General features: G+C 39.8%; 8 protein-coding genes and 1 long non-coding RNA gene across 17 annotated transcripts; 5 read left to right on the top strand and 4 right to left on the bottom strand.

Annotated features, from left to right (window-relative positions):
• Positions 1–3,982: 3,982 nt before the first annotated feature.
• Positions 3,983–29,582, bottom strand: klhl24 (kelch like family member 24). 2 transcript variants are annotated; one of them, XM_031901787.1, is made up of 8 exons: positions 29,397–29,570; positions 13,330–13,443; positions 11,616–12,584; positions 10,324–10,508; positions 9,389–9,507; positions 7,347–7,535; positions 6,875–7,063; positions 3,983–5,438 (listed from the first exon to the last, which is right to left on the bottom strand). In XM_031901787.1, exons 3-8 carry the CDS (start codon positions 12,533–12,535, stop codon positions 5,238–5,240), a joined length of 1,803 nt encoding a protein of 600 aa, XP_031757647.1. In that variant the 5' UTR covers positions 12,536–12,584; positions 13,330–13,443; positions 29,397–29,570; the 3' UTR covers positions 3,983–5,237.
• Positions 29,583–33,555: 3,973 nt separating this feature from the next.
• On the top strand, positions 33,556–64,936 carry klhl6 (kelch like family member 6). 3 transcript variants are annotated; one of them, XM_031902618.1, is made up of 8 exons: positions 43,597–46,251; positions 52,591–52,756; positions 55,816–55,926; positions 56,233–56,265; positions 57,832–58,069; positions 59,305–59,507; positions 61,018–61,231; positions 63,261–64,936. In XM_031902618.1, exons 1-8 carry the CDS (start codon positions 45,992–45,994, stop codon positions 63,560–63,562), a joined length of 1,527 nt encoding a protein of 508 aa, XP_031758478.1. In that variant the 5' UTR covers positions 43,597–45,991; the 3' UTR covers positions 63,563–64,936. The 3 variants fall into 3 exon arrangements, with proteins under 3 accessions (XP_031758477.1, XP_031758478.1, XP_002933397.2); XM_031902617.1 differs by lacking the exon at positions 43,597–46,251 and adding an exon at positions 33,556–33,661 and having other exon boundaries at positions 55,816–56,265; XM_002933351.5 differs by having other exon boundaries at positions 43,598–46,251; positions 55,816–56,265.
• Positions 64,937–78,580: 13,644 nt separating this feature from the next.
• On the bottom strand, positions 78,581–80,342 carry gpr148 (G protein-coupled receptor 148). Its single transcript, XM_031902657.1, has one exon. The coding sequence runs from the start codon at positions 80,235–80,237 to the stop codon at positions 79,185–79,187; it is 1,053 nt and encodes a 350-aa protein (XP_031758517.1). The 5' UTR covers positions 80,238–80,342; the 3' UTR covers positions 78,581–79,184.
• A 5,387-nt stretch (positions 80,343–85,729) lies between these two features.
• Positions 85,730–96,596, bottom strand: amer3 (APC membrane recruitment protein 3). Its single transcript, XM_018094458.2, has 3 exons — positions 96,473–96,596; positions 91,207–93,802; positions 85,730–90,301 (listed from the first exon to the last, which is right to left on the bottom strand). Exons 2-3 carry the CDS (start codon positions 93,763–93,765, stop codon positions 90,290–90,292), a joined length of 2,571 nt encoding a protein of 856 aa, XP_017949947.1. The 5' UTR covers positions 93,766–93,802; positions 96,473–96,596; the 3' UTR covers positions 85,730–90,289.
• Positions 96,597–121,186: 24,590 nt separating this feature from the next.
• arhgef4 (Rho guanine nucleotide exchange factor 4) lies at positions 121,187–234,235 on the top strand. 4 transcript variants are annotated; one of them, XM_004917799.4, is made up of 14 exons: positions 121,187–121,402; positions 165,353–168,649; positions 170,264–170,566; positions 174,361–174,490; positions 199,355–199,485; positions 215,520–215,699; positions 218,264–218,455; positions 218,937–219,116; positions 220,555–220,787; positions 221,064–221,193; positions 222,967–223,098; positions 225,123–225,366; positions 228,971–229,048; positions 230,260–234,235. In XM_004917799.4, the coding sequence occupies exons 1-14, from the start codon at positions 121,364–121,366 to the stop codon at positions 230,415–230,417; spliced, it is 5,427 nt and encodes a 1,808-aa protein (XP_004917856.1). In that variant the 5' UTR covers positions 121,187–121,363; the 3' UTR covers positions 230,418–234,235. The 4 variants fall into 4 exon arrangements, with proteins under 4 accessions (XP_004917856.1, XP_031758429.1, XP_031758430.1 ...); XM_031902570.1 differs by lacking the exon at positions 121,187–121,402 and adding an exon at positions 169,079–169,136 and having other exon boundaries at positions 168,630–168,649; XM_031902569.1 differs by lacking the exon at positions 170,264–170,566.
• On the bottom strand, positions 233,183–254,521 carry fam168b (family with sequence similarity 168 member B). Of its 3 annotated transcripts, none has more exons than XM_012970525.3 (9): positions 254,344–254,521; positions 250,292–250,359; positions 248,869–248,948; positions 248,531–248,611; positions 243,467–243,559; positions 240,615–240,757; positions 239,143–239,320; positions 238,634–238,759; positions 233,183–237,190 (listed from the first exon to the last, which is right to left on the bottom strand). In XM_012970525.3, the coding sequence occupies exons 3-8, from the start codon at positions 248,936–248,938 to the stop codon at positions 238,647–238,649; spliced, it is 678 nt and encodes a 225-aa protein (XP_012825979.1). In that variant the 5' UTR covers positions 248,939–248,948; positions 250,292–250,359; positions 254,344–254,521; the 3' UTR covers positions 233,183–237,190; positions 238,634–238,646. The 3 variants fall into 3 exon arrangements, with proteins under 3 accessions (XP_012825979.1, XP_012825978.1, NP_001072202.1); XM_012970524.3 differs by having other exon boundaries at positions 248,531–248,614; positions 254,344–254,519; NM_001078734.1 differs by lacking the exon at positions 243,467–243,559 and having other exon boundaries at positions 236,924–237,190; positions 248,531–248,614; positions 254,344–254,462.
• Positions 254,522–255,454: 933 nt separating this feature from the next.
• LOC101731884 (bifunctional glutamate/proline--tRNA ligase-like) lies at positions 255,455–259,231 on the top strand. The gene is made up of 2 exons (XM_004917798.4): positions 255,455–255,687; positions 257,665–259,231. Exons 1-2 carry the CDS (start codon positions 255,677–255,679, stop codon positions 257,936–257,938), a joined length of 285 nt encoding a protein of 94 aa, XP_004917855.1. The 5' UTR covers positions 255,455–255,676; the 3' UTR covers positions 257,939–259,231.
• A 19,964-nt stretch (positions 259,232–279,195) lies between these two features.
• LOC116410987 (protein kinase C delta type-like) lies at positions 279,196–282,687 on the top strand. Its single transcript, XM_031902740.1, has 6 exons — positions 279,196–279,320; positions 279,434–279,572; positions 279,710–279,868; positions 280,154–280,276; positions 281,667–281,937; positions 282,155–282,687. The coding sequence occupies exons 1-5, from the start codon at positions 279,196–279,198 to the stop codon at positions 281,802–281,804; spliced, it is 684 nt and encodes a 227-aa protein (XP_031758600.1). The 3' UTR covers positions 281,805–281,937; positions 282,155–282,687.
• A 249-nt stretch (positions 282,688–282,936) lies between these two features.
• LOC116411072 lies at positions 282,937–285,346 on the top strand. Its single transcript, XR_004222805.1, has 4 exons — positions 282,937–283,201; positions 283,419–283,902; positions 284,534–284,804; positions 285,022–285,346. It is a non-coding gene; the product is annotated as an uncharacterized LOC116411072 (long non-coding RNA).
• The last annotated feature ends 3,012 nt before the right edge of the window (positions 285,347–288,358 follow it).

Below are 288,358 nucleotides of genomic sequence, written 5' to 3'. Positions count from 1 at the left end.
ACACATTTTCATTGCTAAAGGACTGTGGTACCTTGGGCTGGTAAAGAAGCCCAAAACTTAGGGGCCGATTCATTAAAACACAAGTTCAAATCTTTTGTCCTACTTTTGTAAGCTTTAGTTCTCCTTTAATCATCTGATGATTATGGCCGTCAAGGCAGCAATTGCTCTGGAAAGCTGACGTAGGCATTTCCCAAAGGGTTACCACTTGCCAACAGAAACATTTTAACATTATATAGCTGGCAAGGTTTTGTGAACTAGACTGCCTTGGCCCTCTCTGATGCTTGTATGCTGTAAGCCCAAAGCTGCCATATACAAAAAGATTTGCTTGTTTGCCAATATCCAAAAGAATCCTGATGGGATTAAGGGTACCAGATTGTATAAAAAAAAAAACCCACGACTCTATTCACTTTTTTCATATATTCAATATTTCACTCAATAACCAAAGATTACATGTAACAGAAAACATAAAATAAGTACTTTCAATAATGGTTAAATGTGACTGTGTCTAGGGGCAAATCCAATGCCTTTTTACATAAAGCTACGATCTCTGAAGGAGCAAAAAACATTTGTTTTTACTGTTGGAGGCAGACAGGAAAATAAACATTCTAATTAGGGATTGTTTGGTTTTGGGTGCTGAACAAGTTATTCTAACAGGCATTGTCTACATTAGGTGGTCCATTTCCTTTCCGAAACAAGGAGATTCCAATTCTACGTTTATATTTGGAAACAACTCGTAAGCAGAGCACCAGTGATACGTCAGTGTAACCTTCCCCATCATTATAGGATCAGGGTTAAATCCAGTGTTATCCTCGGCAGATAACTGGAATTCTAACCTATAGGGCTTATGTCACATGGTGTTTTTCCACCAGTATATATTTTATCTGGCATAGAAAGGCCCAATACAGGTATGGGACTTGGTATCCAGAATGCTCTGGACCTGGGGTCTTTCTGTAATTTGGATTCTTTACCTTAAGTCTTAAAAATTAAACATTAATTAAACACAATAGGATTGTTTTGCCTCCAATAATGTATGTTTGAGTGTATTTTCAGGTAAAAAAAAATGCCTGTCATGAGTGGTGACAACTTGCTTCAATAATAATAAGAGTGACAGGAGGCATGGCTGGGGGTACTGGGAATTTTTCCACTGAAAATCTCTATTTGAAATAAGTTGGCAAAGAGATGTTAATGACATAAGCCTTATTCTCTGGTCTTACTTACTGTCTAGTTTAGGCCCTTGGCATAGGACACACTTTTGATCACAACGACTGAGCCCCCAGCAGTGGGCACTGGGCACTGCAGTGGGTAACTTCCCATAGACAGCAATGTGAGAACTGAGTTAGCCCCCCACCCAACCTGTTACCTGGAAGATACTGGTCAGTATGTTTTAATTATATATATAATTATATGAAGTGAAGCTAAACAACCTATCTGGCCACTCTATTCTGGGGTTGGGAGCTGGCAGAGAAGGTAGGCCTAGTATTGTTGTGTATTTGGGACATTGCAGGTCAAACTAAAAAGACTGTTTTCTTTCTGACTAAAAGACACATTCATTGTAGGTACATGAAACACATTTGGCAGTTATTGAAATTATTCAAATCAATGAAGATGAGTTCCCGTTTGCTGTGTGTGCTGGCTGCTATCAAGGAGGATAGAGCTTGTTAGCCAGGCTTTGTACATAGATTCCCCCTAGGAAAACCACACCCACACCACTACATGCAAATCTGCTGCTGCCAGTTGGAAAGGCTTTAAAGGAAAACTATACCCCGAGCAATGTAGGTCTCTATAAATACATATCACATAATGCATCTCATATGTAAAACTGTGCTTCATCTAAATAAACCATTTTCATAAAGAAATGTGTAGTATTGTGTGCCATTGGGTACTCCTAAATACAAACTGCCATTTTAAGTACTAAGGGCCACCCTCTTGGATCATATGATTCACAATGCACACAAACAAACCAATGGCACATGTTAGGCCACATCAGCAAATTAATAGACAAAGTTCTGTCTTTTACTCCCACACTACTTCCTGTTACAGTCAGAGCTGCATTATTTCTGGTCATGTGATCTCTGAGGGAGCACACAGACCATCACAAAATGGTGGCTCAAGGGAAAAATGTAAAAGGGCAATATTTACTGATAGAATATGCTATGATTCTTATCAACTATCTGTTAGTTACGTATTCATTGTGTGACTTACTTTTCCTTTAACCCTTTAAATGTCAGGAAAGGAATGGCACACAAATATCAAGCATTTTGTTGCCCTAGCATTTAGTAGCTCTGTGGCACCTGGGAGGAGGGAAAAACACACAAAAGCACCCCCAGTCAAAGTAAAAGCCTGCTGCCCTCGAGGGTAAGGGAACATTGCAGTGTTGTATTATATATTCATATAATGGGGGGAGGTTTTTCTGCACAAAATCATTATGTCTGCCATTACCCTATCTGAAACAAAAGTTGCTCCCGACCCAAGATTACTTACTGAATTTTGTGTCTAGTCACAGTCCCAAGTAGTATTGCTGAACTACAGCTCCCAGCATTGCCTAACAACCAGAACAGAACTACTGAAGCTGTTGTGCCACAGACAAATCATCAGTGACAGTGGTTTTATTTCATGAGTATCAAACAATGAGTGATTATTTATAGTTTGGATGCAGCCGCCACATTAAATATTCCATGTACATTAAACACACATCACATTTACCATATATAAAATACAACACCCCTTTTATAGATCTCTATAGAAATTCTGTGAAATGACCCAGAGAACTGCAAATATTGCAATACTGCAAAGCACCAGTTACACACAGGATAAATGCTAAAGGAACACAACCTGAACAGTGCACGCTATAGAGTACACATTTAAAAACATAATATCTTCCTGAAATTTCAAACAAATCTTAAAATGATTAAATGTTTGTATTTATTTGTGGTCCTAAAGCCATTCTATGTAGGCCATGTGGGGGTAACAGTGACCCTTGAGCTGGTGCTTAACTACAATTCCAAGAATCCACACCAACAACCAAGCTGCCCATACACTCAAGACACTAGAGTTCAAAAGCGTGAAAAAAGAGAATTGCTATAAACTACAATAGCAGCTGTAACCTACAGCAACCAATCAGCAGGTAGTGTTAATTGATCTGCTGTTTGAAAGCAAGCATCTGATTGGCTGCTTTGGGTTATTAGATCTGCACCTGTTATTGCTTCCCCAGTGTGTTACATTACACAGAGTAATTGAAAATGGCTATCTATTTGATCTGGTCAGGGCCGCTGCTGGCCAAATGGGTGCCCTAAGCAGAAATTTACTTTTGTGCCCCCTCCCCCAAATTTTACGGAAGTAAAAATAAAATAATAAAAAAACACACACACAGAGCCCCCAATATCCCCCATAGACAATGCCCCCATAGTAAGTGCCCCCAATAGCCCCCATAAACAATGCCCCCATAGTAAGTGCCCCCAATTGCCCCCATAGATTGATTGAACTATCTGGGACAGCGGGATGCGCTATAAAAACCGGCGGGACAGTGTTGGGGGGTATGTTATAAAATATAAAAATTGTTTTTTTTTGAGCAGCTGGGATGGTGCCCCCCTGGGAGTTGGTGCCCTATGCAGACTGCATACTCTGCTTATAGGGAGCAGCAGCCCTGGATCTGGTATTAAGGGCAAACCTGGATGTGGAGTCTTTAAATAAACCTTGTTTCCTGGAATGCAAAGTTCACTGGCCCAGTTATCTACTAACTACCCAGAAGGATACTGTTACTAAATTAAGGAGGCCCTATACCGGACAATCTGCAACTCGTTTAAGTAGCAGCTCAGCACATAGCCATCTGGTACCTCTGCCCATTTAGTTATTCTATCGGAATTCTGCAACACTCTGCGGGTCCACACTCTCTGTGGGGCCTTCTACTGACATATACATCTGGCTTGTTTATTCTGATGGAAACTCCATGGTTAAAATAATCGAGTCTGATTTACACCCAAGGTTCACTTCATAATCTTTGTTTTAATCTTTTATTTGTGGTGGCTATAAATAGATGTTCTAATCTGTTTCCCTGCTTCACTGTATGGTGACCTCCGATGGGCCTACCCAATTATTTGGGTGAAAATCTGGCAGGTTTGATTATCCCATCAGATTGAGGACGGCATTGGCTCACTAATGCAGTTCTTGTTCCAATGACTCGTATTACAATCACTGTAATGCAATTGTTTGATCCATCGGGAGAAAGATCTGCTTGTTTGGCGACCTTGCCAAAGGAGCGGATCTTATAGAGCATTGACAGCTTAAGATAATTGTACAAACCAGTGCTGGTGCTATAAATAACATGGAACATGGTCATTCTCATACAGTTCATTCTTTATTGTATATCTGAATGAGTCCACATGCACTCCCAAACTGGAATGAATAGCCATGCTAGTGGCCAGGTAAGGAAGAATACCCTCACATACTGATACTGGAAATCTGCAGTTTGCTACAGATAGGCCACTCACAGCCCACAGGAATATCTTCCCTATGGTAAGGGGAAGTGTAATCTGGCTAGATAGCTGCACTAAAAGGAATATTGTTAATGGTAATTACATAGTTTATGGGCAGTTTGCACCATAAACATTTCTAAATAATGAATGAGTTGTATAATTTCAAGAGAACTGGTTATTTCAGTGTAAGTAAACCTATACTTTCTCTTTTCAGGGTTCTCTTGTGCAATTTATACATTAGGAAGTGGGGGACAATACTTACATACAGAAGGCTGACCACATATAGATGCAATAAAACAGTGCCTGCCTCAAACAGAAGTGATAAAAGAGGATTCTGCATCTGTTTAGTTTCCGACTGAAGTATTTTGGGCCCACCAGGGAACCAGACCTTTAGGGACCACCTCCCAGTTTTTTAGAGAAGAACTCCACAGCCCCCAGTGAAGAACTGTCCTTTCACCCCTCGATAAATAAGCCCCCATTCTCCAACCCCAGACTGAAGGAAAGAAGATATTAACCTACACCATACAGTAAAAAAACAAATACAAATAATATTTAAAATGCTTATATAAAAGTAAGAGTTAAAGAAACATATATTACAAATATTAAACAAGTCCTTCTCCACCTCAAGAATGCAACTGTGTTCTGGCCATGCAAACAGATTTATGGCTATCCAGGACTGGTGAGTCTATGGGCTTTGTGGCCATTCCGAGGGCGGAAGCAATGTTATCTAACCCAACCTCACCCACTGATCCAGGTAATAACGGTTCACATTTTGAAGGCTTTTTCATTGAATCTGTGGATTGTTACACAGCCGTGGTAGGAAACAGGCCTGGGCATAGCTGCTACCCCAGTGATGATGCTCGTAGCAGGATCATAGCACAGGATGGTGTCCGTGGCTTCTCCATTCTCTCCTCTTCCTCCCAGTATAAAGATTTTTCCATTGCACACAGACATGCCGCAATTCTCCTGCAATGAAATCCTTGATGTCAATCTGGCATCTGAATAAAGCAGATTCAACTAAAGATGATGGTCCAGGTTACATGGTGCCATCTAAAATTGCACCCAGGCTAAATGACCTTGCAAACACCAGCAAGGGAATGAATTCCAGTCTCACTAGAAAAACCCAGCAGGCCTCTCATTTAGTGCCCCTAAAATTGGCCATACATACCCAGATGTGGTTGAGTAATCTGGTAGATTTTAAATGATGCTGTATGACATTTTGGCACGTGTGACCAGTCAAGGAGGACAAAAACTTCCACTGCCAAAAGGAAGTAAAGAGGAACCGCATCTCTGCGGTTCCTCTTCACTTTCTGCTGTTACGATTATTTGAGCTGTCTGCAATAGAGGACATACCAGCTGGCCAATCAGTCAGAATGTTGTACGGGTTGGCCTGTGTATGGCCACCTTTAGTATGATTTATTCTTACCCTGAATGCATTTGATTTTACTCATTCTGTCTTTTTCTGAAATGTGTTTTGCCCAGAGGACAGCACAGAAATGTAAACTGTCCCTACAATGAACTAACAAACTGTTGGTGTGAATTCCAGGGAAGTCAGGATTTTAATAAATATTTAAAAACCCAAGGCTTTGCTGTACCATCAGCACTCTATAAAAAGAGACAAAGTGCAACTCCTCCAAACAGCCTATTTTAGAATGCACAGATTTGATTGCACAATTCCATGGGATATGAGGGGGAGTAGTTTATGTAAGAAATGCAAGAAAGGGTTGATAGTTACAAACAAAAGAAAGATTTCTGAGACTGCTGCCTCGCAGCTCAGCATTGCCCATTAGTGTCCAAATGAGATTAAAAAAATGGATACATTACAGTTTGCACTTCGGGTGTAAATATGTGCATCTGAATTCTAATGTGTAATAGTACATGTAGATTTCTTGGGAAATAAGAGCAAACACAGCTCTGCTCTGCCAGTCCAAACCACAAGGGAAGTGGCTGCTAAAGGTACTTATAGGAATGCTATGTTGAAAGTTAGTAACGGTTAAAGGGAATGCAACTATTGCACAACATTATGTTACTTAATCACAAGAGGTATACAAGGTCAGATTGTGTATAAATTTATACCGTCCGTGGGACAGAGGGTTTCTAATGTATGAAACATTGGTTAGGTGCCAATAAGTTCTTCTGGAGCCACTGGACTTGTGACTGACATAAACTATGTATTTCTTAAGGTCATCTATGGACCCTTAGCAATGGATCAGTCACTTGTGCCATACCCCTATGTAGCTGAACTCATCCAGATGCTTAGTTGAGCTTACTTAGTATAACTGGTGTGTGTAGTTCCATACCAGATGGAGCTCAGGTTACCTAGATAGGATATTCAATTTCCACACGTTGACAGTAAAGACTACCTTAAGTTATATAGACCAGGACATTACATTACTGATTACCTGTCTGGTGAAGGTGTTCTGAACATGGATCCAATAATCCTCCACTGGGTCATAGCAGTAGATTGCTTTGGTTAGGCCTCCAGCAACATAGATGAGGTTATTTAAAGACACAGCTGTAATGCACCTTTTTGCTATAGGAATTGAGGCTCGCAGTAGCCAGGTGTTGTTGTCTGGATCATAGCACTGAACCTGGGGACCAAAATTAATCATACATCCATATTGTAATTAAAGGAAAAGTTAAGTCAAAATAAATATTGCTCAAAAAGATTCCTCTCATCACTGCCATTTGAAATGCCATGGTTATTTTCCTGCAAATCACTATAAAAGTCATACTGCTCTTCTTTCTAAATGCGACCTCTGATGTAGGTGGGGGGGGGGGGGGTAGACAAGTTTACTTACACTTGCCCACAAAAGTTTCTGTAAGTAGTAACTAAATATGTATACATGCTGAATTACAATTAAGGCCACGTACCTTGTCAGAACAGGTGTTGTCATCAGGTCCTCCACCAACTACAAACAGTTTACCAACACAACTTGCCACTGCTGGGGAACTCACTGCTTCTTTTAGCGGAGCCACATCTGTCCACCGATTAGAGAAGGAATCATAACTTTCCACACTGCTCAGCCTGTTCTGCCCGTCATAACCTCCCACAACGTACACCTGCAAAACATCAGTCATTTTATACTGTAGCTATATGGGCTGGTGCGAAGAAAAGCAATAATATGGTAAATGGAAGTGAACGGGGTTGACTTTATTGCTTACCCAGTAAAAATCTACCCCCAAAAATCTGCCACTACTATCTACTGTATAAACATTCCATTTAAATCAAATATTGATCATTTCTCAAGAGAATTTTTTGGCCCATAACTGAAAAAGAGCTTAAATCAGTATGTTGTTTAGGTAAGGTGGCAATATGAGGTGGCAGAGGACCTGCTCTGTATACAGGAAAGGAAAGGAAGAGGTGCTCCGCCATCAGAAAAACTTTGTCGCTCATGGGAAATCTGCAGGTGAAAAATCTGCAAATGCCTTTACCTTTACTTACATTTCAATCACTGCATGTAAAAACACTTTACATGGCTTTGGTTTTGATTGACTGCTTGGGAGAAACCTTAAATAGGCAACATAAATGGGTTTGCTTTATATTTATTGATACTAAACAGAAGATTTCAGGGGCCAATGTTTAACCCACCTGTAACAAAACTTCATTTTTTTTCATGACCTGATTATTTAAGAGTAGGGTTGCTTTGTAAGGACTGTGTGAATCAATTAACACATTTCACCACATCCTTTTTGCGTTTCCTAATCCTATAAGGTTTTCAACAACCGTCCTCCTTATCATCTCTCATAGTCCTTCCTTTATGATAGATTTCAAGGATCATGCCCTTGCAACCATGGAGAATGCTCTGACTGATTATTCAGTGCATACTGTAGCTGTCCAATATTCTATCCAATTAATAGAATACTTAATATCAACAGTAGGGAAATCCTAAAAATGTGCTGCTATAAAACAATGTCACACTAATATTGTTCTGTGCTAAGTATAATTGCAGATTTGAGAAGTTTCAAGAATTTATGGAATGGAGGCTCAAGCCTCATATGTGGGTTTAAACCACAATAATGTGGAGTCTTTTTTTCCACTCAGTAGATGCAATTTCTACACCTATATTTACCATTTCTGCTTAATCCTTATAGAGTGAGAAATACATTTTATGTATAAGATGGTTTTCCCCTTATTCCCCTTTCCCCTTATTCACTGTATCTTGCTATGTAATATATTTTTAGAATTAGTGTACAGGTATTGGACCCCTTATCCGGAAACCCGTTATCCAGAAAGCTCCCAATTACGGAAAGCCCGTCTCCCATAGACTCCATTTTAATCAAATAATTCAGAATTTTAAAACTGATTTCCTTTTTCTATGTAGAAATAAAACAGTACCTTGTAATTGATCCAAACTAAGATAGAAATAATCCTTATTGGATGCAAAAGGTTCCTATTGGGTTTAATTAATGTTTTATTGATTTTTTTAGTAGACTTAACGTGTGAAGATCCAAATTACGGAAAGATCCCTTATCCGGAATACCCTTGGTCCCGAGCATTCTGGATAATGGGTCCTATACCTGTACTATGTTTGTTTTACCTGTGTCCTCACTGACTAATATTAGTGATGAAGTTGCATTCCAGGGGGCAAGAATACTCATGTAACTTTTACAGACTTAATTAAAATACACAGAAACTTATCCAGTAATGGCAACAGTTCAGTAGTGGTTTAAAAGTAATGCAATGTGACATTCCAACACTGTTGCTATTATTTATGCAGTTCATCTTGGAATACATTGAGTTGCAAAATGAACCTTATTAACATGAACATTATTGAACTTTTGAAGCTGTATCTAATTTCCATCATAAAGAATAAAATGTTCAAAGGCACTGTTCTTCTGAACACCATTATTCTGAGTCAAGACAGGAGACAATTGGATCGCTGTCAGAAAATGTTCTTATGCAAATAAATCACCTTGCCAAGCAGAACAGCCATTTTGTGACGCCATCTCCCCTTATTCAGAGAAGCAACTCTGATCCAGATATTCAGCTGAGAGTTGTAAATCCAGACATCTCGACTGTTGATTCTTCCACCTACATAGGAAAGAAAATGTTACCTTCTATCTACTTAGCCTTTGCGTCTTCTAATGTATGGGTAGCAATGTGTAAATCCCCTTGGGTATTGTACTGTTGGTCAGAGGTTAATCTTTGTTACTTGACCTTATGCTACAAACCTTAGTCTCTAAGTCATCTTATCTGCTGATGCACAGTACTTTTTGTTCTAGAAATTCCCATTTTATCTATGTGCTTGGGTGGAGCAAGTGCATGGGGTGCAAAAAGGACATTGCCAAGACATAACATATCATGGGTGGTTTGTGGCATGGCTGTGGACAAACTCCCAGCTTGGGAAGGCTAATGTATTTGTTGTACTCTACCAGTGCTGGTTAGAATCTAGAGTTTACTGTTAAAGGAAAAGCCCCTGTATACCCATGGAAATACAGGTATAGAAACTGTTATCCAAAATGCTTGGGACCTTGGGTTTTCTGGATAAGGGATCTTCCCGTAATTAAGTACCTTAAGTTTACTAAAAGATCATTTAAACCCAAATAGATTGTTTTTCTCCAATCAGGATTAATTATATCTTAGAAACCATCAAGTACAAGGTACTGTTTTATTATTAAAGAGAAAAATGAAATCATATTTAAAAATTATTTGATTAAAATGGAGGCTATAGGAAATGGCCTTCCTGTAATTTAGAAACTTCTGGATAATGGGTTTCTGTATTATGGATCTCATACCTGTACTGCAAAGTAAGAACATTCACTGAACACAAAAGATAAAGAAGATGCAATTCAAGTTCTAAAGTTTTGCCTGTAAAGGCAGATGATTCTATCACACAACCAACATTACCTGACACAAGAATATCATTTCTGAGGGCACACACAGCATATTCTGATTTAGTAAATTCTGGTAGTTTTGCCAGCGATTTCCACTCTCCTGTGACAGGATCATAGCATTCTGTATAAGGAAGATTAAATCCCCCAACTCGCTCACACCCTCCAACCACCACAATCACCTCAGAATATCCTGTGGATCTAAGAAGAAAACACACATATTATTTCTTTCTTTCTGTTGTATATGTTTAATGGATAATTATCTAGCTTCAAATGGCCATACTGATACAAAACATTCATTCTTTTTAAATTACTTACTGCCAAATTTCTGAATAAAAATCGAGAATTTTTGAGCGACGTCCAATCTCCCAGCACATTTTACAGATTAATTTAGATCATATCCAAATGGTCTAACTTAACCCCCATCTAATTTATTATAAGAATCACCCTTTTGTAAGTTAAGATGTGGGACTGCCTCAAGAAAAGGTATCTATACAACAATTCTGGCAGTACCCTGTGTCCTACTTGGACCAATACATTTGAGGGTATAAACAATTTTTTAATCTTGTTTTTTTATATTGTGGCTCAGTTCTAAGGAAAATATGAAAGTAGAGAAAACATAAATCTAGAATTTATTACGCAATACAGATCATTCAGTGTATGCAAGGGTCTATATTTTGACTTATGCAATCCTTGGTGTTGTGCAAAACCAGTCAATATGAAATGTTGTGCAATATCAGTCAAAAAGCCTGAGTGTTTACTTATTCAGTACTCTCTTACCTCTAGGGATTTTGATTTAATCAGTAAAATAAGCAGAAAAAAAAGAAGACAGGGAAAGAGAAAGCCCTCTAGGAAGTACCATGATGGTCAAGAATACATATTTATAAAGACATAATTGTACATTAGCTAAATCTTTCCCTGGAGTCAGGTACATTTATTGTGAAATAGCTCTCTTTTTCTGTCCAGGTGTTCAGAATACTGTTATAATAACATCAACAAATATGCACAGGATGCACTGTCAGGGGGTCATGAGTTTACCAGCATTCATGTCCCTTTTACTGAACAGAATCTATAATTAGATCAGCAACAAGCAATAGTTTAGAGGTAACTAAAGGAACTGGATTACCAAACATAGTGAGCCCTAGCTCCACAACGTTTACGCTTTTTATTGTTTTAGTGCTAGACCATCAAAACTAAAAATGCATGTTGGTTGCTATCTATTACAAGTTTGGGGTCATTTTCCCTGTGTCTGTGTGTAACATGCATGCATAGGCAAACACACAGTGAACAGTGTTGAAAAAGTCTAACCTGCGAGGCCTGGTCCTCGGGGACATCATCTCGTTTCCAAGGATGTGATACCTTCTGGCTTCATGAAGCAGTTGGTAACAATCTGGTGCATTCTGAATGATCTGATCCACCTCCACAGTCTGCACAAAGTAGTTAGGATGCAGCAATGGCAGTCGGACGTGGGTCAGAAGTTCTTGCAACATGGGCCTTCTGACATCTACATGATGATAAACCCAACGCATGACGGCTTCGAATACCAGCTCCTCTTTGCTGACAACAAGCTCATCGGTGGAAACATAATCAATGAGCTCGGCTTTTCCCAGTTCCAGAAATTCTTCATGCTGAACAACATCTTCAAAGGCCTGTTGAGCAAAACTTTTACACTTGGTGAAGAGGGTTTTGAGAGAGTGAGTGTCTGCAAAATGTTGGATCCCCAGACAATTGCAAGGGTCCAGCTGCTCTTCCAAGAACTTGGCACAGGCATCCCGTAACACACTGATCTGGAACAAGCTGGAGGTTTCAAAGAGATACTGGACATTCTCAGTTGTGATTTTCACTCTGCCAGTGTATACATACTGCAGAAAACAGTCCATAGCCTCTGCGAAAATCCCGTTGATCTCTACCAGCATCTCGCGACTTTCTCTGTGATCATTGCAAAACATGGCTCTAAAGTAGCTACTGCAGGCAGAAAGGATGGCTCTGTGACATGGGAACTCCCTGCCCTCTACACAGATAATGACATCAGTAAACAAGCGATTTTCTCGGAACTCATTAAAGACCTGCAGAATGCTCTCAGAGTGAGAGGAGCCAGAGTTGAAGTCAAACACTTCATGCCCAGTAAGCTGCTTCTGGTCCATCTCAAATACCTTGCGCTTGGTTGCTGGGGATTCACGAACCCCACCCTCCTCTCTGTTCATTCTTCGCCCTAAGATGAGAACCATTGTTCAGTTGTAGGGCTACGTGGTAGCTGAGCAAGTCTTCAGCCTATACCTGTGAAACAAACAAACAAAAAATCTAAAAATTAGAGTGATCCCATATTAACCACCAAAATAGATTCATAAATCTTCATAATTTAGGTTTAACTTCCTATACTAACAAATACAACGGGATATAACTTACGCCAGGGGTGCCCAGACTTTTTCCCCCAGCAACCGACTTTTGACTCCTCCCCACATACGCACGCAACGCAGTGTACTTACGCATACCCAATAAACGCACGGAACTGCCGCACTTCCGCATTTCCTGGCTTTGGCGCAGTCCACCAAAAATCCACGGGGGATTGACTGGTGGACCGCGATCAACGTTTTGGCCACCCCTGCCCTATGCCATTGTATTTTGTTATATTGTATTTTTATCATTTTCGCACTATTGAACAAAAAAAAAGTGATATTTTTATTATAAATGCTCTTCTGTGAACACAGTATTTACTTTGTAGCCTGCAAAAATATTTGTATGCAGAGGCATAATGAATTTAATAATGAATATAATCCACTGTACATCACAGATGTATCTGTTTTTGGGAAGGCGCTAAAAGTGTATTATAGTGGGCCAGCACTACTGGTATGGAATCTATTATCTGGAACATTTGGTACCTGGTTGTAGCACCATTCCTGGGTTATTATAAAACAGGAACCTTATTTTACCCAGTAACATTCTGCCTAACTCCATTTTTAAAAGCGCCCCATCCAATAACTTTGGATAACATCAGAGCAGTGATTTCATCTGCACTTATTACCAGGACATGTGCTGGCAGAACCTTCTGGCTCGGTTTCCTGCTTGCTATATGGTAGGAGCAGCATGTTACCTCTCGCACTATACTGCCGTGCCCCAGTGCGTGCAAACCTGCAGGCTGAAATAAAGACATTGAGTAGTGATCCACTGCCAAAATCAGTTAAAGGGGAACTGTCATTATGTAAAAATCTATATTCTTACCCGATGTAACCCCAATCTTCTTGCCTAACCCCACTTTCTGCACATCTTTCACATAAGACAGTCCTTTCAGATGTGAGTATCTTTATTATTAGAACATTTGTTGGCAGTTGGATGTGTCTGGACACCTTGAGGCCATCAGCTACACCTCTGCATTTATAAACTTGCTGGCAGACACTGCAATCATTGTTGGCAATACAATAAACATATCTTGTTATCATGTTACACCTTTTAAAGGGAATATGTGCTTGCCTTTTAAAGGGAAAGCATATCAGTACAAATGGGGCCCTTTTAAGCTAAATATGTGAAATTAAACATAGGGTTTACTTTTACTATATTTTTTTAATAAATATAATACAATGTGTGGTATACTCAAGGCTATCTTTATTGGTGCTGGGGCATTGACAAACAAACTTTATAACGCTGTATTAGGACTGCCCAACCTTCAGCTCTTGTTTTCACTACAATCCTTAGTAACCCCCAACAAGACTGCCTGAGGATGATGGGAATGTTACATTAAAGGAATACTGTCATGGGAAAACATTTTTTTCAAAACACATCAGTTAATAGAGCTTCTCCAGCAGAATCCTGCATTGAAATCTGTTTTTCAAAATGACAGATTTTTTTATATTTGATTTTGAAATTTCACACGGGGCTAGCCATATTCTTCATTTCCCAGGGTGCCACAGCCATGTGACTTGTGCTCTGATAAACTATACTGCTGAGCTGCAAGTTGGAATGATATCATCCCCCTCCCAGCAGCCGATCAGCAGAACAATGGGAAGGGAGCAAGATAGCAGCTCCCAGTAGATAACACTCAATAGTAAGAAATCCAAGTCCGGCTTGGGACTCCTCCATTTACATGGAGGAGAAACAATAGGTTATCTGAAAGCAGTTCTAATGTGTGTGTGAATTATTTGCTATGTAAACGGATCACAGACCTGGTCAGATATTGGTCAGGAAGGCCCCATTCATGAGCTAATTATTTGCCAACTTGCTCTGGAGGGGCCAAATGAACAGTTGATATTGGTGCGCGTAAGACATTTGCTGGAGCAGCAGCAGTTCTCTTCTTCAGAGGAGGTAGAGGGAAAACCACTGATAGGTGCTCTGGCAACTTTATGGTAAGGTCCCTGGCACTCAGGTTGCCTTATACACTGCAGTCATCCAGGAGAAAACAACATAGACAAAACTTTCCTCCACCTGTCACCTCTCTAATACTACTGAATGTAAAGCACCCCATCTGGCACACTTAGAGAGGTGACTGGCTGTGCCCTATTATACCTGCTATATGACTTCAGAACTGTCAACACCCCCTATATCTTCGGGAGTTACCCTCATTCTCCCCCCTCCCCAGCAGCATTTTTTCAATTTTGGCGAAGTCTCATGAAGTCCTGTTGAAAGCTCTACAACTTTGTGCTTTCCTATTATCCACATTGTTTCTATAGGCACCGTCTTACAGCTCTGAATATATTCTATTGATATTAAATTCATGGAGAAGAACTTGTGCAAGTTTAAAACCAGGCAAAAGATTCAGTCACAAATAGTGCAATATCACTGCTCCAGTCCATTCTTCAGTTACCTGCTGTGTCAACACACGGAGAGGTGCCATAGCAAATATAAACAAGAGGTGACCTGGATATAGACAAGGCCTGACTCATGTATGTCCTCCAATCCCATGTATGCTCCTTACAGAAAACTGATATTATCACGGGCAATCCAAGCCTGCAGCAATTATGAGGAGAGCAACTGAGGTATTATAATAAGGTTAATCTTTAGCACTGCTGCTATTTTCCTACTTAGAGGATTACCTGCAGGAAAAATTGTCTACCAGAGCTTATTTAATTAAATAAATGGCAAGTTGCAATAATGCAGTTACCCTCAGCAAGCCATCAGCTTTGATTATTCTGCTGCAAGTCACACAAATCAGGGGTCACTTAACTCAGGGCAGGGTGCAAAGTGCAAAAACCAGGAGCAATCCACAAGGTTTTTTGCACACATGCCCACACTGCCCTGCACTTTTCAAAATGGAGTGTAGAGACCTGCATCTGCCCCAAGAAGACATCACTGACTGAATTCACCAGTACTGTATTCATGAGTGGAGGCACATAGGCATGATTTTGCACCCCTTATTGTTCCTGCACTTGCAACAGGGGCAGTAAGTAAATGGCCCCCTATAGTCTGTACACAGACCTCAACTCAAAAAAAAAACACTGTATTTGTAGTGCTAGGTGCATAAGGGTCACAGCAAATGAAAGATATTCTAGTTTTTACGAATTGGTTACAAATGAACAGTCTTGGGATCATTTATCAATACTGAGCAAAACTGCATCTGCACAGTAACCCATGGCAACCAATAAATCTTTTGCTTTCATTGTTATGTCTGCAGCTCTTTGGAGATGCTAGTTGGTTGCTGTTGGTTACTACCCAAGTGCAAATTTGCCCAGTGTTGCTAAATTAGCCCCACTGAGTCCTCATACTATGCAAACAACAATGAAATGTGTTTATTAAATGTGAATCTTCCCTCTTTCTAACTCAAAAAACTTAAAAAAATTAATAATAATAGTGTTGATGATGTCTCTTAATGAGAGTTTGGATGTAACCCTGCCTTTCCCTCATGTTTTTTTTTATACAGGCTCAGTTACACTTTTCATTCATAAAGGGCCCAGCTAGGTCAGAAATAGTTTTAGTCAACCAAGCACAACCCTTAAACTCATGTTACTTTACAGCTCTGAATAATAGAATGAAACCAGATAATGCTGGGTTTTTAATTTTTTTCTTATCTGAATATGCTAAATAGGTTTCAGACTCAGTGAGATAGTTGGCTGGAGCTTCAGTATTTAACTGAATCAAAAATGATGGATTGGTGCATCCCTGTTTTGTAGCTAGGTTTTTGACAAGCAACATGTGTTCAGTGATAAAGAACTGTCCTACAGCATTATAACTGCGCTTTGAAAGGCACCAGCAACCTTGGCTTTACAATGAGAAGACAAAGCATTCAGCCACTTCATATCTGTCATGATGGGTTTTGTTTGTTCTGCTTTGTTCATAACCCTTCTCAATAGCACACACTGAACCTTATTGTTAAAACACCTCCTGCAACATAAGTAAATAGACTTTTGTCTCGCCAGGTCTTACACCCTCCAATAACTCCTAGATCCTCCTTTAAATATACGTTCTATTTGTTCAGTCAATAACGGAAGCAAAACAGATTAACCCATACAGATCCAGAACATGCTTTCCTGGCTCTGTTCTAAGGTCGAAGACACATGGGGCAATATTTAAAAAAGTGGCGACTGCAACTGGCGCAAGATTGGTCGTGATGACTTGTATAGTAATCTATGGCAGCTAAATCGGTGTGATTAGTTGCTGTAACTGAGTTTTTATACATTTGCGGTTGACTAATCGTCCCATGTGTCTTCACCCTAAAATATAGGCATCCTGCCTCACTGGCAGATCAAGAAGAGTGTAATTATAATTTCAGGTGGCTACCAGAAGCCTCCCATTGGAGTAATAATTACGTATGTAGCACCCTTAAAAGGTGTATTTATTAACATTTGAGATAAACGTCACCGGTGATGTTGCCCTTAGCAACCAATCAGCAATTAGATATGAATGGTCACCTACAAGTTAGAAAAAAAAACAAAGATCAATGGTCATGCTTATCACGATAATATCGTATTGGCGATCCGAAAGTCACAAAATTTGATCCGTCTGTGCATGTTTTTGGAAGACTCCCATAGGCACTCACCAGCTCCAACCTGGCCCAGGTACAAAAAAGTCGCAAAAAAATTCGCACAGTACGAAAACCTAGAAAAAATAAATTTTTTTTGTATTTGGATTCAGTCGTACTAATGTATTTGCCCCTAAGTGTCAGCCTATGCTAATCGGTCAGTTTTCACAGAACAATTTAGTAAGGGCGAATAAGAATCACAGCTGGGTTTTGTAATCCCTCTTCACATCTCTCAACTCCTATATAAAGCACTGTGAAGACAGGGCCAAGTAGTATTCGCACCAAACCTTACTCTCACTCTCATTACCTACCTCAAGGCCCCTTCCCCTATCTTGGTCAACTCCACCTCCACTTACAGATTTCTCTAGTCACTCACAAACTGACAACAATCCCCACTCACATGTCTCCTCCACCAGTTATTACCCCCTTACCTACTGTGCCCTATGCCAGATGCCTCTGCTGCCTACCCCTAGTTCCAGCCCTGCTTTGGCTTTTCACTCTGTTGCTTATTTTTCTCCTTTGAAGAAATACCAGTCCATTTCTGGGGTCCAAATAATCTGACAACCAGGTTTGTTCAGGGGTGATTATCAGTGGAGTCTTGAATGGATGTAAACTGGTTACTTTACTTCTTATAGTACAGAGGCGAAAAATGGAAGCTTTCCTGACCTGCTGCACCAACATTATGGTAGCATATCAGGTAAATGACAGAGAAAATATAAAAATATGGGCGCCTGCGCTTGGCAGTAGGGTTATTCAAGGAAAGCTTAATTCACTATACACCAAGCAGATGATAGAATGAAGACATAATTGGGGAATATCTCATAATAAAATGCACTTTAAATTCCTAAATGAATCTATAAAATATTCGTGCTACTTCAATCACTATTTAGAGATATAATAAATGTTAAAATGTGAGTCCATGCCTTTGCTAATGTACATGGTAACTCTAGTAACCTAAGGTAAAAAAAATATATGTGTCTTTGGGCAAACTAAATGAGGAAGATTTGAAAGGAACATGCCGACAAGTTGCCCTTTAAGTGCCATTTATTATTCTGTATTGATACAACCTCTTTTTGGCAGCGCGCTTGTAGTATACAGTCTCTTATATTGTTCCTAGACTGTTAATATAATTGTGCAGGATCCTCATCACAGCTTGTATTTGTGTAAGATGTTTTTCTCCATCTGATTACTACTTCCCACGCTTACAGCCAATATTCCAGTGGATTAGAGGGAGCTGAAAGGACTGATAATAACAAACAAGGATATTTTGGGAAAGAGAAACAGCAAATCAGAGAAGGCAATATGAAGAGTTTCTATTAAGATGCAGAGAATTAAAAGCCAGAAAAGATAATTATAAACATTAAAGGGGTTCTCCACCCAAAAACTGTTTGTTTTTTCGCATCATGAAAGATGAATATAATTGCTATTAAAAACAGATCCAGAGAACAAAAAGGGATAAACGAAAAGCTTAAAAACCACTGAAAATTTCTACTTAATGAATGTACGTATTGTATGAGCGGAAGTGTGCCCTTATCGTAAATATATGTGGTTCATGTATGTGGTCCCTGTTTTGGGCTCCATTCAGGACTCCATTCTTCAAATCAACATCCTGCAAAGCTAATTGTGATGCATGCTGCCTGACTACACAAAATTCAACGCAGCTAAATAATAGATGAAATATTTAATGAGCATGAAGGGGCTTATCAATAAATATATCATTAACCAAAACCAATATTTTCTCCTTGTTTGTCTGACACTGCCCACTGTATAGGGTTAAGCTTAGCCTGTTTCTGATGGTTACAAGCTTTCCTTTGCAAAACCAGAGCTAGTTGGTGCATAACTTGCCAGAAAGAACAGCTGGTACTTCTTATGAATGCCTGTGGCACATGTTTAGAAAAACAGAGGCATGTATTCTGCAATGATTATGTCATATGCTGTAACATGCGATTAGAGAAGAAAACCACCATACATATAGTGGCAATAGACGGAAATACAATGCACAACCCCTTATTAATGAGAAACTATTGAAACCATTGGTGCTGACAAGATAAGTGACTGGTGGGTTAGGCACTGATGGTTTTAGTCTGTAGCATTAAGAATACATTTTTGTTTGCTGATTTGTTGTATGCAAAAAGGCAGATAATTACATAGACAATTATTGGTAATTACAGCTGAGCTTGTTTTTCTCTAGTGTAGAAGCCAAGTATGAAGTGACTTGGTAACTTTTTACAAATATGATAAATTTTCCATAGATGGGTTGACAAAGGCTGCCAACTTAATCACTCTTGGTCAATGCTGGCAGCCTACTGGCCCGCTTGTAAAGTCAAAATCATGGCCTCGCCAGTAGATCTCTTGTTGGGTTCCATATCAGTGAGTTCCATATTGGGAGTACCACATCTGCTTTGCATGGGGATAAATTGTTGGTGTGCAAAGATCCAGTCTTTTGCCTAAAGGTGGCCATATACAGGCAAATTTAAGCTGCCAATTCGAGTCCTTCAGACAGATTTGTCAGCTTATCTGCCTGTGCTTATCTACCCCTGATGGGCCTACCTGAACGATTTCTGGACTAAAATTGGGCAGATGACAATCGAGGCAGGTTTGATTTTTGATCATAATGTGGTACTTTTTTGATGGCTCCTATTCCCATAGTTGGAATTTAACTGAAGACCAAACAATTTGATTACTGCTTTATTACCCATCTCTGGTGGGCATCAGTGGTTTAACTTGATCGAGCCGGGCCCCCTTGCAAACACATCTTCTGAGAGGGCCCGGCACGAACAGTCCCTCATCTCCTGCCCCCACATCCCCGCGTTGCCCCCGTCACCTGGGCGGGGTGGGAATAATGGAGGAAAGATCGGGTCATGTGGTGACCAAATGAGAGAGTCTCATAGTGTATGGCCACCTCAAGGGTCAACCAGTCAGGTCATCACAGTTTAGTTCACCACACAGGGCTGCCAAATTTCTTGAAAAAAACGAAGCCTTTCTATATATTTTTATCTTTGTTTTCTATTAATATCATTGAAATCAAGCAAGGGTGGCCAGATTAGACAAAGATCACCTCTTTGAATTGGAGGAACAAGGATTTTTTTTACCAATTACCTTGTATATGCAAAATATCCAGGGATACAGGAAGTATATGCATGTGTGTATATGATTATATTATTTTTAGGATTCCAAGGTGATCCAGGAAAATGTGTTTCTCAGTGTACTGGGTTAATAATGTGGCGTTATTCTTCCTGCAATAGGCAAACACACAGCTAGCAAGAGCTATGGGGGGCTTCTTTACCTTTCTCTGGACCAGTATCTTTTTTTTCAGTTCTCATATTATATTACCAGTTTTCTTTTGCCTACAGAATGGAAGCTTGAAGCCCTTTGCTTTGCTGGCCTGTAGATTCCTGCACTGTTGCAGGCTGGCTTTCCCTGATCACTATTCATCCAAACCAGTTTAGCTGAGAAAATTAACTCTAATCTGCTGTTATCCTCTTTCCTAAATTCAATATGATTCACTTATGTGCTCAAGGCATTTCAGGTGTGACACTCTGTAAGCTTCAGCCTTCTTATCAGACATTTGACAGGTAGGCTGATTTTGAAAACACTGACAGAGTAATGACATTAGAGATAGACAGATTTGTATAATTAGGGGTACCCAGATAATCAGTAAATATAATGCAGCAGAATACTGGATTGTACTGGAACAATTTTTTTTAGCTTCGAGAACTAAGAGGATAAAAAAGTAAATGCATCAAAATGTTTTCAGAAAGTATATGAATAAAAAAGAAATTATTCTGAGAAGGGCTACTAAAATTTTAATATCAAAAACCTTGAAAAATAAGTAAACCTTTTTTTGTCTTTAAATTACTCAAAACAACCCCCAGAATAACATTCTTTAGTCTGATCTGGTTCCTAATTTATAAGTTGAAATTTCCAGCTCCTTTCCTCTTCTTCCTGGTACAGTGTGAAGCCCCATCCCCTCTTCCTGTTTAGCTCTCCTCATCTCTTTGACTACAGCAGGGATCCCCAAACTTTTTTTACTTGTGAGCCACAGTCAAATGTAAAAAGACTTGGAGAGCAACACAAGCACCATAAAAGTTCATGGAGTTGCCAAATAAGGGCTGTGATTGGCTATTTGGTAGCCCCTATGCACACTATCAGCTTACAGGGGGCTTTATTTGGTAGTAAATCTTGTTTTTATTCAACCAAACCTTGCCCCCAAGTCAGGAATTCAAAAATAACTACCATCTTTTTGGGCACTGAGAGCAACATCCAAGGGGTTTGGGAGCAACATGTTGCTCACGAGCCACTGGTTGGGGATCACTGGACTACAGGGAGGAGAGCCTTCTGTGCATGCCTGACAGAGAAGAAGCTTTCTGGGAATGCACAGAGAAGCAGGAGCCAGTGTGCAGCAGCAGCAGATTTTTTTCTGTGCCCATTCATAACTGCCTGATTCACTGAATACTTCTCCTCTGTCAGGCATGCACAGAAGGCTCTCCTCTTCAACTACCATCTAGTCGAAGAGATGAGGAGAGCTGAATAGGAAGAGGGATGTGGCCTCACGCTATACCAGGAAGAAGATGAAAGGAGCTAAAGATTTCAACTTATAAATCAGAAACCTGATCAGACTGAATGCAGGGTCTAAGGTATTTTATTCTGGGGGTTGTTTAGAGTAATTCTAAAGGCAGAAAAAAAAGGTTTACTTCATCTTTAAATACCCTGACAAGAATAATATTGGGGTAGAGGTCATGAAGGCGATCATTGTCCAGCAAAAATACATCTAAAACTAACACAATATGAATTTGGTTAAAGGACATTAAAAAATATGCATGTAACAGAAGTGGTAGGGAAAACAAAGTAACAAATTTGACAAGGCACAACATATGTGCATGACGTGGCATGACATTAGCTTAAGTCATATTCTTATATTGCAATGGGAGACTCGACAACATTATCATTTCTTAAAGAGGGTGATTACCTTTGAGTTCACCAGTTTGGAACTTTAGCAGTTATATGGTTGGTAGGGTTCAAATCACCTTAGCAATCAGGGAATGGCATATTTAAAAAAAATAATTAATAAAAAGTAACAATTTACTATTGCTATATGCCTCATAGATAGTTTTTGACTGTTTGGGTCAGTGACTCCCATTTGAAAGCTGAGTCAAAAGAAGAAGGCATATAATTCAAAAACTATAAAAATAAATAATTAGGACCAAATGAAAAGTTGCTTATAGTTGGCCACTCTATAACATACAAAAAGTTGGCTAAAAATGTCTCATGTATATTTTACTTTTCATATAGCTCTTAAGACTGTAAACTCTGTATTTAGATGAAATTAGGTGCCCATAGAGCTTACAGCCTATATTTCTCTTGGCATATTACATGCCCACAGCAACAAAGCACTGACAGAAAAAAAAGTCTAAACTAGGAATCTAACCCAGATCACTCAAAATGTACCCTATAAAATGACCTCATGCTTTCAGTTATATTATTATTAAAACATTTATAAAGCACCAACATATTCTGCAGCACTGTACAATAAATACACGTGATTAATGTGCAACTTTTCACATTCCGTTTAATATTAACATGAATTCAATGAACTAACGCTTTCCAGAAGGTGTCTGATACTGGTTTCTGCTGCTTAAACAATAAGACCTGAGCTATATCTTTGCCTTAAGGCTAACAGCAGCTGTACTACAACAAAACGTCTAGCTGAAGTCTTGGCTCCAACCGTAGCATGGCTCCTCTATATTTTGTCTTGTGCTTATAGCCAAAAGGCATTAACAGCCTCTTTGAAAGGCGCTGAAATATAATTATTTTAATTATAATTGTTAAACTTAACTCACAACTAGCAAGCCATAAAACTTTGCTGTACACATATTTACACAAGGAAGTTTATTTTACGGCCTTTCCACTGTTTTTGAACTGCCCTAATAGTGGTCTGATACTTGGACATCGTGGTTTTAACAGTTTTTGATGAATTATCTTTTGGAAAACACCCTAAATAAACTCTGATGTCAGTGTAGCATTCCCTTAGCTTTAAATGACAGTTCATTCTTTAACTGACCCTTCTTAACCTCAAAATTCTGAATTCTGGAATAAACATGTTTCTCTTGAGCTCACAACATTGTGTACTACGGTTATCACGCTCTAGTGCACTCTGTTCTCACTCTGGTCACAGTTAATAATGCAGTATTTCCTAGAAGAACACTACAAATGAAGGTTGAGCACTACAGGAAATAAATATGTACACAATGGAGAAGTTTTTGTTTTCACAGTGACAAGTTTGTTGGGATCTTTTTCCTAGAAGCTTCAAAATACTTAAAGTTATCTGGCAGCACACAGAGTACAAATACCACAGGGATCTATTTAGTTGGAACCCTTGCACCTTTGAAAAGAATATATAAACAAGCAGCCCGGCATCCTGTAAGCAAAGGCAGCACTTGTGTTTTACTTTATACTAAGAGTAGAACTAAATAGGTAAAATAATTCTTTTTCTCCTGATAATGTGCTGAATGAGAAAGGATTGCAGAGCGGACACCTGTCAAAGAACATTTAGTCTAATCTTGCCGACAAAGCATGGAGACCAAAAATAGTACCCTCACAATCCCTCGTACCATCTAGAATTATCTATGCCAACATTGGCAATACATAGAGGAGCTTACAGAGAGCTGCTCAGTGGACCTAATGTACTATGTGGTGGCCCAAAAAACATGCAATACACATTATTGAGAGTATTCAAAAATCTCAATCCACCATTTTTTGCACGATACCTTCCACTCTACCTGAACTGCCACAGGTCTATGCACCCAATTTCATCCCCAACCCGTTACCTAACTTGCCGCCATTTAGAGATATCAGTGTGAGCAAGCTGAATTGAGGCTGACGCTGCACCTTGCGCCAGGTTGTTTATCCAGTGCGGGGAGCAGAGGGCACCTAGACCCCAGAAAGAAGTGCTCTCTGTATGAACATTAATGGGGCAAGCTCTTGTGCTTTTATCTGGGGTCTTCATAAATGTTCTTTTACAAAGGCATGTTATTTTTCAATCTATGTAGAACAATTCAAACCTGTACTGTTTACTAATGTTCCAAGAAATGAGCTTGGGCATGTTCCATCATGTATGTACTGTATGTAATTTAGCATTTTTCAAGGAAGTTAACAGAAACGTAGTTATTTCAAGGCAGATTTAGAACAGAAAATAGTGCACAGCACACCATAAACAAACAAAGAAATCAGTCAGAGCAGGACAAAGAGATTATATCATGTCGATCATTAACATCAAAATCATGGCTACCGACTGCTGACTTTTTCACACAAAATTGTCTTGTTTATTTACCCGCAATGTATTGTTTCTCCTCAGATTCCAGTGTAACTGCGGGAAAGCATGCCTTACGCAACTGTGGCCAATTCAAAATGAAAGAGGTTTTGCCTTGCATTTAAACATGAATTGGATGCAACTGCACGGGAATATTTTCTGGTCTGGTTGGTGTCATTTCCATGTGCGGTGCAAGAGGGAAGTGTGCGCCCTATACTTTTTGTGCATCTGTGCTGAGGGAACCCAGGGGGCAGGAACACCAGGATACCCCTGCATCAATAGCTGTAATTGTTGAGCGCAGACATACAGAAGTGGTTGGAAAGCATTTTGACACAAGTAATAAACTCAACTGACTGCGGCCAGTTTAGTGGCCCTGCAATTACACTTGCAGTTGTAAATGACCCTCAAATTCTCAAATATACTTTCCCTTCTGTGTTATTGACTGGGACTTGCCCGCTAACCCTAAGATTTCTACAGCCACGGTTAATACTGGCCTCATCTTTTTTCCTTGAATTCTTTAGTAGAAAGATGAGGAAGCAATGGAACAGACTTTATTGATGCACCCAAATTACATTCATGGCAAGTCAATCCTGGGGGAAGGCTAGAATAGGAATATGGAACAGTGGGAACATAGCCATCAATGCTATTTACATTCTGTTTTCAAAAAGTGCTTTTTTAATATCTGTACAAGGTTCAGAGCAACAGACAGATGGCAGACAGTAGTAGTAGTATCAGTGCTACTAATGGAAGATAACACAAACCATCACAAGAAGGAGACAGATGGCTAGGAGAAGAAATGTTTCTGTTGCTAGGTACGATTCTGATTGTTCCATACAGTCTGATTTCAAGGTCACACTGGGACCTGTTGTCCTCACTTCTCTGATGCTCTTTTGTACAGTTTCATTGCCATGGGAGCAGTACATGTACAGAGAGACATAAGATGCCTAGCAAATACTTATTAGAGAAAGAGAATGAGCACATATTTCCCCTTCAGGATGACTTTGTGAACTGGGCTGTCTCATTTTTTCCTCTGCAAGCTCTGCACACTCCGGATCTAAAAGCAGCCAGATCAGTTTTCTTTTGGCAGGGCCGGAGAAGGCAACAAAGGCCAACGCAGCAGATGTAAACAACGTATTAAGGAAACAAGGCCAAGTCAGAGAGTGTGACACACAATGCCAGCAAAGCAAAAAACTCATCTCTAACTACATGCTCAAACTCCGAATTCTTCTCTCTCGACAAGGAATTTGTGGTCTTATGTCAAATATACTTTTTAAACTAATACATGTTAGTTTCCATGAAACTAACATGTATGAAATCCATGCAAAAACCTATAGAAGAAACCTCTAGAAAATGAAGCAAAAACATTCCATAACATATCTGCATTTAGCTACAAAAAGAGATAGTTACCCTTTCAAATAAATAAAAATGCAAATATCACCAAGTTTTATAACTTTACTATGGCAAAAATAACCTACACCTACTATATAACCAAATACAATGGCTGCCAAAAGCATTTGGTTCCCCTTTAAGAAAAAACTATTTCATTTTAATAAGCCTTAACATACTTGTGGTTATAAGTCTTTCCTTCAGGTACATGCTTTATTCTTGGAAATAGACTATTAAATATAGCTCACCTGATAAATAAACATTAATTATTAAGAAAAAAGAGGTGGAGGTGCAAGTTTAATCCTGTCATGACAGGCTAAATCCAGGGGACATCAAAGAACTTACACTCTCTTGCACTTACAAGTTGGATTTAGAATTAAAAGGCTTGGTTTGTTGTTTTGATACACCATGGGTTTATTGCAGTGGTACGTTTATTAGGAATAGGACTCAAATGATTAGGGCATTTGATACTAAGAGCCATTCCTTTCTCTTTCCCCCTACAGCCCCATGTTGAGGTGCCTGGTAGTGGAATCATGGTGAGCTAAGATGGCAGTCCTCCGACTATTGGGCACATTTAGGGTATGACTAAAGGGGCGATTTTCTTGCCACATTTACATTCTAAAAAAAAGTATCTTAAAGGGAACCACAAAGTTTCATTTGAGACATTCTTTTTAAGCACTGTAGCTAGCGTTTCCTCAGTGACACTCTGTTGTTGCTAGAGGAATGCCTGCCTCTTCTGTTGGCCATAGGCCAGAGCTGGATATGAGCCAGAGCCAGAGGCAGGCAGTTATAGAAGTCAGTATTATATTATAGATTTAGCCTATTGCAATGAGCCTAGCCAGGACCTTATCTGTCACCTCTCCTGTTTACCTTGCATGCCCCTTGTGCATCTCTTCCTACTAAAAAGCTGTAAGATTATCTGCAAGAAAAGCTTGTTGCTCATTTACATATTTTAGATCAGTAATAAAAAAAAAAATTATAAGTTTTTTTTTTTTTAAATAGGAGTCTTTTTTTTTATTGCATTGTGTTTGGTTTTGGCTCTCCTGTATTCGCCCATTTTTCATCTGTTGTCTAAACAAAGCCATTCAATGGTTTGATAATACAGCTCCATGGACTGCCTCGAAAGGCCCTACCTAAGTAAAATGAAAAGCAATTAACTGAAAAATATCCCTCTTTCTACAAATGGTGCTGCGGATTAAGTGAACATTATATTCCAAAGCGTTTAGGACATTTTTATCTCACTGTATTCCTGGCCCTATCTGTTTTCTGTATTTTAGCAAATTATTGTTGAATATTTTCCACTGAGCTACTCAATATATGAAAATATGATGTTGATATAAACATCTGTACACATCATACAGCACCTGGAAATGCAATAAAATAAACTAATTACCGGTAAAATGTATGTGTGTGTGTATATATGTATTTCTTCATTTATATAGCACCACAATGTACACTGTACAAACAGTGGTATAGTTATAATTAATTTGACAGTTAAAAACATTATGAGTGCTTAGGTGTTTCAGTACACACTTTGGATGAGCTCCCTGCCCCATAGAGCTAACAATGGACATTAGTTTATCAGGTCAGGAGCCCAGGCAACCATAACCCACATACCAGGAAGTTGGATGTTTCTATAGGAACAAGATGCAACTCACCATTTAGTTGGAAAATCACTTTATTCAAATAGATGTTCATTGCTGCACTGCAGTTATTTTTGCATCATTTGCATGATGGTCAAAGCCGGCCATACATGGGTCGATAAAAACTGCCAACTCTGCCCTTTCAGAGTGAATCTGCTACATATCAGCCTGTGTATGGGGAACTCAGTACTGTGTGCTCAACACATATCTGACCAAACAATTATCTAGCAGATATCTATCAGACTGGCCCCTATACTTCAAGTGGTCAATGACTGCTTCTGCCTAATTTGGCCAGTGCACAGGTCCCTAATTAGGCAAATATTCATGTACATGGCCAGGATAACTTAGGCACAGACAATCTGTCTTCATTCCTGTAGATTCAATTTTTTTCTCATACATACAGTACAATGTAACACTCAACTTTACAATAACAATAACTGCTGACCTGGTCTGACCACCTGTGTAGGGGGCCAAACTGACAGCTAGTCCAACCAGATACCATAAACTCGGCAGATTTAAAAATACTGCTGGATGAAGACTGTGTGGGCGCATTGACACGATCCACTTTCAATGAGCCTCCATACGCCCCTATGATGATCCTATTTTTGTCCCAGGGACCAAACAATCAGATGAGTATGATTTGGCCCACACTAGAAAAAGAGGTACACACATGGCGACCTTACCAAACAAGTTTATATTTTCGTACATGGTCAGATTAAGACTGAGCAGCTACCACTTAATCACATCTACAGACTCAAGCCAACAAGTGCTGACCATAAATCAAAATTTGCTTTAGCTTCACATATACTAAGACTGCATGTATCTTAAGTTTCAGTGTTAAAATTTCCGTAAACAATCATTAGAGTAATTGATCTCAAATATTTTTTTCTCTGGAGATCTCCTACAGCTTGAACCAAGTTAAAAACATAGATACGCCTTTGCTAATGTACCTTTAAGAATGGCTGACCCTACCTAGAGTTACGAAACAGTTCCCTCCTGCTCTGATGCACGCAAAGGAGAACAGAGAACATAAACAAAGCAAGCCGGCTCACGTGATTCCATGTGGCAGTCTCTTCTTTCTGTGTGCAGCTGTTTTTCCAGTACAGACATTTGCAGGTTAGGGATGATGCTGATTTGCTGGCAATTTGTTACTCAAGGGAAACTTGTTTTTGTGAGGAGCCAGACACTGATGTTCTTCCATGGAAAAAGTTGTGGTTGAGTGAATAAAATCAGAACTAAGAGAGTTTGTAGGAATCATTTCCTTTATTGCACATATAGAATGTTACTGTTTCTGCCATGACAGATTCACTCTGAAAGGGTCAGGAAAAGCCGGCTTCAGCCCCCATGTGCTGCCTCCATGTACAAAGCAGTGTACAGATATCAGTACTAAAAACTAAGTACACAGAAGCAGGAAACTGTCCCACAGGTTCAAAAAATCAATAAGATTAATCATTTTTATAATTCTCCATAAAATCTCTAACGGCAAGGGAGGGCAAAAGGTCAGCGGGGCACAAACTTTATCCCATTACATTAAATTATATTTAGAACATTTCACTCTTCAGCAATTGCTGAACTGTAATTCCAGCTTCCCTTACGCTACCATGAAAGGGAGGGTTGTAGTTAGGCAAGTGCCAAAAAGTGACAGGTTCTATATCCCAAGAGACATATGCCATTTAATACTGCCTTACTGGTAAGTACAGCAATAGATGCAGCAGGTTAATACAGAAATGCTATGCTGAATGAAAGATGAGTACATGTATGTAATTAATGATCTACTCTAATTAATGATCTAATTATCTACTCACCTAGAATGCCTGCAGGCTGTCCCTTTTCACATGGACAGGTGGTTAAGGGGTGACAGTAATCCGCTGTAGAATCACAGAAGCAAGTTGTATATAAAAGTTGCAGGCCAGGACCCAGTGTGATGCTAAACTTAGCACAGCTCAATCTCCTCTACTTGAAAACAAAGACAGGGGAGCACATGACTCTGCCGATCCAAAACATATGACGTTACCTCGCACCAGCCAATCAGCGGGCTGCTGAGGAATTCTGGGGAATGTAGTTTTTAAGGCAGTGAAGTTACGTCAACTTGTTACTGCCACAGATACGCAAGCAGTAGTTGGTGGCCCCTTGTCAGTGCGCTGCAGTGTGTGTATACACGGCCGTCTCCTGCTCTTGTGTGGATGTGGGGGTATTGTACCCACCGGTTACTGCGATTCTTTTAGAGTAAATTTAGTAATAAAAATGTCTCTTGATACCTTAGCAGCAAGAGGCGCCATTACAGTGTAGTGTGTGAAAATACTTTGGCTAGGGGAGACTTGGAGGGCATGGGGCCTTGGAACTAAATGCCAGCTCCAGCCCCTACTAACAGCTGCTGAATGCAGAAGGGATGCTGGGAGTTGCTGGGAGTAGTGAAACATTACTTGGCGGTACTGCAGGTTGGGCATCACAGATGTCTATGGTGCAGATAGCAAACAACAGCTTATCCTGTCCTTCATACTAAACTGTGGTACCACCTACTGCTGTGTGTATGGGCCATCGCCTCATTGGGACAGAAACCTAGGTGTATTCATTCTGGCTTATTAATTCTTAAATTTATCAGCTCTGACATAAAAATGAATAGGAGACATAAGCAGGAATAGGGATGCCACAAAGTCCTGCCAAGATGTAACTGACAGCGAGGATCTGACAGCGAGGATGTAACACTACATCATTACTGCGCCACTGACAGATATGAGCCACACGGCTTTAGGCAATCTATAGCATAATTATTTTCTAAACACTAGTTATGGGTCACAGGGGCAAGTTTGACCTCCTTCATTAACAGAAAATTAGCTCAGCAATAATACAGTCATGGACCCCTCTTTGTAACTTTTTAACAAGAATATCACACATTGCAATGCACAGAGATTGGGGCTGCTATGTAGAGACTATATAATGATTTATAAACTCTGTATCCAGCTTACTGAAACAAATGCAGCGGTGGACAACTGACCTAGCTACTGTTTGTAAGACGGCAGAATGCGTGGCACTGTTAGTTACTGTAAATCCTCCACTAATGCAGTTATAATAAGCCAGTCATTATAACTTACATTTCTTGTAGGTTAAATAAATACTGAGTGACTTTACTAGTTAGATGACTCCTAGCAGCTTTTCTTCCTGACTTTAAATTGCAACTGCTCTTGTTCACTGCAGCCTACATCTGGACACCTAGCAACAAGCCTCTTGGGTTGCTGAAGGGCCACAAAACTGAAACCTTTACAAGGTGATAACTTCATAGAAAGTGTCAACTTGCTGTTTATATCTTAACAGATTTGGCTTTCTTCAAAAATGTAAGGACCCTCTTTGAGGAGGAATGGTCTGATCACTGGGTGCCAAGTAGTTAGGCTCCCACTAATGATTCCAATCGCTTACCTGCTTCCCCAGGCTGGTTCACCTCTTCAGAAAAATGCACCAGCCTGGGGTACTGTTTGTGACACCACCATCTATGTTCTTCCTACCAGGTGTATCCAGAGACAGTTCTAGGAGGACACATGCACAGTAAGGAAGTTGGAAAAAGGTTCTGTGTTGTGTGCACTTGAAATTTTGGAGGCTTAACTGGTTCTGAAAACATGAAAAGTAAAATGTCCAGTGTAAACGCGAGGGCCTGGAATGGGGAATTGCAGGTCACACACTGTGTAGGATTGGTGAAGTAGGTTTCACTTGATGCCCAAGATCTCCAACATGCTAATGTTCAAGTGTTAAACTTCTTCCTCCAGAATTAATGTAAAAGAAAATGCAGCCAAAGTAAAGGTTTGCTCATATCGCAAAAGGCCTTAAGGTGTTGGTAGGCCACTTTGGTTAGCCTGCTTTAGTAAGCACAAAGGCATCAGGCCATAAAATCCTTTATATAGTTACAGCAGTGATGTGACTTCCATATTATATAAAACTAATTCAGTTTGCATAGCTTAAAAAGCAGCTACGATAGGTGCAAAATATGTGAAAACATTTGACCCAAAAGACGCAATCCCAGTCTAAATTGCATTATTGCAAACATATACATAACACCTATACAGTGAGATGCTACTAATAAATAAACATTAAGCTTCTCTATCATAAAGTTTTGTGAGCACACAGGGCTGGACACTTTCACTAACTAGCATCTTTGGAAAAGAGAAATTGGAAGTGTCCTTTTATGAACTATACTGTGACTTCTCATACTCCTTTAATATGCACTTGTTTACTTTAAACTTGATTTTAATAGCCTAATTAACTGCATTGATTGTAGAACATTAGCTCATTTACAAGTGGTCTGTTATCTATGTCTTAAAGATCTTCTCAACTGCCCGTGGTATTTCACACCACCTGTTTTAGTGGTTAGTTGAGTCCGGCTTTAGCAGGTCAAGTATGTGTGTCACCAACTGCGTCTTGCACTAGCAAGTTCATGTTCATTACATTAGTAAAACTGTCCATCTATTTTTGTCTCTATTGTTTTCTTTTTCTGCCATAGTCTTTCTACAGGTTTTGCCTTTGCATTATAACTAGGCTTTAGTTTTACAATTAAGCCTTCCATTGAGTAATCTAGATGGATTTCCTTGAGTACAGACTGATATGTTTCTCTTTTACTCCAAGTAACTCTCAATAGTTGCAAGAATTTTTGCATTGAAGATTCTCTAAAATTCCTTTTTGTTCTTGAAAGAAAATGTTTTGCTTCTCCTATCTAAGAACTGGCTTTGGTTTGGTAGTTGAACTTTCAAGGAAGGACACAAAATCTGCATGAAGTGTGGAGGCAATAAATTATTATTATTTTTTCATCTAGCACCCTGCCTGGAAAACTTTAAGTAATTACAGTGGCTTTAGTTTCATTTTCAAATTTGTTCAAAGCAAGAAAAAACAAAAACCATAAATATTCCCTTGTTCAAAGAATAGGCAAAAAGCATGTCCAGCACAAGCCCATTTCATTAAACCAATGTTGACAAAGGGGGTATACTGTTATTTTAAGGAAGGATAATGTAATATGTAGTAGTCATCCCCACTGGCCCCTGCGTATCCAGATTTAAAGTTTTTAGTTGTTATATTACAATTGCTTAGAGCAGTGATCCCCAGCCAGTGGCTCAGGAGCAACATGTTGCTCACCAGCCCCTCCGATGTTGCTTCAAGTGGCCTCAAAGTAGGTGCTTGTTATTGAATTTATGGCTTAGAGGCAAGTTTTGGTTGCAGAGTCTACCAAAGTCTCCTGTAGGCTTTTAGGGGCTACCAAATACAAAATGACAGCCCTTATTTGGTATACCCAGGCCCGGATTTGTGGAGAGGCCACAAAGGCCCAGGCCTAGGGCGGCACAAATTTTGGGGGTGTTAAACTTTTTCTCCCATACGGAGCAATGGGGACCTCTTCCCCACTGCTCCGTATGCAAGTGTAAAGCTCAGTGCATGCGCAATCACAAGTTCGCGCATGCGCGATCACAAGTTCACGCATGCGTGGGGGTGGGGGGACGACGGACAGGGGGTGCCTGGATTACAAATCGAGGCACTGTAACCCCCAGGCTTGTGTTGTGCCCCGAATCTTTTTACATTTTAATGTGGCTCACAGGAAAAAATAGTTTGGGGACCTGTGGCTTACAATTTATATTAGGGTTTCCTATAGTCTACATTGAACTCATTAGCAGAAGAAAAAGCAAAACTAGTCATATGTTTATAGTGTCTGTTGACGGTTACAGAAGCAATGCTAATTAGTTAACTGGATTCTGACACAATATAACATGGCGTAACATAGGCTTTATTCTTCTTATGACGATATCTTCTCCGTGTAGACGTAACTACAAATAATATGTAAGAGAGACGGAAAGGATCATTTTCTTCAGCAAAGTAACCAAACCGGTTGTACGTGGTATAGGAAATCTCCACATCTCTAATTAGCTGTTCGGTTATTGTGCAACTCAGCTCTTTGTTCCACCATTAAAAACATGTTTACCTTGAACATAATGTCAGACGCTGTAGGCTTTTAGCACTTTGACTGCTGAAGAATCCAAATCTTTTGTTTCAGTAGCAGAACCTGTCATGCACACGTAGTTGCCTACAGCTCAGTGAAAGGGTAAGGAGCAAACACTGGATACTAATGCCTGTATGACATGTACAACTCTGTGCTTTATTCACTATTTAATGTACAGTATTGTATAGAAACACAAGTTTTTTAATATAATTTTGACTAATGCACATGGTGCGCAACCTTTAATGTCACTAATCTTAAAGCTGCGGTTCACCTTTTGAGTTAAATTTTAATATGTTATAGAATGTCCTATTCCTAGTAACTTTGCATTTGGTCCTCAACATTTATTTTTTGAAGTTTTTGAACTATTTGCCTTCCTTTTCTACATCTTTCCAGCTTTCAAATGGGGGTCACTGGCCCAGACAGTTAAAAAACGATTACTCTTTGAGGCTACAATTTCATTATTATTGTTTCCTTTTATTCTTTATATTGCTATTTAGGACCCATCCTAGTCTTATTCCAGTCTCTCATTCAAACCACTGCCTGGTGTCTAAGGTAAACCAGACCCTAGCAACCATATAGCTGCAGAAGATCCAAACTGAAGAGCTGCTGAACAAAAAAATTGCAAATAATAACAAATAAAAACCAATCACAAATTATTATAATATCGCCATCTACATCATATTGAAAGTTAATTCAAAGGTGAACAACCCCTTTAATGAGTCTGCTGTGGATGTCAATTGATATAGTGGGTATTATTTAAGTCCCACAGATCACTCTCTGTCTTAGTGGAAATAGTAATAATATATAGTAACAAACACCATGAACTATTTATTAGGTGTTCATTAATAATAAAACATAATATCAATGATATCATGCCAAACAGCAGAGGTGTTATTATTTCAGTGCTCTATTAACTCATAGACTTAATTGAAAGATAAGGCATAAAAAGTAACACCAATTATAAGCTCACAGAGGGGTAAGTGACCTTCATTTAAAAGCTGGAAAGATGCAGAAGAGCAAAGCAAACAGTTCAAAAACTATAAAAAAAAAAATAATAAAAAAGACCATTTTCAAAGTTGCTAGTAATAGGACATTCTATAACATATTAAAAGTTAACTTTAAAGTGAACCATGACTTGAAAGCTGTTACAAGGCTTTTAACCCTGTGAGATAAATTCAAATATTGTTATCTTTCTACCTCTTTAAAATTAATAGCATACAATACTTCAATGATACAGACCTAAAAGAGACCTATCAATATAAGAGTTAAATAACTTGATACATGGCTTGGAGGAAAGACTGGGGAGGAGGAATGACTGAACAGCTTCAGTAGGGGAGTATATTAGGATGCAGAATAACAGAATAAGAGGTTATGGCCTAAAGCGCTCATGTGGGGAGCTTAGAAGAAATGTCAGAAGAGACTGTGGGGATAATGGATGTGTGGAACCCAATTCCAACAGAAGCAGCTGAGGCTAAAACTGCAACAGAATGTAAATATTCCTGTAATAGGCACAAGGGTATTTAAAGCACAAGAACAAGCAGTACATGTAATTGTCTAGTTCTGGCTCATCTTTTGATCTTTTTCTTGCACATCTTTTTCTTAATCCCTCCCTATTATATTATATTATCTCTAATCCCAGTTTCTAAAATCAGCACTTAATTCTTTAACAAATCTTCACTGGCAAACTCATTTTCACATCCGTCTGTGCCTGCTGCTCTTTTTTCTGAATAGCATTGTACAGGCTCTTCACCAGACACGGAGATGGCAGACACTGAGCAAACATTTACCCCAGGGAAGGAAAACAACTGTAAGACAGAAAAAGTAAAGTTCCAGTTTTTATTGGGCTTATGTGGAACATTTTTAAGCGAATAATGTAAACACAGAAACTGGAGACGGTGAATGTGGAAGTGCATCATTCTTAAACTTAAATCTATGAATATAGAAACGATAGCTATGGAGGATGATGCCCTGTAGCATATCTGTCCAACATATTTCATGTAGAGGGCAAACTATGTGTTATATAGCATGTTAAAGGGGCCAGAATAAATTAAAATGATGATGCCATATTGTGAAGCCTATGGAGCATCTGAGCAGTCTGAGGGCCATAAAAATCATTTGGAGGGTCACATCCATCCTGCAGGCCTCTAGTAGGACAGCCTTGTCCATTAGACAGCTGATTTACAGTTGGAAATTGGGAAGCTGTTTCCCCATCCTAGGTTAAAATATTTTCCTGGTAGTTCAGTAACTGGCCAGTAGGTATCATTACTCTATAAAAGGGGAAGCCAACATGCACTCTGGCCTATTTGGATCCCACCTGTTTTAGGGGGTTGATGGTTAGGCTGGACAGAGGTAGGCCTAGTAGGAAAAGAGTCCAGGGTGCACCACCCAAAGAGAAGGGACTAAACTTTACAGACTTAGGGACTACTGTAGTTCACCTAGTTTCCACTTGGAGGGCCTTTACTTGGGATTGGACACTTTTGAGTTTATTCAATCCACACATTGATTATTGACTCCTGATGGGTAAATGCTTCTGTAAAGCTTTGTACATGAGTAAATGCTATATAACTGCACTGCATCTACCTGTGACTGTACTCCAAATTACCCTTCTATATTCCTGTGAATAAAGAGCTATCATTTGGTTTAAAGAACCACCAGCACCCAATTGATTTCATGAACTTTGGGGGTTGTATGAAGCTTGACTTTAGAGATAAGTAATACAATGTAACAACACACCTTGGGCTGCATTCATCAAATCAAGAGTTCGAATTCCAAATGGGAAAAATTTGGATTGGATACAATAATTTCTGAAGATCGCAAATATCAAGAAAATGCTTATGAAAAAATCGTATTAGTCCCGATAATATCGTATTGGCGATCCGAAATTTTCATAATGAACAATTGGAAACAGCGGGAGAACCTTTCCGACTTTGGTCCTTCTGTGCATGATTTTGGAAGCCTCCCATAGGAATCAATGGCACTCTGCAGCTCCAACCTGGCCCAAGGAAAGTCACGATAACGAAGCTTGAATGAATCTGAAACTTTCGTACTCTGCGCGACAATATTTTTTTGTCGCACAAATTTTGCGACATGTTAATAATAATAATAATAATAACAAATGAAATTGCAGCCTCACAGAGTAAAAGTTTTTTGGCTTTTGGGGTTCAGTGGCCCACATTTAAAAGCTAGACAGAGTTGGAAGAAGAAGGCAAATAATACAAAAACTATACAAATGAAGACCAATTGAAAAGGTGGTAAGAATTGCTCATTGTAAGACATACTAAAAGTTAATTTGATGTTGAACTACCCCTTTAAAGCTTAAATCCCCGCATACTCAGTGCCTTCCTTTCATGTAGAAGCCCATATGTAGGTACAAGGTATAATACTGTACATCTGTTTCTGTTCTCATTTTATGCTCACCTGTGTCAGTAAACAGCCTGGCCACTGACTATAATTAAGCATCTGTGTATGTGTTTAGATAGTGCCTATAAAAGCAGGGTATTTTTGGATGGTTTATTTTCCTTTGCTTTGTGCTGCAGCTGTAGCTTTATAAAGAGCAGTCACAATGTTTTGCACACGAGGTTACTGTCAGCGTGATTTCTGGCTTGAAAAAGCGTGTTAAAACAATAACCCCAGCAAAATAGATTTTTTTACATCACCTACACGTTACCACATTCATGTAACCTTTCCAGGGCTCACCTACAAAGAAAAAAAACATCTTTTAGTATGCTGTATTTTTATTTCCTGCACAGGTATGGGACCTGTTATCCAGAAAGCTCCATGAATCTTCATACCTAAAAATAATTTAAACATTAAATAAACCCAATACGACTATTTTACCTCCAATAAGCACTAATTATATATTGGGCTCAAGTACAAGGCACTGTTTTATTATTACAGATAAAAAGGAAATCATTTTTAAAAATGAGAGTTATTGCATTTTCAAGATGATGACCCCCTGTGGCAAGTCCTGGATCATTACTGCTATTGAGATGCTGAAACTTTAGGCTGCTGCAATAAGTTCAGTATATAAAATATTGTATTTTTAGCCATATTTGTTTTAGCCACTGGACTCAGGAATACATTAGCTTGTTTGTGCTGTCCTCCATCTCGTCAATGTAATTCAATTGCTTGGCCCAAGGGAAGAAAGATCCTATCCTTTAGCAACCTCACCAAACGAGAAAATCTTTAATTTATTTATTAGCTCTTTATTAAGGCCTAAGAGATTATGGGCCCGATTCACTAAAGTCCGAAATAAGGAGTGCTATTTATAGCATGCGTTAAAAATCTTATCACTTCTTATTTTTCACTCGATTCACTAAAAGGACACTTGTCATAATTAAGAAGCGATGTTCTTGGCGTTATTTATCTTGCAACGACATATTTTCAAGCAATATATTACGCAGCGCACAACATATTACGCAGCGTGCGATATTTTACGCAGAGCGCAATATATTACCCACGTAACCATTACTTTCTGAAGACTACCGTTCTGAAAATTTTGCGCTCTGCGTAAAATATCACGTGCTGCGTAATATGTTGTGCGCTGCGTAATATATTGCTTGAAAATATGTCGTCGCAAGATAAATAACGCCAAGAACATCGCTTCTTAATTATGACAAGTGTCCTTTTAGTGAATCGAGCGAAAAATAAGAAGTGATAAGATTTTTAACGCATGCTATAAATAGCACTCCTTATTTCGGACTTTAGTGAATCGGGCCCGATACATCTATATTGTCTCTTTTCTTAGCACCACATTATCCTGACTTTAATTGGAACCAAGAGGACCCGTTCAATCCTTGTTATTCTCAATGAATAGCATCAATAAGGGCAAAGTTTGAGTAATTTTTTGTCTCTAATAACCCCTAAAAGACCAACCTTCTCTCTATACACTTAGGGGCACATTTACTTAAAAAATGTTCTGGCCTTGAAAGTCGTATAAACTCGACATGCTATACATTTGAATTAAACTCGATCATTGCTGTGTTTATAAAATGTCACGATAATGCTTGAATCGGTCATACAAAAATTTTGCGTTTACATTCGAAAATCTCAATTTTTTTGTGTTGAAAATATTGTTAAATCTCGGAAAATTTGAGTTTTAACTGATGTTCGTTTCCATGGATCTTCTTTATTTTTCCCATTGGCACTCATTCTTGGAAAGCAATAATGTGCTTAAGTTTCACTTGAAACTGGGTGAAATAGAAAAGAATGATGGGATTATCTTCCCCTTGAAAACGTGTGACATAGAAAACAATGAGGGGATTAACTTCCCTTGAAGCTGGGTGAAACCGCAAACTATGAGGGATTTAACTGCCCCTTGAAGCTGGGTGAAACCGCAAACTATGAGGGATTTAACTGCCCCTTGAAGCTGGGTGAAACCGCAAACTATGAGGGATTTAACTGCCCCTTGAAGCTGGGTGAAACCGCAAACTATGAGGGATTTAACTGCCCCTTGAAGCTGGGTGAAACAGAAAACAATAAGGGGACTCATTTATCACTGAAAGTTCAAGGACAGGTTGTCAATGACTATTCTATTCCTCTACTATTCTAAGCCTCCATAGGACTGAATGGTACTTGACGGATCAAGCCTGCCAAATTTTTTTTTAAGTTAACTAAACATTAATAAATAATGAATTCTGGGAGTTATTTTTGAAAAACTCAAATTATTCGTGGAACAATAACATCCAAAGTTGTGGTCACGTAAAAAAAATGGCAGTTGCGTCAAACACATTGCTGTTGCGTCAAAAAAGTCACGGTCGTGTCAAAGTCATGCTATAGCCGTGTCAATTTTTTCAGCAGTTTTGCAAAAGTTTCAGTGAAGCCAAACATGACAGTGTCACTCATCACTAGAATAAACCTGATGACTTCAAAATTCTTTTAATTCCAATAGTACTAGTGTTGAGCATTAGAAATAAAGGATTTCAGGAAACATGATAGCTTTCAAAATCCTTTAATTCCAATAGTAGAAGTGATAAGTGCCGTAAATAAAGGATTTGAGGAAACATAATTACTTTTAAAGCCTGTACTTCCTACTATAAAAGGGATGAGTGTCGGAAACAAAGAATATCAGGAAACGTGATTACTTTAAAAAGCCTTTCATTCTGACAGTAAAAGTGATGCATATTGGAAATAAATGATTTCGGGAAACATGATTTTAAAATTCTTTAATTCCTACGGTAGAAGTGATGAGTGTCGGAAAAAGGATTTCAAAAACAATAATGAAAATAATAGTAACATAGTAAGTTAGGTTGAACCACGTTCAACCATAATCCCTGTATATAACCTGCCAAACTCAAACTGCTAGTTGATCCAGAGGAAGGCAAAAAAAACTGCAGAGGGGGAAAAAATTCCTTCCTGACTCCAAGATGGCAATCGGACCAGCCCCTGGATCAATTTGTACTAAGAGCTATCTCCCATAACCCTGTATTCCCTCACTTGCTAAACAGCCATCCAGCCTCTTCTTAAAGTTATATAATGTATCAGCCAGCACGACTGATTCGGGGAGGGAATTCCACAACTTCACAGCTCTCACAGTAAAAATTCCTTTCCGAATATTTAAATGGAACCTCCCTTCTTCTAAACGGAGTGGGTGCCCTCGTGTTTGCTCCTTTGTTCTCAGACCCGGAAATAGAGTTCTGCAGTGGGTCGGGTACCCATGGAATACCTGCAAATCGGTCGGGCAGGACATCAGAATTATCAGGGCTACCCAGGTAGACAGGCCTCTCTGTATCACTGCTGGAGCTGGATGACACGGCAGCTGGAACACTCTTTTTGGCCACCTTTTTCACTCCCACACTGATCTCCATAATTTTTTGGTGTTTCTCTCTCTCTCTCACAATAGCACTTCCACCTTCTGTGCTCTCCCAGCGCAAATGCGCAAAATGGCTCTAGTTTTATGTGCTACCGTGTGCGTATATTCGCTCGCGCACGGTAATTAGCGCGCACGTTAATTAGCGCGTTAGTTACCGCGCGTTGCGTCTAATATCGCACGAAAATAGTCTAAAAATGTTACCGCATGCTATAAATATCGCACGTTTTAACGCACTTTAGTGAATCAGCCCTAAGGGCACTTATATCTAATCCTAGTAATTCCTAGCATTAGATATAATCAGTTACCAAAATAAAGTGTGAATTATAAGCTGCAATAATTATAGCCAAGACACCCTAAGCAGTCTATAAACTAGGCCTCGGGGAGTTTCTAGTTTCCTTCCTATGGTTGTTCATTCCTTGGAATTCAGCCTGCATTTTCCTCTTTCTGCCACAAGAGGGTGAAACACACAAAGACGTATCCACTGTTGCACTCATTTTTATCTAATGAAGAAAAGGATCTATAACAACTCATGATAAATTCACAAAATGTGATTGTGTGCTAGAGTACAGCTTTACTTTGTAGGGCATTTCATTACATACAGTACACTATGCAATGGTTCACAAAGGAAAAATGTTCCTATTGCGCGTATTTTTCCTTTATCAACTTTTATTAAACTAAAGCATAACTTAGTAGGGCAGACATTGCACTTTTTGTTTTGGGCTTCTATACCAGCCCAAGGCAACCACAGCCCTTTAACAATGAAGATCTGTGCCTCCAAAGATGTCCCCAGTAACTCCAAACTAACATACATTTACTTGGAGTGCTGTTTCACACTGTAAATCAGCACTCCAACTAAATGATTGAACTTCTTCAAAAAAACAAATGCCTAATTTTTATAGTTTCCTCTAGGCAGCATAACTAGGCAGGGATCCCCAACCTTTTTTTTACTTGTCAGCCACACAAGCATGAAAAAAATTATTTGGGGATGCCAAGGGCTGTGATTGGCTATTTGGTAGCCCTATGTGGACTGCTGGCCTGCAGGAGGCTCTGCTTGGAGTAAAACAGTGACTATGCTTCCAACACTTGCCTACAAGCCAGAAATCTGAAAATGGGCACTTACTTTGAGGCCACTGGGAGAAACATCAAAGGGGGTGGTGAGCAACATGTTGTTCCCAAGCCACTGGTTAGGGATCACTGGTCTAGGAGATCAGAGAAATAACCAAATAGGCCAAGGGTGTAACAGGGTGGGGTGGATGTAACTGAGAGGGCAGGGGGTTACATAAATAGGGAATACATTTACATTGCTGGTACATTTTTAACATGGCCCTGACCCATGCTGCCTCCTAGTAGTCTCCTCTAGGCAGCACAGCCCCCTCTAGTGATTTCAATGAGTATTATAGGCAGGGGAGCAATTAGATTTGTCTCAGGCTGGAGCTGAAGTCTGAGAAATTTCCTAAGACTTAGGGATGTGAAGAGCTGCAGGGAATGCCTGGGTAAGAAAAGAACCAGAGAGAAGCCATAAGAAAGCCTGACCAGGGTGGCAGGGAGGATGGAGTCCCTGCTGAGCTTAGCCAGAAGTAGAGGCCTGAAGCTCCAAAGCTAAGTGGATAGATACAGCCAAGAGATAGATACACTGCCTGTCAAGTTGCAAGACACCTAGGAGATTGATACTGCTGTAAAACAGACTGTGTTGGGCAATAGTGTGTGCTATTCTAGTTAGTCCAGATTCCATGTATAATGATTGTGCATGGCTTAAATTTTGCTGACACAGAGTTGCGTAAGCCCTGTACTCAACTGCAGGTATACCATCATGTACAGCATAGGGCCACTCTGATTTCACCAGTCTTGGGCTATTATTAGCTAACATATCTTGCAATGAGAATACTTGAGGAAGGAAACAATTTGCTGCAGCCTTATCAGCGTAATATGCGTCACAGAGAATAATCTTTAGGAAATGAGCCACATCATTACAGCCAATAAACTATCGTATTAACAGACTGAAGCCATTACTGTTAATTCAACAAACTGTGAAACAGCACTACAAGTGTATATATGTTAGTTTTAACCACTTCATTAAAACAAATACCCACTTCTTATAGTCCCTGAGGGATAAAAGTAATGATGTTCCAATTCTCATTTCACCATGTAAAGCTTCATGTAATGCTACCCAGCTACCCAGTCACTTTTTCCATTTGTACTTTTACTGGGCAAACCTGAGAAACGTCTGTGTTGAGTAGTGGAGTACATGCTCAGCAGAGTGCCATCTGTCTGTCCTGCAATTATATATAGATTTATATCTACAGGACAGAATAACTACATTCACGCACTGAAATACTGTGATAATATAGGCAACATATGATACAGTTCCTCTCTTGCTATAGGTATAAGAGAGGACATTATTTATTTATCAGTAGATAGTTCTGCAGTTCAGAACAACATTCCCAGGTGTCCCTGGAGCTCTGCAGTCTGTTGGTTATCTTGTTTGTTCTACACTGTTGCACATAGACAATAGATGTGCCGCAGATGTGGAGAATGTGCAGTTGGTTGGATCAGGCGGAAGGAAGCATAGCAATCTGAGGGCAGGGAGTGAGAAAAAGGTGTAAAATCCCTTTATTTTGTCTTGTTTTTTGTTCAATCAAAAGAGGAAATAGCTTAAGTAGAATCCTTGCACTCTTCCCTGTTAGCAGGTGCTTCACCTTCCACCTATGGAACACAAATGAAAGATTTATTGGGCAAGATCTTCTGGACGGTGGTAGTGCAAGAATGCCCAGTGCCTTTTTGCCCGGTTTCAAATGTGCCCAGTCTTTATAAATGAGCCGTAGTGTTTTAACTTTGTTTCACCAATTGTTCAAGCAAAAAGGGTTAAAGTCCATCCTCTTTCTTCACCCTCCCTACTCACAGCCCAGATCTCCTTCATCGTGTTATACTCTGTTAAAGTCTGTGAATGCTGGAGAACCAAGTACAGGTAGGGGACCTGTTATCCAGAATGCTTGGAACCTGGGGTATTCTGGACAAGGGGTCTTTCTGTAATTTGGATCTCCATACCTTAGGTCTACTAAAAAAATAACATCATTTAAACCCAATAGGATTGTTTGGCCTTCAGTAAGTATTAATTATAACTTGGGATCAAGTACAAAGTATGCTTTTATTATTAAAGATAAAAAGGATTTTTTTTTTTTTTTAAGTGTGAATTATTTGATAAAAATAGAGTCTAATGCCGTAATTCGCAGCTTTCTGGATAACAGGTTTCTGTAATAATAATAGTCTGACTTCCCCAGCCAGGCATGGACTGAGATTTAAAATGGGTACTGTGCAGAGAGGCCCAAACAGCCCCCCACCAGCCCACTAAATACTAAATAGTGACTGCCTATAGGCAGTGTGGCAGCATGGTGCAAGGAGGGCTGGGTATCTATCTGTGTGACACACAGAGCATTATTATAGTCATTTTGAAAGTGTTCTCATAAACTGTAGTAGCTCTTTTCTTATATATCTGTGGATCATAACTAAATGTTGTAGATGTAACTTTTGTCTTGCCCCAAAGCCTTAGATTTTTGGGATATAATATTTTCTCAACCAGGAAATGGAACCTAGAAATGGTGAAACTTGCCCTTCTCTGTATGCATGTCTGCCAAACTAACCTGGACTGTGCCTTTTATATTAGGGTAATCTAGAGAACTGCCCAGAAGCAAAAACATTTCAGTGGCGATTCTAATCCAAACTGCCAGGACCCTGTCTGGTAGATCAAGGTCATACTGGGAGCAGTCTTCTCCCCATTAAAATGCCACACACGCTGACAGATTTAGCTGAGTTTTGCATACAGCATCACAACATATTAACTTTCAGAAAGATATTCTAAATATCAAAAAGCTGGTTTATGTTTGAATTAAACAGTGACTTGGAGTCTAACATTCATGAGAAAAAAATAATAGTAGCCAAAAATAGACCAAGAACAATGAGGTACTTTAATAGCCAATTTCCCTGCACAAAGAATGAAATGCTTTTAACCCAATAGTTGAAACAGCTTAACAGAAAAAATGTTGAGGCTGTTTTTAACAATGTTCTATTGTATGCTGCTTTTAATAAAATTATGAGAGATGTTAAGAAGGTGATCATAGATTTATAACCAGACTGAATCAAAATAGAAGTATTTTCACTTATCTCTAGTTACCTTGTCAGTAGAACCTTTCTTACCTAGTTCTCTTCTCTTGATCACTTTAACATTTCTTAAGCCTTTCTGTATCCCCACTTTCTTATTTTTCATTATACTTTCCATACCTTTTACTACTTTTTTTCTGCTTCTGTCTCTCATTCATGCTATTATCTCTTTCCCATCTAGTTGCTTGTCATGTAGTTGCCCATATGTAATGAGTAAATCAAGGCCTAATGGCTGGCTGGACCTGAGCGTGTTAAGAATTCAACTGGAACTCTGGAACTGGCAGATTGATATTCTGTTGACAACTGTAACATTTTCACTGCTGTCATATTCCAGAAATATAACTGAAACACCCACTACATGGCAGCCTGTGTAAACCTGTCCAGCCTGTGTAAACCTATTTATCAAAGGGTGAAAATAGAGCTCACCATAATTCATTAGAGGGGCAGCTCTCTCTTCACTTGTATAGGTTTTTTGGGGGGCATATATATCAATGGATCATATCTGTTGCATTATGGAAATTAATTTTTGATAAACATGCCCCAATAAGGACATGTAAACTCTTCATTTTCTTACCATGTATATAAGTTGTGCAAATCCTTATCACCAAAACCACACCATTTGCACTGTATATATATTCCCTCCGTTCACTAGCACCATCATATTTTCCTAAAACAAATAGCAGTGTTCACTGGCGGCCATTTTGCCTCTTGTACATCTTCAGTGACATCTCTATCTGCAAACAGCACATGTGCGTTGTAAAGTTCATGCTATGAAGAATGCAGGCTTACACAGACAGAACTTACTTTGATACAAATTTCTGTTTCGATTGAGCACTATAATGGTTAAAAAAAAACATGTTTCACATGTTGCACAACTAGAGCAGAGTTTATTTGGAAATCAGCAATGACCTTTCTTCATTTGCTGCTAGACTTGAGATTGTATTTTGTTACCTGAGTTGAGAAGACCAGAGCATGCTCAGTAGCCAAAATCCAAAGCAAATTCCTAAGGGGGCGAGTGAGTTATATGAGGAGAAGGAATCCTTAGTGATTATGGGGATGCTCCAGCCTTACTTACAGGTATTTAATATTTTTTATATATTTCTTATTTATTTAACTGAAAAAAAAACATATTTAGGTTTATGTAGTTCCAAATTCTGCTTATTGTTTCATGGAAACACTTCACACTTCACAGGTGCCATACAAACAAATGATGAATATAAGAAATAAAAATATTAAACACTGCAGGATAAGAAACCCCTGTTGCTCGTTCCAGTGACACTTGGCAAATGGAACTGAAAGCTGTAGTCTGCCGACTAAGAAAGTGCAAGGTTTCCTGTTTTGAGTGTGATAGTTGTAGATAACTTTTGAGCCTTGGACAGGAAATCCGCTTTGCTTGTTAAGTGTGACCTAACGGCATCTCAAGAGCAGACTTAGAATCATCACAACACTGCTTACAACCAACAGCTATGGGAGAGTCGGTAGAGAAAAGCACGGATGACTTTATTATTTCATTGAACAGTGAGTGCCCCAAAGAACTGGGTGAGCTCATTGAGAACTCCAGTGGCGATAACAGAAAATTTGATGACACCGGATTTACTTTGGCTCTACAGAGTGGGCTTGAAAACCTAAGGCTTGAAAACTCCCTGACAGATGTTGTCTTGTGTGTTGGTGACAAGGTGTTCCCTTGCCACAGGGTGGTTCTGGCGGCAGCGAGCAATTATTTTAGGTAAGAGACGGCTGGACCCATACTTTCAAGTAATTGTTGTCACAGAACAGGTTTCTAAAAATGACTATTAGACAAAAAATGCTAATGCGGCAGTGCAATTTGTAACAGGACAATGCTAGCCTTCTAAATTATACATATGCAGGTATTGGACCTGTTCTCCGGAATGCTCAGGACCTGGGGTTTTCCGGATAAGGGGTCTTTCCGTAATGTGGATCTCCATACCTTAAGTCTAGTGATGAGCGAATCTGTCCCTGCTTCGGTGAAACTGAAAAAAATTGCAAAATGAGGCTTTTTTGTTACGCAAAACTTTTTTTTGCGTGTGATTTTTTTTTTTCACAGCAAATTTAAGCCTAGTGAATAATTTTGCTCTTCGCTACTTAAATCTACTAAAAATAAATTAAACATTAAATAAACTCAATAGGATTGTTTTGTTTCCGTTAAAGATTATTTATATCTTAGTTGGGTTTAAGTACAAGGTACTGATTTGTTATCACAGAGAAAAAGAAAATGGTTTTTAAACATTTTAATAATTTGATTAAAATGGAATCTATGGGAAATGGCCATTCACAAACTTTTTAGATAATGGGTTTCCAGATAACAGATCCTATACTGTAATGTATCCCACCGGATTCCATCAGTGACAAGGCAATGATAAATATGCTAAAATCATTATTCTTATCTATAAACTAACCAAGGTTTATGAGAAATTGAGACAGCTAGGTTTGCTACCCATGGGTTATATCTTGGGTTATACTGTAAGATCAAAGCAGCTGCTGAGATTATTAAGAGGCCCAAATCTTACTGGCGTCCATCTTGCCAATATGGCAGCAAGTAGAGAGGAGATGATATATCATTCGTACAAGCCTGCATTTGGTATAATTCATAGCAGTCTTTGATTCCCACTGAATACTCCAAATGAATGCATTATTTCAGCTTAACACAATCCCTTGGCCAGTCATGTTGCTGCTAATTAGTGCATGTCTAGCAACAACTCTCCAGGGCCACAAACCTTTAAATAGATATTTACAATTAAAGGCAAAAACCATGTTACAGGTATAGGATCTATTATCTGGAATGGTTGAGACCTGTATTTTGGATCACCCTACCTTAAGTCTGCTAATAAAACATTTTAACATGAAATAAACCCAAGATTGTTTTTCAACCAATGTGGGTGGTCCATAACAGATAAAGACAAAGAAACTGAGAGACTTGGGTACACTAATTTGTATGTATGTATATCTTTATTTATAAAGCGCTACTTACGTACACAGCACTGTACAGTAGAATAGATTTTTACAAACATGGGGTTATTAAAATAATAATAGATAAATACTAAGTATAACAATAAATACAAGGTACAGTTACAATAAGGCAAAAGACAAGAGGATGGAGTTCCCTGCCCCATAGAGCGATGGCAATACGCAGGAGCAACTTAGATAAAACGTACATGGTAACAGTTGGTCCCGAAGGGGAGTTATGATACTGCACCGCTTTTGAGTGAGCGTACTTCTAATTATGTGGCAAGTGAAACAGCACTATTTGTTTTAAAAGCACAAGTATAAGGTGCTTAAGCGCGTAAAATTCAACTATATCTCTCAGCACTAACCACGTCACAGTTTTAAAATGGGGGTTCCTGGGGAACTTGAAGGTTTTGTGGATTTTGCACATTCCCCTTTGCTGGCACTGCTGAACAGGGACTCTTGAAATGGTGGAGTGAGTTAGTATATGGTCCAGTTCCTTAGTGACAGCATTTTGTGACCAATTAAGTAATCCCCTCTTATAACGGGCACTCCAATTACTCAGCACTCAATAAGAGGATAGATCCCTGCATTGCATTAATATATTGTTCAACAGGATGATTCAAAGATTTGCCAATGTAAGACTTATATTAAACTTGAGGAGTTAATTAATATACAGATAATTATTTATGTTGGGACATTCTGATCAAATACCATGCTGCTATGAATTGTATGTAGTGGGATGATTTGAACTGCACCTGAAGGGCTGCAGGTTGGACAATATTAATCTTGTAACTCATAGCAAACATATAAACAACAAGATTTTGAATTAAAACAGTAGGTCAGTAAATGGTTACCTGCTTACAGCCAGATATACCCTGTGTGGTGCCTAGGGTAAGGCTTCTGCCACTCTTGGCTTGCGTAAAAGCGCAGGCTGAGAATTAGCCCCTCCACTCGCATCAATGCTTTCCTCTGTCTGCACCCAGAGGCACTGCCACGACCTGAGTGCAGACACACGGAGCAGATTTCAGTGCCAAAAATGCATACTCAAGCGTTTTGGTGCTGAAATTCGCTACTTAGTTTTGCACCCAAGACACAGTAGAGATCAGATTGGCTGCTTCTCTGCCTGCCTTTATATGCAGGCCAAGAGTCATCCCTGTATGGCATTAGCTTAAGGCCACTGCTCGTTCTTGATGAAAATTTCCAACTGCTTTTTGCCAATTAAACTGTAGTGACAAAGCCTGTAGTATAGACCATGCTACATACATAAAACTGAGCCTGGATTATACCGGCGACTGTGGAGTTGCAGGTAAGATGAAGCCCAGACAGAGGCAATTATTTGAACCTGAAAAACATCTTCATCTTCAGCTGTCATTTTTCTCCTATTGTTTTTTAAATTTTGAAGGAAGAAAACAGTATATGGCCACTTTCTGTGTATTCTGAGTCTGTTTTTTGAACAAGTCTACAATTATTTAGCTGAAGTTCTGGTTAGCTGACCCCTTGTCCCATGAGCAAAGCACAGTTCAGCATCTACATATGTATTTTGTCTCAGCTAAGGCCTTGTTTAAACACACCATAAGGCTGCAAAAACATGCTGCAGTTTATTATTTATTACTAAAGCACTCTGAGGATTCAGAGCATAGGTAAAAACTATCTTGGCATAAAAAATTTGTTGTAGCACATGCAGAGAATATATGCCTTAAAGCAGACCTCCATGCTTGGACAATTATCTCCTGTGTGCCATAACCATCAAGCATTTTGTCCTACTGACTTTTCCCTGGGAATGTCTAATAGACAGGAAAAAAAAGACAAATCCCATGACCCATAGTATGACAGAAATAGGTTGTGGACAGTACAACAGAGTTCAGAGTTTGGGGGGGGGGAGTCACTGGAGCATTTTCATCTCCCACTGAAGATAATGGATTTTGCCTAGCCTAGGTTGGCATCATTTCTTGGCTTTTTGTGTCCTAAAATAAATTCTGCACTTTTATGCTAAGGCAAATGGGCCCTTCGTCATTGAGTATGGCTACATATCAATATAAAATCACAACGCAGAAACTTTTCTATTGTCAAAATATAACTTTTATAAATAAAAGAATACAAAAATTGTTTGTAAATATTTACCATATTTATGCCAATATATATATATTTATTACAGTGTCTATATGGACTTTTCATTGCTAGTACAGGTATGGGACCCGTTATCTTTCTGTAATTCGGATCTCCTGCCTTAAGTCTACTAAAAAAATTATTTAAACAGCAGTTAAAAATCCAATAGGAGTGTTTTGGTTCCAATAAGGATTAATTATATCTTAGTTGGGATCAAGTACACTGTTCTGTTCTATTATTACAGAGAAAAAGATAATCATTTTTAAAAAATGTGAATTATTTCATTAAAATTGAGTCTATGGGACATGGCCTTTCTGTAATTGTGAACTTTTTTGGATAATGGGTTTCCGGATAAGGGGTCCGATACCTGAACAAGAAATATGGTAGTTCCTTGTAATAAAATGTAATAATATAAATATGCAACCTTTTCTGAGCATACAGTAAGGGGGTGATTTATCAATGTTCAAATTCAAATTAGAATCTTTTTGCGCAAAAGCTCCCAAAGTCTAACAAAGGTAATAGTTATTATGCGCAAAAAATTAGAAACACTTGAATGTAAAACCTTGGCATCTAACACTTGCAAGTTCCTGTAGAAGTCAATTGGGGTTATTTTAGGCAAACATTATGTGGTCTTTCAATTCATGGGTTTTTTTTTTTTGAGAGTTTGTAGACCCATTGAAAATGATAGGTAGAATATAAATATGATACATTTGAGGTTTTTTTTCATGGTTTAAATGAAAATGGATAGTTGAAAATTGATAAATAAGCTTTATGTTTTTCCCTGTGCTTTACTGTCTGTGTCTCAAAGGAGAACTAAACCCTAAAAATGAATATGGCTAAAAATGCCATATTTTATATTTTAAACTGAATGCACTAGTCAAAAGTTTCAGCATCTCCATAGTAGTAATGATATAGGTCTTTACAGTTGTCACATCAGCTTCCCATTTTGGATTCTGTTAGAACTCTCTGGGACACTGCACATGCTCAGTGGGCTCTGGGCAGCTGCTGAGAAGCTGAGCTTAGGGGTCGTCATAAACAATTAGGTTGGCCTGTCATATAAACTGATGGTATAGGGCTGATTATTAAATTCTGATTCTAACAGCTGATTCTAACTGGTTTCAAAGCTGCCATGTAATGTGAATTTAAATTAATTAGTAATCAGCCTTTTATTGGGACATTTCTATTCTATATATGCAGTATATTGAGAGTGGGTCCCTAAGCTCAGGTAAGTGACAGCAGCACAGAGCATGTGCAGGGAATCAGCAGAAAAGAAGATGGGGGGCTACTGGGGCATCTTTGGGGGCACAGATCTTCCCTGCTAAAGGGCTGTGGTTGCCTCAGGCTGGTACAGAAACCAAAACATAATGTACAACATTTCTAGCCTACTTCTTTAGTTAGGCTTTAGTTCTCTTTTAACTCATTTACTTTGTAAACACGTATAAACCTTTGCACGCAAAGGATACATTGTGATGTGTATGCCTTTTGCCCTAAAGAACTCTGTAAAGCTTATAAGGATTTATCTTCTAGTTCATGTATGCAAACCATAGGCACACATCCTTTCTAATGCAGCTGCTTTGTGACCTGTGGAGATAGGCAGGTGAAGCGGGGCGGAACTGGGGCGGAACCAAACAATACCAGAGGACTGATAGCCACTATATGAGTGATAGGAGATTCAACTGCCCTGCTTCCCCTGCCTTGTTTTGCTTAGATAAGCCCCAGGAGGGTCAGTGACTGCTAGCACTACTGAGCTGGAGAACTGCCGGCCAACAGAAGCCATTTATATACCTTCTTTTTATAACTCTTTTTATTTATAAATACAATATGTTAAATGAAATCTGTACAAGTAGATATATTGCTCCTTGTTTATGTATTAAGCGTGGTTCACAAAGATTTATTAACTACACAAACTAATGGTGACAATTGCAGTATTTCTGTAGGGTTTCTCTTCTGTCACTATAGTGTGACGCTTATCTTATTGTATGCACAGAACAAAGAAGATATACACTGCTTATAAAAAAAGGATATATATTGAGAGAGTAATAGTCTAAGAATATTGGTTTTCATTTTTTATTATTTGTGTTTTTTTTAATTAATTTTACTTTTTGTTAAGCAACTCTCCAGTTTGGAATTTTAGCAGTTATCTGGTTGCTAGGGTTCAACTGACCCAAATAGAAAATCAATAATAAAAAGTAACAATTACAATGAAATTATAGCATCACAGAGCAATTGTTTTTGGCTGCAGGGATCAGTGACTAGTGATGAGCGAATCTGTCCCGTTTCGTTTCCCCGCAAAAGATTTGCAAAATGGCGAAAAATTCACACAAAAATTGTTGCATGCATCAAAAGAATTGGCGCACAGCAAATTTTCCAACCCGTTTTGCGAAACAATCCACCAATGGCGAAACGCAGAGATTTGCTGCAAATCCATACTTGCCAAATAATTTCGTTCATCACTATCAGTGACCCCTGTTTGAAGGTTGAAAAGAGTAAGAAAAAGAATTAAAAAAAAACTATAAAAAATAGATAATAAAGACCAATTAAAACGTTTCGTAGAATTGTCCATTCTGTAAAACGCTAAAGGGCATTCTGTAAAAGTCATTTCCGCAGATGTCAGTCACTTATCAAAAGATCTGAATTGAAAAACACAAAAGAAGAAAGACGTGGAAAAATGCTAAACTTTTTCAGTCAAAAAAAACCAAAAACCTCTAAAACCAAAGATCTTCCAGTTGTACAAGCGACATCTGCCATTAACTTCTACATGAGTAATAGGATAAAAATCTATTTCTCTTCCATATTTCTCTGTAATAATAAAACTGGATCTTGTACTTGATCCTAACTATGCTACATGAATCCATGTTGGAGGCAAAACATCCCTATACCCTATACCTTAAATACTGGAACTACAATTTCAAGTTGCTTTTTAACTAAGCCATTTTAAAGTTGTTATTGTACAATGAATTCACTTGACATTGTTATTTTGCATGTCTCCCAGGGCCATGTTCTGTAATGACCTGAAAGAAAAATATGAAGAGAAAATTATAATCCAAGGAGTTGAGCCAGAGACCATGCAGATTATCTTGGATTATACTTACACAAGCAAAGTGGTGATTACAAAACTCAATGTGCAAAAAATCTTGGAAGCTGCCAGCCTTTTCCAGGTTTGTGAAATAATCCAGTTTGTTTGGGCACTTATTGCTTACTGGCTGATTAACAACATTCATCTATGCATTTGTCTTCCATGAGGAAATGTCCGCCACCTTGGCAGTGACAGGAAGGTGGAAATATACGGTGAAGCTGTAGTGTATATTATAGGCAGGTAAGACAGGGGCTTACAGACTGCATATTGTATATACACTACTTCCTCGGAGGCTATTGATTTATGCAAAGCCCACAATCAGTGGAGGCCACAGTAACCGCCCCTACTTGGACCCCTAAATATAACTCTGACTGATACTTTCCCTGCAAGTGACATACGTGCGAGCCATAAGGGAAACATTCAGGGCATTCCGTGAGTGTTGCACATGGTGCATTCATTCTGGGTGAAAGTCAGTGTCATTCCAAGACCAGTCAGTAGAAACCCAACTATGGGGCCTATTTATTATGCTGAAAAAAAAACAGTGTAAAAAGCTATGTAAAATAAATGGAGAATTTTGCCAACTGAATGCCAGATTTTACGCCATTATTTTATGTAAGTTCCGGCAGAAGAAAACATGCATAAAGATGACACCGATTTTACAGTAGGGGCCGAAACAAACCTCAGGGACCTTCAGCAGCAAGTGATCACTAGACATTCAGAAAAGGTTTTCAGTAAACCGTAAAATAATATACAAAGTACAGGTATAGAATTCATTATCCAGAAACCCAATATCCAGAAAGCTGTGAAAATACAGGAATGCCATGTAATAATCCCTCCTACTACCCTGTAACACTCATTTCCCTTTGGTGTGAGCAATGGCTGCCCAATTTACCACTGTTGCTGAGCAGTGTTAATGAAATTTACAGCCTATCAACAGCTGGAGGGTCATAGGTTGAATATCACTATAAAAAAGAGAAAAAAAACACATTCATTCTTCTAAAGAAAAGTCCTTTATTCCATTAACTGTAAAAACATGTGAGGCTACTGTGAAACAAACATTCTGACGGGTTTTGGAAATAGCCCTTAATCATAGGATGAATATCCACCATTAAAGAAGAAGACACTTTAAATTACTGGGGGGTTCTAAATGTAAGCACCCCCAGTGATTCAGATTGATTACCTGATACCTGGTTGGTTACCAATTAGCAGAAAATTACACCAGCCCCGGGGGGTGGCGGATATGTAATCCGGGTGCCCCGAGGCCGCCCCCGTCCGTTGCCCCCACCCCCCCCACACATTCACTGCAATCTGGGGCCAATGCATTGGCAGTAGAAACAAAAAGCCAACTTTTTTGTTAAAGTACAGCTTTTCACTCTACTACGGATACGCAGCTGGTGAACAAAGAAGATGGAAGAGGGTTTGCCCGCTCATTGGAATAGTACTGCAAATGGCAGTTTGTGCAATTGCCCCAGACACAGAGCAGTTAGAACTGTGTCATTCTATGGAAGTGATTACAAATGGCATGCAAAGATGAACTGTCATTGCAAAACATTTAGTTTCTGTATTACCCAATGTATGTAGTCTTTTATCTATCTTGTGGGAACAGGGCCTGTCTATTTTGATGAGGAAACAAAGTCGGTTTTGAAAAAAAAGGGCATCACACTACTCCGCCTTTGTAAAAGGGGTTATCTAACACATAGTACTCAGGAAAAGCAGAAGAAAATAACTGATTGTGGTTTCACTTGTTTACTAAACCACAGTCCAAAGGTCAAATGATCGGATAAACCCAGTTGGCTCATCACCTGGGTGCAGTTGTTTAGCACCCTTGCCCAATGAGTGCATGAGCAGTTCCCCCAGCATAGATACATGCCACAGCAGAGCTGAATAAAAGAAAACATAATTCTGAGAAACCCTCCAATATGAATGTGTTAACTTTTGTAATTGTAATAAATGTAATTGTTGTTGAAAGCATCATTTGCTTAAAGGGGAACTCCACCCAAACACAACTTAAACTTTGTCAAAAGTAAACATGATTTCAAGCAACTTTGTTATATACATCAATCAAAAATATGCATGATTTTTAATATAATAAAATGGTTTGGATCAGTTACCTAAGCCCCGCCCCCTGTTCCCCTGCTGATCTGGCTGACTGCTTTGAGACTCATATAAAATGTAACAGTAGTCGACTGTCTCCTCAGCCTGCATCCTCCAAATCCCACAATTCTCTGTACACGTGATGTCATTATGTATTTCCTGCATGCTGTCTACGCTATGGAGAAATTATTACAGTTTGTAACATCAATGTTTAAGTCCCTCCTCCCCTGCCAGGATTTTAAATTATGCAGAAAGAGAACTGTTTTGCAGCAGGATTTCAGCATATAAAAATGTTATTTATTTATACTTTTTGAAGGACTACAGTGATTGGTAAATTAGCGGTTTATTGGAAAGTTGCTAAGAATTGTGTTTTCTTTTATTAGGCAAAATTTTGTTTTTTAGGTTTAGTGTAAAACCTGGTTAGGGGCTTCATTCTAAAGCATTTTTGGCTGACTTTTTTTTATTAAGGGGCAAAGTGTGGACCAAATAATTCTCCTGCAACAGGGCATTTCTCATTTTTGCCACTCTGTGCCTCTGACACAGACTGGGGAACAATTTCTTCCTTATTCCAGTGATTAATATGGCAATTGGTCTGGCACATGATCAATTTAGTAAAATACATATTACATAATATATATTATATTATATGGTATTGTATTATAATATATGTAAAGGCTAGGAAACCCAACTATTGCATTTTGCATAAAGAAAGTAAATTTTACTTTTCTATTAGTTTTATTCTGTTCTTATTGCTAATAAAGCAGTGTGTGCTACTGGCTTCACTGCTGATCCTGACTGCATGTGTCACTACAACAATCACAAGAGTGTGCAAGGCATTATGGGAACTGGAATCTTGGTTGGATGGAAGGTGACTAATCAGTTATTGTTCCATTGATACAGATACTGATTCCAATAGCAATAATGTTTACAAACAATGTTATAACCTTTTAATCAAAACTGAAAAGCTGTTAAGCAATTTGCTTGCATTATGCAAAATGGTATATTTTAGGTTTACTACTCTCTTAATAATATATTTTTCTCTTCTAGTTTCTACGAATGGTGGATGCCTGTTCCAGTTTCCTTACAGAAGCCCTTCATCCAGAAAACTGTGTTGGAATCTTGAGACTTGCAGATGCTCACTCGCTGGAATCGCTGAAGGTGCAGGTTCAGAATTACATTATTCAAAATTTTTCCCAAGTATTGAACCAAGAGGATTTTTTTGAACTTCCGTTTGAAATCCTCTTTCATATGCTGAAGAGTGACGATCTGTATGTTACAGAGGAAGCCCAAGTGTTTGAGACTGTTATAAACTGGGTAGAATATAAGAAGTCAGAGAGACTTGAACTGTTGCCAAAAATTATGGAATGTGTCCGTCTTCCCTTGCTGGATCCTTGGTATCTTGTTGGCAATGTAGAAGCTAATGAACTTATAAGACAGTGCCCTGATGTATTTCCTTTAATGCAGGAAGCACGGATATACTACATGGCTGGAAATGAGGTGAGTAGAAGTTTAGGCAGATGATTAGTAAAAAATGCATTCTAAAGTGCCCATATAGGAACAGAGAAATGGGATGTATGGTTAGATCAGCCTATATAGCAGTCTGTGCTTGTGTGGGCACCTTATGTCAGGGATCAGGCTTATAGAAGAATGGCCTTTAACATCATTGTGTATTTCTTTGGTCACCATCTGAAAAGCAATTATGGTACACTTAGTAGTTCCAATTGGTAAAGAAGAATTTATATCCAATCTAGATATTCTAGCAGAGGAACCCCCAACCTTTTTAAACTTGTGAGCCAAGCTCAGATATAAAAAGTGTTGGGGAGCCACACAAGCATGAAAATATTTATTTGGGGATGCCAATTAAGGGCTATTAGGCTATTTGAAAGCCCTGTGTGGACTTATAGCTTCCAGGAGACTCTCCAAAAACTCCAGGAGGCTTCCAAAACTTGCCTCCAAGCCAGTGATTTAAAAATGGGCACCTACTTTGAGGCCACTGGGAGCAACATCAGAGGGGGTAGTGAGCAACATGTTAATCACTAGCCACTGGTTGGAGATCACTGTTCTAGCCTATACCAGAGAGGCTGCTGTAGGTGCTTCGGTAAATGAGCCATGTTTGTGCAAACAGTAGCCTTTAGTCCAACTGAAACTTGGTCTTTTCATATACATTCCTTAGCCCTCCAGGTAGACTGCAGTGATTGCATTTATGTTAAATGTGGGTGTTCTAATGTCTCTGAACATTTAGTAGCAAATAGTGAAAATTAAGTCTGAAGTTGTAGTTATATATTTCCAGTAGGTATCACAGTGATATTTGTCTCATTAACACATTGTTGTTGGCAGTCAGCTTTTAGAAAAGAACTAACTGTAGTTGAATTGCTGTGCAGCACCTTGCAAACCACCACATTAGCACCCAGTGGTGCAGCTTCCGGACTCCTTGGCATGATCACAGACCAGACTTCCCCATTTGCAACTGAGCACTGGGCATATGAATGATCTGCAGATGTCTAGACTGCCCGTTCTTCCTCTTTCACAAAACTGAATCTGTACATCTGCTAGTTTGTGTATGTGCTCACAAAAATAAATATATAAATCTGCAAGCAGATAAATACACCAAAACCTAAACAATTTTTCTATTAAAACTCCCACCCCCATATATACAAATTCCTACCAATTTGCTCAGCTGCAAGCAACATAGGACAAAACTAAATTGTATGATTTGTGTCAGACTTTGTTGGGAAGACTTTATCTGACCCACAAGATCATGCAGTAGCATGTGATTTTGTGGGATGCTACAAAATCCGATCCCCCACGCCATTATGGCCATTATGTAAAATCTAACCAGATAAGGTTTCTTGTTTTTATGCATCTACATCCCAGGGTCAACGTATTTTAATGAGAAATGAAAGCAGTCAGACTGGGGTGTGCCAGGTCCATCGGGGTACAGCAGCCAAAGTAACTAAAGTGGCCCAAAATACTGGTGATATCTGTTTCATTGTTTTAGCACCTCAAGAAGTATCCATTGATGTGCATACAATAAGCTGACTATCACAAAATGATATCATCTAGGTCATTTCTGAAAGGACAAAGCCGCGCATCCATGAGTTCCAATCAGAAGTGTTCATGATCATCGGGGGATGCACAAAAGATGAGAAGTTTGTCACCGAGGTGACTTGTCTTGATCCCCTGAGAAGAAGTCGCCTTGAAGTTGCAAAATTACCAGTTTCTGACCATGAAAATGAAAGTGAGAACAAGAAATGGGTTGAATTTGCATGCATCACCTTTAAAAATGAGGTATATATATCAGGTATGCATATATTCATATTCTTTGGCTTTGAATCATGTCATGTTCCCTCTTTAGAGGGGGGCTCAGCCTTACATACAGGTATGAGAACCAATAACCGGAAACCTGTTATCTAGAAAGCTCCAAATTATGGAAAGACCGTCTCCTATAGGCCTGATTTTGATCTAATAATTCACCTTTCAAATTGATTTTTCTTTTTCTCTGTAATAATAAAACAGTACCTTGTACTTGATCCCAGTTAAGATATTAATCCTTATTGGAGGCAGAACTATGCTCTTTAATTAAAGTTTCAATTATTTTTTAGTAGACTTAAGGTATGGAGATCCAAATTACAGACCACTTATTCGAAAAATCCCAGGCCCCGAGCATTCTGGATAACAGGTCCCATAACTGTACCTACATAGCACACTGGTGGCACCATTAGTGATATCATTAAAAAAAATTAGATCTGGCAGCAGGTTTCTATACCAGCAGCAAAGGTGAAAGGGTGAATATATTAGGTCAAAATTACAGGCAATAGTTCAGGCTTTGTCTCACCCTTTTTAAAACATTGCCTTTAATTTTGACTTAATTAATTTACTCTTATCCTTTGCACGTGTACCCATCTTAAAGGTTTCAGCGTGGTGGCTGATGCACACCCTCAAGTTGCTGGTTACCCACAGTGGATAAATAGCAGGGATGAGGAGAGTAATAACATGGATCCCTTTCTTCTTTGCACTAGGCAGGAGTTTATTGGGGACTACTCACCCCACACTTCTTCTCCTGGTTGGAGTATTTTGTTACTCTTAAGGTGAAGCCTTCCTTAACTGAGGCTTTCCTTGACAGGCTTTCCAGCACTTCCACCTGCTTTCCAATGTGTTCCCCCACCATTTATTAACAAGAAGACCAGCTTATAACAGTAAACCAGGGCCAAAAACTCCTCCTCAAATGTTGTAACTGAGAAACGTTATTTGTTTTTGAAAAACATCTGCTCATTTTGAGTTTAATGGCAGCAATGCATTTCAAAAAGGTGATCTTATTGGCTGACATGATTCAGCCAATCGGATCAATGAAGGGGCATACACAGTAGCGAGCATTGCCTGCCCCTCCCTGCTGGCTGGTACAGCAACAAGACTTTATACAGCACAAACTTTACGTAGCAATTTTGAAAACAATCCATTTTTTTAATTAAGTGCAAACATAGAAGAAAATTTATTTTTTATTCTTTCTGTAAAAACTACACTATTTATTCATTTTAGGTGGAAAAGATACCCAGCAGGAAGTCTGGAAATATAATTCATCCATTAACAAATGGATACAAATAGAATATTTGAATGTGGGCAGATGGAGGCATAAGATGGCCGCACTTTGTGGAAAAGTATATGCTATCGGAGGATTTGATGGCAGTCAGAGAATTTACAGTGTTGAAGTTTATGACCCATTCCATAATGGATGGACAGAGGTAAATATATAGAAACTATTATAAGGATATGTATTTCAGGTTATTTATGGTGTATGTGATTTAAATATAGACATGTTTATCTAAAACTATACACAAAAAGCTATTCAGTTTTCCATTTATCCCAGGGCATAAATAATAAAACCTCACAAATGTCCTAGTGGCGAAGGCCGTCTGCATTAAAAAGCTGCTTTTAAACAAATACACGGCACAGAACCTGCACAAAATGGGATAATTAGCACCGTTTTCTGTCATGGTTATCTATCACATAAACATATCCCTTTTAAGAGAGCTTAATGGTTATTATTCTCGCCCAGTGATTTGTGTGGATATTATTTATAGCATTGCCCACCTTACTTGTATGTTGGGTACAGGCCATCTTGACTATTATAAAAAAAGGATTAAAATGTTATTGGTATATCTGAACATTAAAAGGCTTTTCATTATCAATATTGGTGTTTGCTTTTTCTACCTGAGTGGATTAGATATATTGCTGTCTTCTGAGGGCTTTGGTATCTGTACCTGTTCATCTCATTGCTGGGTTACTGCAAACAAACTGTAAAATTCACTTGTGTCTCCCTGATGTAAAAAAAAAGTCATTAACATTTAAATATGGCAATGTCAAGGAGAGCCAATATACTGCTCTATCCAGCAATTTGGTAGGTTCCATATAAGTAGTAACTAAAGGAAAGCCATGCTTCCATTGAACTGAAAAAGCTGCTCGGATGAGTAGTGAAACGTCTTCAATGATTACTTAACAAGTCCAGTTGCTTTAGATTTATTTATACTAGGTATACCATGACCTGGATGAATGAAAATCTTCATAGTCATGCTTCCATTAGTTTAATAGCACATATAAGACAAGAGGGGATAGATATTGTAGAGACAGACTAGAAACAAAAACCCCATCATGTGGCCTATTTTTCATGTTGAGCTGAGCTGAAGTGATAGGAGCAGTATTACCTTTTATGAGCTGATGGTTAAATTCATTGTTTGACTGGCCCACCAGGATATCAGGAAACCTCAGGTGTTAGCTGACCCGCTGACTTACACAACCATTTGCCTTTTATGCCTATTCCATGGCCATTCCCCATTTCTGAATGAGAACATAGAGATGATATGGAGGGAAGGATAGATACTATTATATAAGAGGAAGGGATTTAAAGAATAAAAAATAAGACAGTAATTTGACTTTTTAAGCCTGTAAACTTTGACACCAAACTAATATGTACCACTTTCACAGTATATGTCTTGCAGTGCTTGTACTGATATTATAAATTCCTGGGGGAGTCAATGGCCTAAAAAATATTATTTATAACAAAAACTCTAGCACCATTAGTGATAAGCCGGAACTAGATGTACCCTTGGTACCTGATTCTGAATGTTGTCATACTTCATATGTCAAAGTTAAACTGTTGATGTTAATTCAGTGTTCTTCTGAAAATGATGTAGATCAATAGAAACTGATCATAACCGGGAATTAGTTTACATGTGGTGTTTATGTTCTGTGCAGGTAGCTCCATTACTCATCAGTGCAAGTTCCTTTGCTGCCGCGTGCCACCAGAAGAAGCTTTATGTTATTGGTGGTGGGCCAAATGGCAAGCTGGCTACAGATAAAACTCAGTGCTATGATCCAGAAACCAATAAATGGTGCTTAAAATCACCAATGCCTGTAGAAGCCAAATGCATCAATGCCGTGAGCTTCAATGATCACATCTATGTTGTCGGTATGTGCACTGCTCTTTACTGGTTCACTCAATATAATTATATCACATTTGCAAATGAGTTATTGTTTGGAACACTTTAATAGTTACCTAATATGATCATACACACACCACAAGTGCCTTTCATGTGACAAACAGAACCTGCTCAGCAGATTCTGTGTTCTTATAATTAATTGTCCTTTTCTGGATTCAATCTGAATCAGCAATGTCTTTGGAAATAACAAAAGCCAATAATGCAGTGCACCTTCTAGATAGGTAGAATTATTAAAGGATAAGTCAACTTTTAAAATTAGTTGGCTAGACACATTTTCAAGATTCAGACACTAACAAGGAAAAGTGTACTGTTTATTTGAATGAATTGTGTTTGTTACCAACTGTTATGTAGTGGAGGAACTACATAGTAGTAGCAAGAAAGATGACTGTTCTGATGTTCTTCTGGTTAGAAAAAACAGATAACTTTTCTCACACCTTTCCAAAAAAACTTTAGATGGTGGTACAATGGTTAGTAATTCCGACTTGCAGTGCTAGGGTTCCTGGATTTGATTCCAGTCAGGGCACCTTTCCAGGAGTTTGTATGTTCTCCCTGTGCTTGCATGGCTTTTCTCCCATACTCATGCAGGCAGGTTAATTGGCTAATCTAGGGACCTTAGATTATCAGCTCCACTGGGGCAGGGGGTGATGTATAATCCCTGTTAAAGGAACAGTAACACCAAAAAATTATTTTTTAAAGTAATTTAAATATATTGTACTGTTGTCCTGAACTAAAGTTGTGAGTTTTCTTCAGAAACCCTACTATAGTTTCAAAGCTGCTGTGTAGCCATGGGGGCAGCCATTCAAGCTGGAAAAAAAGGAAAAGAGGCCCAGGTTACAAAGCAGGTAACAGGTAAGCTCTGTAGAATACAATGAGAATCTACACAGTTTATCTGTTATCTACTATGTAACCTGTGCCTTTTCTCCTTGTTTCAGTTTGAATAGCTGTCCCCATGGCAAACACTGCTGCTTTGTTTATATAAACTATAGTTCTGTGGAATATATGTTTGCACTATATAGATAAAGGATAATATTTTTTTTTCACTATAATGATGCAGCTTAAAGCATACCAGTATCCATTATTACATAGCTTTAGCAGTGACCAAAGCCTATACATTATTATTTTCACATTTCTTTTTAGGGTTGCTGCCTTTTTTTTGCTTTTAATACCAGCCTTTAGGTTGGGGACAGGCAGTAATGTCACTTAGGGGCGGGGAGTGGCCCGAAACGTTGCTAGAATTGGTGTCTACTAATTGCGCCAATAAAACACTTTGGGGCTGATTTACTAAGACACGAATTCGAATCCGAATTGGAAAAATTCCGATTGGAAAACGAACATTTTGCGACTTTTTCGTAGTTTTTGCGATTTTTTCGGCGCCTTTACGACTTTTCGGAAATTATTGTGACTTTTTCGTTACCAATACGATTTGCGCGAAAATACGCGAGTTTTTCGTAGCCATTACGACTTGCGCGAAAAAACGCGAGTTTTTCGCAGCCATTCCGAAAGTTGCGCAAAATCTGGTGATTTTTTCGTAGCGTTAAAACTTGCGCGAAAAGTCGCGCCTTTTTCGTAGCGGTAAAACTTAAAAGGTGCGACGTTTCGCGCAAGTTTTAACGCTACGAAAAAATTGCCAGATTTTGCGCAACTTTCGGAATGGCTACGAAAAAAACGCAATCGGACGCATTCGGCCCGTTCGTGGGTTAGTAAATGTGCCCCTTTGTGTAACCACAATAATAGATCGGCAGGCTTTTTTGGATTTTCCTATATTAAACCGGGTGATCTGCTGTGAAAAGAGCCAGGAAAGGAAGGGATTATTGGTAGGGGTGCCATCCTTAAATATTTACCGGCATTTATAATGCCTGTGAATTTGTAATAATGACACTGACCCTAGTTGGAGTTTTGTTGACTCCATTTCTGTTACATGACCAAATACTGTAAGTTTATTAAAAAAACATTGGGACACAATTCTGTTTATGTTTTTAATTGTTTTGTGTCTTTTAGGTGGAGCTATGAAAGCACTGTACTCGTATAGCCCTCTTGAAGATACCTGGTGCTTAGTAACAAAGTTCACCCATGAAAGGGCAAGCTGTGGGATAGCAGCGTGCTGCAATAAAATATTCATAACCGGGGGTCGAGATGAAAAGAACGAGGTGATTGCCACTGTTTTGTGCTGGAATGTTGAGACTGAAAAACTGACCGAAGAGTGTGTTCTTCCAAGAGGTGTCTCACATCATAGCAGTGTAACAATACGAAAGTCTTACACACATATACGCAGGGTAATACCTGGAGCTGTTTCTGTCTGACCAGAAGCAAAGGCAGTGTGTCTTAGACACAGAACAATTCTGTTGGACTCTTGTACTGGAGACCCTTGTACAGTATACTAAATGGACTCTTCCGCTATTGCCTTAACAGAGGTAGAGTTAAGGTTTGTATGATATGAAAGACTATTCTATTATTTTTAAAACTTCTAAATTAAAAAAAAATCGGTAAATCGGTAATGTGTTCTTTTTTTAGAGAAAATTGGGAGCAGATTGCAGAAGCAATTATCTTTTTGACTTTTGTACATACTCATATCCCAATAACCTGTTTCAATGTACATGTTGATAGTGACCCTTTGATGTGAGGGAGTTTGATAAAGGGGTTGCAAAATAAGTGATATATCTGATCATATTGATTCCATTATTAAAACACTTCTACCTTTTCCTCAAGAAAGCCAAAAGTATGTGGACACCAGGTTGTTCAATTGCCCATTCTCAAACTAAATGTATTAATATGAAGTTGGCCTTTTCTATGCATCTACAACAGCTTTGCCTTCTACTCTTAAGGGAAGGCTTTCCACTAGGTGTTGGAACATTGTTTCCATTTATGAATAAGAATTTGGGTGCTCACATTGGGAGATCAAGCCTGGCTTGCATTAATTCATCCCACAGGTGTTGCGCTGGGCTAATGTCAGAGTTCTGTCATTAATGTTCTTTCTCTCCCATCTCTGCATGGACCTTACTTTTTACATGGGGTTATTATCTGATGAATTAGGAAAAAGCCTTCCCCAAACTATTGCCACAGTAGGAAGCAAAGCATTGTCAAGAATGCCATTCCAAGATGCAGTGGAAAGCCGAAGCGACGTGTAAGCCTTTCCACCAGCGATTCCCTTTGTGGCATTTCGATTAATCACCAGCGGTAGCAGAGATCTATTGCCAGCAACTAAATCGCTCCGTGGGCCTTAAAATACTTTAGACCATATGGTGTCTATAAGTATACAGTAAGGATTAGTGGAACAATCTTCTCTACTGTATAAACAACAAAACTTCTGAGTTTGGCAAATACATCATCTGAATGTGTTAAAGCAGTATAAATGTTCTCCATACTATTTAGTTAGCCTGTTTGGTGGCTATGGCATTGTGGGATAGGAGTCTAGGTATTATCAGGTATGCCAACCCAGTCCTGTACTGCCTTGTGGATTTCCAGAAAACAGGCACTGATGGTGGAAGAACAGATATGAAAGAGACGTCCCTCATTCTTGACATTATTATGCATTTATTATTTAATATTAAGGTTGTAAAATAAGATGTAATTTTTTTGTCTAACAGCAGGCTGAAGACTAAGTTTATAAGTACATTTTTTTTAAAAAAACATCAATGCATTTGTATTTTGTACAATAAAGTATGTGAACCCTCTTATGATATGTGATATGTATTTGTATTTGTTGTGAATAATGCATTAGAAGCACATGTGAAGCCCTATATGGCCAGTACATAGCTAAATAAATTGAGTAAAGATCCATTGATTTGTAACCTCTCCAAATGAGTGGATCTGTGGTGTTCGGCCAGCTTTAGCTACTATTTAGCTGCCATTAAAATTCCAGTAGGGCTGTGATCCCAAGAGATAAGCTGTTCAAATGCAATGGTTTTAGAACAAGGGTCTTCTGCACAGTTTCCATTAGGAATGTATTCTTATGGATAGTAGGTATACTGATCTGCGTATTTGCTGTTGGTGTAAAAATACAGTAACTTTATCATTATCAATGTATAAATAAGAACAAAAGAGAAGGAGAGTTGTTGTTTGTGGGATAAACCTGACACCATCATCTACTTATTAATTGCAATCAGAAGTGTTTACCCAACAAGACAAGATTGTGTCAGTGCTTTCACAGTTATACACACACACACTGTTCATAGCCATATGTTGCTCTGGCCCCTTGTCCATAAAAACCTGTAGCCACACCCAACTACTTGGGTGGACAGAAACACCTGCTCTCAAATGCTGCTGGTTAGTGTATTTATTATTGATACTGAAGACTGGAGCACAGCAGCTGAATCAACTGCAGATGGATGTTCATGAAGGCAAACTATATGGCAAACTATGGAAGGCCAAACAGGCAAACCCACACAGTAGCCTTAATTCATCAACATGGAATTAAACCAAGAGGGGGACGGCCTGCCTCCATGGACGTCTGATGAAGGCACGAAATTTGAAAAATGCATAGAAGTAACATGCCCATCTAATCCCATGCTTATTCCAAGTATCTAGAAACATTTCTAGCAGGTAGTGCATAGTTTAACTTTGAGTTTTTACTCCTTGCTGTTGCCCCTTGCTCTAGCAGCAGTTTCTTACTTTCACCATATTGAAGTATACATTTGAGTCTTTTCTTCTGGTTTTATCATTGAAACCATGACCCACGCACATACACTTGTCTAATTATTTTTAAGACAAAACACCATAAAATTATGAACACTCAGTGCAAGTAGCAGATAAAAGACATGGTGAATCATAAGAGAAGTAACCAAGGAGAATATCCCTCTGGTAGTGCATGGATGGGGCTATAAATGTATTAGTCAGCTAAAAGAGTCAACAAACCATTATCTACTGATAACCAATTCATTACATATTGAAAAACAGGACAGGGGGGGGGGGGGGTGGTGGTAAAATATTGGCTGCAAATAAGTCCTATGCTTCATGGGAAGAATATCTATTTCAAAGGATTTAGGCAAGACTTGAATCATATTCTGTTTATGCTTTTGAGAAACTGATACTTTGGAAGGCAGAGTGGTAAGTGTGAAATTATATTTTTAAAATAACATTAAACCATTTTTATCTTGTTCTAATTATTTGGATTTAAATTGTCAGTTTTCCTATGAATATTTTCTTGAAGAAATTTAAAAACAGCAGCATATTAGAGGTTTTACTAATGAGCCCAATTTTAAGATGAATTTACTTTCGATCAATTTTTCTTCCTTTGTACATAGTTGTATTTCTTGTTGACCTCCGAGTGTTAGAATAGGTAGGAAAGTGACAGTGCAATCTTATTGACTGTAGCAACTATTTAAGAATATTCTATGATAATCCTTTGTGTGAGCAACAGAAGAATCTTAGATAAAGAGGAGCAAAGCTCAACAATGTATTACACCTCGTCACTCATATTAATGAAAGTTCCGGTGGGATTATGCTTCTAGTGTTTCTTATCAGAGTTTTGGTTTAGCAAAATCCTAGTCCCACTTGGAAGACCGGTTTATGTTTCTAATGCTAATTAAATGTTATTATAGTCACAATCAAAATTAGATAGGAGCTACCCAAATAAACATTCCTTCTTTATAAAAGCAATAGAATACAGTTTGGCAGCAAACTTTGTTTTATCCTTTGTAATATATATTTACTGTATATATCAGCAGTTACACTGCACCAATAATACACTGTAATCTTAGCAAACATTTTTTTAAACAATATTTGTACAGGTATGGGACCCCTTATCCGAAAACCCTTATCCAGAAAACTCCAAATTACGGGAAAGCCATCTTCAAAAAGCCAATTTTAGTCAAATAATTTAAATTTTTTTAAATGTTTTCCTCTTTCTTTGTTATAAAACAGTACCTTGTATTTGATCCCAGCTAGGATATAATTAATACTTAATGGAGGCAAAACAATCCTATTGGGTTTATTTAATGTTTAAATCAATTCTTTTAGTAGAGATCTAGGCATGGAGATCTAAATTACAGAAAGCTCCCTTATCCGGAAAGCTCCATAATATAATATTATAATAGGTTCCAAATTGTACATTCAGCAAATCATTCCAATCCATATCTAATTCATATCTAATATCATTAATTAATATAATATTATATTATATATATATAATATATATATATATATATAGTAGTCCAAGAACAGGAACCGCTCACACAGGTCTTATGCAGTTTGAAATTAATTTATTAAGCTTTGACAAAGGCTGGGGTTCCAGCCAAAACGTTAGTCGTTTGTTCACCTTAATAAATTAATTTCAAACTGCATAAGACCTGTGTGAGCGGTTCCTGTTCTTGGACTACTATTTACTTACCAACTTTTGAGGTATCCGCACCCAGGCGAAATATACTTGGTTTAACGCGAGTGCTGGCTTCCAATGATATATATATATATAATATTAATTAATATATAATTAATTAATAATATAATATATCATTAATATAATTCATATCTAATTCTAATCCATATCTAATTCCATATCCATATCTAATCCATTTTTGTTGTTATTTTGCTTAGTGCAGATAAATGCTGCGAACAGTATAATTGTTTTATTTTTTTTCTGTGGAAGAACAAACAGCAGTCAAAACTTTTTGATTTTCAGACTTCTTTCAAAATGTCTATGGCTTAAAGACCAACATATTTTATTCATTTTGCCAATGATACCTTAAAAGGTTAATAAATTATTTTTGCTGACTGACTGTGGGTTACACCCAACATACTAACTCAACACCCAACTAACTTGGTTTTGTTATGTTTAAGGCATTGAGCTCTTTTTTTATTTCTTTACAAAAAAAATGCAATGAAAAAAAAGATCAAAGGAAAAAACGCAGCAGAGGCAAAAAATACAAGTATAATATAGAACTAACTCATTTTCTTACCTTATTTTACAAGGTACTTGATCTCCACCCTTGATTACCCAAACTTAATAAAATATGTTCATTAGAAGAAAATGGATTTGGTAGAAAACACCTCAAATGAAATCAGTCAGTGTTGATGTTATTGCAGAGTTACAAATCTGACTTAATTGCCAAAAAACACATTTCACTGTAGATTTAAGGAAGCATTTGTTGTCTTGGCCAGTTCTGGTAAGCCAGCACTCTGTAAGTTTTTGGTACCTTTACTTGATACTGTAGTTTGTTGATGTCTAAACATGTACCTAAGCTTGCCATACAGGCTTGCGCAGTTTGTACAATTTTTGACTCTACTGCCCAGTTGCCTTGGAAATATATGACAGGTCTGGAGTGCAGGGGCTCATTTCCATCAGTGTCTCCCCAAAAGCTACTGGTGCCCAAAGCAATCCCTGGCCCTGCCCCTTCCCTACTCTGCTCTTCACCTCCTTCTCCCTGCTCGGACCTATTCCATCTGGTGGCCCGTCAGTGCAATGCTGGATGTACAAGTCTGGAATTAGAGAAGGGAGCACAGGTATGTGCATAGGGTCCTAGCCCCCACCCCAATCATTGCACCCTAGGCATGTGCTTCTGCTGCTTCCCCCCCCTATCAGGTGGTTGGGGTGTGTGGAGATAAGGGAAGAGAGTAACTGTAGCTTCTCTCCACAATTTCTGTCAATGATGTCCATTTAGTAATCTATTTTTCAGATAGTTTAAGTGAACAATAAATAAAAATAAAAGTGTATGGTAGTCTACAAAGTCATGGTGCAGCAATGCCACTAGGCTTCAGCACTGAGTGATGCCTGTTGAGACCTACAGTGCATATTTACCATTATAATTAACACAGGTGACACTTGCTTTAAGGGTACCAATGAACCTTTAGACTCACACCCTAGGGATTTAATTTTGTCAGGAACACCTATTGCAAGTTTTTCCCTCAAATAAACAAACATGGGCCAAAATGTTAGTTAATTGCTCATGGTTTCACTTTTGCCCATTTTTGTTGGAATGAAAAGGACACAAAATAAACGACAGTAATTGCACTTGCCGTTTGCTACACTCCATGTATAGTATGCATTTTTGTCAAATTTTAAATATATGGGAGCCATTTAAACATATTACTGGATCTGTTCACATCTGTTCATAATAAATACTTTTATTCTTTTTTTTTCTGATGCTAATGGTGGTGTCCTTCCTATCTTTCATTATCTAAGGCTTCCCACACAAACATGTACAGACTGGAGATCCAATGAAGGACCTACTTCTCCCTCTATATTCAGCGTTCCTTGAGACTGCAATGTTTAAGTGAAATGAGTATGCCTGGCAGCTTTGTGAATTGCTCAGTAGATCGGCACCGTTGGTCTGAAGGTTCACCTTTCAACAAAACCTCAGACAATGATTTTGTGGATGACGGGCTGCAGTGTATTCCCCCATCTTCCTCGGGACTTTGGCTGTTCTTAATTCCATCCGCAATATGCAGTGTTTTCACCTTGTTGGCAAACCCACTGGTTCTAGTGGCCATACTAAAGAAGGAAAAGCTAAGGAAGGAGACAAGATACCTTCTTCTTGCCAACATCATGGTCTCAGACCTCATCTTTCTATTATTCAATACAGTTATAGCCACGTGCAATGCCATTCGTTGGTATCTTCATAAGATTATCTGTTTCACAATGATTGCCTTTTCATTTGCAGCCTATTGCAGCTGTGTTCTAACCTTCACTGTCATGGTTATAGACACTTACATAGCCATCTGTTTTCCTCTCCGTTACTACTCTCTTCTGTCATTGCCAAGAACAAGGAAAGTGCTGCTGGCCATTTGGATCTTTTCCATATTATATCCTTTGTGTATTTTTTTGGCCACCGAAGCATTTGACATGCACCCACTGGAGAAACAAAATATATGTCTTATGTTGTATTATGGGCCTAATGTCAAGAGAAATAACTTAGTCACCGTTGTTTGTGCATTTGCCTTATTCTTTCTGCTAATCTGTACTGTCATGATTACATATCTATATATAAGGTTATATAAAATGACAAAAGAATCGGGAATTTGGGAGAGGCGGTTTTCCCGGGCCAGAGTGACATTGCTGACACATTCTATCTTGCTTGGTTTGTATATTATACCTGCATTTCTTCTTGCTGCAGAAATCCTGGTCTTTAGAGACAATGAATTTGGCATGACTGCGCGGCTGTGGTTGTCTGCTGCCAACAATGCAGTGATCATGATGATGCCGAGAGCCTTGGCACCTGTTCTGTACGGACTCAGATACAGAGAGATATCTGCCACACTTAAACACTGGTTCTCTAGAAAGAGGGTGAGCTGCCACAGCTCCGACATATGTAACTGAGTAATCCTTACATGGAGAGTTTAAAGGAACAGTTCAGTGTAAAAATGAAACTGGGTAAAATAGACAGGCTGCGCAAAACAAAAAAATGTTTTCAATATAGTTAAGCAAAAATGTAATATATAAAGGCTGGAGTGGGCTGATGTCTTACATAATAGCCAGAACAATACTTCCTGCTTTCAGCTCTCTAACCTCTTAGTTATTGACTTTAGGGGGGGTCATATCGGACATAACTGTTCAGTTAGTTTGCATTTGAATCTGACCTGCGTGCTCTCACACTAACTGAACAATTATGGCCCATGTGGCCCCCCCCTACAGTCACTGACTAACTAAGAAGTTAGAGTCTGAAAGCAGGAAGTAGAGTTCTGGCTATTATGTTAGACATCTGCTCACTCCAGCCTTTATAGATTATATTTTTGCCTAACTATATTGCAAATATTTTTTATTTTGCATAGTCTATCCATTTTACCCAGTTTCATTTTGTTCACTGAACTGCTCCTTTAACACTGTGCTTTGGAATGGGAATTGCATTGACTTTATGGTATTTTTATAATAAAAATTAATTAATTAATACAATTAATTTGTATTTTGCTGCTCTCTAGTTATAGTTCTCTTGAGCTCTTAATCTGGCATTAGATTTGCTATAAAAGCATTATCTGTATGTCTCTTTCTATTCTTTGCCCTACTGTATCTGACTCTTCATACAATGCAGCAGAAGCCGGCTGCTTAGATTTACATTGGGGTAATTTACTAAGTGCAGGTTCCAAAGTGCAAAAAACAAGCACAACCTGCCATGTTTTTGGCACTTTGAGACCTGCTGTGCTCATCTATGAATTACCTCAAGTCTCTGTGTGTTCCTGCCATCTATACAGCGCTGCCTGTGTTCATCTCTACCCCTAATCCCCTTACTTGGACGTATTCAGATGCACAAGTTAGGGAACTCCAGTGAGAGCGTTTCTCTACAGAGCACCAGATTTCCAATCAGGCATTTGGTGCAGAGTACAGCCAGACTTCCGAATACCCCACTTTTTTAATAAGCATTAAGTGGGGGTGCACTTTTAGTAGAATTTAAAAGAGGGTTTCCTGTGTGGTAATGTTCCTTCTTTACATACCAGGATTATGCAGGAAGCATTATGTATTAAGCTTGGGTGCTTACTATAGAATAACTCAATCTGGGTTGGTGAAGAGCCTGGTATCTTGGTGAGTGCCTGCAGGTGATGCTATAGCAGACTCACTGTTGTTGGGTTCTTCCTTGAGTATATCATTATCAAATGAGCCTGTAGTGTTTGCTCTTGAGAGCTGTTACCTGTATACCCTTTTTGAAGGTACAATAGAAGGCGCCTGACCAAAATCTGCCGTCAGGGCTGAATTGGCAGAAGGAGTTAGAAATCCTATAGTCAGCCCTGACTGTGTGTGGCGGATCTGACGATGTTTCGTGCGACCGATGGTCGCACGAAACATCGGCAGATCGCCACGTGTATGGCCAGCTTTAGTGTTATGCTATGAAAGGTATTTTTTAGGAGATTTGTCACCCACAATAGCAAACCGCAGGCAAAAAATCTCCTTGTGTGCCATCACCCTATAAGAACGACTCAATTCTATTACTTACCTTAGTGAATATAATCATTTAGACCCTGTGCCAGTTTCTCCTACTCACTGAAAAGTGCACCAACCTGGGGTTCTCTTGAGCACCTCACCACCATCTTTGCCAATGTCTCTATGAACATTGTAGACAGCCCATGCGTGCCTATTGACATTCTAATAATTGCCAGAAATATCAGGCAATCATTGTGGAGTAGGTAGATTTGCTGACAGTCTAATTGCAGAGAAAATAACGCTATGTCTTGGTCTATAAAACTTTTAATCTAGCAACAAACACTCTAATAACCATATCACATACTTGGACATGGACATGCATATGAATTACCTCCATGGTACACTCAGACCTGTGAGACTGCAGCTTGACACATTTACACTGACCCACGTCTCATATTTTCTTTTGGACAAGCCTATAACACAAAAACATATTAAACCCAATAAATAAAGGATGCTAAATATGATACACATGGATACGGGAACATAGACCTCTTTATATTTCCTATGATCTTCTTACAATGTTGTGTCTTTCTAAAACATGTGAGAGGCAGTAAGTTTGAATTTAACTTGCTTCTGGGAAATCCTGGCGCTGATGCACATTACTGACCACACTTACCAAAATAACAATTTCTTTCCATCATCAGTCATTTAACAAGAGGTGTTTTTTTCAAGATTTGCATAGTAGTGTTCCAAACGCTGGGTTATAATATGTGTCACAGCACCTGGCCGAGTCTCTGTTGTGGGTGGCTATGTCTCTTGACATCATGGATAAGGCAGTCCACCCATCTTGAATAGGAAGCAATTAAACAATTAATATTACAGTTTATAATCCCATTATGCCACTTATTAGAATTATTAACCCTTTTGTATACCGCAACTGTAGATTGATTCAAATAAAGCTCACAAAAAAGATCCCAGATTTGTGTGAGTTACATCTAACGAAGACTAACAGCTTGTACCATGACGCTGGTCCAGTTGGTTGTAGTTAACATAGCTTGGCAGATGTCAAAAAACTTGTTCTTATATTGGCCGAGAAGGCACAAAGAACAGCTCTTTTAGTCATGCCTTGTTGTGTTATATGGTATTTAAATAATCAAAAGAACATATATGTGTTTGCGCAAAACAATAATGACATCAGAAACATTAAAAACCTTCAAACAAAAACCCCCTTTCCACAGTGGTTTGTAATCTCCATGCCTCACTGGGTCCCTGCCATCTGTTCTAGCAGTGAGTCTGGTAACAACTGGGACTTTAGCGCAGGCAGTTTCAGCATTACAGCAGGTGCCCTAGTACTGGATGGGTTTATTGGCCCTGCTTTATTAACCCTCAATTTGAAAACTCCCTTTCAGTTTGAAAACACCGTTTCCATATATACTGTACATGGGGGTGGGCTATCTTAGGTTGTAAGTTCCAGGTTCAGTCGCGTGGTATATGTGTGAGATATTAAGAAAAAATAACTCATTTAAGAATAGTGCAAAGTGAAAATTTGGGTACAAAAGGCTCAGTTTTTTACCCACTATGCAGTGTTAAGAGAAGCCCTAGAACCAAAAAGTCTGACTTGAGATTTTCTGAGCAGCTCCTACTAGAGTTTTATTAAGGTGGGGATAACAAGAGTAGGATTTTTATGCCCAGTGTTCATATATTGCAATATATTCAAGCTGGGCGACTATATCAAGGTCATCCCTGGTCTGACCAGTCCTACACTTACTGTTCATTATACATTTTACATTGCTTTATTATACATTTTACACAGGGACATAGTTTTACCTGCACCTTGCTTGCTTTCCAAGGTTAAAACTCCCAAATGTTGATCGCCTTAATTGCGACTACATGTTTGGTCTTCTGAAACAAATGGGCATTAGTGGGCCATTTTACAGGGCTGCCCAGCAACTATACTCCAGCCCCACAGCCATCCTAAAACTGCCAGAAGCAACATCCCAACAAATACCTATCTGCAATTGCACCAGACAGGGGTGCCCCCTATCCTCCCTTCTATATGCATTAAGCATTGAACCACTAGCATCTGCCATTAGACACTACAAGGACATAACAGGCCCTAAAATTTGGAACCAGGAATTTTGCAGATGACATCATATTGACACTGATGAATCTCATAATCTCAGTCCCCCCTTATAAAGAAAATTAAGGTATTCTTACACATATCGAGTACACACACACATTTTCTTGGATAGGCCATATCACTTGGATAAAAATAACAGTTCTCCCAAGATTTTGTACCTTTTTTGAGACCCTTTCATTCTCGGTCCCCAAAGCAACCCTCAAGGATTTGCAAGCATCTTTCTTTAAATTTATATGGGGTAAACGGAGACACAGAACAGGACTGACATGACAGCTAGCAAAACACAAGGGGGCCTGGCAGTCCCCGACATACAGGCATAATATTAAGCAGGTCACTTGCGTCAGGTTTTGACGTAACTATGCTCTATGGTATGATGGTCCCAACTGTATTGGAGAAAATCACAGGGGTACCCTCTAGCAAATAACGTGGCAATGCCCCATAATCGCCTACTAATACACTATCCAAAATAAAAGATATGAAGGAAATTAAATACATGACCTCCAATATTAGGGGCCCCCACCCACAATGGTTGAGAGTGTGGTCCCCTTTACATAAGTAAAGCAGTCTTAAGCTGTATGAATTTTGTGGTCACAGCCTCATTGCATCCCTCCCATTGGTTTAATCTTAGTAGTGAGCACAACTTTACATGTGCCCAGTGACGTACTGCTTCTGAATTAAGGCCAGGGGCACAGCAGCCCATCCCATATCACTGGTCCGAATACTCCTCTCTTACAGTCCATTACAATCCTGCCATCCCTGTATCTTCTCAGAGCCCAGTCAGCAAATTATTGACCACAACCAAGTTCACAAGAAAAACATTTATTCATTTCTTGATTCCATTTTTATGAAATAAATGTGGTCATTTTTATTAAAATACCAACATACATATATTTGTTTTTTCGGTCACATAGTGATGGAAAGTCGAATTGAAGATGATAAATTTGATTTAATCTTTTGATGCAACCCTAACAAGTGCAGTATAGATTAATAACCATAGAAATGTTATAGGAGTACCCTTCTGAGTTGTTAAACACGCACACACAATTGCACACACATTTGAACATACAGCCCTATGTAAAATACGCTATACAGTATATTAAGGGCCAGAATTATTAACATTCATATTTTTTTAATTCCCTGAATCGTACATTTTATCTCTTTTAAATACATTAATTTAATTACTCAACAACAACAAGTTTTCATACTTTATCAATCGTAAAAATCATATAAAACACAAATACAAATCTAAAAGCTTTCAAAATCCTGTAGAAGTCAATGGGAGCTGCCCTAGGCAAATTGTAACAGTCTTTTTTTCACTTTTTTCATATTGTAAAACCCAATTAAGATTGAATACACATTAATTAACCCTAACTGAAAAATGCATTATTCATATGTACATATAACATTAACTGTAACTAAAGAACCAGCTTGTTGCCCTGTGCTGTACCTGTGCACCTGTGTGACTGCACTGAGTATATTCACCAGGCAGTGCCAGTAACCACATTATTAACTACCCAAAGATGTCATGTTTGCTTAAGCTGAACATTTCTTTTGAAAAACAATAAAACCCCTCCTGTCAGTGTTTCCACTTCTGTTTCCATGGGAAAAACATAATGTATGTATGAAGCTGTATTTTGGTTGGTTGTTTTCCCATGAGGTTTAAACCTGCGTATGAGAAAACAATACAGCGTTATTTGTAACTTGTTGGTTAACCTTTTTATTAATCTTTAATTTTATGGGGGGGAAAAAAAACCTCTGCTTGAACATAAAATTTTACTTTTTTGTAACAAACCTGAAACAAACATCAGCTACATAATCTGTGGCACCCATTCTCCAGTGTGTAGAGTGAGAGAGAAAAAGAGCAATGACTGGGGGATAATTTACTATGTGCAGAGCAGGGGGCAAAGTGTACAGAAAAGGACAATCCACAGAAACCTAAATGCCTCATGAATACAGAGCTGCCTGTGTAGCAATGTATTCATGAGGAGCAGGCAGTTAGGTCATTCCCTAACGTGCTCATCATTCAGACCCACTGGTAAGGAAGTGGCGGTGGGTACAGGCTGCAATGATGCCCTGTGTTGGCTGCCAGTCCAGAAAAATTACAGATAAAATTTCCAGAAACAAAGAGACTCATCCCAGAGGCTAACCATAATACAGCGGTACTATATACAGCTCACAACAAAGTAACAATACATAAAGCATTCTTTATTATCAGATCGTAAGTAAAGATAAAATTACTCTAACCCAGAAAAACACTTAGGCAGGGAATCAAGAGGGGCTCCTCTGAGTGTATCCACACACCCCATGCATTAATATCAATTACAATACATATAATTAGAGCTGGTTCTAATATTTAATTGTATCAATAGCTTAAATTAAAATTAAAACCATCTCTTATTATTTGTATTGTAACTAATATTTATGCTTGTGGTGTGTGGGTACATTCAGAGGGGCCCCTGCCCAAGTGTTTTTCTGGGTTAGAGTAATTGTATCCTTACGTATGGTCTGATATGCTTTCCGTATTGCTATTTAGTAGTGAGCTGTATATACAGTAGTACCACTGTTGTCCAAAAGTTGTCAGGGCAGTGTTTCTGAAGAAGGATGATGCATTACACAGAACTTTCTCACACATACAGTAACTGTGCACTTAAGAATTATTTTGCATTCAGTTATCTTGCTAAGGCCAAACACAAGCTTCTGTAGCTCAAAAAATAACAAAAAACATAGCTTTTTAATAAATTCAACACATGCTGGACATGGGTGTATAACGGATACTGCCCCTTCAAACACCAAATTCACCATCGACTCCATTTTTTATTATTATTATTCTCCTCTCTAAACTTTATTAACTCCAAACAAGTTGAGTTAACTCCAGCTTTGTATGGAGAATTATGCACTCCTCGTTAAAGTAACGTTCTTGAACAACCATGTAACTCCAAAGTGCGCAAATTCACCCTGTTCATGAGTATTACAGCTTTAGTAAATATTACTTTTTATATATTCCACTCCAATTTCACTTTGGACCGATGAATATCCCCCCCCCCCCCGTGCTGTATCATGATAAAAAGAAAACGAGTGTTTCCAGCAGGATGTGAAAATGTTACATTATGATATAATTCCATCAACACTTCACGATTCCTTAGTTCTGATCCAAATGGAACACATATTGACACCCTAAAGATATTAACTGCCTTATTCATAATTTAGCCTGAAACATGTAATTAGTTACAAGGAACTTGTGTAATTCAGTTGGGAAAGTGGCTTCGATTGAAAAGAAAAAAGAAATGGAACGCAATTACATTGCTCTCAGGGCTGATTGCTTATATGGGTATGGGATCTGTCATACGGAAACCCATTATCCAAAAAGCTCCAGCTTACAGAAGTCTCCATTTTAAATAAATACAGGTATGAGACCTATTATCCAGAATTCTTGGGTACTGGGGTTTTCCTGATATGGTATCTTTATGTGGATCTCTATACATATCTGCTAAAAAGCTTAGTTAAAGATGAATTAAACCCAATGGGATTGTTCTGCCCCCAATAAGGGGTAATTATATCTTAGTTGGGATCAAGTACAAGGTACTGTTTTATTATTACAGAGAAAAGGGAATCATTTAACCATTAAATAAACCCAATAGGGCTGTTCTGCCCCCAATAAGGGGTAATTATATCTTAGTTGGGATCAAGTACAGGTACTGTTTTATTATTACAGAGAAAAGGGAATCATTTAACCATTAAATAAACCCAATAGGGCTGTTCTGCCCCCAATAAGGGGTAATTATATCTTAGTTGGGATCAAGTACAGGAACTGTTTTATTATTACAGAGAAAAAAGGAAACAATGTTTAGAAATTTGAGTTATTTCATTAAAGTGGAGTCTATGGGCCATGATCTTCACATGGATTATGGATATGGTTCTGGATAATGGGTTTCCAGATTACGGATCCCATACCTGTGATTTAAAATTTTAAAATACATTTCCTTATTCTCTCTAATAATAAAACAGTACCTTATACTTGATCCCAGCTAAGACATAATTAATCCTTATTGGTGGCAAAACAATTGAGTTTATTTTATGTTTTCATGATTTTTGAAGTAGGTATGGAGATCCAAATTACAAAAAGATCCCATATCCAGAAAAACCCAGGTCCCGGGCCTTCTGGATAACAGGTCCCATACCTGCACACATATGTAGAAATGCCCCAGGATTTTTCAATGTGTTACAAGTGTATTGAACAATTTAACTAATGAAAAGACACAATAATATAGGATACAATTTTTTACCTGCATTAGTCCTATAAATCTTGATTCTGTAGGAACATACTGATTGCCAACACAAGTCAATACAAGTATTTGTAGTCCTTTATTTTTATGTATTTATTTAATTTTTTGCTTTTGATACATTTTCATTTTTAAAACCATCTTAAAATCTGGTGCTGCCATTTTGTTTGTTGGCCCAGAACCCCTAATTCCTAGGGAGTGTAACATGGATTGTAATAATATGTGACAGTGCCACAGATGACTATTCTAATAACTGACAAAGTGCTGTCATATCCCTTTAGGCAGGAAACTATTTTCAGTGTCCCTTGCCCAGTGCCACAGTTGGGAACATCTAAAACACCAGTCAGTATCAGAACCAGTATGGGGGCTCCCAGGCACTAGGAATCCAAAGGGCCACAAGTTAAAAATCCTCTTTAATAAAGTTGAATTAAAACATGAACACCTCCATGAGCCGTTGGTATTTCCGCTCCCTTAATGAGGGTCTGGGGCTCCTTGTCCACTTATTCGACTTGGTGAGTTGATCTGCAATGGTTTCTTGTGGCACCTTTACCTTTTGTTGACTAGAAACACCTAAAACACAACATGAAGCTACTGAGCAACATGGGGTACTGTGCCCTCTTACCAAAATCCACCAAATCCACCAACAAAGGAATCTTAAATTGTTTTCCTTATTTCCTCAGTGATTCTAGATATTTGTAATGCCACAAGGATCTCCATTGCTGTCATGTGTCTCGGCTCAAAACAAGTCTATTCTTCGGCTTCACTAGAATGTGGAGCTTGAATGCATGAAACAACTGGAGTGATCTGTATATTTCCCTGTATCTGAAGCCATACAGATATGGGCAGATGCATTTAGGTAAGACAATCAAAACATCACAGATTGTAAATGTTGCCAACAAACTTGTTCTGTAGCCTATGGTGTTATTAATATACAGCACGGATTCTGCCAGGAGAAGCAAAAGCGGAAGGTAGTAAGAAAATAAAATGAAATGATGCATCATGAAGGTGATATTGGCTCTGGAGGAGACACTTTTCCATACCCCACTTTGTCTGGTTTTATAGCAGAGGAACACGTAGCAGCAGATAATCAATGAGAAACACAAGAGGAAAGCAGTAATGCAGAGAATATGGAACAGACGGATTGCTGATTCTGCATGCAGGGTCATGACAAAAATTAAAGGCAGTGAGCATGAATCCGGGTGACAAGTGTCTGGGTTCCGGGTAAAGTGTAAGACTAAAAACATTACTGCTGAGGAGAAAGAAGATGTGATCCACAAAAACACAATTAACTTCTTAGTTCTGGAAGGGGGCAATATGGAAGAATAGCGCAAGGGCCACAGAATAGCCAAGTACGTGTCGACCACCATGAGAGCTGTGGTGAGGACTCCTCCGCCGTAGGTGACGGAAAGAAAGAAGAGAATCAGAGCACACGCTTCCTTGGAAACCTTCACACTGGACACATTGCATATGCCGGCAGTGGTGTTTAGAAAAAGATACAACAAGTCAGAAAGCAATGCATTCCCCATGAGAATGAACCTTGTCTCTTTCCGTAAGCTGAAGGTGGATAAAATGGTCAACAGTACAGCAGCTGTAGCGAATGCGGCCACAATGAAACAAGTGGCTGCAGGGATAAAAAATAACTTCAACTCCATGTTGGGAGGGTTTGTAATCCATTCGTGCTCCTTGTGCGGGAAGCTATCATCTATAGTCCAGGAGAGGTTTAAGCTTCTTTCACTTTGTGATATCACTGAAGCACGGCATTTAGTGGTGTTCATTGCACATATGAAGATGCCAATAATAATGAAAGATGGTCAAGGGATGTGTTTAAAGCAAAGGCTGTGTCTGAGCCAAATGTGCATGAAACAGAGGTTCATGGCAAATGTGTCCCATTTTATGACCCTTGTAAATGGTTGTATCACATCCTGCTAGTGCAGAAAGCCTGCAGCCATGGATATCTGAGTGGCCTTTTAGTACAACACTAGGTGGCTCATTTAACGGCCTCAGGAGAGGAACAGATGGGACTTTCGCTTCACTAAGCAGATAGTGTAAAGTATATACAGCAACCAGCTTTGCATAGTGCGGTGTTATTGATGGAACAACAACTGGCATGTTTTATTGATTCATTTAATAGACTTGGGGTCAGCATTCAGCCAGACAGATACAGAGAAGCAAATTAGGCTGACAATGAATCCATTTTTATATGGGCAATGAAAATCATGAAAAAAAGATAATTAGATTTGACTTTGTTCTGGGTAATTAATTTTCCCTTACTCAGATTTTAAAAAAATATAGGAAAAGTACATGACTTGCATCTGTCACCATTTTGAAAGAGCATGATTCAGAATTTAAACAATGGGATGCTTTAAAGAAATCGTTTATGAAAGAAATTTATGTTGTACAGCATTTAATACTTTAAAGGAATACTGTCATGGGAAAAGTTAATAGAGCTTCTCCAGCAGAATCCTGAACTGAAATCTGTTTTTCTAAAACACAAATAGATTTTTTTATATTAGATTTTGAAATTTCACATTGGGCTAGCCATATTCTTCATTTCCCAGGGTGCCACAGCCATGTGGCTTGTGCTCTGATAAACTTCAGTTACACTTTACTGCTGAGCTGCAAGTTGGAGTAATATCAATCCCCCCCCCAGCAGCCGATCAGCAGAACAATGGGAAGGGATAGCAAGATAGCAGCTCCCAGTAGGTATCAGAATAGCACTCAATAGTAAGAAATCCAAGTCCAGCTTGGGACTCCTCCAGTTACATAGGAGTAGGAGAAACAATAGGTTACCTGAAAGCAGTTCTAATGTGTAGCGCTGACTCCTTCTGAAAGCTCAGACTCAGGCACAATGCACTGTGATTATTACAGCTAAAAAAATATATTTGTTGGTTCAAGAAATTTTAAATGGTAGAGTGAATTATTTGCTATGTAAACAGTGTAATTTAGAAATAAATACTGTAGTTGCAATAGGGTGCATTCACTTACCTAGACACATTGTGCAAAGTGCTCTTTCAAACGCAATCACCATGTTTTATCCCATAATGCACTGTTCTTTCTTGAATTCCAGCATCATTGAGCAGGCCCGGATTTGTGGAGAGGCCACAAAGGCCCGGGCCTAGGGCGGCAGAAGTTTAGGGGCGGCATGCCGCCCCGCCGCAAGAACATTTTTGAATTTTGCTCCCATACGGAGCAGTCGGGACCTCTCCCCACTGCTCCGTATGGGAGTTAAAAAGAGCGTTCGCGCATGCGCAATGGGGAGCTGGCGCTTTGCGCATGCGCAGTGGGGGCGCGTTCGCGCATGCGCACCGGGGGGCGCGTTCGCGCATGCGCATGGGGGACTCCCACAGGGGCGGCCTCGGGGCGCACCGGAGAGAAATCCGGCCCTGTCATTGAGGACGCAAACAAGCTATTCTCTTGATGCAATTGCACTGCGCCTACCAATTCGCCCAAGTTGAAGCAACTGCACAAATCAGGCAAAGCTACACAGAATATTTTCTAAGCCTGCCTGGCGTTATTTCCATTGTTTGCTGCTGTCATATCCAGTGTTAGGTGTGCAACTGACTTGTGTACCCTGTATTTTTGCAGTGTGTGCTGTGCCTATTGACGCAGGGCACCAGGAGGGACCCCGGAGCTACCGGCTGGTCAGGAGGCAGTAGCTCCAGTAGGAGCATCAGTAGGCGCAGCAGTGCCTGATCCGGAATGGAAAGCTGAAAGTACTGAGCTGTGCCGAGCACAAATACAGGGAGGTGTGAAAGTCCATTTTGATGCAAGGAACTTTAATAAAAGTGGTGTTAGGCTCAACTTGCTGCAGGGAAAAGCACAAGCTGCCCATTGCACTTTCAAACATAAAGGAGCCCTAATGTCATACTGTAACTTGGTGAAGCCACTCTTGCTGGAGACAATGCGCCATAACATTTTTGGCCCACTGGGTCATAAAAATGCTGGGGTCAAATTCTGGGGTCACTGGTAGCAACATCACAACATCATCACAAACGAATCCTGAATCCCATGAATCCTGAGCAGCTTTGACAATTTTAATTGGGGTAAATTGCTTGGGTAAACTAAGTGATATCTCTGTAATAAACACTTGGTCAGTAGTCAGCCTGGAATCATAAGCATTGCATTTAGGAGTTTTCTATGCATACCATTAAAACTGTGCCTATTATGTCTTCAGTATATGAAGGGTTATTTGCTATTGACCAGGGTAGAAGTACAAAGCACTCTGCGGTGCTGACAATCCGCCTGTACAGTAAAATATTCTTCTAGTTGTGCCTGTACCTGGAAACACTGAATCCGCCCTGGTGCAGGCACAAGCAGCCGATATCTGCCAGCAAACCCCAAGTTTTGTGTTAGGTGTTGGATATCGACTGCGTGTGCCTGCACCTGTGAGGATTCATTGCTTCTGGGTACAGGCACAACTAGGCATTTTTTTACACATAAGGTTGTCAGCCTGCGCTTATCTGGTGGTTGACCTTGCCCCTAGGGTTTAACAAGCACAGATAAAAAAAATTCTGTGTAGTCTGCTATCTGAATGACGGCATATTGGGGACAGGAGAGGGATGCCTACCCCCGCCCGCCCCTCTTGAATAGAGCACTGCTTACTACAGACAGCACTCTAAGGGGCAGCTGCAGGTGTTTGTGCCCATAAAGAACCCATGTAAGACATTGCTTTTTATGACTAGCCCCAATTGTGGGAGTTCCAGCTGACCTCAAAGTGGAGCAAAACCTCACATCCCTTCGGCAGAATAGCAGTGAAATTTTGTTTTTTTGAACTCCGTGGAGTTGCTTGATAAACAGGCCACTTTGTGCATTTTGCAAAGCAACAATTCTTTCTATTTCTTTTTAATGCAGCGATGCCACCTACTGGTTGATAGAAGTTTTACGGCAAATCTACTGTGTCCCAGAGACACTCCGACCTCTTGTGGCCCAAATCTGCGTTTAGTCTCTGTGGCCAAAGCCATATAGTAGAACTCAAATATCCTGCCTGTTTAACTGCTGCCATGGGTTTGTTTTAAGTCTGTTTAAATGTGTTCACTTATAAGAGCTTAAAGGAACAGTAACACCAAAAAAGTGTATAAAAGTAACTAAAATATAATGTGCTGCTGCCCTGCACTGGTAAAAGTTGTGTGTTTACTTCAGAAAGTCTACTATAATTTATATAAATAAGCTGTTATGTAGCCATGGAGGCAGCCATTCAAAGGAGAAAAGGCACAGGCACATAGCAGATAACAGATAAAACACTATTGTATTCTACAGAACTTATCTGTTATCTGCTATGTAACCTGTGCCTTTTCTCCTTTTTTCCGGGGCTACACAGCAGCTTATTATATAAATTATAGTAGTGTTACTGTAGCAAACACACCAGTTTTACCAGTGCAGGGCAACAGTGCATTATATTTTTATTACTTGAAAGCTCTTTCATTTTTTGGTGTTACTGTTCCTTTAAGTGACTCACTTATTCTCTCAGTGCTATCTGTATAACAGGAGGAATAAGTTGCGTATTTAAAGAAGTGTTGATAAGTGTATTTTATAGTTGAGGGTATTTAAGGGATGGTTCACCTATAAGTTAACTTTTAGTATGTTATAGAATGGCTAATTCTAAGCAACTTTTCAATTAGTCTTCATTTTTCCTTTTTTATAGTTCTGAATTATTAGATTTTTCCTTCTGACTCTTCCCAGCTTTCAAGTGGGGGTTGCCCCATCATCTAAAAAAAAATGTTCTGAAAGACTACAGTTGTATTGTCGTTGTGGTATTGCTATTTTCTCTTACTCGTTATTCTATTCTATTACTCTATTCATATCAGTGCCAGGTTTCTAGGGTAAATTTGACCTTAGCAACCAGATATATGCTGAAGTTCCAAACTGGAGAGATGCTGAATAAAAAGCTAAATAACTCAAAAACCACAAATTAATAATAAAAAGGAAGACCAGTTGTAAATTGCCTCAGACTATCACATGTTACTCACCAACCCCTTGGATGTTGCTCTCAGTGCCCCCAAACCAGGGAGTTATTTGTGAATTCCTGACTTGGAGGCAAGTTTTAGTTGAATAAAAACAAGATTTCCTACCAAATAAAGACTCCTGTAAGCTGATAGGGTGCATAGAGGCTGCCTAATAGCCAATCACAGCCCTTATTTGGCTCCTCCATGAACTTTCATGATGCTTGTGTTGCTCTCCAAGTCTATTTACATTTGACTGTGGCTCGCGAGTAAAAAAAGGTCGGGGATCCCTGCTCTACATCATGCTAAAAGTTGATAAAGTTTATTTAAGGGTGCACAACCCCTTTAAGGGCTCATTTTAGCCCAGGTCACCATAACCTTACTGGTCTCAATTTCCTATGCACAGAAGCAGTTTTAACATGAATATTGGAGCTCTGACTCCATGTTGTTATATAAATATGAAAATTTGGCTATACTGTACTTTAAAATCAACAATTCCAAAAGGGACATGCTTTATGTATAAGGTGTCAGTCACTTCTTTATCTCTACATTGGTTTGTCTATCACTTCTTAGTTAAGTGAAGCAAGAGGCATAAGCAAACCTGCTGCTTTTTTGTATTGTAATTCTTATAGTGTAAATATCAGAGTTGCAATCGATATGCTTGAGAAATCCTCAATACTGGGATATTAGCATTCTCCTTTCCCAAGGGAGCTGAACTCACTATCATGTCTGAAAGATCTAATTACAGAGTCCTTGTGGTTTGTACAGTACATTGCTCCAGCATACTCAGCTGGATTCCACACCAGCCCTTGACAAGATCCCGGCCCGGCCATGCTGCTGCTGCTGCTATATATATTGATTGCAACACCTATTCTCCATCAGCCATTCCATTCACTACTGGAACTGTGAAATCATAAAACGCTAAGTAATGACTTTCTCTCCTTGTCAGTCAGGTTCCTAATAGCCTGTTTCTGATCATTGATATTGATTTCTTCACCAAGTGTAATTTAGCAATAGCACCAAGCCCACCCTTTAACCTTACATGCCAGATATGTGTCTGTTGTTTTACAGCCTACACCTTTGTTTTTTTCTTGCAGGCTCATGTGCAATAGTAACAATAATATGCATGAGTATAGGGGGTAAAGAGAACACAAAGCAACACAGATGCAGGCTGAACATAGAGACACCTTGCAGGTAGTACCATAAACTCAGGCCACTTAGCCATTGTGCCAGAATAGCCGGTTTTTCAGAGCTCTCTGGATAACTGCTTTCTGGTCTGAACACTGGTCACCACTTGAAGAAGAGAATACTCAGAAACAACAAGGACCTAAATTGAAATTTGTTTTATTGATTAAAGGGATTTTTAAATACAGTGTTATTGATACATTCTGTAATGGGCACTCATGAATATTTCTTGGCACAACAATATTAAAAAAAATTAGAAATCCATTAGAATTTTTGAAAATCACATAAAAAGGTCAATAAAAGTCTATTCATGTTCCTAAACCCCCCCCCAAAATGTTTCTGTTACATTCATTTTACTGTACATTCTGGAACATTTGTGCACATTCTGGTACAATCGTTGTTACAGCGACATCAGTTACCTTAATGGCTTGTAAGTAAAAAGCATCATTTATTAATATTCACAGATTGTTGACTTTTTCCTTAGATATAGAAAAACCTCTTGGATTTAAGAAAATGTCAACCCAAGTGGGGCATTTTAGGAAATAATACCCGGTAAACAAAAATGTACACGTCACAACTTGCTAAAACCTACCCAAAATGCAAAGAATGAAATACACAGGTATGAGTGTATCCCAGGGCACAACAGCACATGGAAAAGTCTTATATTTTTTTAGAGTATAGAATCTGAATACTCCAGTTACTTTGCTGCCCATGTTCAGCATTTGCTGTTATTTAGTATAGGATCCATTTCATATAGACAAAAAATGATAAAGATAAAAATAAACACCAGAATAAATACCAAGCACTTCAGTTCTGTGGTAATGAAGTCAGATAAGATATACTTTTACAGTCTTTCATCATATTGCAGCTCCATTCTATACAATCATTTTGTATTGGGGTCTGGAATTGGCTGAGGGAGGGAGAAAACAAAACAAAGGCATATGCGTGCAGCTCTCTACATTTAGTATTGAATGGGTAGCCAGTCATGCTATACAGTGGGCACTATATATTTATATATACCTGTTAAAAGCATGGTTCATTCATGTAAAACAATAAACTGCAACTCATGCACTATTCTTACTTATAGAGTATATATTTTTTTTCTTAAAAAAAAGGCTTGTCCATTTATTGAAATTACTACAGATTAGAGGTCATTAACAATGCAGAACACAGTGTGCAAAGGCCTACACAAAGCACAAAGGCCTGAGGAATAGAGCATTGCCCAAGAGAGGAAGACGATGGGAGGCGCATAGATGCCGGCACAGGGCTCTCTCCTTACAAGTTGCCCATTGACAGGGCTCACCTGTGTCTCTTGATGCTTTGCTCCTCATTTTTTTTTTAATCCAGCAGAGTGTAGCCATTACTGGGGCACAAGGCCTTGTTGGCCCTAATGCTCTAGCATGTGCTCCTTGGTAATCTGTAAATGACCCTTTATATGTTTTTAGCGGCTGGGGCAAGAGTTTATTTTATGCTCCCTTCACTTCTTTGTCAAGAGTCTGTCTATTCATTAGAGCTAAGGCCAAGGGCACACCATGCAGATCGTCCTCCTCCCATTTGCTCCTTCATGTTGCTCCACTGGCAGGCACACCATCCCAAAATGGCTAAGTATGCCTTTTCTATCCAAAATATGCTCAGTGTAGCTGCACAAGGCGTGCCTGCCAGTGGAGCTACAAAATATAGGCAGTGAAAAGTGCTTCATCCAAACGGTGTGCCCTTGGCCTAAAGGCACAAATGGAAGTAAGAAGTGGGGAAAGAAATCTACGTGCCCCAGACTGGCACTTGTAACACTATTGGCATCTGTTAGCACAAGCCGTTCAGAAAGGAGCAAGCCGTGCTGTCATACATTAAAGTGCAATACTTTATACAAGAGCATCCTGCCATAACAATTCCTTCTTAAGGATACATGCTTAACTGCATATTCTGTTCAGTCATATGAGAGGGAGCTCCATTGCTACAACTCCTTGGAGCAGCCACAGATTCCATATGTCATCAAAAAGGGTAATGATGCATCCCCTCTCAGACACAGGCGCGCTCTCACTTTCTATATAGCTATATACATTCAGAAATGATCAGCATAAATCCATTTTATACACAGATATACTGATTATTTGTCATTTGTATAATTTCTGCCTTTTGCTGAAATACACTGCTCTTTTCAATAAAATCTGGATCTATATATTTATATTGATTTGACATAGACATAGAATTTACTTGCTTAAATATCTGATTTACTTGCAGACTGCAAATGTTATACTATTATAAGTTAGTCATATGTTTCTAGTTATTATTAGTTAGTAATAGGTTTCTAGTTATTATTAATTAGTTAGTTTTTATATAGTGGATATTTCTTATATGTATCTATGAAAAAAGTGCAAATTATAAGTGATCTTGTGGCAAAAAGATCTGTTTTGTTTCAGTGGACCATTAATTTGTCCATTAAGGAAATCCCCCTAACCCAGTAGTCATGGTCCACAGGTTATATCTTTGGCGAGGGCCCCCTTTAAGGGAACCTATTATGAAAATTAAAAAATATAATACAGGTATGGGACCTTTTGTCCAGAATTCTCTGTCTCTGGGGTCTTTTCATAGTTTGTATTATTGAATACTGGGTGTATTGGGTATAGGCTTGTTCTGCCTCCAATAAGGATTAATTATATCTTAGTTGGGATCAAGTACAAGGTACTGTTTTATTATTACAGAGAAAATTCATAATTCAGAGCTTTCTGGATAACAGATTTCTGGATAAAGGATCCCATACCTGTTCAATCTATATCTCACTGAAATAAGAAGTATTCTAAATAATTGACAAAAAAATTCTGTACCAAGTCAAGGTCAGATCTTGCATCACAGGTAAAATACATTGACGTATGTTTCTTTTGCCTAGTCAATGTATTAGGTTTAACTATCTTTCAAGATAACTGACTCCGACACAAAGCTGCCTATAGAGAGATAGATTGCCAAGAGTGGGATAATGAAGTATAACTTGATCATTTCGGAAAAGGGACAGAATTTTTAATTGATTATTTATAGAAAGTTTGTTATTTCCATGAGATAAAGTTTATATTAAAACTTGATTTTCATTCTAGTTCCCATTTAACTCAAAACACACAAATATATGAAAACATTATTGTATCAGTTATCCAGTCATAGGTTCAACAATTTATAAACCCATCCCCCAATATTCTCATTATTCAAAATTGCAAGTTAGGGAGTGGCGGTAGGTGTAGGACGCAAAGGAGCTCTGTATATACCTCTTGCCCTATAAAGACAGGGCTGCCCATCAGTGCTGTGCTCTGCATTTAGCCCTGGGTCTTTAATCTGCTGCTAGGTGCAAAAATCAGCAACAATATGCATGGAGTCGCACCTCATATAGCGTATATAGAGGAACAGTCAGTTATGCCACCCAAATGTCATTTGCTCCTAAATGTGGTCACTTGCTTAGCAGAGGCTATTAGAGAGAATTAGTCTATTATGTGCAATAAAAATACATGTTTCTACATTGTAAATTCAATGGCTTTATAACTATGGTATATCTAACCAAAACTAAGAGAAAACACAGAGAAGTATGTGTTCTGTAATATAAATACCTTGAATATTATTGTAATTATTATTCTGATTAATAATATTGATAATGTATTTATAAATCACTGTACAATAAATGGATGTAGAGATTGAACATAATGATCACACACAGAAATATAACCAATAACTGATAGAAAAAGGTAAAGAGGGCCCTGCCCAAAACAGCTTACAATCTAAGTAAGTGCAGTTGTTGACAATATGTCTCCTCTGTACTGAGTGCCAGACACTGAGAAGGTGCACATGCAACTTGTTTGTCAGTGAGCTTATATTAAAGATATACATCATACAGATAATGGCATGCATCGTTGTAATAAGTGGCCAGCTATCTGAACGACGGCTTCCCTTGGCCTGACATGTAGAGCTATAGGTATCAGGCTAATGCTGATTTAAGTGGCCAACTTCAGGCAGAGTAGGTGGCTTTTTTATGGGGCGTCATTGAGTTGAAACAAATAGATCAACCCACTTTTGCCTTCTATGTGGGGGGTAATATTGGGGAAAGATCCATTTGTTTAGTGGCACTGACTGCGCAAGGCTTGTTTGGACCTGTTTCCTCTTGAGGGTGCTGTTTCAGTTACTATACTGTTAGCACCGTGTATATTAAGACATAACTGCTATTTCCTATGTTTCTCTCCAAATGCAGTGTATGTTTATAATTTATTGTAAGACCAGCACAGACACATGGAAACCCTCTAGGTGAAGGTTTCTACAGCTGCCAGCTGATTCTGGGGCTGTACTGGAGGGACTCCACCTGCCCGTGCCTGGTTTAAATAGGAACATTTGGTAGAAGACACAAGTAGTGCTCCATTTTCCAGCTCTGTTGTTGTTTCTAATAGGGAAAATGGCAAATCTCATAGACAAATTAGTTTAATGTATAAAAGAAATGTTGGGAAAATGCAACACGGAGCTAAATAAATGCACCTATATAACTTTTAGTGCCAGGATGTGGGTACAAAACAACACTTTATTCATATCCCCCGGACAGTGGAACTCCATGGCTAATTATAATAAACAGTTGCATACTAACAATATCAGCAGCCATTCCCATTCATGAATCCACAGCCAACATGCACTGCGCCAGACAGCATCTCTCTGTGGGCCTTCACTTATGCATCCTATGAATCCTATTGGTAAATCTACAAATGAATAAACATTAGGTTAGCAGCTGTGTAAATGTACCAGGCTAAATACAATGTTAAACAGATGCTATCAACCCCAAATGTATGTGTGTTTTTCCCTGCTACAGGTGTAGGGTCCATTATTACGGAAACCCATTAACCAGAAAGCTCCAAATTACGGGAAGACCATCTTCCATGATTATTTTGATCAGTTAATTACAATTTTTAAAAATTATTTATTTATATCCCTGTTATAACAAAACAGTAGCTTGATGGTAACTCAGCTGCGTGAATCCATATTGGTGGCAAAACAAGCCTATTGGGTTTATTTCATGTTTAAATGATATTAAGCAGATGCAAGGTATGGAGATCCAAATTGTGGAAAGACTTCTTATCTAGAAAACACCAGGTCTTGTGCATTCTGAATAACAGGTCCCCCATATGTAAGATTCTATGTGACCCTGTTGTAGCATAGAAGGTAATAAGCTTCCAGCTTGCATTGAACTACAGAATAAAAAGGGATGCAATGAAAATATAACTATGTTTTGGGCAAAAATCTGCAAAATAAATCAACTTATTTTAGGGCAGTCAATTAATATAGAATTTTAATTAAATACAAATTATGGGGAAATATTTCACCCTCTGTGTTGAATTATATTAATATGAAACAGATAACACAAAAATAATTCAATGTCATTACAATGTGAATATTTGTGTTATTATTATTATTGTAGCCAGTAGCATTGTTTAGCCCTCTTCAGAGGATTTTCATTGGGTCTCTTTCTTAAAAGGTATCACTTTGGCCAAAGTACAAGAGTACTTTAATTAAACTAGTAGCATTTGCTTTGAACTATGAAACAGCAGTAGCTATGAAATGAGAAACCCAATGCGTATGCCTAATCTTTTATTAGTACGTGACTCACCTTTCCATCAACGTAAGCAGTGGGTGTAAGCGATTCAGTTCTTTTAGACATCTCTGCAGAACCTAGCAGGCTGGAAGTGCTATTAGCATCTTCGCTATACTCCTCAGTGTTTCCAAGGGATTTGTCACACTTAATAGGTGTATTCAAAAATATTGAAGCCTCCCTTGAATTATGCATTTTATACAAAGCTGAAGAACATCTTGAAATCAGTGGTGAAAAATTATTACAAAAATATGGTAGGAATGTTGGCCTGCTGAGAAATACTGGTGTTCTCATCTGCTCTGTGAACATCTGAGATGTATGATTATCCTTGGAATCTTCCTTACAGTTTATGAGTTGAGATATTGCTGTTTCTTTGTTGGTTTCCTTGGTTTCTTTCCTGCAGGATAAAGCTGGGTAAATTGTTGGCTGAAGGCCATGTTTGTGCTGTTCAATATAATTCTTGATATTATTGGAAACCTCTTGTGATTGTATTATTTTTTCTGTATTTATGTGTTTTTCTTGCTGGTTGCTGTGGCCTTTGTATGATAGATGCAATGAAGCAATTTGATTGGCACAACTCTCCAGTAGTTTGATAATGTTCTGATCATTTTCAGTCATTGTTGGTTTCATACAGCTTGAAATACATTCCAGGTCAAGTGAATGAATATTGTTTTGGTTGTCAGCTTTAGGAGGCTGAAGTTCATTGGAACTGTTGAATACATTTACAGAATCTGTGTTATCTAGTTTATTAAAATAGCAATTGTATGATTCTACCTCATTCTTGTATTTATCTTCATTGCTGAATAAAAGTGGTGGTTTGTAGTTAGATTGGTTGTCTGATGGAAGTGACCCAGACTTCTCCTCCAAACGACTGGTCTCTGATGTACACACTGGGGCCTCTTCTGTCTGTGGACCTATTAATTCTTGTTGGTGTTTGGAGTCATGGTCTTCATTTTCGTTGTGGTTAAAGGCATCTTTAGCTATTTGTCTCTCAGATTTCAGTTCATGTCTCATGGTCTCTTGGTTTTCCCCATCACAACTTTGTAATTCCTCTGCAGCTTCGTCATGCTCACTGGTAAAGAAATCTTCACTGGTGACTAGAGATTCAGAAATATGACCTGCCTTCCTCAACCAGTTTACCATCCCTATTGTTAAGGACAATTCAGTGTCACAGAGCTTCATCAAGCATTCTTTCCCTTTCCATGAACCTTGAAGGCCAAAATCTTCTACTAGATCGCTAGCTATGTGTGTTGCCATATTTTCCTCAGAGCCAACACAAAAGCTATACATTGACTGAGGATTGTCGGTACTGTGCCCTGATATTGATAGTGCACTGTCTAAAGCAGAGCATGGCGTTGTTTCATTAGAATTATAAAATAACTCGAAAAGTGCATCTCCGCTATAACTATCTCTTGGATATGTTGGAAGAGATGCATTCTCCTTTTTTTCATCAAACATTCCAGGGGACATTGAGTCACAATATCCTTCATCACTTGTAGAAACTGGTGATTCTGCATCAGTGAAAGTTCCATTGGAAGATACCAGATCATTAGAAGGGGATTCCAGCTCCTGCTGTATCGTGGGAGCATGGCTAGCCTCCTTTGCAACTGTATATTGGGAGGCTGGAAATAATGTGAGATCAACCTGCAGATTTGAACAAAAACATTTTGCAGATTTGTTGTGTCCACAAAGTCTTGTAAAATCGACTGATTCTGCTTTAGCTGGTGATGCAAGTTTTTCAACCCCACCTTGAAATGTCCCTGACATGGAGCGGTCTTTGGTAATACATTTCAATTTATGCCCAGCCTTTTTGTCATCTGTACCCAAAAAGGTGTGATTTTCATCTGCAAATATTTCCCCACAGCCAGTGAGAGAATCAAAGCTCTTCAGAGAAGCCACATCCTCACAAAACCTATGATAACGATCAATAGGGTCGATATTTAACTCATTATCAGAGAATTCATAAACTGATAGCTCGTCAGGATGTATCTCTCTTGAATCCATTTTCCCCTCTTCTGCATTAAATAGTATTTGTTGTAACCTGTTTGTTTCGGTCAGGGATACAATGTCTTGGCATTTATTTCTTTTCAACTGAAATATGTTTCTAAACCCCTTTTTTGTTTTTTTTAAGGAAATTCTCTTCCTTGGTAGAGTTTTAGCCACTGATGGTACAAAAGGCATCTGTGGCACAAAGTTCCGGTAGTCAATCATTTGTTGGTTGGTGGCTGAATGACAATTTCCTTTTCCATTTTTATTTTCAAATCCTGAGAAGCTGACACTGCTGGGAATCCTGCCTTTTGTACTTGCAGACGAGATTTCCTCTAGTTTGTCTTCTTTTGTGACACAATCATGTGTTTTGCTTTTTTTGACATATTTGTTGCACCGGTCATTATCTGTAGTGTTCACACATTTTCCATTTGATGTCTCCCTGATACTGAAGCCATTAGTTTTATCTAATCTAGAAATGCTTCTTTCAACATCTCGAATCTTCTTATCTGCAACTCCAATACAGGGCAAGTTTTCAGGAGGATTTTGTGTGTAACTTTTAATGAAGGTCTTGCCACGTAGAAGCTCCATTTTAAGATGTTGTTCCTTCCAATGAGATTGACAGTACCTGTTATTAAAGAAACAGTATTTTATTTCCTGATATACTCTTTATATGTTGCATCACTGTATATATTAAAGGGGTTAGGAAAAAAAAAACCACACAGTTTGCACAGGAGCAGTAACCCATAGCAACCAATCAACACAAAGCATTTACCAGTCACCTATTTAAAAGCAAACATCTTATTAGTTGCTATGAGTTACTGCTCCTGGGCAAACATACTGATTACAACATGATTACATATGGGCTTAGACCGTTTTCAAGAAAATGTGAAAACATCTTGTATACTACTTACATAAGAAATGTATATATTTTAGCTACTGTATATAGCTAATGTATATATTTTAGTTACTGTGCTGTGCTTTGGGTACAAAATAAGCATACATATTTATGTATATGTATGTATATCTTTACTTATAAAGTGCTACTTATGTACGCAGCGCTGTACAGTAGAATACATTAATACAAACGGGGTTATTAAGATAATAGATAAATACAAAAAATATTTGTTGTCTGGATCAGTCCCTTAGACCGATTTGACTGCTTATCGGCCCGTGTAGGGGCACAAACGATGGGCCTGCCCGACCGATATCTGGCCTGAAATCGGGCATTTATCGATCGGGCAGGTTAAAAAATTTAGTCGGATCGGGGACTGCATCGGCTTGTTGATGTGGTCCCCGAACTGACTGCGCCCACTACCATCGCTTTAATTCGATTGTTTGGCCCCAGGGAGGTGGAAGGTGTCCACTCGTAGGTGGGGATATTGGGAGACGTGTAAGGCCACCTTTACTCTACAAAAAAATAAACACCTACTGGATGTGCAACATATTCATAGCTTTTATCAGTAGCCCATTTTCCAAATGGAAATATAAAGCCTAAGGATCACAATTCCTGACAGTTCCAGTCATTACTAAATTTCAGTCTTTGCATGCTGGTACCAAAAACTGGACAGAAGGTTCCTTAAAGTCCTTCTGAAGTGATCCAAGTTGGTTCTCTGTAAACAAGGGAGGAGTGAGAGAAAGATATGTGCCCAGACCCCTGTGTTGGCAGCCAAAGGCTTTTATAGCCCTGTTCAGTTGGATCATTGGGGTAGGCTTCTCTTATAGTGCAGGTAAATATTATAGTTATTTTGATATGGAATTTTACTTTACATATGGGTCCCATAATAACTCTCCAATAAATTATGTAATTGAATTCAACAATAATAGAGAACACTGTTAGTCAGCCACTGTGTCATCACAATTTTTTATTAATGGGACAATATACCTCCTTATTCAACACAACTTCCATATATAGGGCCTGCATTGAACACACATTTTCCACACAGTTTTAATTAGAAATCTATATTTTTATTTATTTTACTAAACTGAAAGTAGTTTTGCTCACAGGTTTCCTGTTGTTTTCCCCTAAAACTGTGGGAGGAAAAGAAGGTAGACAATCAAATTACCAGTCAACAGATAAGCCTTTGTATAATAATACACAGGGTGAAGGACACAGGGTAGAGGGAAGGGTCTGTTAATACAAAGCTCATTATCGCCATTAAAATAAATTATTCTCATCACAGCAAGATTAGTGGGAAGATAGTTATGGTAAAAGTAAGATTATAATTCATTAGATAGGCAGAATACCTTTTCAACACAAGACCTGTGCTCATGTTAAACATAGGTCTATATAAGCCCCTTTAATAATCCTGCCCACCCCCTGAGATGCCAATACCCGCTCTGTGCATGTCTGTATCACTGGCCTGGAGTGGTAGAATTTTCTAAAGGCCTGGGCCTCTTTGGGCTCTATAGCAAATATTACCCTTGGCTATAGTTTTCCCGCGGCTGGTATATGACTGTGTTCTAAAAGCTGCTTTACAATTGAGGAGCTTAGGCTACAGGGTTAAATACAGAAGCTTACCTGTGCTATGGATGCTGTAACTCAGCTGATCACAATAGTTCTGTTTATCCAATCTACTCTTGTTTTTCTGGATTACTTCCCACCCCTAACAAACACCAATAGGGCACCCCTGGACTATCTAATATTAATATTCACAAAAACAAACCCTCTGCCATCACTAAATGCTGCAATAATGAACACAATTTCATTTTTAAATTATAACTCTATGGCTGCAAAGAAACAGAGACGTTTGCCACTGGGTTACAATTATTGTACATAATATAAATGCAACACGTTACAATAGACACTCACTGATACTAACCCAAAAATACAGATTTGCCTTGTGTTGATGTACCAGGCTTAGTTCTCCCACCCTGAGATCTGTGCCTCATTATTCACTGACTGCTATTAATAATTACTAGATGGGGCTGCATGCCGAGAGAAGAAGCAGCAGCAGCTGAATGCAGGAATGTGATAATGGGAATCCACTGCATCATTCTCATCACTGGAAGCTCTGTTTTACCATAAATACGCTTTTACTTGTGGGTTGCCACAAAGGGGGCCAGTGGGAAACAAGAGAGGGATTGAATAGTGGGGGATGTGGATAGCAGCCCACTCACATCAGAATGACTCCATAATGCAATGAAAATGTATATGTGCTTGTCTCACTAGGGAAAGCATGATGGAAAAGGAGATCTAGGTGTGTGTGACTACCTGTGTACGCCTGGCTATATCCCTCGGCAATAACGTTACATTTGGTAAAAGAGAAAGCAATAAAAGCCAGGATGCCATACTCACCAGGATTTGTCACTCCGGCAGGTGCTTCCTTTTCATTCTGTTCTTCATTTTAGCCTCATTCAGCAGAGGAGGAGGATGAGGAGGCTCCGAGGGAAGCAGGCACACTGATGCTGATAGTACAGCCGAGCATTAGTTCCCTCCCCTTTGCAATCAAATGCCTTCTGCCCAGCACCCAGTTCTGATTTCCAATACGGATTGGAAGCACAGTAATGCTCTGCGCTGAGCACAAGGAACAAAGTAATCTCATTTGCAGTTGGTCCATTCTAACTGATGACATGTGCTGTATCTCTGGCACGGGTTTATGGGCAGGCAGGAACCACAATCCAGAGATTTATATTTATCATGTTATATTATTTGTATTAATCACTCCATGTTAGTACAGAGAAGGCATTTGCCCTGGCTCACCAGTATCATAAGGGGCCCCTTTGAAGAAATAACTTGATAAGAGCACAAAGTACGTATGTTGCTGAACAATAGACATATGTTGTAACTGCAACTTCAACCTTCCCATGAATTCAGCTGCTGTTGCACTGTAATATCCATAATCTCTTCAGAACAGGGGATGCTGGGAATTGTTGTCCCAATTGTTGTCACAGGTTGAACTTTCCTAGTGTTTTAGTTAACATAAAATGCCACAATAGAAATAACCTGTTGAGGATATGTACTGTGTGTCTCATAGGGATAAACAACTTAATTGGCTGCAACTGCATCATGACCTAATGGACTAGCATGTTAATCCTTATACAAGGACAATGATGGGCCAGCTGGGAAAAACACCAGGAAGCTCATTTACTGACATTGGCGAATTGTGCAAAGTGCAAAAAAAACAGATATGTTTTTAATATGTTGCCCCCTACCCTGCCATCAGCACCTGTGGGCATTTGTTCTTATGCACCAAGACCTGCACTCTGGAATATATGGGACATGTGGGAAAAGAACATAGCTGCCCTCTCTCCTACCCCCCACCCATGAAGGCCTGGATTTCTCAATGTGGCGCCCCAAGGCCAAGTATGGTGCACCCACCCCTGCCCCCTCCTACATCCACTCACTCACCCCTATTCACTTTCCCTTCTGGTCACATAGTGATGGTGACATTGCTTGCAGGAGATTTAAGCAGCCATATTTCCTGCTTGCCCAGATATTCAGAAACAAGCGTAGAGGTGACTGGGTGGCATGCTGCCCCTAAAACAGTGCCGCCCTAAGCCCGGGCCTTTGTGGCCTTCCCATGAATCCGGGCCTGCACCCATGCCCTATCTTGTGTATCATTCAGGTTGCAGGGTGCAAAGGAGCCATGTTGGAGGCAGAACGAAGAGGGCTGCCTTGCCCTACTGCCACTGCATCTCACAGAACTTAGTTATACCCTTGATGCAAGTACTTTCTAATTCCCTGTCCAGCCCTTCATATCACTGCCCTGCCCTTTGCATCATTACCCCCCCTTTATGCAGTTACTGCCTCTTTGCTTTCCAGAATGGTATTTCGCTTTTAATGGGCAGCAAATTGTTCTATATTAGGTCAGCCCCTTTATTGCAAGTTAGAGCTGCCATATTGCTTCCCATTGCAGGTGCATTCTATTTATCAACAAAAAATGAATGTCCATTTATGGTTATTAAGTGTTCTGTTGGTGTCTATAAAGAAATCACTGCATGCACTCCTGATTAAAAAAAATGCAAATGCTAAATGTATACAAAAAGTTAGTTCACCAGTACCTGTGTACTTTCAATATTGACTCCCTTACCTTTCATTTGCTATCTTATATGGGTGCATCAGATCCGGGATATTGCTTGGAATTTGGCTGATTTGGATTCAGCTGAATCCCACCAGAACTGAATCGAAACCCATGGACAAAATAAAGTGACAATTGATAATGCACTGCTGACATTTTTCTTAGATTTGAATGTTCAAATTAGGGTTCAGATTTGGTTTTGCCAAATCCAAAAGTTATAGATTCAGGACATTCCTATTGTCTTAGATGAAATTTGATATCAGCCCAGGTTTCCTGTATTTATAAATATCTCTCAGTGACCTACATAGAACCTACATAGCCCGTTCTGTGTTTAGTCTTATTCATGGCAGTAATGTCTTTTTATACATAGTAATACCTATTATACACACACACATATACTGTATATATACACATATACATATTTCATATACACATATTTCTGTTCATGGAAAGTACTGAATTATTAATTATTTATGAGGGACTTCTTTGGTGTGGTATCCAGAGAATATTATTTTGGTGGTGCAGTAATAAGGGCTATGCTTGGTAGAGGACTACATAGAACATTACACAGAGGTTATACCATTGTACCTACAGACTTTCCATTTGACTAATATCAAGTTATATCACTATTGACCACATCTGTCTATCAGTGCACACCCCAACCCGGCAGAGAAAATGCCCTACGGCCCTTTACCCCTACTGGCTGCATCTGTCTGTCAGCGTTCACATGAATTGTTCAGATTATAAACATCATTCTTGTCAGTTGGGTTTCTAAATAAAAACAAAAAACATTTTAAACATTGTCAAGCACTAACTAACGAGTAATGACAAACCACTGCCACTACATCTTTACTTTGCAATTTAAATATTAGGTTTATTTAGCTATATAGTAAATAAAGTACTGCTACTGCAAAATATAAGGATATTATAAGGCACCTTATATTTTACAACAGGGGGTATATTAATACACAAGTTTTAGCGAGTCACATTACAGAAATGACATCACTGATTACTGATTATAACTGATGACATCACTGAGCACCATCTCTAAAGATATTTACAGTATATTTATGGTTTTTGTGTATTAGTATGTTTCAAATTAAACATGAAACCCAAATTCTTTTTTATCAAAACATCCAGCTATCAATCATATATTGTCTGCCCCGATTCTCTATACCTTAGAAATAGAGGCAGGGCAGGCAATTACTTCCACTTTCCATTCTGCACTTCCTAGATGTCACTGCACTTCACACATTCCTCCTCTCTTCTCACGGTCTATAATTATGTAGCCTGGGCATGGGCATCAGGTCCCCAGTTCTGGCACATAAACAAGATTTTAAAATAATGCAAATTTGCCTTAATAACTGCTAATACAGTGACTGGGAATTCCAGGACTGCAGGAAACAAGATATATATAAATTATATAGTGTAAATAAAGTTTATTTTGCCTGAGTTACAGAATAGAAAAGGATTTGGAAGTATTAGGGTGACTGGCCCCCTTTAATTATCATAGAGATAAGAGTTCTGCAACATGAACAGAACCACTCTTTCAGTTATAGTAATTACTCTATGCAAAAAAACTCATATCTATGCACTGGTGGTTTAACAAGTTTTCACAAGAATTCGCTTACCCACAGGGAGCAGTAATTCAAATTAAACCTTATTTTTATTAATCATTTTAAAAGATGAGGAGTAGACACCATAGAAGAACACAAGTTTTTATGTACATGATCACCTGGCACATTTTATACCCCTATTTGGCACCTCATTAGGGGTGTAGTCATATACATATTATATAATCCAACATAACCCTTTTCTAGAAAACACTTCATAGAAAAATGAAAAACATTGCCAAACCAATGTAGGACGGAGCGGAGGTTCCTATGGATTGTGTGCGCCAGAAGGGTCATCTGATATGACCGATAACCAAGAAGAGCTGGGTAAGAACAGCATGTTTAAGCACTAATGCATCAACTCTATGTTAATCTACATTTTTCTTGGCCTGTAATAGCTGACTTTTAGCACATCTTTCTTCAGAATCTTGAACCCCCATCCCTGTGGAATTTTAGTTGTCATATTGTTTGCTGTTCTAAATTGTTAACTTCTCCGGCCAGTGTTACCACTCAGCTGACAGCGAGCATTAGGGTGGCTGTTGATTAGCCTTGGGTTTCCTAATAAAATGCCCTTCAGCCTCTCCCTTTTCCCTGGCTGATAGTTATCTCCCTTGGGAGGATACTTGCATACTGTACAGCGCTGCGTACATAAGTAGTGCTTTATAAATAAAGATATACATACATACATACATACCTTCTAACTGAAACCTTTGGAGCGCATTAATGAAACAACACACATTATGCAGGTACTGCATTGTAAAGACAGTCCACAAGATGTCACCTCGGTAACAGAAATAACCACTAGTAAAGTTCATATTACCAATTGTTCCGACTGTAGAAACTCTGGTTGTATTTTTTTACACAATTCCCTGACATACTAAAGCATCTAATAAACTTGCTGATTTTAACTAGTCTTGTGCTGGTTCTTACAGCCAAAACACCTAAGAAAGAGCCCTCTGCAGCCATAACTTATGTTCCAGGTTTTCCCACCATGACTTTCTTCCAGCTCCAGGATTAAGCACTCATATAATGGGGTTGTGCCCAGCACATATAGGTAGCAGCACATTTACAACTGACCCCTGAGGAAAAGCAGAAGGTAAATGCTTGTGGGATCCAGAATGGCACCACCCAAAAAAAAGGAAAGCACTAATACAAAGAGCTCATTTACAAACACTGGGCAAATATTCCTATTGTTAATAAATGGTCCCACAGGGGTTTAATAGGATGTTGGGCTTTACATTTCAGTTTGCCCACCCATGGCTCTACTATGTCTGATTGTGTCTGTTATTAGGGTGATGCCCCCAAAAAGCTGACACTTTGTTGATAGCACATTTAAACCTCTTTCTTGGGTTCCATTCTAGAGACTAAGACATAAGTATTTACTTGGTTTGAAATTGAAATGGAACAATCATGGCAAACCCTATCAGCGGCCACTAATAACCTGTAGACAGGGGTATGTCTTGGAACATGCCCAATATTTCTTCTTTATTAAGACTTAAAATTGATAATTTAGCTGCATAATGATATAAGATACCAATCAAATATGGCAAATCTGTTTCTGTTGTGACACCCCTCTCTGATATTATTTGTGGGATTTGAAATTCATTTCATGGTCGTGCAAGCAGGCCAGACTCTAGCAGAGTTATCAGTGTTGACAGCAACACTTGAATGAACATTTTTAATGGTGTGTCCATAAGCTTATATTGTACTCTACTAAAAAAATCAATGAGCAGAAAAACATAGACAGTATCTGTTGAAGGCACCAGAGCAATTCTGTTTGTGTGCAATATAAATGATGGTTGTTGACGATTAAGGGACTCAAAGGTTGGAAAATACATTTCCCATGTTTTTCATTCTTTCGTAGCATTTTTTGATAGTGTTGCAGCACTTTCCCATAGAGCTGCAATGTGATGCAGTTCCCAAATTGTGTAAAACCTTTTCACCTTGGTGGACAGATAGAATCTGGCAAAAGTGTTCTGAAAGCTTTTAAAATTATTTTAGCTAAAATATTTTTAAAAAACATTCAACACATAGTAAAAAAGTCTTTTGATCTACTCTTTTCACATGTCCTTTTTATTATTCTTTATTTATATGGCACCAATTTATTCTACAGCTTTACAGAGATTTTACATCATTCACACCAGCCCCTCCCCCTGTGGAGCTTACAATCTAAGGAACCTATTACATTCAAACACACTATGGTCAATTTGTGGTTTTTAATAAGCAGCCAATTAACCAGTACAGTAAATCTCTGGACAGTGAAAGGAAACCAGAGTACCCAAAGGAAACCCACTTAGTCATTGTTATTCCTTGCAGGTAGTTCCCTATCAATGGCAGAGGGGGATTGCTTAAAAAGGATACAATTGCCACTCAGAAATCTAGGGTGAATCCTGCAGAGAATGCTGGGTATAAAGTGTATAAATATGTCCACATGTGATTCAATTCAAGCAGTACTTATGCTTATATGGTTTAATTACTATACTTCTGTTCATACAATGAAGTCTATAGAGCCTTTGAGCTTGTTGAGGGCCATAAAACATCTTTGGAGGGCCACTCCTGGCCCACAGGCCACCAACTAGACAGCCCTGATTTACAGTATATTAAAGTCAGCCTTTAGTTGCTAGGTTTAAGCAAGGTTTATTGTTATCAATCTGATCATACAAATGTGTTTGCTTTGCCATTAGAAATCACCATGCCGACAGAATGCACTGAAAAACTATCAAGTGGCATATACCAATGTTTAACAATATTCTAGGAATCTCTGGCAGTAAGCTTTTTCTAGCACTCAGACTAATGTTAACAAGAAAATAAAAATAACACACTTTGGGGCTGATTCACTAAAGTGCGATAACGCTTATCACATGCTTTTTTGCGTTAAAAAGCGTGCGAAAAATAAGTCCCGATTCATCAAAGTAATTTCGCATGTGTTAAGAGGCATATCGCATGCGCAAAAAAGCACTATCGCATGCGTTATTTACCTCTCATATCGTTAATTCTCGCATAGATATAATTCTAACTCATGATTCACAAACACATATGAAGCGTTAAATGCGCTAAATATCGCATTAGTCTGTGCGAAAATTAACGCCTACATGGGCCAGGCGGTAATTATAGAAAAGTACAGTTAATGAGCTTTTGGCAACACAATATGGACTTTGCAGTGAGCCCTAATTTCTGGTTCATTTTAAACATCTGCTAAACAGACTATATTTGTGAACTTCTAGTGTCCAAAACTAATAAACCTGTCTTCTGAATACTGCGGTTTATTTAATGTCCTGGATAGAATCTGATGATCCAGGCCCATACAGAGAATCAACATAAACAAAAATCTTCAGCACACCACTTACATACATGTTCTCAAAGGGTGCTTAACTTCCACAGCCGCTCCCAAGCCTTTTTTCCAAGTATCTTTGCAAAGGGAAGAAGCACTCCAGTGTGTCGGCAATGCCTTTAAATCATTTTCAAAAATGATTTAAAGGCATTGCCATACAGAGAATCAAAATTGGCCCTGGCATTTCAGGTTCAGAGAGGCCCTAAAGGCCCAATATATAGCTACTGTCTATAAATTCCAACAGCAGCCTCTCTGCCATTTGTCAGAACGTACAGATTGCCAGTTTATGTCGGTCCTTGGCATAGCTACCTGGAGTTGTATGTGTTGTAGTACTGCGGCAACACCTAGATTGTGAGCTGGGAAGGATTATAGCTTTTTAGTTTAAAGCAAAACCAGGAACTATTATGGAGATTATGGCACAGAGTAGGTTAAGCTATAGAAAGATGGAGATGGCCTTTACAAAATCTGAACTTTCTGGATATGTGATCCCATACCTGTACTAATAGTTGGCACTGGTTGTGTTTTGATTCACATGCCACTTATCTGGCATTTATTTCACAGCAACCATCACTGATTTCCAGGACTGAATCAGGCAGGGAATCATTACCAGCAGCAGCACTCCTGGGAAAAGAATGCTCCACACTAGTGTGTGTTTATAGCAATATACAAAAGGAACACTAAAGTAGTACTAACTCACATTAACCTATAAGTTACACAGTTCCCATCATGTGTTAATCATTTTCAGTTTTGCTTTGATTTGAAATAGGAGTTCAGGGCCGGACTGGCAACCAGTGGATTTGGGCAAATGCCAGAGTGGCTGCTGTAAGATGCCATAGACAGTCACTATATAGTGCGCTGGTGGGGGCTGTTTGGGCCTTTAAAAAGGCAGGGCCTATATTCAATCCCAGTCCAGGTCTGTAGATGTTTGTATAGTTCTAAGTCGAAAATGTGACTTCAAAAAGAGGAAAATATTGTAGGTATTTAGTTGTGCCACAAAGTTAAATCATCTTTTACCATGAGGAAATTGTATTGGCTACAAACTATAAATCCAGTGACTGGTGCAATTTGATTAAACTATAGTAAGCTTGAAGCCAATCAGTCAGTGTCTTTTACTTAATCCATTATACAGCATACAGTCCATCTTCTCATGGTTATTCCCAGAAACAGAAGATAAGCATGATTGAACTAAATCAAATCAATAAGGAGCTGTCTGTAGCTGTTAAAGCCTTATTTGATTGTGTTTATGACCAAGTGCACGTGGAATGTACAAAGTAATCTTTCATACCTGTTTAACCAAGCCGTTAGCCCATCTGTTTTTCTCTATGGTGATAGAATTATTCACATGGAAGTATCACAAGCAACCAGATCATTCAGAAGCAACCCTCATGTGTTTTGACCCACAGCTTTCAGATCTAAGGCAACATTTACTCACTGGAAAGAGAAAAACCTCTTATTTACATCATAAACTGGGTCTACTGAACTATATGATACCCAGCAAATGCAAATATGATATTTTTGTGGAAGATGTAAGTGCTGATTGCATTGTGCACCACTTGGAAGAAGCTTCCTTTATCTCTGGCCCTTGGCCACCTGGAGAAAAGACATGAACTTTTCAGAACTGGAATGCAGCTTGATAAGAATAGTGAATGCTTCCCTTATGCTACATAGAGAGACAAGCTTCAACCATACGCTGAGTATGGATAAACCTACCCAGTACATGCTGCGGGAATGGATCATGTACCCATCATATTCTGGGATGAAAATTTTCCTAATGCCAACAGTTGTCTGCTTCCTTGCTGCTCTTGTTTCTACTCCTCTTGTGCTATTGGCTATTTACTCCAATTTCAGCATACGTCAGGAGACACGGTTTATACTCATGGCAAACACCCTGTTCTGTGATATACTATACCTCCTGTTCTACACAACTCTTACTGTTTGTAACACTCTCAGTCTGAAGACCCCCAAGTACCTGTGTGTGGTGTTTCTCTTTCTGTTGGCCGTTACATACTGTGGGGGGGTGCTCACTGCAGCTGCAATGGTTGTAGACACTTACGTGGCTATCCTCTGGCCATTACATTATGTGACTCTGCTGCCTGCCACAAGAACCAAGAAACTCATAATGCTCCTATGGATTTGTTCCTTCCTATTCTCTGGGATAGCCTTTTTGGCCCTGAACTTTACTCAGAAGCCGCTTCCATGTCCCCTTGAGGTGTGCTCTTTGCCTGTTATTCTTTTGGTTGCTTTGCATGGCGACGATGCCCTCAGGCTGTGTTACATCCTTTTCATTGGCATCTTTCTGCTGTTCTTGTCCCTAATAGTTTGCTGTTATGTATTCCTGTGCTATAAAACAAGAGAGACCGGAATATGGAAAAGTGTGTCCTCCAGGGCAAGTGTCACATTCTTAATGCACCTTACATTGCTCTTCTTTTACTTAAGCCCTCTGTTACTTCTACTCACGGATGCGCTTTTGTATATGAGCCAGGTCATAGGTCTTCGAACGGGATTATGGGTAACTCTGACAATCTGCAATGTACTGATAGTTCTACCAAAGGCTGTATCCCCTTGTCTGTATGGGCTGCGATACAGGAAAATATATAACTCACTCAAAGTCTTTTTAAAACTGAAAAACCACAGAGGCATTGCACCTGTAAGGTAACACTACAAAACAAAAAGGGTTCATTTACTAAGGGATTGCACAAGTGCTGGACCCTTGGTAAGTGCTCACCTGTTGCATAGTACAAAGCACACTCTGCACCTTCTAGTAAAGTGTTCAGTGGTTCAAGAGAATCCTATATTGAAGCTTGCTTTGAGCAGATGTATGGGGCTCTGACTGCACCTCCCACTGGCACAGCACCGGTTAGATACAGGATGCCCAAAAAGCTGCATCTCACAGCACTGGGACCATAGAAGGGTGGGCTGGGTGCATCTTGGACAAAAAATAAGGCACTTTGGACCCTGAGGTGTTAAAGAAATATATCAATTTTCTGCTTAAAAGGCATAAGAACAGAACAAAAATGAATACAATGTATACTGGCCAGCTAGAGGTCTGGGAAACAATAAAATTGTGTATAGTTGCATGGCACTGGGATCCTTTCTGAATCCAGTTGGTAATTACAGTAGGTAATTTCTTACTTGCTTAAAGACATCTAACTCTCTTTTTTGGAGGTTTCTTATGATTTGTTTTGTTTAAAAATGCTTAGCTGAAACTTCTTATTTGTAAAAACGTGTCTTTTTTTAGGTCTAATGGGAAGAAAAAGAGGTAAATATGTAATGTTATTCCTGTTTCAGAACTCCCCATTACTTCTACCTCTGCTTGCAGATTATGCCCTTTCCCTGAAATCCTCTTCAGTTTCAGTCTGGAGTGATAAATATCCACGCAGTGGTTTATAGGCTGATATCACAGGTGGTCAGACGCAGAGTGTAGGATTTGGAGATATAAACCCCCACACCCAAAGCCTTATAGATCATAAATGATATTGGGAGTTATGGTATGGTGGTTTCCTTGGTATATAATTGAATATGTACATCCTTTAACATTTGATAAGAAAGCGTTTCTCTGGCAGCACTGAATATTTTGATTTTACTGGTGTCTACTCTGGGATCTCTGTGCTAGTCCATCGTCTCTCTGTGTCCTGACAGGGACTAACAAGGAGGAGCTCCATAATGGCACCATTATCTGCACCAGGCTATAAAATGATATTGTTGTGTGGTTGTATCACAAACCCATTACAAGTCAAAGCTGCTTTCTTTCCTCACCCTGATTTCTTTTCTGACCTATCCAGATTATATTTTATAGTCAAACTAGCAGTATGCCTCTCTTCTAAAATATAAAATTACTAACAATCGTCTCAAAGTATTCTGTGTCCCCCTATTTATATTAGTAGGCTCCAGTCTTGTGAGTCTGCACCAAGATTTACAAGGCCATAAAAATGAATTTCTTCTGTTTCCTCACCACATTCTCTTGGGCAAACTGAGCACCGTGTGATCTGATACATCATCATTCCGTTGTGTCAGTGTATTCAGTTCTGCCCATTACTGACTTAGCCTTTAGTAGTCATTCTACTGTAGGAATTAAAGGCTTTTTTAATCATGTTTCCTGAATTCTTTTATTTCCAATGCTCATCACTTTTACTGCCGGAATTAAAGGCTTTTTGAAGTAATCACGTTTCCTGAAATCCTTTATTTCCAACACTCATCACTTAGATCGTAGGAATTAAAGGTTTATAAAGAAATTATGTGTCCTGAAATCCTTTTTCCTGAAGCTCAACACAACTGCTGTTTGAATTAAAGGATTTTCAAAGTAATGTTTCATGAAATCCTTCAAGATTTTCATGAAGGTAACCTGTAAGGTAACACGAAAAAAAACCGAAAAGGGTTCATTTAGTAAGGGACTGCACAAGTGCTGGCCCCTCACTAAGTGCTCCAGTTTAGTTGCAGTCTCTGCACTCTCTCCAGCTCATTAATATCCTTCTTAAGGACTGGAGCCCAAAACTGCACTGTATACTCAGGGTGAGGCCTTACCAGGGACCTATAAAGGGGCAAAATTATGTTTTCACCCCTTGAGTCAATGCCCTTTTTTATACAAGACAGCACTTTATTTGCTTTAGTAGCCAGAGAATGACACTGCCTGGAATTAGACAACTTATTATCTACAAAAACCCCTAGATCCTTCTCCATTAAGGATCCCCCCAACACACTACCATTCAGTAGATAGCTTATATTATTTACATGACTTTGTACTCCATTTTGCTGCCCAGTTTTCCAATTTTCCATTTGCTCTGCAAAGTGGCAGCATTCTGCATGGAACTTCAGGTCATTAATAAAAAGCAAAGGACCAAGGACTGACCCCTGCGGTACTCCACTAACAACACTGATCCAATTAGAAAATGTTCCATTTACCACCATTCTTTGTAATCTATCCTTCAGCCAGTTCTCTATTCAAGTACAAATATGTTTCAGGCCAATATTGCTCAATTTTATCACTAATTTTCTGTGAGGTACTGTATCAAACGCTTTAGCAAAGTCTAAGTAGATGACATCAACTGCCATTCCAGCATCGAGGTTCCTACTCACCTCCTCATAAAAGGCGACTAAATTAGTCTGGCAAGATCTGTTACGCATAAAACCATGCTGGCACAAACTAATAGTATTGTGAACTGCAATGTATTCAAGTACCCTATCCCTTATTACCCCTTCCAGAAGCTTTCCTACTACTGATGTCAGACTAACAGGTCTATAGTTTTCAGGCTGAGAACAGGATCCCTTTTTGAATAACGGCACCACATTAGCAATTTGTTAGTCTCTCGGCTCCATGCAGGGCCTCAATGAAAAATGAAGTGAAGCAGTTTGGTAATCACAAAGCTAAGCTTGTTTAATACCTGGACCTTTGTTTACCTTTACACGTTCAAGTCTCTTTTGAAATTCCTCCTGAGTGACCCACGCGTCAGTAGCTAAATTACTAGAATTGGGTCTATTAAAATGTAAGCCTTTATTTGCTGGCTCCCCAGTTATAGACTGATGAAAAATAAGAATTTCTGCTTTTTCTCTGTTCTCATCAACCAACTGACCCGCTCCTGTGAAAATAAGGGTCCCACCCCTTTTTACTTAATTTTTTTACTATTTTTACTATTAATATATTTAAAAAATAATTTCGGATTCCTTTTACTCCTAGCTGCAATATCCCTTTCCATTTCTATTTTAGCTTGCTTGATAGCTTTTTTGCATGCTTTATTTGCTTCCTTGTACCTGATGAAAGTTTCTGCGGTCCCAGCTAACTTGAATGCTTTAAAAGCACGTTTTTTATTATCAACCTCGACAATAACACTTTTATTCAGCCATAAAGGTTTGCGATACTGTTGTGTATACCTACAAAGCAATGTTTTAAAGATGTTCCATTTTCCTTCTGTGCCTAACCCTATGAAAAGCCTTTCCCAGTTGACACATTGCAGAGATGCCCTTATACTGGCAAAGTCTGCACGTCTAAAATTGAGCATTTTAGTTACTCCCTTATAGAGCTGTCTCTGTAGCATTATCTCAAAGGAGACCATGTTATGATCACTGTTCCCCAGATGCTCACCCACACAAATATTAGAGATAAGTTCAGTATTATTAGATATTACCAGGTCCAGAAGAGAATTATTTCTGAATCCAGTTGGTAATTACAGTAGGTAATTTCTTAATTGCTTAAAGACATCTAACACTCTTTTTCGGAGGTTTTATTTCTATGATTTGTTTTGTTTAGAAATGCTTAGCTGAAAGTGTATTGCTCCATGTGTTTTATTGGACAACTTTTAAAATGGTATGTTTTTTTTCATTTATAGGTTTAATGAGAATATAAAGAGGTAAATATGTAATGTTATTCCTTTTTCAGGACTTCCCATTACTTCTACCTCTGCTTGCAGATTATGCCCTTTCCCTGAAATCCTCTTCAGTTTCAGTCTGGAGTGATAAATATCCACGCAGTGGTTTATAGGCTGATATCACAGGTGGTCAGACGCAGAGTGTAGGATTTGGAGATATAAACCCCCACACCCAAAGCCTTATAGATCATAAATGATATTGGGAGTTATGGTATGGTGGTTTCCTTGGAATATAATTGAATATGTACATCCTTTAACATTTGATAAGAAAGCGTTTCTCTGGCAGCACTGAATATTTTGATTTTACTGGTGTTTACTCTGGGATCTCTGTGCTAGTCCATCCTCTCTCTGTGTCCTGACAGGGACTAACAGGGAGGATCTCCATAATGGCACCATTATCTGCACCAGGCAATAAAATGATATTGTTGTGTGGTTGTATCACAAACCCATTACAAGTCAAAGCTGCTTTCTGTCCTCACCCTGATTTCTTCTTCAGACGAGCAATATGCCTCTCTCTTCAACAATATAAGATTACAAACATTTTAGGACCTCTTAATTACCAGGGTGCAATGTGCAAAAAATGCTAGATAGCTCCTGTTTTTAACTTTGCACCCTGCCTTCCATGTTGAATCCTATTGAGTGTGAATGGTGATGTCAGTATCACCACAAACTTGTGTGTGTATAGAAGAATAATGGCCAGGGCCGCCACTCCCTATAAGCAGAGTACTCAGTCTGCATAGGGCACCAACTCCCAGGGGGGCACCATCCCAGCTGCTCCAAAAAAAAAACATTTTTCTATATTATAACATACCCCCCAACACTGTCCCGCCGGTTTTTATAGTGCATCCCGCTGTCCCAGATAGTTCAATCAATCTATGGGGGCTATTGGGGGCACTTACTATGGGGGCATTGTCTATGGGGGCTATTGGGGGCACTTACTATGGGGGCATTGTCTATGGGGGCAATTGGGGGCACTGTGTGTAGGGCCCCCTAAAGTAGGTGTTTTTTTTTATTATTTTATTTTTACTTCCGTAATATTTGGGGGAGGGGGCACAAAAGTAAATTTCTGCTTAGGGCACCCATTTGGCCAGCAGCGGCCCTGATAATGGCATCTCCCGGTGGTACAGTACCTTTGCTCTTGGCTCTCCTAAAATCCGCCCTTATACGTGTCAGTCAATCAGCAGATTAAAATAACAGTCAATGGGGCGCATGTTGAATAAAATGTGTTTAATAATGAAAACTAAGGAAAAAATAAAAGATAAATATGGGGTGCCGTTTGTCTGAAGTACTTTTTATCTACAAAAATACATTCTGTATACAAAGAACAATCCCCAGTACACAGAATGAATGTGTGGCCATATACACTGGTAACAAATATACAAATGACATATTTCTGAGAATAAAATCAATTTTACACACAAAAGGATATTATTATATTACAAACTCTATTCTGTAAATTTTAACAAGCATCTATTTTGTCATGAAAATCTAGCTGGAATATGCTATTCAGTTACACTATATATATTTTGTCGAAGTTTTGTTTTACATAATTTATTCTGTAAGTAACTTTACACATAACTGGTTTTGTTGTATGAATGTTATACATTTGTAAGATAGAATTCTTGTTATAATTTACAGAATGGCGTTTGTAATATAATAATATCCTTTTGTGTTGATTTTTGTTCTCATTCTTCACTAGAAATGTATCTTTTTTTACCAGTGTATATGGTCACACATTAATTCTTTGTTCTGGGGATTGTTTTTTGTGTATATAATGTATTTTTGTATACAAAATGTGCTTTGGACAAAAATGACTGTTGACTTTAATGTGTTTCACAAATGTTTTGCCATATAGCAAATTTTTCCAAGTTTTGGCCAATTCACTCATCACTATATATAAATAAATGATGAAGATGAATACTGATAACGCTATATTAATGGCCTATAGCTTACTTCAGTTCAGCCACTGGGTGGCAACACAATACTCTTTAGTTATAGCACTACCATTGCACTTAGGCAGGCATGCCTTTTTCTCAGCAAGGAACTATTTTTCCATTCCAGCTAAAGCTTTTACATAGCAAATAAAAAAGTTTGTGCTATGTTTTTGCACTTTTCATCCTGCCCAGTACTTTGTTAATAAGCCTTAATAGGTTGCTGGATAACCAGCTGTCTATTCTATTAATTATAAATGCATTAGCCCTTTGTTGTATGTATGTATGTATATTTTTATTTATAAAGCGCTACTTATGTACTCAGCGCTGTACAGTAGAATACATTAATACAAACAGGGATTTAATAAGATAATAGATAAATACAAAGTATAACAATAAATACAAATAAATACAAGATACAGTTACAGTTGCAATAAGTTAAGAGTCAAAGACACAAGAGGATGGAGGTCCCTGCCCCGTAGAGCTTACAATCTATATATTGTTGATAAAAAGGGCTGCTGTAAGGTGCCACGGTGTGCAGAGATGTCAACTAACACCATATTATTAAGGCACTACTGATCAACCCCCTGCATTTTGTAAGATCGCATGTAATGTAACTATTTAGAGTAAAGAGGAATTATATTTTAAAAACTCCAGGGGTTGGTTGACGTCTGTGGTTGTGTAGTAGGCAGGAATGAATGGGCTATTAAACATTCCGTCCTCAATGTACCTGCATACAGAATTCCTTGCTACTGTAGCAATTGTTTGCCATAGGGGAGAATAATATATAATTATTGTGCATAGGACTGGATTTAGGGTAGGGCATTTGCCCTGAGCCCCTATTATCCCAGGACCCTAATAAGGACAATGGATATCATTTATTGTGCAGTGCTGCGGAATATGTTGGCGCTTTATAAATAAATGTTAATAATAATAATTAGTAAATACATTAGTGTCCCCAGGGGCTGGACCGATGTCGGACTGGGACCTCAGGGGCCCACCAGAAAACCTTAGACCACAGGTCCACTCTCTAGACTATTTTTCCTCCTTTCCTCACCCAACCTCTTTATTCTCTTAGTCTCTTTTATTTACATGCTAGCATCTATTCTTCCATCTATTTCTCCTCTTTGTTCCCATTCAGAAATAGTGAATGACCATGAAGCAGGGGAAATTATCAGGAGCAGTAGGGCCCACTGACACCTTGACCCACTGGGAGTTTTCCTGGTATCCTGGTGGGCCAGTCCAACACTAGGCTGGACGGTGGGACTGCTACAGGTTGGACACAGTTGAATTACATATTATATACAGTGGCTTGCAAAAGTATTTGGCCCCCTTGAGCTTTTCCACATTTTGTCACATTACAGCCACAAACATGAATCAATTTTATTGGAATTCCACGTGAAAGACCAATACAAAGTGGTGTACATGTGAGAAGTGGAACGAAAATCATACACGATTCCAAACATTTTTTACAAATAAATAACTGCAAAGTGGGGTGTGCGTAATTATTCAGCCCCCTTTGGTCTGAGCGCAGTCAGTTGCCCATAGACATTGCCTGATGAGTGCTAATGACTAAATAGAGTGCACCTGTGTGTAATCTAATGTCAGTACAAATACAGCTGCTCTGTGACGGCCTCAGAGGTTGTCTAAGAGAATATTGGGAGCAACAACACCATGAAGTCCAAAGAACACACCAGACAGGTCAGGGATAAAGTTATTGAGAAATTTAAAGCAGGCTTAGGCTACAAAAAGATTTCCAAAGCCTTGAACATCCCACGGAGCCCTGTTCCACCGATCATTCAGAAATGGAAGGAGTATGGCACAACTGTAAACCTACCAAGACAAGGCCGTCCCCCTAAACTCACAGGCCGAACAAGGAGAGCGCTGATCAGAAATGCAGCCAAGAGGCCCATGGTGACTCTGCAGCAGGACAACGACCCTAAACATAAAGCCATGGCAACAATGGAATGGTTTAAAACAAAACATATCCATGTGTTAGAATGGCCCAGTCAAAGTCCAGATCTAAATCCAATCGAGAATCTGTGGCAAGATCTGAAAACTGCTGTTCACAAACGCTGTCCATCTAATCTGACTGAGCTGGAGCTGTTTTGCAAAGAAGAATGGGCAAGGATTTCAGTCTGTAGATGGGCAAAGCTGGTAGAGACATACCCTAAAAGACTGGCAGCTGTAATTGCAGCAAAAGGTGGTTCTACAAAGTATTGACTCAGGGGGCTGAATAATTACGCACACCCCACTTTGCAGTTATTTATTTGTAAAAAATGTTTGGAATCATGTATGATTTTCCTTCCACTTCTCACGTGTACACCACTTTGTATTGGTCTTTCACGTGGAATTCCAATAAAATTGATTCATGTTTGTGGCTGTAATGTGACAAAATGTGGAAAAGTTCAAGGGGACCGAATACTTTTGCAAGCCACTGTAAATTTCCTTAATTTGGTTACACAGGCTTCCTGCAGGGACTGCCCAGATATTGCTGAAAGCCAATGATAAAATCCAATAACTAACAGCCAAACTACATTACATTATAGAAATACCAATAGATTCTAGGAGAAAAACAAGCAAACTATGAATTTACAAATACGTAGCGCAACGTAGCTAGATTTACATAGGTAATGGTTATGCTCTGTTGAAGTACCATCCGAGCACTCCATTTTCTCAGTTGTTGCTATGTTGTTGCTATGTTGTGCTAACAGGATGGTGCTGTGACAGTTCTCTAGAAACCATGTACAGGAATACAACTTATTTTTAGCTGTAGGTGTTATGATTCATATGGGCTGAAACAGAACTAGCTAAAACATGCAGTGAGGGATACCAAGCCATCATCTGCGCTCGGCATTCCTGTCATTACCTTTACTGAAGTGAGCTTAATTTGTAAAACAAAGCACACGGAAAGATAATTGTACTGCATACAAATCAAGGTTGCTAACTGGCTAATTGCTTTGCATACCTACTGCAATTCATTACATTATATCATTCTCTGCAATCTCCCCATCATCCAGGTTTGTAAAAGTAATTAGGTGCTTAAATCCTTTAATGTGGCTCCTGATTGTGCTCCATTTGACTACAATGTACCTTTAAAATAAATTGATGAAAGTGCTGTTCTAAGCATTTTTGCAATTTACATTATTTTTTTGATTTGATTTTGATTTGATTTTTTATATTTAATTTTGAAATTTAACATGGGTGAGCCATATTCTTCATTTCCCAGGATGCCACAGCCATGTGACCTGTGCTCTGATAAACTTCAGTCACACTTTACTGCTGAGCTGCAAGTTGGAGTGATATCCCCCCCCCCCCCAGTCTCCAATCAGCAGAACAATGGGAAGGGAGCAAGATAGCAGCTCCCAGTAGATATCAGGATAGCACTCAATAGTAAGAAATCCAAGTCTGGCTTGAGACTCCCCCAGTTACATGGGAGTAGGAGAAACAATAGGTTACCTGAAAGCAGTTCTAATGTGTAGCGCTGGCTCCTTCTGAAAGCTCAGACTCAGGCACAATGCACTGAGATGGCGCCTACACACCAATATTACAGCTACAAATACATTTGTTGGTTCAGGAATAAAATATTAAATGGTAGAGTGAATTATTTGCTATGTAAACAGTGTAATTTAGAAATAAAAAGTGCACCATAAAAATCATGACAGTGCCCCTTTAAGGAAGTTGTCTTTTGGTTAAGAAAGACGTTAGAAACGTTACCTGAGGTTTCTAATGTTTTTTCTAACCAGAAGACCAGTCCTCTTTCTTTCTCCTGACAAGTTTCTCAACTGGATCATGGTTGGAAACTGGCCAGCAGGTGGCGATGTTGTAACAAAATTCATTCATATAAACATGGCATATTCCTTTTAGTATCCTGGCATTTAAAAAAAAAATAATGATTGTAAATTGCATAAGTGCTTAGAATAGCACTCTCATTAATTTTACATTGGGTATTTTAAAGGTTTACCTTTCCTTTATCTGTGCACCATACAATAACTCATTTCAGGGATGGAGAATAAAGGTTACAACATACCCCAATAAACCCTCTTTTAGCAAACTGACCATATAACCCATGGTTTAGAAATGCAACATGAGGCACTGTGAACTCTAATACAAGTACTAGTGACCCGAATGTCCACAGTCCCCCATTGAAACACAGGGCTGATCCCAACCATTGTGCTACTTGAGGTCACCTTGGACCCTCCTTTTACCTTTCCTCTAGCTTCACAGGCCTCCAGTTCTTTTCTGGGAGGATGCATTTCAAGGTACCGCCTCACAATAAGGTTTGTACCTGCAGTAAAAACACAAAATACAACATTATTGACAGGTCATCTAATGACTTGTGTTCATTGAACGTTTCTGCCATCCCTGCTACTGAGATGGTGCTCTCACCTGAGATATGGGCAGAAGGTTTAAAGGCACCTGTCATTTTTAAAAGATCATCACATGTGGGACTACTTGAGGTGCTTCCCACTGATGTCATATAAATGCTTTGTTTGCCTTTCCCTTAGGGATTTATTATAAACAGATAGGTGTGTAAGTATCTCTGTGGCTGGCCTGTATAGTAACTCTGTTATTGTAATACTCCTTAAATAAGGAAAATATTATAAGAATTGGATACAATTATTCCTCAATTTTACAGTGTCCAATACTTACAAAAATGATGGCAGAGGAATCCAAAAAAGTAATATGGTTAAATAAATGGGGTAATTCAAGAGGCTGATTCATTAGGTTGCTGTCCAGGGGAAACAGCACTGTACCCACAGGCCTTATTATAAATACATTTACTTTGTTAATCATTAATTGCCATATAATATTAAGTATGTGTACACATAAACCTAAAACTGAAGATAAGTAGTTTCTGTTTCCTCAAGCACATACAGGGGAATCTTCCTATGGTTATCTCTCTGAGAGTGTCAGTTCCCACCCTCTCCCTATTAGGGCTGCACTCTGTCAAACATGGTTGCTATGATTTATTTTCACACTTATTCTGGGTGTGAGCAATATTGCTTCTTTTGTCTTAAGTACTTTATCCCAACCTTTACAAGCTTATTGCAGCTATTGTCTGTTCTTATAAACCTCTGAATCATAATGTCAGGCACATGAATTTGTTTAGTGATGATGCAGCTGAAACAGTCTTAGTAACATATTTATTAGTCACCTAAATACTGTAGTTGTGTCATACCCAATGGGGTTGCATATTCAGGCATATTCTCCAGCTCTTTAGCAATAGAATTACAAAATAATGTATTGATGTTGTGGCACAGTAGCTATGAAGGTATGTCTCTCCCAGCATGCTCTATGAGACAGAGTAAATGTGGAGAATAACAGGGACTGTGTTCACTGCAGCTGGAAAACCAGTGCAGGTATGGGGATTGAATAGTCATCACCTGTGGAGATATAAAGGGTTATGAGCTGTCTCTTCAGAAAATAGAACATGAGAGGTGCAGCTTAGAGAAAAAGCTTAGCAATTCGTGGGTTAAAAATGTTTAATTTTTTGGCCTAATAGTGGCTAAGTTCCTAATGTATTCAGGCTGCCAATGGACCAGTCTGTTCTGGTGTTTGAAGAATGGAACTTTATTTTCTTTTAGTATCAGTTATTAGTTGTTTTGTGTGTAATTATGTAATTCCATTGTAAACCCGCTTATTGCACAGTGCTGCGGAATATATTGGCGCTTTATAAATAACTAAACCTTAAACACAGCATTGGGTTGAAACAACATATTCCATATACTGAACATTCTGCACAAGCCTAAAGTTTCAAAATCTCATAAGTAATGATCCAGGCCTTCCCTGGGGTTGGCTTGTAGTATAAGCTGAGGCTACAGGGTTAAATATTCAATTCTGATGCCAGATTCAGTGGTAGCTGCCATGTAGTAACTCAGCCTCGAACGTAGATTTTGCTTGGGGGTCTTCAATGGCGCCCAATCAAAATCCTTTAACCTGGCCGATCCGCAGCCTTTTCGATATCGGTCACCTTGTCAAGCCGCCATACATGCACCGAATATCGTATTGTCAGTGCGTGTATGGCCGGCTTAAGATGAAGAGCAGGACCTGCAGCTGCTGTGACCCATATGGAAATGGGTGGTTGCTGTTCCACAACACTGTACAATTTAACACATGGTCACAGCTAAGGACACATTAGCATACTTAACCTTTAAGCTCTATTATGGTTATGTAATAAAAGGTCCATCCTTCCTGGTTTTTTTCCACTACATAACCCTACAGTAGCACCTGAGATACATTTTTTAAGCGATTCCTGAATTTTTCTTCTTCCATATGCTTTAAAATGCGATTATTTTCTCTGGTGGTTCACCTTACAGAAGAGCAATAGCAAGTACTATGTGATTCCTGCAGAAAAATAGTTACTGGTGTTAAGCAAGTTAAACAGAAATATTAAGCTTATTGGTAATAATAATAATAATTTTGTTGTACCGCTGCAATTTCTAGGTTCTCTGATGTTTTGAGGTTAAGACCCCTTTGTAGTCCAAAGGGGTCACCAGAAAGCCGCCATCATTTTGTTTGTGCAGACTGCTGACCATAAGAACTGCTCAGACCCTAAGCATTTCATACTTACTTATATGTTTATTGATTAAACTTTTATATCAGAGTTTTTTTTAGTTTGGAACTGATATATACCTTGGCTTTAAGGCATCCTTGGCATCACTAATGATGGTATTTTCTTTATATTTGATAGTATATTTGTTGGCGCATACCGGCAGATAGTTAAGTACGTTCATTTGCTAATTCTGCCCCAGCTCAGACTGATTATAGTGATTTGTGTCAGTTTGCTTCCATTGCTTGTATTCTGCTGACACCTTAATGTTACCGTTACTGGGACTGATTAGCTGCTATTATGCTGTTTAACACTGTATTTTACCCAGCCGATAAACCCATTTCTTGAAAGCACCGGGCTGACAGGGCAGTAACTAAAATAATGGGACTGTTTTCTCTGTTTATGGCTTCTGCCACTTGGTACAAAGATGTGTTTTATACAGTGAAACTGATTGGAAACCTAATTTGCATCCTTATTGGCAGTTATCCATGTGCCATTGTTATGTTCCATCCCATGATTGATCATTTTTTTCTTGAATAAATATTGACAGACCCACTGGAGCTGAGAGAATGCAATTATCCCCGACACAGCCTCTCATTTCTGCAAGTTAGCACATAACTTTTAGAATCTATACTACTGATCTGCTACCAGCCCTAAAAATGAGAACATTTTGCCTTTTCAGTTTTGTTTGTTTCTCTTTGTGGTAAGCTCTGCATATTCCTTCTTTGCATCTAAATATACGTTCCCCGTGGTATTTTTCAGAGACCCCCAGTAAAAATATTACTGTCTATTGGTCAAAAATAAGTTGTATTGATCCCAACAATGGGGCAGGTAAAAGAAAAATGTAAATGTTAAAAAAAGTGAAGAGAAGGCCTAATTGTGACCAATTAACTCTGACTGTAAATATAACTCTTCTTTAAATAGACAAGCCCTTTAAAGGCTTAACTAAGCTTTTGTCTATTTGCTTTTTAAACATTCCCTTCCACTGATCCTCTATATCTTTAGCTTGCATATTAATTGGACATGCATAGATTTATTACAGACACTGGGTCCTATTGTACTATTGGGACTCTAGGGTGATTGTGCTATGTAATTCAGTGGTTGCTGTGAATAATATGGGAATTCTTAATTGAAACAAAATGCAAGGGCATTGGGGGGTCCTATTCAATGTGAAACAGGGGGAGTTCCGTATGCTTCAAGGCTTCTGGGTTGGTTGCAATGCACTGTAGGGACGCTAGGGATACAGTGTGCTGGATGGGTACGGGAAACTACGTGTTGTTGAGTAAAGAAAGAAGTCTTGTGTTGTAGAGTACTGGCGTACTGTAATATGTACAATCTGTAATATGTCAATGTAATTAACCAAATACTTCAATTTCATGTAATAATCCAGGGGCACAGTCCTATGTGTTTTGTACATGGATCATGTGCAGTGTTCTTTGGGTATCTGTAAACTCTTTATTGTACTGGGTGGCTCTGAAATAAAATACAGGTATGGGAGCCTTTTTCCGGAAACCCATTAAGTTACAAATTACGGAAAGGCCATCTCCCATAGACTCTATTATAAGCAAATAATTCTAATTTTAAAAAATGATTTCCTTTTTCTCTGTAATAATAAAACAGTACCTTGTACTTGATCCCAACTAAGATATGATTAATCCTTATTGGAGGCAAAACAATCCTATTGGGTTTATTCAATATATAAATGATTTTTAGCAGATTTATGTTATGGAGATCCAAATTACGGAAATATTCCTTATCGGGAAAACCCCAGGTGCCAAGCATTCTGGATAACAGGTCCCATACCTGTACTACCCAATGCTGAGATAATGTACAATCTGCAGCAGGCAGTAATGGCAAATTTACCTCAAGGGCACTGGGGGGGGGGGGTGGACAGTAAGGTACTGAGTAGTAATGAAGTCTGTATAGTGCACTAGGGTTCTGTAAAATGTATTTCATGGGTGCTATGATCCTGCATCATCTGCACATCCACACAATAAATGCATTTATAAATGCATTCCAATTTGTGTCTGTATGTTACCTGACCACTTAGACTGTAAGCTTTACGGGACAGGGACGTCCTTCCTACTGTGTCTCATACCACATTTCTGATAAAAGCAGCCCAATCAGCTCTTCCAGACCAAGTTGGTAGCTTATTGGCTCCAGTAGGGGGCCCTTGGGAGTACCTGCCCAGCTGATCTGGCTGAACATTACCCAGATATCTATTGGGCAGGTCTGAAAATCCCTTCACCCAATGATCTGATCCTTGGGCCTCTGGGCCAACAACTGGATCAACTAGATATGATCCAAATTGCAAACCAAAATGCAAAGATCCACTCCTTTGGCGACCTTGCCAAATTCTTATATATATAGTCTTGGGTCCATTTGTATTATCCTGGCTAGTTTAGCTCTGTCTCTTGACTTTATCTCTGTGTTCTTTACACATCTATATTTTGATCCTGTGTATATTGTGCCTTTCTTGTGACTACCAATAGTCTGCCTACATGGCTAATAGGGCTTCATTTCTAATGAAATATTTTGATCCCTTTATTCCATGTGGCAGTTGTTTATTCCAGCCATAAAAAAATTAGTGAAGCTGTAGCAAAAATGTTAGGGCTCACTTACTTAAGAAGTGCAATTTCCCATGTTTTTACCTACAATACAATATTTCTTCCCAGAATTCCAGTCTAACTGTGCACATAGCAATTGGTGCAAAATTTGTGCCAAATTCCAGTTAATAAATTGTGTGCAAATTGGCACATTTTGCACCTGAGGAGCAAGGGGCAGCACGTGGGTAGGATATCGTCCTGCACATACATGCGCTTCAGTTACATGGCATACAAGTGGTGCAACTTCAAATGCTTGTAAGAGACTCCTGTACTTCTTGCCTAATATAGACAAGTGCAAGTAGGAGTACTGTATATGACATTTGGTGCTGTGTAATCTGTTTTCTTTTCTCTCACTTACAGTTCTCTGCTCCTTTTATTTCCAACTAGAAAAAACAATCACAAGGGAAAAGAGCCATATAAATCTCAGCCTGACCTCAACTGATGGCCAGTAGACTCACCAGGGCCTCTCACTTTATTCACTATAAACAAAAGTGTGTTTGTAGAGCATGCCCAGTTGGTGTCCTTCATGCCTGTAAACTGTGAACAAACCTGTTTGTACTGTTGTACTGTTCAGCGCAGCTTGGATAAGCCCTAATTGTTATTCAGCTCCTTAAGCATAAGCTCCTGGCAGAGCTCATAGCCTTTCGCCTGAGCTAAGATTGTCTAAAATAGCAATGGGAATGTATGCAACCTAAGGCACAGCGGGGCAGGAGAATAATCAACGTCCCCTCTCTCTGGGCTGGAAGTGTGGGGACCATTTTATAAAGTTTAAGAAATGCTAAGTGTAATGTACTTTCTGCGGAGCTTCTTTAAGGTAAGGCTGTTTAACTTCTCCTAGCTATGTAAGGAATGCCTCTTGCCAAAAATGAAAATGTCGAGGAATGCAGAAAAAGATTTGAAATGAATGGGTTTAATCTGTTGACTAAGGCATTTTGTCTGTTCACACTGCAGGCTTGTATACTCGATAGAAGAATCGCAGTTTACTCGCTTCGCAAAGTTTTTTTCCACGTTGATGACTTATAATTTGTTGACACACATAACAGAATAAAAATGACATTTAGATGTTTACATACATTGTTAGAATTCTCACTGTCAGCAAATGTTTTAGAATATTTACCCCCCAAAAAAAGTTTCTTCATGTAGAAGTAAACAAATAAGCAAAGTAAATGCAATCTAGCAGGAAACACAATTATTTTGGGGAGAAAGTCTGTTTTCATAGCAAAAAAACAAGAGTTACATTTAGCTTTGCAGACAATTTTTCCAAGTGATTTATGTTTCTTACACTTATAAAATTCCCTCTTCAATAAATGTAAAGGGTGGATCTTAGATAATCAATCTCCGTTAAAATGTTATATGTAGTTATGTGACAGCTTGTGAAAACTTGTGCTTCCTTGGGATTAATCCAAGTCATATCATCCTTTCAAGAACTCATACAAGACTGCAAATGGTTTCTATCAACATTAAAGGCTTAAATCGGTGAGCGTTATTCCCGCTAGTTTTTCTTTAATGCAAATGAAAAACACAAGAATTTGATTAATTGTTGGAAACGTATCTCTGTACCTAGCGCCTGAGTGCTAGACACCCATAAGGGACTGTATATAATGCTATCTACTGTGATGGCTCTTTGTAAAAGTGCCAAATGGAGGTTGTTACAGTTATGACCCTGCAGCTAAGTTAGAACTACAGCTCTTACATATTGTACTCAGCTGAGAATGTTGGGGGTCATAGTTGTAAAGCATATAAGGTAGTGTTTGTTAAATATATTCGTTTCAAGCCCCACTTGAAGGTCCAAGGCCCCCTTGAATCCAACCTTTGACCAGGCCACCCCCCCCCCCTTAACTAGTTGCCTTGTTGTAGAATATCTAAGAGAACATATACCTAGTCACCCCAAATCTCACCCTCTTTGAATGGCCAGCTGGGCTTTCAGGTGCACCTAAGCTCTTGCAAGTAGGGCCCTCTCATGCTATTATTTACTCTGTAACCGTTGTATGTTATTAATGTATTTGTTATACATTACAGAAAAGTGATGATGATATTTAAGAGAACAAATGTCCATTCTCCCTAATCCTTCTTCCATCCAGCTTTAGCCCCTGCCAATTTTCGATTTTGAAACCACTCATTTATGAACTCATGTTGGGGGCTTTATTTTTTTTTTGTATATTCTTTATTTTCAGTTTTGTATGCAAGCAGTACATATCAAAGCCGGAGAACTTTCTACAGTAGGCACACAGTAGGCACATTGGACACTTCATGTGTCATAGTGAGTCAGGCATATTTAGATTATTTACAACCATACAAAATAAAATAAACTTTAGCAATGGTGTCTCCTATTGCTGCCATTATTACAATATTGTTGCCTCATATAGTACTGAGAGAGAAAAACAAAGTAAAAATAAAACCAGAAAAAAGAGAAGGTATCAGTAATAAGGGGATCAGAACTTGGGGTTGCTCAGTCGCTCCATTAATGACCTCATGCCATCTACATCAGTTGACGTTTGACCATTTTATTTATATCCACTTTCTATTAGTGCCCCTAGTCCGGTGTCATTTGTTCATCTTTATATGATTCTAGAAACAGAACCCATGGAGACCATGTCGATACAAACTTGTCTGGTGCCCCTTGAACGTTGCTAAGCAGCTCCTCCATTCACATGACATTTGGGTGCTTTATTTTAAATGGCATCATGAGGACAGAAACCTGGGAGGTAATTTATAACCCATGGCAACCAATCAAATTGATGCATTCATTGTTCTACCTTCAGGTGGTAAAAAAAGACAATCACTGATTGGTTGCTATGGGTTACTGCCCATGGGCAAATCTGCCTAGTGTCGATAAATAAGTCACATTATGGGGCCCATTTACTAAACAATTTTGAGATAATTTCGTACTTTTTCTAACTTATAGAACATTTCGGAAATGTATGCGAAAAGTTCATTACAATGCCACAAGTTTTTCAAGGTTTCCGTTAAATTTCCACGAAAAACTTTGCACAACGAATATGAGAATTTCGGAATTCGTTAATGCTTTGGTTACACTTTCCTCGGGACTATCTTTTCGCCAGGTTTGAGCTGTCCATTCCCATTGAGTCCTATGGAAGGCTTCCAAAGCCAGACAGGGAAGGCATCAAAGCCAGAAAAGTTTTCATGACAAAATGAAGTTTTCGCCACAAAAATTTAGTGACTTTCGGACCGCAATTGCGATATTTTCTTATGAACGATAAAAGCATTGTCAAGACATTTTAGAACTTCAGAAATAATCGTAGTTACTCCGAATTTTAGTAAATGTGCCCCTATGTGTAGGATATTCAGGTATAATGCATGGGTTACTGTTGACTTGTCTAGCTCCACCCTCTCACTCTTTCATCTCTGATGAAAGCAACTATTATGCCCACAGCAGCCAGTTATAAAGGAGTAATATTTATCTGTACCCTCTAGTCATGCAATAAAATATACATATGATCAGGAGCAGTGATGTGCAGCCTCTTCTTTAATTCAATCAGGAACACGGCGCCCGATTTAGACAGTAATAGAAGAACAGTAATTGCGCTTTCATAATCATAATAATCATGATTTATTTATATCTCACCAACTAGTTATGTCAAGTCCTTTTAGCTCTACTTATGGTAGGTGTGTGTGTGAAGTACTAGTTCACCTGCGTAATTTTTGTGTTTTGCAGAATGTGTCTGTGTTTTTATTACTCTTGTCAAAATCCCTTAAAACAAGATGAGGCTGAGAACACAGTTTCCAGTCATTGTGAGTTGTCTGTCTGGTTGGTCTTGATGCTAGAGGCAGATACATTTGAAACAAACACATTTCTGTGCTTTTCTCTGTTTTGATTTTGCTGTTCTGCTGCATGTTGTTCAGCTAACAGAAATCCGAGGTAGAAAATACCGTGCAGTTATTAAGTAAATAAAGGGATATGAATCCCATTACACATGAAACCTTGTCCTATAAGGCGCCTGCTTCTACAGCCACAAGATCACATTACATCCTAGGGCATCGCTCCTAATAATAAGGGTTGGAGATGTAATACCTGCTCCGCAGCACCATAGCTTGCAGCACAGACAGCTCCATCATGTGACTGAGGATAATTACAGAAAGATGCTCCGGTCTTGGAGCCATTCATCATTAGTCGCTCATGGAAACTCTGCTTCATACAGACCAGTCTAAGTAATGTGGTAGCCACTCATTAATCAACACTTATGGAGATTCTGCTCTATACAGACCAGTCCTAGCAATGTGTCCTAGAGTCATCACTTATGGAGACTGTGCACCTTACCAACCAGCCCTAGTAACGTGTTGTGCAAATAATATGTATACCACTTTCTAAATGTGATTTTAATAGTAAAGACATCTTTTGGTAAGGAGTATTAGTATGTATACACATGAGAGTTTTTAGACACTACTTGAGTTCAAGAAGCAGTGCTTCCAAACATAACATGAGTGTCCAATACTTCACATGGGGGCAGAGGTGGACACATAGCAAACAGGCTGAAAATAATGAGGGACCTTGATGTGGTACATGAGCAGGAGCAGCTGATCAACTTAACAACATAGGTTACGTAGACCATTGACCACAGTTGGCTTTTAGTTGTTGGTGTGTGTTAGACCAAGGGCTGGTAATTTCTGCAAAGATCACCACTGCATCTGGTGCACTTAGATGTTACAAAAAGCATATTATACACAGATATTGTATTTACAGCCCATTTATAGTGTACCCGCCTTTATCCCCCAGCAGATCATGCATAATTAGGCCATGCACGTAGAGGCCCAACTTGTCCAGATCCTCTTGTTTGAACAAGGGCCTGTGTGTGTTCAGATGCAGATTATCCACAGAACCACCTTTTTGGCTCTGATAGAAGATTTGACAAGCTGTATACGAGTTCATTGCCCAACCAAATTTCTGTGTGCAAGAGTCATGGCTGGGGTGGAGGTTTCCTAATTTGTTTTTTTTCCTTTGGCACACAGTAGCTTTGGTTATTTTTTTAAGGAGTGGGGAAGAACAACCACTTAAAGTTACCATTGTTAAAATAAAAAAATATATTCTTATAGCAGAATAATTGCAAAAATAGAACTTGGGCCTTTTCAGGTGCACAAAAACCAAAAATGTACAGAAAGTGTGTAGTTTCCCTGGATGCAGCTCATCACTAATTAATAAGCCCTTAGTAAGAGTAGTCACTAGAGCAATGTCAGATTGAAGTCTTGTGATATCTGTCTATAGACAAGTCACACGTTCCACAGTGATTAAGAGCAACACAAACTCATTCTGGCATATCTATCTGGCATATTGTATACAATAATTATTGCAGCACAACAACATGAAGAGCCCTTAGGGCATAAAATAACATTAAAATAAATAACTATGGTATTTCTAATTGCTCATTAAATTCAAATGGAACTATGGGGTTTAGCCTGTAGATACAACATGCCTCTTTGTTACTAAATAATCCCCTTTCTACACAGGACAGAGATAGAGAATACAGGACAAAGCACAAGGGACATGTTTTATAAACAATTTAAGCAAGGACAGTTATATCTTGTTTGTATTCTGCCATATGAGTCTATAAGGCCATGATGAAGTATGTTCTGTTATAGATCACGTGGTTTGCATTTGGCAGAGCATACATTTGTGTATTTGGCCTTTAGCAATGTTTGTTTCCTTGTTTCTAGTATGTGTCAGTTCACCTACTATCACAAGATCCCACGAGTCCCTATAGAAAGTAAAAAGATGGACACATATATACTAGTAAGCATTTCTCCCTGGTTTTTTTCCTTAGTGCATCAGACAGGTGGAGCATAGTATTGGCAGAGTATCCCATCTCTCACTATTGCTGCTTGAGTCTGAGTATCTATAATAATCGTTGATGTGGTCCCCAAACCGACGGCACCAAACAACCAAATTAGCCCGATATCGCCCACCTGTAGGTGAAGGGTCTCGGCACTTAAAAGTAAATTTAAAATGTAATTACCATCAACATAGAGTTGCCTGATGGAGCTTGATGGGTGCAGTATTTATAACTACAGACATGCCTTCTCTAAGGTTAAACAATACATGGCTTTTTCACAGGCCGAGCCCTGTTTCCTTGAGAGTATTGTTGTCTTTTATTCCGTTCTCGATGTTTCTATTTTTACATTTATACTAACTAAACATCAGTATATTGCACAGAACTACTGATAATAAGCAAATACACTTGTGTCTGTCCTTTAATTCCATGTGACGTTAATGGTTCCTGATTAATGCTCTTACTTGCAGCTGAAAAATGGGATTTAAACTTGTTACTGTGGAGCAGTTTCAAGGGTAACTGTAATCCCCCCGCAACCCCCAAACCTGCTAGGGTTTCCTTTGTAAAACTTGACTTAGCAATTTGCTGTGGTGGAGCTTAACCTAGCAGTTTGCCAAGGGTTGCATTAGGAGAGAGTTTCATTATTTGATTCATTATTTCCTTTCCCCTTGATCTTTGAGATTAGAAAATGCCAAATAATACTATATAACTATCCTACCTCCAAAACATTTGGGTAGTTATTTGATAAGATTAATAGAAGGTTTCCCATAATTTACACAAATGTTCTTTCAACCCTTAGCCTGAGGGTGTAAGACATAAGGTTCTAAAGTCTCCTAATCCATATATTACATGACAGGTATAGTTTGATATAATTATTTACTAAATATTTCATAGCACTAAGAACTATTGTGCTAAACTGTAATTTTCATGTTTTTCAATAAGAGGGTGAATGCTAGAAAAATATTTCCGCACATTTGGAACAAGCCAATTCAAAATATAATTGTGTTTTTTTTTCTCTTTTGTGATGATTATTGTGTGTTTGGTGCTGATACCTGCTGTTTTGTACGTGCAACTTACACCATAGGGTACAGTCTGACTATGAAGAGCACATTTGTGCTTGGGTGGAGGGTTTAACAAATGAAAGAAGTGGAGGGATGCCTGCATGGTACTGACACTTCCTGCAATGAGTAAAAACCAGTTAATTCATTATCTTCTCCCAGAGATAGTAACACGTGGATAAAAAAAGATCCTGAACTTGACTCTGCACTGATGTGTATACAATATTATGTCACATAAGCTCAGATTGTGGCCCTTTTGGTTGTGTGCTTCTTCTTATCTTAGATGTGCACTTACAGTAGCCCCCATATGCCGTATGTGCCCCGGGTGGGCTCTCAAGTTGCTTATTAAGGTGGTCAAGACATATTGCAAGTTGAGACTGGGCTGTGACAGTAAGGAGAGGGATTAAAAATCACATGTATCACAGCATGAGTGCAAATGTCCATCTGTAGCTAAAGGGCATTAGCAGGTGTCACATTAAAGGTGGTTTGAAGGTAACAGGAGGCAGAAATAGGAGCTTGGTAAGTACATGACCATTTGGTTTCCCTCATCATGCTGTGTGGTTCCTGAGCCCTAACATGCTGGTCTCTGTCATCTGTGCCAGTCAGGGCTCTGTCATGGTCTGTTTTCCTATACACCTAGTGCTTCCAATAAATTATCTTTGTCTGTCTCCTTTTGAATTGACTATGCCAGACAAATGCTGTTTATACATAATGAGCTGTCTGTGGTATTCCTACTGTACTTCAGTGAAATGTATATCTCCACAGGTGTCTCTCACCTATAAGACTGCTAAGCCAATGGGCAACAGAGTAATTAAGTATTAAGAGTAATAGTATCTGCACCAGGTTAAGCACATGTAATGTTTTAATTATATTTCATTACAGTATTGGTAATGTTTTATTCTGTATGTTGATTTTCTAAGGGTTATGGATTGCTATAAAACGGGGTACCCAACCTTTCTTACTCGTGAGCCACAGTCAAATGTAAAAAGACTTGGAGAGCAACACAAGCACCATAAAAGTTCATGGAGGAGCCAAATAAGGGCTGTGATTGGCTATTAGGGGCCTCTATGCACACTATCAGCTTACAGGGGCTTTATTTGGTAGTAAATCTTGTTTTTATTCAACCAAAACTTGCCTCCAAGTCAGGAATTCACAAATAACTCCCTGGTTTGGGGGCACTGAGAGCAACATCCAAGGGGTTGGGGAGCAACATGTTGCCCCCGAGCCACTGACTGGGGATCACTAATATAAAGCATACAGTAGATTTCAGTATTAAAAGTTACAATGCTGAATGCTAATGAGATGAATTTCCCATTATATAGTTTTGGATGAAAATAGGCATCCATACAGTGTTAGGGTCCCGAGGTACTGCCACCTTTTGCCTTGTGATAGATAGATAGATAGATAGATAGATAGATAGATAGATAGATAGATAGATAGATAGATGATAGATAGATAGATGATAGATAGATATAGATAGATAGATGGGCACAAGCACAGATAATACAGTCAACAAAAATAAAATTCAAATGCTAATTGGATGTGTTAATCACTTGTGGTCTTGACAGTTCTGATCAGTGATTATGCGTATTATTGTGCAGTGATTTCAGGCAGATATCGTGACCATTTTTATGAACTAATCTCTCTTATGTCATCAATGATGCAGCCACAGGATAACGCAGCAAAGGGTAGAACTATCTTTAGACAGAAGACGTTTTCCTGCTTGACGTCTGGCCTGCCACCTCTCCCAAACCCAGCTCACCTTTCCCACCTCAAGCCATATACACCTCAAGCCATATTCACCTCAAGCCATATTCACCTCAAGCCATATTCACCTCAAGCCATATTCACCTCAAGCCATATTCACCTCAAGCCATATTCACCTCAACCCATATTCACCTCAACCCATATTCACCTCAACCCATATTCACCTCAAGCCATATTCACCTCAACCCATATTCACCTCAACCCATATTCACCTCAACCCATATTCACCTCAAGCCATATTCACCTCAAGCCATATTCACCTCAACCCATATTCACCTCAAGCCATATTCACCTCAACCCATATTCACCTCAACCCATATTCACCTCAACCCATATTCACCTCAAGCCATATTCACCTCAAGCCATATTCACCTCAACCCATATTCACCTCAAGCCATATTCACCTCAAGCCATATTCACCTCAAGCCATATTCACCTCAACCCATATTCACCTCAACCCATATTCACCTCAACCCATATTCACCTCAACCCATATTCACCTCAACCCATATTCACCTCAACCCATATTCACCTCAAGCCATATTCACCTCAAGCCATATTCACCTCAAGCCATATTCACCTCAACCCATATTCACCTCAACCCATATTCACCTCAACCCATATTCACCTCAACCCATATTCACCTCAAGCCATATTCACCTCAAGCCATATTCACCTCAACCCATATTCACCTTAACCCATATTCACCTCAACCCATATTCCATGCAAGAAAACACAGTGGCCCTGCACATCACACAGCCGGAACTTAGGGTAACAAAAGATTCTGTTTTATGTACTCTTTAGTTATTGTTGTAGTCACTAAATAATGCTTCTGTTTAGATGGAAATATTTAGAATTTGGGCCTAGAATATTTCTAATGAAGGAGAAAAAAACGGTTGTGAGAGCATTAACTCATTAACTCATTTTGGGCCCCTGTGGTTTGTTGCGTATTGTATTGTGCTATATTTCTCCTTATGTTGCTATAAAAGTAAAATGGCATAGCGGGGACACACCCCAGGCTAATTTTAGTGTTACTAAAGATATACTGGTCGGCTCACAAGTGGCAGCAAGCGCACACAAATTAGGACATAATGTTCTTACATCAATCTTCTCTGACCTGCATCAACAGGAGGCTCTGTTTCTTGAACCCACGATGCCAAAAAGCAGACAACCAAAGAGACAGATCTCTCACAACTCTTACCGCTAAAGAGATCCTTCTCATCCTGCCTGTGACATAGGGCAACTCTGAGCACCCCAATACCAAATAAACATGGCCAGCGCGGCTAGGAACTGCTCTCCACATATTCCTATGCCAGGGAAACTCCTCCAACAGGCAAATGTCCTGGCAAGCGAGAAGTCAGGAACAATGAGATTTCAGATTAGGTATATACTAGGCTTGTACTGTACTGATACAGTCAATTCAGCATTTAAAATACCTTTTTAGGCTTTCATTCTCATTTAATGGTTTTGAAAGTGCACACTATTGCTAATTAAATGGAGAAAATGTAAGACGAAAAAAATCTAAAAAAATCACAGAAAATACGCACAGTTCTAAAAGTTAGCAAGAATCGTAACCAATCATACATTGATAAATGGGCCCCTTAGGATAGAGAAAAGATGAAATATACTGGTATTTCCAAATGTTTAATCGAAGACAAAATTATTTGAATATTTAAACAAATACGGTACATGTAGGGGCATAACTACATAGGATGCAGGGGTTGCGACCTGTGGGGGCCCATGAGTACAAAGATAAAGAGGGCCCAATGCAGGGGTTAACAGATATTATATTTTTAATTCAGTGCAAGCTGCAAAGCAGAGATATTCTCCTGCCGCAAATACCTTATGAATGAGCATTAAGGGGAGCAATTTTTACATCCATTAACACTCCTGCCCTGCAGTAGGGACATAAGTAAATGACCTCTCACGAGTATTTGAAGATGTTTAGGGGGTAGCTGATAAAACTTTTCAGCAGAGCCAGTAATCCCTGGCTCTGAGGGAAGGTGATACGAGGTGCATGGCCCACTGGAACGGCTTGTAAAAGCTGAACATCTTGTCCTGCACAACAGCTGGTACTATTGGGAAATAGGTGTGCTGCTGGGTGCTGATTGTGCAAACCATATGGCCTGATATTATAACTACTAATCCAATCTGGAATGTAGAAATCACACATATAATAGCTTACCTGAATATGCCATATTGTATAGATTTCTAGATCATCTGGCTGGGAGGTAGGCAACAAGCTGCATTGCCATCAGTCACACCCGTATGAGCCACAGTGTGTGTGTTACACCCCAAGCAAAAGGTAGAGCTGCCAAAAATGTTCATGTTGGCCTCTGCATAAGGTTATTCATGGGAGAGCAGTACTGTGTGTAAAAGAGGTTCGGAGCTTTGCAGATTTTTGTATATATAATGTGTTTCTCTTTTAAGGCGACTTATATACACCTAGGTATATAGCAAGTAGATTACTATCTGTATGCAGAGGCTTTTGTAATGCTGCATATTCTGCTATTGGTTCCTATAAACGGTAATTGTATAGGGGCTTTTGCATCCCTATGGGGCACATTTACTAACCCACGAACGGCCGAATGCGTCTGATTGCGTTTTTTTCGTAATGATCAGTAATTTTGCGATTTTTTCGGCGTCTTTACGATTTTTGCGTAAAAACGCAAGTTTTTCGGCGTCTTTACGATTTTTGTGTAAAAACGCGAGTTTTTCGTAGCCATTACGAAAGTTGCGCAAAGTCGCGATTTTTTCGTAGCGTTAACACTTGCGCGCAAAGTCGCGCCTTTTTCCTAGCGTTTAAACTTAAAAGGCGCAACGTTTCGCGCAAGTTTTAACGCTACGAAAAAATCGCGACTTTGCGCAACTTTCGTAATGGCTACGAAAAACTCGCGTTTTTACGCAAAAATCGTAAAGACGCCGAAAAAATCGCGTTTTTACGCAAAAATCGTAAAGACGCAGAAAAAATCGCAAAAAATACGAAAAAGTTGCAAAATGTTCGTTTCCAATCGGAATTTTTCCAATTCGGATTCGAAATCTTGTCTTAGTAAATCAGCCCCTATGTATTTCACTAAATGCAAAGCAGTGCAGAAGTTTATGCCACTTGTTGCTATGTGAGGTATGAGACAGAAGAGAAAATAGAGCACACTCCATCTGTGGTGCAGGTTCCATACAGGAAAAAAGATAAAAACACTTATAAATGACAAAATAACTTCTCACAGTGTTTTATGGACCTTCACCTAGTAGTTTTCAGGTCCAGACTGGCAACCTGTGGATTCTGGCAAATGCCAGAGGGGCTGCTGTAAGATGCCACAGTAGACAGTCACTATTTATTGGGCTGGAGGGGGCTGTTTGGGCTTCTTGGTACCAGGGCCTATTTTGGCTCTCAGTCCAGACCTGGTAGTCGTCTTTGGACAGCTATGCCCTATCATTGGACGTTTCCACCTTTACTGCAATGTTTTGGCAATCTTAAATTTACAGGCTCATTAGCATTTGGGAAAGCCATTGTCGGGGGCTAGAGGCATAGAAATGTTTCAAAATGTAATATCAAGACAACATCATCATCATCACAAATCACCATATAGTAGAGATCTGTCTCCAATTAAAGACCTCCAGCAGGGGGAGTAAAACAAAACCCAAGCTGTATTGGCAACTATTAGCTACTAAACTGAAAAATGAAGACTTTTTGGGCCTGATTCACTAAAGTCCGAAATAAGGAGTGCTATTTATAGCATGCGTTAAAAATCTTATCACTTCTTATTTTTCGCTCGATTCACTAAAAGGACACTTGTCATAATTAAGAAGCGATGTTCTTGGCGTTATTTATCTTGCGACGACATATTTTCAAGCAATATATTACGCAGCGCACAACATATTACGCAGCGTGCGATATTTTACGCAGAGCGCAATATATTACCCACGTAACCATTACTTTCTGAAGACAAGAAAATTTTGCGCTCTGCGTAAAATATCGCGTGCTGCGTAATATGTTGTGCGCTGCGTAATATATTGCTTGAAAATATGTCGTCGCAAGATAAATAACGCCAAAAACATCGCTTCTTAATTATGACAAGTGTCCTTTTAGTGAATCGAGTGAAAAATAAGAAGTGATAAGATTTTTAACGCATGCTATAAATAGCACTCCTTATTTTGGACTTTAGTGAATCGGGCCCTTTGTCTCAAAAAGACGCAAGCAAGATACCAGGAGTGGGGCCTTCATGACAAAAGCACTGGTCTGAAATGAGTATAAAATGCCATCAAGCATAGGGGCTTGATGTGTGTTAATTCTTTGTGGCTGTCGTTTCAAAGATAGAAAGAACATTATAGGGTATTATCATCAGCAGAAATGTTTGCATAACTCCTTTCTATTTACATTTTTTGTAATTATTTTTTATAGAGGAAAGTAATAACCATGTCAACCTAATGTTGTCACTTATCGTGTAGTTTCTGTATGTTGACCCTGTACCCCACATCCTGGTGTTGCTTTCTGCATCTTTAGTTTAAAAAGCGTCTCCTCTCTTCACTTCCAACAGCTGTTCTTTATGCTGCTGAGGATGCTATATGTCTTGGGCCTGTGCAGGGATTCCAAAGAAGGACCAGGAGACACAAAATGTATAAACCAGCAAGTTTTTCCATTTAAGAAATACCTGTTTTCTCTGAGCAACTATTGCTTCCTGCTGTCTGATTACCACCCTTTTCCACATTAGTTAGCCTCCTCCTCCTCTGTGCCACATATATTGTCAATCACAAATGACGCTCAGTCATGTATGAGGGCAAACCAGCTCCCCAAGCAAATCAGGGTGGATTCTCAAACCATCCACCCTGCTCTATTTAAATTATGGCTTTAATTAAAGGAGGTGGTGACAAGCTTGTAAGGGGAGAACTGAAACTTGTATTAGTTTCATTTAGTCGTACGAAGAACCTAAGCAACATGAGTTAAAGGATCAATCAACATAGAATTTGCTGGACCCCCTTTCATCTTGGGAATATGGTAATGTAATTCATGTATAGATCAAACATCTTGTTTGTAAAATGACTGTTCTTTCCAAGCTTCCCTATCATTACACAGGATGAAACGCTCATCTTGTTAAAAGGCTTGTCATTGTTTTATTCCAGCTTCGCTGCTGGGCAGGGAATGTATCCAAGTCTTGTCACTTTAAATTCAGAGTATTCCCATGAGAAACTCAAATGCCTCTGTGTTACAGCAGCAGCAGCACTAGGGAGAGCTCAACTAAACAGGGAAAACAGAACTTTATAGCGACTCTGATTCTGAAGATCCTGATGTTTCATTATGGCCTAGTTTGTAAAATTACTTGAAATGTAAAGAGAAGAATCTGCAGCCTGCTGACACAAAATATAGTAGTTTCCACCTTTACTGCAAAACATTAAAGGAGTAGAAAAGGTAAAAACTAAGTAGGCTTAAATACAGCACTCACAGAAAAGCTGCACTGAGTCCTCTATCAAAAGAAACATAGGATTTATTTTCTTCTTTTGTGTACACATGTTGGTTGGTATCAGACTTCCTCTCTCAGAAAAATCCTTCACGGTACAGCACGAGTCTGCTCAGTTTGCTCCTCTCTTCCCCTCCCTTCTCCTCCTTCCATCTCTCTTCTCTCCCCTCCCAACTGTGCTGTAATCTGAGCTACCAGCAGTTAGAGCTGCAACACAGATGTTACTGAGACCAAGCTAAAATGGCAGCTGATATCTTGAACAAACAGAGGGAGCTACTATGCCTGGAAACTCAGATATGGTAAAGCTTTCTGCAGAATAAATATAGTGTTCTAGCTTTTACTATTGTGGCTAATTTATTTGCAATAAAATGCCAAAATACCTTTCCTTCTTCTTTAAATAATATATAATATGTAAAGTAAACAGAAAAGGAGTTTAATATGTAACAATAGAGTAACATTATATAGGAACATTTTCGGAGCAGTTGTCTTCTAAACTAAAGATCCATGTGTCTTCAGACATTGCTGCTAAGGATGATGGGAGTTAAGAAACCAGTGTAGACTTTCTCTGGTACCTCCTCCCAATAAAGTGCCCCTATGTTTAGGTATAAAAACTTTACAGGACTTTATCAAAGTACAATATGCATTATATACAAATGGGATAGGTACCTTAGATCTTTATTAAAAAAAGGCAGCTTAGTCAAAGTCAAAACAGATCACTGCGAGTGCATCTTTTTTTTTATGCAACCACACGCAGATTTTCCGTAGTGAAATTTTGTGGAACAATTCGCCAATGGCCAGTTGAGGAATTTCGCTGTGAATCCATACCTGATGAAAAAATTAATTCATCACTAATCACTGCCAATGTAAGCGTACATGGTTATGCAGACCCAAGTCCCAGCTCTTTCAGTCTCAGTATTCATCTTGAATTAAACTAATAGACTTGGTACTCTTCTGGTTTCCATGCAAGAAGCCAATATTGAATAAAAGTAGGAGCTTTGGGTAGGAAGGTGCCTGTAAAGCCCAAGACACAGTTCAACATGGCCTTCAAATTCTTACTGTATGTTGAATAACCTCTAGCAACAAACATACTTTTCTTCTAAGCAAGTAAGAACCATATTGTGTCCATAATGCCATCCTCAATAACCAATCAGAGTGTATGCATCCTGTGTTCTGCTGTGGAGCAAGTTGTCAGGATTTCAAGAGCCTATTGTCATCAATAATATTATGGCAATTCTCAATGAGGTTAATGCCCAGCAATAAGGGCCTGGGAATAGAAGAGCAGTGTAAGCAAGAGTCAGGTTAGGGAAATAAGGAAAGTACATCCCTTTTAAACAATGATAAGAATGGATTGGTAGTTCCACCACCTCAAAAGAAATACTCTGGGAACTATAGCCCAATACAAGACCATGCTTTATTGGCTTCATTATGGCTCATATATTTAAGGTAATGCAATGCCTGTGTTATTTAAGTAGCAGGAAATAACAACCAGGGCTGGATTTCCAGTCTGGGCACCCAGAGGCCGCCCCCGCTAGTCGCACCCCCCCCCCGAGTGCGCATGCGCTAACAATGGGTGCGAGCGTGCATGCGCGAAAGGCCACACTTGCATACGGAGCAGTGGGGAGAAGTCCCCATTGCTCAGTATGGGAGCAAAATTTTAAGATTTTGGTGTGGCGGGGCAGCATGCAACCCCCAAATTTGTGCCGCCCTAGGCCCGGGCCTTTGTGGCCTCTCCACAAATCCGAGCCTGATAACAACCACTCAAAGGATCTCTAAGTTTTCCATGGAAAATGTTCTCCTGGGTTCATTTCTTGGCAGGAGATCTTATAGAGGAGCTAGTGGTTCACCTAATCTTCTTTGTTGAGTATATCTTGAGTTTGTTAAATGTTGCCAAAATCAGTTTAACTCAATCAAACTTCTGCACACCACTTACTTGCAGACACTGGGGCTTCACACATCCCAGCTGATCCAACCACAATATGTACCATGAAGGAAGGAAAAAAGCATAGAATTCTGTGGGTTATCATCCTACATCATTTATTGTAAAGGATTTCTATCTTGATGATGTTGGAAAGCTGTGTTCAGGCTATCTCTGGTATTTAGAATGATAAGGCATGGGAGGGTGGCTGCTGATTCAGCAGCTTTGTGTATAACATGTGCTGCAATAGGTTACTAGACACCATTAGAACTTGGTTAGGTATGCATGGAATTTTACTGAACGTTCCTCATATGATAAAAACCTTTTAACAAGAAACATCACTTAGGTAATAATTTGGCTTATTTGTCATCAAAAGGGATTTACTGTCTCTAAGAATAATTCATAGCATCTTGTCACTAGGAAGAGTATGAATTAAACATGATCTTTATTAATACTTTTTAATGGCATTAAAGGCTAGCACAGTCTTTGTTCATCTAGTCCACTACTGCCTATAGACATTAATAGGGAAACTTGCATGGCATTTAAAAGAGGCTATGGGATGGACACAGTAGTGCTAAGTGCAACAGGCAAGTAAGTGCAAGGAGTATCTTTAGATACAAGTATCTTTAACTAATGGAGTCAATTCACACATATTATGTTCATTTTCACTCATCTGTAGCTGCAGTTGCTGTTGTGAACAAACTGCCATCATTTTAATTTAGCCTGTTTTGAACAGGGAGCTGATTAAGTGTAATATACAGGTACATCATATTTAGAAGTAAAATGTATCATGCTTGTGGAAACATTTTTATTTCTGCTCAAAAATACACCCACCTTGTAATGTACAAACTAGACAGTGTAGTCTGCCCTATAACAGGCAGTAAGGACAGGGCTGCCAGTGCAGCCAGAGCAGAGGAAGAAGCACTCTCTAAATAAGAACTAAGGGGCATAATTTTGCACCCTTTAAAGCTCTTGCACTTCTTCACGTGGTCTTGTTTAATAAGCACTGTATTGTCACATGTCCTTGTGGAGGACTGAGCCTCATTTAAATGGTTTCAGTAATTTTAAAAAGATCACCATTCTACATTAAACCTAAACTGTAGATTGCAGCTCACTCACATCCACTCTACACTCTTTCAACCCTGCAACATTAGATGAAGTTAGCAAAGTACTAGCCTGCTTGAACCCCAAAACCTGCTCATGACCCCTGCTCTCATACCCTCTCACCTCCTTCACCCAATTTCTCATACACTCAGTCCTGCACATTCCCACCTATTTAACCTCTCTCTTTCTACAAAAAATCCTGTGTCAGGGCGTAATAAGATCCTGCCAGGGCCTAATAAGATCCTGCAAGTGGTGAGCCCACTAACTGTAATGGCAGGTTACAGGATAAGGAAGTCCATATAACTCCATAGCAATGCTCTTTGAAAAACATAGGGACAAGTAAGGATCAATAATACAATATTGCATCAGCTTTGAAAATTACACTGATTTCTTCAATGGACTTATCAATATGACCTGAGATAGAATGGAATTAAAATGTTTCTCCCTTCAGTATATGTTTTAGCCCCATCAGCCGACTTTTTCTACACAATGAAAACTTCTCTGATTCAATGTAGAGCACTGCTTAGAGACAGATCCTGTCCCCCCTCTTACTACAGCCTTCACATGGGGCACTTTGTTGCTAAGTTACCTTTGTTTTGTGCGGAAATGCCTTATACTCTACTGAAGTAGACTGTCCCTTACACAGTCACACGATGGTTAAGTAATATGGTTAGTGGGTTGCATTCTAAGATGTTTAAGGTTTAGTGGCCGCATTTGTATTCTAAATACTTTATGAAGGTCGTTGATTTTTAAACAATCAGACCCCAAGAAACTAATGGGTAAATGCAGTGTTTAAATATGAACATAGAAAGCTGCTTAGTGAATCAGACCTGATCTATAGAAGGCATTATAGTACGGCAGAAAACCTGAGCAGATATTACTATGGAGAAAGGTGTAGTAGAACTGTAGAAATCTCCTTCAAAATGAATAAGGAGAATAAACAAACAAGTTCAGATAAAAAACTTCTAAAGTCACACTTTCACAATAATATGGTCTATTGTTAGTGAAGTTGTGTTTATAAATAGCCATCACACTCTGTAATGTTGATTTTTAACTAAAAATGCTTTTGGTCAAGTCGCTGCTCTGCTTTCATATAAGCAGAGCCTTTCATTAGCGCAGGGCTGTCATTCCCAAATAGCTGCTTTTGGGGACGTAAAATGGGGGTAATGTAATAACTACAACGCAATAGTCAGTAAGAACTTTCTGGTCTGCAAGCCTTAGTAGATCTGAAATATATGTTGCACCTATTATTATACAACCCCCTTTAGAGTGCCCCCTGCAGCTGTTCCTATGCAGCAGCAAGCACACTTGTCTGGAGCAAACCTAGCTCAATGCATATTTGACAGCTACCACTTAATACAGGTATGGGATCTATTATCCAAAAGTTTGGGACCAGGGGTTTTCCGCATAAGGGATGTTTCTGTAATTTGGATTTCCATATTTTACGTCTACTAATTAAGCATTGTTTTGCCTTCAATAAGGATTAATTAAATCTTAGCTAGGGTCAAGCACAAGGTACTATTTTTTTATTACAGAGTAAAAGGAAATTATTTTTAAAAAATGTAATTATTTGATTATAATGGAGTCTATGGGTGATGGCCTTCCTGTAATTTGGAGCTTTCTGGATAATGGGTTTCTGGATAACAGATCCTATAGCTGAAGTAGGCAGTGAACAAGCCTGTTGAACTTTCATTACCAGCCAAGAGTTTCAGAAGCTTCATTACTAGTATCTAACAGTATCTAATTCTAGGCCTTTAAAGTTGTCCACTCTTGTTTGAGTGTCAGTGACACTGCACATGCTCAGTGTATTCTGGGTTGCTGTTCAGAAGCTAAGCTTTGGGGTTGGTCCACAAGTTTACTGACCACAGCTGAAAGCCTGGGTTGTGAATCAGAAGAAAAAATCTGAGGAGCTTCTGGGGCATCTTTGGAGGCACAGATCTTCATTAGCTAAAGGGCTGTGGTTGCCTTGGGCTGGTAGAAGAGCCCAAACCATAAGGTGCAGTATTTTATATCCTGCTTAGTTTAGCTTTAGTTTCCTTGTTGTCTGAATTGATGTTTAAAATGATAGCAATACCCTACATTAATTAATAATATATATTATATTAATATATAATAAAGTTTAATCCCAAAAACAAGCAAGTTTCCTTTACCCAATGTTAAGTTTTAACACTTCTTTGAGTACATACAGTAAGTATATCAGTTAGCTAGGGCCAGATGCAATTCAGTAAGAAAAACATCTCACTGTCTATCACATAAAAAATCTATTGAAGTCTAAGGGAAAAAAATGGAACTAAATTAGAAGAAAAGTTTTTTTTTCTCCTTGAATTGAATCTTGGCCATTAGTTTTCATGTGATAAAACCATAATGGGTTTTCTCATGGAACTGATTCTGACCCAAAGTCTGGAGTAAATATTTTAAAATGCAAATAGGGACCTATACATTCGGAACCAGACAGAACTTCTATGAGATTTTCTTGGATGATATTTATATTCAGAGTTTGACAGTTTTGTCTTAGTATTTGCTTTAAGTCGTGCTCCTCAGCAACAATGGGGTCCCCAGGCAGGTACCTCCCCTGCCTACCCCTAGTAAGCACTCTCTTCGTCCCCAATGTGACGTCTCTGCAACCATCCATGTGCATACGCGTGCTACTTCAGTTGCACACATGCGGGGCAGGGGTAGGGTGCAGGGGCGAGGTGGCCAGCCAGGTTGCCTAGGGTGCCCAGTCGGCTTGGCCCACCCCTGAGTGGTATTAAGCTGATTGTGTATAGTATTTAGCCGGTATAGCTGAGGATACAACTCTTGTTTGTCTTTCAGAGCTCTGTCTTTTCAGAGTGTTTGTATTTGGCATTCATTGCTGCATTTTCTAGTTGCCTGTTCATGAGCTCAGTTAGTTCCTTCAAAACACTCATAGAATGGGATAATTTATGTATTTTCTCAATTCTTTGTATTTGAGCAATTAGGTCTTGTTTTTGCTTTGAATTCTGTTAAGTTGCGAATGTCTCTAAAAGAAGAAGCCTTGGATAATGAATGAGTGTCCCTTCCATAGTAATTAAGCATTGATTTCCTCTGTTGTATTCACTTTGAAGTATTTGTCTGGTTTTGTTCTGGATTCTTTTATTCATTTTTTGGCTTCAAGAAATGATTTGTTCTTGGGGCATCAAAGGGTAATGAGAAGGATAGAAAGACTATAGGCTGATTGGATACGATTCTACTGTGTAATTCAGTTTGGTTCATTGTGTCTATTAGACAGTGAGTCTGAAGTAACTGCCATATCAATGTAAGTCGGGTGCTGAATGTGCCCTGTGTCTATTAGTGTGTGTCTATTGTGTGGGAAGTGTAAAGCAAATGCTTTAGGTATAGCACATTTAAGTCACCAGCAAGTATAATCAGGCCATATGCAAAATTATTTTTTCCCACAGTTTGGTAATAATATTAAAAATAGAATAAAGTGAAAAAGGCCTATTTCATTAGTGAGGTAGAGAAATATGACTGCTCTTGTATGTCTAAAATAAGCATGTGTGTGTAATATGAATGGAACCATTTAGGCTGATTTCCATTTAGCTTGTTTAAACAGGGGTTCTTTCCCCATTTTTGCACATTTTGTTCACTGAATAACCTCTATATATGATTTAATTTTATTTAAAGAACACTATTATTCATAAAGTAAATTGTCCCAGTCAGCCATAAAACATGGCAGAACAACCACTTCTATTTCTTAGAAAATAAATACATTGTTTATGTAATAAAAGTTGGTAACAAAAAAAAAATTCACGATGCAAAAAGATATGCCATTGTGCGCCCAAATTTGCCTTTGCACAAATCAAATATAGTCTTTCCAAATGCGGAACCTGTTTAGCGACTACTTCTGACAGGGAAGAAAGTTTGCGAATGTAATCGTTTGCGCCAGTAAGCAGTGTATGTAATAAAACTTCTTAAGGACAAACTTATTATGTTTGTTTAAAAGATTACGCAGCTTCAAGCATGCCTGGAAAAGTTTGCAATGCGCAATTGTGCGAAATGTGAATTTTTATTCTTATTTATGCAATTTTTTTGTACAGATTTGTTCAGCTGGAGCTCCTGTCAATCAAAATAGTTACAAGGACTAAAGTGGCTGTCACAGCAATGAGACATTTACTAGACCTTGTTTATATAAGCATCAATCATATACGTTTAGTTCTACATGATGTAGAAACGCAGTTCAGTGTTGACCTAAGATGGGTGCAGCATTGTGCCGTTCTTAGATAAAACTATGCATTTTGCTGTGTGTATCCTCTAAATCAGTGGTTTTTGGACTTTATTACTGTCTAATATTTTTCCAGAGGGTGATTTTGGATAACTGAAAGGGCTGAGCTTGACTTCCCCCTGAAGTGTCCACCTCCCCTCCCCTCTAACTGACCCATTGGCCTGGCTCATCTTGTCACTGGTTCCAGAGGGTCAGAGAAGTGTTACTAGTGTAGAGGATGTTGCTGCGCTCTCTTAGGGTTAAACCAGGTAGTTTGACTCTTAATTCTTGCTGCTACTAGTTGGAGTGTAGGTACAGTATCTTAGGGCTGATTCACTAAAGTGCGCTATTTATAGGGTGCGTTAAAAATTTTATCGCGTCTAAATTTTCGCGACTTAACGCACGATTCAGTATCAGCATACTTGCGCTAATTTACGCGCGATATTGCATGCGTTATTTAACTCGCGAAGACTATTTTCGTTCGGTATTTGACGGTACATGCGCTAATTAACGCCCGCGTATAGTCGCCGCAAATAGATCGTAGCCGCATATGAATTGTCGCCACATATAAATGGTAGCATATAATTAGTAGCTGCTTATAAATAGTAACTGCTAGTGATGAGCGAATCTGTTCCATTTATCTTTAGCGAAAAATTTGCAATGTCGTGCAGCCAAAAAAATTGTTGCCCACGAGTATTTATATGCGGCTACAATTGATGAAATGTTTTGCCAGGCATGGATTTGCGGTGAATTTTTGGACGTGCGGTGAATTTATCCGCGGCAAATTTTTTCATGCATTTGCCATTGGCGGATTGTTTTGCGAAACGCATGAAAAAATTTGCCACGGAAAAATTCGCCGCACGTCCAAAAATTTGCCGCGAATCCATGTCTGGCGAAACATTTCATCAATTGTAGCCGCTTATAAATAGTTGTGCGAATAAACGCACGCCATGTTAGCCATACATGTCAATACTTTTGTAAAATTACTGTATTAAAAATGACCATTTCCCTGCAAACTGGAGGCTGCATCACTCTAGGGCCAACACAGACTTGCATAAATCCCACTGCAAAGTCCATATTGTGTTGCCAAAAGCTCATTAACTGTACTTTTCTATAATTATTGCCTGCCCCAAGTAGGTGTTAAAATTAACGCATGCGGTAGCACGAAATTTAACGCATGCAATATGCGACTTAACGCATATAATACTGTTGTGAATCACGCGCTAATTGTCGCGTCTATTTTAACGCAAAAAAAGTGCGATAAAATTTATCGCACTTTAGTGAATCAACCCTCTTGTTGGACAACAACTTGCCATCTGTCATGTGAGAGGTAACCAATGCCCTACTCTATCAATCCCAATCTGTTAGTGAGCTATGGTGAGAGTTGCTGTGAACCTAGATTTTCTTAAGATTTTAGCAAGATGACTGATGTCACAAGTTTTCCGTGTATCTCTATCCTTATTGGATAATAAGGGCTCTTTACTATGTATGGGGCCACAATAAGGGCTTTAACTAGAAAATACTGAAAACCATGGAGAACTGAGTTACTAAAGCAATGCACAAAGGCTAAGGGCAGATAAATTACCATACCTAAATCATGAATCAAATTGGTGTCAGAGCAACTCCCCACTTGGGTTTGAGTTGTCAGCGTGTAAATGTGAGTTGTTATACAACAAAATGGAATTATCTTTACTGAAATTGCACCAAGCTCATTTTATAGCCTGAGGTGGAGAGAGCCAATACAAATGGCTGGTAAGACTGGTCTCTGTTTTAACCCATGCAAATAACATTACTTTAAATGCATGGGCAGATTCTTGTGCTTATCTCATATCTTTCCTATATACATATTACATTTCCCCTTAGTGAAAAGGGGTTTGAGTGCAGCACCCTGCATATTATACATCTTTTCTTGAATTAATCCACAACCCTTATTTAGACTAGCTTAGCCTAAAATACTTTACACACATAAAGGTCCATTTAGGTCCAATGCTATAGATACAATATTCCTTGGTCACATGCTGCATAGTATAATGTACATAGCATGGCATAAATACTAGTCATTTAGAATATATTTAATTTTCCAGTCCATGGGGTGGACCATAAATTTTCAATTACAATTATTCCCCTCCTTAGTGTTTCCTGGGGTGCCCTATTGTTTACCTTATTTGTATTCTGTGTATCACTTACCCGTTGGCCAAGAGTCAATGCTCAGCTCGTTGGTAGGTCTTATTCTCTGTGATGTAATGAGCATTGCTGTGGGCATGGTAACACTTGATGGCTTTCCAAGTCCACTGCACGGGACAAAAAGTTTTGTAGTTTGGGACACAAAGGAACCATTCACTGTATCCCCTTTGGATATTTTGTCTGGTATTTTATGGGCTTCTTATTTTTATACTTGTGAATGGAATAAATAATCAGCTAGAATATTCAGTGCACGTAGATACAAAGAGATCATTTGAAGCTGAATTAAAGCTCAGGCTTTTGAGTATCATGTAGAAAACATACATTTTACAAAACTTTTTAAAAAACTAAAGAAGAATTGACTTGACAGCAGAACAGATAATACATTTAATTCAGTTGTGTTGTAACTGGTTCGGCTGATACATGGAGTCTGGGGTCGTGCTGATACTTGTAAGATAACTGCTGAAGTAAAAACAACTTTTTCTTATTTATCAGATAGAGAGATTGAAACTGAAAGAGTTATCACAAGTGGATCATGCTTTGCGGAACATACCTTGGGGCGGCCACACGCAAGCCAGGCATCAGTACTTGAAAATGTGCCAAAAACTGTATGTGTAGTTGATCTGAACTCATTCGACTGTTGATTGGTAGTGAATTGTGTTGGGGGGGCAGATGGATAATCAGAAGGTTTCCATTGGAAATATATAGAATGTGGTGGAATAGGGACATAACTGAGATAATGAATATTGCTTAGTGCTGAGGCCAGTGATATAATGCCCCATTCATTCATGTTCATCCATACTAGCGCCTGCACAGGAGTTAATCAAGTTAGGACTAATAAACCATTTTAACTAAGATATAGTAACATTATTGCATTAAATCCCATTATAAGTTATACATATATAAATATATCTCTTTGTTGCTTAATGTAAAAAAAAATAAAATTATGTACTATAGCAGAGCACAGAAATCTTAGTTTTCATTTTTTGCAGTTTTTGAATAATTATTGTTTTGCGGCTCTAAAGGCAGCCATACAAGTGCCAACCAGGAATGCTCTCCACCCAGTCAGCCCACAGAGAGCATACGAGGAGCCTTAAGCAAATTCAGCTTTCCATGGTTCAAATCATTTACGCACGTCAGCGCTGTTGGTCAGAATCAATGGGCCACTACACACATACCAATAATTACATGAATCTGATATTATCAGTACATGTATGGTCAGGTTACGGCTTGGATTTTAAACTGTTGTCTGGTTGCTAGGTGGGTGTTACGCTAGCGGTAACAGAGCAGCTGTGAAATTGAAATGGAAATGTGAAATTATCCAGGATACTTGGGACCCGGGGGTTTGCAGATTAGGGATCATTCCGTAATTTGGACCTCCATAATTTATGTCTACTAAAAAATTAATTAAACATTGAATATACCCAATAGGCTTGTTTTGCCTCCAATAAAGATTAATTGTATCTTAGTTAGGATCAAGCAACATGGTACAGTTTCATTAATACAGGGAAAAAGGAAATTCATTTTTAAAGTGGCACATTTGCAGCTCTTTCCCTTGGGTGGCATATTGCCTAGTAGCAACCTTGATTCCAATGGGAGGATATTTGTGTGTAGAGGTGTCCCCAGAAAAACAATATATGTTCTCTATGTAAGGGGTCTTTCTGTAATTTGGATCTCCATACCTTAAGTTAAAGAATAATTTAAGCATGAAATGAACCCAATAGGATTGTTTTGCCTTCAGTAGGGATTCATTACATCTTACTGACCATCAAGTACAAGGTACAGTTTTATTATTACAGAGAAAAAGGAAATCATTAAAAAATCTAAATGATTTAACTAAAATGGAGTCAATGGGAGATGGCCTTCCTGTAATTCAGAGCTTTCTGGATATAACAGATATCTTTTCATATCATAAAAATGATTTTGCTTAATTTGTTCATATGAATAACACTTGTTAGACTAATACTATTCTCCCATAATACCCTTAGTGAGTGACAAAAGGAAATCCTCTGATTACACAAATGAGAAGGGTAGTGATGTCAGGTTTCAGCTTTTAGCAATTGTCTGTCATCATCAGTACACACATAGGATGCGGCATGCGTCAGCGCAGAAGAACATGACTGCACACATCCATAGAAAGCAACATGATTTTTGAAATTTTTGTGCCAAAGTGTAATTATGGTTACAGGATATTACATTGTATTTCAACGCCAGTGTTCCTGCAGTGCAGCTACTCCTACTTTTGTTCCATTTAGTCAGTAGAAATACAGTAGAACCTTGCACCGGGCCATGCTGTTATATTTAAGAGTCCAGTAATCGCTAGCAATACGGCTCCATTGCAGCACAGAACAGCTTGACTGCTCACCTACCCTCTGCCTGTAAGTGCTTTCCCTTGCCCCGCATACATTTCCAGTCCCTGTATCTGCCTATTGCTGCTCACCTACCCTCTGCTTGTAAGTGCTTTCCCTTGCCCCACATACATTTCCAGTCCCTGTATCTGCCTATTGCTGCTCACCTACCCTCTGCCTGTAAGTGCTTTCCCTTGCCCCGCATACATTTCCAGTCCCTGTATCTGCCTATTGCTGCTCACATACCCTCTGCCTGTAAGTGCTTTCCCTTGCCCCACATACATTTCCAGTCCCTGTATCTGCCTATTGCTGCTCACCTACCCTCTGCCTGTAAGTGCTTTCCCTTGCCCCGCATACATTTCCCATCCCTGTATCTGCCTATTGCTGCTCACCTACCCTCTGCCTGTAAGTGCTTTCCCTTGCCCCGCATACATTTCCAGTCCCTGTATCTGCCTATTGCTGCTCACCTACCCTCTGCCTGTAAGTGCTTTCCCTTGCCCCGCATACATTTCCCATCCCTGTATCTGCCTATTGCTGCTCACCTACCCTCTGCCTGTAAGTGCTTTCCCTTGCCCCACATACATTTCCAGTCCCTGTATCTGCCTATTGCTGCTCACCTACCCTCTGCCTGTAAGTGCTTTCCCTTGCCCCACATACATTTCCAGTCCCTGTATCTGCCTATTGCTGCTCACCTACCCTCTGCCTGTAAGTGCTTTCCCTTGCCCCACATACATCTGCCTATTGCTGCTGACATCTCAGGAATGCATTAGTCACTGTGAATCACTGGGCTAGGTTTTTAATGAGCTTGATCCCAGCAAATCTGTATTTGTGTTTATTTATGTACAAGAAACTCTTACACAAAGGGAGTTTATTATCGAGCATACAATACACTAGCATACATAGCACTAGCTATACCTGAAAGTAATCTAACACGTAGATACAAATACAGTCATGTGTTCTGAAGTGAAAAGCAACCACAGAGACATTTCCATCTCCCAGCAGAGTACATATGGCTCTACATACTGTATATGGGCACCCTGCAGCCGGGAGCTTGGGTATGTGCACCCAAAAGTGCCATATGTGAAGGTAAGTACTTCTTCTGCCCCACCTGTATCTCACACAAGTCTATGCTTTATTCTACTTATTGTCTAAAATGTTACAATCACTAATCTCCAAATCAGAACAGCAGCGGATAGTTCAGTAGTACAGGTATAGGACCCGTTATACAGAAAATTCAGAATTACGGGAATCTCCCATAGACTCCATTTTTAACAAATAATTCTCATTTTTAGCAATGATTTCCTTTTACTCTGTAGAAATAAAACAAAGGAGATTTATCACAGGTGACTTATCTCCTCGTGTGCCGTTACCCTTAAGGTGGCCACACACGTGGCGATCTTTTGTGCTACCATCGGTCGCACGAAAGATCGTCAGATCCACCACTAACCTTCAGGGCTGAAACAGGCGGATAAGGAGGTAGAAACAATAGGATTTCTACCTCCTTCTGCCGATTCAGCGCTGAAGGCAGATTTTGGTCAGGTGCCTTCTATGATGTTTTAACTGGCCCGATCGGCGGGTCGACAGACATCAGCAGGTTCCTGCGATATCGGTCGACTCGCCGACTTGCCATATACGCACCGAATATCATACGAAACGAGGTTTCGTACGATATTATCGGTGCGTGTATGGCCAGCTTTAGACTTTCCATGAGGGTAGCCACCATTAACTTGCTTTCCTTCCCCAGGGCTATAATTAGAAAGGGCAAATAATCCAATAGCAACCGGTCTGATATAGTCACGGGTCCCTTCCTACCTAAAAGGCTTCTGGATCTATTCCCAAATCAGCACAAAGAAGATAAAAAGGAGCACAGATAGCAAAAGAATAGGGTGTTGCCCTGTTTTATTATAAAAGGGATTACAACATTTCTGCCTGTATACCCCACCCTTCCTTTTTAATGTGCTATTATTAGAAAATATATTGGCAGGGAAAAAAAAACATCAAAGTACCTTCTCTACTGTATAACAAAGTGGCACGAAAGGTAAGAAAATAAGATCCCAGTAATATGAATAAGATAAAACGATGGTATGTAAGGGTTTATGGAAGATTCTGTTGCTCGGTTGGTACAGCCAAACCCACTTTTACACTGGAGGTGGCAATGGTTTGGGTGTTTGGAACTCATACGCGTATTTACTGCATTGTGAAACCAGTGGCAAAGAGGAGTCTTGCAAAGGAGCAGGAGCACCCCTTACTGTCCAGACAGCATCACTGCAACCTCAAATTAAGCAAAGCTTCTTGACAGAGAATATAAAACAGCCTTTTAATAATAATACAAGATTAGGTTACAAGGATTTTGTGATGGATAAATATTTGATACAATGTTATAACACCAGCAAATGGATGCCCTAATGGGCTCGCCTATGCCAAGTACAGAGATGGTTGGGACAAGTGAGACCTAAGTAGGAGGGACAGACAAGGCTCACGTGTTGTGTCTCACCAAGTAACGACTGGTGCAACAAGATTCTTCTCTCTTTTGGCCCGGGGGTTACTATGCACCAGAATGTCCCAGACAATGGTAAACAGTTAAACATGGCAGCAGCCAAACAAAACAATGTCAGCTCAGTAAAATAATTAGCTGCTGTCGCTTTAGGCGGTGCGGCACTAACTCTATAGCACAAAGGAAAACCTATCTCCTCTCTCACCAGTTGTGTGCAGAGGCCAATACCTTCATGAATTATTTATACCGTCATCGATTTACCTGCTGCCCACACTGCAATTACTAACCAGGCCGAGGTGATTATTGCAAAAACTAACTAAATGAATTCATTGCTTAGAGATTATTGGCATGTGTTAAGGAATGACTGCACCATGGCATTGACAGATTCAGATGTCTTCTTGGCATCTCTCTTGTTTTTAGCAAGCTAATGGCTTTATAATATATGAATTGTCAGACCCAGTTGTACCAAGGTAGAACAGTAAAGATTTTTACCTGGGCCCACAATTTAAATGTTGGGAGTTACAGTTCAGTAACAGGTGGGCCTGCTGTGGGAGCTGCAGGTTGGATGTCCTATGTATAGTAAAAACTGTTGTATGATATAAAATTTCAGTGTCACACTGGGATGTTCAGGGTAGGGGTGCCACCTGTACGGTTTTGACCCAGATGGCCGGTTTCTGTAGGGGTGTCTGGGACTTCCCAATTTGGAAAACCAGGCAGGATTCTCCAAGGTTGATGCAGCATTTGGGCAATCACAATCGCCGCATCATATCCCTGCTCCTGTGACATCAGCGACCTGCCCTTTGTTGTCACACCCCGCCTCCCTGCCTGGAGTTCCTGGGCAAGAGAGGTGCCAACCCTAGCCCGGGTCCCAACAAAGGGGCCCCCCACCCCAGTTGTGAAACTCACCAGCAGCCTACACCTATCCCTTCCCCCCACCCCCATGTGCATTGCGTTCCTCTTACTTGTGGCTGTGATAAGTTAGTAAGGGAGGAGCACTTGGCTCAGAGAGCGGGCCTGGGTCGGCAGGGCCCACCAGACTTTGTCTCTCTGGGCCAGTCTGACCCTGTAAAATATTAACCTGGGCCAAAAAAAGTAAATGCTTGAAAATTTAACAATATTTGTATGACAGAAAAACTCATGAAACAACATTTAGGATTTCATATATGTTGAATACAATGCCATCCCAACAGCAAGAATGTAAATCGCCGGTGGGAAGGTCCCAAAGTCCCAACGAAATTGCCTCTCAAGGAAACTTCGGGCAACTTCGGGAAATTGTATCGTCACGTATGCCATCCCACCCGCGATTTACATTCTTGCTGGTGGGATGGCATTGTGGGGAGATTAGTCGCCCGCGGTAACGAAGATTTGTTGCGGAGCATTTCCTAGTAGCTTAATGCACAGAATGTCTTTATGTCCTATATATATATATATATATATTGATAATGGATCTCTTGTTGTTGTATATATATATAACATCACCATATCATTTATTCATGCCTTTATGACCTGACCTGGCTACTGCCCATCACACCTTGACTATTCTCCTTACCTGCTGGGTGCATAAATACAAATGACATTTAAAAAAAAAACATGGGAACGTATACAGGTATGAGCTCTATCCCCCTTATGTAATAAAAGGCACTAAGTTTGCCCATGAGCAGTATCCAATAGCCATCAATAAGATGTTAGCTTTTAAACATGTGACCAGTAAATGCTTTCTGCTGATTGGTTGCTATAGGCTACTGCTCCCAGGCAGACTTAGTGTGTTTTATTACATAACCCGCTTTGTGTGACATGTCACTGAGACATGAGGAGCCCTTAGTAAGAGCACTGCCTTCTCTATTTGCACACAGTACCAAAGGCATTGCATTATTTTCTATAGAATAAGTCCCAGCTGCAGCTACACTATAAGCCAGAGGGATTACAGACACATAGCATTCCTTTCCCTCCCCATGGCCTTTCACCATCTCTAGACCTGTTCTCTCTCTTTCTGTTTATTCAGTTCCAAATAGAATAGAAATCCTTTACATTTTTCTTATACATTTACAGCAGAGCGGTTATTTTATTTATATTTGCATTTAACATAACTCATAGACATAATAACACACTTTTTACATCCACAGAAAGACTTTTCATTTACAGCTAAAATGCTGAACTTATCCTAAAGTTACTGGGCCCCAAACATCTCTGCAAAATCTTTTAAGGATAACTACAACTTTGGGAAGAAAGACCCTACTTATATGAGGTTGCAATGCACAGGACTTTATAGAAGACTGGCCTATTTCACAGAATTAGTACTGTGTTTTTGTGTAGGACAGTGTTGACAAAAAATTTGGGAGTTACGTATATTAAATTCCACTTTAAAGAAGCCTGGCTGATAGTTTTCCTCATGATATCTCCACTTGCCTTTGGGGAGATGAGTCTTTGAGTATTAGAGTGAGGGTTAATTATGGGTATTTAGGTCTCAAAGTCTTTAATTTGTCCAAAATAAAATTAAGTCTAAAAAAAAAAAGCACAGGCCTAGTAATATTTCACCTTTTGGGTGCAGCTGAAGAAGGAGGTTCCCACAGCAGATTATGTAAAATGTTATACTATTGCACTAGATCCCATATAACCCGCACAGGACTACTCCTTCAGGCACATCATGGCACAAGAAAGAAGATTATATTTCATTTGATTCTCATTAAGGGCAGGGCAGGCAAATGAAGGCTTTGGTGACTGATTATGGCTTCCTTCCAGGCGAAAAAACCCAAGAACCAGGCACTAATTCTAGAGCTGATGTTACAAAAGTGCACCATGGGTTTGGCATTTGTAGGTAACAGCCCCTACCAGACTTAATATTGAGCTTTCATTTTTTTTTCTTTCAAGTTTTATTGTTAAACCAGTCCACTAATGGGTGAGGGGAATTATGTCAGTCTCATATTATTCCTTATCTCCATATGTTACCAAAATAAATATTGCTTAGAATAAGTCAATCTATAACATATTTATAATTAAACAACACTCCATTCCCCATTTTGTGTGCACAATGAAAGTTAATTTTTTTTCCCCCCTTTGCTTCAAATTCAGGTGGAGTTTTTTCGCCTTCCTCTGGATCAACTAGTAGTTAAGCAGGTTATATATAGGCATTAAGGTTGAACTTGATGGACGGATGTCTTTTTTCAATTTACCCGTATATACTCGAATATAAGCCGAGGTACCTAATTTTACCTAAGAAAACTGGAAAAACATATTGACTCGAGTATAAGCCTAGGGTGGGAAATGCAACAGCTACTGATAAGTTTTAATAATCAAAATAAATACCAATAAAATTGCATTAAATGAGTGGGGTATATGTTTTTAAATATTTATTTAAACAGTAAACTAGCTCTAGTGGAGAAGAGGGTCAACAAAAAAAATATGGTATCAACAATGATACTTTAAGAGTACTACCCCCTTAGCGCAATCAGCAACCAAGCTAAAACACAAAGAGTTAAACTCCTTCAAAACTATATATAGTTTATATAGAATATAAAGTGCAATGTCTAGTGCAGAATGGGACAGGTGAGGAAGGTAGATGAAGATGAATTTTGGAGTGGGCCAGGGCACTAGAGGATCTGGTTGTGGGTGGCCTAATTTGCACACAAAGGACAGAGGTTGCTAGTCTGGAGGGACACATGGCACCCGACTCAAGTATAAGCCAAGAGTGACTTTATCAGCACATTTTGGGTGCTGAAAAACTAGGCTTATACTCAAGTATATACAGTACTATGAAACTAAGCTGTATACAGTATGATCAGTAATTTGCTATCCTGAGCTTACTCATGAGTAGTTTCTAATTGGCTGCCATTCTGATCAGTTTAAAGGAGTGCCACCAACCCTCTAGCAAGAGATGAGAGGAGCAGTTTCTGTTCAGTTCAGTACAAGAGTTAATATGGGGTTCTGGAAAGACAGAATAGATGGATAAAGTGTATTAGTGAACCTGCGTGTGACACCAGTACATGCGTGATATCTGTGTAATAAATAGGGTGTATACTGTAGCCATCTTTGTATATCAATCTCCTTACTCAGACACAACATTCTGTACATTAACATGTATCCTCTCATCCTATTTATAACAAGTTGCTGGATATGTATACAAACTGTGGGTGTTACGTGAAACCAAAGGATTGTTTTTAGTGCGTGTTTAAACAGCCAATAATAACTCTCTTTAAAACTTGTTGAACTGGTACTCTGCATGTCTCCCTAATGACAGTGTGCAGCTTCATGCACAATAGCCTTCACATATTCTGCTCAGAACCAAAAGGATAAGTAACGAGCTGGAGACTCTCGAACCCTCCGTTCCGGATTCAAAAACAAGACGACCAAAGGGTAAGGTAAAATATCTTTGATAAGGTGATTGCAGTGAAAGATAGAGACTGCTCTGTGCATGGAAATGTGACACCAATTGCATAAAACAAAGTCAGATTTAAGCAATAGGGAATCTGTTTTGCCTATAGAACTATAGGATTCATAAAATGAGCACTAGGGTATATCTTTTTGTAATATATACAAACTGATGGAGTACTGAAGATTGCAAGCTCACATGAGCACTCCCCTCTGATACCATTTTTATTCTGTTATCCTTGTTTGTTTAATTATTGTAGACCCCTATTTGTTACAGGTACAGGATCCATTATCCAGAAATCTCCAAACTACAGGGTGGCTATTTTTGTTAAATGATTTCCTTTTTCTCTGTAATAATAAAACAGTACCTTGTACTTGATCCCAACTAAGATATAATTAATCCTTATTAGTGGCAAAACAATCCTATTGGGTTTATTTAATGTTTCAATGATTTTTAGTGGACCAAACTTTTCATTTCTTCATTCAATTTATCCGCTTCCCAGGGTGCCACTCCAAAACAAAGAACATTGGGCATGACTTGGGTTTATTAGTGAAAGAAGCTGTAAATGATTTGCTGTGGGCACAGGGAAGGTCAACATGCCTTAATTAAGCTGCTGTTGTACTGAACTCTTACTAACGAAAAGGGAAAGATGGTCATATCTAGGCTAGAAACCCTCTAAAGTAGTATTTATTACAGATATATCAGGCTTGGGCACTGGCCCAGCATTAGTGACTTGTTTGATGGGTAGACCAGCAAAGGTAACTTTAAGGCACTCTAGGGATCTGTTATGTGGCTTCCATTGTAAATGACAGACTTGGTTTTATGTCTTTAAATGGCTAAACATACAGTACTTCCTATGGGTATTTCTGATTACTTGCAATATTTTCAGGCCTGTACATTTGCAAAGCTATAAATGTTGTAGGAATGTAGCAGTAATACACAACAGCCAGAGATACAGTACAGGGAACTGTCGGATATAGGAGTAAATAAAGCTACAGTTGGTGTGTTCTCCTCATTGCCGCTGGGAAATTTATGTATGTATTTTTTTCTGCTTTTTAAAATCAACAGATCAAGAGCATAAGTAGAAACATTGTATAAAAGCATGGCATGGTAGCTATGTATAACACAGAGGCAGAAAAGAGAGATCATGGATCAAAGGATTAAAAGAGCATTCAAGACTCTCAGTAAAATGATTGGACTATACTAGGTCTCTTCTGCTAGGATGTACAACCTACAGCAGGGGTAGGGAACCTATGGCTCGGGACCAGATGTGGCTCTTTTGATGGCTGCATCTGGCTCGCTGCCAAATCTTTAATAAAAAAAATAACGGGGGGCGTGGCCTGCGCTCGGCGGATAGAAGACGTGTTCTAAGCCTTAAAACAAGTCTTCTACCCACCGAGCACAGGCCACAGGACCCACCCTACCTTGCCCCGCAGCATCCACGGCCAAACATATTGTATGGCTCTCACGGAATTACATTTTAAAATATGTGGTGTTTATGGCTCTCTCAGCCAAAAAGGTTGCCGACCCCTGACCTACAGTCTTGCTACAGCCAGCTCATGTCAAGCAGCACAGGGCTACTTATCAAACATGTCATGTTCCTCCTGGATGTTACGTCCAATGGTTTACATCAAAGTCCTCAAACATCATAGTATGAGACATTCTGATGCCAGTGGGTCCAGGTATTTTATTCCAGGATATTCGTGGAAGAAAAAACTTTTCTCCTAATTAAGTTTTTTCCCATAGATTTCAAATTGCAATAGCGTTTTCATGTAAAAAAAAGGGGAGATAAGTTTTTCTTCTGGCTCTATGGAAAAATCTGGAAGTGAATTGGGAGATAAGCTTTTCTCATCCAACTAAATCTGGCCCTATTTCTATATTTGCTCCAGTTCATATACAGCCTCCTGTCCTTTCACATGATGTGATTTGTAACCATATACTGTATGGACAGTGTAGACACTCTATTTGCCTCCCAGGTACACCAATATAAGATTTTTCTGGACAGAGGACTTTATATGTGGTTTGAATATGGTGCAAGCCTAGTTCAGTCTATATATTTCTGTTATTTCTGTAATGGTAAATCTTCTACATTTTGGTTGAACAGAACCCTAAAATCCTAGGAGCAGTAGATGTATGAAGAAGTATTTCCTTTCTTTAGAGGTGAGACAGAAGAATTACTGAATACAAAAGATTAAGAATACAAAAGAGCCAAATAGATCAACATCAGTTTTATATGTGCATACAGTGACACTTCTTGTTCTGCTTTAGTGGCAGCATAATACATAATCAGGGTAATGTAATAAAAAATGCAAAGCTTCCTATTGGTCTACTGGCCTATAATAACCAGCAGGAAGCATTTACTTGTCATTTGTATGATTGGTTGCTATGGGTTACTACACCTGGGCAAATGTTGCACCTTTTTGTAGATTCCCCCACTTGTGATATAAATAGACACCACAAAACAACAAAGAACCTTGTATAAATAGAATCCATTCCCACGTCACAGCCGAGATGGGTGCATTCGATGAGAAAATGGGGAAAGGATTGAGACAAAGGCTAAAAAGATAGAGGAGGAGAGAAGGGGGTAAAAAAAACTGGTAAAAGTAAAGAACAAGAATAAAGGGAGGAATAGAAGCAGGAGAAAAAAGAAAGAAATGAAGCAGAGAGTGAGAGTGAAGAAGACCAACAATAAGGGGCCTATTTATTATGCTGTGTAAAACAAATTGCTGAAAAAACACAATTTTTTACACCACATAATAAATGTGGATCCCAGCTGTGCCTACAAAAATATTGGGAGATGCTTTTACTAACAATACATATTCAGGTACAGCAGGTACCTCATATCACGCAGGACCCAATTAATATTGGACGTCTTGTTGTGGGTGGGGCTAAAAAATCAGGGAATATGGTAAAGAATTCCCTGTTATGGTTGGGCCCTTTGGCACCTATGTATCTTGCTCGGGCCTATACATGCATTGTATTGATGACCTAATAAGAAATCACCTAGTAATACTTAATGCTTCCAAGTGTGTCTAACCTACTAACCTGTTGTCATAGTTCAGTGGGAATGTCTATGAGCAAGCAAGAAGAATATCAGTCACCTGGGGAGTCATGACAAAAATGAGTGGCCAATACATTAGTAGGATTTCTAGACAAAGGGCATAAGATACAGGAAATTCATTCCATCTGGGTGTTGGTAGCTCTTAAAAAGACCTAGGGCACTGGGATATACCTAGGCATGTGCATTGTGAACATATACATTAGGAAAACCTGGAACTACTGCCCCAATGGGTTGAGTCCATCAGTGCGGATAGGCATAGGCATGCCGGAAGTAATGCCACTCCAACTTTAACACAGATTGCCAAATTTGTGTTTGATTTGTGAAATCAGGGACTATTTTTCATTCATATTAGCACATTGTGCACAAGTAGGGGGTGCCTATAATCATACTGGAATTCTGGCAAAAATCCTGCATAGAGGGTAAAAACAATATTGGGACTTTCATCTAAAACCTGGACTTTTCATGATGCACTAAGCCTTTTTGCTTCTATTTACTTATTCCCCAAGTGCAAGTAGCCTCCTAAATACTGTGGCCACAGGTTTCATATACTGCATTTTAGTTTAGGTTTGATTAGACATAATCTTACATTATGGCATTATACAAACAGCCTGATTCTTTGTATTTATGATTTATAGATCTGCATTTCGCAGATGCTGTGGTTTTATGGAGGACCAAATGTAAGAGAATCAAGATATTGTTCTTCTTTTTCATAAAGAAGATTTTTCATCAGTCAGGGAAAGCAATGGAGGTGTCTTTGGGACATTTCATCATAACAGAGGTAGAAAGTATTTGCCTTATTTTCTAAACCAAGAGCAACAGAGTCCAAAGGTTTAAACCTTACTCTGAATACAGCACTTTTTGGGTTTAGAAGAGATAAATCAGATGGGGATGGGTGGGGGTCAGCTTGTGCTAGATTTCCCAAGAGCTGGAAGTTTGTGCCCCTTTGTGCTCTGCTGTTGTGCTGTTCTGTTATTGTAAACAAAGGCTCCTCAGGATTTTGGGGGTCACCAGAGGTCTTGGCAGTCATCATCCCACTATTCCAATGGTGCCCTGGAGATGGCTGATTGATGTCTGGGCCTGACTTTCAAAGGTAACTCCTGCTAGGACTGTGCCAGTATCTAGTTAACAAGAAAAGCATGGGAATTGCATGGACCCCTGTAGCTGCATCCCAGAAGGAGAAAAACCTATACCTTATAGCCCAATTATTATTGCATGTCTGATACAAATTTTAATATTATAAACTAGAAATTAAACTTCTGCATTACGTTGGAAATATACAAGGAGGCAGGTGTTCACCAACATCTCTTTGTAATTTTTGTGATGCATGCTTATTGGAAACCAGTGACATTTACTAATGGTATGAGAGGCCTCACCTAGAGCTCTTTGTATTATGAGTCTATTGGAATGCTAGCGCACAATGGAGCCCTGCACCTTACACCACCTTGAACCTTCTGTGCCCTTGCAACCTTCTATGCTCATTATGTTTTTGGTCAAGTCCATCATCATTCATATTACGTGAATATTAACATCTCTGTAGGTAATGATTCCTAATGTCTGTAAGCACTTTTGTTTGAAGGTATGAGTACAAAAAATTCCTATTTTTTCTAATTATAGAACTTTAGTTAACTTACGCGACTTTTTTGTCCTTTGCGTCAATTTCGTATTTGTTGCAACAACTACGAAAGTTTCGTTATTCATTCAAGCTTCTGTATCATGACTTTCCTTGGGCCAGGTTGGAGCTGCAGAGTGCCATTGAGCCCTATGGGAGACTTTCCTTGGGCCAGGTTGGAGCTGCAGAGTGCCATTGAGCCCTATGGGAGACTTTCCTTGGGCCGGGTTGGAGCTGCAGAGTGCCATTGAGCCCTATGGGAGACTTTCCTTGGGCCGGGTTGGAGCTGCAGAGTGCCATTGAGCCCTATGGGAGACTTTCCTTGGGCCAGGTTGGAGCTGCAGAGTGCCATTGAGCCCTATGGGAGACTTTCCTTGGGCCAGGTTGGAGCTGCAGAGTGCCATTGAGCCCTATGGGAGACTTTCCTTGGGCCGGGTTGGAGCTGCAGAGTGCCATTGAGCCCTATGCGAGACTTTCCTTGGGCCGGGTTGGAGCTGCAGAGTGCCATTGAGCCCTATGGGAGACTTTCCTTGGGCCGGGTTGGAGCTGCAGAGTGCCATTGAGCCCTATGGGAGACTTTCCTTGGGCCAGGTTGGAGCTGCAGAGTGCTATTGAGCCCTATGGGAGACTTTCCTTGGGCCGGGTTGGAGCTGCAGAGTGCCATTGAGCCCTATGGGAGACTTTCCTTGGGCCGGGTTGGAGCTGCAGAGTGCCATTGAGCCCTATGGGAGACTTTCCTTGGGCCGGGTTGGAGCTGCAGAGTGCCATTGAGCCCTATGGGAGACTTTCCTTGGGCCGGGTTGGAGCTGCAGAGTGCCATTGAGCCCTATGGGAGGATTCCAAAATCATGCACTGAAGGGTCAAAGTCAGAAAGGTTTTCAAGCAGTTTATGGTCGTTCGGATATGAAAATTTCCCAACTTTCGGATCGTACCACAATATTTTCGTACAACCATGATATGAATTTTCGCGCAAATAAGTCACATCAGAAATTATCGTTAAAGGAACAGTAACACCAAAAAATTAAAGTGTATAAAAATAATTAATATATTATGTACTATTGCCCTGCACTGGTAAAAGTTGTGTGTTTGCTTCATAAACACTACTGCAGTTTATATAAATACCCTGTTGTGTAGCCATGGGGGCAGCCATTTAAATTGAAAAAAGGAGAAAAGGCACAGGTTACTAAGCAGATAACAGATAAGCAGCAGATTCCCATTGTATTCTACACAGTTATCTGTTATCTTCTTATGTAACCTGTGCCTTTTCTCCTTTTTTCAATTTAAATGGCTGCCCCCATGGCTACACAACAGCTATTTCTATTAACTACAGTAGTCTTTCTGAAGCAAACACACAACTTTTACCAGTGCAGGGCAACAGTACATTATATTTTAATTATTTTAAAACATTTTTATTTTTTAGTGTTACTGTTCCTTTAATGATACAAATTTTTGCCAATCGTACTTAAAAACATCCTTTGATAAATCAGCCCCTATGTCTTAAAGTACATACATATAAGCAGTTATAAAGAATGCCCCGGAGGCCTCGAGATGTATTGAAACTTGTGTATTGTATGAACCAATGAGCAATCTGTCTTATATATGAGGATAACAGGAGCTCTATTAAAGCACTGGCCCAGCAGTCTTGTGCCTTTATATGGACATGGGCCTCCTTGCTCACTTCTAATACAATTATATTTTGTAAATTTTTTCATAAATATATATCTATATAGATATTTATATATAAAATAAGACAATGCTTGGCACGCTACACAAGTGTCGAGCTCCCTACGGTTTGAGTTTCATCAGAACAAAATCCTGTATTTTCTCCTACAGTGCAATTATAATTGACTTGATACGGTTCTCTCTCCAATGGCCTGTATCCCCGTCGTTGTGATCATTTGGCCTAAAGGTGGGCATATCGGGAAAAGATCTGTTCATCTGTTGAAGTTGACAAATGAGCAGGTCTTTCAGTGTGTGGCCAGCTGTATACCCTTCCCTGCCTTCTCTGTTTGTGAGGTGGGCCTAGTATCCACATTAGAGAACCGATGTATAAACCGATGTATAAACGGGTCAATGTTTTAAGGGGCTTTTGCAAAGGACACACATATGTGTATTCATATTCTATTTATTAAGGGACTCTTCAGAAACTAAAATTTGGATGATAACTCCATTAATTGCTTTAACGGATAAATGCCTAATATATAGTCAAATGAGAAAATAATAAGGAAGGGGGCAAGAACTACTGAAGAAATCAAGAGGCAGGTCAAAAGGCAAAGTCTCATAAAATTGGAGGGTAAATGTAGGGTAAAAGTGCAAAGTGCAAAAAACTGGGGCACACTAGCATGTTTTTCACACTTTGCACCGTAAGGGCAAGGGCAGACAAAGCATTAATCTGCTTCTCTCAGCCCTGTGCTTTTTTGCCTGGCTGAGAGAGGCCAAAGCGGATTTGCTCCCGTATTCTGCTCTGTGTGTGCGCATTAATTGTTGTGGCAACAGCCAGAGTGAGCGCACCCAGAGCAGTGCAGATTGGAGGTCGGAGGGAAAACATTTGCTTTTGCAAAGTGGATTTAGGCTTCCTCTGCCCTTGCGCTTACTCACCATGAGCACCTGGCACAGGACACAAAAGGACCTGTACTGAGTGAGGGGTGGGCTGGGTGAGGCACTGAGGCATCCACAATCCATAGCCCTACCCACCCCCTAACATTAACATCATTCAGATGCACAAGTGAGGGAGTGCTGGGTGCAAAGGAGACTTGTCCTTACCCTCTAACCTATGGCAGGCAGTAAGGTCAGGGCTGTCTTGCGCTTTGGCACTTTGCAACTTGTGCCAGAATTTAAGCTGACGAGAAGTACAGAACTCATCTATGCTCATCTGGGGCATTGATATATATAACCCCCTTATGTTTGCTTAGTGGTACATGAATAAGTAACATTATTTATTATATTTTCTGTCATATATATCTCATTAAAACAAATATTTAACTGTGACATTGTTTTATGTTAGCAAATATAAATATCATGTCATGTTTTGCAGCAATAACAGTAATAAAACTATCCTTAACAGCCTGTAGCAAAGCTGCCTGGGAAGAATGGGTCAAAATCCCTCCTAAATAGTGAGCAAAGCACAGGTATGGGACCTGTTATACAGAATGCTCAGTATCTGAGGTACCTGTCTTCCATAATTTTGATCTCCATACTTTATGTCATCTAAAAAATAATTTAAAGATTGCCTCCAATAAGAATTAATGATATCTTTGTTAGGAACATGTACATGGTACTGTTCTATAATTACAGAGAAAAGGGAAATCATTTTTACAATTGTAAATTATTTAATGAAAATATAGTCTATGGGAGATGGCCCATACTCACTCACCCAGTCTGTGGGTGATTAATGCATGAAACAATGAGGGAAATATGTATGTGTGGTTTCTCCTAAAGTAAGCAGTCAAAATTTGTAAAAATCAAGTTAATAACTAGATGCTGAAGTTTTACATTTGAGTTTTCGGGTTTTTGCATTTAATAAATATCGGATATTCGAGTTTTTGAACCGCAATTAAACTAGTTGGAGTTTTGGCACAAACAAAATGTTACAGTACTGGCTCATAGGATAACATATTGAAAGGTAATGAACTCTATATACATAGCCATGTTCACTTCAACACAATTCTTCTTTAAGCAGTTTGAGACTTTGTACAAAAAATCATGCTGTCTGAATGCTTTACAAATTAAGAAATACTCCTTTAATGGCTTACCTGGAAAAATGATTGCAAGGTTTTCCACTGCAAGATAATCTGTTTTAATAGACTGTATGGTACCATACCCTAGAATTTATAGCAAGCGCAGGAATTCATGTAGCGGAAATGACAAGATCAGATAAGGCACTTCTTTTATCCTACAGAAGCCAACTGTGGCAAATTACTCCACCCATGACAAATACTAGGCAACTACCAGGGGAGAGTTGTAGGTAAGTCTGCCAGGAGAGGGGCAGCTGCAAGTGACTGGTGGTGAAATGTCCAAGAAGCACGGTTGCTGCTCCCCTCCGTTTTCATCAAACATTCTTTCCCTAAAATTTTGTCCATTTATAAAAAAATACTTAGTTAATCCTATTTATTTACTGAAGGTATGTCATGTAGGCTTGTATGCACATTCGCAATACCATTAACAAAATAATTTACACTGTTATTGCAAGAAGCAGTTTCAGATGACTGGATATTTACACAAATAGTTTTGTTATACAAACATGGCTGGATTAGATGACTGAGTGGTGCTTTATCCCATAATACTACGGCAGTCAGAGCAATGTATGAAGTGTCATTCTGTGAGTGAGCCAACAACTTGTTTAGCTCTCAGTCACGTTATACTCGCATTTCTGGTTTTGCTTTTCAGTTTCTCAATTATATTTAAGGGAACGTTTGCTTTAGAAAATGGAGTGATCAATAATAACCAATTATGAACTTTAAATATAATAAGTGTTTTACATGAAAACAAGGATAGTCCTATGTTTAGTCAGAATTTATTTGCAGGTAGGTCTGTAAAGGTTCTCATTTATCCAGGTCATGGTATATCTGTAGTAATAAGTCATCCAACCGTTTTTCTTAATTCAAAATGAATTGAGAAAACACATTTTTTGGTGAAGCGAAACAGGACAGATTCCCTCATCACTAATGTTCATTTTGAGTCCACTGAATCTGGCACAAGGGGTTATGCGGCCCATTTGAAGTCAATGGGGCTGATTCATCAAAGTACGAGTTTGAATCCCAAAATGTGTAAAATTCGGATTAGATACGATAATTTCTGATGATCGGAAATGTCCCCGAAAATGCTTATGAAAAAAACATTTTAGCTACAATAATATCGTATTGGCGATCCGAAAGTCACAAAATTTTCGTATCCAAATGGTCATAAATAGCGGGAAAACCTTTCTGACTTTGATCCTTCTGTGAATGATTTTGGAAGCCTCCGATAGGGCTCAATGGCCCTCTGCAGCTCCAACCTGGCCCAAGGAAAGTCTCCCATAGGGCTCAATGGCACTCTGCAGCTCCAACCTGGCCCAAGGAAAGTCTCCCATAGGGCTCAATGGCACTCTGCAGCTCCAACCCGGCCCAAGGAAAGTCTCCCATAGGGCTCAATGGCACTCTGCAGCTCCAACCCGGCCCAAGGAAAGTCTCCCATAGGGCTCAATGGCACTCTGCAGCTCCAACCCGGCCCAAGGAAAGTCTCCCATAGGGCTCAATGGCACTCTGCAGCTCCAACCCGGCCCAAGGAAAGACTCCCATAGGGCTCAATGGCACTCTGCAGCTCCAACCCGGCCCAAGGAAAGTCTCCCATAGGGCTCAATGGCACTCTGCAGCTCCAACCCGGCCCAAGGAAAGTCTCCCATAGGGCTCAATGGCACTCTGCAGCTCCAACCCGACCCAAGGAAAGTCTCCCATAGGGCTCAATGGCACTCTGCAGCTCCAACCCGGCCCAAGGAAAGTCTCCCATAGGGCTCAATGGCACTCTGCAGCTCCACCCCGGCCCAAGGAAAGTCTCCCATAGGGCTCAATGGCACTCTGCAGCTCCAACCCGGCCCAAGGAAAGTCTCCCATAGGGCTCAATGGCACTCTGCAGCTCCAACCCGGCCCAAGGAAAGTCTCCCATAGGGCTCAATGGCACTCTGCAGCTCCAACCCGGCCCAAGGAAAGTCTCCCATAGGGCTCAATGGCACTCTGCAGCTCCAACCCGGCCCAAGGAAAGTCTCCCATAGGGCTCAATGGCACTCTGCAGCTCCAACCCGGCCCAAGGAAAGTCTCCCATAGGGCTCAATGGCACTCTGCAGCTCCAACCCGGCCCAAGGAAAGTCTCCCATAGGGCTCAATGGCACTCTGCAGCTCCAACCTGGCCCAAGGAAAGACTCCCATAGGGCTCAATGGCACTCTGCAGCTCCAACCCGGCCCAAGGAAAGTCTCCCATAGGGCTCAATGGCACTCTGCAGCTCCAACCCGGCCCAAGGAAAGTCTCCCATAGGGCTCAATGGCACTCTGCAGCTCCAACCCGACCCAAGGAAAGTCTCCCATAGGGCTCAATGGCACTCTGCAGCTCCAACCCGGCCCAAGGAAAGTCTCCCATAGGGCTCAATGGCACTCTGCAGCTCCACCCCGGCCCAAGGAAAGTCTCCCATAGGGCTCAATGGCACTCTGCAGCTCCAACCCGGCCCAAGGAAAGTCTCCCATAGGGCTCAATGGCACTCTACAGCTCCAACCCGGCCCAAGGAAAGTCTCCCATAGGGCTCAATGGCACTCTGCAGCTCCAACCTGGCCCAAGGAAAGTCACGATACCGAAGCTTGAATGAATCCGAAAGTTTTATACTCGGCGGTGACAATGATTTTGTCACACAAATTGTTGCACTTTTTGTCAAAGTACGAAAAAGTCGTGCAAATTGATGAAAGTTGCAAAAATATGCACAGTATGAAAACTTGGAAAAAATACGTTCTTTTTGTATTCGGAAGCGATAAATTAGCCCCTATGTGTGCAGAGGTGTGATGTTTCCCTTTTCCTTATAGGGAACCCATTTTTTATTATTTTTTTTTTCTGTTCTTTATTGTCAGTTGGATAAATCATGTTAGGGCTTTTTAAAAAATAGTGCAAAGTAGAGTGGAGAAACCTACTGTAGAGCTTCTACTTAATTTTTACTATCATTGTCAGAATCCCTGTGTCCTTTATGGAGGAGTCAAGACTGTACAAGATGCAGATCATTATGTTCTACACTACAAAGACAGGATGAGAGAAGATATATCTGAGTAGTCAGGTGATTAGAGCTTTTGCTAAGATCTGACAAGTTAGGATGATGTGTGAAAAAAGGAATTCCTTAAGTAAGGGCTGCCTCTTCTTATCGTAACAGCTTCAAAAAAGCTAGTGATTGAGGGAGAAAATGCAGGTATCCTGGCTAAGGAAAAAGTGCTGGCAGGCTAAATAACAGCTGGACTCCACTATTGCCTGCTGTAACACATACTAACCGTAGCTCATCAAAGTAGGAATGTTTCCTCTTTAATTTACTAGGGCTCATTCAATAGGGTGTTTATAACGTTTTACTCTTGGCACAAAGACTTAAATCTCCATTTCAGCTCTGAGAATGCCCCTCCAGAATGTGAAAGTGAAAACAAAGATGAATAGGCATTATGAAATGAGCCGAGGAAGTAGTGTAAAACTGAGACTGTAGACTTAGAAAGAGATTTCTGCCATGCTTAGGGACAGATTTGTCCAAGATCAAGTTTTTACTGCAAATTTTCTCAGCAAAAAATTGAATCTTGACTGTTTTTCGATTTCAAAGTTGGTCTGGGCACTAAAAAGAGATTTATACTGCCAGTATATGCTTTACAGATTTCCTTCACTTAATAATAATAAAAAAATTTTTTTTTTTACAGACCCCTGAGCCCAACGAAGACTCTAACACTAAATTAGGTTTCAACGAAGACCATTGGGAAGAACCATGCTTGCAAGAGGTGGGAACTTTCGGTCAGGAACAAGATGAAGATTATTTTGAAACTAGGTCAAATTTCAGTGACTGTCCATCAGAATTAAAAAGTGAAGTATTTGAAAGTATTTCAGACGCTGAGTCAGTTGCTAGTGAAGCGAATGGTGAACTAATCAGGAGATCTGATTGCCTTTTCCTGGAAAAAGAAGAACCTTTGTATTCATTGAATAACGATGACAACTGCCTTTCTTCCAACATCGTTGAGAGCAGTCATGAAGAATGCAGTAAAAATGCGCCGGCCGAGACTGCTTCTGAATCAAATGTTTTACACCACGCTTTAACATATGACCAAGAACATTTGGATATAATTAATGACAATGAGGTCACTCAACTAACGGATTTATTTAGCCCAGATTCAAAACAAATAGGTGTTAGCTCAAATATTATAGATATCAGTGGATCAGAAAGTAACAGATCCAGTCATAAGGATGTATTTCAATGCCAGGCAGGATTACAATTAACTGGAACATTAATATCTGCCAAACTACATGGAGAAATTGCAAATTCAAAATCAGAAAACTGCCTTAATTGTACAGAGTCAGAGAGATCCATTGGTACAGGTGTGTCCAGCCAAAGCTTGCCTAATATCAGTTTTGACATTTCTCATTATTCTGACGTCTCTAGCAAGCATGGAATTGCAAGTGCACTAACACAGAGTAGCCAGCAAACATGTTTAAAGACTTCATCTCTAGAGGAAATTAATCTCGACTGTTATTTAAATTCTGTATCTCAGGATGTGGGACTCTTGATACATACTGAGACAGAAAAACACATTTCCAAGGATATTGTTCATTTGCAAGATTCCTATCTTTCTTCTCAGCTATGTGAGGAGGAACATCTGTTATCACCTGCAGGACACAATGAATTTCAAAGCACTCTGTGTGTTTTAGCTGATGATAGAAAAGAAACTAAAGGTTGCATGCCAGAAATGGACATGAAGAATTCAAAAGAAAAGGTGGGTGGTATTTTATCTGATTCTTTTCAAGACATATTTAAAGGTTATTGGGAAGAGGACAGGCACTCACGATCCAGTGAATCTGAAGAAAAACAAAATATGACACTAGGCAGTATTAAAAACAGCAGCCTGTTAAGGAAACAGGTTAGCAGACAAGAGCCAATGAGTACTGGCCATTTTGAAGACTTTCAAGCTATTGGTGACTCCTCAAGTAGCCTACAAGACAGATCGCCTGTTATTGTACTATCTGCCCATCAGCCAAGAACACAAACAGCATGGAAGGAAATTGAGCAGAATACATATAAACATGAAAATGGCCATTCTTCACATTCAAACAGCGATGAAAATTTAAGTGGTAGCAGAGAGTCTTTAAACCAGGACCTAGTTTATAAAGCAAGATATTCAATGGGATGTGTGGAACAAGAAGAAGATGAGCAAAATGGCCCCACTTTCGTTGATATAAACAGGGAAACTCCTCTCTTTCAAAAAGACTCAGAAACAATATTTGTTCAAGAACATACAGAAGCCCATGGCAGGCACTTGTGGGACATATTGTTAGATAAAGAACAACACAATCCCTCTCAAATAAGTATTCAAACAGCTAAAATAAAGTCCCTGAAGCAAAAAAGTTATAAGGATCCAAACTACCATAGTAATGGTAATATGGAGGATTCTAATCTTGACCATGGTGACAGTGTCTTCTCTGCACAAAGACGATATCTCACAGCCCCACAAGATTCTGATGGAGATGAAAGTGACTTTGAAGTTTCATCCTCGGAAGAAAATAGAAATCATTGTCTGGCAACAGTTGAGGAGAGCAGAGACGGCATGTGTTATTACAGTACTATAAAGAAAATAGACACTATAGACACAGTGGATGATAATGAAAGCAACTGCAGCAGCTCTAACAGTGAAGGCACTGAAGGCAACATGGGATACAACTGGAAAAGTGAGATCAACAAAATAGAAGACATTAAAAGTGACGTAAAGGCATCAGAAAGCCAAAAAGACTCCAAAATAGCAGAATTAAAAGATTCCAGAACAGAAATAAAAGAGGAGCCTAACAATAAAATAAAACGGATGAATATAAAAAATAGCGACATTTTTAAAAAATATCTGTCGGTTAAAACACCTGTGCCAAATGGCTCACAACTCGCTGCTAAACCTACAGGGGAAACGTCGGACTTCTCTGATGAGGATTCATATGAAAGTAGCTTTCTATACAACAGGAGTATGAGGAAGGCATCAGGGTCCGGGAGAATTGATCTAGATAATTTTACCAGATTAAGATGTGGTGTTGCGCCATCAAATACCAATGATAAGTCAGACAATGGGCAAAGTCAGGGGTTCTCCAAACCCCCCACAGAAAACTGTGAAACGAAGAGTGAAAGAAACACCGAGAGTAAACGGTTAAAGGAAAGGTTGATGTGGGCGCATAAATCTTTCTCTAGTATGTTTGATTTTAAGAATAATGATAAAGATAGTGCCGCCCAGAGTTCAGAGGGCACCCCTAGAGAGGAGAAGAAAAAGTCTAGGCCACTTCAGTCATCCTGGAAAACACTCCGAAATTCCAAAAACAAAGATAAAGACTCATTTAAGAGGCTCAGCGTGTTGAATTTATCAGCACATATTATAAATACAAACATGCCAAGGGGGGCTTCAAAGGAAAATGGCAATGAACATCTACCCCCGATTCTTGATCCAATAAAACAACCCTCCTCTATGGAAATAAAGCCTTGTATGACTACTGATACAAACACAGAGTCAGATTTGGAACCTCTGGAAGCCAAGGAAAACCATAAAAAATGGAGCCTTGAAAATGATGATTCTTTACAAACTACTTGTGATGACTCAGCTTTTTTTTCACAATTTGACTCAAACGAATCACATTCGTTAAACAAACAGCCCTCTATTACAACTTTATTTAACCCATTCTCAAATTCTGAAATAAATCCCATGCCATGTCGACCAATGAGTCCAAAGCCTTTTAGCCAATGGCCCAGCTTTCAGCGTAGGGGCTTGCACAATTCCAGGATAAGTGCTACTTCGATGACCTCTCTAGCAAACAGTTCTACAGTGGATGGGTGCCCAGATTCCCCAGAGACAGCAGTAAAAACATGGGGAGGGTATTTAACAGACAGAAGTAGTCAGAAGGATGACAGCAGTGCCAGCAGCCAATCAAAGCCCAGCCTTAACACTGCTTCTTCTGTAATGGACATACTAAGAGATGAGGTGAGTACATGTGCGTTTTATTTCAGTGTGTTAATACTTGAATTAATTAATACATTTGGAAAAGTAAATAAGCACAATAGCAGGACCAGAACCCAGTTGCTGATAAGAGGGCTGTTAAACCTTGATTCTTAATTATTTACTGTATATTGATGGCACCATTTGCAGCAGTTGCAAAAGTACTAAAACCCAGCTGCTTTTCCCCAGTGAGTTCCAAAAATGAAATATTTACACAATTGTGTTGAAATCTAAATTCTCATGTTATTATTAACATGTATGTATTTTTTTGGAAGCTGCTGCATTTTGCATTGTTAAACATTTCAGTCCTTCCACCAGATGGCATATAAAGCCGCTGATGTTTTTGAGATAAAAAAAAGGAAACCTGTTATTGGGCAGTTATATTCCATCTTTTTATAATAACCCTTTGTTTAGAATGCAGTGGAAAGGAATGGCTACTTTAGAAGGAAACAATCATTTCTCCAAGCACCAGGTGACTGTTTATGTTTCTTGCCAAGTGACTACAGGCTCATTAGAATCTTTTCTTAGCACATTAATGAGTTTTTTCATTTAAAGGGGAACTCCAGCCAAACACAAATTTTTAAAGTCAACATAATTTCAAGCAACTTTGCAATATACATCAATTACAAAATATGGAGCCTTTTCATGATTTTTAATGTAATAATATGGTTTGGAACAGTTACCTAAGCCCCGCCCCCTGTTCCCCTGCTGATCTGACTGACTAATTTGAGTCTCAAATAAAATGTAACAGTAGTTGACTGTTCTCAGCCTCTATCCTCCAAATCCCACAGTTCCCTGCAGATGTGATGTTGATAAGTAAATAAACATCATAGTGCATTGTGGGTAATGTAGTTCCTGCATGCTGTCTGTAAGCTGTGAAGAAGTTGTTACAATTTGTAACATCAGTGTTTAAAGGAACAGTAACACCAAAAAATGAAAGTGTATAAAAGTAGTTACAATATAATGTACTGTTGCCCTGCATTGGTACAACTGGTGTGTTTGCCTCAGAAACACTACTATAGTTTATATAATAAGCTGCTGTGTAGCCATGGGGGCAGCAATTCAAGCTGGAAAAGAGAAAAGGCACAGGTTATATAGCAGATAACAGATAAATCCCCATTATATGGGGCTTATCTACTAGTTATCTGCTATGTAACCTGTGCCTTTTCTCCTTTTTTCCAGCTTGAATGGCTGCCCCCATGGCTACACAGCAGCTTATTTATATAGTAGCTTTTCTGTAGCAAAAACACCAGTTATTATTTAAAACATTATTAACATTATTATTTACTTTAAAACACTTAAATTTTTTGATGTTACTGTTCCTTTAAGTCTCTCCCCCCGCCAGTATTTTAAACGATACAGAAAGAGACAAACTGTTTTGCAGCTGAAATTTAGCATATAGACATGGTATTTATTCATACCTTTTAAAGGAACAGATTACAGTGTGGGGCACATTTTGGTTTGGAAGCCAGAGTTCCCCTTTAAGAAGCTACATATATATATATATATCTGTTTATGGCAAAAGTTTTTTGAGAAGGTTATGTTTTAGCTGCTTGCTCTGCAGAAGGGCAGATTTTCACTGAATGCCAATATAAACAGGATAGTAGACAACTTGTCCCATCATCGATACTAAAGATGCAAAGGGAAAGGAATGCTTTGCTTTACAAGAAGAGACCTACAGACCTGACGGCTTCTCAGTACCTGCCTATCAACACTGAAAGTAGAACACTGACACTGCCCCAGATGGCTTCCATGGGACACAAAAGGGATTCAGAACCAACAAGGCCTAAAGCTTTATTCAAGAGCCTGAGTTGTGATAACTTGTGGGTATATGAGAGGAACCAAGAGAGGAAACTAGACAAGTCTATAGATGCAGGAGATCTCATGAGGAACCAGTCAAAAGTAAGAAAGCCATCCATCCTGTGTTGCCTTTCTGCAAGACTCTCTATTCTTTACTTTGTGCTGGATGCTTCTTCTAATGAGTGCTTCCCCGAACTAAACTTTCTATTCTAACGCTTCTTGCTGATCTTGGACACTAACACACCCTTACCGCAATGTGCAGGTAGATCAAATAGGATTATACAATGTGTTCTCTGTGACAAAGGAAAATAAAACAAACCATTATGTCTGCCATTGAAGCCTGTTTTACAGTGGGTATTAGCCAAGCTAAATGCAACTGTTTTAGGCCTCTAGGCCATGAGAAAATCCCCCCACCCTAATTTTTTTGAATTTTGAATTAAACCATTATTGATTTAAACCAGTAAAACAATAGTGCCATGTCAAGTGAGTCATTGAAGTATATACATAAGGAAATCCTCAGGAAACATATGTCAAACATATAATAATATATGTTTATATAACAACAGCAGTAAAAAGTCAATATATCTACTCTATATTTTTATTTTTCTATCTATTTATACTTTTATGTTGTCTCCTTGCTAAATCCAAATACATTATAATTTGCATTTAAATAGTAGCACAATTATATTATTAAATCTGCCCACCCACCTTTTGATTGAAATCTAACATATTGTCAGTATTTCACCCCTTTGTTGTTCAAAACACTTAGCAAAAAATGTATAAAGCATTTAAATCATATGAGTAATATCAAAAAAACTACAAGCCACTTCAAATTACATTTGTCCTCTGCACTCCTTTATTATCAATATATATAGGACATTAAGACATTCCGTGCATGAAGCTACCAAGCAATGCCCTCCCCTTCTTTAAGCAAAACAGGGATTGTTTGTTTATATATTACAATATACTCCAAGCTGGCCAACTACATCACAGTCACCTCCGGTCTGGCCTGTCTTACACTCACTTTCATCTGATTCATTAAGAATTTTACTGCTCCGATATACATTTTACACAGGGACTGAGATTTACCAGCAACTTACTTGCTTTCAAGGTTAAACCTCCAAATGTTTGCCCCTTTATTGGCCCATTTGGATCACCTGACTCTAGCTAGGAATGATGGGAGCTACAATATGGAGCTGGCTGCTGCTCCTGTATAAACTATAGCAAAAAAGGGAAAGTTGTGCTCACCACTAAATTTTAAACCATTAGGTGGGAGTGCAATGAAGCTGTGACAACAAAATTCATACAGACAACAACAAGAGATCCTCTGCACCCATTATCAATATATAGAGGACATATTATTCTTCTTCTTTCTGGAATAGTTGGTTCCAGCTTAGTGAAACACTTTTGTGAATCCTTTCTCCGTGCAATCAATTTACATGAGGAACTAAGAATTCAGATGGGCAATAAAACCCCACTTAAAAGCACGGTGGCTACATATAAGCAGCCAGTGGCCTATTACTCATATGCGCTTAAATGGGAAAACGGCATCTTATGAACAAGATGAACTATGCAAGACTTTCCATAAGGTGGTGGTGGATTCCAGCTTTGCCGATAGCGGAGAATATAATGATGTAACCTGTGCAAATGGTCCAGCGTAATGTTGTGCTAAAAAAGATCCTAAAACACGTATTTAATAGAGTACGTGGTGTTAATTTGCTGTCAAACAGTAGTGACCATTTGCAAGAATACATTTACTTTTTAGCTTGAAGGGGAAATTCACCTTTAAATTAACTCTTAGTATGTTAGAAATGGAACTATTCTGAGTAGAATTTCAGCTGGTCTTCATTTAATATTCTGTATTTCTATTCAGGACTTCTACTATTCCCCTTCAATCCTAACTGCCCAACTGGTGCCTGGTCGCCAGGGTAACTGAGCTATAACAACCAGTTTGCGATTTAAATTCCAGGCTCGAAAGCTAAAGAATAAAACATGTATATATTTTTTTTAAATGAAGACACTGCAGATTGTCTTAGAATATTCCATTCTAAAATGTAATATTAAAGCATTCTTCCCCTTTAAGGATGGATTTTCAAATTAAGGTCTTGATTTCAAGTTTCACATAAATGTGAAACTTCCTTTGGTACAGTCCTGGGGCCTACTCTTTCCAAAGTTGGCTTGATTCTTGATTTTGCAAAAAAATACATGAACAAGGAGTATTACAAACTCTCCATGCCACATTACATAATATATTATATACTATTATAATCGAGTCTATAGGAAATGGCCTTACTGTAATTTGGAGCTTTCTGGATAATGGGTTTCTGGATAATGGATCCAATACATGTACTGTATAGAAAGGCCCAGATGCTGCCACAAAAATAATATCAGCAGGTAGAACAGAGAGCATTCATGGGACTTGAATTATGAGCAAAGGGAGATACGAGTAGGTAAAATAACTGAAAAAGAAGAAGCAGAAAAGGGAAAAAAGGAAGCAGTCAAAATAGATATAGATACAGTATAGATAAGGGAAAATAAGAGGAGGAAGTAAGTGACCAACACGTACAGAGCCTTCAGCACGGCCATAGGTTAGCAGAATGGCAGCATACGTAACACGCAGCGTTATGCGGTTATATATATATATAGTAAGGTATATAATAAGGTATATGATACATAACTAGAAACCATGACCTTTTCTAGAGACGTCACAGGGAACTGGTTCCCATTGTAGTTATAATAAACAAAGACAGGTATGTTTCTCGGCCGGAATCATATGTGTCATCATTTCCTTTCACTGCGGTGGGAGGTGAACCCTGGTGCTTACCTATTTCATGTTGCTGAGACATTTCCAGGGACACCTAAAAATGCTGTGTTGGCCTCAAGTTATGTACCCCAAATAAGTCTTACTGTCCTTTACCTGACTGCAGTGCTTCTGTAAGCCATTTATACCTGCACAAACCGCACATTTCCTTGGATGTCCCTTTCAGACACTTCTGAGTTTGATATCAGTTCAGGTGCAAGTGGAACGGCTACAGTGAAACCAAAGTTCTGCAATGTGTGGATTCTATAGGGATATCATCAGTTATATAGTACTGAAGTGACTTAAAAGCTCTCTCGCATTTTCAGTTACTATGAGCAGGATTAAATAATAATTTTGCATCCAAATATTAAGGTTCATTAGTAGTATTAAAAAAAAGGGTTAAGAGGAATATTATATAGTGGGGGCAGGGGCGTATTTAGGTCCAGTGCTGCCCTAGGCACCAGACCTAAATACGCCCGCATGTTGTGCCTGTGACATCACTTCCCCAAACCCCCCCCCAAAAAAAATATATATAGGCAAACAAGGGCCACCCCAAAACCTACCGCCCTAGGCACAGGCCTTTGGGTGCCTTATTATAAATATGCCCCTGACTGGGGGAGGGGTTAAAAAATTGGATCCCCCAGCCGGTCCAGACTGAAATTTAAAATAGGCCCTGGCTTTTCAAGTACAGAGAGGCCCAATAAATAGTGAGTGTCTATGGCATCTTACGCCAGTCCAGGCATGAACTCCTCTCAAGTCAAAGCAAAACTGAAGATTAATAACACACGGTGGGAACTGTGTAACTCATATTATTGCTACTTTTGTATTATTGCTACTTTTGTATTTTTGTATTTGCCAGGTCAGGGTTGTCCCCCAATAATTAACCCTTTAAGATATAAAACACCATTCTTTGTGTACAATGTGCATGAAAACTTCTTATTAAATGTGACTCTGTGTGACAAACATTAATCAGAAACCCTTCTTTTAATATATCTAGTCTTTTAACCCACTTCCATATTTCTCTTTTTCTCCTATAAAAATCTCACGTAGTATAGGTATAGCTGCAATTATCATTCATGGGTGTGTTCTTCCATAGGCTTCTATGAGTGTCTCTATTGGGCCTCCAGAAATATTCCGAAGTTTCCCAATGAAGGTGCACTCGTTTTCGCGGAGCACACCGAGCAGGCTTGATCTTGTGGGCTGTGTGAGGCGCACCTCTCTCTCAGGTTTGTATGGGTGAATTTTATTGTTTTGGTTACATGGAGTCAATTAATGAGTGTGTGAACCGGTACTATACTCTGAGCCCTGGTCTTTCCCTTTCTAAGGCCAGAAATTGTATTTTTTTTTTTGTAATCTGTAAGATGAGCATTTATAAGAGTTGTAGCACAGGCAGATTTTGATTAAGTTAGTAGCTTTGGTGGCCCGTAAGGCCAATAGTACACATGGAATAGTACTGCTAGGTATTGTTTCATATACGCGTCCTTAAAGGGGAAGTTCACTGTTAAATTCATTTTTAGTGTGAAGTAGACCAGTGACTTGCAGGTAACATGTTGCTCCCCAACCCCTTGGATGTTGCTCCCAGTGGCCTCAATGCAGGTGCTTATTTTTTCATTCCTGACTTGAAGGCAAGTTTTGGTTGTATACAAACCAGCTGTACTGCCAAACTGTAGCCTCCTGTAGGCAGCCAGTCCACATAGAGGCTACCAAATAGCCCTCCACAGCCCTCTTTTGGCACCTCCAGGTACATTTGTCATGCTTTTGTTGCTCCCCAACTCTTTTTGTATTTGAATGTGGCTAATGGGTAAAAAAAAGGTTGGGGATCCCTGATGTAGATGCTGATATTCTGAGACAATTTGCAATTAGTCTTCATTTTTTATTTTTTTGTGGTTATTTTGTTCAGCAGGTCTCCAGTTCAGAATTCCAGCAGCTCTCTGGTTGCTAGGGTCTGTTTTTCCCTAGCAATCAGGCAGTAGTTTGAATGAGAGAGTGCAAGATGAATTGGAGGGGGTCAAAATAAATAGGAAAATAAGTACATTAAGATTAACAATAACATTGTTAACAACAGTAGTTTTTTTTTTTTTTCGCTTCCGGGGGTTAGTGACCCCCATTTGAAAGCTTGAAAGAGGCAGACGAGGAATGTAAATAATTAAAAAAAAATCTATAAAATATATATAATGCAGACCAATTGAAACATTGCTAGGAATAGCACTTTTTATAATATACTTAAAGTTAACTTTTAGGTAAACCACCTCTTTAATCAATGACATTGTGCAAGTATTGGACCTCTATGTTCTGGGGGTGTTATACATACACTGATTGCCTGTAACTATAATGTGAGACAAGACAGTTCTTGGTATTTGTTGGTGAGACAAAACATGACTACAAAATACACTGTGCCATTAGCCTAGTAACTGCACATAATCGAGTCAGGCAACGTATAGAAAAAAACTCTGGGGAAATTCTTCTCTAACCTCTCTGAATAATGACTTCCATACACTAATGCACGTATATTGGGTGGTGGGATTATTTTAAGCAGAATTAGGTGTCAAACTGTCATTTTACTTTTTGTTCATGTAGAACAAAATATATTAACTTTAGAATTTTTATCTTATTTGTGCCTGGGAGTTTGTATTCCGCCCATTCCCAGCTGTGACTGCTCTTTAATTCAATCACGTTCTTATAAAAGGCAGCTGCTGGAAATCAAGCTACTGATGTCCCAAGGAAGCTCCTCTAATGACAGATTGTTAGAATTAGGTTGCAAAGCAGATTGATTTACCCCCGCAGTATATTCAGGGAGCTGCAGCCAACAGATGTGAAGGCATCAGTACAGCTTTGTTATTTAAATCCTGAGCAACCTGCTGTAGGGCTGTAGCCACGGCTGGAAAATACCTTGTATAAACCCCTTAAAGCCAAGGCTATGGGTATGTGGGTAACGTGGGCACTGCACATTGGAGCTTGCAATCAAAAACTACATATTTAAATTTCTGCAAATCTGACTATTCTTTGTTTCTGTTTGGTCAATTCTCCCTTAAAAATGACCCCAAGTTTTAGTTTTGAGCCAAATGTCTTATTTCTTGTTTGGTTGCAAGGAATTCTCCCTTCTTACTGGTCTGCTTTCTACATGTCACTGCTCTTTCGAGATTTCTCCTACTATAATCTCAAGGGACATTTCTGTGTCATCTGTAAAGCTTTGCCAATAATATATCCCAAAAGCAATATTTGGATTGCCCTTGGATAATGCCACGTACAGAATTCTATCATCTCATAGGAAGCTTTAGACGCAAATACATCTCGTACCTTCACTGGAAAATCCAAAGCAACGTAGTTAAAAGATTTAGCCACCCAGGGGGAGAAATTTTTATGCACATTTTTAATTTGCCATATAGGCACCGATATCCACCCCCCTAAACCTGCTTTCCTAAGCACAGGCCCTATATGGTAATTACAACCCTGCTGTTATCTCTCACTGATAAGCCACAATCCATTTCTCTCATTGCTGAGGTGCTTTTCTTAGTACTAAGCAGTGTGTATATTCTGTAAGGCAGGGATCCCCAACCTTTTTTACCCGTGAGCCACATTTAAGTGTAAAAAGACTTGGGGAGCAACACGAGCATGAAACATGTACCTGGGGGTGCCAAATACGGACTGTTATTGGCTATTTGGTAGCCCCTTTGTGGACTGCCAGCCTATAGGAGACTATGTTTGGCAGTACACCTGGTTTTTATTCCTCCAAAATTTGCCCCCAAGCCAATAAATAAAAAATAAGCACTTGCTTTGAGGCCACTGGGAGCAATATCCAAAGGGTTGGAGAGCAGCAGGATGCTCACGAGCCACTGGTTTGGGATCACTGCTGTAAGATGTAGTGGCACGAAGAATAGCCTAGAGCTACAAGCAGAGGTCCACTTCTACTATAAGCATGGTGAAAGTGCTCTGTTGGTATCAGCTCTGGAAGTCTGGGTCAAAGTGAAAACAGGTGCTTAGATACATGGTTTTTGCACATTTTCACTCTGCCCTGAACTTTTCTAAGTTATCTTTCTTTGTTCCAAAAAGGTAGGAGCAAATATCTTTGTGTGCCCCATGAATACAAAGCTGCCTGTGTTGGGCACCGCTTTATTCATGAGGGCAGGTTATAGGTGCAGAGCACAGTCAGACCCTGGACAGAAGTACTTTTTTAATGAAAACAAACCAGCATGCTTCTGCACTTTTTAATACAGGTGGCCCCCCACCTGTCTGGCTGCTTTGATGGCTTACCTTTGTGTAAGATTTCAATGGTATCAGTACTGTGATTAACTGCCCCCCAGCATGGTTCTCACCTCAGATTCAGGCTGTAAACCCTCTGTATTGTTTAAAAATGTAATGCCCTGTGTTGTTCACACCTTTTAATCCCTGCATTGTTCACCCCCTGCAGTGTTCACACCTCAGGCTCAGGCTGTAATCACCCACATTGTTCACCTCTTCACACCTCAGACATAGGTACTGCCTGGTATGCTGCCTGTGTGTATGGCACACACAGGGAGCATAGGGTAGGCAGAGTATGGCACACACAGGCAGAATAGGGCAGGGAGGGTATGGCACACACAGGCAGGGTAGGACAGGCAGAGCATGGCACACACAGGCAGCTAAGGGCAGGCATAGTATGGCACACACAGCCAGCATAGGGCAGGTAGAGTATGGCACACACACAGGCAGCATAGGGCAGGGAGTGTATGGCACACACAGGAAGGGTAGGGCAGGCAGAGCATGGCACACACAGGCAGCATAGGGAAGGCAGAGTATGACACATAGGCAGCATAAGGCAGGCAGAGTATGGCACACACAGGCAGCATAGGGCAGGTAGAGTATAGTACACACAGGCAGAGTAGGGCAGGCAGAGCATGGCACACACATGCAGGGTAGGGCAGGCAAAGTATGGCACACACAGGCAGCATAGGACAGGCAGAGTATGGCACACACAGGCAGGGTAGGACAGGCAGAGTATGACACACACAGACAGCATAGGACAGGCAGAGTGCTGCCTGTGTGTGCCATACTCTGCCTGCCCTATGCTGCTTGTGGGAGGTGAACCTGGCAGGGGTTTGTTGTGGGAGTTTGTTAGCAGTTGGAAATAGCCATTAAATAGTCCCTAAGGTGTGTAATTATGTACTGGGGGTTGCTGTGCTAGACACAGGGGAGGAGGAAGCATATGTAATTTAAGGGTATATCTTAATATGACATAATATAATTCTTTCACATATGAATGACGGCGGATATCCCCACAGTAAGGACCAAGCCTTTGGGATTTTGCTGTGCTACCACCATTGTGATAAAATAGGTGTGGTTTGAAGTGGGTGTGGTTTCAAAAAGGGGAGTGGTCAAAACTGGCTTCCATTATCGGCCCTCCACCATGTATGCTAGAGAAATTCCGGCCCTTGGCACCGCAGAAGTTGGACAGCACTGCTCTATACTATAACACTTGATTTCAGGGTCATAGTAAGTCCTTTTTTCCTCTATATATTTTATGAGATAAGAATAAAGGTTGTAGTAGGAATATGTGTTTGATCACCAGAGATGGAACCAGCTTGCATACAGTGCTAATGATGATAAGTAATACAGGTATTTGATTTGTTATCTAGGATGCTTGGCACCTAGGGTTTTCCAGATAATTTAGTACCTAGGATGGAATTTGGCCTTAGTATAGTCGGAGGTGCTTTTATTGCTTCCAAGGAATAATTTAGTACAGATTCGCTGTATTCGCTGTGTCGCTTTACTGCTAGAGAAGTTATTGGTACTTGCCGTGGGGGGAATCCATTTCCCTGTGTGACTGTTCCTATTCCGTGTGACATGTTGGCAGAGATTGTAACTCTTGTTACAGATACACTCAGTTACACTCAGATACAGATACACTCAGTTACACTCAGATACAGATACACTCAGTTACACTCAGATACAGATACACTCAGTTACACTCAGATACAGATACACTCAGTTACACTCAGATACAGATACACTCAGTTACACTCAGATACAGATACACTCAGATACAGATACACTCAGTTACACTCAGATACAGATACACTCAGTTACACTCAGATACAGATACACTCAGATACAGATACACTCAGTTACACTCAGATACAGATACACTCAGATACACTCAGATACAGATACACTCAGTTACACTCAGATACAGATACACTCAGATACAGATACACTCAGTTACACTCAGATACAGATACACTCAGTTACACTCAGATACAGATACACTCAGATACACTCAGATACAGATACACTCAGTTACACTCAGATACAGATACACTCAGATACAGATACACTCAGTTACACTCAGATACAGATACACTCAGTTACACTCAGATACAGATACACTCAGATACAGATACACTCAGTTACACTCAGATACAGATACACTCAGTTACACTCAGATACAGATTCACTCAGTTACACTCAGATACAGATACACTCAGTTACACTCAGATACAGATACACTCAGATACAGATACACTAAGATACAGATACACTCAGTTACACTCAGATACAGATACACTCAGATACACTCAGATACAGATACACTCGGTTACACTCAGATACAGATACACTCAGTTACACTCAGATACAGATACACTCAGATACAGATACACTCAGTTACACTCAGATACAGATACACTCAGATACAGATACACCCTGATACACTCAGGAGAAGTGTCACTGATGCACAAGACATAGCAGAATCAATTAATCTTTAGCTGAATGACTCATTAACATTTACTACACTAATGACTAGTATTGCCTGTGGCTGATTTAAAGAGCCAGTAACACCAAAAAAGGAAAGGGTTTTGTATTCTTTTAAATAGATACCCTACACTGGTGTAAACTCTGCATTTCTCAGTTTATTTACAAAAGCTAATATGTAGCTATGGGTGTTGCCATTTACATCTTTACTATAGCTGCTGGGCCCACATTTGCTTACCAGAATGTGTTGGAATATAACAGTCTTAGGGGCCTATTTATTACGCTTCCTAAAACGAAATTCGCCAAAATAAGATGTTAAACGCTGTGTAAAATAAATGGTAAATTTCACCTTCCATATGCCAAATTTTACACTGTTATCTTAACTAATTTCTGGCAGAAGAAAAAATGTGTAAAAATTACGTGGTGAAGCCTGGCGATATGTGTCAAATTTTGTCGCCATTTTTTACATTGCATAAGTAATAGGCCCCTTAGTGTGCTGAGGTAAATAGGGGTCATTTTTGGCTTGCTACACATTTCTAGGATGGATATTTGCTTTTAGTAAATAGGAATACTGTTGCTGCCAAGTAATTTCCCTTGGAGATGCTGAAGTCACAGATATATGGACTTATTAACTACAGACAGGGGAGCAACTGTTGCAGCAATGAGACTAATGGCACACAGGAGTGTCGCTGCTCGTGTTACCTGCCATTGATTTGCTACAATTCAGCAAGCAAAAGCAGTACCAGGTGTTTCTACACGAGCAGAGCAAATGCTATGTATGGCCTGATTTATTAATGCTCTTATGGAGCCATTGATTCTGCTGAATCTGTAACAATGATTAGACTTTAGCCATAGAATGGCTGCCGCATAACAGATCTGATCAGTCTTCCTGAAAAACATTCCTGATCCTAGGGAAGTGGATTCCAACATTGCCACAAACTAATATCATATTCAAAATTTAAAACTGGATGTTCTTTTGAATGTTTGAGTTATAGAACCACTGGCGGTGGGTGATGCTGAAAGCCACTAAGAAGGCAACTGAGTTTAGTTGGGATTTGGTTTTCATGATTGTGATTTTTTTTTATAGTCGCAAAATTAATAAATCAGCTTCTCTGTTTATAATTTGCCCAACAATGGGTAGAAAATAGTATTTATATGGACTGGCTCTGGGCTAACGGAGAACTGGAAAATATAATGTGAGAGTCAAAGCAAAGTGACTTTGCTGTAATTTCATTAGATTTATTTCTTTATGAAACAATTTGTATAGTGTTTACTGTGTAAGAAATCAAAGTCTAGGCCCAAATCCTGAAGTTCCCTAGATTCCTAAACCCCTTTTATATACTCTTTCCAGACAAGCAAACACCAGCATGCATTCCTTTTGCTTAACCAAGCATCACCCAGGTCATTTCAGCTCTATTCGATGGGCTGACAGTTGGTTCCATACGAGGAAGACATTTAGCATACTAGAAGTAACGTTATGGGTGGATTCAGTGCTCCATGATGGATGAGCCACACTGACACATACCCATTAAATTGTCTTTATTTGCTTTATTTACTTATTTAAGTCCATAATAGTGATGAGCGAATTTTTTCGCCAGGCATGGATTCGCAGTGAATTACCGCTTTTCGCCATTGGGCTAATTGTTTTGTGAAACAAAAAAGTTGCGTCAAAATGGGAGCAGTTGCGCCAAAGTAGTCAATAAAAAGACACAGGTGGGAAAAAAAGATGCGGGCAACAAAAAAGTTGCGTGACAAACACATTTCGCTGATTTTTGCCGTTTCACGCATTTTCTTGTTGTTTCGAAAATTTTATGGCAACACCAAACGGAATAGATTCGCTCATCGCTAGTCCATATGTATCATACAAAAGTGTAACCAAATAGGGGGTCATTTGCTATATGGCAGGCAGAGAGCAAAGAGCAAGTTGTACTCCTGTGACCTGTGTTTGCCCCAGGAATGCAGTGCTGCCTGTGCTTGGCAGTGAGCGGGGGCACCTAGCCATTCCCCATCCTGCCCCCTAACTTGGGTGTCACTCAGATGTGCAAATTAAGGAGTGGCCACAACAGAGCCCTGTATTTGCCGCCTGCCCTATGGTAAAATCTGATGTGAGGCACAGAGCACAACCAAACCTGGGCACAGACGCTTTTTAAATGAGCGCTAAGGGCAGCACTTTTGCACCCCTTAATGCTCTTGCACTTGCAGTTGGGGACAGAGTAATTGGCCCCTATAGTGTTTTTAGGTATTTAAGTCTCTAAAAGTTATTAGACTTGCAACTCAAGTGTACAAATATTTCACTCTGCGCTACCGGACTGTACAGAAGCTAACAGCAATGCTGAACCCAAAAGTAATAAATCAAGACCAAGGGGAGAACAATGAACGCTTCTGACAGGAATCCCTCTTAATATAGAAATCTGATTCTTCATAAATCTGCCCCCGTATTCAGTGCAATACGTGTTAACTCTTGTGGGTACAGAGCCTAAGCCAATCACAGAGAAATGGTTAAACCAATGAGACATTAACAGCCTCACCCAGAACAGAATCAGTATGAGAACAAAATAAAAGGGGCATGCTTGTAAAAGTTAAAAAAAACAAACTCCTACCCCATGTTAGCATTCCAGATTATTGGCAATGACTTTTCAAGGTCAGCAGCATAAACACTGCTTGCTAGCGGTACCAAAAAGTTCTACAGCACATGCCCCTGACCCAGATACACTGCAGGAGTCCATGTATCATCTGTGGGATTTTAATTGCAGGCCAGCAGTAAGCTTTAGGGTAATTAGTGTAAGCACCAAACAAGCCAGTCTCCATGCACAGCTTTCTGTTGAGAGGAGCCCCCCTAGAGGCCCCCTATGATGTCAGGTTACTTATCACTGGGAAGGACAGGCAGCTCAGCACTGAGCCAGCACTGCCAGGTACTTGTGCCTGCAACAAGCAACAAGAGGCTTCTCTCAGCTGAGCTGTGCACCCAGTCTGCCCGGATGAGGACTCGCCAATGCCCCAGTGATGCCATGAACCCACACAGCAGCAGTGGGAGTTCAGGGCTTTCCTCTGGCTCAGATTCTGACAGCAGTAGCTGCCTTGGCTGGGGTGGTGCTGCTGCTGCTCCTGCTGCTGCTTCTGGGAGAGGATTGCTGTCCAGATACTGGAGCTTGGAAAGCCTTCACTCTGCTACCGGTAAGGGAATACTCTTAGTTCTTAGGGGCTGTAGAGGAATAGAGGTTTGGCTGCCAAGGGAGGATGGTTATTGGCATAAGGAGGTAAGAGAATAAGGCGGAACAGGGTGCTGGGTTGTAAATTGCAGCAAAATTGCACGAATGGCTGAAACCAACTCCTAGGAAAATAATATACTGCGACTCTGAACCTGAAATGCTCTCTAGATTGTTCCCACGCTGCCCTTCTACATATATCGGGTGGCATCATGTTCCAGAAATGCCTGAGGAACGGAAAGCACCAAGGCAGAAAGAATAGAATAGGGTATAGATGGCATTCTGTTCAGCAACTTGTTAGGCAGCAGGCTGGGGGGGAGACACTGAAACTTGAACTGATTCAATTCATGTAGCAAATGCTGTGCTGCAAATGTGCTTGTTCTGCCTATGGATCTGCGCCCCTTTCTTAGGGCATATATTGCCAGTACCCAGGTCACAATATGATTTGATTAGTGGCAATATTGAGACTGCAAGGCATTATTATGTTTGGGCTGCTTTTAAGATTACCAGTGTTCATTATCATCTTTAATATTATTATTGTTATTATTAACATGCATTTATAGAATCCAATGTATTCTGCAGTGCACTAAAAGAGTCCATACAGATCAGGAGGCAGGAGGTAATAAAATAATGTGTCAGTTGCTATATATTCACATGAGATGTTTAGGCGCTGCTTTATTTCCTCCCCTGAACATTAATCTAATCTGAAGACAGTATCCCATTTATTTCATTCTTTTGCTTATCAGGTTCAGAGGGGTATCAGGGAATGTGGGAATGGTGTGGGCAAGTGGCCCATCATCTGTAGCTGAACTACAAATCCCAGTATTCTTGCCTGCTTTAGGCTACATCTCCTGGACATTAAATATGGCATCTTTCCGAACCATTTCTATACTACTACTATCAGTAAGGTTGTTGCAAACCTGGGCAAGAGCTGCTTATTTATACCTTGTCTCCTTGGGGCATTAAACCATAAGTGTTGCTGTAGCTGCAATGCCAATTCTAGTCTATGGTGCCTCTGGCTATTGTTGAACTTCTGTCCCTAGCACCCCTCTGACAACTGAAGGCTTACTGCTGGTGCTGGTAATTGTAGTCCATCAGTAGCCGGAGAGGCACAGATTGTATATAAAACTCTCAAGCTGGAGATATCAGCCTTGTGTCATCCTCTTGAGCTATGTCCAGTATTATCAATGTTTTACAACAGGTGCCAAGGAAATGCAGCCCTTTTCCAGCCACATAGCGTAAGTAGATTTTGATAGTTAGTTAAGCTTGGTTTAATAGCTTAATGCATCAGAATGTCCAGAATGTCCCAGGGCGATAGTTTATCAAAGTAGCTTGATGTGCAGCCTGCGGATGTCTGACCTGCCACTAATTCACTTATTCATCATGTGACTGCTCATATTAGTCAGTGTCAGTTACTTTAGATTGTAAGCTCTGTGTGGCAAATACCTCCTTCCTTTGTGTCTCTTAATATGTGGCACTTGTTTTTTGTAAGAATATTAAAGTGACCAATAACCTTTAAATTAACTTTTAGTATGATGTTGAGAAACCTATTCTAAAACAATTTGTGTATTTGTGGTTGTTGAATTATTAGGCTTTATATTCAACAACTCTCCAGCTAGGAATTTTAGCAGCTATATCATTGCTAGGGTGCAAATTACCCTAGCAACCAGGCAGTAGTTCAAATGAGAAACTGGAATATGAATAGGAGAGGGTCTGAGTAGAAAGGTAAGTAAGAAAAAGTAATAAAAACAATGAAATTGTAGCCTCAAAGAGTGTTTTGGCTGCTGGAGTCACTTTAAAGCTGGAATGAGTCAGAAAAGAAAAGCAAATAGTTTAAAAATTATAAAAAATGAAGACCAATTGATAAGTTTGGAACTGGCCATTCTATACCATACTAAGTTTACTTAAAGTTGAACTGCCCCATTAATTCGTATTGATGTATGTATGTATATCTTTATTTATAAAGTACTCAGCGCTGTACAGTAGAATACATTGATACAAACAGGGGGTTATTCAGATAATAATAGATAAATACAAAGTATAACAATAAATACAAATATATAGTTGCAATAAGATAAGAGTCAAAGACACAAGAGGATGGAGGTCCCTGCCCCGTAGAGCTTACAATTTATCTGTTGATGGCATTGTATGTTTTACTGTCTGTACTGTGATAATGTACTGTAACTATGTGCAGTGTTGCCTATGCAAGTAGCCCTATATCCATAATGATACACTTACATATAATACCACATCTCATAAAATTAGGGTCACTGCAAAAATATGCAAAGTATTTCTATATTTTTATTCAGCTACTGTGAGAATGAGCACAAGGAATTCTTTCTGTATTTATCTTGTCTTGTTTCCGTGCCGCCCCTTGAGGCTGCCAAATAGCTTACAGCAAATTCCTCAGGCTCGGACAATCCGCAGAGGGAACTGCTCCCTGACATGCAGCTGAGCGGTCTCAGGCTTTCCAACACGCAAGCTCCTCTTCTAGCCATACTTTCATTGTCAGCCTTTATTTATATGGCACCAACACATTCCGCAGCGCTTTATATCAAATACACACTATGATCTCTTCTATTATATTTATTCATAGTAAGTGAGTAGTAGCAGAGGTAACCCTTACAAACACAGGGAGAACAGACAAACGTATTACCTGGCTGGAATGAAACCCAGGAGCCCAGCCATGCAAGGCAGCAGTCCCACACACTGTACCACTAACAACCTTGTGTTGTTTCCAAAAAGCTACAGGTTTGGTTTTTTTAGTTGGCTTTTCCAGCACCGGATTTGTAATCCGGGGGCGCCTCGAGGCTGCCCCCTGTCCGTCGCCGTCGCCCCCCAAAAAGTTCAACATTTTGGTGCAGCAGGGCAGCATGCTGCCCCCAAATTTGTGCCACCCTAGGCCCGGGCCTTTGTGGCCTTTCCACAAATCCGGGCCTGGGTTTTTGGGCCAGGAATAAGGTCACAAGAGAGGTAAACTGGCCAGCATTTAACCAGCTAACCAACAGATAATACTTTATGCAAATATTGTTAAAGGGGTTGCCCACCTTCAAATTAACTTTTGTATGATGTATTCTGAGACAGTTTGCATTTGGTCTTCAATTTTTATTTTTAATGTTTTTTTAGTTATTTAGCTTTTTGTTTAGCAACTCTTTAGGCTGGTATTTGAGCAGCTATCTGGTTGCTAGGGTCCTATTTAACCTAGTAACCAGGCAGTGGTTTGAATGAGAGATGGCAATATGAATAGGAGAATGCCTGCTTAGGAAGATCAGTAATAAAATAACAATAACGGTAAAATTGAAGCCTTATAAAGAAATCGTTTTTAGCTGCCAGGGTCAGTGATCCCCATTTGAAAGCAGGAGAAAAAGGCAAATAATTAAAAAACTGGACTACAAGCCCCAGAATTTTCAACAGCCTCTGTGTTGGAGGGTATAGGTTGATGTTCTACACCAGCTGCAGACTGAATGTCACTGATGTACATACTAAAACCATCTATCACAATATAGGGCTAATTTACTAACAGGTGATTTACTAACATTCAGGCAGGGCAGTCTTAAATTTCAGGAGCCAGAAGGGGTGTTTGGGTGGCTCCGGGGTGTGTCTGGGTGTAACCGCCTATTGCAGACACTGTGGCTGTCAGGCAAGTATAGCATTCTAGAGAAATCCCAACCAGATTGTACCAGCATCTGCCAGAGGTAGAACATGGAGGCATGGCAGTTAAAATGCCTTGGATGCCATAAGCCTTTCACTGCACCTCTAACATGCCTATTCTGTCCTTACTAATGCATGGCTGTCATTTATATATTACATTTATACCAAACTATAACAGGCACAGAAGGAAGACACTCCTTCATATAAAAAGCAAAAAAAAAAACATAGATCTCTAAACATATTATTATATTTTATTATTATAATAGTTTAATTATTTAATAGCCTTTCTATGTTTCTCCCCTTCTGACTCTTTAGTTGTGCCCTTGTTTGATCTTTCCTCCTAACATCTCCCCACCCACAGGCGCCATTCCCAACAGGAGCCTGCTGTGTAGTGATTGGATGGTTGGGGTAAGAGGGGTAAGGGATTTCCCACCCTGTTCCGCCCAATCACAGCTTTGTGTCTGCCAGGGAGCTGAGCCGCCATGCAAGGCACAGACATGGGACGCTATACATAGTAATAATTATGTACTGGCTTTGGCACAGGGCCAGCCGCGCAGAAGAATAGCATTTTTGTCCAGTGGGGCAGCACTTTAGCACAAAGGCTGCATTCCCCAGGGGGCTTGGGGGTCTTTGAAAAATGAACACCCACCCCCAATCCCAAGCATTGGCAATGCATGTATGGATTTTTCTGTTGTTTTACAGCATAATGTTGACTTAATTACTTACAAGAATTCCATTCATTCTGGGAAAAATCCACAAACTTCAGGGTCGGCCACAAATTACAATTGTGAAGTTTTGCTTTCAGAGCTTCTTTATTCTTGGCCATTTTCATTCTGAAGTGGCAGAGTTTAACTTAGTCTAAAATTCATGGCTGGTAGGCAAGCAGCAAGTTCTCCCCAGATTGATGGTTTGGGCTGTCACATGTTGTTATTATGTGTATCTGCAGAGTTGTGAGAACTGGGGCTGAAGAAATAAATTAGTCTGCCTAATGAAAGGAAAGAGCTGGGAAACGAAAGCAAAGCCCTGAGATGTACCCCCAGACTGAAAGCTATAATCCACACAATATTATTGTATATTTGGAGAACCATAAGAACAGGGCAGAAGTAGAAATATAAAGTGAGTTTAGGTCAGTATGTGGTAATTGTATTGTATGCCCAATGAATTTTACTTTAGTATACAGTATGTTGTGGTGACTGGAGGATATTAAGATCCCAATTAGTTCAAGTATATGTGATGCACCCACTCATTGGGGGTAATTTACTGAGACCCTGGATGCAAGTTCATTTTAAAAGCATTACATTTGGGGGTTTGGCTGCACTCTGCACAATAGTAACATAGTAAGTTAGGTTGAAAAAAGACGTATGTCCATCATGTTCAACCTATATAGCCTATATATAGCCTACCTAACTTCTAGTTGATCCAGAGGAAGGCAAAAAATCCTCTATAATTTGCCTCAGAGGGGAAAAAATTCCTTCCTGACTCCAAGATGGCAATTGGACCAGTCCCTGGATCAACTAGTACTGAGAGCTATCTCCCATAACCCTGTATTCCCTCACTTGTACTGAGAGCTATCTCCCATACCCCTGTATTCCCTCACTTGTACTGAGAGCTATCTCCCATAACCCTGTATTCCCTCACTTGCTAAGAAGCCATCCAGCCCCTTCTTAAAGCTATATAATATGATGAATAAAAAGTAGCGCAAGGTGCAGAGCACAGCCCATACACAGGTAGGTGGCGAGTGCAGAGCATCATTATGGCCATTCCCACCAGTGCTCCCTAGCTTGTATGGCTGATCCATGGGTAAGGGGCCGGAAGGGCTCACCTACGCTACGTTCCCCCCCCCCCCCACCCATTACAAATTGAGTCCAGATTCTTCTACATGCAGGAAAGGGTGCAAAGTGCAAACAAATATGACAGATTGTACCCTACACTGCAGGTAGTAAATGACTCCATTGTATCTATGACAATTACTGCTAAATGACACTATTTAAAGAAGCTAGGGCTGAAATAGTTATCAGAGTACAATAAGACTGGTGCTTCAGGCCAACTAGCTGATTGGTTAGACTCTCTTCCCCATTCCTCTTACCAACTGCAGGGCAATATCAACTAGCACGATATTTACTTAGCAATTAATGCTTAAAACCATACCTTTATAAATAACAAGCTATTGCTATGGGGTAGAATGTTGTCAAGATTCCCTCTAATTTCAATATAGTTTAAGTACAGTACATGTACTGATCAGTCACATTACTAGAAAGATATGTCAAATATAATTGCTTTTAATTTGTTTGCCCCCACTCCTAGTCAATGCTGCTATATTTGGTCGAACTGGTTGTCATGGAAATCACAGTATGTGAAGAATGCAGGCTTTGCTCCCAGCCAGCAATGAGGTTTTACAGAAAATGTGCCTGTTTATCTTGGTATTCTGGCCAAGGCAACACTGTCTCCTTACTGATAAATAGGAAAGGTCATTAATCATGAAAAATAGCAAAACTGTACCTTCTATTTGTTTTGTCCCCTAAAGGATTTTCCTTAGCGGTGAATATAGATGAAATGTTTGCCTGTGCTTTTTAATCTGATGGGATTGCACATTTTTTTATTTTTCAATTGCAAACTATTGAAGTATTTTCTGGGTTTCCACCATGTGATATATATGTGCAAACTGCACGCCTGTCACTGCTATCTCCATACATTAATAATCCATTAGTCATGTAATTGCTTGTTAATGCCTGATGTAATCTTTTTGCCAGTCTGAATCCCTTAAGGCTTGTTTCAGTTAGGGGGTAATAAAATCCTTAACATTATCCTCTTCATGCGTGAGTAATATAAATGCACAGAGCACTCCTTCTCTCTATATTCTCATTCATCTCCAGTTTAATTATGCTTTTATACATTACGGTCATCCCAGTCTGTGACGGTTACCCAAGTGCTGTTGGTGCTATACAAATATACTTATACACATGTATAAATGTAAGCTGACATTATGTCTGAGTCAGTAGTAGATTTCTGCATAGTCTCCATAGTCCACTTTAAGCCAGCACTACCTAGATGTGTCATCCAAATTAACCCACTAAACAAATGAATGTAATTGTATATGTATTTCAGATGAAAATGAAGTTAGCCAGCAGAGGAAAGTTTTGTGATGTTGCTCTGCTCAGAAAATAGTTAGTGGGTGGGAAAGAGCTATCGGACGTTTCTCTGGTCAGTTCTAAGTAAAACTACATCACAAGATGAGATGTTCCTCTGCTAACTTCATTATTTCCTGCTGACTGTAGCAAGTTGGCCAATTTGGACAGTAGGCAGAGCTGTTCTGAGATGCTGATCAGCCCCATGTTTTATTATCCTAAGAATGAATTTTTGAGTTCTTGTGGATTGTAGTATTATTCAGTGCTTAATGCCATGCAAAAAAAGCGAAAAATGGATTTATTTGCAGCCATCAAAGGGTCAGAAATATACTTGTGAACAGTATCATCTTGCACTTCTTAGCAAAAAAAAGGGAAAGTTGTGCTCACCACTAAATTTTAAACCATTAGGCGGGGGTGCAATTAGGCTGTGACAACAACATTCATATAGACAACAACAGGAGGTCCTCTCCCATTGACCCATTATCAATATATATAGGACATTAAGACATTCTGTTCATTAAGCTACCAAGATATGCCCATGCTTTTAAGCAAAACTGGGATTGTTTGTACATATATTGCAATATACTTCAAGCTGGCCAACTACGTCAAAGTCATCCCTTCTGGCCAGTCCTACGCTCACTTTCATCTGTTTCATCAAGATTTCTACCGCTTCATTATACAATAAACAAAGGGACAAAACTTTACCTGCATGTCTTAATATCCTATATATATTGATAATGGGTGCAGGGGACCTCTTGTTGTTGTCTGTATCTTGTATTTCTTATCATGGTTAAAGTGCATATTCATGTTATATAGGGAATAATGTACCCCTACTGTACCAATATTAAGTCACAGAGGAGTTCAGTGAGTGCAGCTGAGTGCTTTTATACAGGCCATACAGCTCTGAGGGGACTTTCGCTATCCATAAAGAAATGTGCTTGGCTTAAATTTGTCCAAAATAGCAGCATTTACAACACATTCTGTCAGCAAGAGCTTTTATGAAGGAGCTATATTCTGAAGGCTGTTAATTGGCATAAATTATTCATCACCAGAGAAACCGTGTGAGAAAATGAATAATGGTGGTGGAAACATCAGAAAATGAGTGAATATGACTCAGCAGTCACTTTTACTGCTGGTGACGCCTGTAGGTAAAAGCACTGGGTGGACAATTCTATCTCCCTCCTCCCCAAAAAATATAAAAACGAATTGCAATAGAATCCAGTTCTATTTTGTTATTGTATAAATAGGTCCGAGCTCAGTGAGCCCTGTGTAACATGAAATAAGGAACAGAATGCAGGGGAATTTATGGTTCCATTGTTGAATACCCTGTTGTCTTGCTTGCCTGATGTAATGGCTGCTGATCAGAAGTGACAGTCTTGGCATGTAAGAAATGAACACAAGGTGACAAAGTAGGGAGATTACTTTTGACATGTAACGCAGTGTTATTTGCAGATAGAACATTCTTTATTTATCAATTTTAACCGCGAGGAACAGACAAAAAAAATTGCATGCTTGTTTCTCTTTGGACTCAACAAAGTTGTAATTTTCAATTTAAATGAATGTCCCTTTCAGATTGTATATATAAACACTCTCAGTTTCATTATAAACAGCTCTTTGCTTTCAGCAGTTCTGTGGGCCAAGAAGCTTGATAATTAAAAGGCAAATCTTTACCAAGGCAGAACAATTCACAGAGCCGTATTGACTTGGAAGAATATAGCTTAGCTTGCCCTTATCTCATTAAATCCCACTGCTGTCAGGAAGACCCATAATCCCTGTCTGCATTCTGAGCCATTTAAATGCTTGGCTATGACTTGCAGTCAGTGAGAGGTGGGGGGATCTTGTTTGTCTCAGCATGTCTCAGTTGGAAAAGAACCACATTCAAACAGACAAAACACCATTGAGAATAGCAGGGTTACCAAAATGTTAAAGGAGAAGTATGAAAAATACATCATTTGTGGGGTTGTATTTTAACCACTTTCCATTGAGTGTAAGAGTACAGTATAAATAAACACAGAACATACATGTCATTTAAGGTGCATAAAGTGGTGTGAAAAAAAGGCCACAATCAGCCATTTGCAAGTACTTGTTAGATGAGCACTAGAGGGCGCACTCTTGCACCCCTTTGCGCTCTACCGCTTGTGCACCAGAGATCTGTAAATAACAGTGTAAATGGGGTACCCACAATGATGTGCTGATTATTATCCATTGTAGTGGTAAAATAGTTGTGATGTTAAGTATAATTGTTGTATAACTGGTATAAATAGTTACATAAAACATTTCATCACTGTGTGTATTGCTAGAGTGAACCCCATATGTTATTAAAAAAAGTGTTTGACATATATGTAGGATACTACATATATACTATGAGACTTATGATGATCCAACAGAAAATATTTGTGTGTTGCTGTGTTGACGTTAGCCTTTCAAGCAAACACATCCGCTTATCTTCTAGCTCAGCCAATAGCCTTGCTTGCACCTAACCCATCACAGATGATATGGGTGTCACTTACTGTGTTGTGAAGCTTATACTTGACATAAAAATAAACAAATGGTTCCTAGACAGTGCGTCTGGCCACCCAAAGCTCCAAACTGAAAGTCAACTAGGGTGCTGTAGGGTAGTTGGAAGATAGAATACTTATGTGAAGCTATTGCATAATTACCAATATAAGCAGCTAAAGGGGCCTGAACAAATGCTTGAGTCCACAGACTGTAAGGCAATAATTAAACATATGAAAGAGCATTGATTTTGCCTACTGTATTTTCTTGAAACATCGAAGCCACCATTCTATGACCAGAAGAAGCTGAATTAAACACATTTCAATGCAAATAGAATAGAATAGGAGCAGGCTGCTGTTATAAGCAACAGTATGAATGACGCAGCCAGATACCTCCTATCTTCCTCGAGTAGAGCATTCTGTTTCATGGAATGCTGCACAAGGCGTGTATTGTTATAGAGAAATATGCGCAGTGATGCACCCATTAGAAGGAATGTTATGGGAATGCCATACATTAATGTGTTTGTTTACAAGCTCCATTCCTGGCATAGACATATTGGACTGTAAAATGTACATTCTAGCGTGATACAGCTTAGCATTAAAGGGCACTTCTTTGTTTACACTTTCTTTAGCATGACCCTATGACCCACTGCTTGATAATATATAAATATTCCATAAACCATGGATAAGAGACAGATGTGTAAGGTCTTTTGGGCAGGGCCCTCTACATCACTTGTATTGCTTCTAGGTATGTTCGGTGTATGCTGCACCCATTTATTGTACATTTGTCTGCGTAATGTCTGGGACAGACGTAGGCAAATGTTTGTTAAATAAAGGAGAATAAAATCTTCTCCAGATGAATACATTAACCTTTAGGCAACAACATTGAATTTTAAATGAAATGCACTGTCTTAAGGTGGCCATACACGGTATGATTCGCTCATTTGGCAAGGTCACCAAATAAGCAGATCTTCTCCCAATATGCATTCTTTACTTTGGAGCTTTCTGGATATGGGATTCAATACCTGTAATACTGATCAGACTGATGGCAAATATAGATATATAATAGTGTGTCTGTGCACTCCCCTAGCAGTTTGGTTAGGGTGTAAGATCAGAATGAGAAGAAGAAATGCCATATTCATTACTGTGCAGCTGCCGCTCATTGTATGACAGCCTTTGACAGTTTAAGGTCAGCACCAAAAATGTCCGTTAATCCTGATGTCTTGGTAGAAATGACTCTGGTAGGGAGAGTTCTTAGTGCTTGTTTATAGTTAGTAATCCTGCAAATTGCATTGTAACTGGGACAAGAAAAAACAAATGAATATATAGGTATAAATAGAAACTGTTGTAAGGGTACTACATTTCTGTTCATATACATTCCAGTATTCAAAGGACAATTACTTTACTTTGCACCAAGTGTTGTGAAATCAAACAAACCAAAAAGCCTTATTTGCAGACTTAAAGGAACAGTAACACCAAAAAATGAAAGTGTTTTAAAGTAATTACAATATAATGTACAGTTGCCCTGCACTGGTAAAACTGGTAAGTTTGCAACAGAAACGCTACTATAGTTTATATAAATGAGTTGCTATGTCAACACGGGGGCAGCCATTGAAGCTGGGAAAAAGGAGAAAAGGCACAGGCACATAGCAGATAACAGATAAGCTTTGTAGAATATAATGGGGTTTTATCTGTTATCTGCTAAGTAACCTGTGCCTTTTCTCCTGTAAATGGCTGCCCCCGTGGCTACACAGAAGCTTTATTATATAAACTATAGTAGTCTTTCTAATGAAAACACACCAGTTGTACCAGTACAGGGCAGCATTACATTATATAGTAATTACTTTTATACACTTTAATTTTTTGGTGTTACTGTCCCTTTAAGCACAAATGCAAAGCATTGGTTTTGACACAAAATGGAGCACTCATTGATGCTATTCACAAAAACTACTTACGGTTAGGGTTGCCACCTGTCTGGTTTTTGACCCAGGCAGCCCAGTTTTCAGTAGGGCTGTCCGGGTCAAAACTACCTGCCCAGTTTTCTGTATTTGGCTGGTTGCCGTGTCATTGTCCCACCCCCGTGATGTTGCGGGCCCCCCCAGGGCAGGATAGGTGGTAACCCTACTTATGGTTACTTGCAGGGTAAATCAATGCGTCCATGCCTGCCTGTTTTTATGAATACATGCAAGTGCCAACCTGGATACTTGGGAACCCAAAAACTTTCACCAGTCTTGGACTGGCAGAAATTTAATGGTTATGACAAGGGTTGCCACCTGTCCGGTTTTGACCCAGAAAGCCTGGTTTTCAGAAGGGTCTACCACAGCTTGAGGATAATTTACCAAAACAGATGCTACTTGGCACTGCATGCTAATATACTGGAATTCTATTAAAAGAGATATAAATAATATTAATATAAATAAATGCAATATAATGTATAATAAAATAAATATGTAAATGATTATTATTATTATTATTATTATTATTATTATTATTAAATGAGTATACATAAATACAATATATGGTAATAATGAATAGTAATAATTGTTTTATAATTGCCAGTGTTACTGTTATTGCTATAATATTAGCTGCTAAGGGAGGCTCTGTACGGCACACCTAGGAGAAGCCAGTTAGAGAGACCAAACCGTTCCGGAAGACTTGTTTTGTCTGTGGTTTTCCCAGCTCAGTGCCATGTGTGGTTGCAGGACGGACATTCCCACTTACGCACATATTCCCAGCGGATTAGATCAATTGACAGTTGTTATGGTAACAATCTCCTGAGACCAGTTCTTGTAGAGACTGTCTCACGTGTGTATTTTGTTACTCTGCTGTCAGATAGATGCTGACTGTCAGATTTCGGTAACAGATGTATTTTTGGTCATTCTGCTGACATTATTATGGTTATCACTAGTGATTATTTTGCATTCAACTGCTGTTAAAGGTTACAATATTCCAGATATGTGTTTGGTGTTTCATCAATACTGTTTTGGCTTTCGTGATTGGCTGACATGGCAGCAGCTTGTAATGGCTTAACACTAGAAATAACAAAGACACCATAAGAAGTCTAGAATTAAAATGTTTACTTCAATGTCCCCTGATCTCATCTCTAGTGATATTTGGCCAGGCCTCCATTCTGTTCAGAACATGCCCCATTCTCCACCAACGCTGGGAACAGAAATACAGGTGAGAAGAAGGGTCAACCAGTCCACCCAGATCATGCACTATTCTGCCCAAACCACTCCCCTTACTGTAGTCTCTGCTGGGAGTAAAAAATTCCAGAGTGGTTGAAAAGTCTAAGCCCAGTAAAGGCCTACAGATAGGACTCCTATTATGTGAGGGTCCATCTTCATTGACATTTTTTATAAGAATTTGCCTAAAGGAAATAATAATACTAATAATACTACCAGTAATAATAACACTAACAATAAACATACTACTACTATTAATAATAATAATAATGATAAATATTATTTTTTAGTTGTTTTTTTTTTAAGTATTACCTACAGTAAGCATCCAGTGACTCTCTCTGACAAAAGCTTATTCCCACAAGCCCCCTACTGTGTTATAATCCTGCTACAAGAAGCCAGAAAAGGAGGTGATGTTATCAGGGGTACTCTCCATACAGTACAGTGAATCTGTCTAGGTTTTCTCATAGCCTGTACAGAACAGTATAAGGAATCCACACCAGTATAGGTATTTCCCTGTAGCATGCACAATATTCTACAGACTAATATAAGGCTGTGACAATTTATGTCTGGTTAAACTGAAAAGGAAAATGCTATATATTTGTCAAATGGTCCCTGTTATTCATGTAGGTATTAAGGGCCCAGCCCAGAAATGTAAGGGATGTGAACCCAAAAATTAAACATATTGTTATTCTAAGCGGCTGAAGGCGAATACTACTTGGTCCAGCATTTAACCACACCCCTAGGTTTGCCACTTGTCCAGTTCTCACCCGGACAGCAGTTCTTTAAGAATCACCTGGGTGAAAAGTGCCCGTGGGGATTTCCAAGTTAGGAAATTTCGACAGGACTGTAAAGTGAATGATATCAAGGGGCAGGGCTATGTCACAGCAATCGGGAGTTGGTTGAGCACCACAACATAGTCCCGCTCCTCCACATCACCAACCCGCCCACAAAATGTCACCAGCCCCTAATGTTGCCTGCTATGCCCCGTGCCTGGACTGGTGGCAACCCTACTTCTCCCCCATTGATCCATACACATAAACCTCCCCTGCTGGCCATGATCGCCCACACTTCCCTCTTGCAGTTCTCCGCTGGATGCCCACTGCTCTTCTCTGCTCACTCCCTCACTCCTAAAGTGCAACTGCCCCCAAGGCAAATGCCTTCCTTGCCTACCCCTAGTCCCTTTAAGCCAACTCATTAACAGACCTGTGCAAAAGCATGTAAGACTTGACCTCTGCTACATTGTTTCAAGAGTCAGAACCAGCAGAGCAGAAAGGGCCAGACAAATGTCGCTTTCATTAGCAATTACATTTACAAATTGCTGAGCATCGGAAGAACATGGCCAGTTCCTATCTGAGATAATAGATTTTCTCTGAGGGAAGGAGTGAATCACACATTCAGGGAAAGGCAGCAGTATAGGAGCCATACAGCTGAGCCTCCAGTATGGCCTTATTGTTATGCTGCTGGGATCTCACTAGGAACATGACTTCACTGTGGGAATACTAATCCCTGTAGTGCAGTGACTCACTCACATGATCTCATTATATACATATACCGAAAGCCCCTTAGCCCCATACATTCACAATCCCATTGCTTTTCTTGTTATTAAGAAAGAGGAATATTGTATTCAGTTACTGCAAGGAATGGGTGCTTCTTTATGTATTGCTTAAATCATCTTTTTATAATGAATATATGTAGCTCTGGCATATTCTGCAGCAATTGTACATCATATGCATCAGTCCCTGCCCCAGCAAAACTAACAATCTTAATATTTTCAGGCTAATGAATCTACCTGTATGTTTTGGGCCACATGCAAAGGGGAAAACATACAAACTCTTTGCAGATAGTTCCTGGTTGGAATCAAACCACTTTTAGGCCATGGGAATGGGGGTCACAGTTTTTACAGAACAGGAATCATGGGTCCTTAGCCTCTGTCTGCTCCCACCTAGTTATAACACTGCTGTTCAGTGTCGGACTGACCCAGGGCCGCCATCAGGGGGGGAGAGGGGGTACTATTGTGCATGGCCCTGTGAAAATCTGCTTCGGAAGGGGGCCTGGGTTTATCGCAGAAGTGCATAAATTACGTAAGGTTACGTTAAAACTTTGCCAAGTTGCCAAGAAACTTAGGTAACTTGCGTAAAAGCAAAGGACAATGCAGAGAAGGGGCAGACACCACTCACCACCAATGAATTAATTAACTTAATTGGTCTTCTACATCTGCGGTTCTCAACCTGTGGGTCAGGACCCCTTTGGAGGTCCAACAAACCTTTCACAGGGGATCACCTAAGACCATCTGAAAACACATATATGGTTGGTGGTCACCACAACATGAGGAACTGTAAGGGTTGGGGCATTAGGAAGGTTGAGAACCACTGTTCTACATGGACTTTCCAGTAGTTTATTGGGCCCCACAGCAATATCATTGGGCCCCTATGCTTATGCAATTTAAGTAACTTGTGCAAAAACTTACGCTACTTTCAAAGAAACTCACATAACTAATTATTTTTACTATTTTTATAAACTATTTACTGACTGGTTATTGGGCCCCACAGCAAATCATTGGGGCCCCTAAGCTTACGCAGTTTATGTAACTAATGCCAAAACTTACGTAACCTTCATATCAAGCAATGACAGCGCAGAGCAGGGGCAGGTAGGTGGGAAGGGGTTAAACTTAGGGCAAACTCCACTGACCCCCTATAAATTGAATGACTTATTAGCACATTAATCAATGGAACTCTTTATATGAACTGCTTAGGGGCTGATTTACTAAGACACGAATTCGAATCCGAATTGGAAAAATTCCGATTGGAAAACAAACATTTTGCGACTTTTTTGTATTTTTTGCGATTTTTTCGGCGCCTTTACGACTTTTCGGAAATTATCGCGACTTTTTCGTTACCAATACGATTTGCGCGAAAAAACGCGAGTTTTTCGTAGCCATTACGACTTGCGCGAAAAAACTCGAGTTTTTCGTAGCCATTACGAAAGTTGCGCAAAATCTGCCGATTTTTTCGTAGCGTTAAAACTTGCGCGAAAAGTCGCGCCTTTTTCGTAGCGTTAAAACTTAAAAGGCGCGACGTTTCGCGCAAGTTTTAATTCTACGAAAAAATCGCGACTTTTCGCGCAAGTTTTAACGCTACGAAAAAAATCGCCAGATTTTGCGCAACTTTCGGAATGGCTACGAAAAACTCGCAAATCGTATTGGTAACGAAAAAGTCGCGATAATTTCCGGAAAAATCGCAAAATACCGATCATTAGGAAAAAAACGCAATCGGACGCATTCGGCCCGTTCGTGGGTTAGTAAATGCGCCCCTTAGAGTAACATCAGCAGTTTATATTGCACACACAAGGGTTATGGCCAAAATGTTGGTACTACACGCTTGTTCATGGTGGGGCCCCACATAAATAACGTGTGCGGGGCCCTAGAGTTTCTGATGGCTGGCCTGGACTGATCTCCAGGGTACCAGGAAAACTCCCAGTGGGCCCAGGTGTCAGTGGGCTCTCTTGCTTCTAACTATTTAGCCTATTTCTGTATGGGAACAAGGAAGCGTGATAGATGGAAGAATAGAGTATAGTATGTAGAGAAAAGTGCTTCAGAGCACTGTGGGAAATATAGTCCTGGCTGCAGGAGGGCTGTTACTAATAGCATCTATATTCACAAATAACCACATTTTTTTAATCGTATTATTTCTCTGAAATTTGCAGTATTCAATGATGGGTCTACGAACAGACCTTCGCTGTTTGATGACTTGGGGAGTGATGAGGATTTTTATGAAGAACTACACGTTTCTGGTCACCGCTTTGTTGGAGGGGGCGAGCAGCTGGCAATAAATGAGGTAAGCCATTTTCCATGATCAACCTGGGTTTGCCTGATTGGTTTACACACAGAAATGGAGTACAGCTTACCTTATTGCCTTTATATCACCCCTGTGCAAAGTGCTGAATGACACATGGATGGATTATAACAGCAGCTTTTTTCAATCTCAATTGCAATATAATTATATGTAAATATTGGACATCTGCCAGTAGGTTTGTCTAAAACTAGCAACCTTTGCTGATACCTGGGCTGTTTATTGCCACAATCTGGCAACAGTAATCAGTTGATTGGGTGCTATGGCTCTAACACTTCATATGTGCATTAATCTTGGCCCTACACTCTCTCCTCTGGAACCGAACTCTCTCCCTCGACACTCTCTTCCCACTCACACGTGCCTCTTCTGCCTATCCCTAGTTCCAGCCCTCTCTGCTCTAAGGGCTCTGGCACACGGGGGAGATTAGTCGCCCGCGACAAAACTCCCTGTTCGCGGGCGACTAATCTCCCCGAGTTGCCATGACCCGCGAGTCTTTTGCGGCGATTTCAGGAAATCGCGCTGCCGCGTGTGCCATCCCGCCGGCGACTTACATGTTCGCCGGCAGGATGGCGGATCATGGCAACTCGGGGAGATTAGTCGCCCGTGAACAGGGAGTTTTGTCACGGGCGACTAATCTCCCCCGTGTGCCAGAGCCCTAACACTCTATCCACCAACACATTCTCTTTCAACATTCTCTTGTCTTGTATACATATTGTATGTTGATTGGGTGGGGGAGAAAGTGGCACACCTGGCAAGGAAACTGTAAGGCCAGGTGTTGGCAAAGGGGGAAATTGTGGGGAATGCAGGGTGGGTGCTAGGCCAAGTAGTAGCCTTGGATATCTATTATTATTATTTATTATTATTATTATTATAATATGTAAAAAGTGCCAACATATTTCATAGTGCAGCACAATAAATGGGTGTATACAATGAATATACAGATTACATACAAAAATACAACAGATACAAACATTAAGAGCTAAAAAGGACTCTGTTCAATAAAAATGACTAAAAGACCAACACTACTTGCCCTGCGGCTCAGGGTATTTCAAATATTTATATATGATTTGGGCTTCTATGCTCCCCACCCCCTACACCTTAATCTAGGCATGTAGGGATGGTTACACTGGCTGGGAACATGATGTAAATGAATGCAGTTGTAGAAAATCCCTGTGACATGCTAAACCATATTAATGAACAGTATCTCCACTATGTGTACTGCCCCCTGTGCCGATGTCCCCATTAATCATAGATTGAAATTTCACTTCACAGATTCACAGTGTGAGTTGCAAAATGTTCCCCATGATTATCTAGTATCAAGTGGACTTTTATTTTTCTTTGAAGGAATACTGTTCTAAACACATCAGTTAATAGAGCTTCTCCTGCATTGAAATCTGTTTTTTCAAAAACACAGATTTTTTTTATATTTAATTTTGAAATTCCACATGGGGCTAGCCATATTCTTCATTTCCCAAGGTGCCACAGTCATGTGACCTGTGCTCTGATAAACTTCAAAAATAAAAAGTATACCATAAAAATAATGACAGTATCCCTTTAATACATTTCACCCAATGCTCATCTGCCTCCTCTTTCCCGCTCAGCGCTTACAACTTTAGCGTTGGAATTGGTGCAGAGGGCACTATTGCACTAGCAGAGCCAAATTTTGGTTTTAAAAAAAGGTTCATTTTGTCTTTTTTTTGCCGCCCAGGTAACTGGCTGCTCTTTGCTGCCTGAGGTAAGGTTCTCAGCTTGCCACATGGCAGGAGCGGCCCTGGTTTTCCTGCTCATCCAAGCGGCCTTTTTACTTCAACTGAGTGCTGGTGAATCCCCCGGCAATAAAACCCTTAAGGTTATTACAGTCACCAAAGGAAAACTTATGTCCAGTTCCTTTAGATTTCCTTCATAGACATTTTCCCAGTGACTAAACACAAATTCTGCTACTAAGTTTGCCATTATGCTGTGATGAGTTTAGTGACTGCTCGGGAAGGAAAATGCTAAACACACAGATCTGGTTATTGTACTGTGTCAGCTCCTTTGGACAATTTACCTAAACTGAATGTGCTTTGTACTGTAAATTTTGCCTTACAGAGAACAAATTGTATCTGCAGAGATAAAATAAGTAAATCATACTTTCCTTTCTACTGCTTTTGAATGCAGAGTTTTCCAAACTGGTGCTTAGCGTGCCACCTCCTGGTGAGCAGAGGTACTGCATGGCTTCTCTGGCTGCAGGATGTGAGGCAGAGTTTAGCTGGTTGCTACAGCAGGGTAATGAAAACCAATATAAACAGCAGCTTTTGGGGGTTTTGCCTGAACCTCTTGATTGTTACACCGGCTGTAGTGTGTGTTTCATTCTGTGTGTGAGTTACGCAGAGCCTTCCATTTATCTCAATGCATAATGCTAAACTGGGCAGCTATTCTCAGGGAAGGTTGTGCTATTATTCTAAATAAGCGCTTTGCCGCAGGTAGAATGATTGTGGGTAGCCAGAAATGGCAGCGCAGTCTCCAGGAGCATTTTACCCCTGGGCGCAGCGGAGACAAAAGGGCAGCAGGGGGCAGCCATGTAATATAGCACTTGGTGTTGCAAATCAATAATGTAGTCAGCATTTTATATAAGATTTAACAAAATGAATCAAACTATGCCAGACTGTACAGAAAAAATGAATGAAATGAAAATAGTCAAAATTCAATGATGAATTACAGGAGATGGTAGTTCTGGGGTTCCCTTAGTGAATTGCCTCTACACGTGTACCTAATTAACAACTGCTATAGAGGAGGCCATAAGGGTAGTGCCCCGTTGTGTCCTGGGTCTTCTGCTGCTCCCTAACTTGTGTATCTGACTGCCATGCAAGTTAGGGGTTGGGAGGGACTTGGCTATGTGCCTCCCCCTACTGCCACTTATAAGTATAGCACTCACTGACTCACTCACTGTTCAGTTTGCTGCACTGGATTCTGTGGATTGATTCTGAAGTATATTGGATTGGATTTTCACTGCACTAAACATTAAAAACATTGTACCTGCCAAATACAACTGCATACAGGGTTATAGGGGCATTCCATTGGTGGATCTATGCCTGTAATTATCAATAGGTTAGTGGTAGGTCTTCATTTCAGGGACTGTTGCATTTTAACAACCCCTGTAATGATTTTTTTAAGGTGCAAATGTTTGTATACATAGCAGAATAAAACACCGCTTACTCTCATAAAAGACCCTTTGTATCTCTGGTAACACAATATGCAATACTTGTAATTGTTACCTTACACAGCAGGAGTTCTGTGATTACGCATAACTAGCTGCCTGTTAGTATCTAATGTATTTTAGATATGTTTTAGACACTATTTGCCAGGTAGTCTTCAGTCATCATGACTGTTCCCTGTACCATAGTATTTCATCATGGCAGTACCCTGTACCAATGTATTTCATCACGGCAGTACCCTGTACCAATGTATTTCATCATGGCAGTACCCTGTACCAATGTATTTCATCACGGCAGTACCCTGTACCAAAGTATTTCATCATGGCAGTACCCTGTACCATAGTATTTCATCATGGCAGTACCCTGTACCAAAGTATTTCATCAATGCAGTACCCTGTACCATAGTATTTCATCATGGCAGTACCCTGTACCAAAGTATTTCATCAATGCAGTACCCTGTACCAATGTATTTCATCACGGCAGTACCCTGTACCAAAGTATTTCATCACGGCAGTACCCTGTACCAATGTATTTCATCACGGCAGTACCCTGTACCAAAGTATTTCATCATGGCAGTACCCTGTACCATAGTATTTCATCATGGCAGTACCCTGTACCAAAGTATTTCATCAATGCAGTACCCTGTACCAATGTATTTCATCACGGCAGTACCCTGTACCAAAGTATTTCATCATGGCAGTACCCTGTACCAAAGTATTTCATCAATGCAGTACCCTGTACCAATGTATTTCATCACGGCAGTACCCTGTACCATAGTATTTCATCATGGCAGTACCCTGTACCAAAGTATTTCATCATGGCAGTACCCTGTACCAAAGTATTTCATCATGGCAGTACCCTGTACCATAGTATTTCATCATGGCAGTACCCTGTACCAAATTATTTTATCACGGCAGTACCCTGTACCAAAGTATTTCATCATGGCAGTACCCTGTACCAAAGTATTTCATCATGGCTGTACCCTGTACCAGAGTATTTCATCATGGCAGTTCCCTGTACCATAGTATTTCATCATGGCAGTACCCTGTACCAAAGTATTTCTTCATGGCAGTACCCTGTACCAAAGTATTTCTTCATGGCAGTACCCTGTACCATAGTATTTCATCATGGCAGTACCCTGTACCATAGTATTTCATCATGGCAGTACACTGTACCATAGTATTTCATCATGGCAGTACCCTGTACCATAGTATTTCATCATGGCAGTTCCCTGTACCATAGTATTTCATCATGGCAGTTCCCTGTACCATAGTATTTCATCATGGCAGTACCCTGTACCAAAGTATTTCTTCATGGCAGTACCCTGTACCATAGTATTTCATCATGGCAGTACCCTGTACCAAATTATTTTATCACGGCAGTACCCTGTACCAAAGTATTTCATCATGGCAGTACCCTGTACCAAAGTATTTCATCATGGCTGTACCCTGTACCAGAGTATTTCATCATGGCAGTTCCCTGTACCATAGTATTTCATCATGGCAGTACCCTGTACCAAAGTATTTCTTCATGGCAGTACCCTGTACCAAAGTATTTCTTCATGGCAGTACCCTGTACCATAGTATTTCATCATGGCAGTACCCTGTACCATAGTATTTCATCATGGCAGTACACTGTACCATAGTATTTCATCATGGCAGTACCCTGTACCATAGTATTTCATCATGGCAGTTCCCTGTACCATAGTATTTCATCATGGCAGTTCCCTGTACCATAGTATTTCATCATGGCAGTACCCTGTACCAAAGTATTTCTTCATGGCAGTACCCTGTACCATAGTATTTCATCATGGCAGTACCCTGTACCATAGTATTTCATCATGGCAGTACCCTGTACCATAGTATTTCATCATGGCAGTACCCTGTACCATAGTATTTCATCATGGCAGTTCCCTGTACCATAGTATTTCATCATGGCAGTTCCCTGTACCATAGTATTTCATCATGGCAGTTCCCTGTACCATAGTATTTCATCATGGCAGTACCCTGTACCATAGTATTTCATCATGGCAGTACCCTGTACCAAAGTATCTCATCACGGCAGTACCCTGTACCAAAGTATTTCATCATGGCAGTACCCTGTACCAAAGTATTTCATCTTGGCAGTACCCTGTACCATAGTATTTCATCATGGCAGTACCCTGTACCAAAGTATTTCTTCATGGCAGTACCCTGTACCAAAGTAATTCATTATGGTTATACCTTGTATTTCAGTGTATTATGATCAGACTGGTACCCAAGAATAGGCCTTAATTAGCAATTTCCTTGATATAAGGGGTAATTTACAATCCTAGGGCACAAGTGCATAAGCCGTAAGGGGTGCAAGGGTGCATCTCTTAGTGCTCATTCTAGGAGCACTTGTGCCACCATTTGCGCTGTGCTGTGCACTGAGTGCCAGGTGAAAACTCCAGGAGAGCATCGCTAGTACATGCAACTAAGCCCTTCTGAAACTCCGAGGTAAGCAGCCATTTGCAAACCAACAAATTCAGGATGCAAAGTGATAGCAGCCTTTTTTTGCATTTGAGGCCTATGGCCCAAACATGTAGTATGTGCTTCCACCACTATAATAATCTGCATTGCAGTTAAAAGATACTACTTGGAGCTATTTGATCTTTTACTGTCCCTTGGTTATATGATGGTAAATCCATGTGAATGATACAAACACATGGTGTATTGTTACTGAATTGGATATTTTTGATAAATTCTAGGCTTAATGATGCTATTGCTATCAGCTTGAAAATTGCCTGGGTTTAGTGTAAATGTAATTCTCTTTTTTTTTATCATAAAAATGCCCAGACATTTGATGCCGGGAGTTCTTCCAAATCCAATGCTGTTGTACTGCACTCTGGCCCCCACCCCATCCTTCTATAACTGTGCTAGTATCCTAGATACCATATTGCAGGACTGCCTGCACTAGAGGATTTTCCATTTCGGAAGTCAGTGTGGTGCCTTTAAAAAAATCGTAGGAATCAACGCTTTTATTTGAGGATCCGTGTGTATTTGTTTGGGGGATTCGGCTCGTTTGCATTCGTTACAAGATATGCATGTATGCAAAGCCGCCTGGTATCTAAAAGTCAGACCCTTGAAAGCGACAGCCCTGCTTCATTGTGCAAACGGCTGATTGGCCAGCAGAGAAGCCAATAACTCCCTCAGCAAGTGCTGTTAGAGAATGCCAGGCTCTTCTCGGATGAGGAATTAAATACCTCCATCATCCTGCTCAGGCTGGGGAAGCATCGGGGCTCTTTTCATTAAATGGGAATGCAGACTCATTTGCTGCAGAGCTCCTAAGGGACAGATAAAGCTCAGGAATGAAATGGTGGAGAGAGCAGGAAGGCAGAGGACTAGGGCACATGTGCACTGTCTGCATAAAGCACTGCTGCTGAACAGATTGATTCCTCTGACAGCTGCCCCATAGCTCTATTGTTGCAACAGCGGCGAATCACTGAGAGGGAGAGAGAGGGGGGGTTTGCTGCCTGACAGCTGCAGTTCTGCCAAGACATGGCGAGAAGATCGGACCGAGCCAAACAAAAATGGAGCGCTCTTCATGCCATCCTGCGGTGTAACATGAACCCTGAAACCCAGCGCGTGGTGGTCTTTGTCATTTTGCTCTTTCTCATCTTCATCAACGTTGTTCTGATGTTCCTTTTGGCATTCTCTTGAGATGGGGCTGGCTGGCTGGGTCTTTTTCTTGGAACTAAAAGCTCGGGCTCAGCTGGGGTCAGCTTGTTCTATGTCCATCAAAAAGGATCCTTTTGTGGTCACCTTGACAATGAGTCTGGCCCCAAATGATCGCAGCCTACTCTTGTGCCTTGCAGACTTCCCATTCAAAGAATGGAGAGACTTTATTACGTAACTGCTGTGCCTGCCCTTTCCCAGCACAACATCTTTTTTTATTACCGTTATTTTTTTAATTAAGGATCAGAAAACAAAGAATTTTGTCAAGGAAACAGCATCCGAGCAATTCTTTGCCCTTAAATCCCTTGAGCAGGATTAACGTCCTTTGTGTTCGTGGGTTATGGATTCTCAGCCATAGCTTTACCCCCCAGGTATTCCATGCATATCAAGAGCACGGTGTTTACAGAAAACTGTGCTGCTTAATTCACAGCTACGCTGCCATTTTCTGTCTCTGATGCCTATGTACAACCCTGATGTGATTGTGTGGAGACATGCACATTTTGGATCACAAATGCATGGTATGTGTCCCAGCATAATGAACATTGCATTGGATCCCCTCCGATCACTTCTAGATCTCCACATCCACGGCAGTGTTGCGGGAGAGAATGATCTGCATTTGTTGTGTAGGACATTTAGAGATATTCACTGGAGGACAGTGATCATGTTCAGCAGATCTTCATCAGCCAATATTGTGTGATTCTGCCTGTTACAGATATAACCAGGATATCAAAGATGGATCACAGCCACACAATGCTGTATGTCCACTCATTATTACAATGGGTCTACGGTTATACACCAGACAACTTTTATTTATATTTTTAAACCATTAATGGTCTCATTTTTGGAAGAGTCTCTTGGGCTCTTGACATGAAAGCGTATAATCCTTTGTCATATACGTAACTTGTTGACTTGTTGACACTTGGGTGTGCTTTATCCTCTGTTTCTTGTACATACATGATGAGTGTGCTTAGGTTACTCTTTGTTTTGGTAATGTTGTTATGGCCCTACAAAGTGGCCAGAAAGTATGCTCCCAGTTTTCGATGACTCCTCTGTGACCACACAGTGCGACAGAATAGGCATGGAGAACATGGGACAAGATGGGTTTTTAATGCAACTCTCAGCATCCTTCAAATGCCAAAAATTGCCTTTGCACTTGGGGTTTTAGATGACAGGAATAATCCCCACTGAGCACTGTAAGTTCTTGATATCATTTAAAGCAATGTGTCAGGTGTGGACGTTCCATGTTTTATTTGGTGCCACATGTCATTTATTTGTGCCAAAGTGTATTTTATTGTTCTGTTGCTTTTGGCGTGTTGTATTCTAATCACCGCAGCTGGATGGCTACCATTCTCAGTATGCACTTTCAAGAAAGAAATCTTTTTTTTTAATACATGAATATTATTTGAAGTGCTTTACAGTGGTCAAAGGGAGGTGGGAACTGCATCCACTGTGAACGGAAAATAAATAATGAGCTTTCAACAGAAATGTCTTCTGAGCAACTGCATGATTCTTTTATCTAGACAATGGCAAGGCAGAGCGTTGGCACCCACGTGGAACGCAGCCCATTATTTCTTGGGCCTTTATTTTGGCAAGGCCCGCTCATATACCTTGGTAACATCAGTTTACATACTGTAGGCTCTGTATTTTGAAAGGTGCATTTTGTTACTATAAAATAGAGGCCTAAACCTTCCTGCAACAACACCCCATCTTACATAAGCCAGAGCAAGCCGCTATCTATGGAATTTATTAGTATAGAACTCAAGACATTCCCCCCTACCCTGAGAGGTTCTAACTTTCACTTAAAACTCAAGCCCTCAGCCAAGCCTACACACATTTCCATTTTCATTTCTACCGGGTCTATAATGCTTACAAGGAACACAAACGATTCTAGCTTTGTTCATTTCTTTTACCTCCTTATTACCAGTCAAGAAGGGCCACTCAGCCATGCCTCCTTTATAAATCTATTATACTGTTACACTTAGGGGTCCATTTACTAAGCCGCAATTTTTTCAAGTTGGGCTTTTAGACGCCAAGAAAAAAAAAGCGCAACTTTTTAAAGATTTATTATTGAGTTTGAACCCCGACAGGTTCAAACTTGAAAACACTCCAGCTAAAACTTGTCAAATTCATGTAGAAGTCAATGGCAGATTTTTTTTTTGCTTTAATCCGTAAAAGTCGCAGTTATTGAGCAACAAGTTGAAAATGTTGTGGTTATTGAGCTACACTAACAAAGTCGAAAAACTCGCAACTTTTTCCTGCTCATGATTTTTTTAACTCTGATTTTTTAATAAACATTCGTGGTAGTGAGTTGAGTTTTGATAAATCTTCCCCTATCACTTATGCCTACTTCCTTTAGGACAGGGCTGCTATCTTTTCTGAAAAACACTGGCCTTATCCTATATTTATATATAACTTTATCCTATATTTATATATAACTTCCCCCCTATTAAAATGATTCATATGAAGGGTAATTTGCAGGCAGGGCCCTTATTACAAACTATAATGGTCTGACCATATATCTGTTGTTATTAAGTACCTATACAAGCAGCTTTGTGCGCTATCTCACAGCCAGTAGTTCTAAACCAATTAAAAGAGATCTACATTTTTTTGCAGCTTGTGATCACAACTTCTGGGGTATTATAAGTAGCTGCTGGGTGAACCGTTATTCCCACCTGAACCAAGACATTTGATTATGTGTGCGTCATGCATATTCCTATCCTGTGCTCTATCCAGTCGGCACCTTCTCCCTTTGATTATTATATATTGAGCTGTATTTTGGTCAGCACAATGGATATGCTTGCTCAGCACTCTCATCTACAGCATCTGAAATACAAGAGATATATTAACTTATACTTAGTAAAGAGATTCTTAGCTTTTGGGTACCAATGCTGTGAAATGTTATCCTAAAATAAAAATGAGTGAAGGTACAGGTAATTTTTTGGGGCTGAGACTTCTAGATATAATTTCTTCCACAATATGGAACATATTCAATTACTCAAAACATTTTAACATAACAATTGTTTAGATTATGGGTTTCCAAATGAAGGAATCTAAACCAGTTTTTAGCTGGTAGACCCACAATGAACAATAACATAACAATGAAAATTCTATTCCTAAACCTTTTTTACTTTAAAGAAGAAGAAACACTGAATTATATTATGTTACTGTGATGTATAACTGTGTTTGCTGTGCTCAGTCATTTTTTATTTAATTCATATTCATGAACTACCCCCATGCCCTGTATTTACATTCATTCTTATATCTGCTGCTGAATTTAAGAAAAGTCCACCATCAAAGACAGAACCCCCCAAAAAAGATGTGGCCTAATAATTTAGGTTTCTGTTTTGCTATGTTATCACGAGCAGGGTTTATTTACCAGGCCCAGACTGGCAATCTGTGGGTTCTGGTAAATGCCAGAGGGGCTGCTGTAAGATGTCACATACAGTCACTATTTATTGGGCCGGTGGGGGGCTGTTTGGGCCTCTGTGTACTTTAAATGCCAGGGCCTATTTTGAATCTCAGTCCAGACCTGGTATTTACCATATAGTGCGAAGAAGTTAAGGCTAAGGAAGTAGCCTTAATGAGGACAGTAGAAGCAGGGAATACTGAACAACTTTAAAATATGAGCTTTTTAAATTTATAACATTATATGGATACTAACCTTGAAAGATCATGATCTGAGGAGCAAGGAGAGTATTTACATGCTTATTTCACTATACCCTCAGATTTTCCCACTGAATTATGCTTACTGCAGTGCTTGATTGGCTAACCATCAATTCTGATGATACCAAACATGCCCCCTTATAGCTAGGTCATGCCAACTGTGTTAGATTCCTCATAATTACATTATAAAAAAAATCTCCCTTGTCACAGGCGACTAATCTCCCCGAACTACCATCCCACTGGCGAAAATGTAAGTCACCGGTGGGATGGCACACGCTGCGCAGGCGATTTCGGCAAATCACCGAAGTTGCCTCGCAAGTTATTTTTGGTTATTTGCCGAAATCGCCGGTGGGATGGCATTTCGGGGAGATTAGTCGCCCGCGAACAGGGAGATTTGTCGCGGGCGACTAACCCCCCCGTGTGCCAGAGCCCTAAGGGACCTATTCATTATGCTGTGTAAAATGAAATTTGCTGGAAAAACAGTGTAAAAAGCTGTGTAACATAAATGGAGAAGTTTTACACTGTAATTTTACATAATTCAGGCAGAAGAAAAAACGCATAAAAAGAAAGATGCCACGTTTATGTCAATTTTTACGCACCAGTGCCTGGCGATGTGCAGTGAATTTTGTTGCTGTTTTTTACACTGCATATTAAATCTGCCCCTAAATCTACAAGCGCTACCTGTATAGAAGCAAAGGAAGATTAAAATAAATTAAGCATTTAATCCTGTTATGACTTCATGGCAACTCTAATAACCTCTTTTGGAGTCAGAACTAAGCCTTCCACTATGTCACTTAGGGCTGTGGCACACGTAGAGATTAGTCGCCCGCGACAAATCTCTCCAGAAAATGAATTGCTAAAGAGGAAAAAAAACATCAAGAGGGCAGTAGGAGGGACAAGCTGTAAGGTGCTAATGATTAAAGGATGGGTTGCTGCAACTTAATGGGGGATAAGTAGTTAAATGAGACACTACCCTTAAGGACCTGGGCACACAGAGTGTTTGCTCCGCTTCTCTCATCCTCCATTTTTTTTCAGGCTGAGAGAAGCGTTTCTGCTCCTGTACACCACTCCATGTACCTGCACTGAAAAACAGGGGCAGGCCAATCAGAGCAGGCGTCCTAGGTGACCCAGTAGGCTACCTCGTTCCTGTGTCCTCCTAGTGACAATTGGATGAGCACTAACTAGGGGTATCCAGGAGAGGTACCTGCCTGGTGTCCCCCCATTGTTGTGCCTTAGGCAGGTGCCTTTTCCACCTACCTCTACTTCTGGCCCTGCTGAAAATACAGCTTCCCTTTGAGTGCAGGTACACAAAGTGAAGCAGAGTGGAGGTTGGCCAGAAAACGCAAAAGCAGGCATTTTTGGGCCAACCTCCTTTCCGCTTTGCATTCCTGCACTCAGGCGGAAGCTGTACTTGTGCCGGTGCAGGTATATGGATGGATGTACAGGAGCAGATTCGCTTCTCTCAGCTTGAGGAAAAAATGCAGGCTGAGAGAAGCAGAGCAAACACTCTGTGTGCCCAACGTCTAATAAAGATATTTACTTGTATTAATGGCTGCTATTTTCCGCGGAAGTATAATTGTCTACATGTTTATGGGACAATGTCTCCCTGACTCTGCTGGCTAAATGTTCTTCCAATCATAAGACCTGCCAGCCCCTTTTCTCTGCATGACAATTAATATATGGCCTATGATTAGGCACCGCCTGAGCATGAAATGCATAAGGCTTTGCCAGAGATGGTTTCTTAAATAAAAACACTTTGTTTTTTACGTGGCCTTTGTGGATTCCTTGAGTGCCCATCACCTATTTGTTTCCTTACTACTCAAAAAAAAAAATATATATGTATATTTGTGTGTGCTCTATCAACCAGCAACCTGCTCCTTATTGATTGTTCATAATGCACAGCCTGTCCTTTTGAGTTAACAGCATTCCTCCCATCGTATAATCGCCTGTTTTTCAGAGACATATCAGAGGAAGGTCCCTCAAGGGAAATCAAAATGACCAATAAGTCTTGTAAGTTCCATAGTGTAATTGAATGCTGTGCAATTAGAAGAATGTAATCATAGAGAGAACATAGCTGTCACTTAATCTACAGTAGCTGATGGATAGGAAAATTCAATTTACTGTTGCTCGATTGAGTTTCCCAAGCTGATAAACAGTTATAATCAACAGAAATATATAAAAATGTCAAATGAAAACAGTAGTGACTGTAAATGATTTAGGTTATGTGATCTGCAACAAACTGCAGTTGGATTTCATCAAGTGACAGCGCTGCATCAGTAAGAAGAAATGGCGCAAACAAAGGAGCCAAAGCACAAGGTGATTCCCATTCAGTTTAAATGGGGGGGTGAAACTTGGCAATTTGGTCCCCCCTGCTCCCATAGAGAGAGAAATGAATTGGGTGACAAAATGCTACAAATCTCGTCATGTGTCCTTAATCTTATGGGTGAATTTATTAAAAGTATGTGGGACACTTTTTGCGTGTTTCCACCAAGTTTTTGTGAAACCGAGGTAAAATTTTGCATTGAAAATTTTGTGTGGAAAAAAAATGCTTTCAAAAAATGACTATTGGCTTTGAATTCATTTTGCATGAAATATATGAAGTGAAAAAATTCTCATTTACTGTACTTCAGTGTATTTTGTGCAGAAAAAAATGCATCATAAAAACTGGCATTTTGGCAGAAAAAAGCAGTGGAAAACCCACAAATTTTCACAATTTCCCAAATTTCTGCCATTTTGCAATTGTTTTTGATGAAGCATAATGAGGCAATTTATTCATAACTATTTATTAATATTCCTCTATATTTAAAAATCTCACCACCTAGAATTCAATAGGAAGGTATTCATTCCGCAATCGCAACTTTTTTCCTCAATCCATCTTTTGTCCTGCAATCGAGATTTTTCTCAAATATCAAGAAAAAATAGAATAATCGCAATTAAACTTGATTAGGGTTTTGTGGGATTGTGGGAAAAATGCTGTCGCATTTTGTTGAGTTTCAGCAATGACAAGCGGTGACAAGGACCAGGGCTGTATTAAGATCCGGTGCTGCCCTAGGCATTGACGCATGTGCAGATGGTCCTTTTGTACTTTGTAAGACCCAAGTACCCCAACCCCTCAACTCCACCACTGGATTTACCCACAAGTATCCAGTGGTAGGTTAGGTTATTTATCTTTTCTTCATTATATAGTCAACCCAAGGGTCAACCCACTAAAGCTGCTCTCAAGTGCCTATATGGTAACTACTGCCCTGCGCTGGACCCACAGACAAATAATAAATAATGAGTTAGAATTGCCATGCTCATCAGCTCAGTCAGTGACTTATGTCTTGTGCGTAGGGTTATTGTGATCATAGAACATTCCATTGCTGTCCAGAAACCAAAAGCCTGAAGTCTCAATAGACTCCCAAAGACACTATTTATTACACTAAATTCCCAATGCTTATTTTGTAATTTTACACAATATAAAAATGCCTTCTTTCGTTGTATAATGTAATATAATAATTAGTGTATCTGCAGGACTAACTTAGCATTTACAGTCCCTTGATAAAAAATATATCCCACTGAAAGCTAATTTTCTATATACATATATATTTTTATGTTTTGTAAACAAGTGACTGGTATGTACAGTACATGTAAATATATTACAGTGTGATTTTTAATAAGTTTTAGACCCTTAGTAAATAGTATCCTAGCTATCTGCATTCTACAGCATCTGCAGTGGTGCTTTGGGGCTTCCCTGGAGACCATATGTGTATTGGAAGCCCTGTTTTCCAGTCATTCTTTCCCTTAGATATTCCAGAGTGCTACTGAATTATTCATATCTCTACAAGGTTTTTTTCCATTAAGACATGGAATAATTTTTGACATCAGGAATGATCTTTGGGACAAAGGGAGCTGCGGTACTTTATAATTAAAAATAAAGTGGCACTGCTGGTTATAAATATCTAAACACTCCATGCATTCTATCTATCATGTAACCAATTAGTAACAGACAGCAATTTAGCTAGGTCTCCTTAGGCAATCAGTGCATAAGGATCCAGGATATTGCAAAAGAGCAAAAATAGCCTGTGTGTTATATTCTCCCTCTTCCTTCACCTGATGTTCCCTTGTAACATTACTGGTACAGAGATAGAAGAAATTGCTCTGTTATAAGTCACCAAGCAGTCCTCCCATTACCATATAAAAGTGCAAGGCAAAAGGCCTTTAAAGTTTCACAACAGGGGTAGATTTTGTTTTGAGTAATGTGACACAAATTACATCACTAAGCAGAAATTATAACTGATGACATCACTAAGCACCATTTATAAGTATATATTTTACAGGACAGTCATGGCTTGTGTATTATAATGAAATCAAAATAAAGTGTCAATCAGCATTGTCTTCTGTTAATAATATTCCATTGGTAATGTATTGAGCACCACGGAAGAAAAGTCCTATAAAAATGCTGTTATTATTATTATTATCATAACCAGGATTACTCTCTCAGAAAGCTCCACCACTTCTTGTTGTACATTGCGGGGGTAAATGTACAGATCATTTCACCAATGGTCATCGTTCAAAAATAGAAGAATACAACAAATTAGGTTTCAGTGCAAGAAAGTCACATTATCTATAACCTTATGTTATAGCTGTCCATACATAACAAGATCTTGCCCCAATTAGGCCACCCACATACCGGCCAAATTGGCTAATCTGATTGTTGGTCTGATTGTTGGAGAGTGGAAATTATGGAAACCCAACAACTTACCAGTGCAGTTCTTGTCCAATGGGATTTTCAAACTTGCCTGATAGTTGTCCGATTTTAGGCCAGATATTGGTCAGACATAGGCCAGTAAACTTATTACATGGGTAAATTTGGTATGTTATTTTTGTTATTGTTGTTACAAAGCCTGACCAAGGGAAAGGCTGAAGAAGCACGTGACTCAGGGGGGCACACTAGGTACATACTTCTGCTGCCTTCTCTAACTCCAGCCCTGTGCTTCCACTGACGGGCAAGCAGGTGTGGTTGGTGGCAAGCTGGGTGGGAGGACAATAGGTGGCTGTAATGGCAAGGGGCTCGCATTAGGTTCCAGGAGCTTTTGGCTGGAAAAGTTTTCTTTTCTCAGAGTTTGAGTACTTCAGAACAGGAGGGTTCTTCCAAATCTGTAATAAATTGTCAAGCATTTTTTGTATTTCATTATAATAATTGACATTACTTTGTATGTCACAATATGAATAAATACAAGAGAAATAGTTTTAAAATACATATGAGCCATGCACACACAGGGTACAATGTCAAGCTATTATTTTATTGGGAGGCGGGTCAGTCTCTCCCATACATAGCAGTTTGTATTTCTTAGTAGTTTACATGCCTTGGAAAATGTCTTGGATATTGAATAACTGAAAAGCTAACAGTATGAGATACTATTGTGCATGATTTGTGCTAATATGGATATGATCTGATGGATTATGGCCCCTTGTTAATTTACAGTTGATAAGTGATGGCAGTGTGGTATACGCCGAGGCTCTCTGGGACCATGTCACTATGGATGATGAAGAACTGGGTTTTAAGGCCGGAAGTGTCATCGAAGTAATGGATGCTACCAATAAAGAGTGGTGGTGGGGGAGGATACTTGATAGTGAAGGATGGTTTCCAGCCAGCTTTGTTAGGGTAAGTATTGTTACTCTATGACTTTGATAATTGCCAATGTAAAATTCTCCTTTTGACAGTTGTTACTGCACATTTTCATTGTGATAACACATTTTTAAGACACATTTTAGTTCACAAATCTGTATTATATATACCCAAAGGAAATATAGTTCCAAAAACCAATACTGTTGCAGCATTTTATCAATGATTGGTAAAAAAGAGGCACAAATCTTTTAGGAACATCAAAACATTTTCATAAAACATTCTTATTTAACGCCCTTTATTTTAGCACAGTGAAGTCCAAATACTTCGATGAAGTGGGTTAAAATCCTAATTAAAGATGTATTTGAGAGGCAAATTATATTAAAGGAGACATTTAGGATAAATGAAAAAATCCTTAATCCTATAGGCAATTATGAATATATGGTGCTGGTTTCACTTTGGTCTAAAAATTAATACTGTCTGTAAAAATGGCCCCTTTATTGGAGCTCCCTATAGATCAGGGGTCCTCAAACTTCTGAACCAAGGGGCCCTTCAGACTGTTGGGGGAGCGGGGCCAGACCGCCATCACCAGCACCCCCCGCCCTTCCTGGCGGCAAACTGTGGCCCAAACTGGCCGCATTCCCCCCCCAAACCCCCCCCAGGTGCTCCGTTCATTCCCGCTGAGTACTATCTGTTCCAGTTCCCCCCAGTCTGCCGTCTGTCCTCCCTCTCGGCTCCCCCGTCCCATTCCCCACTGAGTCCTCTCTCTCTGCTGCCAAGGGTGAAGATGCAGGGGGGGGCGGGTAAATTCCCCTGGGGGGGGGGGGCGGCCCGCGGGCCATAGTTTCAGGTCTCTGTCCGTGCCAGAAGCACAGTAGTAGGGGGAGAGCCAATCACAGCCCTGCAGTCACTCAAGCAAAGACAGGCTTCAGTTCCTTATCAGGTCACCCTGGTGTCACCAGCTCCCCTGCACATCCAGAGAATTCAGCCAGCAGGAAGTGGAACAGATGGGCGGGACTAGTGGGGTTTTGGGGAAATTTCTCAATAAATCAGCACGAAACACAACTTATTTTTTGCACAATCCTTCTATATTTAAAGGAGTAGAATGCACTGGCACATTCTTAATTTTATGTCTCCTTTAAATCTGTAATGTTATAAAAAGTGGTGTTTGGAGTCCATGTCCTTGGAGGGCTGTATCCAGCCCAGGGGTCTCCTGTTTGAGAAGATATGCCAAAAGGACTATGACACTGCTAACATAACTGCTATTTCAGTTAGCCTATGAAATTGAAACTGAGTGAGTGTTTAATATTACTTACATCCTCTGGGGGAGCTACAGCATTTAAAATAGCATTTATGTTACTAATGTTTTTGTGCTCTAATACTAATCCTGGTTCACCATCTCTATCTAGAGAAATAAATAACCTTTATTAAGAAAAAACAAGGAATCCATGAGCTTTAGTAGATCTAAAAATAGTACCAAGATTAGGAAAATATATAATATAATATAATATAAAATAAACCAGAAGAACGTACTGAACAATCTTAGATATTTATGTATGTGTAGATATACTATATCTATATACAATGCTGCAGGTATTCTGGGAATGAAGTGATGTTTTGAAACTAAAAGTGAAAAGGAGCTTTCCCTCATTATCTGTGCTCCCTTTAATATAAACTTGTATATTACATATTATTATTTTAATTTTAAGATATTGTCAACATTGACTTTTAAAAGGCTAAATTGAAGCCAGTTAACCTTGTATATTAGGAGGCACAATAGTATTTTTTGTATGCGCCTCAATTTTTTGACAGAACTAAAGTAATTAATGCAACTTATGTATGGAATTTTACTCAATTCAGTTCATCGTTAGAAGTAATACAGGTATGGGACCCATTATCTGGAAACCAGTTATCCAGAAAGCTCTGTATTGTGATAAGTTCATCTCCCATAGGCTCCATTGTTATCAAATAATTGAAAATTTTAAAACATACTGTATTCCCTTTTTCTCTGTAATAATAAAACAGTACCTTGTACTTGATCCCAACTAAGATATAATTACCCCTTATTGGGGGCAGAACAGCCCTATTGGGTTTATTTAATGGTTAAATGATTCCCTTTTTCTCTGTAATAATAAAACAGTACCTTGTACTTGATCCCAACTAAGATATAATTACCCCTTATTGGGGGCAGAACAGCCCTATTGGGTTTATTTAATGGTTAAATGATTCCCTTTTCTCTGTAATAATAAAACAGTACCTGTACTTGATCCCAACTAAGATATAATTACCCCTTATTGGGGGCAGAACAGCCCTATTGGGTTTATTTAATGGTTAAATGATTCCCTTTTCTCTGTAATAATAAAACAGTACCTGTACTTGATCCCAACTAAGATATAATTACCCCTTATTGGGGGCAGAACAGCCCTATTGGGTTTATTTAATGGTTAAATAATTTCTTAGTACATTTAAAGTATGGAAATTATGAAAAGATCCTTTATCTGTAAAACCCCAGATCCTGTGCTTTCTGGATAACAGGTCCCATACCTGTATATTCAAGTGTGCTGTGTTTTGGAGGGATTAAACCATTTCTTCGTTTGCTACAGCTCCGTGTCAACCAGGATGAACCAATGGAAGACTGTGCTACTAAAGCAGGGGACAAAGAGCAGGATTCTAGAAATGTCCCAAGGAGAAACGGTTTTGGGCAGAACAACAAAGATCAAATGCGAACGAATGTTATTAATGAGATCTTAAATACAGAAAAACATTATATTAAGCACCTGAAGGATATTTGTGAGGTAATTGTAACTTCACTTGAAGCTGGGGGCAAGGGGGCAGCTGGTGGGACAAGAGGTACTTGCCATGGGTGCTGACAGAGGGTAAAAAGTTAAATAAGTATAAAGTAAGATGCAGATAGATGGGGCTAGTTATTGTATATGGAAGCACATCAATAATAAACCCAGTTGAGGGGACATTTGCCTTGGGCCCACCATCCAACCTTTTCCTTTGCTATAATGTTTAACTGAAGCATCCCTCAGAACTGGCAGATCTTTCATTTTAATTGGTTGGAAGAGCTGCACAACATATATATATTTTCATTTTGCCTGTTTTTCTAGATAAAAACTGTCTATTTGTTCAGTTGCTATGCATATTTTATTCATCTAAGCCCATTGCTAAGCACATGCATTCAGAAATGAACTCTTATATTTAGGAGTATTTTATTAGCTTTCAAATGGTTTTAGTTAAATCTGATAGTTAGATCTGATAACTTCCATACAGGGCTACATCAAGCAGTGCCGTAAAAGGGACGACATGTTTACAGAAGACCAACTATGGACAATCTTTGGAAACATTGAAGAGATCTACAAATTCCAAAAGAAATTCTTGAAAACACTTGAAAAAAGAATTAACAAAGATTCCCCGCATTTGAGTGAAATCGGCTCTTGCTTTTTGGAATATGTGAGTGAATTCATTGTGTGCTAATAGCGATGATTATAATTCTAAGTGTAGTTTGTATTATATATAGTTACACCAAGGACCACAGGATGTTGATGCCAGTATATAAAAGGGAGGTTGTTGACATTAGTTAATAGGAATAATGTTAGTGTTCATGTATTACAGTATGTGCAATGGGGGACATTTTGAGCATTTTTGTAAATGTGTTATTCTGCTTATTCTTGTATTTAAATAACATGTATAATTGTTGTTAGTGGTCGTCTTATCCCTTTACTGCCAAATGGCATGGCTGCCCTGGGAATAACGATTTGCTAGGCAACACGTTTGTCTCATTGACTACACTTATCTGAAACTCTGTGTTTTTGGGTGGGGATAAGATTAAACCATGTAAAGAACAGTTTTTTGGCAATTAGTTTCCCTTCCTATAAAAACATTATGCAACAACCCCCTTTTTTTAACAATCTGGTCTTTTATGTCATACCATTAGACAAAAGCCTTGACTATAAAGCTAGTCTTGAACATAGGCTTCTACTGCCTCTATAAATGCTTGTGGAGTTGACTTTGTAATTATTTGCTATGCAGCATGAGAGAAGTGTTAGTCTCTAGGTGCAACTGGTTATTTCCCCTTACCCTTGGACACAGACAAAGGAAGGCCCTTATTGGGCATGAAAAACTGAAGACTGAAGAGGGTCTTTTTGAAAACTGTTGATGGGTGGGTTAGGGTTAGGCTGGACTCTCACTTTTTTGTGTTGTGATATTTTTGTTTTGAGTTGAGTTTGGTTAAATGTGAATCACAGGGGGGGGATTTGGGGGCATGTTTTTAGGCGCCCCAGTGAGTCTAGATACCTCTTACCCCAGGGTGGAACTTTTTAAAAAAATAATATGCCCCTTTTGTAAAATAAGATGATATTAGAAGTCACCTCAGGGTTCCATGACCTGTATAAAAGCACAGGACCAAAAGCCTTGTGCTTTATACGGTCATAGAACTCCTCTGTGACTTATAATATCCTTATATTTTACAATAGGAGGTACATTATTCACAATACTATACATATTTTAACTGTTTTGGTTATCACCAACCACCAGCATAAAGTAATAAAAGGCAAACAATATTCCCAGATTTAGTTATCAATACCAATCTGATATTTGTTTTCAAATATGGCAATGTTAGGCCCCCACTCCATGAATCCACTCGTCCCTGACCGTTTGTGTTTTGCTTTGCCCTTGCTCCCATACACTTAACACTCCATCTGTATCGGGTAGGGGAGTATTTGCTACACAACAGCAGTTCAGTATAAGATTCACATTGCAGATATAGCGGATGCCCCTTTCCTTTTTTACTGACTACTTTTTACTGTTTCTATATAGAGAAGCCTTCCTGGTTCTATTTAGTAGATATTTACCGTGGCACTTACTAAGATGTTTCACGTTTATTCTTCAGCAAACAGATTTCCAGATCTACTCAGAATATTGCAACAATCATCCTAATGCCTGCACAGAACTTTCCAAACTCACCAAGGTCAAGAAGTATGTCCATTTCTTTGAGACTTGCCGTTTATTACAGAAGATGATTGATATCTCTCTAGATGGGTTTCTTCTAACCCCGGTACAGAAGATCTGTAAATATCCACTTCAGCTGGCGGAACTACTAAAGTACACTAATTCCCAACACAGGTACTAAAGCGATCATACACAACAATGTTTCTCTAACACAATGTGCCTAATTATTTACCAAGTGTACTTACTTCAATAATAGGAACAATTAGAGCACAGGGGAAGGGTGGGACTCTACTCATCCTTATTAATGTATAGGAATGATCTGATCACCCATAAGCTAAAGCAAGACATGTCAAATAACCCCCATATACACTTTACAAATAATTTAGGTTCCATACTTACAAATACTGTATTTATGAAAAATAAGGTAATTTTTTTTTTGTTTCCACCCAGAGACTACACAAACGTTGAGGCAGCCTTAGATGCAATGAAAAACGTTGCCAGACTTATCAATGAAAGAAAGCGGAGACTTGAGAACATTGATAAAATAGCCCACTGGCAAAGTTCTATAGAGGACTGGGAGGTAACAAGGCTTTTCTTTCAATGACTATGTGGTTCATGTTTCCAGCTAGTGCTATGTCCTGTACTATGTCCTGCTTCATGTTAGTAACTAAAAGGTGGCAGCTGTATATGTAAAAGGGCACAGTCAAAGTGCAAGAAAATTTTACTCTGTAATGTGAGTGCCATATTATGGACCATATTTCCTGTTGTTTTTGAACCATATTGGATAGACCTTTCATTGTTCTCTCATTTAGGAACCACCAGGACAATGCGCCCGCCTCTAAAGATTTGAAAACCCCATAGTTATAGGAATCAGCTAACTAACTAGACATCCCTAGGGCTAATCTGTTGGATACCAACCCACACACCTTCAGTACTGCATTTGTCAAATTGTGAGGCCAATCTCAATAGACAGGCTTCACTGTGAATATGTTGAGGCAAAAGAAGACTCCTTGGTCTTCGGACAGCAGTCCAAAATGAACAGACATTTTGTTTTTTGAACACCCTGTTCAGTAGAAGGTAGCAGTTGAGGACACATCCAACCATCAGGCTCAAGTTATAAAATCACTGATAAGAAAACTGGCAAACCCTTGAATTCCCATATGGAAATTGTTTCCATATCAAATTTTTTTTTCCAATATCAAAAAGGCAAATGCAACAATATAACAGAAAAGACAGGAAAAGTCAAAAGTATATGTAATATTGCTGAAGGAAATATTGGCTGTATATGTATGTATGAATATCTTTATTTATAAAATGATACTTATGTACGCAGCGCTGTACAGTAGAACAGTAAATTAACACAACAAACAGGGGGTTATTACAATAATGGATAAGTACAAAGTATGATAATAAATACAAATAAATACAAGGTACAGTTGCAATAAGTTAAGAATCAAAGAGACAAGAAGATAGAGGTCCCTGCCCCACAGAGCTTACAATCTAAATAAGAGGGTAACTTACAGATACAAATAGAAGGCTAATAGTGCTGCAGGTTACAAGAGAGATGAAGAGAGGACTCAGCCCGCAGCTCCTTCCCTTCAGTCTTTCTCTAACTCTTAGCCTCCTGAGATCTTGTAATTGTGGAATTCTGGGGGTACCACTTTAGAGACATAAGAATTCATGAACCTGTAATCTTATATGGGGAAAGTCTATAACTATTTGTAGGGGAACTCTTAGCGCAGTGATCCCCAACCAGTGGCTTGTGAGCAACATGTTGCTTACCACCCCCTTTGATGTTGCTCCCAGTGGCTTAAATTTCAGGCAGGTTTTGAAAGGACAGAGTTTTACTTCAAGCAGAGCCTACTGCAGGCCAGCAGTCCACAAGGAATTTCAAAAAATTCAAAAGGAAGGGAAGAGATATAGCATATAAAACAGTGAGAAAGCCTTGATAAAGTAGGCTGAAATATATTACACAGGTCAAAATGGCATCAAGGTGACCAGACACAACTAAAGGAAGGAAGGAAAAGCTGGCGAGCTTGGATTGGCGTGTACCATGTGTCAGGGTACATTAAATGGTAGACTTTTCAAAATAGATGTGCTGAGAAACATCAATTAAAGGGGTATGCACATAAAAATATAAAGAATTTTCCTAAAATAGGAGGAACCTTGTGAAAAGTAGCACCAATTGTTTTCTGTTTTCCACTCTCCCTCACCCCAGAGGCAGTGCTAATAGCCAATTGTTGCTTTAAGCAGAAAAAAAACCTATGGAAACATATGGAACCTATGGAAACATATTGTGATTTGGGCTCGGAGTGCACAAAGTGTAATGATCAAACTTCCTTCATTTGTACAGGGAGAAGATATCCTTGCCAGAAGCTCGGAGCTCATACATTCTGGGGAACTAACCAAGATTTCTCACCTCCAGCCAAAGGGACAGCAGCGGATATTCTTTCTGTTTGATCATCAAATTGTTTTCTGCAAGAAGGTGAATTTGGCCTTTTAATCCAGTACACTAGACACTATTTAAATTAAACAAATATCTAAAAATACACCCATTTCTCCAACTCTGTGACTCTGTGTAGGATATGATTATCAAATAATTATCCTTCAGCCATTTATGTTACAATTATGACATCATCTGTAAGGTTCTTACACCATTATTTTGCATATGTAACATCATTCATGACATTCTTTAATTTTATGTTTTTTAAAAATGAACAACTGTCCAAAAAGCTTTTAGTTCTTATATTCTGCATCTGCACTCACCATTGTCTGCTGTAGTTATAAGAATGGTAAGACTCATACCTATTAGATATGTCACATGTGGTGGCTGGGGGGCACTGTGGCCCATTCTAAAACAAGGGTCACTTGTTGGTGCCAAGTAGCAGTGTCCCTCAAAACTTTCATATTTCGTCTAAGTATTTCTAAGAAACAATGTACCCCAAGCCAAAGATTTAACAAAAGGTATGGCTGTGGTACCTGTACAAATGGATGAGCCCACTGCCCCTTATAGATCAATGCAACTCTATAGCTCATATAATGTATACCAGAAGTTAAACTTTCATCTTTATATGATCATAGAAATCCTTCAGGGCATCCACCAAAGGGGCACTATGGTCCTACGACTCTTATAATAGGAACATGTACTATTATCTATCCTATCACACTATTGATACAAGGGACCAAAACAACAACTGTTTCGGGCCAACATGTACAGTTGGTCACACACAAACGCACTCCCTGCGCCCCTGGTTGTTATGTTGCAGCACACTATCTTCACCTACCGAGCCCCCCTCCGCCCAGGTATGAGCTGGGATCCAAAAAGACTGAGCGCATGTTGGCTTCCTATTTTATAAAAAAGAACAATTACATCTACTGGCTGTTGTTGAACTGCCAGAAAAATACATTAAACCATGATAAGGAAACAGCTTCTTCTCCCATCTATAACTAAAGAAATATTGTCACCAAGATCAGTTTTTTTAAAGAGCAAATAGATTTTTCATGGGGTTAGACAATAGTTAGTTTCCCAGGTGCCCTAAGCCATGTGACTTGTGCTCTATTAAAACTTGGATTTTAAAAGTTGTAGTGATATCTCCCCTCTCCCTATCAAGAGAAAAATAACAGCTTCCTGACACCTGTATTGCTAGTGGTAGATATCAGACTAGTACTCAATAGTAAAAATCCAAGTCATGACTCCAGTTACATGGATGAGAAAACAATAGCTCATCTAAAAGTGGTTCCATTGTGTAGTGCTAGCTCAGAAAGCTCAGGATCAGACACAATGGTTGCTGAGATGGCTGCCTACAAACCAATATTATAACTAAAAATATACATCTGTAGGTTCAAGAATAACATTTTCAATGGTAGAGTGAATTATTTGCATTGCAAACAGTAATTCAGAAACTAAAACTACACCATAAATATCATGACAGAATCCCATTTAGAATCACACTTAGGTGTCCAAAACTGCTTGAATAAAGGTTAAGTAAACCTTAAGTCCCCTACAACCATATGTAAAATGAAATTAGAAAATTTTGGCTGCTAGCTCTGTATCATACTATTAGAGATGCACACACCCAGAGTGCCACCTAGCTTGCCTCACACTGCATGGGGTTAATTATTGCTGTCCATTATTTCTGTGGACTGCTTAGTCAACATTCCACAAACTAAGGGGGTGGGGGACTTGATGATGATTGAAAAACAATCTCTGTTGTGATCCGTGGGGGGGGGAGGCATAAAACATTGTGCCCAGTTGGCCCACAGAGCCTCCTGTTTGGCAGCCCTGGAGTAAATAGTGGAATTGTGCCTTTTATTTCTCTTTCTTCTACATTCTAATTGGCGTGCAGTAGGAAGATAGCTATTACTGGTGGCAAATTTACACCGGGGTTCCATCAATCATCTCTTACCCCATCTGAGTTATTTTTTTAAATGAAAATCATTTCTAATTGAAGAGATATTTTTTTCTTCCATTTCTCAAGTTAAACAATCATTTATTTCTGAAAACTCTAGGATCTGTTGCGACGTGACATTCTGTATTATAAAGGGAAGATCGACATGGACGATATGGAGGTTCTGAATGTAGAGGATGGGAAAGACAAAGACTTTAACATTACTGTAAAAAATGCATTCAAGCTGCAAGGCAAAGTCTCGGAAGAGATTCACCTTTTCCTTGCAAAGAAACCAGAGCACAAACAGCGATGGCTACAGGCCTTTGAGGAAGAAAGGAAACAGGTGCTATTGGATAAAGAGACAGGTAACTGCATTATTGGCCTCTTCTCTTCACAAAAAATACACATAACTAGTAGTTAGGCAGGTTATATATAGGCATTATGGTTGAACTTGATGGACGTACAGTGGTGTGAAAAACTATTTGCCCCCTTCCTGATTTCTTATTCTTTTGCATGTTTGTCACACTTAAATGTTTCTGCTCATCAAAAACCATTAACTATTAGTCAAAGATAACATAATTGAACACAAAATGCAGTTTTTAAATGAAGGTTCACGTTATTAAGGGAGAAAAAAAACTCCAAATCTTCATGGCCATGTGAGAAAAAGTGATTGCCCCCCTTGTTAAAAAATAACTTAACTGTGGTTTATCAATTTCAATTTTCAATTTCAATATCAATTTCTGTAGTCACCCCCAGGCCTGATTACTGCCACACCTGTTTCAATCAAGAAATCACTTAAATAGGAGCTACCTGACACAGAGAAGTAGACCAAAAGCTAGACATCATGCCAAGATCCAAAGAAATTCAGGAACAAATGAGAACAAAAGTAATTGAGATCTATCAGTCTGGTAAAGGTTATAAAGCCATTGCTAAAGCTTTGGGACTCCAGCGAACCACAGTGAGAGCCATTATCCAGAAATGGCAAAAACATGGAACAGTGGTGAACCTTCCCAGGAGTGGCCGGCCGACCAAAATTACCCCAAGAGCGCAATGAGACAATGAGACAACTCATCCGAGAGGCCACAAAAGACCCCAGGACAACATCTAAAGAACTGCAGGCCTCACTTGCCTCAATTAAGGTCAGTGTTCACGACTCCACCATAAGAAAGAGACTGGGCAAAAACGGCCTGCATGGCAGATTTCCAAGGCGCAAACCACTTTTAAGCAAAAAGAACATTATGGCTCGTCTCAATTTTGCTAAAAAACATCTCAATGATTGCCAAGACTTTTGGGAAAATACCTTGTGGACCGACGAGACAAAAGTTGAACTTTTTGGAAGGTGCGTGTCTCGTTACATCTGGCGTAAAAGTAACACAGCATTTCAGAAAAAGAACATCATACCAACAGTAAAATATGGTGGTGGTAGTGTGATGGTCTGGGGTTGTTTTGCTGCTTCAGGACCTGGAAGGCTTGCTGTGATAGATGGAACCATGAATTCTACTGTTCTACCAAAAAATCCTGAAGGAGAATGTCCGGCCATCTGTTCGTCAACTCAAGCTGAAGCGATCTTGGGTGCTGCAATAGGACAATGACCCAAAACACACCAGCAAATCCACCTCTGAATGGCTGAAGAAAAACAAAATGAAGACTTTGGAGTGGCCTAGTCAAAGTCCTGACCTGAATCCTATTGAGATGTTGTGGCATGACCTTAAAAAGGCGGTTCATGCTAGAAAACCCTCAAATAAAGCTGAATTACAACAATTCTGCAAAGATGAGTGGGCCAAAATTCCTCCAGAGTGCTGTAAAAGACTCGTTGCAAGTTATGGCAAACGCTTGATTGTAGTTATTGCTGCTAAGGGTGGCCCAACCAGTTATTAGGTTCAGGGGGCAATTACTTTTTCACACAGGGCCATGTAGGTTTGGATTTTTTTTCTCCCTAAATAATAAAAACCCTCTTTTAAAAACTGCATTTTGTGTTTACTTGTGTTATCTTTGACTAATAGTTAAATATGTTTGATGATCAGAAACATTTTGTGTGACAAACATCCAAAAGAATAAAAATCAGGAAGGGGGTAAATAGTTTTTCACACCACTGTATGTCTTTTCAACCCAACTTACTATGTTACTATGTTACTATGTTACATACTGGTGTATTTATTTATATAGATTGTAAGCTCTACGGGGCAGGGACCTCCATCCTCTTGTGTCTTTGGCTCTTAACTTATTGCAGCTGTATTTATCTTGTATCTATCTGTATTTATTGTTATACTTTGTATTTATTATTATCTTAATAATCCTGTTTGTATTAATGTATTCTACTGTACAGCTCTGCGTACATAAGTAGCGCTTTATAAATAAATATATATATACATACATACATACATATATTAACATTGGAGGCAAACATACCCAGTGATGTTGCCCATAGCAACCGATCAGAGCTTTGCATTTGTTTTCTAACTAGGCGACCGTTCCAGTCTAACTTATAATTAGTTGCTATGGGCTACATCACTGTTGGTGTTTGCCTCTAATGTTAAAAAATACAACCCAAAGAGTTTGCTCATGCTTGCACCCAAGCAGGAATGGTGAGCCCAGCATAGCATTAATATAATGGAACAAACTATATGTCTTGATTAAGGTTTTGGTACAATCTTTTATACAATGGTAACATGCATTTAGAATTATTATCCCTTTTATGGACTGAAGCATTTTTTGATTAGTACCAGAATCAACATAGTATTTCAGTTTAAAAAAAACCAATTGTTTATCTAGTTCAAGCTTTATGTCCAAATAATACCTGCCAAACTGTTAGCTGATTCAGAGCGAGGCTGCAAAAAAATCCCTTTCCAACTGGGAAAAAAAAACCTTCCTGGCTTCAAAAGGCAAATTGGACCAGTCCCTGAATCACCTTTACATAAAATATGATTTCAGTTACCTTTTATTTAGTCACTTGCTAAAAATCCATCCAACTCTTTTTTAAACAAATGTATCAGCCAGTACAGTGGCTTCAGGGTAGAATTCCACAACTTCACAGCTCTCATTGTAATAAACCCTTTTGTACCTTAAGATGAAACCTCTTTTTGCAAGGGGACCCTTTCATGTTTCCTGGAAGAACCTGCTGGTAAATAAAGCATTAAAAAGATTATTTTATGATAACTTTTATACATAGTTATCATAAACCCCCTTAAGCGTCTCTTCTCCACCATTAACATAACTGAGACTTTCCATATGCTTAACCATCCTAGTTGCCCTTCTTTAGACTCTCTAATTCAATAATATCCCGTTTGAGCACTGGAGACCAAAACTATATGGCACATTCCAGATGGGGCCTTACCAGCGCTCTGTAAAGTGGAAGAATAACCCCGTCCTCCCGCGAATCTATGCCCCTTTTAATACAGCTCAAAACATTGTTTGCCCTTGCAGCTGCTGCCTGGCATTGCTTGCTACAGCCAAGTTTATTATCTACAAGGACTCCAAGGTCCTTCTCCATTATGGATTTGCCTAGTGCAGTCCCATTAAGGGTATAAGTAGCTGCATATTTTTAATCCCAATCACATAACCTCACATTTATCAATAATGTATCCCATCTGCCACTTTATAGCAGTTTATCTAGATCCCCCTGCAAATATGACCTTGATGAAATTAATAAACCTACACTGATTTCTGTTATCAGCAAACACTGATACATTGCTAAAAATACCCTAAGCTAAGTAAATAATAAATACGTTAAATAAAAGTGGACCCAACACAGAACCCTATGGCAACCCACTAAGAATCCTAACCCTACTTACTAACTAGAGAATGTCATATTGACAAGTCCCTGTATATGACCTATTAGCCAGTTATCTATCCAAGTACAAACAGTATTACCAAAGCCAACAGACCTTAGTTTAGATCTTGTTTGATGTTGCATAGACAGTTCAATGCATTTTTGTTGAAAATAAGTAATAGTTTTATTTCCATTATTAGGTTTCAGCATCAGTGAAATACAGAAGAAGCAGGCTATGATTAATGCCAGTAAGCCTCACCCGGCAGGAAAGCCTAAAGGTTGGTACCATGTGGGAAGGGATAATAATACATGAACATGATAGCTTTATATTCCCCCTTACTGAATAAATTATATATCCTCTGCATAAATAAATACAAAATACAGTAACATTAAAGATTGTGTCAAAAAGACAAGAGGAAGGATATCCCTGCCCCATGGAGCTTACAGTCTAAGTGGGCGTGTAACATACAGACACAAATAGAAGGATATTAAGTGCTGTAGGTTACATTGGTTGACACTGCAATATAAGTGCAGAACTGGGTCAGGTGCTATGCGAGTGCTCCAAGCGGTAGTCTTTGGATTTATTTCTGAAAAGACTGAGGGAGCATTCACTCTTGAGGAATTATAATTGTAAATATAAGGAGCAGCAAGGCAGAAAGCCTGTGGTGGGAAACAGCACTAGAAATAGGGGTGCGACCAAGCGGTTGTGCTGAGAGGAGCGGAGGATTCGACCAGGAACTTATGGAGACACAAGAGAAGAGATCTAGTGAGGTGCAAAGGAATAAAGGGCTTTGTAGGTTATGATATGATATGAGTTTATAAGTTATTGTTTGTTTCGTGGGAAGCCATAATAAGGACTTTAGGCCTGTACTCTCTTGGATGTGAGGAGGAGAATTAAACTATAGAATACAATAGGAGAAAAAAAATGTTTGCATACCAGTATGCAGGGTCGGACTGGGCCGCCGGGAAAAATCCTGGTGGGCCCCGGCAGCCCAGACCCGACCCTTGCCGGTGCTCCCCCTGTCCAACCGCTCCTGCCCTGACGCATTCAATTTACGTGCTCGGGGGGGACGCCGGGTGGGGGGCCCTGTGAGGGGGATTAGGGGGGCCCCTCCGGGGGGGGGGCCCGGCCACCTGCAGGGCCCCTGGGGCGGGAGCCCCGGTGGGCCCTTTAACTCCCAGCCCAACCCTGCCAGTATGTATTATTTACACATCTTTATCAACATTATTAAGTGTGTGGCCCTTGAATATCCAAGTCAATGGATTTATCCAGATTTGCCAGTAATTCTCTGCTAATAGGTAAATGCTCGAATTTCATCATCCGCTAGCACTTCTACCCTTCCTTGCACATCCTTACTGATTTCATTTAGCACTGTATGTGGATATTCTCACAAGGGCACTGTGGGTTCTCACTGTGTAATATGCATGTTTTCTGAAAGGGTCAGGGAGTCAAGAAGTGTTAGCTCACCCTGCATCTCTTCTTTTCCAGGTGTCAATAGGACATACTATGATTTCTGGATGAAACAAAAGCACCCCACTCTGCCTGCCAATCTCCCACAGCAACAAGTCTTCATGCTTGCCGAACCCAAGCGCAAACCCTCTAATTTCTGGCAGAATATCAGCCGACTGACCCCGTTCAGAAAATAAAGGACAGCTTTGTGTTCTGCTCGTGCATCCTGTACAAAGAAAGCACTTTACCCACAGTTGACAAAGTGCCTGTGCCTGGGAGCCCTGTCTTTCCTGTATAGGGCATGGCGCTGGCTGGTGTATTTATTTTTTACAGAACAGTTGGACATTCACAACATATTTGTTGCTGCCTTTTTTACATGATCAGATGAATCATCTGGGAAGTATTGTTTGTTCTTTTATCTGTTTCACTCCTCATATCAGGAGGTAAAAACATTGGGTCTGTGGATGCTCCCGGCATGCTCATGCCAATAAACTGCCTTGGAATGTGGCTGAGCGGCAGCTGAATAGGGTGACCGGAGAGGCTGGCTGAAGGATGCTGGCACCATGAAACTCCCATGTTTACTAGGAAAGTGTTTTATAAGCTCATTGCATTGTAAATACTGACCCTATGTTTTTAGTGGTTCCGCAGTGCATTGATTAGATTCTATGTTCATTGACAATGTCTTTAGCCCTCACTTTCATAGCTACTGACAAAGATGTGGTCCATCTAAACTATCTGAACTAAACCAAAAAGTGTCCCTAAAAATAGTAAAAATATTTACTATATATCCTGGGGGGGGGGGGGGGGCAGGTTTCCTTTTGTAGAGCAACCCTGAAGCCTTATTACTATTGTCCAACAGCACCAAGGTTGTGTAAATGACCTCTTATGTTACAGTAGCCACTATCGTTCACACATTGTGTAAGTAGCTTAATGAAATGGCAATGCATCCCCACCATAAGTGTCAGCTCTTTGGAAGGAGGATTGAAGGCATTATCCTACTTTTTAGAGCCAATATGGTGAAAAAGTGCCAAGCCAATGTCCTAGTTGTATCCATGATAAGATTATTTTCTAAAGTATAGTTCAACAATACAAACTAATACGCGTGCCTAAATGGACGATTTTGCTCTAAAAGATGCTCAAGTTTGGCATGAGGTTTGTCTGTCAGCAGCTAAGGGGTTAATAAGCCCTAGTCTGTAACTGAAGGCTCAGAAACCGATTTGCTGCTTTGTTATACGTTTCCTTTTGTTAACGAGAAGAAAAAAATAACATAAGGATGTGGGATTAGATGTGCCCGTATTCGGCTGTGCTGCTCATTCATGCAATGCCTTCCGGAGGAGTTCCGTTTCTTTGCCGAAACGGTACTTATTTACCACATGACAAATAACAATTGCCTTATGGTACCACAATCCAAAGCCATAATTTTATTTTATTTTTTTTTTTTTGAAGATTCTGGATACTATTATGGCATTCCTTTGTGACCCTTTAAGTGCCCCAAAGGTTCAATGTATATCATAGATTTAATAGATCAGAGTCTACTTATTTATGGTTCTGTTTTCATATTGTACACTGTATAAAGTTTACCCTTGCACTGTTTAAAACCCAAAATAGGGTTTTGCATCTTATGGAATAAAGCATCAGAAAAATGATCCCTGGCTGCCATATGTTGGTATTTTAGTGAATAAACGCTGAGGCTTCATCAACACAATCCAGGGCGCTGTGGCCAAGCAATGCATCTTTGTGCACACAAACTGAAGGTACCACATGAAAAACCCATGGGCAATATGGCTAACTGTCCAATCCTTTATGTATAATTTAAAGGTAAATTTGTAGTTATTCTGCATTTTTCCCCCATTGCCTATGACAGAATTACCCACTAATCCAGGCTTGCTTAAAGGAACATAACAGTTACATTTTACTTAGGGTGCAAAATAAACACCCCCAGTAGATTTGGCTTTTTTGCCCTTCAGGATGCTATTGTTGAAGGCCGGTTGGTCACATGCTTTCGTATAATCGCCCACAGCCCTCCTATTGTGTTATTATCCTAAATAGCCATATTGACAAGTACCCTTACTCAGCGCCACTGCTCCAGTCCATACACAATGTCAGAAGTTAATTTTGTTTTGATTCAGGATCTGAGGGTCAGGTGGGTGTGAGTCAGACCTAGAATAGAGTCACTACATGGTGGTCATGTACTTTCCAATGCCTGTCTCTTATAAAGGCATAGTAATGCCTTCAACTTGCATTGATCCAAATCTCTAATCTATAACCTCTGTGGTGCTCCTCCACTCAACACACCAGGAGTACATTTCATGAAAGCAGCACTCCTCCATCTTCTGCCCCAGGTCAGCACAAGGTATTGCTCAGAAATCAGAAGATGGAAGTGCTCTAACAAACCTCACATCTCAGCTTAGCTCTTAGAGTCGCTGAGTGTGCCTAACAAATTGGCACCCCCACCCAGTAAATTTGCCTTTCAATGGGCAAAAAAAATGCCACAACACAGACTTGCTAGAGAAACCACAGTGAGAATATTGACAATCCTCATTAGTGGCCATAGGTCCGCTCTGGAGACTGGCACGGTTGATCCTCCAAGCATGGGTAGGCAGCACCATAGTAGTACAATGCACCCTACTGCATGGAAATTATTTGGGACACTACTGTGAAATCCTGGAAACTCTTTCCTAAAAGTCACCTGCTTCTTGTAACATTATGTGATAGGGGGATTAGCCCGAAACCCATGGGACCCGTGTGGTGGACAAATCAAACATATATGAGGGTTCATCCCTGTTGATGACACTCTTGCACCTACTCCTTCCTCCCCTCTGGTGATGCCACAGGAGGCGGTCTCAAACAGATATGCAGTGGGTTCAGCTCTGGTGTGGGAAACCTGCCCATCAATAATGCTGGCTAACTTTCTGGGCAGTAAACATTTTCATTTTGGGATTGGGGGAAAAAAAAGACAGAATTAGCAACACAAGTCAATCTTTATTCAAAACAGTATTAATACAGAACAATTCTTGTTACAATAAACGTGCTTTGAAAGAATTTGAATCTGAGCTCATCTAAATCACATTATACAAAAAAGTATCCATAATTGAACCGGCTCAGAATGGCCTCTCTCCTACCCTCCACATTCAGAGTATCTGTCTCATGTCTATATGATGCTTTGTTTTTGGAAGACAACATTAACCTATGTATAAAAAGTATGAAAACTGCATGTAAAGGAAAACTTCTACAAAAAAAAAAAAAAAAAACACAAAAAATATGTTCCAAAGCCTATAGAAATACACGAGCCTTACGTTTTTAATTCTAAATGGAAGGTGGGCATAGCATTCACATACGGAGGTACCGACTACTAAATCAGAGCCTAGCACAGTCACGTACCATGTATTTGCCGGTCTTTGCTTTTCTTTGTCGTCATTAGTCTTTTCTTGCCAAGTGCATGTGGCAATTAATTTTGTTTGGTTGTTTTCCAATACAGCAAGGAATGAGATCCTGCCATATATTGGTTTCCCTTATTACCAGGGTAAGTAGGCAAATTAGCTGCGGTCTCCTACAGCGTCCCTTGCCCATTGGACCTACCAGGTTTGCATTTACTGCAGTGTCCCTTTCCCTTTGGACCTACCAAGCTCTCATTTTTCATAACATGCACCTATGGTCGCTGTTAGGGTTTGTACTAGCTGGCTGGCATACATTAAATATAGCTGCCATAATGCATTTATATGGGAGCTGTGGTGAAAATTTTTAAAATACAACTTTCATCCCATGGATTAACAATCAATTAACAATTCTTCCCAGTTTCTGAAATAATCAGGTTACTCTTCAGTAATCCCCTCACAGCAACCTGTCTCCATTCTTTCAGGAGTTGGAATCAGATCTTGACAAATTATATTGGTGTGGGCCCCCCCTAGACAATGAAATTGAGCTGTCACAGGAGAGGGGGATACAGAAGAATATTATCATTTATTTCATTAAGAGTGCAGATTTTTAATTCATAATATGAAAAAAAAAAAAAAAACAGCCCAGCATTGCTCTGTGAAAATGAATACCTAAAACATGTAACAGGTACAGGCCAGATTGAACTCAACAGCTTCTCTAGATTATAGATATAGATTAATACCCATAATGAAATTATCCTTACTGGTAAATAAACAGGGAATGTAGAGAAACCAAGCTTTATTAGCAGATACATTTGGTATTTCCTATGGGGGCATGAAAAAGACTCTCTAGAGTAAAGGGAATGGGGGGAAATGCAAATATTGGAAATGCCCTGGCCTATGAAAAAGAGTAACAGAGATAAACTACACTGACATGGAGAAAAAGGAAAATGGCATCTTTACCATCAATGGAATGTTAATAATGAAGTTTTAGTACATTTAGGTCATGCACTCTTCCACTTCTCTGCTTTCATTGGGCAGGAAGGAAACTTCAAATGCTTTCCATTAGATGTGTGATTAGAGACAGCTAAATGTCCCTTGTTATACTGTCATCACAAAATAAGAGAAAAACAAGCAGTTACACCACCCATTAACTCAGGGGTAGATCATCTGGCAAACTCTTTGCACATACCTGTAACCCTTTGCAATTCAACCAAAAACCACACAAGCGTCTGCAGTGCATCCTGCTTCCACCCAACCAAGTGCAGCCTTTATAGGGATCCTAAGGGTGTCAGGCCGCAAGCCCTTTATAATATTATAGAGTGTGCACGGCCTGCAAGCCCTTAATAATAGTGTGTGTGCATGGTCTGCCCCTTTATAAGATAACCAACCTGCAATCACTGCTTATTCTATACCCTATTTAAGCAATTTAGGGAATGTGAGATGTAAAAGTAAAATGCTAATTAAATCAGAGAAAGTAATACAGCTGAAACTAACAAACCTTCACCTTTTTGTTACAGTCTCGTGTTCTCTTAAAAGAAAACCCTCCTGTCCCGATGTAATTTTCACCCTCAGTGTGCACTGCATGTAGTAGTCCTGCTAAACAAACGTTCTAAATAAGACATATATTTGCTTGTGGAAGTGCCATTAACCAAGTAATCATGTGAAGAAGAGAAAGGGGTGGCTTTGTCCCAGGAGAGTGCAATTGGCAGGTTCTATGCAGATCCAATTTAAAAAGAAACAGTGGCTAGGGAATTACTAGGCAGGACATGCACAGGTTCCCAAATCCAGGTCTCTGAATAATTCCAGTAGAAAGGGTAAGCCATGCAGGCACCCATGAAGGTTGCTGAATAATACCACCAACAACTTCATGGGTGCTCTAAATTACCAGAAAATGACAAATTAGTCCTCTGAATACCAAACACATGGATTACTAAATTCACATAGGTATTGAACACGAGATAAAGAAATGAATCTGCGCATGAAAAGTATTTTGCAAGCCGTTTCTGAACCTATGAGTGCATACACAGTGCATGCCTATTCATATACTGGAAAATACCCAAATCATTTTCAGGAACAGTGCCGTTATTTAAAATAGTTAAGGACTGAGGAAAGCGGTCACATGACGTGCAGTTTCCCCCACACTTACACCAATAAATCTAAGGAAAGGTAAAACAGTGATCAAATGTGTGCAAAAGAAAAAAAGTACCTTGTAAGTGAAGCCATCATTACATGACTAGAATAATTCTTATAAGGAGTATAGTTTCGTAGTGTGAAATCTATATCTGTCAGGCGTTTCATTACAGGCAGCTTTACCACCAAACCCACGGAAATCCCCTGCAGCCGCTGGTTACCCAAATAGTGGGCAGGACACATGCAGGTTTAAATACTCTGTGTAAAACAGAAGCAAATGTTAAAGCACGTTAACATTTACCCTAAAAAACTAAAGAATGAGGAAAGATCACCTGCTATACTTTATTATGTAACGGAAACCAAAAAAAGTCAACTGTGCCACGCCAAGACGTTGTTAAAGGAAAAGAAAAGTTCTGTAAGAAATTCTGAAGAAATTAAGCTCTGTATTAAAGAAATGTTTGAGGTCAGTATCAGATTGACAGAAGAATGTAGTTTTCACTCTCTGAAATAATGTGCGACTCACAGAAACATTTAGCGTCATCTCCCAAAACAAGGAAACCCAGTCACAAAAAAAACAAAATTAAAAAAAGGAAAAACTCTTCTATGGAATGATAGAAGTATGAACATTTGCTTCTAAGATAATCCTATAAATAAAATGAATGTTATTACATGGAGAGTAAATTGCTGCTTATATAATGAGTACATTTTGTTCAGCCAGTTGATGATTGTAGTGGGGGGAAAAAGTCAGCAACTGGTGACATCAAACTTTTGTCTCCAAAAATGGAGGCAACACTTTCTCTACACTATTCCTATTGTAACACAAAACTTGAAAAAAAAAAAAAAAAAAAGAAAAGAAATGACAAGCTCAACATTTCTAGAGACAAAATGAATTCGGAGTAACACTAATCTGAGAGTGGAAATCAAGTTATTAACACATGGCACCATGTAACTAGCAACAATCTCCAATGTGATCTGAGCAACACTAACATGAATGTACATGCTGGAATGCTTAGTCTTGCCTCTAGATCATAGGACCCTGCATGCATAATAAATGCATACGTAGCACAAGGTCTTCCCAAGCTCCTCCCAGTTCCTTTGGGTTTTGCATATGATGTTTGTTTGTTTTTGCATATGTCACTGCTTTAAACTGAGCAAGCGTCATCTCTGTACTTAACATGCATTCAACTAGATATGGATTGAAACAACATTGTACTCCCTTTTAATCATAATAATTAGCTAAAAAAATTGCAAGACTGTCCACAAAACAGGATTTTCATTTTAAGACAACCACTAGAGTCCCAAGATGTTAAGATATGCAGTAATGGGAATCTTCAGAGATCCTGAATTAGTGTTAGGCAAAGTGTAGAGAGAATTCAGAAGGAAGAAACTTCTCACTAGAGGCTTAAAAGCATCAGCACCATCTGTTAAGCCTCAACTTGCTTGCATATCTTCCATCTTTAAACCTGCAAAAGCAGCAACATGTTAGAGCTAGATAATTAAATGCACACAAGTAAACCTTAAAGAAAAAAACTGAATGTAACATCGCCAAGGGTGCTTTTTCTAAGCATTTTTGCAATTTCCATTTTTTTTTCAGCTTCACAGATATTGAAGTTTGTGCCCTATTGCCCAGTATTATATTACTGTATATGGCTGCTCCCATGACCACATAGCATCTTAATTATATAAACTGGAATAATGTTTAGCAACCAAACACTCAACTGTGCATTATAGTCAGTGCATGAACACAACAGTGCTGCAAAAATCAGCCTGAAGGCTATGGGACCTGTGGGTTTGGGCAGATAGTAATCAAGGTGTCTGTCAATGACATCACTGCCCATAGCCTGCTTCTAGATCCCCCATAGCCCTTGTCGCCATCAGTATTGCTATACATTAACTATGTCCACATCACAAAGCATAAAGGACAAGTAAACCCTAAAGAAACTAAATGTAAAATGGCTCAGGTTGCTTTTCTAAGAACTTATGCAATTTATATTTTCTTTTTCAATTTTAGAACTAAGTTTTTAGAAATGATAATATAATGAATTTTATAACAGCACCACCTGCTGCACATCAGAACACTTCCATTTTCCCTCTGAAGGTGTGTAAATCTGTCTTTGGCCATACAGTTATTGACCAGCAGGTGGCACCGTTACAAAATTCATTATCATTTATAAAAACTTAAATATCTCAAACTGAAAAAAATAAAGAATGTAAATTGCATAAGTTCCTAGAAAAGCAACCTAAGCCATTTTACATTTAGTTTCTTAAGGGTTTACTTGTCCTTTATGCTTTGTAATGTGGACATAATGTATAGCACTACTGTGTACTCACTTAACTAAAATGCACAGTTAAGTGTTTGGTTGCTAAACATTATTCCAATGTATATAATTAAGTTGCTGTGTGGTCATGGCCATATAAAATAAAATTGGGCAATATGGCACGGTTTACAGAGCATAACATAAGATGGGAGGAATACACAGCTAAATTAACAGGGCTCAAATGCTACTCATAATGCTCAACAGAACTATATAATGACAACCTCTTTATTATAATACAGTCCATTTGTTGCAAAGAAATAGTTAATTTGTATGTAACTTCAAACACAAGTTTCCCTAAAACGCCTATGACACTCTACATGTGTGCTCCACTGGCTGAAAGAAACAAGCAGAGAAAGAGAGATCGGGGACAAAACTGCTCAGTATATGTGCAACAAGGAATAGGCCTCTCACTGCGCAACACAGCGCAGATTCTAGCAGAGAACATTTGAGTGCCCCTTACTGCTTTCCCCCCCCAACTACATTTTTATGTCATTACAAGGAGCAAGTTTAAAATAAAATTAGGGTGGTGTCAAAAGGCAAAGAAAGCAGACATCCGAATGAGAGAGGACAGATTAAACTATCACTTACACTGTTCAGCTTATCACCACTGCGGTGGGACATAACTATAAGTTGGAGTCCCTGGAGGCCGATACGTTGGCATAGTGACTTGATGAGGAGCTACAGGAGTTGGATAGTGGCTTGTCAACAAAGTACCTTGCAAAATAAAGAAAAACACAAACTGTTGATACAGATCACAAAAGGAAATGGGGGCTTAAAGTCTATGACTGAATGTAACAATCCAGAGTATAATTACATAAAAATAAATACAGTTATCAGTAAGTGTTTTTGTTCTTCTCTTCATTCTCTTCCCAAAACTATTCACTGTTCCTTTTTCCAGTTTTTGGCAATTTCCTTGTTATGGATGGAATTAGTGCCCGGTCTGTCATTTGGGCACCTTCCCATGTTAGTTGCTCCCCCACAGGAGAGTAAAATGGAACAAGAGGTGCAGAGCATAATAGATCCCTATAACACTACAGGCAAATATAACCATTATATGTTTGAAACATTAAGCACTTAACATGTATCAAAATCTGTACCTGCTGACATTGCCATGGTTGTCCCAGCCACCATCCCCATAGCCACTCCATTGCCTCTGGGTTGCGGTATTGGAGCAGGATACATTGTTGCAGGCATTCCATTGGGCTGCACAACAGTAGTGTGGTGAATTACATGAGGGGGTGCAGCATACAAAGGCTGTGTGTAGTATGCCCCTTGCTATAAAGGAAAAAAGGGAGGGGGTGGGGGACAGGTGCAAAGAAGCATTTTGGTCAGTCTTATATCAACATTAATGCAACACTGCATGGAATGTGGGACTTATGTCTCCCCATATAACTCTAACATTCCCTAGACACCTGCACACTGTGCTTCTTTTGCCTTTGGCAGAACAATTCCACTTGACTTAGCAGCATTGCCTTAACTTTCCAATTTTTGCAGTGGTACATGTCAGCATGTTCTAAAAGTACCTGTTACATTTGCCATATAAGCCAAGGCTACAGCACTAATTATTAATCAGTTCCAATGCAGAATGCCCTGCTTTCTACAAGGCCATCTAATGAATCAGCATTAATTACTGATCAGCCTTGCACAGTGTATATTGTGAATCCGCTCTAAGCTCAGGTAACTGATAGCAGCCTAGAGCATGTGCTGGGAATGAAGGTGATTGGGAGCTACCAGGGGTATATAACTCAGAGGCACAAATTTGCACTGCTAAAGTGCCACGGTAGCCTTAGGCTTGTAAAGAAACATAAAACATGCAAGATGTCTTCCCTTTTTAGTGTCTTCTATGTAAACTGAATACAGGTCACAACCAAAAATGCATACAGGTATGAGCGGTTATTCATGCTCAGGACCTGGGGTTTTCCAGATAAGGGATATTTCTGTAATTTAGACCTCCATACTATAAATCTATTAAAAATCATTTATTGTCTCCAATAAGGATTAATTATCTTAGTTGGGATCAAGTACAAGGTACTGTTTTATTATTACAGAGAAAAAGAAAATCATATTGAAAAATTATTATGGAGTCTATGGGAGATTCCCTACCTATAATTTAGAGATTTCTGAATAATGGGTTTCCAGAAAACAGATCCTATACCTGTATTAATATTCCTTATCATGACAAAGTATTAATACATATATGGGACCTGTTCTTCAGAATGCTCAGGACCAGGGAATTTTAGGATACGGGTCTTTCTGTAATGTGGATCTCCATACCTTAAGTCTACTAAAAAATAATTTAAACATTACATAAACCCAATAGGATTGTTTTGACACCAATGAGGATTAATTATATCATAGAATTAAATAGAAGGTACTGTATTATAAAAAAGGAGAAAGGAAATCAGTTTAAAAAACAAAATCTGAATTATTTGATTAAAACTGCATCTATGGGAGATGGCCTTCCTGTAATTCAGAGCTTTCTGGATAATAGGTTTATGGATAATGAACCCCATATCTGTATTCTGCCATACCAGAATCACATTGACACGCTTAATGTATTCATTATTACCTGTGCGTATGGATTCTGCTGAGGATAGGCACTTCTTACTGGATATACTGCCGTTTGGTAAGGATTTGGGGATGAAGAATAAGGTGGTACCGTCCCACTGGTGGGTGAGCATGACACTTTGTATGGTGTACCTGGTGTGTACCCTAGAAAGGAAAATAAAGCAACAACTGTAAAATATTATACTTAACATATGAAATATCCCAGAGGCATCATAAGAAATGTAAGTGCAATTGAGGGGAATACAATTACCTTAGGTGAGCATCTGGGCTCTGTTCATCACACTGCACAGATTATGCACTGATCACTGAAGCCATTGCCAAGCTTGCACATACAATACAGTCTATTAACACATATGCAGCAATATGCTCTGACAAAAGGTTTAGCTAGTCACTTGTAGACTAAAAAGAATGAGTGAATTAGGTTTACACTGTCTGAAACGTGAAAAAAACAGCAAGGTTGCGCAGTGATCGACATGACTGTTTTACGGTGCATTTGATCCAGCCAGGGCACTATCTTTTATGAGTTTGTAATGTTTCCACATGTCTGTGTTGGTTTCCTACCACACTCCCAAACACACACAGAAAGGTTAGACAGTTCCTGATAAAATTGGTCAGTGTGTGAATGCGGTTTGTCCATCCCTTGCTGCTGCGTTCTTAATTTGCCAGACAAGCAATGTTCCAGAATCTGTCCCACACACTTGTCATTCTTTGGGTGGTCATCCACCACAAATCTCCATGTTTAAGTGTTCAGTTACCCTTTAATAAATGGTAATGTAATAGCTTCTAAAGAAAGAGAGATAAAGGAAAACGGTGCAGAAAAGCAGTCAACCCTAACAAAACATGGGAGAAACATCACCCTACAGGACTTTGTGTGCCAGCATTTCCTGGTTTAAAAACTTATGCCTAAAACAGAAATATGTTAAACAGAATACGTCCCAACAAGAAACTCTGACTACAAACATTGCTTTGTATTAAACAACTTAAAAAAAAAATCTCTATAGAAAACAGATCTGTGCCAGTGTCATGGCAAAATACTAGTACTAGTCTGAGAAGCCATGAGATTAGTGGAAGGGGGTATCCACAAAAGGCTGCACTAACTAAACTTGCTGCCACCAGTGTGAGCATTGTGTCTTTTTGGAACGCATTATGGGTTTCAGGTAGGGTTAGGTAGCGTGCATAGCAGGGTTATTTCTTGACTACACTGGCACACTAAACTCCAAACCATCTGAAGCTTTTATATTTGGCTGGAAATCATGAAGCATCAGTACAAGGGACCTGCATCCACACAGACCCACTATGCAATGTTGCTTCTATTGCACTGATTAGCAGACCGCATAAAATGATTATTTTACAGATATTTCATCACTGCTGCATTTTGCGAAGGGGTAAAATACATTTACTAATAAATTACAAGGCACGAGTAAGGGCAGATTTATCATCATACAAGGGCAGATATTCATCATACAAGGAAATTGGATAAAACAAGGGAAAAGAATGCAAATACTTTGACAAGCTAATTTTTTGTCAAGCACAATAAAAAGCTGCCAAGTTTATAATTATTTTGGTGTATAATTATTTATAAATAATGTTATAATTATTTTGACTGCAACTTTTCAAAACTGAAAAAAATGCTTTTTATTCAATGGAAAACACTGCTCACAAATGATTTCCACTGTACATGAAATGGCAACTAAGGGACTTTGGCAGATGCTAAATGTACACACTTCATAATGGAGGGCTTATTTCTCTTTATTATCTGTACGAGGCTATAAATTATACCTGGCAAATCCATAATGGAGAAGGACCTTGGAGTCTTTGTAGATAATAAATTTGGCTGTAGAAAGCACTGCCAGGCAGCAGCTGCAAGGGCAGACAAGGTATTGAGCTGCATTAAAAAGGGCATAGATTCACGGGAGGACGGGGTTATTCTTCCCCTTTACAGAGCGCTGGTAAGGCCCCATCTAGAATGTGCCTTTCAGTTTTGGTCTCCAGTGCTCAAACGGGACATTATTGAGTTAGAGAGGGTCCAGAGATATATAATATAATAAACTCTCTAATGTTTTATTTACCAGTAGACCCTTCATCAGACAAGAGGGCACCCATTCCAGTTAGACTCAACCAACTTTCTTGTAACTATTCGAAAAGCTTTTTTCATGGTGAGAGCTGTGAAGTTGTGGAATGCTCTCCCTGAATCAGTTGTACAGGCTGATACATTATATAGCTTCAATACAGGGTTATGGGCAATAGCTCTTCGTACAAGTTGATCCAGGGGCTGGTCCGACTGCCATCTTGGTCAGGAAGGAATTTTTTCCCCCTCCGAGGCAAATTGGAGAGGCTTTGGCAAGTTGAACCTTACATATTACTATGTTTTCTGTACATACAGGATAGAATAAAGTATAACAAAAATGAGGGTGTTTTGCCTGAACAGCAAGGTCAGTTACACTTTTATTCAAGCCACCAATAGGCTTGTTATGCATTTAGGTAATACTGAGTTACAGGAACTGTCTTATTAGAGAGAAAAAGCTAACTATGAACAAAATGTATTTATTAGGGCACTAAGGCATTGCCATATTTTAGAACCTTTTGGATAAAAGGTTTGTGTATAATAGATCTCGTACTGATAAAGTGCATGGACATTAATTAGCAAGGCTTCACAGCACAGCTTTTACACACATGTTCTACTATTTACAAATAATAACTCTGCCAAATAACTTGGGTTTGTTTTTTTTTTACTTTTCACAATAAATACATCAATAGTACTCAGGTACATATTTTGCTTTTTTTCTCAATTGCATATAAAATAAAGTAAGCGAAAGCCACTAATTATGAAGCAATACTAAGCAAAACAAGTACCTGAAGGAATTGCACCGTTTCTCGCAACAGAGAAAGTGTGCCCGAACATGAACATTTGCACACCCGAAGGCACATGTGACGGATGCTCTAACTCTGAAAACAAAAGTTGCATTTTAGTGCATGCATATACACGCATTATAATCAGCACCCTTCCCTGAGAATCCCCTGAGATTGTGCAGTGTGTAAAGGCCACAAGTCCTTGATCTCTGTTTCACTTGGTATTGGTCTAGTGGAAATATGGAAACTCATTACTCTCTGCCTTTTCTCTTAACCACTGTTTTATACACCTCTATCAATAGAACACTTTTATTGTTAATTTGGTGCTTCTTTACTGAAAATTGCCCCAGAAACTTTGCTGGCACTAACCAGTCATTCAACTGGTCTTTTTGTTGTTTTATACATTCCCATTTGTATTTTGTATATGTAAGATTTTAATTTCAAATGAAAAAAAGATAAATTATGATTGTGCTTAAATAATGTTAGAGGACCTGCACAATATGCTAATATTTAAAGGGACTGTTTATCTTTAAATTAACTTTTAGTATGATGTATAGTGTGCTATTCTGACACCATTTGCAGTTGGTCTTCATTTTGTATTTTTTGCATAGATTTTTGAGATTTGTTCAGGAGCATTCCAGTTTGAAATTTAAGCAGCTATCTGGATGCTAGGGCTCAGTTGAACGTAGTTTGAAACAGAGACAGAAATATGAATAGGAGAGGGCCTAAATAGAAAGAGAAGTAATGTAATTAACAATAACAAAATCCTAGCCTTAGAGAGCAAAAGCTGCTGGGGTCAGTGAACCCTATTTGAAAGATTGTAAAAAGACAGAACAGAAAGGCAAATAACTCAAACTATAAAAAAAAAAATGAATACAAATTAAAAACTTGCTAATAGGTCATTCTATAACATACTAAAAAGGTTAACCTAAAAGTGCACAACCCCTATAACAATTTTAATAAAACCCAGCCTTGGAACATGCAGTTTGAGAGCTGTATAACAAAATTTAAATAGAAAAAATAAAGACAATGGGGTCATATATAAATGCTGGGCAAATTTGCACCTGGGCGGTAAAACAACAACCAATCAACGTTTTGCTTTCTTTGTTCTACCTGCAGATGGCTAAAACTAATCACTGATTGGTTGCTATAAGTTACTGCCCAGGTGCACATTTTCCCAGTGTTGATAGATGAGCCCCAAGTCATCAAAGCCCCTCTTGAAGGCATCAGCAGAACCTGCCATTACAACATCACTAGGATCGCTTTTAATGAAAAAAAAAAAAAAAAAAGAACATCCCCTATCTGCCTATAATCCTCTCTAATGTCCTAGTACAGAGTAATCAGGTTATTTTTTTTATCAAGAATACAGGCTCGCACAGGCAGAACCATCTGCTTTGTTTGAGCTGAGTTCAGGAGAGGAGGTTGGGAGAAAAAAATTGACGCAGACAGGTAGAGCCGAGTGTTTAGTAATCTGAGTTTAGAACAACTAAGCATGCCCAAAAGCCAGAAGTCAAAGCAAATTCCTGAGAGAGGAGGTCGACTGGGTTTCAGGAGGAGAAGGAAATCTAAGTGATTAAGGAGATGTTGCAGCCTTACTATTAACCTCTAGACAACCAGTGTGGCAGGTATTGAAAGATTTCAAAGAGGCTGTTCACTGATTAAATTTTTGTGTATGGGGTTTACATGCCTTTTAAAATAAAGGCTTACAATGGAGGACGGTAAACCCACCTAACAATATACATAAAGGTTCCATCCAAAAGGTTTATAAAGTAAAAACTGTGATAAGTAGTGATGAGCAAGGCTGTGGACAGCCAGTATAGCTAAAGAGAGAAAAGTGAAAGGAAAATTTTCACTTCTTAATATCAGACTGAATTAAAGAAAACTGAGTGCAGTTAAACACACAAAACCGGAACTATACACTTTAACCGGAACCACCCCTGTCCTTATCAAAGTGATCCAATTCATGCTTACTGCTTCACACTGACTTCATATCAACAAATGTAGTATACCACAGTCGAACTGACTTCTTAGGGCTCTGGTACACGGGGAGATTAGTCGCCCACGGCAAAACTCCCTGCTCGCGGGTGACTAATCTCCCCGAGTTGCCTTCCCCCTGCCATCCCACCGGCGAATATGTAAGTCGCCGGCGGGATGGCAGACGCGGAGGGGCGATTTCGGGAAATCACCGAAAAAGCCTCGCGAGTCTTTTTCGGCGATTTGCGCGAAATCGCGCCGCCGCGTCTGCCATCCCGCCAGCGACTTACATGTTCGCCGGTGGGATGGCAGGGGGAAGGCAACTCGGGGAGATTAGTCGCCCGCGAGCAGGGAGTTTTGCCGCGGGCGACTAATCTCCCCGTGTACCAGAGCCCTTATGAATGTCTTGATTATGTCTCAGCGCTTTACCAATAAATTGTAACTTGTCAAGGAGTACAATCAGACCACTCTGACGGAAGCAGCGGGTACCCTATGGCATATGGTGCCATTCTCAATGTTTAGTCACTCAGCCGTTAATTGCTCCACTGTGCTAAAGGTCAGGTTTGACAAATAACTGGAAACATTTAAATGAAATGGGAAGGCCACCTACATTGCTTTCAGGATCTTCTTTGCAGCATAATTTGAAAGAATTAAACACTAAAAACATATGTGGCTAGAAATGCAATTTTATTCGAATCCCGAATGGGAAAAATTTGGATTGGATACGATAATTTCTGAAGATCGCAACTTTTTCGTATTGAGCGATCATAAACGGTGGGAAAACCTTTCCGACTTTGATCCTTCTGTGCATGATTTTGGAAGCCTCCCATAGGACTCAATGGCACTCTGCAGCTCCAACCTGGCCCAAGGAAAGTCTCCCATAGGGCTCAATGGCACTCTGCAACTCCAACCCGGCCCAAGGAAAGTCTCCCAAAGGGCTCAATGGCACTCTGCAGCTCCAACCTGGCCCAAGGAAAGTCTCCCATAGGGCTCAATGGCACTCTGCAGCTCCAACCTGGCCCAAGGAAAGTCTCCCATAGGGCTCAATGGCACTCTGCAGCTCCAACCCGGCCCAAGGAAAGTCTCCCATAGGACTCAATGGCACTCTGCAGCTCCAACCTGGCCCAAGGAAAGTCTCCCATAGGGCTCAATGGCACTCTGCAGCTCCAACCCGGCCCAAGGAAAGTCTCCCATAGGACTCAATGGCACTCTGCAGCTCCAACCTGGCCCAAGGAAAGTCACAATACAGAAGCTTGAATGAATTCAAAACCTTCGTACTTGGATCGACAATATGAATTTGTTGATACGGCGACGAAAAATTTGCACAAGGTACGAAAAAGTCGCAATGGCGACAAAATTGTCGCAAAAACAACGATCATTACGAAAAAAATGCATTCAGACGCATTTGAAGTGTTCGTGGATTGATAAATCTCCTCCCTAAGTGTTCAGCATCTCTACAACAGTAATGATGCATGCCTCGAAAGGGGGTCACAGAAGCTCGTTTTCTTAGATTCTGTTAGAAGTGTCAGCCACATTGTACATGCTCCGTGTGCTCTGAGCAGCTGTTGTAAAGCCAGGGGTTGGAACAAATCAAAGAAATTGAGGTTGGCTCGTTATATAAGCTGCTGCTACAGGGTTGATTATTAAATTCTGATGCTAACCGTAACGCTTTCAGAGCTAAAATGATTACTAATCAGCCTTGTATTGTGACATTTCTATTCTATATATGCAGTATATTGTGAGTGGGTCCCTGAGCTCAGGTAAGTGACAGCAGCACAGAGCATGTGCAGGGAATCAGCAGAAAAGAAGATGGGGGTCTACTGGGGCATCTTCGGGGGCACAGATCTTCCCTGCTAAAAGGCTGTGGTGGCTTGGGCTGGTACAGAAGTCCAAAACATAATGTACAGCATAATGTGCAGCATTTCACCCATTTCTGTTACTTGTCCCTCAGAAAGGAACAATTGTAGTACTTAAAGGGACTTCGCCTTTAAACATTTTCCAAATCTCTTCCAGATACTTAAAAATAAAGATGTGTACCGCGCTTTATACTGAAGTTATTACAGGTAGACACTTAAAATTACAGATAGATGTGTCACTCATCTTTATAAAAAGCTACATAGGGGTAGCACCACTCACTCAAAATGCTATCCTATTACACTTCAAAAAGTGTTAAAATGTGTAGTAGCAAAAAAAAAAACCACCCAGGCATGTTTCATGAACTGCTGAGTGGTAGCTGGAAATTGCCTTTTCCATGAAGAAATGTGTTTTATTTGACTTAGAATATTAATAGTTAGAAATATCATGGACCACTTTATACATGGTTTTCAAACACTAAAGGAAAGATGTAGAGTGCATTTACTATTAATTTTAAAATGCACTTATTTAGCAATTCAGATTTGGGCCAGTAACACCACAAAGGGAAAATATTATTGGGGTATATGTTTGGGTTGTGGGGTAGGGTAGCAAGACGAAAGCCTTTATTAACAGAAAGAAGAAAACCATGTGGAACAATGTATTATGGTTTGAGTCCATAAAAGCATATATTTAGTCAGACAGCTGCAATACATTTAGAACCAATGACCATGAACCAAGACTTAATAAACAAAGGTTAGACAAGAACTTTGTCTTTGCTAACAAACTACATATTTATATAATAAACAGACCATATTTTAGAATATCTATATAAGAACATCACAATGAGCCTTCATTACTCATTTTTAATCTATATTTTGTAAACTTAGGTGGCCAGGAAGAATGGCTTTCCTTTATCCTTCCTTGGATGTAGAAATCTAGTATCAAGACTAGTTACACATAGATGGCTGAAACTGCACTATCCAATCTGCCCCTCACTTTCAGGTCAGTGCACAACCCTCACAACAATGGGTGACAGGGGCTGCCAGACGTCCTGTCCACACAGTCCTGCAGAATTCCAATTGGATCTAAAGATGTTTAACTGAACCAGTCTCTTGTGAGGACACCATGCTGAGAAGTGTTATTTGCAAAACGCCCACAATCATCCAAACCAACTAAACCATTAGTCTTTTCTTTTTTAACCGTTGACCAACTTTAAAAAAAAAAGCCATTTCATTTTACCTGGTTGAAAAGCAGGATTGGGTCCAGCATACATGTTTGGAGAATACGCAGGAGCAGCTGCAGCATAGCCCATTGGGAAGCCTGCTGTAAGAAAATTAAAACATACTTAAATATGTTACCTCCAAATGAGAAGGAATAGCTATCTATCTGAGCATAAAGGCACAAAAGATGGATTGTGTGGGAGTTTCTCTAGGATATAGCATGGGAAAGAAAAACATGCAAATAAAATTGTGCAAAATAAAAGAAAGCACGACAGCATTAATATGTTGCGTAAAAAAGCATGTAGCAAACAATCTGCAAATGAAAAAGGGTGCAGACAAAAGCAATTTTATACTTACCAGGATAACCAATCCCTTTGGCATTAGCATATGGAACCCCAGAAGAACCAGGGCTGTAAACAGGATTCATGATTTTAGAGCTGAAAGTAATAGAAAGTTCATTTAGCAAATAAGTCGATCACATAAAGGCAACTTTTTCTAAATACAGTCAGGTAAACTTACATGTTTTGTAGAAATGTACTATATTAGAAATGTATAGAAATGTAACTATATTTTTAGCAAACAGATCCAGACAGAACTAGTGATGAGCAAATCTGTCCAGTTTTGCTTCGCTGAAAAATTTACTAATCTATCGAAAACGGAGAAAAATCAGTGAAACACAGGTGTTGCGCAACTTTTTTTTTTATGTATCCGCGCCCATTTTTACACAAACACAGCTTTTTTTTTCTGCAGCAAATTTTCACTGAAGTTTTGCAAAACAATTCAGCAATGCCAAAGTGCAGAACTTTGCTGCAAATCCATGCCTGGTGAAAAATTCTATATAATACATAGAGGCTGATTAGAAATGTACACTTGTGGAGGAAAGAGTAAGCACTATTTATGACTAGAACTGAGATCAGGATTAATTTTCACTTGCACAGTAACAAACAAGTACCTAGTATTAGGCTAATGGCAAATGGATCTACTGCCTTGTGTACCTCCTATGTGTGTTCACCGTCAGGCACAGTATTAGCTTGTTTGTTAACACAGAGCAGATTTTAGAATGAAAATGCTTATTTTATCTTTTCCGAGCTGCTCTGTGTGTGGGCTAATGGGCAGATCATGTGCCTCCCAGTGAACACACATAGGAGATGCGGAGGGCAAGAGACTGACTTTTCCCTGCTGGTAAATAAACACCAGCTGGAAAAAAAGATATTTGCTATTAGCCTTACACGACCAGCAGGTCTTAAAACAACTAGGAGAGCTGAGGAACCACAGTACTCTGGGGGCTTCTTGCATAACACTGACTGTAATAAAATAAATCTTTCGTTGATAGTTCGATTTAGGTTTTGTTTTCAGTGGCCCGGGATGGTGCTATCAGCCTCTGTGTAATCAACAATCAATATTCTACATATACTGCAGGAATTTACAGCTGAAGAGGTGACAATATTCTTACTTACAAGTAAATACACCATTGCAAGAACTAGATGAAAATAAGGACAGATGAAGGAACATACATGCCTAATATTAAGGATATGCTTGTTTATAAATGATAATGCGTGCTGGTCTCGGTTTGTCGCGAGTTTACCAGAAGGTGACAAGTCAGCTAGGAGAGCTAACGAATGACAGTATCTTTGTGTTTTAATATATGGCAAGAAAATACAATCTCATTTAGTCTTTTCTGTATAGATTGTATGAAAGCGGACATAACAGGTACCTTGTGAGTTTGTCCTACAACCAACAGCTTCTGCTAACTAATGTGGGGAAACCCCATCTCTCTTACCTGTTGTGCACGTAGGGTTTCAACTTCAGTTTTCTGTGGTGGCTCTGATCAGTCCTTTTTTTATCAATCTGGCACAAGGAGGACATTTTTTTTTAATGACACTTTTTAATTATGGAAATACAATAATACAATTTAAGGAAATAAAATAAGGATTCTAGGATCCTGTAGGCACAATTCTGCAACATAACCACAAAATGCAACAAACACTTAGGAAAATGATCACTGTACATTCTAAAAACATATAGCATTTTAATAATTTGTACACTTTTACCCAAAGAACCCTTTTCCTGGGATACAAACAATCAAAAAACAAGGATTCTGTATGGTGACTTCTATGACAGGGACTCCAGTACATTCTATAGTCTCAAAATAAGAGATGATAAAGCAGGCTCCCTAGCAGGGGGCCTTCTTGGAAATCACTTTACAGCATGAAATTGGTGTGCGCTTAAAGCATCAAAGTAATCATCTGAATGAATGTAACTATGACCAGTAACCACAGCACAGATGATGGCTTTCAATGTTGGTGTGGATGGCAGGTGAAATAGTTTAAACACTACAAGCTTAAAGGTTTGAGAACCCCATATTTTCAGGCCGCAAGTTGTTTACAACAAATAAAAATATGTAGGGCTTTGCCTTATGCAGGGCAATTCAACTTTTTCACGTAGAATGTCAGCTGTCTGCATATACATTTAGAAACCAGGTTTTCCTGAAATCATGATGTTATAAAGATGTCTATGGCCATGCCCCTAAGCAAGCTGGGGTCCATGTTCCTTAAGGCTAATGCCACACGAGGTGTAGGGCTGAAATTTTCGGCAAGCGGATAAACGCTTGCTGAAAATTCAGCCCTACGCCTCCTACTTGTGCCTGAACCCGAATGAATGGGATACGCTCGGGTGCAGGCACATGTAGCCGATATATGCATGAAAACGCGAGACTTTTCCGCTTGCCGAAAAAATCAGCCCTACGCCACGTGTGTTATGTTTCACTGATTGCAAAATCTGTACACTGCAGAGAATATGATAAATCTTAACATATAAAGTATTGGATAACTTCCCTCCAGGTGCAATTTATACAGATATTGTTGGGACCTAAACCTTGTGGTAGGTTCCCCAAATGATTTCAGCACAGTCACAGCAAATAATTTCTTCAGAGAAGGAAGCTTTATTGGATCAGCGCAGAATACAGAAGCATTCGTTAGCTCAAAGAGATCTCTGCCTGGCTGACAGTTAAGCTGGCCATACACGTGGCGATCTGACGATGTTTCGTGCGACCATCGGTCGCACGAAACATCGTCAGATCCGCCACACACCGTCAGGGCTGAAACAGCAGATAAAGAGGTAGAAACAATAGGATTTCTACCTCCTTCTGCCGATTCAGCCCTGACGGCAGATTTTGGTCAGGCACCTTCTATGGCGCCCGATCAAAATTTTCTAACCTGGCCGATCGGCGAGTCGTCCGATATCAGCAGCTTCCTGCGATATCGGTCGACTTGCCGACATGCCATACACGCACCGAATATTGTACGAAACGAGGTTTCGTACGATAGTAACGGTGCGTGTATGGCCAGCTTTACAATGTCTTTTTATTATCCATCCACTACAGCAAATGTATATGTCTTAATCCTATTGGTTAATAATCACTTAGTCATTATGATTAGGTGCAATAATAACATTTTCGTCAAACCTAATTATTTTACGCATACAATAGTCACAATTTCCTAGGCAAATGTTACTGTATCTTATACCGGTTTGCTACCTTCATCTTTCATTTGATTATCACACACAAAGCAGTTAAATCATTGTCATGTACTTATCATAAAAGGTGCTTTTAAATCATTATACGCATTTAGATAAAGCTTCAGATAATATACCAATACTGCTTAATCAATAAAGTTAATGAAGTAGGGGATTTAAGGTTTAGCCATTCCCCTAGCCCTAACAATATTAAATCATCATATAAAAGCACAGCTAAAGCGCCTTTTTAAAGACCAACATTACTTCAATAGGATGTTAATGAAATACACAGTTGCTATTTTGTAAAACACAAATTTACAAAGCCATCTCTCCATGTAACCACAATTGTTTACTGAGCACCAATTCATTACTTATGCTGCTGCCACTACATCATTTAACAGTTGTGTTCTAGTTTGTCTCCAAAAACTACAACCGCTTGCATAATGCATTCTCAGGTTTCCCTAGAATTAAAACAGCGGAACCTTACATTTACAGTCTGCTCTTACAGTTTGCATCACACCCAGTAATACCATTCTTTTTTAAAAACAGCCTGACCAAGAGGTATTTGCGCCCAGGTAAGTATCTCTTACCTTATCTCCACCTGCCATAGCAGGTGGAGATTCCCCTAAAACTACCCCAGCCTCACTGCCATAAACTGCACCTTCTCACCCTTTCCATAAGTTAGAGCAAGTCAGGGGGGGCAAGAGGCTAAAAGGGTGATCCATGATTGGCTGAACGAGGCCAGACTAACGCTAGAACCAAAACAAGAAAAAAAACACAGTATAACAATACTGTATTTTTTTTTTTTTTGCACTTCACCCTAAGCAGCTGCCTATCCTGCCTACACCTAGTACCATCCCTGAAACAATATGAGAGGTTTTCACAAAACTAAGGCAGTTAGTGGAGATGACAGAGTTGATGCACTACTTAACTTTATCACATAAGCTGTATTATGGTTAAAGGGGACATATTGGATAAATGGGAAAACCCTAATTTTGTAGGCAATTATGAATAATATACGGTTCTGGTTTCACTTTGTGCTAAAAATAAATCCTATCTGTAAAAATGGCCCCTTTATTGGAGCTCCCTATAAAAACTATCACTTCTCTGTCCGAGTTTGAAATGCAGAGGCGTGTCCTAACGGTCCCTGCCAGAGGCACAGTAGGAGGGGGAGAGCCAATCACAGCCCTGCACTCACACAAGCAAAGACATGCTTCAGTTCCCTATCAGGTCAGCCTAGCTGCTGATTGGTTCCTGTCCTACAGTGCAGGGTACGGAGGGCCGCCGGCCCCCCAGCTCATCCAGAGAATTCAGCCAGCAGTAAGTGGGACAGATGGGCGGGGCTAGTGGGGTTTTTGTGTAAATTCTCAATAAATCAGTCAGAAATACAACTTTTTAAGCACAATCCTTCTATATCTAGAGGAGTATAATTCACTGGTACATTCATCATTTTTATAGGATATGTCTCCTTTAAAGAAATTCCATGTCCATGTCAGGACCATAATGCACTGAAAGCCCAAAGAATCACTGTTGTTACACCTTTCTTAAAAGGCAGCAGTTCCTAACTGTGGCTTCAGCAGAAAAATAGACTACAAATTGCATTGCACATTTTGAGAGTAATATAATAAAAAGGGCAGTGTCTGCTCAAGACTGGTTATCTATGACAACCAATCAGGCATTTGCTTTTTAAACAGGTGACCAGTAAAAACCTTCCCTGCTGATGGGTGCTAAACAAGGGGTGACAAATCTGAATGAGACGTACAATGTTTTAGAGAGGCCGAGTAACGGTTTTAATGTTAGCATTAATACTACAGTATATCCATATAAATGGCTTGTGTGTATTAGTAATGATAATAGGCTACTAAATGCCTTCAGGGTACAGTACATTGTTCTGCTAAAGGGGAAGTAAACCCAAACATTTCCATTCTGGCTTATGAAAGCGATGTTCATTGGTGGCAACCTTCCTATACACATTTCTAATGGCTACAGAGTTATTTGCAAATGTAACTAAAAGCAATTTCATGTCGGCCCTTTCTATTATCTCCCCTGCTGGTTCCGACGTTGAAAACAATGTAGGAAAAAGCGGGGGATTACCAGGCCCATAAAGAGGCATGCAGGGCTTTGTCGGAACGAGAGGGTGAAGTGTAAAAGGGGATACTGCTGCGACATTATTTCAAGAGACAGAAACACCAGTGCAAAAGAATATTACAATTGCATTTCCAAATGACCTCATAACCACGGAACATGTGCAGTGAATGTAAATACACAACATGGTGTGCAGGTCACAGTTTATACTGGGGACATAAATATTATACATACCGCCCAACACTCCCGCTTTTCAGGGGACAGCGCCGGTTTTCTTAACACAAGCCGCAATCCCGGATCGCTGTTTCAAAATCCTGCAACGCCGTTACCGTGTAGATCTCAGATACTGCTGCCGGACAGCTAATTCAGACGTCACAAGTCTCACATCGCGGGATTCTGACGTCACAAACCCACATATATAAGCGCATTGACGCTGCACGTAGACGCCGTAGGGGGCGTGGCGGCGTAGTACGTCTGCCGTCTGCCGTCTGCGTTACGCTAGGATACGTTCGAGTAACGCGCGTTAGTCTGCAGGCGTACTCTCTCAATGTCTATGTTTAATGTTTGCAATACCTACTTGTGCCATGAAATAAAGTGACACTCTATGTTCCTGGTGGTTGCCATGTCTACCCCAATGGTTATCATCAGTATCCCGTTACCCACAGGGGCAGAAATTAAGTAAAAGTAATCTAGAGTATTTAGGTTATGTTTCACTGTGGCATTAGAGACACCTTGTACAAAACAGGGTAGACGTTACATAATTTAAAAATAAAATAAGTATTAACTTAGTTGAATACAATATAACTAACCAAAGTTAGAATTTGTAGTTTCTTGTTTTTTTTTATTCTGTTCTACTAAGGGCTCCTAGTATTAAGTGCAATAAAGGGGCACCTTTTCACAATTTAGGGATTCAATTGTCGTTCTCAATAAAAAAGTTAAAAGCTAATGTAGGGACCCATAGGGTTAAGCTCCCTATGGCTTTACTTCCTTACTTCTTCATATCTGTACTGTTATTGGGTAGAGCCCTCTACACTCAGGTTACAGTTCTTAAGCTATCCTTAATAGGTTTAGCCCTGGTTGACCACTCCCCTTGGAGACTATATAGTGTCTTGCAAGGAGGAGTGTCTTCCTCTTTGGCTGCGGTCTGCTACCTGAAGCACCACTCCATTGAGCCTGGGTGCAGATCCGGCCCAGTAGCCATTTCCATCCAAATTAAGTCGGGGACAGGGCCCCGTGAATGAGAACAAGCCAGCACAGTCAGAAGTATTTTATAGCACTCTCTAGGAGAAGTGAGCATAGTCCGCTTATTTAGAAAGGGCAGCATTAGCCCCATCAAAGGAGTGTTAAGGGTTTAGCCTACCCCGGCTCTGTTTGCCTTTCTGAAGGGACCAGTTTAGACGCAGGATTCAGGCAGGTGCTGTGCCCCTGGACCATAGTCGGCTGGAAGCATTCTCTACAGTGAGGGTATTCATCTCAGGTATTCAGCTAATACTCTGCACATCTCCATATTGGGTTGCACTGTTCCTAAAGGTCACAACTGTTACTCTCTACTGTGATTCCTCAATACATGCTATGTCTGTGAGTATATACCCTGTTGCACTATTTACCATTGTCTTGGACAATAAAGTATTATCCAGTTATTCTGCAAGAGTTCCTGGCGTCCTATTCCTTTAATCTATTGCACAACACCAGTGTGAGTTGTAGTTCTACTACACCGTTAAGCCCCTGACACAGCTCCCATATAGCGGAGGCCCATCCTGGGAAAGGGGGTTGCATGTAACACATGCTCTAAGTCCAAACTAGCCTGGTATAATACCACTATTAAGCAAACAAGTGTTACATTAATTAAAAAAAAGGGTTCATTTATATGCATACAGTGCCAGAAATTAACCAAAAGTTTTTTTTGGGGCTTTTCATGCTATCAGGGTGTTTTTTTCCCTGAAAATTAGATTTGTTTCCAGTTTAGGAAGAAAAGGGGCTAATTTAGGAGAATATAATTGCTGAAATTATTAAACTAAAACAAATACAAATGGGTTGATATGGGTGCATATGCTGGTGCAATTTTGTATCAGTAAATTATCCCTCTTGTGTGTGTAGTTAACCCTGATCTGTATTTTTATTTGGTTGCTGTTTTGACATTTGCTATAGAGTAGCTTTTAGTTTATTGTATTTGTTAGGAGTGAACAGTTAACTCTGAAGTTTGTTTTGTCTGCCATGCAAAATTAGCCAGAGATGTGCCAACCTGAAGGACCCAGGTTTGGTTTCAGGGTCTTCACATAGGGCTTTTGCACTGGACACACACTTTTTCAGGGACAGCTTGGGGGAAATCCGAAAGTGAAGTGCGTACGTTTTCCTTCATTGCTGTGTTTATCAATATTGTTAATCAATAATAAAAAGATCATGCATCCAGAGCTGATATAATAGATACTTTACTGTATCTCTAGGCAGATTAAAAGAAAGAGATTGTCATTGGTTCTAGTATTTGTTTTTAGTGAGGTTACATTTCCATTGTTACAAAATAATAAATAATAAAATATAAATAAATAGCAAAAAGGTGGGTATTAATGCACTCAAAGGATTCCACAAGGGTCATGTAGGTAAAAAGCAAAAAAATCTTTTATTCAAAACTATATTAATATCGTTAAAATCTTCATTAACCCTGGGCATTTTGTGCCCTAGAATCACTATGTCATGGGCTAAATCTGTGCAACATAAAGCTGGCTTTTTGCTCAACTGCACATATATAAGCCCTGGGATCTCATCAAAAGAGTCGAAGGAAAAGGATCGCTCTCTTGCATTAACCCCCCGGCCCGTGCAGTCTACCGTTTATAGATGTGCACATAACACTGATCTCTTATTTCTACTTATAAATGCTAGCTGCATTATTTCTTGCACCACAAGAGCAATTCTCAGCAGGCAATATGAAGACTTTTTTTTATCACTAGGTGATTGTGCTCACCTATGTTTAAGTGTTTTTCAGATGGAATAACATGAATTCACTCCTAATTCCAGTTTAAAGAAACAGTAACACCAAAAAATAAAAGAGCTTTAAAGTAATGAAAATATAACGCACTGTTGCCCTGCACTGGTAAAATTGGTGTGTTTGCTACAGTAACACTACTATAGTTTATATAATAAGCTGCTGTGTAGCCATGGGGGCAGCCATTCAAGCTGGAAAAAAGGAGAAAAGGCACAGGTTACATAGCAGATAACAGATAAGTTCTGTAGAATACAATAGTGTTTTATCTGTTATCTGCTATGTGCATGTGCCTTTTCTCCTTTGTATGGCTGCCTCCATGGCTACATAGCAGCTTATTTATATAAATTATAGTAGACTTTCTGAAGTAAACAAACAACTTTTACCAGTGCAGGGCAGCAGCACATTATATTTTAGTTACTTTTATACACTTTCATTTTTTGGTGTTACTGTTCCTTTAAGTACAGTGAATGGATAGAGTGCACAACTTCCCAACATGCAATACCAATTTTATTACTCAGTACTTTTTAGGTAAAAGCAGTTTGGCAGCAACATATTCTTTTTTTCCCATTGACCAGGACAAAGTGGATGCTTCTGGATTTAAAGGCTCAGTACAAAGCTATGACGGGCACAGAGTACAAACCAGTGGCTGCCCTAAGCTCAGAGGACAAAAAGCACATGGAAAAGGAGAACAAGTTTGAGAAGCAAAGCAAGCAATCAAAGGATGGAGAAGGGCCCAAGAAGAAGGAGACCTCCAAAGATCAAGGGGCAATTCTGCTGCTGGAGAAAGTCAAGGACCCAAAAAACAGACCAGCTAAGTTAAAGCCTTTGATGTCCATTTCTGTATACTGACAGTCAGTGCTATGGCGTTATTCACTGTCACTTTCATGCCCTCTTGGGTTTGACCCCATTAGTCAAGAACTGTGCTTGCCTGGATAATCTAAATGCTACTTGCCAATATGTTACTAGACTTGGTGCCTCTGCTGAATGGCAGGGCTAATAAACTATTACCCCCTCTGGACAACATAAACTACAATTTGCAGCTTAATGGGAGTTGCTGTTTGTAACAGTACTGTATTAGAGATATCAAAATTAGATTGTCAGCTTCTTTGTAGACCACAAACTAAGAGGCAATTTTATTAAAATTTGAGTCCGTGAAAAAACCCCAGCAGATCTCATCGTTTCATTCATTTTCAACAAGGCTAAACAATTTTAACATTTCTGGTGACTTTTCAAGGATTTTCTTAAGAATATTCTCAAGTATAGTCACATTTTTTCTTTAATCATGAAAAAAACATGAACTAGAATTTTGAGCAATCGGCCCCTTAATGTACCGGGGGGTGGGTTGGGGGGTTCTTTGTAGAGAGCTAGGGAACTGTGCCAAGCAGAAAGGGTTGGCAGGGATTCTTTTGGAGGAAGTATAACTTGCCTAAGTTCCTATCCAACAATCAATCCCAGCACTAATGTGTATTGTACCTTTAAGAGGATAACTTTAGGAGCACAGTTAGCACATCAGAATCTCATGTCTCCCTCTTTGTTTTTCCTGCACATTGTACAGCAAGGTAAGCATATCCTTTGAGAGCTACTGAGTGTAGCAGAGTTGAAGGGTATAGGGTGGGTTATGGCAATTTTAAAATTGTTTAGATTGACTGGGCATTGCTTATTTATTAACGTTGGAGCCAAGTTGCCTCCAGCACAGTTACCGACAGCAAAAAACAAAAAGTACAGGTTACCTTCCATTTACGTTACCAGGATTCTGCAAGAGTGATTGGACTCTGGGTGATTTCATGTCATATTGAATTTTATTGCAACAGGGATTAAGATCTGGAGCCAGGAGCACCTTCCATGGGAGCCAAATGCCTCTGTATTCCCTTCAAACCTCTCAGTGAGCTGCAGCCCGGAGCCAAGTGCATCTGCGAGAAGAACGCTGCCAAGTTCTACACACTATTTGGACGCAGTTATTAGTAGACATGACCCTCTGCCCACTATAATATGCTCTTTATTTTTAATAAGAAAAAAAAAGATTCTCAAAAAATCAAGAAAACAAATATCAGGACCCATCCATTGTGTAGTTTAACTGTTACTATGGCTACAAAGCAATGTTTTTTTCTGGAAACATCCTTAATAAAATGTACTATGAGTTTATACGCATATTTGTCCTGTTTATTGGTGACAAGCTGATGAGGTCCATGTCAGTGTGTCAGGAAAGACTGATAATAATAAGCAACTTGGGTGCTCAATGTTCATTATTGTCATTGCTTGGATTCTCTGGGTCTGTCCATATGTATTAAAGTGGTAACTCACCTTTAAATTAACTTTTAGTTTTATAGAATGGCCAGTTCTTAGCAACATTTCAATTAGTCTTCATTTTTTATCTTTTATAGTTTTGAATTATTTGCTTTCCTCTTTTGACTTTTCCTAGCTTTCAAATGGGGATCACTGACCCCTTCTGCTCTGTGAGGCTACAATTTTATCGCTATTGTTACTTTTTATTACTTACAGTGGAGGAAATAATTATTTGACCCCTCACTGATTTTGTAAGTTTGTCCAATGACAAAGAAATGAAAAGTCTCAGAACAGTATCATTTCAATGGTAGGTTTATTTTAACAGTGGCAGATAGCACATCAAAAGGAAAATCGAAAAAATAACTTTAAATAAAAGATAGCAACTGATTTGCATTTCATTGAGTGAAATAAGTTTTTGAACCCCTACCAACCATTAAGAGTTCTGGCTCCCACAGAGTGGTTAGACACTTCTACTCAATTAGTCAACCTCATTAAGGACACCTGTCTTAACTAGTCACCTGTATAAAAGACACCTGTCCACAGAATCAATCAATCAAGCAGACTCCAAACTCTCCAACATGGGAAAGACCAAAGAGCTGTCCAAGGATGTCAGAGACAAAATTGTAGACCTGCACAAGGCTGGAATGGGCTACAAAACCATTAGCAAGAAGCTGGGAGAGAAGGTGACAACTGTTGGTGCGATTGTTCGAAAATGGAAGGAGCACAAAATGACCATCAATCGACCTCGCTCTGGGGCTCCACGCAAGATCTCACCTCGTGGGGTGTCAATGATTCTGAGAAAGGTGAAAAAGCATCCTAGAACTATACGGGAGGAGTTAGTTAATGACCTCAAATTAGCAGGGACCACAGTCACCAAGAAAACCATTGGAAACACATTACACCGCAATGGATTAAAATCCTGCAGGGCTCGCAAGGTCCCCCTGCTCAAGAAGGCACATGTGCAGGCCCGTCTGAAGTTTGCCAATGAACACCTGAATGATTCTGTGAGTGACTGGGAGAAGGTGCTGTGGTCTGATAAGACCAAAATAGAGCTCTTTGGCATTAACTCAACTCGCTGTGTTTGGAGGAAGAAAAATGCTGCCTATGACCCCCAAAACACCGTCCCCACCGTCAAGCATGGGGGTGGAAACACTTTGCTTTGGGGGTGTTTTTATGCTAAGGGCACAGGACAACTTATTCGCATTAACGGGAAAATGGACGGAGCCATGTATCGTGAAATCCTGAACGACAACCTCCTTCCCTCTGCCAGGAAACTGAAAATGGGTCGTGGATGGGTGTTCCAGCACGACAATGACCCAAAACATACAGCAAAGGCAACAAAGGAGTGGCTCAAGAAGAAGCACATTAAGGTCATGGAGTGGCCTAGTCAGTCTCCGGACCTTAATCCAATAGAAAACCTATGGAGGGAGCTCAAGCTCAGAGTTGCACAGAGACAGCCTCGAAACCTTAGGGATTTAGAGATGATCTGCAAAGAGGAGTGGACCAACATTCCTCCTAAAATGTGCGCAAACTTGCTCATCAATTACAAGAAACGTTTGACCTCTGTGCTTGCAAACAAGGGTTTTTCCACTAAGTATTAAGTCTTTTTTTGTTAGAGGGTTCAAAAACTTATTTCACTCAATGAAATGCAAATCAGTTGCTATCTTTTATTTAAAGTTATTTTTTCAATTTTCCTTTTGATGTGCTATCTGCCACTGTTAAAATAAACCTACCATTGAAATGATACTGTTCTGAGACTTTTCATTTCTTTGTCATTGGACAAACTTACAAAATCAGTGAGGGGTCAAATAATTATTTCCTCCACTGTATCTTCCTATTCAGACCCTATCCTATTCCTGTTTCAGTTTCTCATATAACCGCTGGCTGGTTGCTAGGGTAATTTGGTTCCTAGCAACCAGAAAGCTGCTAAAATTCCATATTGGAGTGCTACAAAAAGCTAAATAATTAAAATACTGCAAATAATAAAAATGAAGACCAATTTCAAATTGTCTCAGAATAACAATATCTACAATATTCTAATAGTTAGTTTAAAGGTGAACAATCCCTTTAAAAAAAACAACTGAAGGTCCTGTCATGGGAGAAGAGCACATATAGGGTCAAAACATTATGTTTAGGGCCTGTTCTCGTTACAAGATACAGAAATATCAAACATGGTACGTGCTAAGTTGCATCCTTTGTTGATTCGCTTAATAGGCACCATTTTAAGTCACGGGGGAAGTCTAAAGGAATCAGTGCTTTAAAGTAGAAATTAAGGTCTAATCACTTAGTCACTGGGAAGTGCATAACATTTGGCACTCCCCAGTGATTGTAACATTCCTTTTCCTTTAATGGTAAATACAGCCCTGGTCAGAGATACTGTTAGGAAGTCCAAAAGCCTTCAAAAAGGGGGGCCCAGGCAAAAGTACAGTTGAAGTGCAATTTGGATTAAGTGCCTATTTGTTCTGCAATTCTAGCTTGAAGGTTAAATTTGGGGTTGAATTAGGATAAATATTATTGGAACTGCTGCTGAATGGCCATAATAGCAACATTTATAAATATCTATAACCTTATTATCAGCTGAGGGGACCTGGGACCAATAATTTTAGAGTTGGCCTGTTGCATTCAGGCTGAAGTGTGCTTGAAGCTTACTAAAATTGTATTTATTGCTGCTTATTGCTTTTCCCCATTTGGTTATAAATGGCTGCAAATAAAGGGTAAGTGGCAAGTACAGTCAGATGAAACAAGCAATACTTTGCACTTTATGGGTGACTAATTAAAGATTTTGATTTGTCTCATGTTATTTGAGTGACGATTGCAATATTGCTGTTAGAATGTGAGTTAATGGGATAGAATATTTTACAGGTGTAAAGGGATTTTTCCTTTATGTTATGCCTTTATTGCCTGCATTGCAAGATGCAATGAGGCTCTTTTAAAACTAGGATCTAGGGACATATACATTACATGTGACCATATGCGTACATGGGGGTAAGGCGGTGGGACAACTTGTTCCCTCCTCCTCCTGGAGTTTTCCCCTTAAACACAGCAAGAACATGTGCCCCAAGTTCACATAATGGTGTCTAAAATCTGTAAGCACAGCAGCTCTCTGTGCCAGGCAGGACCTGTCTCACACTTGGTACTTTGTTTCTTTTCTGAGGCCCAGCCTGGTCCCATGATGCTGTGTGTGTGTGAGGGAGACTGTGTCAGAAAATGGCTTCTTCCATTTGTGAGAGAGGCTAAAGCTCTATCTCCGTGTGTGTGAGAGACTGTGACTGAGTCTTTGACTGACTACTTATATGTGGGGTGTATATTATTGTTCAGTAAGGGAACCCACCAAATCCAGGTCTGTCCCCATCTGTATTTGTATTTTCTGTGAGCAGAAGGTAGGTGTTATTGTGTGTATATCACTCCCCATAAAGTCTCTTATGTTCTGACTACGTCCCCCATTGATTGTTCCTCTTTTCCAGTTCTGCTTCTAATCAATATCGGGTCAGTCTCTCTGTATAAATCTTCTGTCAACCATCAAATATATAGTAAATAACGCCCCCCCCTATTGTATTGTATACAGCTAGAGTTGCCACCTTTTCTGTAAAAAATCCTTTCTATATTTTTATGCTTTTTCCCTATTAATAGCATTGGCATCAAGCATAATTTTTATCACCCAAGCCTCTAAAAAACCAGTTGACAGATGGCAACTATATACACTGAGGTGAGATGTGATATCCTCATATTTTACAATAGGGTGTACATTTATTATAAATACATAAGATTCAGTGAGTCATGTGACAGAAATGACATCACTAAGCACAGATTATAACTGATGACGCCGGCCATCTGTGTAAACTGTCTCATATAACCCATATAAGGGTCTTTTTGGCCTTCATAATAGTTACAGCTTTTGGTCAAATGATTGCAGATTTATATCAGCAGCTGCTATTCTGTGTTTTGTAACCTTGCTAGTTAGACATGCTGAGTGTTGTAGTTGAGGAGAAGCCTGTTCTGTACATTTAGTCTGAATGCAATATAATGTGGGTGGTTAGTCCCTTCTTGGCATTGTTGTTCAGTAAGAGCCAGAAGGAGGCGCTATATAGCTTTAGTGCAGGTAATACAATGTAAATTATTTTACTGTCTTTAAATCTATCTATCTAGCTATCATCTATCTATCATCTATCTACAAACCGGATTCCAAAAAAGTTGGGACACTAAACAAATTGTGAATAAAAACTGAACGCAATGATGTGGAGGTGCCAACTTCTAATATTTTATTCAGAATAGAACTGTAAGGGAATCTGCCTTACCAGCGCGGCGGGGACGCCCGCCGCGCCACCATCGGCGGGGACGCCCGCCGCGCCGTCTTTCCTCTGCGCCGGTTCCTTCCTAGTGTGCGCGCGCGAGCACTTCCGCGTTGTTAAGCGCATGTGCGCTGGCGTGATGACGTCAGCGCGCAATGGCGCGAAATTCAAAGGTATTTAAAGGGATTTTTTCCTTTTGTCAGTGCCCGTGATAGGATTTGATCCTGGTGCTTTTCTGAGCCTTGTACACTTCGTTTCTGTATCCTGCCTTGTTGCCTTCCTGTGTTTTGACCCGACTTGCTCCTGACTATTCTGATTATCCATATGTGACCCCGGCTTGTACTTTGACTACGATTTCGTCTCATCCTGCTGTATTGATTACCCGGTTTGACCCTTGCCTGTCTGACTATCCTTGATTGCTGCCCGCCCCGACCTAGCCTGCCTGACGACGACCTTGTTTAACCCTATTTGTACCGTGATCTTTGGCCTAACTGACTTTCTACAGTCGTGCCCCTTTGCTAGCCAGAACTCCTGCTTTGCACTTCTCGTATAAGTCCAGGTGGCATCCGAGTAGCTGAGGGCTCCTCCCGAAGCCAAAGGCGGTCACGCTACTGGTGAAGCACGAGCTGAGACCAGGGTGCTTGGCACTAGCTCTGGTATTGGGTGCCGACCGTGACATTATCACGGGCCATGGAGGACCAAGATCACGTTGAGTCCGCTGCTGCTCCTCCCACTCCATCTGCTACTACTGAAGCGCTTCTTACTGCCCTGCTACAGCGCTTGGAGGATCAGGAGCAAAAACAGAATTATCTCCTGCAGGGTTTTCACAACCTAACCCGCCAGCTAGAGACTACGCAATCTCCGCAGCAGCAACCTGTTCCTAGTTTTTCCCCTTCTGTGGGGGCATCTGCTATGGGAGGTAACACCTATAGGCCCCAGGAGCCCAAAATTGCATTTCCTGAGAAATTCTCTGGGGACAGGTCCAAATTTTTCGTCTTCAAAGAGGCATGTAAACTATATCTTAGCTTTTTCCCTCATTCTTTCCCTTCTGGTGTGGAAAAAGTAAAATTTGTTATGACCCTTCTAGTGGGGGATCCCCAAGTTTGGGCCCTTAGACTGCCTCCCTCCGATCCTGCTCGTTTTTCCCTTGATGTATTCTTTGATACTATGGCACTTCTTTACGATGACCCGGATCGTGCATCATCAGCCGATTCGGCGATTCGTAAACTGCGCCAAGGGAAGCGGGATGCAGAGGTGTATTGCACAGAGTTCCGCCGGTGGGCAGGAGAGACCGAGTGGAACGATGCGGCCCTGCGCAGTCAGTTCCGTATCGGGCTATCCGACTCTATTAAAGATAGCCTTGTGAATTACCCCTTGTCGTCCAGTCTGGATGATCTCATGTCCCTATCCATCCAGATTGATAGGAGACAAAGGGAGAGAAGGAGTGAAAGGGGTCATACTACTTTCTCTGGGGTTACTTATGTGAAACCTGACTTAGTGACCAATGTTAAGTCTTCGGCTTCCCCAGTGTCTCCACCTCAGGAGGAGCCTATGCAACTAGGCCTATTCCATCTCTCTCCTAAGGAAAAGACACGCAGGCGGACCCTTGGGTTATGTATATATTGTGGGGACAAGGGTCATTTTCTCAAACAATGCAACAAGAGGCCGGGAAACACCCAAGCCTAAATGAAGAAGGGGAGCTTCATTTGGGTGCAGGCGTTTCCTCTCCCCAATTTGCCTCCAAGGTTCAGCTACCGGTCAAATTGTCCTGGCCTACGGGCTCCGTTAACTTGTCCGCTTTTGTGGACTCTGGGGCAAAGGGTAACTTTATTGAGGCCACGTTTGCTGCTAAACATGGCATTCCTGTGGTCCCTCTAAGTGTTCCCATGAGGTTACTAACGGTGGACAAAAGACCTTTAGGGTCTGGTGTAGTAAATAAGAAAACTGTATCTTTATCCTTATGTGTGAACGATTTCCATGTTGAAGAAATAGTCCTTTTTCTTATTGAAGGTGCCTCTTCTCCACTCATTTTGGGTTTACCCTGGCTCCAGGTTCATAACCCCCAGATTAATTGGGTTACTGGGGAGGTTTCTCAATGGGGTTCTTGTTGTAGGGGTATTTGTATTCCCTCAACTATAGCAGCCACCTCACTTGAGGGGTTACCTGCAGCCTATTCGGCTTATGCCGATGTCTTTTCCAAAAGAGCAGCCGAGACCTTACCCCCACACAGACAGTATGACTGTCCCATTGATTTGGTTCCAGGTTCCTCTCCCCCTCGTGGTCGTACATACCCTCTGTCCCTACCTGAGTCCCAGTCCATGAAGGAATATATCCAGGAAAACCTCGAAAGAGGTTTTATCCGGCCTTCTAATTCTCCTGCAGGTGCTGGGTTTTTCTTTGTGGGTAAGAAGGATGGGGGCCTCCGTCCTTGTATAGATTACAGGGGCTTAAACAAAGTCACTATTAAAAATCGCTACCCTCTTCCTCTAATTTCTGAGTTATTTGACCAGGTTAAAACTGCCAAGATCTATACCAAGCTTGATCTTAGAGGCGCATACAATCTCATCCGTATTAGAGAGGGGGATGAGTGGAAAACTGCTTTTAACACCAGGGACGGCCACTACGAGTATTTAGTAATGCCCTTTGGGCTCTGTAACGCCCCCGCAGTTTTTCAAGAATTTGTCAACGACATCTTTCGTGACCTGCTGGGGGTATTCGTAGTGGTCTACCTTGACGATATTCTTATTTTTTCTTCTAATCTAAATGAACATCGTAAACATGTGTGTGAGGTCTTAAAAAGGCTAAGGGAGAATAACCTGTATGCAAAACTAGAGAAATGTACCTTTGAAGTCTCTACTGTTCAGTTTTTGGGTTTTATTATTTCCAGCAAGGGTCTAGAGATGGATCCAGGCAAAGTGAGAGCCGTCCTGGATTGGGCCCAACCCTTTTCGTTACGCGCAGTACAAAGGTTTCTTGGTTTTGCCAATTATTATCGTCAATTTATTAAGAATTTTTCTCTAATTGTAGCTCCCATCACGAATCTAACTAAGAAGGGCGCTGATCCCAGTATATGGCCTCCTGAGGCTGTACAAGCGTTTGAAACCCTCAAAAAAGAGTTTAGTTCTGCCCCTATCCTTAGACCTCCCGATTCCGCTCTCCCTTTCATTGTAGAGGTAGATGCCTCTGAGGTAGGAGCTGGGGCAGTCCTTTCCCAAAGACACCCGATAACCAACAAGATGCATCCCTGTGCCTTTTTCTCTAGAAAGTTTTCACCTGCAGAGGTCAATTACGACATAGGGAACAGGGAATTGTTGGCCGTGAAATTGGCCTTCGAGGAATGGCGCCATCTCCTAGAGGGGGCTAAACATCTAGTTACGGTCTATACCGACCATAAAAATTTACTTTATATTGAATCCGCTAAGCGCCTGAACCCAAGGCAAGCCAGGTGGGCTTTATTCTTTTCAAGGTTCAATTTTTCTTTAACTTTTAAACCCGGATCAAAGAATACTAAGGCAGATGCACTCTCTAGGAGTTTCAATTCTGTTTCCTCCGACTCTAGTGAGTGTACTCCCATCATTCCCAGGGAGTTAATTGTTGCAACTTTGGAGTCTGACCTCTCTTCCTTATTGTCCCCGTTACAATCTTCTGCTCCTATTGAAACCCCATCTGGTAAATGGTTTGTTCCTGAGGAGCTTAGGGAACAAGTATTAAGAGAGGTTCATGATTCTAAAATGGCAGGTCATCCAGGTGTTGCAAAAACCATTTCTTTGTTGTCCCGCCATATTTGGTGGCCATCCTTCAAGCAGGATGCTAAAACTTTTGTCAATTCCTGTCCAATTTGTCAAAGGTCTAAATCATCTCATCAGCGGCCCCAGGGTCTGTTAAATCCCTTACCCATTCCAATGAAGCCTTGGTCCCACATCTCTATGGATTTTATTGTGGAGTTACCCCCTTCTCAGGGTAATACAGTGATTTGGGTGGTGGTTGATAGATTTAGTAAAATGGCTCATTTTATTCCTCTCCCACACCTCCCTTCTGCTAAGACCCTGGCTGATTTATTCATTACTCATATTTTTAAGTTTCATGGGTTTCCGGTGAATATTGTTTCTGACAGAGGGGTTCAGTTTGTGTCAAGATTTTGGCGTGCTTTCTGTTCCCTGGTTGGTACAGAATTGTCCTTTTCCTCTGCCTATCACCCCCAAACTAACGGTCAGACTGAAAGAGTTAACCAGTCCCTTGAACAGTATCTCAGATGCTATGTATCCGATAACCAGTCCACTTGGTCTGAATTACTTCCCTGGGCGGAATTCGCATATAATAATGCTACCCACTCCTCTTCAGGGAGGTCTCCTTTTTTTGTTGTTTATGGTTTACACCCCAAAGCATTTTCTTTTTCTGGATCTAATTCCTCTGTACTTTCTGCCAATTCTTCTGTTTTGAAATTTTCGGAAATTTGGTCTTCAGTTCATGATTCATTGTCCGCAGCCTCCCTAGCCCAGGAGAAAGCTGCTAACAAGTCCCGCCGGGAAGCGCCCCAGTATAAGGTGGGGGATTTGGTGTGGTTGTCCCAAAAATATTAAGTTGAAGCTTCCCTCTCCCAAACTGGGGCCTAGGTTCATTGGTCCTTATCCCATTATTTCTATAGTTAATCCATCTTCTGTCCGTCTGCAGTTACCTCCTAGTTTCAAAATTGCTAATACCTTTCATGTTTCTCTCCTTAAACCTGCTGCTAACACTCGCCATCTGGCTGTTCCTCCCCCGGTGCTGATTGAAGGTCAGCCTGAGTATGAGATCCAAGAGTTCCTCGACTCCCGCCTTGTGAGAGGTAGGCTTCAATATCTTACTAGGTGGAGAGGTTTCGGTCCTGAGGAGAACTCTTGGGTCTCAGTTGATGACATCAAGGCAGACCGCCTCAGGAGGCAATTTCATTCTAGGTTTCCTGAGAAGCCTGGGGGTCCAGTGGCCCCCCTAGAGAGGGGGGTAATGTAAGGGAATCTGCCTTACCAGCGCGGCGGGGACGCCCGCCGCGCCACCATCGGCGGGGACGCCCGCCGCGCCGTCTTTCCTCTGCGCCGGTTCCTTCCTAGTGTGCGTGCGCTCGCACTTCCGCGTTGTTAAGCGCATGCGCGCTGGCGTGATGACGTCAGCGCGCAATGGCGCGAAATTCAAAGGTATTTAAAGGGATTTTTTCCTTTTGTCAGTGCCCGTGATAGGATTTGATCCTGGTGCTTTTCTGAGCCTTGTACACTTCGTTTCTGTATCCTGCCTTGTTGCCTTCCTGTGTTTTGACCCGGCTTGCTCCTGACTATTCTGATTATCCATATCTGACCCCGGCTTGTACTTTGACTACGATTTCGTCTCATCCTGCTGTATTGATTACCCGGTTTGACCCTTGCCTGTCTGACTATCCTTGATTGCTGCCCGCCCCGACCTAGCCTGCCTGACGACGACCTTGTTTAACCCTATTTGTACCGTGATCTTTGGCCTAACTGACTTTCTACAGTCGTGCCCCTTTGCTAGCCAGAACTCCTGCTTTGCACCTCTCGTATAAGTCCAGGTGGCATCCGAGTAGCTGAGGGCTCCTCCCGAAGCCAAAGGCGGTCACGCTACTGGTGAAGCACGAGCTGAGACCAGGGTGCTTGGCACTAGCTCTGGTATTGGGTGCCGACCGTGACAAGAACATAAATCACGGAACAAAAGTTTAAACTGAGAAAATGTACCATTTTAAGGGAAAAATATGTTGATTCAGAATTTCATGGTGTCAACAAATCTCAAAAAAGTTGGGACAAGTAGCAATAAGAGGCTGGAAAAAGTAAATTTGAGCATAACGAAGAGCTGGAAGACCAAATGATACTAATTAGGTCAATTGGCAACATGATTGGGTATAAAAAGAGCTTCTCAGAGTTGCAGTGTCTCTCAGAAGCCAAGATGGGGAGAGGATCACCAATTCCCACAATGTTGCGCAGAAAGATAGTGGAGCAATATCAGAAAGGTGTTACCCAGCGAAAAATTGCAAAGATTTTGCATCTATCATCATCAACTGTGCATAACATCATCCGAAGATTCAGAGAATCTGGAACAATCTCTGTGCGTAAGGGTCAAGGCCGTAAAACCATACTGGATGCCCGTGATCTCCGGGCCCTTAAACGACACTGCACCACAAACAGGAATGCTACTGTAAAGGAAATCACAGAATGGGCTCAGGAATACTTCCAGAAACCATTGTCAGTGAACACAATCCACCGTGCCATCCGCCGTTGCCAGCTGAAACTCTACAGTGCAAAGAAGAAGCCATTTCTAAGCAAGATCCACAAGCTCAGGCGTTTTCACTGGGCCAGGGATCATTTAAAATGGAGTGTGGCAAAATGGAAGACGGTTCTGTGGTCAGACGAGTCACGATTCGAAGTTCTTTTTGGAAATCTGGCGCCATGTCATCCGGACCAAAGAGGACAAGGACAACCCAAGTTGTTATCAACGCTCAGTTCAGAAGCCTGCATCTCTGATGGTATGGGGTTGCATGAGTGCGTGTGGCATGGGCAGCTTGCATGTCTGGAAAGGCAGCATCAATGCAGAAAAATATATTCAGGTTCTAGAACAACATATGCTCCCATCCAGACGTCATCTCTTTCAGGGAAGACCCTGCATTTTTCAACTAGATAATGCCAGACCACATTCTGCATCAATCACAACATCATGGCTGCGTAGGAGAAGGATCCGGGTACTGAAATGGCCAGTCTGCGGTCCAGATCTTTCACCTATAGAGAACATTTGGCGCATCATAAAGAGGAAGGTGCGACAAAGAAGGCCCAAGACGATTGAACAGTTAGAGGCCTGTATTAGACAAGAATGGGAGAGCATTCCTATTCCTAAACTTGAGAAACTGGTCTCCTCGGTCCCCAGACGTCTGTTGAGTGTTGTAAGAAGAAGGGGAGATGCCACACAGTGGTGAAAATGGCCTTGTCCCAACTTTTTTGGGATTTGTTGACACCATGAAATTCTGAATCAACATATTTTTCCCTTAAAATGGTACATTTTCTCAGTTTAAACTTTTGTTCCGTGATTTATGTTCTATTCTGAATAAAATATTAGAAGTTGGCACCTCCACATCATTGCATTCAGTTTTTATTCACAATTTGTTTAGTGTCCAACTTTTTTGGAATCCGGGTTGTATTTATCATCTATCTATCTATCTATCTATCTATCTATCTATCTATCTATCTATCTATCTATCTATCATCTAATCTATCTATCTATCTATCTATCTATCTATCTATCATCATCTTCTATCGGATGAAAGGTTTAACATTATTTACAGTATCTTTACAGTGATCATGTGGCCACATGCACTGCTGACACTGTCCCCAGCAGCACCTGTATATTCACTAAGCGGAATTCAGGGGTGTACCAAAGTGCTGCGGGGCCCCCACGCAAAGAATCCTGGAAGGGGCCTGGCGCACATTGCAAAAATGTACGCCCCCCCCCCCTCCGTCCCTGCTTGCTGCCTTCACAAGCCAATGGTGGCCACCAAAGGTTGGTTGTGGGCAACTCTATTAGAAAATTAATTTAAGCGATGTTGGTATCTAGTGGTGGCTTATATTGGTGTATATTGTATTAGCTTTTCCATAAAGGCCATAACTGCTTTTGAGACCCAAAATCCTCTGATTTGTTTCACTACTAATGGAATATTTTTTTTTTTCATTCACTAAAGGGGAATGAAATCTGTGGCTCCTATCAGTACTATGAAGTGTAAACAGGGGGGCAAGGTTGGACTGGGTTGCAGGGCACCAGGTAAAAACCCCAGGGGGTGACCCAGGCCCTCTTACTCTGCTAACTGCAGGAACCGGTGCATTCCCCCCCCCCCACCCCATTGCAGCCGCAAGGAGGAAGTGAGTTACATGGTGGGGGTTGAGGGAGTTTTACATTGCAACTAAGTTTGGGGCCCCCAGGCAGCAGTCCTGGTGGGCCCCAGACACCCCAGTCTTACCCTGTGTAGGGGACACAGAGAATATAGGGAATAGAAGACTTCAGGTGCCTAATACAGGTATTGAGCCTGGACTGTGACATAAAGGATGGAACTTTTTTCCCAAATAATATACTCTAACTTATTATTGCATTTAATGAATAGTGTGGCACATCTTCATCATTTATATTCTTTACTTAAAGGGGTGGTGCACTTTTAAGTTAACTTATGTTATAGAATGGCCAAAGCTAAGCAACTTTTCAATTGGTCTTCATTATTTATTTGTTATAGTATCTGCCTTCTTTTTCTAACTCTTTGCAGCTTTCAAACGGGGGTCACTGACCCTGGCACCCAAAAATTATTGCTCTGTGAAACTACGGTTTAATTGTTATTGCTACTTTTTAGTACTTAGTTTTCTTTTCAAGACCTCCAATTTAAATATCAGTCTTTCATTTAATCCACCCCCTGGTTGCTAAGGTAATTTGGATCCTAGCAACCAAATAGATGCTGAAACTCCAATCTGGAGAGCTGCTGAACAAGTGGGGACTGAAAAAAGGCTGAACACACAGTGCCTTCCCTTTCTATGCTTTACTCCAGGAATGGGAAACAACTTCCCCTCTCAGCTGTAAATCAGACCCAACTCTTAGCTGGCCAGTACCTTCCTATGGGACTATATGAAATAAAGGCTGGCAAAACCTTTACCCCAGGGGTGGCCAATACATTGATCGTAGTCCACCAGTTGATCCCCCGTGGATCACTGGTAGACCGTGATGAAGCTGTGGGATGCGGAAGTGCCGCGTGAATGCGTACATACGCCGCGGCACGTACGTACGCATTCAGGACCCATTTCCGCATTCCCCGGTCATCAGTTGACCACAGAATGAAAAAGTCTGGCCACCCCTGCTTTACCCCCTACACATAGGGGCACATTTACTTATCCACGAACGCTCCGACCGATCGCTTGATCGGTCCAATCGTATTTTCTGCGACTTTTTCGTACTCTTTCAAACTTTTTCGCCGCTTGCACAACTTTTTTACAATCGTTCGGTCCGAAAATTTTGTGACTTTCGGATCGCCAATACGATATTATCGATATACAATTTTTTCTGAAGCATTTTCGTGATATTTGCGATCTTCAGAAATTTTCGTTTCCAATCCAAATTTTTCCCATTCGGGATTCGAACTTGTGTTTTGATAAATCTGCCCCATAGTGTTAGCCTAATACACATGGTCGGATTGGGCCAGTGGGACACTGGAAAAAACCATGGGCCCCACCTGCCCTCCTCCTGCTATCCTCCCCCAATCTCGACAAAGCCTCCTTCTGCTCCTTGCACCGCTGAGCGGGGAGGGTGCCCCTTACAGACTAACAGAGGCAGCGCTTCATTCAAGGCACATTCCACGCATCTCTACGTTCCAACACATAGGGCAAAGTGCAAAAATATGGACATTTATGGTGACCAAGGTGTCCCCATGGTATCGTAAATAACATACAGCTATTTATATGTTTGCCAAAGCTCATGAGGTCCCTTAGATTTAGGTGCTGTTATTTTTTCTAGTGGGCATATTTATAATTTAATATTAAATGAATCTAAAAACTCTCCTGTTGAAGTACAGTCATTGCCTGTGAAGGTATCGGTGCCAGAATAATTCCATTTATGCAAACACTAAACTTCAATTGGCTTTAGCATTTCACCTTACAGGAGAAGCAACTTGACTTTTACTGGATTTCAGAGACAGCTGGTTGCTAGGGTCCAAATTACCTTAACAACCAGGGAGTGATTTGAATGAGAGACTGATATATTTATAGGATAGGACCTGAATAGAAAAATGTATTATTATTTATAATAACAATAAAACTGTAGCCTCACAGAGCAATAGTTTTTTGCTGCTGGGGACATTTGAAAGCTGCAAAGACCACCCTCCCTCTGAGGTCTCGCTCCTCTGCCTTGCTCTCTCCAGTCTCGCTCCTCCACCAGTGTTCCACTCCTGTGATGCACCCTAGCCACACCTAGTTACTCCCTGTCATACCCAAAGGCCCACCCACATTCTGGGAAGTCTGTAATTTGGGCAAATCAGCACCACTAGAACATTTGGTCTTGCCCCTCTCTACTACAGTCTCTAAAGGGGGCATTAGACTGGGACTTATATATATAAACCTTGTATAATCAGTCTGACAGTGTAGTACCCACATAAAGCCTTTTAAGACAAATAAAATACAACCCTGTGCCCATTTATAGTACTGGACATTTATATAATAAAGTATAAACATTTATACTATAACAGCTGGGGTGTGTGGTTGGTACAAATGGGTGTAATGGAACTCCTTATGGCACAGGCATGTAATTTGGATTATACTAGGTCAGTGCTGTCCAACTGGCGGCCCGCGGGCCGCATGCGGCCCGCGACCCCCCTCTGTGTGGCCCCCCACCTGTCTGGCTGCTTTGATGGCTTACCTTTGAGTAAGCATTAAATGGTATCAGTACTGAGATTAACTGGCCCCCTGCATGGTTAACACCTCAGATTCAGGCTGTAATCCCTCTGTATTGTTTAAAATGTAATCCCCTGTGTTTTTCACACCTTTTAATACCTGCATTGTTCAACCCCTGCAGTGTTCACACCTCAGGCTCAGACTGTAATCACTCCCATTGTTCACTTCTTCACACCTCAGACATAGGTACTGTAGGCAGAGTATGGCACATACAGCCAGCATAGGGCAGGTAGAGTATGGCACACACAGGCAGCATAGGTCAGGCAGAGTATGGCACACACAGTCAGGGTAGGGCAGGCAGAGTATGGCACACAGAGGCAGCATAGGGAAGGCAGAGTATGGCACACACAGGCAGGGTAGGACAGGCAGAGTATGGCACACACAGGCAGGGTAGGGCAGGCAGAGTATGGCACACAGAGGCAGCATAGGGAAGGCAGAGTATGGCACACACAGGCAGGGTAGGACAGGCAGAGTATGGCACACACAGACAGCATAGGGCAGGCAAAGTATGGCACACACAGTCAGGGTAGGGCAGGCAGAGTATGGCACACAGAGGCAGCATAGGGAAAGCAGAGTATGGCACACACAGGCAGGGTAGGACAGGCAGAGTATGACACACACAGGCAGGGTAGGGCAGGCAGAGTATGGCACACAGAGGCAGCATAGGGAAGGCAGAGTATGGCACACACAGGCAGGGTAGGACAGGCAGAGTATGGCACACACAGACAGCATAGTGCAGGCAAAGTATGGCACACAGAGGCAGCATAGGGAAGGCAGAGTATGGCACACACAGGCAGGGTAGGACAGGCAGAGTATGGTACACACAGACAGCATAGGACAGGCAGAGTGCTGCCTGTGTGTGCCATACTCTGCTTGCCCTATGCTGCTTGAGGGAGGTGAACCTGGCAGGGGTTTGTTGTGGGAGTTTGTTAGCAGTTGGAAACAGCCATTAAATGGTCCCTAAGGTGTGTAATGATGTGCTGGGGGTTGCTGTGCTATCCACAGGGGAGGAGGAGGCATATGGAATTTAAGGGTATATCTTAATATGACATAATTCTTTCACATATGAATGATGGTTGATATCCCCACAGTAAGGACCAAGCATTTGGGATTTTGCTGTGCTACCACCATTGTGATAAAATAGGTGTGGTTTGAAGTGGGTGTGGTTCAAAAAGGGGGAGTGGTCAAAACTGGCTTCCATTAACGGCCCTCCACCATGTATGCTAGAGAAATTCCGGCCCTCGGCACCGTAGAAGTTGGACAGCACTGTACTAGGTAATTTCTGTAGACAAATACCATAAACTTACACCAGCATAAGTTTGCTTATAGCCTGTGCAGAGAGATACCACAAAACTATGACAGCATAGGTATTCCCCTGTACGAAGCATAATTCAGCAGGAGGAGCCCCCTAAGTTTGCTCATAGCCTGTACATTGAGATATCATGAAGCTATGACAACATAGGTATTACCCTGTACTAAGAACAATTCCGCAGGAACAGCTCCCTAAGTTTGCCCATATCCTATACCGAAAGATACCATAAAACTATGGCAGCATAGGTATTCCCCTGTACTAAGCACAATTCAGCAGGAACAGCCAGCCCCATAGAATTTGCTCATAGAATGTACAGAGAGATACCCATAAGCTATGGCACATAGGTATTCCCATGTAATAAGCACACATTATAGCTATTTCTCTGTACTAAACAATATTCAGCAGGATGAAGATTGCTCATAGCCTGTACCGAAACATATAATAAAATTATTCCTTAACGTTTTCCCCTGTTCTAAGCACAAATCAGCTGGAATGGCCCCTTGGTTTGCCCATAGCCTGTTCAGGGCAGCATAGTTATTCCTCTGTACTAAGCAGGATTACAAGATCTGAAGTGCCAAGGGGTAGAAATCAGTGCTTCTTAGAGCCCATACTCTCAACATTTGCTCCTCTTTTTAGAAGCCCTAAAGTATGGTGATCTAAATTAAGGAATGATCCCAAACGACCCTTATCCCTAAGTCTCCAGTCCCCAAACACTCCATATCAACCCCATACTTCTGCTCACATCTATGTTCTTCCCCAACCAATGAACATACAAGTATGGGGTCTATTTGGAATGTTTTTGTTTTTTTAAATGTATATTATGGTAAAAGTGGGCTCCTCCTCTGTAAACAAGTCAGTTGTGCTGTTTGGCAGTAGGGATTACAGATCTCTGCCTCGTGCTAGAAACTTTGTCAGACCAGTAACCTCCATAACACCCCCTTACTCAGCTGCGCAGTCCGGAATGAATAAAATGTATAAAACTCATAAAGATTTTTAGTTGATCCTACATCAAGTATCACAATTACCATTCCATTTAAGATATATCTGATGACAGTTTTAGACAGAAATCTGAGACAATTCTATTGTATGTAACTGCATCATTTCTATGCCATCTCCCTGGGTTTCCTGCTGCCCAAAATTCATGGCCCAGTTCCCTAATGGTTCCTAGACTCTGCTTGCTGTGTGCAACAAGGAAAAGGATTTATTGATTCATAACCAATTCATTTTATTAAATGAGAGCTAATAAAGAAAACCTTTTTATGTGAGCTGCATCTCATGGATATAAATGCCCTACGTATAATCATATTTATTTATCTGCTGTACCAATTCTGATATAATGAAGTTACTCTTCACTATCCCTCTCTGTAGTTTGTAGGAGTCCGTTTTTAGAAAGACACTAGTTTTAATATAATATTAAAGCAAAGGGAGCACCATTGATTTATTGGAGCTAAAGAAACTGCTAATGAATAAAAGACTTCTGTGAATTCCTTTTGTATTTAACAGCTCCTTTCCTAGTGGCAAACAGGTGGCACCTTTTATAGTGTATGGAGTAATATTTGTAACTGAAAAGGTCTGAAGTAAGAAATCAAGTGCCTTTTTCTTGAATCTTCTCTCCCTTCCTATTATTGCCCCAGCCACTTTATTGCTGAAAAAAAGGAAATCATTCTCAAAATTTAAATGATTTGCTTTCAATGGAGTGTATGAGAGATGGTCTTCCTGTAATTTGGTGCATTATGGATAACTGGTTTCTGTATAACTAATCCTATACCCGTACAGTATAATAACAAAGACATTATATAATAATGTTTGTTTTTTCTTTGCAAACTCAAACAAGGACTCATTTTTGAATAAAAGATATTCCCTCTTAAATTCATTAAAACTCATCAGCACTTTTATTCATGTGTATGGCTTTAACTAACTGTCCATATTATGACATCTCATGCCTGTCACATGAAAGTTACTGCATGTTTGTCCGTTGATCATGACAGTTGGTTCAGATGAAGGTTTGCTGTAGGAAGTGGTAGGAGTAGACCTACAGTGCTCTTCATTTTTTGATATTTTTGGCTATATTTTATATTATTTTACATAAATATGTTTTCCAAAAAGAGAAAATTCAATGAATCAATCATAAATCAAGAAAGTAAAGACGCTGAGCCAGAAGAAGTTAGGACAAGTCATTTTTTGGGGTTCAAAGATAAAGTCTTCGCTGTCCTTAGAAACTTTGGCAGAAATCTTGCATCTGCTTTTAAGAAAAAGGCTCGGAAAGCAAGTAATGAATGCAGATTGGATGAAATGGCGGAAAAGCCAAAGAATGACCCTCATAGAAAGAGGAAGAAAGAGGAATTCTGTGAGGAAGAGTTTGTCTCACAAAAGAAAAGAAGGACTGAATCTGCTGCTGCCAGCCAATCAAACAATGCAGAATTACAGCTACAAGCTAATGCCCAAGGTGATAGTGGATCAAGTAAGTAGCAGGACATTGGGAATATCACACTGATATAACATATGGGGAATATAGAGCATAATATAGGTTAGGGCATTGGGTTGGTGGGGGTTGTTGGGGCCTCTGTGTAGTTGAAATGTCATGGCTTATTTTCAATCCCAGTCCAGGCCTGGTTACATTGTCTACCCATTATGATTCTAACTGGTTCACAAACGTATTCAGTGGTGTAACTATTGAGGATGCAGGCCCCATAGGGGTTGTGGGGTGACAAAAGGGGCCTGGACAGTGTGGTCTGCTGTATAGCAACCCCCCCAGCTGCTCTCCTACCTGAACATTTGCATGCCCCTTACAAACTAGCCGCTGCAGCAGGTGTGAGTGAGCCGACAGGAAGAGGGGCTGGGTATGGGTTCTGAAGATTTTATTACAGGGGTGAACAAAGCTATATAGTTACCCCACTGGTTGCACCCTTTGACCCTTTATTATCTAGGTGTCCTTACTGTTGATGTTAAGACATGTCTTGTTTTGTTTCTCTAATAAGGTGGAATTGCCAGCCCCGTGTCAATGAACAGGTTCCTGTTCTATAGAGAACTTGGAGCGGGCTCCTTTGGAACGGTATGTTATTTACTTAAATGCATATAGGCCTTTTGTTTAGTAACTCTAATCCACTCCAAGCCTTTATTAGCAACTATTGATTGTTTTATATGAATTTTATAATAACATGTCAGCCCTGTTTCTATTTACTGTGTTCTTTAGGTTGTGCTGGCACGAGACAAGGTGACAGCTGAACTGGTGGCTGTGAAAATGTTAAACAAGGACAAAGCATATCCAAACCTTGTGATGAGCGAGAGGCGAATACTAGAAGCTGCACAGGACTGCCCCTTCCTCGTGCATGGCAAAGCTGCCTTTCAGACTGAGGTACCAATATCTCTATCAGTCTCTTCCCTGCCATAGGCCCCAGTGATGCATGGGAACTTGTGCTAAACATAATCCCAAATTTGCTGTGGGTACCTGGTCTTGGCACTTTCCATTAATGTTTTGTAACTTCTACCCATTATTTTTGGTACAGGATGCCATCTATATGGTGATGGAGTACATCCCTGGAGGAACTTTATCAGACCTTTTGGATGCTTTAGCTCCCCTTGATGTGAACAGCGCACGGTGAGTCCTGGCTTTCTGTGAGCAGTAGGAACCATGTAGTGGCTGAACTGCTGGAAAGCCTACATACAAATTCAAACCTTATTGTATATTAAAGAGCCCTTATTCCCAAGGCACAAGTGATAAGGGTTGGCAAGTTGCTCCAGGGTTTCTGTTCTTTATTTTTAGGAGATTTTGGCATGGTGCTTGATCAAGTTATTGTGGGTCTAATTCATTTCCATTCCATTCTTCTTTTCTTTAGAATATTAGCTGCTGAGATAGTGTGCGGACTAAATTTCCTCCATTCCCGTGGCATTATTCATCGGTAAGTGATGTTATTTGTGTACCTGGGATCCCAGGCTGGGAGCTTAGGGGTCAGTTTTGGTGGTTCTGTTGCCATGGTATCTAATATCCACATCTCACATTTTCTCTTTACAGGGACCTGAAACCAGAAAATATTCTGATAGACAGTACCGGCCACATTAAGATTGCTGATTTTGGTCTGGCTGTAGAGAATGTGTTTGGGGACGAAACCACCACAGGCTGGGCCGGAACATATGATTACATGGCCCCGGAGGTAAGGATAACACATTTTCTATGGTATATTTGAACCTTTATGCTTTTGAACAATTTTATTTACATTTGGGCCTTGCTTTTATTTTGTATTACAAGGATAGTTTAGTGAGTAGTTTTCTCCAACTGCTTGTGTTACAGATAATTTGGATGGTATATGACTCCTGTGTAGACTACTGGTCACTTGGAGTGATATTGTATGAGATGCTCACTGGGAGAATACCCACCTTCTCCTGGTTCAGAAAGACCCTACAATGTCCAGAGAACCTAAACACAGAGGCAAAGGACATTCTTACGAATGTAAGTATAGAAAAGGGATTTTGGTCTATTAATGAAGGGCATCTAAATACAAAAATGTAATTGATGTATATCTATGTAGTGTTCCTTGAGCACTTCACAATTTACATGAATTTTTCTGGTTTTATTGGTTTCTGAGCTATTAGCAGTTTCAGTTTTAGACTGCTATAGACTGCTAATGCCAACATCTCTCTTAATTTGATAAAAACAGATGTCTTCAGGTGTTCAGAAGCACACAGCCTTGGCTTTGTATCATACATTGTTTAATACATAAACTCTTTTTTTCAGCTGCTGACATACTCCCCATCTAAAAGGCGGAATTTTGTTGGCAACATCAAGCAGCACCCCTTCTTTAGGCCAATTGACTGGCAGGCCGTGGAAGCTGGGAGAATTAAGCCACCTTTTATACCAGTAAGTACTTAAGCTTTATATGATCCTATTAAGTTAGGACTGATGATATCAGGGTCCCCACAAAGAAGAAGCAGGTTATGACAGCCTTACAGTAAAAGTAAGAACTGGAGCCAACCATGGTTCATTGGGGAGCAACCTGCTTTAAGTCTAAGTATTCGGCAAAATGGGGAAAACAGTTTTTTAAGGGGGAAAACGTTTATTAATGTCTAATAAAAACAAACTGATGTTTTAGCCCATCTGTCCCAAGGGATCCTTTTACTTGTCATGACTTTAATTGAATCTTTTGTCTTAAGCCTCCAGCAGATGACTTATCTGGGCAGTGTTATGAGATGTTATCACCTGCTGAAGTAGAGGATGTGAAACCTTTAAATCATTTAAAAGGATTCTCGTTTGTGTGCAAGGAGTGGAGGAACATCCCACCCAAACAATAGATTTTGGCCTAAATCTTCAGAGAAGGCAGAAGAGCTAAGAGGAACATACAGAGAAGGACTAATTGTGTGCCGTTGGAGCCTTTCAATAGAACCAGAAGCTCCAGTTCTGTAGGACCTAAATACAGAGCAACAGGTGCCTGCTAGTTAATTTTTTTTACTTACATACATTTGAATATTTCTTCATGTAACACAGTCCGAACAATGCTGTATTTTTCTGCTAGTTACAGCTCACTTATAACTTATAGCAGGATATGATGAAACACAAACAATTGTGCAAAATATCAGCCTCTACAGATCTAATAATTGCACTTTTTCCTGTTGCAGAGACAGTCGTTTAAAAAGAAATCCATAGAATTGAAATAGAGAGCGCAAAAAATCGGCACTTGGACTGTTGACACCAGTTTTGCCTATTTCCTGGATCTCCAGAACAGTGATGTAACATCTGCTTGCATTGCCCTGCCAACACTCTGTATGGCGAAAAACTGATGTCGCGGGCGGCCAGCAGAAATATGGGTTTTGACCCACTGGGGGTCCAGAATATTAACCATGGCCCAAGAATAGCATGACTCCAGAACAGTAACGTAACATCTGCTTGCAGCACCCGTTCTTTAGGCCAATTGACTGGCAGGCCCTGGAAGCTTGGAATATTAAGCCACCTTTTATACCAGTAAGTACTTGAGCTTTATATGATCCTATTAAGTTAGGACTGATGATATCAGGGTCCCCACAAAGTAGAAGCAGGTTATGACAGCCTTACAGTAAAAGTAAGAACCGGAGCCAACCATGGTTTATTGGGGAGCACCCTGCTTTGAAGCTGAGCATTTGGCAAAATGGGGAAACCGTTTTTTAAGCTTTAAATATTTATTAATGTATAATAAAATAAAAAGTGATGTTTTTGCCCATTTGCCCCAAGGGATGACTTGACTTGTCATGACTTTAATTGAATCTTTTGTCTTTAGCCACCAGCAGATGACTTATCTGGGCAATTTTATGAGATGTTATCACCTGCTGAAGTAGAGGATGTGGAACCTTTAAATCATTTAAAAGGACTCTTGTTTGTGTGCAAGGAGTGGAGGAACATCTCACCCAAACAATAGATTTTGGCCTAAATCTTCAGAGAAGGCAGAAGAGCTAAGAGGAACATACAGAGAAGGACTAATTGTGTGCCGTTGGAGCCTTTCAATAGAATCAGAAGCTCCAGTTCTGTAGGACCTAAATACAGAACAACAGGTGCCTGCTAGTTAATTTTTTTACTTATAGTGACTGAGCTGTACAATGTTATTACATATATTTGAATATTTTTTCATGTAAGACAGTCCGAACAATGCTGTATTTTTCTGCTAGTTACAGCTCATTTATAACTAATAGCAGGATATGATGAAACACAAACAATGGCGCACAATATCGGCCTCTACAGATCTAATAATTATACTTTTTCCTGTTGCAGAGACAGTCGTTTAAAAAGAAATCCATGGAATTGAAATAGAGCGAAAAATCGGCACATGGACTGCTGACACCAGTTTTGCCTATTTCCTGGATCTCCAGAACAGTGACGTAACATCTGCTTGCATCGCCCTGCCAGCACTCTGTATGGCCCAAAACTGATGTCACGGGCAGCCAGCAGGAATATGGGTTTTGACCCGCTGGGGGTTCAGAAGAGTAACCATGGCCCAAGAATAGCATGGCTCCAGAACTGTAATGTAACATCTACTTGCAGCACCCTGCCAGCACTCTGTATGTTTAAAAACTGATGTCTCAGGCGGCCAGCAGGAATATGGGTTTTGACCCACTGGGGGTCCAGAAGAGGAACCATGGCCCAAGAATAGCATGACTCCAGAACAGTGACTTAACATCTGTTTGTAGCACCCCTTCTTTAGGCCAATTGACTGGCAGGCCATGGAAGCTGGGAGAATTAAGCCACCTTTTATACCAGTAAGTACTTGAGCTTTATATAATCCTATTAAGTTAGGACTGATGATATCAGGGGCCCCACAAAGAAGAAGCAGGTTATGACAGCCTTACAGTAAAAGTAAGAACTGGAGCCAACCATGGTTCATTGGGGAGCAACCTGCTTTGAGGCTGAGCATTTGGCAAAATGGGGAAACAGTTCTTTAAGCTTTAAATATTTATTAATGTCTAATAAAAACAAACTGATTTTTTAGCCCATCTATCCCATGGGATCCTTTGACTTGTCATGACTTTAATTGAATCTTTTGTCTTTAGCCACCAGCAGATGACTTATCTGGGCAATGTTATGAGATGTTACCACCTGCTGAAGTAGAGGATGTGGAACCTTTAAATCATTTAAAAGGATTCTCGTTTGTGTGCAAGGAGTGGAGGAACATCTCACCCAAACAATAGATTTTGGCCTAAATCTTCAGAGAAGGCAGAAGAGCTAAGAGGAGCATACAGAGAAGGACTAATTGTGTGCCGTTGGAGCCTTTCAATAGAACCAGAAGCTCCAGTTCTGTAGGACCTAAATACAGAACAACAGGTGCCTGCTAGTTAATTTTTTTACTTATAGTGACTGAGCTGTACAATGTTATTACATATATTTGAATATTTCTTCATGTAACATAGTCCGAACAATGCTGTATTTTTCTGCTAGTTACAGCTCATTTATAACTTATAGCAGGATATGATGAAACACAAACAAAGGCGCAAAATGTCGGCCTCTACAGATCTAATAATTATACTTTTTCCTGTTGCAGAGACAGTCGTTTAAAAAGAAATCCATGGAATTGAAATAGAGCGAAAAATCGCACTTGGACTGCTGACACCAGTTTTGCCTATTTCCTGGATCTCCAGAACAGTGACGTAACATCTGCTTGCATCACCCTGCCAGCACTCTGTATGGCCCAAAACTGATGTCACGGGCAGCCAGCAGGAATATGGGTTTTGACCCGCTGGGGGTTCAGAAGAGTAACCATGGCCGAAGAATAGCATGGCTTCAGAACTGTAATGTAACATCTGCTTGCAGCACCCTGCCAGCACTCTGTATGTTTAAAAACTGATGTCTCAGGCGGCCAGCAGGAATATGGGTTTTGACCCACTGGGGGTCCAGAAGAGGAACCATGGCCCAAGAATAGCATGACTCCAGAACAGTGACTTAACATCTGTTTGCAGCACCCCTTCTTTAGGCCAATTGACTGGCAGGCCGTGGAAGCTGGGAGAATTAAGCCACCTTTTATACCAGTAAGTACTTGAGCTTTATATGATCCTATTAAGTTAGGACTGATGATATCAGGGTCCCCACAAAGAAGAAGCAGGTTATGACAGCCTTACAGTAAGGGCTCTGGCACACGGGGGAGATTAGTCGCCCGCGATTAACTCCCTGTTCGCGGGCGACTAATCTCCCCGAGTTACCTACCCCTGCCATCCCACCGGCGAACATGTAAGTCGCCGGCGGGATGGCAGACGCGGCGGCGCGATTTCGCGCAAATCGCCGAAAAAGACTCGCGAGGCTTTTTCGGCGATTTCCGCAAATCGCCCCGCCGCGTCTGCCATCCCGCCGGCGACTTACATGTTCGCCGGTGGGATGGCAGGGGTAGGCAACTCGGGGAGATTAGTCGCCCGCGAACAGGGAGTTAATCGCGGGCGACTAATCTCCCCCGTGTGCCAGAGCCCTAAAAGTAAGAACTGGAGCCAACCATTGTTCATTGGGGAGCAACCTGCTTTGAGGCTGAGCATTTGGCAAAATGGGGAAACAGTTCTTTAAGCTTTAAATATTTATGAATGTCTAATAAAAACAAACTGATGTTTTAGCCCATCTGCCCCAAGGGATCCTTTGACTTGTCATGACTTTAATTGAATCTTTTGTCTTTAGCCACCAGCAGATGACTTATCTGGGCCGTGTTATGAGATGTTACCACCTTCTGAAATAGAGGATGTGGAACCTTTAAATCATTTAAAAGGACTTTCGTTTGTGTGCAAGGAGTGGAGGAACATCTCACCCAAACAATAGATTTTGGCCTAAATCTTCAGAGAAGGCAGAAGAGCTAAGAGGAACATACAGAGAAGGACTAATTGTGTGCCGTTGGAGCCTTTCAATAGAACCAGAAGCTCCAGTTCTGTAGGACCTAAATACAGAACAACAGGTGCCTGCTAGTTAATTTTTTTACTTATAGTGACTGAGCTGTACAATGTTATTACATATATTTGAATATTTCTTCATGTAACACAGTCCGAACAATGCTGTATTTTTCTGCTAGTTACAGCTCGTTTATAACTAATAGCAGGATATGATGAAACACAAACAAAGGCGCAAAATATCGGCCTCTACAGATCTAATAATTATACTTTTTTCTGTTGCAGAGACAGTCGTTTTACAAGAAATCCATGAAATTGAAATACAGAGTGCGATCTCCAGAACAGTGACGTAACATCTGCCAGCACTCTGTAGAAGAGGAACCATGGCCAAAGAAGAGCATATCTCCAGAACAGGAATGTAACATCTGCCGCCGGTTACTGTACTGAGCATTTACAGAAGAAATAAAGTAAATGTGAAAAATAAATGTAAATAAGTAAATGTAACCCTATCTTAAAAAATAGGGTGTTCATGTATTTATGTATATATTTTGTACAATAAATGTAATACAAATGTAAAAAAAATATTAATAATGTAAGCTATTAAAAAAAATAAAAACTTTAAAAGTACCATATTACAGTTCCTTGATATTTGCACTTCACAAAATATTAAAGAGATGACAAGAGATTTTGGCTTTTTGTGCAGGCAATAAAGGTAATCTTTTACAGGCATTTACAAAGGATGGATTTTAGATTAAAGGAGACGGAAAGGTGACAATCACTGGGGCTGCCCAGGTAGGTGCCCCCCAGTGATTGTAATCGCTTACATTTTACCCCAGGCTGGTGCTTCAGTTAGGAGAACACTGCACTAGCCAGGGGTAGCTGCGAGCCAGCGATCCTCTTTCTTCTTGCAGCAGGAAGATGGAAGGGGATCCCTGGCTCTCAGCTGGCTTTTATCTTTCCTTTTTCGTTAACCATTCAGAATCTTGAGGGTACAATTGTTTCCCAAGGTGACCCCAGAAGGGGCTGGGCCTTAGCAGCCAGTGGATGTGATTAGTAAAAAGAGCTCATAATGGAAGTCTTTATGGCTGGAACAAATCATTATTCTGTTTTGTAATCTCTACAGAAAAGCGAAACATAAAAATATGTCAGCATAGGTATTCCCCTGTACTAAGCACAATTCAGTGGGAACAGTCCCCCAAGTTTGCTCATAGCCTGTACAGAGAGATACCATAAAACTATGGCAGCATAGGTATTCCCCTGTACTAAGCACAATTCAGCAGGAACAGCCCCCTAAGTTTGCTCATAGCCTGTACTGAGAGATAGCCAAAACCTAGGTATTGCTGTTTGGTATTTGGGCTTTCACATCCCTGCCTCGTGCTGTCAGACCAGTAGCCTTAATACCTGATGCCCCCTTATTAAAATGTTTGGAATAATATAGAATATTAGTTTATTTTTACATCTAGTATCACAATTACCATTCCATTTAAGACATATTTGATGAAAGTTTTAGACAGAAATCTGTTGCAGTGACAGTAAAAAGAAATCCATGGAATTGAAATGGAGAGCTACAAAGATCGCCCCTTGGACTGCTGACACCAGTTTTGCCTATTTTATGATAGTTCAGGATCTCCAGAGCAGTAACATGTGCTTGTTTGCTTCTGCCCCAGAATACCCCGCTCCAGCACCAGATGTAAAAGGCAGAGGGAAAGGGGTCTGTGTGGCAAAAAACAGAAGTCGGGGGGGCAGCAGGAATAGGTATTTTGCCCCACTAGGGGTTCAAAAGAGGGACCATGGCCCAAGAAAAGCAGTCATCATAAGTCTATATGGGCATCCCCAGTTCTCTCCATTACTTTATGAAAAATAAATGGTAGGTAAGGCCTTCCAATTATCATTTAAAATATATTCAGTTTAATTGCCCCTTAAACTTATGTATTAAAACATGCAACTAAAATAGACTGTTCGGCCATGAGTACATATCAATAAGGTTAAGAACAATTAATATTTAAAAACACGATACGACAATATCATAGGCAGCCTAAAAGTAATAAGTCAATTTTAATCAAAAACCTTTCAGTTCATTAAGAGTTAAAAACGGAGGATATGTGAGCAGAGAGATTAATATAAACCAGACTACTTGTTTCTATCTAGTTCATTATAATCCAGATCAAATACTCCTATAAATTAAATTCCAGGTGACAGAGGAACTTGTAAAGAATATGTGTCACATATGAAAGTGTCTGGGGGCCACAGAGTATTAAAAGAACCACAAACCCCAAATACCAGTTTGACAAACTTTCTTATATCAAAAAAAACTTGCTTAATTTGTTTTCTGTTTATAAATGTCCTTTCTGCTATTCATTCCTGTGATGCATGCAGTTGTGGGTTTGTGGGAGTCCTTTGGGCAGCGCAGCAATCGCTGATGAAGGCAAGTGAGTTTTAACTTAAATTTTACCCCCTCCCACCCACTAGGGGGCACATTTACTAAAACTATTATTTCTAATCTTTTTTTAATTTCCAAACTCAACTAAACTCGTTTTCATGAATGTCTAACATTTACATAAAAAATCTGATAGGAAAAGTCCATGCAAGACTTTTTTGAATTGTTGCTGCGAAAATTTAACTTTTTTTTCTGTTGCAAAATTGCATCACTGTTATTGCATTTTCTAATTCAGCCCAATGATTGTGTAGGGGTTAGTGTTAATCTTCCCCTACTGTGAGACGTCCCTTAGAGCCAGACATGACGTGTGGAAGAACTTGGCCCAAGGGTGTTATGTCGTATTCCCTGGTGTTACCAGCTCTAGGTCCCTTTGGCCTCTGCTTTGTGGGTGAATGATGCCCAAGGCAGGAATCCTCAGTAAAGAAGAAGGTAGCGAGAGAGTTTCAGTGAAAATCTGGGATCCTGTGAAAGAGAATTAGATTGTATGAGATATACATTCCTGTCCAGTCAGATATATATGTAGGCCAATTAACTATTTACAGATGCCCAAGCCTGTTTTTATTCTGATCCTCTTCTTGTTCACCTGACCAGGCTTATCCTGACTACCCTTCTTTCTTTGAATTTTGCTGGGCTCTGATTTGGCTGCTTTGTCTTACTTGTTTTTTGCCTGTTAGCCGCTCATCTATTTGTGAGAAGGGTACATAAGAGTTTCAATACACCGCGTACTGTATCGCACCACTTTGTAGCCCTCAGGCCTTTTTGGGCCATTTGGGCTCTGGTACTATAGAAAGATTGTAGGTAGCAAGTCTTTCAGTCAATCCGCAGCATTCAGACTTTCTCCAACCTGGCAAAGAATTGCAAATCTGCCTTGTTCCTTGCCCTTGGATTATTAGTGTCTGTTCATTTAGGAGCAATATATTATTTTTTGCATTTATGATTCTGGGATATATCTTGGTGAGTGACAAGATTGTTTGCCAGTTCTATTAAAGTGAGACTGCAGATTTTTAATATTACCACTTACTTTTTTCACTGACTTTTCAGTAATACTGTTCAGTTCTTCCATTACCAAAAAAAAAAAATCTGGTTTACATAACATGTCACATTTTAGATCTACCCTTAGATACAGATAAAAAAAACAGATACAAACTGAATTGTTTCTGATACGAGTGACCATTAAATGTTGCT

The sequence above is a fragment of the Xenopus tropicalis genome, chromosome 5 (assembly GCF_000004195.4).
Source record: "Xenopus tropicalis strain Nigerian chromosome 5, UCB_Xtro_10.0, whole genome shotgun sequence".
Taxonomy (NCBI): domain Eukaryota; kingdom Metazoa; phylum Chordata; class Amphibia; order Anura; family Pipidae; genus Xenopus; species Xenopus tropicalis.
This window is presented reverse-complemented; position numbering and strand designations above follow the sequence as displayed.

What these genes read in the sequence shown, in the direction of transcription:
- gpr148 (XM_031902657.1), bottom strand. Translation starts at nt 80,237, where the DNA reads ATGAACACCACTAAATGCCGTGCTTCAGTGATATCACAAAGTGAAAGA.
- klhl24 (XM_031901787.1), bottom strand. Translation starts at nt 12,535, where the DNA reads ATGGTTCTCATCTTAGGGCGAAGAATGAACAGAGAGGAGGGTGGGGTT. An exon ending in TGGCTGTTCTGCTTGGCAAG is followed by an intron (nt 7,536 to 9,388) that starts GTGATTTATTTG and finishes GATGTTTTGCAG; the next exon opens with GTGTACGTTGTGGGAGGTTA. An exon ending in AGAACACCTTCACCAGACAG is followed by an intron (nt 5,439 to 6,874) that starts GTAATCAGTAAT and finishes ATTTCATTGCAG; the next exon opens with GAGAATTGCGGCATGTCTGT.
- LOC116410987 (XM_031902740.1), top strand. Translation starts at nt 279,196, where the DNA reads ATGGTGCTTGATCAAGTTATTGTGGGTCTAATTCATTTCCATTCCATT. An exon ending in TCCCGTGGCATTATTCATCG is followed by an intron (nt 279,321 to 279,433) that starts GTAAGTGATGTT and finishes TTCTCTTTACAG; the next exon opens with GGACCTGAAACCAGAAAATA. An exon ending in CAAAGGACATTCTTACGAAT is followed by an intron (nt 279,869 to 280,153) that starts GTAAGTATAGAA and finishes TCTTTTTTTCAG; the next exon opens with CTGCTGACATACTCCCCATC.
- arhgef4 (XM_004917799.4), top strand. Translation starts at nt 121,364, where the DNA reads ATGCTAAGTGTAATGTACTTTCTGCGGAGCTTCTTTAAG. An exon ending in TTCCAGCCAGCTTTGTTAGG is followed by an intron (nt 215,700 to 218,263) that starts GTAAGTATTGTT and finishes CGTTTGCTACAG; the next exon opens with CTCCGTGTCAACCAGGATGA. An exon ending in CCCGGCAGGAAAGCCTAAAG is followed by an intron (nt 229,049 to 230,259) that starts GTTGGTACCATG and finishes CTTCTTTTCCAG; the next exon opens with GTGTCAATAGGACATACTAT.
- fam168b (XM_012970524.3), bottom strand. Translation starts at nt 248,938, where the DNA reads ATGAATCCTGTTTACAGCCCTGGTTCTTCTGGGGTTCCATATGCTAAT. An exon ending in CAAAGGGATTGGTTATCCTG is followed by an intron (nt 248,615 to 248,868) that starts GTAAGTATAAAA and finishes ATTTTCTTACAG; the next exon opens with CAGGCTTCCCAATGGGCTAT. An exon ending in CAATCCTGCTTTTCAACCAG is followed by an intron (nt 243,560 to 248,530) that starts GTAAAATGAAAT and finishes TTTTGTTTTCAG; the next exon opens with AGTTAGAGCATCCGTCACAT.
- klhl6 (XM_002933351.5), top strand. Translation starts at nt 45,992, where the DNA reads ATGGGAGAGTCGGTAGAGAAAAGCACGGATGACTTTATTATTTCATTG. An exon ending in AAGCTGCCAGCCTTTTCCAG is followed by an intron (nt 52,757 to 55,815) that starts GTTTGTGAAATA and finishes TTTCTCTTCTAG; the next exon opens with TTTCTACGAATGGTGGATGC. An exon ending in ACTACATGGCTGGAAATGAG is followed by an intron (nt 56,266 to 57,831) that starts GTGAGTAGAAGT and finishes GATATCATCTAG; the next exon opens with GTCATTTCTGAAAGGACAAA.
- amer3 (XM_018094458.2), bottom strand. Translation starts at nt 93,765, where the DNA reads ATGGAGCTTCTACGTGGCAAGACCTTCATTAAAAGTTACACACAAAAT.